The sequence below is a fragment of the Sarcophilus harrisii genome, chromosome 3, assembly GCF_902635505.1.
Source record: "Sarcophilus harrisii chromosome 3, mSarHar1.11, whole genome shotgun sequence".
Classification (NCBI taxonomy): domain Eukaryota; kingdom Metazoa; phylum Chordata; class Mammalia; order Dasyuromorphia; family Dasyuridae; genus Sarcophilus; species Sarcophilus harrisii.
In genome coordinates, this window is record NC_045428.1 from 73,157,585 (window position 1) to 73,445,942 (window position 288,358).

Consider the following 288,358-nt stretch of genomic DNA (forward strand, 5'->3'; position numbering starts at 1 on the left):
ATTTTAAGAAATTATTTACTTATTCCTTTCATTCTGGTATTTTTAATAGAAGTGGGTGTTTTATTTTGTAGAAAGTTTTCCTGGAAAAAGTTAAAGTTTGTTCTGAATTTATTGATATTCATATGATTTTTGTTGGATTTTGTTGGTAGTCAATTATGCCTATAATTTTCCTATTACTTAATGTGTTCTATATTTCTGGTATAAAGCTTACTTGATGTTTTTGATATATTATTTTAGTCTTCTTGTTAGTGTTTTATTTAAATTTTTTTGCATCAATATTCATTAAGGAATTCATATAGTCACTTTGTCTCATCATGTAGACTGCCAATATTGAATACAGTTATTTTAAATGGAATTTCTATTTCCTCTGCAGAGCTTTTAGTAATATACAGAAATGATGATGATTTCTATTCTTCAATTTTGCTCATGTTGTTAATTATTTTAAGTAGTTTTCTAGTTGATTCTCTTAAGTATATCATTCATAATCTCATGATGGATCTCTCTATCTTGAAGGAATAGTCTATTGAAGGTTATAATATACACAACAATTTGCACCATGGGCATATTTCTCCAGCCTAGGACTCTCACTAGTTGTGTGGCCCTGGCCAAATTACTTAACCTCTGTTTATTCCCTTATTTGTATAGTAAAGATATTAGCACTTATCTCCTAGGACTGTTGTGAAAATCAAATGAGATAACAATTGTAAAGCACTAAAGTGCCTGGCATATAGTAAACATTATGCAAATGCTGTTATTATCATTATCATTATTATACTTTTCAAGAAATCAGTGTCATATGCTGATGAAGCAGTATAGTGAATGGATATGGGCAGAAATATAATAAATTTCAGAGTTGAAAATCTTAAGAGATTTTCTAGGCCAGATTATTTTACAGATGTTGAAGCCATAGCCCAGAGATGAGGTAGCAGGGTCAAAGATTTGGAAGAGATCTTAGTGCAATCCTTTTATTTCACAAATCAGGAAATGGGGGTCCAGAGAGATGACATACATTGCCGAAAGTCACAAAGTAAACAACAGAGCCTAGACTTGATTCCAACTTCATTGTCCTTTCCAATAGCAAAGTAATATTTGGAACCCTGCTTTTTTCCTTTCCCCTCCGTCCACATATTTTCCAACTTTGTATTTTCTGTGCGTAGATTACTGGCCCTGGTCCAAGAAGAAAATCTGAATTCAAATTTGGTCTCAGACATTTGCTAGTAGTATGACCTTGGGCAAGTAAGTAAACTTCTGTTTCCTCAGTTTCCTCAACTGTAAAATGGGGATAATGATAACACCTTCTTCCTAGGGTTATTGTGAGGATCAAATGACATGTTTGTAAAGTACTTAGTATAGTGCCTGGAAAAAGTTGAAATTTAATAAATGTTTATTTGTGTCCTTTTCTAGTGTACTCTTCAAAATATATATTTAGTAAATATTTGTAGAATTAAATTCCATTATAATATAAGTAGCAAGGTAATATGCTGATAAAGTCATATATGTTCATAAAACAAAATGCACTGAAAATGGAGATTTTCTAGCAGGGATTCTTAAATTGGAGGTCTGTGAACTTATTTTTGAAAAATATTTTAATAAGTGTATGTATATCAATATAATTGGTTTCCTTTGTAGTTTAAAAAAAAATTAGAAAAGGTTAAATCCTGTTCCACACTAAGTCAGAATTGCTCTCTATATTCAGAAATAAGGAAGCGAGCCCACTAAGACAATCATTTCAAGTGCTTTTATAATTACTTTATTATATGTGCATGTTCAAACAACAGATTCTAATATCTTTCATAAACATTTTTCAAATATTTTTCCATATGGTATTTGTCATGATATTTCTTCATATCCATGCTCTTTGGTCATTCAATATACAAGTCTTCACAGTTATTCATCTTGGGGAAAATAAATTATTTTACTCTTTCTGTTTTTACCTCTAACATAAACCTTTGAGATGGCTAATGGGAAAATGTTCGTCCTATGTTGTAGTGACTATAAAAAAATACTCTGGGACAAACTGTTCAGTGATCTGATTCTTTAATACACATACATTGTTCTCAAACCTACTCAAGTACACTCTACCTTCAACTTGCTCTTATTCCCCTGAGTGAAAAATCAAAGCTTTCTGAAACATCACATGTGAGTCTATTTGCTGATACTAGTAGCTGAGGCAAATAAGGAGGATAAACTGCTGTAATATCGTTCATAATAAGTGTGGAATTGTAAAAGGCAGGTCATGTTGACTGCAGCATTATTCATGGAGCCAGGAAGCAGATTCAGAGGCCTCTGGGTTTCTGTTATAATTTGAGATAATCTGTGCATTGAGCTGAAACTGTACCCTTTTATGACCCTTCCTCCCAGAACCTTGCTTTTATCTTTGCTGTCTTCTGAACCAGATGGCAGAGCAGAAGAATGACCTTTATTGACTAGAGAGGATGAGCTCCTCTTTCAAAGCAAGGGCCATGTGGTTATGGCTGTAATAATTGCTCAAGGCTTAAAATTAGGAACTCTGAATCATAGGATTTAGAGATAATTTAACTCTCACTCTTCTTCCCATTTTACAATGAAAAAATTGAAGCTCAAAAGATGACTTTACCAAAAGGTTTGTAAACCCTTTTTAGGTAGATCTACCCTAAAAATTTTAGGGATCTACCCTAAAAATTCAATGCTCTTTCTATCAAGTCAAATCAAGATATTGGTTTATCCTGGCACTAATGCCCCACAGAATGTTTTCCTGATTATATTTTGATGACTTGTGGTAAAGTTTATATCATCAGCATAACTCTACATGCATTACTACAACCTTTTCTGTGACTGTTTTCCTCATTTATAAAAGAGTATTAAGTCAACAGATTATGAGGTACATCATAGGTTACAAACATTCAGCCCATGGGCCATATGTGACCCATAATACTCCCAAGTATAGTCTGAATCATAATAAAATGTAATTAGGAAATATTTCACAAAACAAATAAAACTGCAATAAAATATAGATAATGTAACATTTAAAAACTACGTCAATAAGCCCATAGGGGTCCTTATATATAGTGGCCCCTGCTTTTATTAGAGTTTGACACCACTGGAGGACATGATATGAGAGAGACAAATGTTTCATAATTTGAAAGTAGGTGATTTTTTATAAGAAAATGTTCAACAATCTATGCCAACATTTAACTGGCTAAATTAAATTTAATTGATCTGAACCCTCATCTATCAATATGGAATAAATATTTCCAAGTTCTCTGAAAATCACATCAAACTTGGACATTTTTGTGTTATTTTAGAAAGCAATTTGTTGAATTTGAAAATTTTTTCATGGTAGAGGCTTCTTGTTATATTTTCCCCAATATAAATCAATTAATGTTTATATACATGAAATTTTAACAAATGATCCCTGTACTTAGCAACAAGCTATTCTGTTTCTTTTTTCAAGATAAGCAACATTTAGATTTCCATTCAGTAAAAGCACCTGCTTTCAAATGTTTTGAACATTAAACAAATGGTAAAAATTCTTTATAATTTTCTCCACCTTTCTTCCCTCCCCCACCATAAACTCCAAGACAATAATATTCCTGAAGATACAACTGCGACAGTTTTATGTACACACATATACTTTACCCAGACACATAAACATTCAACATAATTAAGGGCATCTGAAAAAAAACACGGATACAGACAGCAGCAGAGATATAGTCCCAATAGGACAACACTCCCTCTGAATAAGGCCATATTTCTCAGAAGAGGGGCTTTTTTTTTTTCTTTAACCTAATATTCGGATACTTAAAACACTGAAGAAGCTTCTAAAAGACTTCAATAGTAGAAGAGTAGAGAAGGGATTGGATAATAAATAGACAGGTATGATGTTACCTTTAAAAATAGCTCTGTGCCTTCATAACTATATGAAACTGTACTTGAAAGCAGTATCATTCTTTAACATCTTTCTTCCCCCTTTTTTTTTTTTTTTTTTTTTTTTTTTTTTTGCTCTCTTGTACACTTATATTTGATTATGTCTAATCTGAATCAGTAAACTGGACTGGAACATGCACATACATTAAGACACTCACAGACCCAGACACTTGGAAATTACATAGACATAAGGCCCCTAACACTAATTGAGCAGCAGCATATTTTCTAAATAGCAGAAATATACCAGCTTACTTAGAGAGATTCACAAAATCATCATAATAGATATGTACCTGCATTTGAGGATTAGTTGGCAGTAAGTGCAAGCTATATGAAAAATACTGTAAAATGAACAAAAGTACTTTTGGCCTCTCTAATTTTTAAATTCTACTTAATCTAGGTGTAGGTAGGTATTTGTCTCTTACTGTTATTAGCAATAGATACTTATTCATTGCACTGAATTCTTGCTCAGGGCTATGAATAATTTCAGTTACATTTTTACATCATTCAAAATATAATTTAGACCTTCTAATTAAATTAGGCCTTTGAATGGAAGAATATTATTTCTGTATTAGATTTAGCTTTAATAGGCCTCCTCCGTATATGCAGATATAGTTTATGACCAATATAAATGAAGTATAGACATACAGAATAATTTAAAATTCATTGTAATATAATTAAAGTCTGTGTTCAACTTCAGGATTAGAGTTTGCATTTACATACCATGTTAATTTAGGTATGACAAGTCAAAGAATCACAGAAGCATGAGTTTGTGATTTGCCTTATAAATGTGTTATTTTCTAATGTAAACAGTTAAATTCAGTTATGCATTGTGAGATTCATAATCCTATGATCTTCTGATAGTAGGATGATTTGTTAGGGATCTGATTGTCATAATCCCTCTCTTTCATATTCCTTTGAACACTAAAGACCCATGTGAAGCCACACAAATAGGGCTGATAAGAACAAGGACAACTTGCGACTGGGCCTTATAGAGAAGAAAATTTCTCGTTTATAAGGATTTATCTTGTATCATAAATGTATACATCTGAGGGGCACTTGGGATCACTGACATCATAATGGAATGGCTATTGAGCTGATTCTAATAAACTCAGTATAGTAATAACAGTAGCGAGAGGAGAATTAAGTCTTTGAGAATGGGCAACAGTTACTACCTGAGAATAAACATGTATTTCCAGTTGCCCCCATTGCCATGCACTGATGTAATAATTGCTATATAAGTGATCTCATCAGCTTTTTTTTTTAGCTGTTTTTTTCACATTTGGCTTGCATATCATTACAGTCTTTATATTTTTGAACAACTTTTAGCTTTGTAAAAAACTGTTACTCTCCTTGCTGTTAATGCTGTATAACCAGTTATATTTTTTAAATGGATAGAAAGCTTTTATGACACTAGCTTTTAGTTTTACAAATATAATAAAAGGAACAACCCAAAGTAAGCATTATGAACTCTAAAAGAATTGCCATTTTTCTCAATGATATTACTTTTGACTAGGAAAAATCTGCAGTGGACTTTTTTTTCCCCTATTTGCCTTTATGATTCTACTATTTTATTTCATTTTAAATATGTTGCCATTCCTTAATAAGTCATATATTTATTTTGAAACTATAAAAATAAAAAAAGTCAGGTAAGATGTTAATGTGACCAACATCAAAGGGCTGGTTTCTTTGTTATAATATATTAATAAATTTGTTAGATAAACTTAGATAAACTGATATTTACAGTACATTTGTAACAGATCAAGGCTTAATGAATCACAAATAACATGTATTGAAATGGCTCATTTTCCCATTCTTCTGTGGTATTTGTGATCTTCACAAAACCAAATGAGGGTAATCATCAAATTTATGTTATTTTTTTGAAATCTTCTACTGATTGGCAGCAAACTGCTTAGATTTGTGCCTTCTTATAGATATAAGGTGCTTTTTAATTGGCTAATGACAATTTGCCATCAATCTCACCTAGAAACTTTCAGCAAGATGATTCATTCTTCTAATCCCTGAATCCCTACTAAATCTAAAATTAAACATGAGACTCATCTAAGTCAATATCTGTCTCCCCCAGTTCAATATGAGTAAAACTGAACTGGCTTGTTAGTAGGGGATTCTCCATCCCATTTTCCTCACTTATATGAAGAATAGTGTCATCAGGCTGTAACAAGCTTGTGGTCTCAAGACCTGCAAAATCTTCAGTGTCTGAAAGCTGTGTAGATGAGGGGCTGTGTGCTGCAGCTCCTTGTGCTCCTTCAGCATCACCTTCCTTTTCTTTTTCTTTCTCTTCAGTTGGATGGACCTTACTCTAGAAGCAAATTAACCAGTTAATTTGAGGTCTTCACAAAATAGAGAAAACATTCTTCCTAAGATCCTTTTGTCAAAATTTGTGCATTCTAACATTCTGAGGCAGCTTGGTGTAGCAGAAAGATTATTGAGATTTGGAATCAGAGGACATGAGTTAAAATTCCAGCTTTGCCATTTACTACACATAAAATTTTGGGCAAATCACTTAGCCTTTTTTTTTTTTTAATAATTATTTTTTTATTGACAGAACCCATGCCAGGGTAATTTTTTACAACATTATCCCTTGCAATCACTTCTGTTCCAATTCCCCCCCCCCCTTCACCCCTTACCCCAGATGTTAAGCACACTTAGCCTTTTTATGACTCAATTTCCTCATATAAAAAATGAGAAAGACTGGATGATCTTTCATCTCTAAGATTATGATTCCCTGTGCCACAGAATAACTTCAGAAATAATTTTTTTTAAACCACAGATAACCTCTCAAGCTTTCATAGACTATTATAGAAAAGAATATAATAATGACAGCTAGTATTATCAGACCTTTTTATGAAATGCTTTCATAAACACATTCTTTTGCTTTTTCCTCTCTCCTTTATTTTTTTCCCCCCTGAAGCAAATGGGGTTTTAGTGACTTGCCCAGGGTCACATAGCTATGAAGGATTAAGTGTCTGAATACAGATTTGAACTCAGATTCTCCTGATTTCAGGGCTGGCGCTCTATTCACAGCACTACCTAGCTGTCCCATTATTATTATTATTATTATTATTATTATTATGGCAGCTATGTGCCTAAGTGGCACAATTGATAAAGTGCTATGTCTAGAGTCAGGAAGACCTGACAATATCCAGCCTTAGACACGTAATAATGATCCTGGGCATGTTACTTAATCCTGTTTACCTCAGTTTTCTTATTTGTAAAATGGGCTAGAGAAAGAAATGGCAATGCCCTCTAGAATTTTTGCTAAGAAAACTGCAAATGAGATCATTTTACAAATGTGGAAGCTGCAGCTGAGCTGGTAAACATCTGAGGCAGGATCCAAACTTAATTTTTCCTGACTCTAGGCCCCCTTTCTATTCACCATGCCTCCTTGCTGCCTCATTAGTAGATCTTTGCATTGCATACAACATGTCTTCTTTCAAAACTTGTACCCAAAATGTTTTCTCTCTGTAAATCTAAGTATCTCATGAGGATTAACCAGTGATTTTAGCTTTGCTAGTATTACTCTCTCAATGAAGTTAATTGGTTCAGAACTGACTATAAAGTAAAACTTAGGAAACCAATACATGTTCAAATGATACCTAAAGACATAGGAGGGAAGTCATTTTCAAGTCATCGTGAGGGCCATTACCTGGGAGGGACTCTGGCCATGGAGATCAGCAACTATGATGGCAGGGGAAGATGTGAGGACTGGTTTCTCCACTACTTCTGGTTTACCAGACTGACCAGGACTGCTCTTGCTGCAACACTGTTGCTGGGTGGTGGCAGGAAGGGTGTCTGCTGGGGAAGATGCTGTCTCAGGCTGAGTTTCTGTGAAGGTCACTGATCGTTTCTGATCTGTTTCCATGAAGGCAGAAAATGGGGGATGAATAGAAAAACACAATCGATATCTTTGGCTCTCATTTGTGTGAACTAAATTCTCCCACCTTTCTTGGCATTGTTACTATCAGTACAAGTGAATGTTTTAATTTCATGCCTTTTCAAGATAAGAAAAATTATTTTAATAAAATAAGGTCATTAAGGCACAGGGCATTAAGCTAATAAATTGTTATCCTTTACAAGATCTGACTTTAATTAATTAAGTAATCATTTGGTCACATTAAAAAATGTGGCAGATGGACACTTACTACCTCATGCATTTATACCTTTTTATATTTTGCGTGTGTGTGCAAGATGTCCCTGCCCTAAAAAAGGTCTGCCTTATGTTAATTTTTGTATTCTTCTCTTAAAACACTCCTAAGCTCTTAATACTTTTTAATAATTGAATTTCCTGTTTCATTGTCTTTGCCTTGACTAATCTCCACACCTGGAATTCTCTCCTTCCTCAGCACTGCTTCTTAAAATTCCTGATTTCCTTAATTATTCAGCTCAAATGCCATCCTCTACATGGATGCTTTCCTGATCCCCCTACCTGCTTGTGACCTCCATCTCAAAACTACTCTGGATTCATTTTGTATATGTTCTGTAAATTGATACATGTTATACATTGATACATGTTGTCTCACTCCTTAGAATGTAAGTTCCTTGAGGACAGAAACTATCCCTTTTTTCTTTGTATCTCTAGGGCTTAGCACAATGTCTGGCACATAGTAGGTATTTAGTAAATATTTGATTGCTTATGTGTTTGAAAAGGTATCAATCTTTAAAAAAATAAACTCTCTTAACCAAATAGTATATTACTATCAGGTTGAAAAGGATATATGTATGGAGTCTCCTAAATCCTGGAAAATAAAAGTGCTGTTTTGCATGGAGGCTCTTCATCCTAAATTCTTACACTAAACAAATGATAACTCTAAACTATCATCTTATACAATGTAGACACCCATTCCCCTTACTGAATGTTATTATGTACCAACATTACCATGAGAATGTTACCTTACCTGTTGGCTTTGTTTTAGGCTGTATGCTTCGCCGAGTAGTTGAGAGTCTAGCTCCATGACGACTTCGAGGTTCGGTCTGAGTCTTTTGCCGAGACAGAAGAGGTCGCCTTAGCTAAAAAAGAGGATATAGTGTAAAGTCAAGAGAGACTTGAGAAAATCCATTGATTCTGTCTTCAATATAACATATATGTCATTGAGTACTTACCTGCCTCAGGCCTCTCTTCCTTCCCAGTGGTTGCTGAATAAGGAGATTCTGTTGGCCAGGTTCACTTTGTATACTTGCCACCCTGTTAAGTATCAGCAGTATTAACAGAATCAAAAATGCAGGAGAACTGACCCTAGCCAATGTGATCACAACCCACTAATGTGACAGTCACTTCAAAGACAACATTGTCTTTGAAGGCTAACTTGGATAGGAATCCTTGGGTAAGGATTTCCAAATGTTTGAGGAGTTATGAAATTTGGCATAAAGCACTGTTCTTCCAAACTGTCAAAATTGAATTTCTTGTTTTTAAGCCATTCATGATGATGTACCCCATACCAAAATAACCATCTAAGGCGCACCCAGTTATGGAGTGTGCCATACACAGAAAGAGTATGATAGTATTTTGTAATCTCAGATTTTCAGAGGGACATAAAAAGGAAAAAACTCTCTCTGATATGAATACCTATTTTTTAAAATTTTAATTTAAATAAAAATAAAATGAACAAATGTCAAACACAACAGACACAGGTTCCATTTAGGTGAAGGGGCATGACACATGAACAGGGTCTACATTCAATTCATGTTTGCAGCCTGAAGTCTCTTTGAGACGATTAAACATAATCATAAGTAGGTATACTCAAACTCTTTAAAACTTTTTGATAAAATAGATTGTTACAGTGATCAGATTGACATCATTTGAAAATCTTAAATCTCACTTAATGCACTGAAATTTAACATGCAGTTTATAATATTGGCAACTTATATTTTCTCTTCCCTTCAATTAATTATCTTTTGATTAGTACATTCTGATTTTTTTTTTCATGGCATTATTCTCAAACATAAAAAAGAATTATTGGGGCAATAGGATGTTTGTATGATTAGGTCAGTGATTCATGAGGGAGTACAAGGATAGTGTCTTCTTAAAAAGAAGCTTAGAATCTCTGTACCTAATACACTGCTCTGTACACAATAGATGCTTAATAAATGTTTGTTGAATCAAATTGAATCCTTTATATTCAAACATGATTTGGCAGTGGTTTCTTTGTCTGCAGATGACTAGCTGACACATGAATGTTACTTTTTCCCTAAATTGTATGCATACGGAGGATACTTTTAATAATGGGGAGAGTGAAAGTAATATAGCCTTGGAACAAAATCTAATTCTGGTAATGAGGTTATCAGAACTCATTTAATATTTAATCTTTTTTACTGTGACCTTATAAAAGAGTTGTCACCCAATGTTAGTTCAATTATTTTATAATGATTCATAATCAAGTGTCCAGGAAAGAAAACTAATTATTATAGTAGTTGTTATTTTCAGACTTGTGATTTCACTGATAAGAAACTAACTCTCAGTGAGAAAACACTAGAGTTAGAGACAGAGAAAACTCTTATCAAGTTAATATGTTACAATGTAGGATTTTAGAGAATTCTCTGGAGCATGGAAAAGTTAAGTGCCCAGAATCACATTGCTAGTATGTGTCAGAGGCAGGATTTAACTCCATGCTTGAGATTGACTCTTTATCCACTACCTCACATTACGTATCCACTTTTTTCCTTCTAAGAAAGTGGCCAAATGCAGAAAGATGGGAGAGGGAAGAATAAAGGAAGACAGCCAAACTAGTATTTGGGGTCATGTAAAAAATAGACTCATTATCATATAGTGAACAAAATCAATCATAAACATGTTCAAATATTCCAAATAAACCATGTCATCTGTGGTCATATCAACCATCTTGCTTCATTCATCTCATTCATATTTTATCAAGACTAAATCAGTAATTCCCTAATGAGCTTAGTCTCAAAGGTTCCAAGTTAAGAACAAAGCTCATTTATCTAGGGGAACATTATTGCCATCACTGAAATAAATAACAGTTGGAAAACATTTTGATTGAGGACTAGTAAAGTGATAGCAAAAGCTTATAACTGTAGATAGGCTACCAGGTAATGAATTTAGAAGTGTAGAAGAATTGGGATGTACACTGAAAGAGGTGGTATATACACTAACGAGCCACTGGATTCTTGAAGTGCCATAAAAAAAGAATGCAATACAAATATGAATTGTCACTAGCATTATAATTGGAATAAGCTACATACTGGAATATGAGAAAAATATCTGAGATAAAAGAAAAAATTCATTTCATGTTAAGAGTGATAAATATACATGATCAGAATTCCAAAATAAGGATCATAAACAGAGGGCTTGCCTTAAAGAAGTACATAAAGTTTAAAATCATAGCAATTACCTATTTTGTATAGATGATGTATACATCAGAGTTGAAAGTATTAAATATGTCCTTGGAAGTATGCTCCTGACTGAGTAGGATTATAAGTGATGCTAATATGTTTATATTCTGACACCAAATAAATGATATATACTTGTACAGACTGTAAATAGAGATTAATAGTGAATAGAGCCATTTTGTAGAATGGAATCTAATCTTATAAATTTCTTCTTCAGGGGCCTCATATTACATTAGCCTCATATCACAAGTCAAAAATGGTTTAAATGTAGGCATATGTTTATATATCACATAATACTAAAGAAATCTGAAATAGTTGTATAGAATTTGTAATATCTTCCTAGGAAAACGCATAGAAACAGAAATGCTAAGCTAGTGAAGATCAAGTTGACTATACAAACTATCAAGCTCCTGTCCATAACATGTCTTATATTTCGAAACCAATTTATCTTTAAGAAGCAAAAGAAAAAATATATATTTTACTCTATTGATGTTTTCGCCTGTAAGAATTGCTACAACCAAATTTACTTCTTATTTCAAAGAATTTTTATTTTAAATTCTCAAGTTAAAATGCCTTAATTCTGGCCATCTGCATAACTGAGAAGTGGATCACTCATATACTAGTAATAGAAGTCCAGAACCTCCATCACTACTGTTCCTACCATAAATCAAGAGTGTCTACATTAGCATAATCCATAACACAAAGGATGCTTCAAAGAAGAGCAGTCAATATCAATCCTATCAGAGGACAAAAAAACAAAAAACCACAAACCTGGAAACAAATTTTCCTATCTGAAAGTTATCATGTTATCTAAAGTTCTGAATCATAAAAAAGAGTAATACCTAATCTTTTCTGCCTTAATATTTAAAGAGAAATATATTAATTTATCTACACTAAAGTTAAAACCCAATAGAGTTTTCTAACAGAATTGTATTTAGAGAAAATTTTCACTTGTATTTTTGAGCTGGTAACAAAAATCACAATTGCAGAAAATATAATTTAGATTTTATAGAAATCAACAGAAATAGGAATTCAGTTGAAAAAATTGCTGGATGACAGCAAACTAACACTTTTGCTATTAAAAACAAAAATCTTACTCCTTGTTTCCCCAAGAAGAATAAATTATAGGAGTAGTACTTTAATTGAAAAAGGAGCTAAGACAACCTTAGAAGGATTTTGTTATGAATTTTTCTCTCACAGCTGAACCATTCACTGTCTATATCATTTGTAAATCTGTAAGAGACAATTTTAGCAAAATAGACACCCTCATGATACTTTACATAAAATAAAAGCCAGGAAAGAATATGCATGAAGAACTGTTTCATACATCAGGATGGTCATCAATTCAGTACTAAATTTAGTTCACAGAGCTCACATTACAAACTGCCTTTTCTAACTTAAAGGTCACTTGACCAAAAAGAGAAATAATTAAGCAAACCACTGGTGGGATCAAAGCAAAATAAAACAAAACAAAACAACCAAAACCAAAACCAAGCAGGTATTTTTCATTTCATTTTAGTCTCACAATTATAGGCTGAGCCTTGTGTACACACTAGAAATTCCCCAAATGGAGCAGAGCATCTTGTACATTGTTTATTCATTTTCAGTCATGTTTAACTCTTCATGAGTCCATTTGGGGTTTTCTGGGCAAAGATACTGGAGTGATTTTACCATTTCCTTCTCCAGCTCATTTTGCAGATAAAGAAACTGAAGCAAACAGGGTGAAGTGACTTGCTCATGGTCACATTCAGGAGGATGAGTCTTCTTGACTCCAGGCCCAGAGCCCTAAACACTGTGTCACCCAGGTGCCCACCCCATACATAGGAAATGTTAAATCTGAGGTGAGCTTTCCACCACAGTAACAAAATTATGGTGGCATAGAAAATGACATGGAGTATTGGTGGAGAAGGGATGAAACAGAATTTTACTGTTCCCCATAAATGATGCTTACTGTTTAATATTTATTGAGTACCTACAATGTATAAGATATTATAGCCTAAACAACTTTGGATCATGGAATTTTGGTCCTGGAGAGCTCATAATCTGATTGTTATTACTATTTATTAGAGGTAGTTTCCTTTTATAACCTCTTACATTTTTATCATAGCCTAAAATTTTCAACATCATTTTGTATATATTATCTTTTAAGATATTCAAAACAATCCTGATAGGCTTTTGTAGATAATGGAAGCTGAAAATCAGAGATATTTGACTTACCCCAAATGACACAGCTGGTAAATGCTAATAGGACTGTAATAAGGTCTTAGTTCTTATCTCACTGAATACTCTCACATAATAATAATTTAGTTACTAAACAGGTGGGGTGCATATTTCAAAAAAATCTTTAGGCACTAATTTTTAGCTATTTCCTTCTCCACAGATGAGGAACTGAGGCAAAAAAGGTTAAGTTTGTCCACGGTCACACAACTAGTACATGTATAAGGCCTTTTTTGAACTCATGAAGATGTCTTCCTGATTCCAAACCCAGTGCTCTAATTACTGTGCCATGCACTAAATAGAAATACTTTTATTCCATCTTGATCTTTCCTTGATATATTATTAAACCTGAATAAATGCTCTCCTCCTCTAGTTTTATGTTTTAAATTGACCTTTCAGTAGGAAATATATTCGTTGACCAGATTTTTTTAGTCTTCATTATGCTCTACTTGGTATAAAAGACAATTTTGTCAATAAAGTATAAATAAGTATCTATTCTCACATGTATTAATAGCATTCTAAAATCCTAAAATATTGAAAGTTGAGGGAACTCAAAGATTACTTATCTAATCCAACCCCAACATTTTGCAAATGAAGAAACTAAGATTCTTGGAAACAAATAGTGTCCTAGAATCCAGGTCATCTGACAGAAGCCAGTGTCCTAAATCTGGGAGATCTGATAAAATAAAAATTGTCTGCAGGAAATTTTAGATGACAAAACTAAATACCTATGCCTAAACCCCCTCTCACTCCTCTCCTCAATTAGATAAACTTTCTGTTTCCTCTTTAAAAAATCAACTTGTTTATCAATGGCTACAGAGCCCTCAAAATCTCTGGCATTTCATTTTCCAAATGACTGTTATTGTTTGGTCATTTCAGTCATGTCTGATTGTCTTTAGGGTCTGACTCCATTTGGAAGTTTTCTTGGCAAAGATACTGGAATAGTTTGCCATATCCTTCTTCAGCTCATTTTATAGATACTGAGACAAATAGAGTTAAGTGATTTGCCCAGGGTCACGTAGCTAGTAAGTCTCTGAGGCCAGATTTGAACATTTTAATTGCCTCAAAATGACTTATAAAAACTGAGTTTTTCTTTGCATCAAAAAGTCTTGAGAAAAAACTTTCATCTCCATATAAAGTTTTCATTGGGCTCATCCATATTTACCAGTGTAATGTATGAATATAATGCATATACAATATATAACCATTTTCATGAAAGATTAATCAAATTATAAGAGTGAATATATTTTAGTCATGCTGCTTAAAAATTTGTAGGTTTTGTAGTCTGATTTTCTTTGGGATCGCTGCTCAATTTCTTTTAAGTCTTGGACACGTTAATTAATGTTGCTAAGAACTGTGCCTTTGGGAATATAAGATTTTATACTTTGAAGGGATGCCATGCAGAAAATAAGAGCTAAGAACATTTCATCAGAAACATACTCTTCTGCCTAAATTGACCTCTTTTAAAATGCTCAAATCTTGATGACATAGTAAAGAGATATCAGGAGATATATTTACCTATGTATAGCAAAAGTGAGTAAGTTGCTTTCTAGTAGAACATCATTATGTTAACTTCGTTTACTTTCAGTAAAAATATTGCATCCCCGTTTTCAAGTTCGAGCTGAATCTGTAATTAGCTTTAAACCATATATATGTTTATATATACATATACATATAAATTGATAAAAATGTAAGGGATTATAAAAGAAGTATAAATGGGTATAATCAGATCATTCAAATCTTTATAACCTAGACTAGTCCAGCTCTAAATATTCTGACTAGTTGCCTTCTTGCCCAAATGTAATCTTGGATATGTTTCCATGAGCAGTAGAGCAAAAGTAGATTAGATTGGATTATTTAACTCCTTTAGAAAAATGCTCAGAGCTGATCCAGTCTCTTAACCCAATTCCTGCCTCTCTCATTTTAAATGACATAAGGTAGTTCTTGACCACACAATTATAGAGCAAAATTCACAGCATGTGATCCAAACAGATTGATTTCAAACATATAGTAGGTCTAGTGAAAATTTGATGTAATACATTGTATTCCTACTTGGTCAGCAAAATTGTTTAGACAGTGATTCACTTTGAATACACTAGTGCTTTCCCAAAGACATTTCAAGATTTTTTTTTTTAAGGAATGTTATCTTGTTCAAACCTAAATTTAAGTATAAACAGATAAGTTTTTAAAAAACCAAGATGACTGTTTTAAATCCCTTCATAGACTATCAGCTTTCTTTAAAAATTGTGCACAATTATACAAAATCATCTTGAGACCTGTTTCTTTTCTATTATTTCATTTATGCCAGATAACTCTTATATGAGCTTCTTCTGCCAATGGAAGCAAGCTTTAGTTCTACAACTATTTCATAGTAAGAGACTGAATTTTCAAGGCTGGGGCTGTCAAACATAAATGAATGTCATGAATCTGGTCTAACAAAACAAAAACAAAAACTACATTTAATGATGGAACGAATTTCCCATGTTCAACATGAAAGAAAAATGTGAAAAATGAACAAAAACACCAAAAAAACCAAATGAGTGACAAAATTCTAAAAAGGCAAAGTTCACAGGAACAGCCTCTCAACATCTCCTCATCTTTACTGATAAAGTAACAGACACAGGCATGTAACACTTGGTAAAGGCAAGACTTAAAGAACAGATATTTACTTAAAATGGAACAAAGATACTAGTGATGGACAGGAAGTATTGTCTCTCTCCCCCTCCCCCCCACGAGGATCAGTTGAGAGGTATGACTATGAGAGCAAAATGGCAGGAACCATCAATGTCATTTATCTGAGTGTTAAAGGTGCAGTCTATCCCTTCTTTACAATCTTTAGATGCACAGCATGGTAAACTCCATGTTGTGCTGGCAACATATAGCTTTTCTAATTCAACCAAGGAGCATTTGTCTTCCTGATTTTATCAGATAATTGTCAGTTGGAGGAGTTGGGCAGTTCTGAGTTACAAATTCCCTATATAAGTGATATATTGACAATTTTCCTAGAGTAAGACACTTAAGAAATTCCATAAAATAAATTCAGAAGGGGAGTTAAATAAAAAATTATTTTTATAGTATTTTTTAAATGAGTTATATGATATACACTAAAAATCTGTCTCAATGTTTTAAATAAAGGATTTCTTGGCTGTGGAAACTTGTATTTAAATAAGTGAATCCATATTAATGATGTTCCTAGAATGAATATCATATGAGGGTAAAATGTGTAATTGGGAAAAATTTAACACCTGGTGCTTCAGAGTGACATAAGAAAACTCTTCAGAACTGTTTCTGGGCTTTAAAAAAAAAAAAATCTTGTTGTCTATAGTTAAAAATCTATGAAGGTTTGCTACACCTTTGACTTGCAGACTGGTATATCCATGAACAAGATGGGGAAAGGAATGGAAATAGAGGGAAAGAGGGAGTGAAAAAGAGACAGAGAGACAGGGAACAGTTAGTATCTCGGCACAGACACTGACAGACAGGTAGGATTGACACTGTACCTAGAGAGGCTGCCCTCAGCGGCCAGGCACTGGGAATCATCGAGGACATTAGGTTCACTGCAGGAGGGGTAGGGAGATGAAGCATTTAGGGAAAGAAAATGCAAAAAGAAAAAAAAAAGAGCATGCAATTGTCTGTTTTTCAAGAACTAAAAAGAAAAAGAAAAGTCAACAGAACAAGGAAGGAAAAGGAGGACAATCAACCATTTGGCCTCACACTGAGTTCATTGGGGCATGGAATCACAGGATAAGGAAAAACATTGGATACTAATTTAAACTTATTAAATTAAATTAATTTAAAAACTGGATACTAATTTAAAGGAGCAGTCTATCAGATGTTGGAACCTAGAGTGCTCCAAATCAATATATGAACTTTGAAAAGCTTTCTAAAAACAACCTATAGAAAATCAACAGTAATATTTATTTTAAAATTATTTGGTTGATTTACTTGCAGCTTCATTGAAAATCATCTGTCTTGTTATTGATGTTGTTGCCTTTGGTAGTTAGAATCCAAAAACCACTTACCATGAACTCCTAATACCAATTTTTAATTCTGATTATATATTTAAAAGGAACAAACAAAAGAAGCAAAAGCAATATCACATGCCTAAGTTAACACTATAATGAGGATGCAAGTAAATTGGAGGGAATTGATCAAGGAAATTCTTATGAACTCAAAACATCTTCTCCTTCCTCAACAATTAATATTGCCTCTATTGAGGTGATAAAAAGATAAATGTCAATAGACAAAAGCTGTCAGATGGGCAAGAGAGGAATAAGATCAATAAGTCATGAGTTTACTTTACTGCAAAGAGACTTCCTTGAGGACAGGGCTGGTGTCTCATACTTTGTTTGTAGAACACAGTGCTGGGCACGTGATAGGCACTCAGTAAATACTTGTTTGATTGTGCTGAATTAAATTACCATTTTTTAAGAACTCTAGGTGTGTTTCAAAGGTTAGTGCACAGTTGCACTAAAAAGACAGTACCACTCTACCACTATAAATGAATGTAGGGTGGGAAATCCAAACCCTGATTTCCACTCTTTCTCCCATGAAACAAGTCCAGTAGAAATGAATGAATAAATATAGATATCTCCATCACCTCTCTAATTTCAGCCTGTCCAGATTGCAGTTCTGTTTATCCATCTATTCAAATGGATGGTAATACAAAATACTATCTTTTTATTTTTAAATGCTAAGTGTAAATAAACTAACTTCTTATAGAAGGTGAAAAAGGAAATGTTTGCATTTGTTGAGAACTGTTAAAAAATTCATATTTTAAATCTCCATAAAAATGTTTAGTGAAAATGGTTGGATGCTTATTTTTCTTTTTAAAACCTTTGCATTTTAAATATTATTCTGAAGGCTTTCATCCCACTGTTAATTCTATGGTAAGCATAACTCATTGGTAGTGTTCAAAAAAGGAAATACTAGTTGATTATTGGAATATCAGATTTGTCTTTCTTTGTGTTCATAATTAGTGCTCTGATTAGCTTCTTTCTTTTTTTTTTTTTAATTTTAAATACTGAGGAAAATCAAAATTGGAGATTAGTATTTATGTCCCAAAGTTAATCCCCACATGGACAAAATGAAGTTGCATCCTTATTGTTTGTAGAAAATGATAAATAATCAATTTATCTGGTTAATTTTTACCAATTATTTACTTGTTCATAGATTATAGATCTTGAGCTAGGAAGGACATTAAGTTTCACCTTCTAATTTTATAGATGCAGAAAGTGAAACTTTAGGTATTTAGGAGCAAAGAAGGGCATTTTTAACTCCAGATCCCTTCAGAGATCCTGCTATCACATCATACTTTTACATGAAAAAAATGTAAAACATTAAATTTTATTAAATGTTGTTAATTTCTTTTAAAAGAATAATACATTTCCTCTTAATGATATCTTTAATAACTTACTTCTATATGATGCTTTTTAGGTATAGAATACTTTATAGATGCTATCTCATTTAAAACACTGATTATTAATTTTCTCTTATTCTTGTTTTTAGCCACTTAAAAATCTTTATTAACTTGGGCTTCATTTTATGAATTTAATTCCATCTTTTTTTTTTTTTTTTTTGCTTAGCATTTATAAAACATTTCATGATTTGCAAAATGCTTTATGTATATTTTCTCATTTGATATTCATAAAATAAACCGCCTGGGAAAGAGGTTTTATTCTTATTCCCATTTTAAGGTTGAGGAAAAAAAAAGGCAGACAGAGGCTACACCCAGGGTCATATGGCTAGTAATTATCTAAGACCAGATTTCAATCAGGTTTTCTTGACTCTATAGGGCTAGCATTTTTTGCACCAAGTCATCTCCTAGGATCATAGAATGGTAGGTTTAAATCTTGAAGGGATCATATAGATAAATCACTGAATCTAACCTCCTCATTTTAAGAATAAAGTATCTGAGGCCCAGAGACATTAAGTGATTTATTTAAGGTCTCACAGAAAGTAACTATTTGAGATGTGATCTGGATCCTGATTTTCAGTCCAGTTTCTAACTATTACTACCCTACGCTTTCTCTTATTGGCTTGGTGAATGCATTATCAATTTAAAATATTAGATACTAAACTATTAGATGTTTTATAATTTAACTAATTTTTAAAAATCTGAATTACCACAGCTCTGTTTTCTATTTCAAATATTTATATCTTTTTTTTTTTTTTTTTTTTTTTCAAATATTTATATCTTTATCTGTATCTCTCTCTCCCTTCCTCCTTCCCTCTTTCTCACTCTGTATATGTATAATACAAGGTCAGATTTAAAGAAATGGAGAACAGAGTATAATCAAATATCTCTAGACCAATCCTTTGAAAGATTTGGCAAAATAGGATATACTTTGATGTTAAAGGCTGTTAATTCTGCAGTAGATTTTAAAATTGTTCAACTGAGCTTGGATTTTTAATATTTTCACTCACACTTATTATTGATTAACATGGAAGAACGTGCTTTCAAGAAATGTTTTTCATCTGGGACTGTGATTTCATCAGTGTAGAAAGCTCTCCTTGTTGTGAAAACTCCCTTCACTGAGACTGAATATCCTAATTGCAATTTTTAGTCTTACAGAGTTTGTGACCTGAGACCCTGAGAGTTTAAATGACTTGCCAGGGTTACACAGCCAGTAGCTGTCAGAGGCCAGATTGGAAACTTTTATGTACTACAATCTATCATGTTACATCTCACCTTGAAGAACAGACTAAAAAAGATGGACAGAATCTTATAGAGTGTCTAGAATGATGAGGAAGTTGAAGCCCAGACAGGGTAGGTGATTTGCTCAAAGCCCCATATCTATTTAGCATCAAAATTCCTTTCTTGTTTCATTCAAATACTACGGACTGAACAGAGGTGCCTTCTAGAGAAGATACACACTTGACCAAATTCATCATTCCAGGAAAGTCCTCAGCCATTACACTTCTTATGAACCCTGATACTGAGGAATCACAGAGAGATGAGAGAAGGTCATTCGCCAAGAAACATAGCCAGGTGCCTGTTTGATAGAAAAATTATTTCAGGTGTAAGGGAAGGAGATGACTGAGACAATCAATCAGACCTCTTAACTCATACCCTTGTCAGATCAAGGGGGATAGAATGATTGATTGCATCAATCAACCTGGGATAAGGAGATACACTGCTTTAATTGACCTCCACCCTTATAAAGGGACAATACTCAGAACAAGAAGGATGCCTCTATGTCCACTTAAATTTATAAATCTTAGACAACCAAGTTGCAAATGAATGCATGCTCATTATGAAGAATCATAACTTTAAATTCTCCCTCGTATAATGCTAGCAAACATCACATCAATCATTTTAAGAATTAGCATAACTTTGAATGAAGTTGGATTATAAAGTACAGTAATAATACTATACCCAAAGGGGCTGTTGGAACTTAATACTGCTATTATTAGAGTGCAGTTCTAGTGAGGAAGATGTGTATATATGTATATATATATATATATATATATATATATATATATATATATATATATATATATATTATATAAAACTAAAGTGGCAAATACCTATTAAATACATGACTAAGATCCCCATGCACTCTCCCCTTTTATTTCTTTCTTTCTTTTTATTTGAGCTGAGCAGACCAATCAATCAACAAGCATTTATTAAGCCCTTACTATGTGCCAGGCACTGTCCTAAGCACTAGGGATACAGAGAAAAAGTGACAACAGTCCCTGCCCTCAAGGAGCTTACATCCTAATGAGGGAAATAACATGCACATACATAGGTATATACAAGGTACATAAAGAACAGATATGTTAAAATTAAAGGGAAAGGCACTAGCAGCTGGGGTGGTGGGAAGCAAAGCATTCCAGGGATAGGGGTGGGGAGAGTTTAGTCAGTGCAAAGGCACTGAAATATATAAAATTTGATTGTATCTAGAGAGGATTGACATGTAAGAGGCTAGAAAGGGTGGTATTGTGGGGAGTTTGAAATATCTGGGCAAGGAGTTTATCTTAAAAATTAATAGGGAGCCATTTGAAGTTTTTGATTGCAATTGGTAGGATCAAATTTTGGGTCAAGTTTTAGAATTTCTACTTTAGGCTGAAAAAAGGGAATACAAAAAAAAAAACGGGCTTTTTTACCTCTGACTGGGCAACATGCCCACCTCAGCTTGAGGTGCAGACATGCTGGAGACATGACTTGAGAATCGTCGCCTTCCAATGGCGCTCATGAGGTAAGCTTCTTGTTCACTTACCACACTGGGCATGCTTACCGAGTCATCTAAAAAGGACAAAGAGAGAAAGGAGGTCAGAAAAAGTGGCAAAATTGATATAAAAACTTCTATAGAAAACCTCCGAATCAAATACTCAGAAAACCCAAATCAATTACATTCATGTTTAGTTCCTTCACTGTTCACTTAAAGGAACTATTCATTCATAATCTCTTCATTGACAAATTAGTGACTAAAGCTAGCACTTATATAGCACCTTAAGGTTTGCAAAGTGCTTTACAGGTGTTATCTTATCTTATCCTCATAATTATCCTGGGAGGTCGATGCTATTCTAATTACCCTTTTACAGATGAGGAAACTGAGGTACTAGGCAGTTAATACACTCAAGGTCCTACCACTGGTATCTGAACTTAGGTCTTCCTGACTCCAGATTCAACACCTTATCCACTATAGCTATTAAAGCTTTTTTTTTTTTTTTTTTTTTTTTTTTTTTAAATTTATTTTTTTTTTTTACTCAAAATATCCAATGTTGTTCCATTCTCATTTCATCCTCCATACTACAAAATAATTCATGAGCCTCTGAAAATTTTTTGCATGGTTTTCATGATTTACCTGGAAGTGATTTGGAAATCTGAAAACTAAAGAACTATAAGGTGATAGAGAAGCTGGACTTGGATTATATTTTTCTAAGATATTTAGGAGAATCCTTTATTGAAATTAATTGTATTAGGCTATTGTTAACAGTTGTCTTAACTTTTTTTTTTTTTTTTGCTGAGGCAATTGGGGTTAAGTGACTTTCCCAAGGTCACACAGCCAGGAGTATTAAGTGTCTGAGGTCAGATTTGAACTCAAGCCCTCCTGACTTCAGAGCTGGTGTTCTATCTACTACACCAACTAGCTGCCCCAACATTTTCAAATTGAATTAATTTCCTTGGCATAATTTTATTAAAACACTAGAAAACCAGGAGTATCAATTATCAGGTGACTCAAGAACTTTTAAAAATAACTTTTATTATTATACTATAATTTATCCTAAGTAAATGATTGTAAGCAGATATCAAAATTTTTGTTTAAATTAAAATTTTCATCTTATCATTTCTAATATGTACAAATACACAGTGTCACTTAATACAGCTTGATTCTTCTTTAATGTACATATATATAGTACATAGATATGTCTTGTAAAAGATTGTTCTTTTTGGAAGACAAACCATAGAAACAAATTTTTTAAGAGGAAAAAAAATTCAGTCTTAAAATGCTTTTATTTTGAAAAGATTCATTTTTTTTACTTTATGCATTTCTTTATGTATTTCTCTGCCAAAATGATAAGTTGATATGATCATTTATATATATTAAACATGCTAGCATAACTGGGTTTTAAATCTGTCTCCTCATTGTACATGAGTAAGTTTCTCATTTATTTTCAGAGAATAAGTACATTTGGATTTATTGTTATAAGAGGGGAAATACTCCCAAACAAGTTCACTGGCCTGTTAAATTAGTACTTAAGAAAAATTTACAAATACTTTTCTTTCCATTGGATATAGTTTGAATGGTCAAATGATATTTGAAGATTACTAGAACTTTGAATTCATTGGATGACTATCTTGAAAATGGCCTTTTTGGTTTGTGTCCAAATTGAAGAATGAGAAATGGTATTTACAAACAGGCTGATGGGATGGCAGTGTGATTTAAATCATAGTTGTCAAATATAATGATCACGTGTAGTCCACAACACTCTCAAGTATGGCCAGAATCCAGATTAAAATTCAATTGAAAATATTTAATAAATAAAAAAAATACATGGTTTTCTAAGTTTCTTTGTGGCCCACAGGGATCCTTTTGAATGTTGTAGTGACCCCTATTTCTGTTTAAGTTGGGACACTTCTGATTTGAGCTGTCTTTAGAGAAGGAACTTTTTGCATGATTGCAGAGAATCATGTTATTTCTTATTTCTCTATATTCTATAGCACAGAAGTTCTCAAAGGGTAGAGCAGGTATTAGTAAGGAGTTTCTGCAAGATCAAAACTTTTTTCATAATAATAAGATATTTTGGTTTCTAATACAGTTGATAGATTTTATCTGACATAAAGAAAAGTTCTTGGGTAGGGGGATCCTCAATAATTTTTAAGAACATAAAGGGATGAAGAAGGTAGAATATAGGCTGAACTAAGCTGTACTCTCCCAATATTACCCTAAAACAACTTTAAAATATCTGTTCAAATCAAATTTTGGTGCAGCAGAGCAAAACAAAAGGTCAAAATGAAACATTTTTCCAGTTTAAGACAGCTTAGGAGGTTGGAAGGAGAGGTCTATGATACTTGAATGGGGGCCAGCCTTGAGGAAGGCAAGAGTACCAGGAAGACTTGGGCTTTGGAGGCAGTTCTACAGCAGTAGCAGCAGATTTTGGAACCAGAGACAGTTCAGGCAACTGATCAGAAAGAGATTATAGGGGACCCTTTGATAGCACTGGGTATGGCTGTTTCTGATTGACAATTTTGCTGCCAGTTCCAGAGATGAGAAGAATGCTTGTGATTAGTCAAAAGGAGAAGGGACCCTGGTTCTAGTTCTAGGGTCAAGATGAGCACTGCACTTGTAGCAAGAGGGAAGCAATGGCCCTTCTTAAGTAAATCATAACAACAGTTACCACACTTCTCCCTGGATCATACCCAGTTTGTAAGCACCAAAAAGGACCCCCAGAACTAACTGAAAATAACAGAACAAAAAAAAGACTGAACTTGGCATAGTATCTCCTCATTCTGAATTGAGCAGAGCCCAACTTTAACAAAAAGTTCAGTCAAGAAATAGCCTAGAAAATGAACAAACCATGAAAAACCTTGATCATGAAAAATCTAATATAGTAGCAGAAACCAAGACATAAAGTTAGAAGGTGGCAATAGTATGAAAACAGATATAAACAAAGTCTCAAAGAAAACTGCTAATTGAATTCATGACATTAAAGAAAGAGATAAGAAAAAAGATAGGAAAAAATTGGTAAAATAAATGAGAGTAATGCAATAAAATTTTGAAAACAGAATTGATAGCTTAGTAAGAGGTGCAAGAAATACTGAAGAAAATAACACTTTAAAAAACAAAATTGCCGAAATGGAAAAAGAGATACATAATTTCACTGAAGAAAATTATTCTTTAAAAATTAGAATTGAACAAATGAGAGCTAATGACTCTAAAAGACACCAAGAAACAATAAAACAAAGTCAAAAGAATGGAGAAAATAGAAGGCAAAGTGAAATGTCTCATTGCAAAACAAAACAAAACAAAACAAAAAAACAATTGATCTGGACAATAGATAAAAGTGATAATTTAAGAATTATTGGACTATCTGATCAAAAAAGGAGCCAAAACATAATTCATGAAGTTATCAGAAAAACTGCCCTGAGATCTTAGATCCAAAGAGTAAAGTAAAAAAAGAATCCACCAAACACCCCCTGAAAGAGAAAATATTCAGGAATATTTTAAGCCAAATTCTAGAGCTCTCAAGTCAATAAGAAAAATTTGCAAGCAGTCAGGAAGAAACTATTCAAATATGTGGTCACATTCAGGATCACATGAGGTTTGACAACTCAAACAATAAAAGAGTGGAGAATTTGGAACATATTATTCTGGAAGGCAAAGGAGCTAGAATTAAAACCAAGAATAACCTACTCAACAAAACTGAGGATAATCCTTCAGGAGAAAAAAAAAAATGGATATTTAATAAAATAAAGGACTTTCAAGACTTCCTGATGAAAAGATCAGAGCTGACCAGAAAAATCTGCTATTCAAACACAAGACGCAAAAGAAGTATAAAAAGGTAAATGAGAAAGAGTAATCATAAGAGACTCAATAAAGTTATATTGTTTATATTCCTACTTGGGAAAATGATACATGTAACTCTTAAGAACTTAATTCTTATTATAGAATTTGGAAGGAGTCTCCTTCCAATGATTACATTTGACTGGTCTCTCTTGCACTCATTTCATTTTCATTCTCACCGCCATAGAGTGGGCTTATATAATCTGCTAATTTTCCATTATCTAACTTCTTGAAATTGCTGGCAGATATGCTAGTGCAATCAACAGATGTGTGATTTGGCCGTTTCCAACAGCCTTGGCATTCAGGAATGTCCCAGGGCAAACTGTTCTGCCTATATGTGCCTTTGAGAACCCTATCTCTCTATCACATTGACAATAACTATTTTAATCTCAAGTAGATGTGTCAGGATTTTTTGTTAGAGTTCTAGGTGTTTTTCCATGAGGAATTCTTATTGGTCTATAATCCAGTTGCTTGAGTACTTCAGAAACAAATGCACCCACAGATTTGATTTAGTATAACATAAAAATTATACCTTTTGGGGGGTTTTGAAATTATTACTGGGTTTCTAAATGCAACTAATATGGATTTTAACATTATGCATTTTCTTATCAAAATTTTTTTGATTCATATTTGTTACTCAAAATTTAATCTAGAATCCCCATCTTTAAAAGGTTTTACTGAATTCACGAGTCATAACAGCATAGTCAATAAAGAGGGAATTGGGAAGATCTGGGCTCAATCTGCCTCTGAGACATACTGGTTGTCATTGTGGGCAAGTGACTTAAGTTCTCACTTTTCAGGCAACTCTAAGATCATGAGTTACAGAGAAACTTTAGCTGACCTACATTGGTAGATGATTTTTAAAAATTTAATGAAATCCTTAAAAAGGGCTTTTTTTTTTTTTTTTTTTTTTTTTTTTTTTTGAAATGTTCTATATTCTGCTCTGGTACTTTGCTTTAATGACATTCCTAGGTACAACTTTTACATTGAGTGTCATATAATGGCCTATAATATATCTTTAGGCCTAAGGGAATGATGAAGAAAGTTCAAAAAGGTTTGAGAGAACTAACTGTTAAATTTTCAGCGTGAACTTTTACATTTTGGGCAAAACTACACATCAGACCTTGATTTATTGTTTTGTCCAGATTTTTTTCTTAAGTCTAGATTCTAGGCTTAAGTAAATATTAGAAAAAATGTTAATGATACAGACTAAACTTTAAAGCTTATCATGTATACATTATTTTAGGTCAATTGTTAAATATTTATCTTCATATTTCTGTTTATATCTTACTTATATCATTAAAAAACTTTCCTTTATGATATATCTCATATATCTCAATCTATTTCATTATGTTGGATCTGTGATCCCTAGAGAAGGACACTTTCATACTTCAGGTCCTTGTTTAAGGTACTGTTTCCCACTTTAAGGCTTTACTCCCCTAATTCTTTGCTGGTATCTTATGTCACAACCAGTATTGTTAGCTCCAGTAATTTAGGGATTACTGCCAGTCCCCTGCTTCCATCACCTTGTTTCCTTTGCCTATTTTGGGGTTATTTTGGTGGTTTTGGAAGGGTTCCTGCATTTGAAAATAATAGCTCATATATACAACATTTTATGACTTAAAAAGTTCTTTCCTCATACCATTTGTGAGTTACACAGTATATATGTCAATAATTTTATTTTATATATAAGGAAACCAAGGCTCCTGCAAGTTAATTAAATTGGCCAATCCTATGTGGCTAGTTAGTACAAGGAAGAAGATTCAAACCTAGGGTGCTTGATCCCTAAGTTTAGTGTACTTTCATTGTATTAGTGTCTTAGGAAAGAAAGCGCAATACAAATTGTTTAATTTTGTTATTTTTGTTTTTTGGACAAAATCCTTATGGTTGGTGGAACAGGTTGAATGTGAGCAACACTGCAGTTTGAGACCTATGTGTTATATCTATTTTATATATAGTATCCCTGGACAATTATCATAAAAAAATTGAACTTTAATTATTTGGAACAGCTCAATAATGAAGGGAACAATAGGATTATTACATGTTGATTACTTGTGTTGGAAGAATTATGAAAGTTTTCCTGATGAAACAACAGAAATAAGAGCTGGGAAATATATAAAGGTCAATAATTTCCCTCTTGGCTTTCATTATTTAGCCTGAAAATCCCATTTTCCAAATTTTGCCATGCTGCTTACTTTCTTCATCCTCCTCATCAGTACGACTCAGGGTATCTTGTGAAGCTTGCTGGGAGGGCTCACTGTCTTGCTCCCAAACAGTGCCAGTGCCAGTGTTGGAGCGGGACATGGTAGCCAGGCTCAAGCGGTAAGCAGAGGTAGAGGTGCCCACTGTGCTAATGGATGTCTTCCCTTGGTAGGCTGTGCAAGGATAGCAAATAAATAAAAAAATCATATTTAGAAATGCTCAAGACAAAATAAAGCATAATATAAGCTCCAAAGGTTTTCTCTACTCAAGAGTGTTACTTAGAAAAGGTAAACAATGCATTAAGGTCTGTAAATAGAAAAAAACTAAGTGGGACTGAGTAAGAAAAATATAAGTAGGAAATATGAATGGAAATATGAAGAATAATTAATTTTGGATGAAATATGCTTACAAATGTATGAAGTGAAGTTGATACAGGTTACCTAAAATGTTATCTAGAAAATGCTTTCATATTGCTTTCTTGACAGATTGTATTTCTTTTTCTCTGGTTGATAGATAGGATATTGGTGCAACCAACTCACCAATGTTCATCTTACATTCCTTGACAAAATTTGTGTTTTCCAAAGCATTTCACATTAAAAAAATACAAAATTCAAGAAAAACGTCTACTTTTCCCCCAGAAAATTAATTTTAATATCCCCCAAACCCATGTTGATCTCTTTAATTTTAAAGCAAAGCTCTAAACAGTAAGCAGTAAGGCTATTAAGTCACAAGTCTTGATTAAAATCTTAGTTTTTTTTTTTTCCTTTATCACATTGTTATATTGAGCAAGGAAGGCACAAATGTGTCATTTGCTGACCAAATGTACAGGTAACGGATGTCTCCTATTGGAAAAAATAATGTTTTATATGGGTTTAGTTCTGGGATGGTAAGGATGGAGGGAATTCTTAGAACACTCTAGAGTGAGAAATTTCTTTGTTCTGTTGAAAAGAAATGCCTGATTATAGCATGTTAAAGCATACTGAACCTAAAGAGGCCTTTTAAGATGAATTAGATCATCTAGGTGGAGTGATGTTTTGGAAAGGCCAAAGAATGTCCAAATATAATAGTTCTCATCAAGCATCCGTACCTGACCCGCTGTGTACAGCTTCTTTTAGAATCTTAAGTTCACTGTTGAATTCGGTAATGAGAGAGCTCTTGCACAAGGGCCTAGGAATGAAGCGCCTCTCTAGCTGGTCAGCAATGTGTTGTCGGGCAGACAGCTCCTCATGGTTCTCAGCAGGTTGAGCTAAAAGCTGAAGGGGGAAAAAAGTAACAGGATCTCCTCCATTCCTAATACTGAATGATTGTTTCAGGAAAGTTGTGCATGGGGAGAATGGGGAAATGAGTTATTACTAAGCATTTTCAAGTTATAAATATTTTAAAATAGGGCAATTATGAACTAATACTAGCTCACATTTATATAGCACTTTAAGATTTACAAAACATCTCATCTGGCCCTTACATCAAGCTGTGATGTAGATTGATGTTATTAACCCATTTTATAGTTGAGGAAACTGAAGTTTATAGAGGTTAAATGATGTGGCAGTAGTCACATATATAGTAATACAGGATTTGTATTCAGTTCTTGAGTACAAATCCAATCTTCTATACACTGAGGTCCCTGATTATGTTTCTTCTTTAAAATATTTTGATAACTGTATATTAATGTAATTCATTTCCTTGGTAATTCCATATATTATATTATGTGTTTATAAAACATTATTCAGAAAAATTCAGAAAAAAATTTAGGCTTTTCCAGACTGCCAAAGGGATCCATGAGATAAAAAATGGTTAAGACTCTTTACTAGGGTAGATAAGAGTCTTATCCAAGGAATCACAAGGTCAATTTCCAGTCTCACCCTTATCTCTTGGATGGACATTGCTAGTCATTTAACTTTTCATTTTGTATGTGAGAAAACACAGTCCCAAATCGAGGAAGGAACTTGCTCAAAATGTCAGAGGTAGCAAATGGCATATCTGGGGTTTAACCCTAGGTTCATAACTTTCCTTGGATAGTGCCATTCAGCCCAGGTTTTCCTTTTTGGCATTTGGGATCTGCTGGAGACCTACAGACTCTGGTGATAATGGATAGTTTGTGGAGAAAAGTCAGATCTGTAATTATAATTCCTCAAGTGATTCCTGAGTCTCTATTAGTTGCCCTTTAGGATAGACAGTACAAAACCTCGATTTATTTATAGATCTTTCAACTAATCATTGTAGTAAAAAGTGCAAAAGCTTAGTAACTTTTTTTTTCTGTAGAGATTGAATGGTCTACTGGCAGGCAGTATTTGATAAAATGATCAACTTCAGGAGAAAAAATACTCACCTTACACTGAATAAAGGGCCTCAGAAGAACAAAGATGGGAATCCGAGTTCGAACGATGAAGTCAAGGAAGTCCCACAGAGCCAACCCTCCCACCTTTCTTAGTGCCATCTCTTTGACTTGTAGACTCAGCCAATACCACTGACTGCCAAGCTGTCTCTCAAAGCAAACAAGAATCACCTTCAGAGCTAGAGGTTGGGAAAACCAAAAAAAAAAAAAAAGACATGATTATTTAGTATTGTTATTGGGACAAGAAAGAGATTTTAGCAACCACATTCACTTATCAAAACTTGTGAGTATTTCAACAAAGTCAGAGACTTGAGAGAGATTTTTTTCCTCCATCTTTTACGAGTGATCAAGCCTTTTGTAAATGTAGGAAGCTGCAGAATTCGATTCTAACGTTTGTGCTGACAGCCCAAAGACTCTTCTAGCACACATTTAGTCAAAATTTTGTAAGACCCAGAGGAAAGTAACTTAAGGAAAGAACAGAAGGGAATTTTTCAAAGCATGATTTATAATCTTTTATTATCTGAAATTTGTGGACTAGCTTACAACAAATAGTAGTTTTACTATTGATCTCCAAAGCAAAATGTATGAAATGTATGAATTCTTCCTGGGATCTTATCCAAGGAATCACAAGGTCAATTTCCAGTCTCACCCTTATCTCTTGGATGGACATTGCTAGTCATTTAACTTTTCATTTTGTATGTGAGAAAACATAGTCCCAAATCGAGGAAGGAACTTGCTCAAAATGTCAGAGGTAGCAAATGGCATATCTGGGGTTTAACCCTAGGTTCATAACTTTCCTTGGAAATGGGAATTCTCCCATTTTGAGAAAGCATCCAGACTAGTCATATTTTACTTTCTGGACTATGCCACTTTGTGTCATCTACCTTCTCCATCTGTCCTGAAGCCCTTCTTCCCCCACTGGTGAACTGCTCTCAGGATCTCCATTTCAAGGAAGGGCCCAGACCAACTCTTTGATTCTCTGGGCTTACTACCATGCCTTCTTCCTCTTCTTTTCAGATCCCTTTATGTATTTTCTGTCTTTCCCCACTAGAATGTAAATCCCTTGATGCAAATTAAGACAATTGTGAGATATCATTTTACATCTCTTAGATTGGCTAATACCACAGGAAAAGATAATGACAAATCTTGGAGGGAATGTGGGAAAACTGGGATACTGATACATTGTTGGTGGAGTTGTGAAATGGTCTTACCTTTCTGGAGAGAAATCTGGAACTATGCCCAAAGGGTTATAAAACTATGCATACTTTTTGATCCAGCATTCTCACCAAAGAGATCATAAAAGAGGGAAAAGGACTCACATGTGCAAAAAAAGTTTGTACAAGTCCTTTTTGTAGTGGCAAGGAGCTAGAAATTGAGTGATGCCCTGAGTTAGGGAATGGCTGAATAAGTTATTATATGAATGTAATGGAATATTATTGTTTTATAAGAAATGATGAACAGACTTGTTTCAGAAAAGCCTAGAGAGACTTACATGAACTGATGCTGAGTAAAGTGAGCAGAAACAAGAGAACATTGTACTAGTAACAAGATTATGTGATGATCGACTGTGATGGACTTGGCTCTTTTTAACAATGTGGTGATTCAGGGCAATTCCAGTAGATTTGGGATGCAATCCAGATCCACTGAATGTGGATCAAAGCATAGTATTTTTACCTTTTTTGTTATTATTTTTTTCTTTCTCATGTTTTTTCCTTTTGATCTGATTTTCTCATGCAGCATGACAAATATGGAAATATAGTTTAGGAGAATAGCACATGTTTAACTTATATTGGATTACTTGCTGTCTTGGGGAGGTGAGAAGGAGAAAAATTTGCAATGCAAGGTTTTGTAGAAGTGAATGTTGAAAACTATTTTTACATGTATATGGAAAAATAAAATACGATTAAATAAATAAGTATATGAATGAATTAACAAACAAACAAATAATCAAAAAAAATGTCATTTCCTTGAGGGTAGAGAGTTTTTGTTTATCACGGTGCCTGGAACATAGAAACACTTAATAAAGACTTGATTATTGCTATTTAATAAATCAGTGAAGAAACATTTACTGAGCACCAACTATGTACCAGGCTCTGTATTGTGTTGGGGATATTAAGATCTTTGAGAATTAATTAAAAAAAGATCCTTGAGAAGAGAGGTTTTTCATTTTTTGTTTTTATATCTGTTATCTTGCACATAGTTGGTGCTTAATAAATGGTTATTGATTGGCTGATTGTTACAATGACAAAAATGAAACACTTCCTATACTTGATTCCTTATGGCTTTTACTTAGACAACAACTTTTGAAGTCATCCTTTGCTTTCTATTTCTGAGGCAATCACTTTAGTTAGTTCTGAGATTAGCTTTTATTTAGCCCATCTCTAAATTGAAGTATAGAAAAGACCTCACTTTGATTGTCAAGATAAGCTTTTACTTGTAGTGTTATTTGCAAAAATTGCCACTAAGACAGTGAAATCCCATGTTTACTTCCTTGTTCCCTCTTTTGCCAAATCAGAACCCAATTCACTTAAAAACTGGGGGTTTTTGCCTCCAATTCTAAGTCACATATGAGTCACCATACTGTTTAGTTTTGACTAATTACACTTACCTTCTGCTTAATTGTCAATTACAAATATGTTCTTTTTAAAAAATATTTTTTCCAATTAAAAATAAATATCCTCTTCATTTCCTATTCTTTTTTCACACAGAAATTTCCCCCCCATAGTCTCACCCCCAAATCCTTGCAAGAAACATATCAAAGCAAACCTAACTATTACACTGACCACATTCAAGAAAATATTTGTTTCGATTTTCACCTTGTGTCCATCATCTGAGGATAGCATGGTTTCATCAGGAGTCCATGAGGATGGGTGGCAAATATTTTCTTTCCCCAAGTGTACTCACCACAAATACTCCTTTTACCATTGTAGCCCTGCCAAATCTACTGCTCCGAGCACAAATTTTCTTATCCTTTCTCCAAATTCCCCTATCTCCACCAATTTTTGTCTTAGGAAATGACAAAAGTATTGGGGATGTAATAGCCTTGTCTATTGCATTATATTCTTCTTAAGACTTCTTCTCCCCTGCCATTACTTCCCAACTTCCACTTCTCATTTTTGCTTCCATATATTACTGAGTTATTTAGCCATCACTTTGATCATGGACCTCACTTCATGGGGCCATAATAGTGGCTTTTCACTCTATGTATATTAGTATTAACATTATAGAAAGTAGAGAAGTTGAAAAATAGCATGACATAGGTGGGAGGGCATCAGGCAACTTGGCTTCCTTAAAGGGAAGGGTTGTATTGGACTATAAGGAGACATGGAGTTTGAAGAGGCAGACTGGTCAGCTAATGACAAATCTAATATTCTAGATTATGTTGAGATTTCATATTATTCAAACTATAGCTAACTCTCATTTGTGAGTCATTGCTCAGGCATGGTGAGTAGATGGGTAAGGATTCATTTTAACTGTCTTTCCTACTTTTCTAAATAAAAATTTAAAAACCAAGCAAACTAGCTTTACATCATTGAAGACACTTTCATAGACAGTAAATGAGCCAAAAATATGTTTTAAAAAACTATGCATTTTGGACAAGTTTCATTTTTATTTTTTGTTAGTATTGTTTACCAATGTGCCAACTCTCTTTTTGCTATGGTTAAGATTCTTACTCACCTAAATATGCAGCCTGGCTGGTAGACTCAGCCAGACCTTCTCTGCGCAAATCCTTCCCAGCATCTCCAGGAGTGGAGCAGTGGGCTGGGGAACTCTCAAGCATGAAGTTCTTGCTGCGAGATGTACTAATGATTCGAGGAGGTAGGAGGATGTTGATAACTGTCTGGAGCAGCAGAAGGACCTCAGGCTGCTCTAACCATGGGCTATCTGAAAGGGGCAGAATTTGGGGTGGGAGAGTGGAAAGAAAAGAATCAAAATGCATGCTTCCTCCACCCTTCGTTACATACAGTAAAATTCAGCCCTGTTTCCAATTTCAATTTACAACATCTATAATTGAGGACTTATCCTCCATCTCATAAGGTTCTGAGGCACAGCTTCTCCTATGGACAAAAACAGCGTTATTGGTAGCCCAACATGTTTTTTCATAGCAGAACATGAAAGACTCAGTTGTCTCAGAGAAATTACCTGCGTTCTCCTTTCATATACTCAATGACTGTTTCCCCTACATTGAGATTAATACTTCCCCAATAAGGGTAAATCCCCATAAGAAGTGGAAGGAGGAGAGAGAGAAAAAGAGAAAGAGAGAGAGAGAGAGAGAGAGAGAGAGAGAGAGAGAGAGAGAGAGAGAGAGAGAGAGAGAGAATGCAAAATGATTATGTGACAATTGCCAGGTTTGAAATCAACTCCTTCATAGTAAAAACATCAATTCTGTCTCTTCCCCAGAAAAACCTCACCCTCCAAATGCCTTTCCCATATTGATACAAATCTTCAGTCAATGCTAGTTAAGTTTAACCATATCCTCCCGACTTTTTGATGTACTGAAACATTTCCAAAGGAAAAAATCTCATCCAAAAAATGAAGTGGAGAAACTGTTGTTCCATATTGACTCTACTGAAAAGAAAGGAAATACTTTCTAAAGTATCTTTGGTTAAATCCCTCAGGCAACCTCCAGTGAAAGCCTTAGAAGAAACACATTGGTCATTTAGAAAGACAACACCAATTACAACAATAAAAACAACAACAACAATGTATTTCCTTTCATTAAATTAATCAGACCTTTGCTTCCAGATCCTACTGTGAGCACAAATGGGATGAGCAGATTTAAAAGCATCCCTTCCCTTCTCTCCTGATTGGTGAATGGGGAGATCACATGGCTTAAGGGGAAATCTTCTTTTAAAGCCTGTGCAGTAATAATAAAAAGAAAGAGATATTAATTGACTTCCACCCCCTCTTTTTCACAATACAACATAGGCGGTGATTTCCCTTTTGCTCCTGTAAATTATGAGTATGGTTGTTGTCTATGCAGACACTGGATTCACTCAAAATTGAAATCTGACCATGCACTTGCAAGAATAAGTGTTAATATGATTAAAAAGAGAGTGGCAAGGAATACAACTTTGGAAATGGCGTGGAAAACAATATTCATGGAAATTAAATTAATTTCCCCCTTACTTTTCCCTCTCTCCCAACCAATGTCCTCTATTTTAGAGGTAAATAAAGAGGAAGAGAATGAAAACTTGCCACTTGAGAGTCATTCAGTCTGGTCTGACTAAAAAGTCCTCTTACCCCTGAGCAGGGCACTCTTCAAGTCAGAAAGAGCTAAGCAACATGGGAAGAAATAGATAATATCTTTACACTGGTAATTGAAATCACATCATTTTAAGAAAATCTATCCTATTCTAAGTGACAATCACAGTTTTGTGTTTAAACTCTTCTCTACAGTTTATACATGATCTGGGTGACTATTCTAAGCTGTTGGTCGCTGGTTGAAGGATAGACCAGTTACCCACTTCACATTGGTTCATCAGCTATTGGTTGTGCACTTCTTTGGGACACAGTATTTTTTTTTTTTTTTTGATGACTTTGAGCTCTCTGTAACTGAATGAAATGCAGACAAGCTGAAGACCTTGCCATTCTGGCAGAGATGAAATAAATAAGGATAAAAATCCCAATCACACACAGATACTCAACTGACAAAATAAAGAAAATTAAAATATTCAAAGTCTGTGATCATCTCAAAAAGATTTATTTTGTAATTATCTTTGATTCTTTTTGTCAGACTTTAAATATTTAGTGCAGCAATGGACTTTAAAAAAAACAAAAAGCAAATATTGTGAGGTGATTATCTGTGAGTGATATTTTCTTTTTCTGTGACGTCTATATATTGGAAAGGATTTCTGTAGTGTTTGCAGGTCCAAATGATTCTGCTGTTTTTGTTTCTTCGGAAGAATGAAAGAAATACAAGTGAGGGCTAAGCTTAGGGCTGATGCTTTAAGCTTACGTAAGGAGGGTAGTGTTTAAATAATGTATTTTTTTCCACAGATTTTGCCCAGCCTTTGCAGCAAAAAAAGAGAGCACCCATGGTCTGGTGCCTCAACTAAAAAATTAATGAGCCTGACAACAGGCCAGGCAGTCACACCTGTATCTGCAATGCTACAAGCCGGACAACAGCTGTGCTGAAGGGCAGAGGTGGTGAGAGATAAGGGCTGAGATGAAGAAGGGGTAATCCATCAGCAACACTGGAAGGTCCCACTACTCCCATCACCTGAAATACAAACAGAGCACATGACCAGCCTTGACAAATGCATTTTTCATGCAGTTACAATTGAAGGGTTAAATTCATTGGAAAAATATAATTACAAGGTTGGACATTTTGCTTTTAATATTTTCTCTTGCTTTCTTCCTATGGTGTGTAATATCTGGAGTCTGGTCCATTTATTCCATTCAGTCGCATCCTGAGTATTGTACAATGTTTAGATCCGACTAAATATACAATGAGATATGAACTGTAAAACTATCTCATTATTCATAATGAGGAGATTGAACATACTTACTCCTTCATTAAAAGCTATTCAAAATATATTTTGTGGTGAATGTGCTGATGACGATGATAATGGCAACTGATCTATTTGCATCAGGCATTCCAGTGATACAGAATTGATTACTCTACAAATTAAGCAATAAGCTAATTTAATGTGCTTTTATCTAATGAAATGCTCTAATATGGCATCTACACATTGCACAAAACCTCAGGACCAGACTCTGGATATTATTTAAATGGTAGATTAATTGGTTTCATTCATATATATCTTAGCCTGGCCAACTCATAGTGCCATTTTGTACTTTTCTCCCCAAAAGTATTTCTCTGGGGATTTGAAGTATCCCTTCTGATCCTAATATTAGCCAGTTGTGCGGTCTCCACCACCCCACTCTCCAACTCGCAGCCCTCAACTCTCAGCTCAATGTACCGAGGCAGAAGTTCAAAGTAGTGCGTGGGAAGCAACATACCTGAAACCCATTACCATAGGGATCAGTCCCAGCATCTCCCCATGCACTACTTTGAAAATGGACCTCATCATTTACAGTGTCACCTGAGCTTACATGGATGGGCAGGGGTGGGCAAAGTGATTGATCTGTAATCTTCAGTCCAAAGAAGTCAATAGCAGAGTGAAGTTTAGTAAAGTTTCATAAGATTGCCACTTGGCTACTCACCAGATTGACACAGACATTGATCAGAGACCTAAGGTGAGGCAGGAAGGATATGATTGGCTGCCTCTGAAGTGTCAAACAAACCCCTTCAATCAAATTGCTGGCAGGCTCCCACTCAACCTGTCGCCTGGAATACAACAGTAGGTGCCATTAGCTGCTTGTTCTTCTTTTTAAGAGCTTGGAGACAAGGTGAATGTGACATAGTGGATCTGACGGGAGGAGGAGACATTTTTAGACAGGATGGGTGTCTGAGACAACAAAGTGCATCACACGGGATGGATTTTACCCATGTTGTTCCAAAAGTACAGAGCACACTGGGAGGGAAAGAAGATATTGGAAACGTAGCAGAGGCACTCCTGCCTCACTTGACTAAAGACACAAAATCTATTGAAGAAAAAACAAAGATGATGAATGGGTTTCATATTAAGTTCTTACTATTTTGTTCTGAAAGAGGGTCCTAAGAATGTCATCATGGAGAATCCATCATAGAGTGAATCATTGTAGGGGAACCATCTGAATGTATGTTATATTTCTGAACTAGTCTTGTCAGATGGTATGTGGATAGATGCCAATAATACACCAGGGGATTGTGTATTGGGCATACATTAGCTCCTGCTATAATGAAGATCATATTCAAAGGCAGCTAATTTGAAAACTATTCTTTTTTGGCCTTCCTAAAAATAATTTTGGGGAAGATGGGGGTTGCTTAGACTGAATGGGAAGGTGTCAGTTGCACAAAATGACTTCTTCATGCAGGTTTTTTGGGTTTGTTTGGTTTTGTTAAGCCTAATCTTCACGGTGCCCCAGAAATGAGAATTTAGTCTTTTTATTTTTTACTTTGACACTAGTAAAATAAATGGATTTTGGCTTTGCTAAAGCCAACATCAGTTTCAGAGGTTTCCATGAAGTGGGGTTACATGACCTGTCTTTTCGTCTTTAAATAATCAGAGCATCATTTGGCTGCCTGACTTGAATGGAAATGTCTACTGACGTCTGTGAAAGCCGAAGCATTCTAGGGACTCACAAAACCAACACAGTCAATTTCTTCTCTTACAAGTCCTGGGGTGAAGCTGAGACAACAGTGGGTTAATAGAACCCATAGAGGGGAAAAAACCCAGGAAGTGATTTAAGAATTGGTATTATTGGTTTTATGAAACAAACCAATTCTACTCTAGCTACTCCAATAAGTAAGGTGTGAGGATCAAAAAGGTGAGATGGGAGGGGGGGTATAGTAGGTAAAGAAAATGTAGAAATTGATATTACCAACAAAGACTAGGAAAAGTTTTTGGTATTTTCTTTTGAAAATGCAGAACACCCTAAGATTTCCCTAAATAAAGGAGTGACTCAGCTTGAATTGGAGTAATTCCCGAGAATGGGAGGAATGTGAAAAAAAAATCACTAAATTTTGAGCAAGATTTTGATTAATTGGAAAGGAGGAGAAATGCATCCATTAAATTAAATTAAATTAATTTTCCACATCAGCAGGATGATTTCCATGCTAATCATAGCCCTGATTTGCCAGACCTGATTGAAGCATTGCTTGATTAAATGAACTCTCAGCACTTGAGGGCATAGGATTATTCAGAAGAATTTGATTTCCAGTTGGTTTGGTAGCAGACACATTAATTCCACAAAAGGAACTAATTTTTCAAAGGACAAAGTATTTGCTACCATTTCTAAGGGGGAAACTGTCTTCATGTATTATTTTACAAGCTTATAACTGCACTAAGACTTTTGGGACACTTTATACTATCATTTAGTATAACACGTTCAATACTTTCACTAAATTTGCTTGGAGAGTTCTTATAAAGATCAAATATACCTTACTATTGGAAGTGATCTTTCCAATGTGCAATGATCCTTTCTTATCTGATCTCATGGAACTTTATCCTTATTTGTATCACAGTTGATTTTTTTTTTTTGTATTATACTTAGTATTCATATTAAACTAATATGTAGGGCAGTGTAGTGAATGAGAGAGAAAGATGACCTTGGAGTCAAAATGATTTGAGTTCAAGCTCTGTCTCTGAGTTATCCTGCCTATGTGACTCTGGGAAAATCATTTAAATTCTCAGAACCTCAGGTAACTCCTAAGATCATAAATTGCTCAGGAGATGCTGAGCTGCTTCGGAAGAGTGAGTTTTCACACTGGAAGTTCCCAGTGAATCATTCCCTTTTAACCCCCTGTTGCCAAATGGTCTCACCATTCCAATTAGGCTGGAAGTTCCTTAAAGGAAGATATTATTTCTCATTGATCTCTATGCCTTCTTCAGTACCTAACAAAGGTCTACACAGAACAGGTGTTTAAGAATGTCTATTGTTATCAAAATTGAACTGGCACATGAAGGGTTGTAATTTTAGATTAGCTTCATTAAGATGGTTAAAGGTACACATATTCAATATAGGATTTAGTAGTTTAATTTTGTATATAGTGCACTTCATTTCTCTAAAATTTGCTTTCTTCGTACTAATAATATGTAAAGAAAGTAGATTTCAAGATTACCACTTTTGCTTCTTTAAGAAATTTCTCCCCCATCACTGCAACTGAGAACCTGTCACTAAGGCAATTGTAGAAATAACAGCATATGATAAAAGACTAGCAGTATTACATTTGACCGATTGTTTCAATACAGCGCAGTACATCAACATCAATAAAATGACATGGCTGAACATCAATGCTTGTAACAAGAGACAGACTTAAATATTTGTTTCCATTGTACCTGCTCACCTCAAAGTAGGCATCTTGTGAATTTTATTAAACATACGATCCAATCTCTTTAAGATGAGGATAAGAGCAGGTCTCACTGCTTCAGCAGTCCAATCAGTGATTGGCAGCATCTCCATAATATATCGTCGGAGCCCACGGCTTTCCATTGTCTGGGTGTCATAAGGTGCCAGCTTCAGAAGGGAATGTGCAATTTCTGCCAACCTAAAATTATTGCCCATTAAGAAGAAGCATGGGACTCCACAATGTTTTTCTCTATAGAGCAGCATGAAAACTGCCCACTTTTCAGGAACACTCACTTTTTTCATGAGTGGTCTAAATGAACTAACGATATCCCATCTTATACTCTCAATTTGTAGGATTGTGCATTTTCAGTTTTTCTAGAGTTTTCCAATAATCAGGAACATAATATACATATGATCATAACTCTAAGAATATATAGGCATGTATATATAAATATGTACAAAAATTCATATTCATGTTCTCGTATAACATTGCTTTTCATTAGGCAAAAAATCATGTTCAAAGAATAAACATACATAATTTAATATATAGCAAATTCTTATTTTCCAAAGTGATTGGCAATTTGCTTTCTGGGTAATTCAGCATTCTGATTAGTATGAATGAATTATTAAATTTATAAAATCTGAATTGAATGAAAAATATAAGATGAAACTATAGCTGAACATTACTGATTTTTTTTTTTTGTTCTTGTTAGCCCAAAGTCCATAGTAGGATTTCATAGTGTTACTGATGTAGTGGTAATACTTTTTATTGCCAAACCAAGACTAAGTTGTTTGGCATTCAAGACTTTCCCTAGGGTGGCTCCAACATACATTTGTAGCCTTATCTTCTCCTTTTCCTGTTGATATTATTCTAATGATTCTGTCATAAACTATTTCTCAATGTCTGAACTCATATCACTTTTTAAAAAACTGTCTCTGGAATATATTCTACTTTCCTCACTTTTTTCATCTATGTCTGTTGAAGTCCTTTCAAAGACCAGCTGAGGGTCATGTCCATGAAGCTTTTCTTAATTCCAGACAGCAGGAAAATATTTTCCCTCGATGTATCTGTTAAAAGCACCTTTTCTTGGGGGAGGGGAGACTGGAAATCATATTATCATATTAAATAAATTTATTTAATTATCATATTAAATAAATATTTATTTAGTATTATAATATTCTATCTTATATTATAGAGTTGTTGCACATTTCTCTCCTGGTAGATTGTATGCTTCTTGAGAGTAGGAACTGTATTTTACTCATCCCTGAACTCATCACAGTTCATAGTTGTTGAATAATTATAGTTGATATTAGTCATAGATGGAGTAGGCAGTCACCAACATAATATGAACTGAGAACTGCCTTGTGGTTTTTTTTTTTACCTTAATTCCTCATTCTTCAATATTTTTCTTACAAGTTATCAGATAATAGTATTCTAGAGTTGAAAATAGTGTCAGGGACCAGTTGGTCAAACCTTTAGGTGAGAGATTTGAGTCTCTCTAGCATCTACCTGATAAATGGTCATCCTAAAATTCCTCAAAGACTTTTTACTGTGAGTGAACATGCATGATATCTAAAATTTCTACATATCTAATATTTTTGAGTTACTAAAGACCTCTTTTGTACATATTATCACTATTAGACATAAATAGTATGTGTGACTCGCTAAGAAATTTTTTCCTTGATAAATGATGAATGGGACAGACAAATTTTGATTAGGAAGGTGACCAGGAAAGGATCAAAGCTGTATGGGAGGAGTCATATACATGGAATGTGATCATGGAAAAACCTAGATGATTAGGTAGGAGTTGAAGGAGTAAGGTTGAGACTGGGCTTGAAAGAAAGAAAGGTCAAGAAGGAAAGAATGGCAAAGGCAAATCTTTCTTAATCTACAATTTTGCTGAGGCCAAGCTGTGAGTAATGATCCCTGGAAGTCACTTTTAAAATAAATAAATATTTTTCTGTATATTTGAACAATAATGATTACTTATAAAAAAGTAATATGCACAAAATTCTAATTATTTAAACTTTTTGACAAGTTTGCAATACTTTTTTTCTCCACAGAAAAAAACAAAATTATTCATTGAGAAAAGAAGTATCTACTCTCATTACTATCTAAGAATGAAGCCTAGAACATTCAAAAACAAACAAAAAACCTATAAGGAAACAGAATATAGCAGTGAAAGAAAGCTCTCTGAATATCTATTTGATTTTCTTTTCACTAGGATCACTGCCTTTTTTTTTTTTTTCAGGCCTTAGGCATGTTTCAAGACATAATATATTTTGAATTTCAAACCAAATAACTAATTTTCATATCAGAATGGTGTATGTCTTTAAGTTTAAATGATATAGAAGGTATTAGGCCTTAGATGCATGGACATGGATGAGAAGACATGTAATCTATCCCCATTCAGGACACAGGGAATTTTATTTCTGATTGAAAATTTCAGTGTCTGAAAATTCTATTGCTTTTTGAAGTATTGCCTTAATTATATTGGATAAGTTCCTTTAGAACAGAGACCATGCCTAATGGGACACGTGCCCCAGTTGTAGATGTTAATGGAAAGAATATCATATTTGTAGTCAATATGACCTGACTTCCAACCTCATCTCTGCTACTGATGGATGACCTATGTAATTTTGGCCAAAGTGCTTCTCTGGGATTTGCTTTCTCCTCTGCATTATGAGAAGACTGGAATATATGATCTCAAAGATCTCTTTTGACTCTAACTCTAGTGTTCTACATTGTGTGGAAACGTGAATACTCATTGACCTAATAGATTCACATCATATATTTTCACTCCGTTTAGGCTACCATCGATCCACTAAGCATTTTTTTTAAAGTAACAGCAAATTCCTTAAAAAGCTGGCTCAAATTAAGCCGCCATATAACCCACATCCACTTCTGATATAATATTATCGTTCAGCTAAATCATCTTACACTATTCCTAAGAGTTATATTTCATTGTGCTCTCATATGATTTCTCTTGTCCTTCCCCCAGTTCTTTATAACTTTCTTCTACTTTAGATTGCCACAAAATGGTTATTTAGAGATACTGATGTCACAAAAGTCTCCTTCTCTAGCCTACCAAAGCTGAATCGTGATAAGCTTAGTTTTAACGAATTATAGGATCTCAATATAAGAATCCTTGCTTGGCTGTTTAATATTAAATATGACTCATTTCGATATTATAGATGGAACTGGAACAATTACATGTATTTATATAGGAAATCTAAATTTCAATACTCATGAATTCTTATTTTAAGCCTCATAATCTCTCTTCTTTTGCTCCAGTCACTCTGCACTTCTGTCTTTGTGACATTCACAATTCTAGAATATCAATGAAAGAGATTCAAAACAATTAGATCTACTGTAAAGTACATTTATAAATGTAGTGATGAATAATTTTTTTTGAATTAACAAGTTTATTTTTTCAAACTATTTTCACATGTGCCATGTGAATTAAAGAATTTTCACATTCTTTAATGTGCCGTAATGAATTAGTCTGGAGCCACTAAAACCTATGTAGTAATTGTTATATTCCATATTTTCAGAAGACATTGAGAATTAAAGTTTGGTCATTAATATAGTTTTGATGATTTTTATAAACAATAAAATTTTGATTTTATATATATATGTATATAAGTAAAAGTAGATTAGGCAAATACCAAAGCAATGATAATCAAATATATATATATATATATATATATAAACTTTATATATATTTTTAAATTTTAAATATATATATACACACACACACATATATATATAAATATATTTGATTATCATTGCTTTGGTATTTGCCTGATCTACTTTTCAAAAAGCTCATAGTGGATAGTAAGGATTACATTTTTGTAATTCTTAAAATACCTTAAAAATAATTCATATTTCCTTTTGAACATCTCACTTTCATATCCTTCAGGGCACTGACTATGATGTGATTGTGAAATCTAAAAAAAATTATCGGTTTTTGCACTTTCCTTTTCCATATTCATTGATAAAAAATATGGGTCTTGATTGTCTGTCTGTCCCCAGCTCATATGTTGTTTTCCCAATGCAAGAATCTTCCCATATTGCTGGGATAAAGCATAATTTCATAAAAAGTTTAGCAAGAGAACCAGTGTCTCAAACAATAAGATTTTCCCATCAAATCTTCTCATGAAAGACAATAAATCATATTTTTACTTCACTCTGAAATTTCACATACCCAACCCCTAGACCCACAGCTTACTTGACAGTAAGGATAGTACCTCATATGAGATTTAACATCTAGCAGCTCCAAGGCAGTGACCCGAGGCTCGCCTGCCAAGTTCTGTAAGATCTTTAATCTTGGTCCACAGTGTTTATAGAACTCAGTGCAAATATTTAGTAGGGATTCTCTAGGTCTCCGGAACTCCTCTCTAGCAATTCGTTCATCCAGCTCCTCTCGGGGAAGACCCTGACCTTCCTCCAACAAGTGTAGGTTTTCCCTGGGGAATAATAAGAATTTTAAAAAAGGTTGGCAGAGTGGGATGAACTTTGTGGGTCAGGCAGCTGCAAGAACCCCTCCTGCTGAACTCCCACATCCGAGAGAATAATTGTAAAGCGATAACTTTTCTGCAAGAGCAAAATAAGTGAGAAAGCTTAGGGGATGAGGGTCACTCCAACCCAAGAAGTTCTGTTAGTCTTCCTTGCTTAGACACCTTCCATGGGCTTAACCAGAAAAGGTGTTACCTTGCCTCAATTATCCGTTGTCCTGCAATATAGTTCTGAGTTCATCCTGTGATGGCAGAGAGAGGTGAGATAGGACACAAGTCTTACTGTACCTGATAAAGTGTAGCTTTGCTCCTTGCTCCTGGTACCTGCCAAGTGAAAAATGTAGCCTGAATCATTATTGGAACAACATGCAGCAGCTTAGAATTTCATCAGTGAACACACCTCTTTCAAGACACATAATGACACATGTAGTAAACCTAAGTAAGGTTAAAACTACCTCATTTGGGGACTATAGATGATAACTACAACAATATCTGTCTATTTTATTAGATCTGCACATTCTGAAAATAACTAGGTATAGGAAACTTTAGCCAGAGGGAAGGGCATTTGAGATGTTTTGCAAATAAAATGCATATAAGACAAACATTTATTACAAAATCTTCTATTTTTCAGTGGACTAGGGAAAGAAAATTGCTTTAGAGACATTTTATTCACCAGCTGATAAGAGATATCTGATGAAATCTTTCTCCCTTAATAAACCCCTCAAAATTTTGTTTATTCAGAATTTCTGAAAATATCTCCTGAAAATATTATTTAAATTATAGTTAACTTTTAATCATTCATATTAATGAATAGATCAGTTTTGAATAATCTAAAACATCACTTAATTTAAAAGTCATTTATGTTTTATAGTTGTGTTTTTATAGTTATATTTGGATATAGGAGCATATGATGTGTATTTGCCTTTTTTTTTTCCTGAGGCAATTGGGGTTAAGTGACTTGCCCAAAGTCAGACAGCCCGGAAGTGTTAAGTGTCTGAGATCATATTTGAACTCAGGTTCTCTTGACTTCGGGGCTCTATCTGCTGTGCCACCTAGCTGCCTCAAGTATATGATATTTAGAAAATTAACTGTGCATAATAATTTTGTCATACAGAATAATGTAGTCATACACGGAGGCAGCTTGGAACAATGTCTTGAGAGATCATTGACATTGAAGGTAGGGAACCTGGGTCCAAATCATTCCATTGATATTTGTGCCAAGGGTGACCTTAGGAAAGACATTTAGTTTTTGGTCTTCAGTTTCCTTATTTATAAAATGAGAGATCATAGGATTTCAAGCAGAAAGGGATCCTAAGGTCACCAAGTCTAATACTCAAATTAGTGACTTCCTCAAGGCATTTAATATCTGAATCAGAACTTGGAACCAAGTTTTCCTGATTTCAAGTCTAGTACTCTATTTAGGAGGTTAGAATAGATATGGCCAATGAAGTCTTTCCAGTTCTCCATTTAAAAACCTCTGATGATGAAAATATGACTTATGAGAGATCTAGAGAATTTGCATTTCCTTTATTTTCATTCCCTTGCCATTTTCTTCATGCTGGAAAAAGGTAGACCTTTCTAAATAATTGCCATTTTTTTTAAAGGAGAGGAAATGGACAGACTATAACTTGCTTTAGTTGGTAAGGGTTTTCCTCCAGATTATTGACATCCTGGGGAACATACTCTTCCACTGGTCCTATTCTATTTCCCCTGATTTGTTCTCCTGGGGACCACTTTCTTCCCCAAATATATCACTTGATTAGATCCAAAAAGAGAGGACTTCTCACATCAATCAGATTATCTGAAACTCAAAGCATTTTAAAAGATCAAAAAAGATATCGGGGGAAAAATATACCAAAACACCAATAGATAGGTCAGTGGTATGACTGTCTGAGGTATCAACAAAATATTTAAATAAAATGCAAGTTGGCCAATAAACTTGAAAGCAAGCTTTAAGAAGTTAAATCATTATTTGGATGAAGTACAATGTGGTTAATCTGCCCACCAATATTAAGGAATTAATTATACTTAGCAGTGGGTAGAATTGGGTATCACCTTCCTGTTTCTTAATCTCTCCCTATGAGAGGCAAGAAAAATGCATCTAGAAAAGAGATACATTAACCATCTAGCTCATTTCATTCATGTGCATTTATGAAAATCCTGTGGATTTAATAAGTATTGATTATATAGCTATTATGTGCCAAGAACTCTCCTTCAATGAGCAGCAATCTATAATTTAGAATGAACCAATTAGTGTGTGACGATGAGCAAGGTTGGTAGAAACAAAGTAGAAGAAAAAATTACTGAAAATTACCTTGTGTTCACTCCTGATGACATAGTGTGGTTAGCCGTAGTGGTCCCTTTATGGCCTTGATCACATCTGCTCATCTGAGGGGCTGTCATAGGTCTACAAAAGGATTAAGCCACAAGCTATGAGTGATATCTACATCCAAGAAGCAACGTGGCTATGGTGGAGAGTGTTCTAGACTTGAGATGAACCTATAAGATCATGGACTTGAACTAGAAGAAAGCTTAGCAGTCATTTAAAGCCAGTCTCCTTTCCCATCTCCTTTTTGACAGATGAGGAAACTGAGTCTCAGAGAAGTTAAGTGACTTATTCACAGGTACATGAATGTAAGTAGCCAAAATGGGATTTGAACCTGGGTTCTCTAACTCCAATTATAGCACTCTCAGATGACCTATATGAGGACTCATTCACTTATCAGACCAAACATAAGTGTCATATAAACTTCTAGAGTCTCAGTTTCCTTATCTATAGAATAGAAAAAATATTTACTATACTACTTCACAGTTTAGAATAAAAACATTTTGAAAACTTTAATGCACTACATAAATGTGAATTATTGTTAGCCTTGATTTCCACATTGGCAAGATGATAATCTATATCTTATGAGAACTCTGTAATTTTTACAAGGATGTTGTTTAGGTTCAATGATTATTAAAACAATAGTGAAATTTTTTTTTTTTTTTTGCCGAGGCAATTGGGGTTGAGTGACTTGCCCAGAGTTTCATAGTCAGGAAGTGTAAAGCAATTAAAGCGAGATTTAAACTCAGGTCCTCTTGACTTCAAGGCTGGTGCTCTATCCACTACATCAACTAGCTGCCCCATCAATAGTGAATTTTTAAAACAATTAGTGAAATTTTTATAAATGACCCTGAAATGTTTATCTAAGAGGTTTTAGAACTAAAAATTAAAATCTACAGAAACTCCAAATTTAGTGACTCTAGACCAGAAATAGAAAATATGTGTAGGATATTCTAGTCATCCATTCCATACTCAGCTCTTCTAATTGTCTTAACAAATGATTATAGAATAATAAGTCAGGGTAGAACCATCAGAAACCATATGGTTAATTATTTCTCTTCTTTTAGGACATATTGAAAAGAATTGGGACCACATGAATCTCTAAAATGGTAACAAATCAACAAATCTAGGCATTTTTAGGCATTAGGTAATGGTGCCCAATTAGTTATTTCATATCTATTATTTACTTAAAAACCTAGATAAGATTTTCCTCTGAATTGATACCTTAAGGATAAAAAGGATACATTAATAGGAAAAGAAAATGATCTTGTGTGCACATGTGTTTGTGTGTGTGTGTGTGTTGTGCATGCATGGATGCACACAGCTTTTAAAATCTATTTATGTCATGTTCATTTCCCTTTTTATGCATACATATAAATTGCCATTTTGCTAGCATAACCTCTGAAAATCTAGGAATATCTCCAAGCCATCAAGACACTTGAGTAAATTTTAATTCATTTAAATAGTTGAAGGAAAAAAATATAACCATGAACCATTAAAGCCCAAGTTTTCAATAATTTGGATGTTTGGAAATGAATCCTGGTTTGTGTTTTGTTTTTGAGTCCTGGGCATTTGTGTTGTTGTTTTCCAATCATGTCTGACTGTTCGTTACCCCACGAACACTTCTATGGGGTTTTCTTGGCCAAGATACTGGAGTGGTTTGCTATTTTCTTGTCCATTTGATTTTAATAAGAGGAAACAGACAATGGCTTGCTCAGGATCACATAATTAGGAAGTGTCTGAAGCTGGATTTGAACTCAGATTTTCCTAATTCCACACCAGCTCTTTATTCATTGCACTGCCTAGTTGACTCATGGCAGTTTTTTTTTTAACCTCCTGTTAACATGATTTGAGGCTTGGATGTTTCTGTCGATGGGATTACCTGGTGAGAACTTCCACACTGTATAAGAGGGCCTGCAGGGATGTCGCCAGAGCAGCTGTGGCTGCAATCTCTTCTCGGGCAGCAGGTACTGTTTCCACTTGGGATGTCTGCCTTTTTAATTTTTGTAGGTAACATGGAACTAAGGCTTCTAAGACCATCAGCATCTGAAGACTTCATCAAAACAAAAATAAATTATAGTTTACATCCTATTTTCATACACCTGTTTTAGTTAGTCATGGGAAAATAGAATATACAAGAATTATGTAGCCTAAGGATCCCTAGTAATTCTTTCTTAGGATCATAGATCTAGAGTTGGAAGAAAACTCAAAGGATGTTTAATCCAAGCTCATAGATTTTACAGATATGGAAATTGAGGTCTAGGTAGATTGTGACTTGTTTAAGGTCACATAGCTAAAAAGCATTACTTTGATCACGATTTGGAATCATGCCCCTGACTCTAGAATCAATATTCTTTCCACTGCTTCTTACAATATATACCATCTTTTAAGCTATGATTCTATGCATTTACATAAACAAATATCTTTGAACCAATTCCGCATTATTTTATTGAGACTGCTTATGACTAAAACTGGCTATTCTGATTTCACAAAAAAATTAATGACTTATAATGTAGTTTTGATGCTATGAGACCAAGAAAAAACACAAAATATTATCCAAGTTATTAGGTCTAAATCATATTTTTGGTATGTAGGAGTAGAAGTTGTTCATTTGATGGGGATTGTTAATGAGTATAGCATTAAGGGCGATGCTTCATGGCATGTGGGAAGGCTGGGTAGAGAAGCAAATGAAATGAAAAAGGTGTTGAAGTGATGAGGAGAAGGAAAAGAGGCAGAGGTAAAAACATGGAGAGTAATAGGCCATAGAGTTGGAAAGTGTGTAAAAGGAAGCTCAGAAAGATGATATTCAAATACAAATACTTTCCTAAATAAATGTTCAACTTTTTAGACTTGGAACAAAAATAATTTCCGATTAAGGTGTCCTTCATAATCTATAAAAAGTATAATATAGCCCCATTTTTCTGAAGTACATGTAGTAACTCAAATTGGGTTGCCATAGTCCATTCATTCAAATGATTACTTTGCTCTTAGAGATCTTTTAAAGTGAATAGTCAGTATTGCTTTTTTATTAGCATGTCAATTATTTGTATGAGAATGGATGTTTCTATATGCTAATATGTATGTTTTCTGAAAATAGTTGTTTCTCTTGTATATGTTAAAATTATCTCCCATGAAATCTTATTTTTATTATTTGCACTATATAAAATCACTTCATTTTAATTATTCCAAATTTCAAATTAGGGGCTTTCAAATGAATGATTACTAGAGTCTTTGATAATTCACCTAATTGACATTAGATTAAAAAAATTATATATATATATATATATATATATATATATATATATATATAATTTCCTTAGTATATAGTGCACAAGATTTTAAGTCAGTAAAATCTAAATGTAAGAGTTCCATTATATATATATATATAAATGCATATATGTATAATCCAAAATGATTATTTCTGTTGTTTTCAGTTATAACCTTGACTTTACTCCATTTGCTAAGGATCATGCCTCCTGTATCATTTCTCTTCCCTCTACTTCCTCAGGTGACCTTAGGACCAGGCACAAAACACAGAATGAACAATGAAATAACAATGAACAGTTGTTACCTTCGGAATGATTCTGGAGCATAAGCTACCACAGTGACACAGAGTTTGATGGCTTCACTAATAGAGAAAGTCAGATCCTCATTCCCATAGCAAAAATCTGAAGGGGCAAAAGTTGAAGGAACCCGATTTAATGAAGTCTTTTGGTGATAAAGAAGAGTTTGTTTTCTAACATAAGATTTATCTCAATAGTTGTGTTTGAATGTTACATCTCTTTTAAGTCTTAGTCTTTAAAAAAAAATTCCTTCATTTCTTCACCCTACCAATTTAATAATATGCTAGATTAGGTGCTCTTTTATTTTTTAATTATTGTTTCTCCCTAGATTAGAAATGGAAGATTGATGATACCATTGTGCATTCTGCAAGTCTAAAGTCTGGCAGGCTCTGTACTTATTATTTCAACAGTGTAGGAAATTCCCAGTGTGGAAATTCCCTGAACCAATGCAGATTGGCAATTTATTTGTAACTTATATTCTTAGAGAGGTGCCTACCACATTGGGAAATTAAATGACTTTCTTAATGTCACATAAAAATCATGTTGTCGGGAAGTCTTGATTCCAGGTTTTCTTTACTCCAAGATCAGCAATTTATTTACTACTCTGACTTACCTCTCTAACTAAGGATAAGAAGAGAAGATGATTTGTTTTTTTAATAATGTAAATAATTTTCTTCCTTTGAACCAGGACTTTTTAAAAAAAATAACATTTTTAATATATAAAGACAACTTTTAACTACATACAAAGACAATTTTTAACATTCAATTAAAAAAAAATTTGAGTTCCAAATTTTCTCCCACTGTTTCTCACTTCTATCCTCCCTAAGATAGTAAGCAATTTGATATGGATTCCATATATATAAAATACATATGTGGAATCATATAAAACACATTTTCATATTAATCATGTGTGAAAGAAGAAACAAACCAAAAGAAAAAAGCACTGAAAAAATAGAGTGAAAATAGTAAAATTGATCTGCATTCAAGTAACTGGATTTGGATAGCATTTTCCATCACGAGTTCTCTGGGATTATCTTGGATCATTGTATTTTTGAAAACAGTTAAGTCATTCACAGGTGAATATCATATAATATTGCTGTTATTGTGAACAATGTTCTTGAATCAGGAGTTCTTAACTCTTTTTTTTGTGTCATGGATCCCTTTGGTAGTTTGGGAAACTATGTATCCCCTCACAGATAAGTATTTTTTAAGAGCAGAGAATACATTTGATTACATAGGAAACCAATTATGTTGAATATGGTCACAAAAATATTTTAAAATCAAATTCATGAATCGAAGTTTAGAAGCTCCTCTATACTAGATGGAACTATACTTTGTGACAATGACAAAGATATATTTTATGGGAATATTCCCTTAGAACAAACTTTGAAGATAGTTCAAAAGACAAAGAAACCATATTTTGTCCAATGTGATCTTTGTTTTTGATTGGCTGCAATTCTACCTAGTAATCCACACTGCATAGTTTAGAAAGCATTTTTCGTGGCACAGGTGGTATTTCATGACATTTAAGAGAATACAGGAGAGGTGGAATGTCCCCAGTCATTTCATATTATTGGCTTATATGTCTCCTGCAGTCTTGATGCCCAAATCTAAATTTAAAAAAACTCAGTGCTGTAGGGAAAAAAATTTCAAAGAGATTTGCTTTTTACCTAATGATTTCAGAGGCTTTTCTGCTTTCACCAACTCCAAGATGTCCAATATATCTGTGGTTTCTCCCTCCAGCGACTGCAGCAAGTCAAATAGGCATTGTGCTGACACACCTTTACTGGGCCCGTTATTGGCTGCATCCTGTGTAAATAACAGTTTTTTTTTAAACATGGATTTCTGCCTTCATATTGAAATCTCTGTTTGCATAGTTTAATCAAGATTCAAATGTCAGATAAAAAAAAATTAAGCCACATATTTGCTTACCTATTTATAAATGAAATGAAACAGCAAGATGGCTTGGGAACTACCATCTCTCCTTTTATGTATTTCTCTTAAAAAAAATTCTAGGTCCTTTTGGGAAATAGTACAGTACTTTTAGTGATTGCTACTAATCACTGCTTTGCTGTCCAAAAAGACCAGTTCAACACCAATATTTTCTTAATACTAGCTGTGAATTGTGGAACGAATCAAAATTACATGTAACTCAGAGGGCACTAACTTTATGGTTCTAAGTCAATCGAAGCATTATTAACCAACAATGACATGCATAAAAAAAAGTCAATAAAAGGCATCTAGGACATATATAATTGGAAAAAGAAATGGGCATTTTCAATATGCCCATTCATTTGAAAGAAGACATGTGGGAAGCCTGAGTGCCATACCGGAATCAGAATTAAAAGAATCAGAACAGGGTCTCCAGTATGTTGCATGAATCTTGTATGAGCAGATTATTGCAAGCCATGACCAAGAACTGCACAGAACAAGAAGGCATGAGGGGATGTCAATCTACATGAAACTGTAACTGCATCAAAGTGTCAAGGGACAATGATTGGATCTTGCTTCTCATCCTCTCAGAGATAGGGCATTATCTCTAGGAAATGAATAGTGTGAAGAGCATAAGAGAAAAAAGGGCTTTCTATAATTGTAAAAAATTGAAACTTAATTCAGAGAGAAAAAATTATATTTGCTACTCTTGAATAATCTGAAATTTTCAGTAATGTCTTTTATGTTCAAGAATGCCTGAATGATCTGCATTTTGAATTCTGATTTGCAATTTGAAGGCTACATAAAAATACATCTACTCACTGTTCCTTAATACTTTGATGCAGCTGCAATTTAATGTAAATTGCCTTCCCTCTACCCCTTCTTATTCTGTGTAATTCTTGGTCATGGCTTGCAATAAACTGCACATATATGATCCATGCAGCATACTAGAGGCTTTGGTCTGATTCTTTTAAAGTTGTGTGTTTCTAGTATGGCACTCAAGCTACTCATATACCTTCTTTTATGCTCACTACATTAAAATGACCTGTTTCTTTTTCCAGTTATATATGTCCTAGATAATGTATTTTATTGACTTTTTGGTATACAACAATTTTGGTAAAGAATGTTTTAATTTACTAAGGCCTACAACATTATCTGAATCATCTATATGTCATCTATAATTTTGATTTCTTCAAGTTTCTGGTGTTTTACGTTCCACTGCCATTTAAAACCATGAAGAAAATATTGATGCTGAAATGGTCTTTTTGGGAGGCAAATACTGAAAGTAGTATGTTGTTTCCCAAATGACCTAGTCTGATTTTCCCCCTAAATGCTAGGCATGCTTGTGGACATCTGTAGCACCTAAACTATTATTATTCAGTCATTTCAGCTGTATGTGACTCTTCATGATTCCGTTTTTAGTGTCTTCTTGGCAAAGATACTGGAGTGATTTGCCATTTCTTTTTCTGATTCATTTTACAGATGAGAAAACTGTGGCAAATAGGGTTAAGTGATTTAGCCAGGGTCTACTTAGTATGCATCTGAGGTCAAATTTGAACTCAGGTTTTTTTAGCCAGGCACTCTAACCACTGTGCCACCTAGCTGTTCCTAAGATATAATGAAATATATATATGTACATATATGTACATATATGTATGTAGGTGTGTATATAGTGACAAACTTATCAGTCTACCTGTTCATCTAAATTTGGGAAATCTGAGCAATATGCATTTTTAAATCTACTTTGTAGACTAATCTACTTTGTAGACTAATCTCTTTTGCACTGTGGTGGATTGAATTAAGGAATTATGGAGTATTTGGGAATTTAATGAAGCCTCTGCAATGTGATCTGTGAAATAAAATCATTAGGAGAATCTAATTATTAAAAGAGAATCCCTTTATTCTAACTTAATGTAAGATAATCTCCATGAGATCTTCAGTGAGTGAAGATCTTGTTTTATGTCTCACTTGATGTCAATAATCAGAGGATTCTTGAATTAAGTTTCCTCTTTGGTCTTTTATAACTTTATAATGTTCATGGTAGCTCTCTGGTTTGGAGAGAGTTTTTGAAAATACAATCTTACCTATTGATTATAACATAAAAAATAAACATAGAGGAACTTTATATACTTGACACCTTTGCCAGTTGTCTAACTGTAGATTTGTGATCTGTGGTAGAAATTAATAAATAAAGGATGATTCTATGGGACAGACAGGTGATACCCACAGACAGTAGATAGAGTCTTGAGCCTAAAGTTAGGAACATCTAAATTCATGTCTGGACTCACATACTGGCTTTTTGATTCTGAACAATCATTTAATCAGATTGCCTTATTTACTTGTCTGAAAAATGAAGGAAATAATGGCATCTACCCTGTAGGGTTAATGTGAGGATTAGATGAGATAATAATTGTAAATTACTTAGCACAATGTCTGATATATAATAAACAATACATAAATATCAGCTATTATTACTTATCTCACATTTTTACCAAAGATTCCTCAATGAATGTGTAAATGTTTCTCATAAGACTACAAAAATATGAATAGGTAACTATAAATGTTTTCTTGGTTTTGTCCTTTTTATTAGGAATAGGAGAAGGCAGTTTTTTTTTTTTTAATTATCTTTTCCATTCTTTAAGAAGTTCTTCTCTTTGGTATGTCTTTAAAACTGATCCTAGATTCCTTTTAAATTATGTCTCAAAAACATATTTCTTCTATGTATTTTTCATCACATTCAGCTACTTTTTTCCCATTTGAAAGTACCATTGCTTTATATAGTTCAAAATGTGGCTCTCCAATAATTTCTGAGAAGATAGATTACTATGAAAATAAATGCTAATTATAGCTAATTATTATATATAATATATAATAATTATATGCTAATAATTAGCAGATCTTTTGTACCTCTAATTTATCTGTTGTCCTGCTTCTCATGTTGACTACAAAATGCTCTTGGGATGGTTTAATTTTATTTTCATTCTAAAATGCCTAAAGACTTATTTTTTTCTTTTTTGATGTTTTGTGGTTCTATGAGATACTGTACATAGATTTTTGTCACTATCTATTGAGATATTTTGCAAATAAACTCATATGCTAAACCAGTAATGCTCTTGAATGTTGTTTTCTGCTTGACAAAGAGTTCATGTGTTTGAAAAGACAGCTCCTCAGCTCTTTCAACCTCTTTACTGTGATGATTATCTTATCAGTTAAGTTTCTTTAGAAATGTGGATAGTCAGAAACATCTTTTTGACCAATTCCTTTTTCATAATAGTTAATGATTTAAGTTGGATTGGAACCCTTGGTCCTTGAAACACATTTTTCTTATTTTTTCATTTTCAAAGTGAAAAACAAAACAAGAGAGACAGCTTTTCTGGACCCTAATGGGGAACAAGAGAAGCCAGCCTATGCTGATCTCACGTATTTGTCTGCATGAAACAGAAAAGAATTCTTTTATTACTGTTGTCCCATAGGTCAAAGAAAGGGAGAAACTCGACTCACAGGAAATTCTAGGAGAGGTGCCACACTAGCAAACAATTGTAGCACAAATGGCTTTCGATGAAGAATGTAGAATTGATGACATGCAAATTCAATGGCTTGACGCAGCTGTGGGTTACTTTCATAATCAGCATACACCTGAGTAAAGTAAAAGGACAAAAAAATAATTGCTTGTAACAAATTACTGTTTATAGTATAAAGAACTCTGGATCTAATGTCATAAAACCCAAGATTTTTTCCCTCTTCTGCCAATTTCTAGTAGTGAAATTTAGGACAATTTAATCTTTCTGAGTCCTATGAGGCAGCAACTGGGTTAGTGGAGGGAGTCTTGGACCAGAGTCAGGAAGATATGAATTCATAAGTGTTCCAAGACACCTATTAATTGTATGACTGTGGGCAAGTCATTTAATCCCTGTTCACCTTGGTTTCCTTAATTGTAAAATGCATCTACTTTGCAGGATTATTGTGAAGACCAAATGAGATAATATTTGTTAAACATACTTAGCACAGTACCTGCTACATGTTATTCCTCAGTCATATATGACTCTTCATGACTCCATCTGGGGTTTTCTTGGCAAAAATACTGGAGTGGTTTATTATTTCTTTCACCAGCTCATTTTACAGATGAGGAAACTGAAGTAAACAAGATCAATCGACTTGCTCAGGGTTATACAGCTAGTAAGTATCTGAGGACAGATTTGAGTTCTTATTGACTCTAGGTCTGGTGATTAACAAAATGTGCCACCCATCTGCACTGCTACTTAGTAGGTGCTATATAAATGTTTATCACTTTCCTTTCCCTTATTTATAAAATGGGAATAATAAATACTTGTACTATCTATACACTTCTTATTCCACTATACTACCTAATTACCTGGATTAATAATGTTTTTTTTATTAAAATTGGGAAATAAAAACAGTGTAAGCTGTTCTATCAAGGAAAATACAGCTAAGGATGGGGGAAATCCAATTAGATGAGACCAAGAAAGTTTTACTTCATCCCATAACTACTAGTGCCCTTTCCCTTTTGATCTGATTTTTTGCATATGGAAATATGTTTAAAAGAGTTGTACATATTTAATCTATATTAAATTACTTGCTGTTTTGGGGATGGGGGAAGTAAGGAAACAAGGGAGAAAAATTTGGAACACAAAGTCTTTTACAAAACAAATGTTGGAAACTATATGTATTTGGAAAATAAAATATTACTGAAAATTAAAAAAACCCAACTACTAGTGCCTGCCCATTCATACTACTATGTATTCAACTACTTTGTATTTATTTGTATTTTTCTCTTTGTTGTTATTCTGTTCTATTTATATAGGTTCTTATGTCCCCCTCACTTCTCCATCACAATGTTAGCACTTTGTGAGTAGGATTTGTTTCCCATTTTATATCTTGGCAAGTCCTGAAATGTCTGGCACATAGACAAAAGTAACAAACTCTGTAAGATGTCTTAAAATACTGCAAGAAAACAAAGTGAAGCAATTGGAAACCTTGAACAGAGTTTTTGCTTGAATATCAAATAAAGATGTTTTTCTCTCCTGGAACTGAAAAGGGAAAGATGAGAAGCTTCAAACTAACCTGCAGCATGGTAGGGAGGATCCACTGGTATCCACTGAGAGAGAAAAGATGGTTGAAGTGTACAGCTGTGTTAATGACAGTAGCTGCATATTGCCTGAGCAAGGCACTGTCTTCAGGATGTAAGATCAAGGCTCCATTAAACACATTGAGAAAAAGCATGATTTCATCTCCCCAAGGAAATTCACTGGGCATTCCTAGAAACATCTCTTCCAGAAGCTTAATCCATAGACTCTTTTGAAGAGTATCAAGACCAAATAGCTCCTTTCCAGCTGTTGAAGGCAGTAGAGACAGAATAATGTATTAGCAGAGTCAGCTTCAGAAGGCAATAACAATTGACCTTTTTAAGGGGGGTTCTTTGGAGGTGGTATGGCATAGTGGATAGACAGCTAGCCGGACTTGGAGTTAGAAGGACCCGAGTTCAAAGTTTACCTCTGACATACAGTGCTTATGCACCACTGGACAAATCTTTTAACCTATCAGGAACTCAGTTGACTCTCTAAGACTATAAATTAAAGAACAGTTGCCAGTCTCTTTTAGTACAGAAAGTTTTCTTACCATGGATTTTGAACAACAATGAAATCACAAGTTTGGATCAAAAAATTATGTCTAGATTTGCAAACTATTTTCTTCTATCATACCTATGAAGAATATAGTACAAATGATATTTTCTCCATTTTACAGATGGCACAGAGAGAAGTGAATTGATTTGCTGTAGGCACTTCTAGTTGATTAGTAATAGAGATTCAAATTTGTTTTACTTGAATCAAAAGCAAGAGCTTCTTGTTGTTCAGCTGTGTTTTCTTGGCAAAGATTCTGGAATGGTTTTCCATTTCTTTCTCTAGCTTATTTTTTAGATGAGGAAACTGAAGTAAACAAAGTTTAGTGCCTTTCCCAGGGTCACACATCTGAGGCCAGATTTGAACTCAGGAAGATGAGTCTTTTGATTCTAAGCTTAGCACTCTATTCACTCTATTGCCTACCTGCCATTTTATTATGGCACACAACTTTTCTCCTCTACAAGGTAACCTTTATACATCATGCATTCTGAACAGACAATGAGTATCCCAAGAGCCTTGATAAAGAAGTCCCCTGATAGCAATTAGAGAGGATGGGAGGCAGGAAAAAAGGAGGATACAATGGACTCCCCTGTACCTTGAGGATCACTGAAGAGTGAGAACTCAGCATCAATAGCACTTCGAGGGAAGGAAGGAAGGCGCAGAAGATCCTCCTGGAGCATTGAAACATGGGATTGCTTGTGGGCAATGGGGATTTTCTGGGTGAGGGATATGAGAAACAAAACCCGTCCTACTTCCTCAAGCTTCCGGGTAAATACCTATTCAAATAAAAACAGAAAATCCAGAGAGAGGACTGGAGTTAAAATCCCTGAAATGCCAACAGCCAAAGTAGAAAGAATTAAAAAAAGATCTTGGTGAAAACAAGATCTTGAAGCAATTTTTTTTCTTCCTATACAGAGAAGTTATAGGTAATGGTATTGATTCATTTCTTTCTTCTATCAGTCTAGCAAAGAAGGTTTCTTATATATTTCAAATTCCCATGGAGTATGGCATATAGTGAAAGTATAGAGTTCTAGTTTCCTTTTATATTGTCTCCTAGTAGTAGCTTCTTATGGGTAGAAGAATTATTATATTTTTGGCTAATATTATACCCAGTGCTTTTAGCACATAGTATATACTTACTGAATATTCTCTTCATAGATCTATCATCCACTTATCTATTTATCCATCTATCTAGTCTCTCTTTCTTTTTGTCTCTATCATTTGAAAGGAACATTTTTTTCTGTTTCCTTTGTTTCTGTGTTGTGAAATAAGGAACTTCAAGTGGGAATTGGTTAAAAGTGCCCTTTCTTCTCATTCTGTCTGCTGTTGCCTATTATCCCCACCATTGTTTTGTTACACTAACAATCCAAGAGATCAGTGTAACAATTCATAGCCACTAAACAAATCACATAATCAATTAGAGATTTTGGTGGCCTTTGAAGAAGTATGGTTCTTATTATGAATTTATGTAACATGGACTAGGGTTCTCTTTGCTTTAACAAAATTCTCTGTGAAGCAACTGAATGGGTAAAAACCTTTGTACTTTTTGGATAGAAAATAATTAGAAACAAAGTTGAAATCCATTAACTGAGGAATGGCTAAGCAATTTGTTGTGCCATTAAAAAATTTTTCCTCTACCTGAAACATGAATAACAGACAAAAATATTGCTCCTTTTTCTTTGAAATTTCAGTACTTTTATGATATAGGTTTCATACAATTGTCTTTGAGAGAATAAAAAGTGAATCTCACTCCTCTGTAGTTCCTCTTCTTTTCCATAAATGGAGTTTCCATGCTCAATATCAACAATGAAAATAATTCGGAGGCTCTTTTATTTCTCTTCCTCAATCCATCATATTTTTAGGACCTGGGCTGCAGATTTAACTTTATCTTTTGAAATTTACTTTGGGGGAACAAGCAGAAAAAACTGAGAATTCATTGATTTATGGGTACAAAGTGAAAATTTTTTTAAAAGCATGTTATCAAAAATGGTAGAATTTTGACATACTGCCATTTTGAGTTATTAAAATTTTTTATTAGTATTTTTTCTAACACAGAGTGTCCCCAAAGTCTGTGTGAAGTCTTAAGTTATTGAAATTTTAGCTGGGACTAAACTAAACTTCAGGCCCCTTGATTTTAAGTCCTTTAGTCCTTCTTTGTCTCACCACCCTGCCTCTTTTTCTTTTTCACCTAGGTTGATCTATAGCATTAGACTGGCTTTTCTTGTTCAGAGTTATATGTACTTTTGCTTTGGGGAAAAAAAGCTATTACAATCCAAATTTAGAAAGTAGATAAATTGAGGGGAATGGAATTATTAAAACTATTTAAACTACTAAAGCTTAAATTGCCCTAACAATTTTGGAACATCCTGTTTATCACCCTTTCCCATAGAAGCAACTTTTATAATAAAGTATACAAAAAAAGAAGGAAAAAATACAGTTCAACGAAATCAGGACATGAAACAAACATGACAATTTATCAAAGTGGCACATTGGATTAGGTTTAAAAATAAAGAGAGATTTCCTCTTTTTTCCCTTTCTCCTCTCCCTCTTCTCTCTCCAACTTCTCCTTCCCCCCCACAATAGCCTATCTTTAGTGTTTAGTCTTCTAGTTATTTTGTTTTTTTCCTCTTCCTTTTTTTGGTAAAAAAATATTTAAAATCTTGCTTTCATTGTGAAGACTTTTTGATCTTGTCATTTTGCTATTGGAAACAGGGACTAGAATGACAGTTTCACTAAAAACATTTTTTTTTTGAGTTACTGATTAAGAATCTTGGAAATTTTTTTGTGTTTTTAAAGAACAGATACAAGATACAAAACCATATTTAAATATACACATACATATATGGATGATCTTTTATTTTTCATGTTCAGAAATAGATTATGTAAATTAATGTCAACAATAATTTGAGAGTGACAATTTCATGCAAGTCTCACCGAAACCGCCCTTAAAGCTGGCCTGTATTTGATGCTCTGGCTTGGATTTAACTAATTTGTCAATTATATACGTAGGATGACCAAAGTGATTAAAAAAATTAAAAATATTTTGAACACAACTCTTAGTAATGCTAAATCAATATGACAACTAGGAGATTTAATTTGAGCTTTATAATTTAATGATATATTCCAGATATCAAAACAAGATAGTATTGATGCTTAATTATCTGATTTTAATAATTTTATTAAAATAAATTTGTTTCATTGTTAGACATATAAAATGCTTATATTACCAGAGTATTAAATTTTGCTTCTAATTGAAGTCTGATTTGGCATTAATTATGTTTACTATGTTCTTCTCCGCACATATACTCCAAGAGCTGAAAAGAAATGATTTTTGACCAGATCACACAGCTTGTCAATGGCAAGAATGGGACTAAAATTAAGATTTGCATATTCCAAATCCATTGCTACTTTTCCAGCTCACCATCCTGTCTTTCTTTCTTTCTTTTTTATTTATGTTGATCTACTGCAGATCAGTTAGGAGACTATTTTAAAAAACTCACTGAAAGCCAACCTTATTGGGCTACTTTTAGTGCTTTTCAATATGATATATATATACATACATACATATATATATATACATACCAAACATATTTAAAAGGTCAAATCATAAATAAATTAGAGAAATGAAATTATATTTTGAATCTATAGATAGGAAAAGGGTTCATGATAAAACAAGGATTAAAAAAGTTAACACAAGATAAAATGAATTATTTTAATTATATTAAACTAAAAAATTTCCACACCAAAAAAACCCAGTGCTGCAAGTAAGATTAAAAGGAAAACAATTAAATGGAAAAATGATTTGCAGTGTGTTTCTCTGATAAAAGTTTCTTTTCCAAGATATATAAGGAACTGATTCAAATTTACAAGAATAAGGGTCATTTTCCAATTGATAAATGGTAAAAGGATATTACCATACAGTTTTCATGTTCAGTTGTTTTTCTTTTTTTGTTTGTTTGTTTGTTTTTTTAGTTGTGTTTGCCTTTGTGACCCCATTTAGATTTTTCTTGGAAAAGATACTGGAGTGCTTTGCCATTTCTTTCTCCAGTTCATTTGATAGATGAGGAAACTCAGGTTTAAGTGACTTGCCTAAAGTCACATAGCTAGTAAGTATCTGAATCCAGATTTGAACTTAGGGGAATCTTTCTGACTCAAGGTCCAGCCATCTGAAAAATAATCTAAATCAGTAGTAGAGAAATTCAAATTAAAATAACCTTAAAGTACCTTAAAGCTATAATATATGGATATGTATATATTTATGTGCATGTGTATGCTTTATATGTAACTCCATATGTACAAACATACACATATATATATATATATATGCTTAATACACACACACATATAAATGCTTAATGTAACTCCCTATAAAGAATCAAAATAGGTAACAAATTTTATATTTAAAATATAGAAGAATACCATAGTACCTGTTTTTGAATAAGCTCTTGGCCTTTTTCTGGATGCATGTGTACAAGATTCAGCTGAGGTGATACAGACCTCCGGAAAGGATAAATGTCACGCACATAGGTCTGTAATGGGAGCATATAAAAGGAAAAAATAAAAAGTTTCAAAAGGTTATATTTTTTTTATATTAAGGAGAAAGGGAAACTGAAGGTCAGGCAAACAAAAAGCACATTTCTTTGTCTTCCTGGTTCTTGGATTTTTCTTGTACCAAATGAGCCAGAACAACTCAGATGAAATAACCTGGGTCAACTTTTCCAGGTCACTAAGGAAATATGTTAGAAGCAGAAATACCCAAAGAGGTGGGTAATTCACTAAGTGATTCTCTCCAAAGAGGATATTCACTTCATTCATATGTTAGTCATCTCCCTGTGGCTTTCCTCCCAGCCACTGGTTGGAACCATTTAAGTTTAATGGTTTAAGAAAGTAAATTAAGAATTGCACAGGAAATAAAAACTTACACAAGTTAATATTTGGCCCATTTTTTTTAACCCTTAGGTAAATAGGAGTTACAAAAATATGAGAAGCTTTAAATAGGAGCCTTATAATAATTATCCATACCTTGTTATAGTGGATAAGGTTCCACCGTTTATCCATGAGAAAGTAGTGTGTTGATTGAGTTTCTGGTATGTTAAAAAACTCTAGACACTCCTAGAACAACAACAAAAAGTTTTAGGCATTTTCTTACCTATTAAGCCATATGCTGAGGATAATTATATATGGTAACATGTTATTTATCCTGTATGAAATAGCAATGAACTATTTCAAATAGATATTTTCCCAGGAAACTGAAGCTTATTTCTTTTAGTTACAAATATTTTTTTAAAATTATTTTAGGTAGATTAAAAATGTATTCTGAGCTTTATGTGAGTGATTTCTAGCTAAAGTATCAAAAAAGGGTTTATGAATTCTTTCCACTGGGTATTAAAATGTATCTGGTAGCAGTTTCAGATAATGCTGTTTTTTTTTTTTTTTAATTTATTCTGAGCTTTATGACAGTGATTTCTTACTAGAGTACATTATTTCTGTGCGGAACTTAGCATAGTGCCCAGAATTTGAAAAGCTTAGTACAGTGGCTTGAAATCTTTCTAAAATATATGAGCTATTTCCCATTTCTATGTTTTAGTATTGTTTGTCCTTTAGGCTAAGAATGTTCTACCTCTTACTTCAGTCTCTTATAGCTGACATCCTTTAAAATAGCTCAAATGATACTTTTTGAGGGATGCTTTCCCAGTCCCTCTAAGTGCTAAGTACCTGGTATTGTCATGTTTCTCCTATGTAAGATCCATAAGGGCTGGAATATTTCAGCTGAGCATTGCCTGTCACTTAGTAAGTGATTAATAAATATTTGTTAACTGACTTACTAAACATAGTATACTAAATATAATGAATATATGAGATTATAATTAGGGGATTCATTTTTTCACCATTATCATGAATGGTAAGGGGATTTAATATAGAAGCTAAAGGAGTGTCAATCTTTCTATACACTGTTGAGTGCTCACTGCTTTTCTCTCTCTTTTTTTAAATGGATTCTGTCTCCTGTTGAATGCTAGCACATTTTAGTATTCATTATTATGTTTAGATATAGTTAATTGTTTGAGTGAAGGACTGAAGGTGGTTTCATGATTCTCCAACAAAGTAAAATACATAAGCTTTATTTTCCCTTTAGCCAAGTGGATTACCCATCCCTTGCCATTTTTGGATTCTATTTTATACCCCAATTAAGTTTTTCTTATAGTAACTCCAGGTAGGGAGAATGAGTCAAAGACAGAAAAATGACCCTTTTGGGATCATTCCCCAGATCTGAACCCAGTCTATGAGTCACAGTTATTTTGTTGGAGAGTCTATGTTAAACATCTATGACTATACTGACTATATATCTACAGTAATTAGTTATTTGTATACATGTTTCCTCTTAGTAGGATATAAACTCATTGAGACTAGTACTTTTTATGTTTCTGTATTTGTATTTCCTGTATATTGAATAGAATCTCATAATGGTCATTTGAAAATGTTGATTGCAGTGGATTTAATCTGATGACCTTAGTGTAAACCAAAGTGGTTATGTGTTCATATTTTGATTTCTGGATGTGCTGTTGCTGAGCTATTTTTGTATCTAAGAGTGTGTATGAGTTGTGACATTCTAATTTAAATTTAAATATCAGCAAAAAGTCATATGTAAGGAAAAACAATGTGCACAGAACATTATAGTCTTTCTTCCCAAAGCAAGTGAATTTAGAGATTTGTGTAAAAGTAGCAAAGACACCAAGGAATTCTAAATAGATTTTCACTGAGATGAGTCATCCACATAAAGAGGAAATTATACACGTTTGTCAATAAGTCATTTCCACCTTCAAAAGAGCTTCAAATTGTGTGTCTTCATGTACAGGTAACTGGGTTGGGATATCGCATTCATTCTGCCCATGTACGACCAAAGTCTTGGTACCTAGGGAAAAATTTTCACAAGCTGTCACTTTCATGACAGAAATGGTACATTTCTTCCATATATACATGCATAAGATCAACAAAAGAATTTGTCAGTAATAGTAATCAGTTATTGAGAAGAGCTATTGCAATTTTTGGTAATTACCCTTTACTTTAAAGTTAGTTCTTGAGACAAACAACCTATCCTTTGGCACATATAGAACTCTAAGAGCATAAAGAAATTGCAAAAAAATCAGACCTAAGCTCATCTAACAACCAAGAACTTGAAATACAATTCAAAATAGGTTTATTCTCTCCTGCTTGGTTTATGAAGTTATGTCCATGCATTTCTACTTTCTAATTGCTGATATGTTTAATTTTTCCATAATTAAACTTGATTTAATTTTGAAATATGTTAAAAAGTAAGTAGTGTCAATAATTAGATTACTTTGTTATTTATACTAATTTAACTGATTCTTTTCAATAATGATTAATACTCAGAATATTAGAAATGATATTTTATTTCTCTACTCCAATTTATACAGGATCTCATAATCATTATGTTATTATAAAAATTTTGTAGAATACTTCATAAAACTAAGTCATTTATGATATTTTAAAATTCTAGAGCTTAGATCATTCTTCTCACTCTATTTTGTTTCTTTCTTTAAGGTTATTAATCTATTCTTTTTTCATTGAGCAGTTACTTATGCAGGTTACAATTCTGGGACCCCTGCCATGACTCCTATACTTTACTCCTTTAATGCCAAAATTTCAATCAGAAAACCATTCAAATTCATCAGGCCACCCTGTGATAGACCTTTTAAATATACAAAATTGGAAGGTACTCAAGGACTGATTCACATGGATCTTAGTTTTCACATCTCCATTTTAATCTGGTAACTGCTGACTTTTAAGACATCATTTTATTCTCAGACTATATTAAACAAGAATTCTTTAATGCACTGGATTCCAAAAGGATAGAACTCAGATTGTTTTTGCATGAAAGGAGCTCTCTGAGTTTCCAATTTTATGGTTAATGAATCTGTTCTTTAAATAGATTTGATGTAATCTTAAATATATACATATATTTACATATATACACATACACATTTATACATGCATAAACATAGACATATATTGATTAATGCAACATGATACTTGTTTGCATGTTGTCTCCCTTATTAGAGTGCAAGCTGAGGATGGCACTGTTTTTTGCCTCTTTATATATTCCCAGTTGCCTGGAAAATAGTTGATGTTTAATAGGTGTTGATTAATTAATTAATTAATTGAATGATTGGCTTACCTGGCATGGAGGCTGTGACCAAGAGCTTTACTTCACACTGCTCCTTCTTCATTGTCTGCTTTAGGTCTTTGAAGAAGAGACCTTCCACATACCCTACTACTTCCCAAAGGAAAGTCAAAGTGGCAGAAATGGCATCCATTCCCCATTCACAGGGTGTGCGTACAAAATACATGATTAATCCTACCTGGAAGGCATAGAATGCAAAGAGTTTATGTGGTCATGATGGATCTTCTGGAAACTATCAAACGGCTTCATGGGTGTGGGTAGTCCCCCAACCACACATAATGATTGTGATTATGGTTAAAAAAAATATATATACAAGTCTGTGTCCATCCAGGCCATGAGTCTCTGATTTTCCTCCACTTTCTATTAATTATGATCTCAGTGGTAAAAACAATACCAGGAAAACCAAAATCTTGTGGTTGAAAATTTATGCCCATGAATGCTAGATCTAGTTAGCTGATTGACTACAGATTCTGTTAATATTTCTTCAGCCCTTCAAAATAAAACAACTCTCTATTTATGCATCCTTCAAACTGTTTGATGACTTTATCTAGCAGATTGCATGATGGTACTCTAGTGATTTGATAACTGGAAAACTGATCCTAAAACCAAGCAATACTTTTCAGTGTAACAATGAAAGAGAAAATCATTCATCAAGAGTAGAACTTCCTATTTCCACATCATATCAAGATTATTTTAAATTCGGCTGATATATATTTTGTGCATCATATTTGCCTAGATACCATCAACACAGTGGGTGTTTAATAAATTCTTGCTGAACTGACTTGCATTTCAGATTGTGTCTATCTGCCTATCCTTGGAGCAATTCTAACTGGTGGGGTCAAAGAGTGGCTCCTAATGTCTACTTCTGTTTTTCCTATCCCCAAATTATTTTTTGCCCTCTGATCTGGGAGAAAATGATGGGGGAAAAAGAATAGTAGCAGTTTCTTTTATTCCCCAATGAACACCAGCCTTGTCGCTTGATTCTCCCCATACTAATTACTTCCATTTCTTTCTATAGGTTTTATAACCTTAGAGATCATCCAGTCCAATAACTTCACTTTATAGGAATGAGGAAACCCACTTGCCCAAGTTCATACAGCAACTAAAAATGGAGTTGTTGTTTTCAGTAGCAAGAACTTTGCTACTGACTTTGGAGCAATTAGACTTTGGAGGCTTGTTGGTGATAGTGGAGGAAAGGGATCTATAAAGATAACATTTATTTAACATAGTCATCAAAATATCTCACATTTCTATGTTAGTTAAGTTTCCAAAGTGCTTTTCTCACCATAGGGGTGTAAAGATTATCACCACTGCAATTATTCAAGGTCATGCCTGCATTTGATATCCAACTCTGTCTGATGATCTCTCTTTATTAGTTATCTTTCAGGTCAAATGAATTACAAAAGGAGATCTTCAATTACTTTAGGCATTATTTTCATATCACAAATTATAAAGTTGATTTGAGGGCCCACTTCCTGCTACTTGCTCCAAGCATCTATTGTCAGGCTATACTTCCTTTCTTCTTTGTTTACAAAGTAAAGTAATACATGTAATGTGCCTTAACTACTAAGAATATTCCTAACTGTAAAATACTGATAATACCTCTACTTTTTTTGTTATCAGAAGTCATTTTTCGCTTTCTTATGACACGTTCCTTCCATTTATTAATGAAAAAATGAGTAACAATGTGAGATATTGTAGATTTCCACGTAATCTATATTTTCAAAATCAATTCATGATTTTTTCCAAACAAAAAAAATTATAGAAGCCAAAGTAAGCCACTGTATTGATGCTGAATAGTGGAAGTACATATTTCTTTACTGCACCTAAATGTTGCTGCTTCCTAGTGGAAAATGGGCATTCCCATACTACTTCACTGAAGGAACTCACCAGGTAGTTAAACAGGATATGTGATGTCTGAGCTGGAAAGTCTCCAATATTCAGGAGAAGTTTTCTCAACATATACATTAACTCATCCTGAAAGACAGAAAATTGTTTAGCTACATTGGACTATCTTTTTTTCCAGCTACAATTTAAGAACTTAATTTTATGAAGAATTCAGTGGAAATTTTTTCTTATTTTTGGCCTATATTACAATTTTATTTTCATCTAATGAATTCTCAAAAATTAATACTCACAGTACTCACATTTGCATAGTGTACTTTCACAAACATTCCTTGATATCAGTAGGAAAAATATAACACTCATTTTATAGGTGAGTAAACTGAAACTGAGAAATTAAGGATTTGTCCAAGTGTATATAGCTAGTATCAGAAGTGGGTCTCCTGAATCCAATGCTATAATAGTACTACCTGTACTATAGACAGTCATGAAATAATGTTAGGTCTTCTACATCATTGTTTCTTTTTCTAGGGACTAATTTTTCTTAGCAACCAGAGATAGGTTAATGCATAAAAATTAACCGAGACTATTTTTGCCACAAATTGGACTAGAACAATAAAATGTAGTTTGGTTAATTTACTACCATAATTAGACACACCACCTTCTTCTACTCATATAAGTTAATTCTATAAACCTGACTTTGTTTTTTCACGGCCAAATAGAAAATCATATTCATGAAAGGTTACATAAGGATATGAGCCCATTGATACACAGTGCTTTTCAGAAACCAAATGCATTCATCTAGGCACCATTATTGCAGCCCATCAATGAACAAACAATTTCTTATCAGTAATGTTGAACCCCATTGCTAAGAAGACTATCTTTCATTGCTTATCTCATGAGGTTGTTGTGAGGAATATGCTTTGTAGACTTGAAAAAAATTTTTTTTATTGTTATCTTTGAATCCCCCAAAGCTCAGCAAGTGTCCTGCATGGACTAGTTACTTAATAAATGTTGGTTGAATTGAATTGAGATTTACAATAGACTATACAAAGTAGGTATATTGGAAATTCTCAAAACTATTTTAAAAAATGTGCTTAAGATTAAAACCATTTAGAATACAAATTAATATTTCTCTGGTGTGCTTTATGAATGTTATGATTCATATGACTATCAATAGAAAAAAAGCAGTTAGGTGAAAGGGCAAGTTCTAGGGGATAAGAAAAGATTAGCAATTTATTTTTTGACACGTTGAATTTAAGGTGCTGAGGAAAAATCTAGCCTAAGCTACCCAGCTCTCTAGCAATTATTTGAAACTATGGACCCAGAGCTTCGAGAAGAGGTTTTAGATAGATTTGGGCATTACTTGCATAAAGGCAATAATTGAAGCCATTCTCAGCAAGAGTGAGAGTGTGTAGATAGAAGTTGATGAAAGAGAGAATCTTGGAGGAGATATATGCACCACACAAAAGTCATAGCACTTCCTTTGAGGAAGACACAGCAGCCTAGCAGCAGATGACAGCAACAGCTCAGTGAGAAATAAAAAGCCTGGCAATAGAGGTCAGCAGCAACTAAATAGAGATGAACATCTAGGTCAGTGATCCTCAAGCTTTTTGTTCTCAGGACCCCATTACTCTTAAAAAGCTCCTCCCCCAGGAGATTTTATTTATGTAGGTTACATTTATCAATAGTTATATTAAAAATGAAAACATATTGTCATACATATAGATTTTTTAAGGATCCCTGGACTATACTTTGAGAACCATTATAGCAATTAATGTCAGCAGCAGTTCTGAGGAGCATCCAAGTCAGAGTAGAGTATTGGTGAAGCCTTCTTGTCAGAAGGGAGATATCCTGGGATTGCTAAGAGACTGAACTGAGAGAATCAGAAAAAGTATTCCAGTTTGGATGCAACCCTGGGAGTATGAGTTATGTAAAGAACATTTCCTCTCCCATTGTCACTAGGGAAGCTAGTGAGAGATTATCTTTTTTTGGGGGGATTTTTTTTCTTGTTCTTTACATTGACGTATCATTTAAATAAATGCCTTTTGCTTTGAATTTGTGCACCATTTGGCTTGGTGTAGAATAAAAATATCATTGGGTACTTAGATTTTTGGGGCTGGTTTTTGTTTAGAATAAATAACAATCCTCATAGTACCATAAGTGATGACATAACTTTCAATGTAATATGTTGAGAGGAACTCCAGCTTATATTAATATCACTTGTGAATTTAGCTTAGTAAAGGTATTCCGATTTCCTTTTCTATAAAAATTGCAAATAATTTACCTGTCTGTTGCTTATGGTGAGTTTTTCTAAGAAATGTCGAAGGACTGTTGAAGGATCTTCAATTAGACAATTCCATAGGACCTGCTGGGCTACTGCACTCACTTTTAAAGAAAAAGAGTATTATCTAAGGGAGAAATCTGGAGATTGCTTGTTAAAATTATAAATACTGAACATTTTCTAAGACATCATGCCAATTTCTTTTTGCCTTTGAAAAGCTCTACAGAATAGTTACACCTCATTAAGTAGATATGCATATTCTTTTGCATGGAGAAAGTAGGTAATAGACTACATGACTGCTTTTGGGACATGTGGGTTATTTCTTTTGCATGTAAAATATTCAAGAACACATGTTTTATAGATTTTCATTAAATGTGTCATGGAGGTATTGCAGTAGAGTGGAGTGAATATTAGATTTTGAGTGAAGTAGACCAGGTTTCTGTTATACCTCTGACCCTTATTAGTTGTGTGATTGAGGCAAGTCATTTAACTTTACTGAGTCTTGGTTTCCTTAAATGTAAAATAGGAATAATAATATCGGTAGAATCTAGGCTGGTTGTGAGGAAAAAAAAGATAAATTGTATTTTGTACTTTGCGAATATTAAAGCACTATATGAATTAAGTACTCTCATTTTGGAAAATTATTAACAAATCAAATGTATACATTAATGTTAGGAAATAACTTTAATAAATGAAAATGAAAAAAAATTTGGGGAAAAGCAGTATGATTAAGTAAAAAGAGATCTAGACAAATGTAAACATGACTTCTAACTCTAACCAGCCCAGTCACAAATATTCCAGAGGAACATGAGATTGAGAATTGAGGATGCATCAATACAAATCCATATCTATAATGCCCTGGAACAACAGCTCAACAAACACATGCTGATGGTGGAGCCAAGGCTAGGAGTATTACCTTAATTTATGATGGGAAACTCAAGTCTCTTTATGATTGACTTTCAAAGCTGTTATATAGAGTCCATAGGTCATTTTTATCTCTTCTAAGCTTTCTGTTATTGTCACTCTGGATCATAACCTTGCCATCATCTTTTACTTTTCACTCTCACTCACCTCATTTATCCAAGTCTTGTCATTTCTTTGTCTATCACATTCCCTTCATTCATAGTCTTGTCATTTCTTTGTCTATCACATTCCCTTCATTCATAAAATCATCAGCCTAGTTTATGCTCTCATTACCTCTTGCCTAGAAATTTGCAATAGCTTTTTACTTCACCTCCCTGACTCAAGTTTTTCCTCATCTGGATGTAGTTTCCATTCAGCTACAAAAGTGATTATCTAAAGCACAGATCTGACCAAAACATCTAACCTCCCTATCCCCCAAATCACTAAACACCTGTGGCTCCCTTTTACTCTAAAATCAACAATAAAGTTCCCTACCTGGCGAATGAAAGTTCTTTATAAGCTGATCCCTTCTTACCTTTTTCATCCTATTATACTTTTCCAAATGTTCTATAATTCAACTACAATGGCTTCTTTGCTGTTCTTGGAACCCAACATTTCACAACTCCCTCATCTTTATGGCCATACATACAAAGGCATAGGCTTGCTTGGAAGTCTCTTCCTCCTTATCTTGACCTTTTGATTTACTTGGCTCCCTTCAAGATTCATTCAAATTACCCCTTCTATAGGAGGTCTTTCCTGGTCCTGTGAGCTGCTACTTCCTTTCTGAGATTATCTTCCATCTATTTTGTATGTATTATGTATGTTCCTAAGTAATTATATTTCATCTCCTCAGTTACAATGTAAGTAGCTTGAGGAAATATTTTTGTCTTTCTTTAGCAAAGAAGCACTTGGCAAGTATTTACTTGGTAAATATTTACTCAATGATTATTGAGTATCTGGCTGAAGGTCAGAATAATCTCTTTTCTGCTGAAGAGCTGCACATGAAATCAAGAGCAAGCTCTAAAGGAAAAATAGAAATGATTTTTGCAAGGAAGGATGAAAATGTGATGGATTCCTGGCATATTTTTAAAGCATCATAGTAATATAATTTTCCAAATTGTACCTGCTACACCATCTTCCCGAACCTCTCCATCTTCCATCAAATGAACAATGGGCAGTACTGCAGCACAGATGCATGCTGGAAATACTGCCTGAGGAGGCTGTGGCACATGGTGATTGGGGGTGTGCTCTGTAGTGTGTTCTTCATCTGAATGATGGAAAAAGGGACATTATATACACAAATACAGATACAACAAATACACAGTATATACATCTATATCTTTAACTGTAGCCATATCTATGTCAATCCTGTTAAGATATTAGGAGACACCCTGCTTTCCAGAACTAAGGCTCAGCAAGCAAGCTATGCTGTGAACTTGGCATCTGATTTCGACCACAGCAAAATCTAGTTTCTAATAATGAAACCTTGCTGTGAATCAAATTTGTTACTGTTACCCCTCACTGACAGGGCTACAGCTCACTGCACAACCATCTCCTGACACTATCTTGCCTCTTCTCCTCTGCCTTCTCCCTACCCTTTCGGGCTCCAGCACTTGTATCCTTGTTGGTAAGGCATTTTCCTTACTTTGAAATTAAACTTCTGTTTGATTCCTGATTCTTGTTTCTGGATTGCTTTGCTCTGCTCTGGGTTGGAAATAGTTTCTGGAATGGTTAACTATCTGTATCTACATATATCTATATATCTACAACCATATCTGTCTATATATCTAAATTTCTTTCTTTCTCTCTCTCTCTCTCTCTCTCTCTCTCTCTCTCTCTCTCTCTCCACACACACACACATCTGACTAAGCACTATTTTATTATGAAAGTGCAACTAAGAAATCTAAAATATTGCTAATTGTTTTAAGCAGTGTAATTCTATGATAGCTTAAAGAACATTGATTATAACAATTTTCTTGTTTTAAAGGTTTATGGAGAAAAAAATTAACAAACTACCTAGAAGTAAGAACTCTTTTTCAGAGACATTAAAACAGGGATGCATGAAAAAGAAGCATAGCTAAGTGAGCAGAAGCCAGTTCATAGCAGTGGCCTGAAGAGAATGGGATCCAAAATAAAAATTTCTCATAGCTTCAAAATTAATAACAACCATGTGTATATCTTTTGAGGTTCATAATTCTGCCTTGTATGGCCCTGAGAAATCAGAGAAGTCTAGTTACCCACTAAAATCTATACAGTATTATCTGGTTGAGTAAAGTGCCTAGGTATAGAAGCTCTGCTTAGTTTTTAGTGACCACATTACAAATCAGTTGTCAGTTTACTATAGCCCAGAATCCATAAATATAGACCATTATTTAGTTTTCCATTCATGGGATATAAAAGCTATACAAATTCTATCGACCTCTATCATAATAGAAATGTAACTAAGTTTGGCTTAAAAAAAATAAAACAATCTCAAAGCAGAATACCAGAGCAAATCCTAACCATCAAAAGTTGGCATGGTAGTAAGGGAATTGCTCACAACAAAAGTGGGCACTCACTGTAGTAGTAGAATTGAGCCTTGTAATAATATTAAAAAAAATAAACTGGCTCCATTTGTACAGGGTGATTGTCAGTTTTAATGAAAAATCATCCTATAGCCTTATATTTTATTCTAGATTGCTGTCAAAAAATGTTCTTTATCTATGAAAATGCAATAAAGAGAAGTGAAGGAGAAATATTTAATCCATGATTATTGTGAAGAATAGTAAAATATAAGATATATTTCCAATAGGCTCACCTTCTGCACTGACAGCTGATCGCACTGACCAAACAGAGCCACGGCGAAAGGAATAATTTCTATGGGAAGTACTTGATGTGCAGGATGGACTGACAGAAAGACGTCGGGATGCCAGGTTAGTGACTTCTTCTACTGACAGAGAAACCAGAGAATGTAAATTTTGGTTTTCTAATAATATTAACATTACAGTAATGAGGATTGTTGTTTTCATAGTATCTTTTCTTTTCATAATACACGTTGACTCGGTTTGTGCTTTTGGGAAAATGTGCACAGATACACATGTACATACATTGATCCATCCCACTAGAAGACAAGAACTCTGTGCAATATTACTGATCTTAAGAGTAATTTGGAAATTGTTTCCTTGGATCTGTTTGCCAGACCGTTCCCCAGACTGTTCCCTAAATGGTATTCCAAGATGTCTTACATAATTGACCTCATAGGGACTCAAACGCCCAAACTTAAGGACACTCTTCTTCACTAGGTATTCTCTAAGTTGTGTTTGTTTCATGTGTATAGCAATTATCCTTTTTGGGTTTACAAATACTCTGCATTGTTCACATATCTTGGTATATCATCACAAGAGTATCACTGAATGAGTTAACTAAGACTAACTCTATAATGTTTCCATCTAACAGTAGCTTATGCTTTCCATTGCTCTTTGGAGGATTTGAAAATTTTACTTAATTGATTGATTTCTTCATCATGGATAGTATATTTTGTTTAAAACAGAAGTACTGTGTTCTTAAAAATTCTTCCATTTCCCTTGAAGTAGTGATATGGAAGATTTGATTCTTTAGCTTTCCCCTTCATCTAAGTGGTCTGAAATGGTGAACATTTTTAATCAAGGCTTTTCCCTCCCATAATCACTATCTCTTCCCACAGTCTTACTTTTACTTCTAAGAGAAACTAAAACGCACCTTCTTCTTCCTGCTCTGAGTTGGGAGTGCAGGTGGGCTCATAACAAGCCTCTTGGGTGATGGGAATGGCAGTAATGAGGCTGGCTTCTCGACCAAGTCGCTTTTTTTCTTCCTCTTGCTGTAAATTCTTGAGGATATGCTCTGCTCTCTGATGGGACCGTGATACGGCTCGAGCAGAGAAAGATTTCTGAGGACAAGTGAAAACAGAAACAAATTTACGTTAAAGCTACTGAGATGAGTCTTGAAAGGTAGATAAATAGCACATCTGGAATCAGGAAGATAAGGGTTTTAGCCTTGTGTCTTACACATACTATATAACCCAGAGTAAGCCATCTAAGACTATAAATTAAGGAACAATTGCCAATCTGTACTGGGAGATAGAGTTTCCTTAATTAGAGTTCCTTATATCAATGAATAATATGTTTGAAAACAGAAAAACCAAAGGAAAAAAATACTAGATCATAGTTTTACACAAAGGAATGAATGGTAGGCATCAAGTCCAAATGAACTACATAAACAAAAATAGCCATACTTGGGAGAGTTCAAAGTGATGACTTCAGTTATCCCATATTTTTCTTTTAAGTACATCCCTAGGTTTTATATAGCTTAATCTGTTTCACTTGGTATCATAAAATTTCAGAGCTCAATGTAACTTTTAACAGTCATTTAATACAATATCCTCACATTTTACAAATGAGAAAACCGAGGGACCAGAATTAAGGCCAGAGTCACAAAGCTTACCAGTAGGTAATTTAGCCTGGATTTGAACCAAGTCTTCTAACTCTATCCAGTATTCTTTCCAGAAGAGCTCTTTAGGAATGCTTGTGAATTTTTGACAGTATCTACTCAGTTTTAAATTAAGGGCAATTATGTCTTTGATTTCCTTCAAGACTTAGCTCAAATCTTACCTTCTTTATTAATTTTTTCTCTTGGAGATTACCCTCTATTTTTTTGTATGTATCTTGTAGGTGTCTATTTATGAATATGTTATCTTCAGTAGAATGTGAGCTCCTTGAGGGCAGGGATTTTTTTTTTTCGGGGGGATTTTCTTGCCTTTATATTTTTAGCATTTAGAAACAGTGCATAGCATATTGCAAGGGCTTAATAAATAATTTTTTGATCGACAGTCTTTTAAAGAGAATTTATTTCTAACAACCCTTGAAATCTTATTATAGGAAGAAAAGAGTTCTCTTGACAAGAGGCACAGTGCTATTGTATGGCCACTCTCTCTCTGATGATATTTTTTTTCTTCTTTATTGGACCTTTGATTTCACTGTTATAGACTAAACTCCTAGTGAGCAAAAAGATATTCCCTGTGCTAATGCACAGCATCACTTTTTCTGTGACCTAGATTCTTACAGAATAGTCTGGGACATGAGTCAGTTAATTAATAAACATTTATTAAGTACTTACTATGTGTCAGGCACTATGCTAAGCACTGGGGATACAAAGAAAATCAATAGTCCTTGTCCTCAAGGAGCTCACAGTCTAATGGGGGAATCAACAAGAAAACAAACTGTTTAACTTTCACACAGGGAAGCTAGGATGTAAAGATGAGGAAGAACATTCCAGCACAACCATAGAACAATCAACTTTGCATTAGGAAATCAAGCCAGACATCATATTGAAAATTTAAAAAGACATTTCTTAAAGTCTCTCTAAAACCAATTTATGTGTCACTTACCGACTGATCTTCATTAATTGGGTCCTGCACACTCCCACTACATTGTGGTACCCATGGTGGGTCAAACATAGGGACAGAAGGCATTCCCAGTACTGGTGAGGGCAGTGTGAAATTTATGCTAGGAGGAGGAATCTGTAAGGAAATAAAGAGATTCTCAAGTAGAAAGAGAAAAGATCGTAGGAAGAGACAATGTTGTAATGGTTGCTTCTAAGGATCCCAATAGTGGTGAGGCTCTGGTAGTACTTCCCAAACTACTTCAGGATTCTGATAACAAAAAATATATTTACACAACATCACTGGACTTAGGAAAGGTTTCAAGTGCCAACTCTGTCAACCTGCTCTATGATCTTAGATAAGACATTTATGTTCCCTGGACCCCAGTTGCCTCCTACAAAAATAAAGTTGTTGGACTATGCATACATTTTTATAGTTTACAATATTACATATGTAATAAAAATATGTATATTTTTCATCCTTAATCTCATTTTATCCTTTCTTCCCCTGTGAGATAGATAGAATTAACATCATTCCTACTTCATAGAAGAAAAAACAGGTTAAAAAATAATAATCTTTGCTTAAGGTTATGAAAAGTATGAATTTGAAACTCATGCCCAGGTCTTCTGACTCCAAGTCCATTATTATACTCACTGCATCATACTGCCACTGACCAAATGACCTCTAACTTAGATCCTTTCTAACTCTCAGATGCTTTATTTCTTGTTCAGAGCCCTGGAAGGCTCCATCAACACAGCATTTAAAATACAACCCCATTTTAGAAAAGCCCTGTAAATTTGCAGATCAGTTATCCATATCTACATATACAACTCTCCTTTCTTCTGTCATATTAATTTTCATAAAGCATATTTCTGACCATATCCCTACCTGAACTCAATAAATTCCATTAGCTCTTTGGAATCAAATATCAATTCATCTCTTTGGCAAGTAAAGCCCTTCACAAGTCCATCCTACCTTTTCCAGCCTTATTACACATCACTCCCCTCCATTTATACCCAAACTGATCATCTTGCTATTTTTCACACTCAGCATGCCATCTCCACCTTAGCACCTTTGCTCTGAGCTGACTTCCATGTCTAAAATGTATTCTTGCCTCACTTCTGTTTCTCAGTGCTCCTAGTTTCCTTCAAGGTTCAGCTGTTCTTTAAGAAGCTCTTCTACCTTATATAACAGGGGTGGGGAACTTTTTTCTGCTAAAGATTATTTGGATATTTAAAACATCATCTGTAGGTTATACAAAATCATTAACTTAAAAACTCAAACAGTGGAAGGTGGTTGTACCTGACTTTCAGCTCATTATCTCTGCGGTTGCCTTTGCAGGGCCATGATTTTGTGGGCCTAAAATGGCCTGCAGACATTCCTCACCCCTGTTTCATAACAAGTCCTTTCTGATTCCTTTAGCTGCTAGGGCTTTCTCCCATCAAATCACTTTTTCCCCTAATGTCATATATGTTTTAGGACATACACACATATGCACATGTATATAAAATACACCCACATCACATAATGAGTATCCTAAAAATCTTAGTACAATTTTAATGTTTAACAGTTTAAAAGCTTTTGAAAATTTACTTTATAGCTCAGAATTTACAACCATGTTATACAGGGCAATGGTTTCTGATATAAAAAGACATTTGTCCAGATGAAATTAATTTCATTCTCCTTACTAGGACACAAGGAGATAATTTTGGCTATAACTGAGTATCACAGAGGGATTATAACCTTCTGGCTCTTTGTAATAGAAAACTCTGTAATTACAACTGTAAAATGACCATTGAGATACTGATGATAGGCACTATGGTATGACAGAAAACATCATGGACCTGGAATGAGGAAGATCTACTGTGGTACTAGCTATAGTACTATTGACAAATCATCTAACCTTTGTAAAATGGATGTAATGTAAATTGTGAATATAAAATGGAACAAATAATTGTTGGATTATTGGGAACACATCATGAGATAAGATATAAGAAGGTGTTTTGCAGTCTTTAAAGTGCTATATAAATATTGTTATTATTAATGAAAAAGCCTTATTTAGTCAAGTTCAATTTATAGCCTACTATTTTAGATTAGCAGGTATCAGGAAGTTTGAATTCTTAAGAATTATTCCATTAAATGATTTGTATGACTTCATATATATAATGGGTATTTCTTGTTTCTTAATGAGTAAGGGAAGGGATGGAAGGAGGGAGAGAATTTGTAACTGAAAATAAAAATTAAAAATGGCTCCACTTAAGAAGCTTTAACAAATGATCTACCATTTTTTAAAAATGGAATTAAAAAAATAAAAATAAGTTTGAAATGATTTCACCAAAATGTTTGAAATAATATTATCAAAAGAACTTGGAACGATTTTATAGAAGTTTCCTTCCAGGTTATATTGGGTGGGTTTGAAAATGAAAGCTTAAAGTTTAGCATTTAGGGATGTTCTATAATTGACCCATCCTCACCTTAAAAATCTGCTGAGCTCCTTCCTCCATCCGAGGCCATACCTGGTAGCGGAATCTCCAGAGCGTGTGGAACTTGAGGATGGCATTGAGCCGTTGCACAGTCTCTGGGTGATGGAACTCTGACATAAGCATGTCAGATACAGCCTCTGGGACTTTTACCGCACATAGCAGGAACATGGCAGCTAGAAGGAAGCAATCCAGCATTAATCAAGGACATGTCACTGGGCTTATGCATCTGGAAAACAACTCTCCAGCTCTGGTGAAAATATCCCTGAGGGGAAATGAAACCTGTCCAACTATGTGGGCAAAAAACTACCTCGTTTCAGACAAGGGCATGAAGCACCATCTTTTATTCCACCCACCAGTTTCCAATTTGTGATTTTATAGTGCAATGACATTTTGACAGGGCCAAAGAATGGTGACTTTTGCTAGAACTACTCTAGTCTATGAGCTCCAGTCAAATAACTAGCCACTGACCTACTTTTAGCAAACTTCTGGCTGTTTTTTAAAAAATTGGATTCCTCTGTTTTTGTCATTTGATCCAAAGTGCAATTTTGCTTCATATTAATACCTTTTCTGAAAATCTGTACGATTTTTTAAAAATGAGGCTGGCCTTCTAGTGAAGAAATATGTTAAAAAGCACATCAACTTTTCTGGATAATTTTTCAAAAATTCACATTTCAAACAATTCAGCTTTCATGAACATAAAGGAAAATTCATAATTAAAACCATCCAAAGGTGATAAAATGAGCTATCTTGTGAGGTAGCATGTTTCCTCTTCTTGGAGGCCTTCAACCAGAGGCTAGATAATCACTTATTAGCTATGTAGTGAGAATTCTTTTCAGGAAGAGAGTAGAGTACATGACTTCTGAGCTTTCTTCCAATTTTTAAACTCAAATTTTAAACTGTGATGCCAAAATGAAAAGAGAGAAATATAGAAAGAAATTTTGTGAGTCTTAATAGTGGCTTTTATCTAAAAGAAAGCCAAACAGTGATCAGAAACAAGATCATGAACCATGATAATTTATATATCAGAATTTAAAACATGAGCCACATAAATCCAGGTTGAAAGAAGGAACCAGTGCTAGGGTGAATAGAGAATTTGTTTATTGTTTTACTTTTCACCAACAATTGTCAGGTTTTGCTTATCTTAAGAAACTTTCCCTTCATTCCTATAGTTACAATTTCATTTTACGGATGAGCATTTGAAGCTCAAAAAGACTGATTTATCCACTGTCATATAGTTAGAAAATGTCTAACATTGGACTGAGACAATATCACTGGTAGAGTAGAAAGAGTACTTCATGTAAAGTCAAGGGCCTATCTTCAAATAATAAAGTTGCTACTTATAACTTGAGAGACTACAAAATATTGTGGAATCATAGAACAACACAGTTTTTATGGGGTTCAAATTATTAACTTAAAAATGAGGGATTGCAATACCCATTCCTATTGAAAACACTAGAGAGTATAGGAATAAATGGATTTTTACTTAAAATAGTCAGTACCATCTATTTAAAACCATCAGTGAGCATCATATGTAATGGGGATAAACTGGAATCATTCCCAATAACATCAGGGGTGAAACAAGGTTGCCCACTCTCATGATTACTATTCAATATTGTATTAGAAATGCTAGCTTTGGCAATAAGAGATGAAAAAGAGATTAAAGGAATTAGAGTAGATAATGAGGAAACCAAATTATTACTTTTTGCATTTGATATGATGGTATACTTAGAGAACCCCAGGGAATCAACTAAAAAGTTATTAGAAATAATCCATAACTTTAACAAAGTTGCAGGATAGAAAATAAATCCACATAAATCCTCAGCATTTTTATACATCACTAACAAAATCCAACAGCCAGAGATACAAAAAGAAATTCCATTTAAAATAACTGTCAATAGAATATTTGGGAATCTATCTGCCAAGGGAAAGTCAGGAACTATATGAGCAAAACTACAAAACACTTTCCACACAAATAAAGTCAGATCTAAACAATTGGAAAAATATTAAGTGCTCCTGAAAAGGTCAAGTGAATGTAATAAAGATGACAATATTACCTAAACTAGTCTATTTATTTAGTGCTATACCAATCAGACTCCCAAGAAACTATCTTACTGAACTAGAAAAAATAACAACAAAATTCATCTGGAAGAAAAAAAAAGGTCAAGAATTTCAAAGGAACGAATGAAAAAAAAAAATCAAATGAAGGTGGCCTAGCTATACCTGATCTAAAATTATATTATAAAACAGTGGTCATCAAAATCATTTGGTATTGTCTAAGAAACAGAAAAGTTATCAGTGGAATAGATTAGGTTCACAGAACAAAATGGTCAATGTCTATAGCAAGCCAGTATTTTACAAACGCAAAGACCCCAGTTTTGGGGATAAGAATTTACTATTTGACAAAAACTGCTGGGAAAATTGGAAACAAGTATTGCAGAAACTAGGCATTGACCCACACTTAACACCATATTCCAAGATAAGGTCAAAATGAGTTCATGATCTAGGCATAAAAAATATCATAAATGAATTAGAAGAACATAGGATAGTTCTGTGGAGGAGGAAGGAATTTGTGACCAAAGAATAACGAGATCATTATTGATCACAAAATAGATAATTTTGATTATATTAAGTTAAAAAGTTTTTATACAAACAAAACTAATGCAGACAGGATTAGAAGGGAAGCAATAAACTGGGAAAACATTTTTACATTCAAAAGTTCTGATAAAGGCCTCATTTTTAAAATATATAGAGAATTGACTCAAATTTATAAGAAATCAAGCCATTCTTCAACTGATAAATGGTCAAAGGATATGAACAGACAATTTTCAGACAAAGAAATTGGAACTATTTCTAGTCTTATGAAAAGGTGCTCCAAATCACTATTGATAAGAGAAATGCAAATTAAGACAACTGTGAGATACTACTACACACCATTCAGATTGGCTAAGATGACAGGAAAAGATAAGGATGAATGTTAGAGGGGATGTGGGAAAACTGGGACAATGATACATTGTTGATGGAATTGAGAATGAATCCAACCATTCTGGAGAGCAATTTGGAACTATGTTCAAAAGGTTATCAAACTGTGCTTACTCTTTGATCCAGCAATGTTTCTACTGGGATTATATCCCAAAAAAATCTTAAAGAAGGGAAAAGGACTAACATGTGCAAAAATGTTTGTGGCACCCCTTTTTGTAGTGGCAAGAAACTGGAAACTGAATAGATACCCATCAATTGGAGAATGACTGAATAAATTATGATATATGAATATTATGGAATATTATTGTTCTGTAAGAAATAACCAACAGGATGATTTCAGAGAGGCCTGGAGAGACCTACATGAACTGATGCTAAGTGAAATGAGCAGAACCAGGAGATTATTGTATACAGCAACAAGATTATATGATGATCAATTCTTTTATTTATTTATTTATTTATTTTTGTTTTGTTTTGTTTTTCTTTTTTTCTTTTTTCTTTTTTTTATGATGATCAATTCTAATGGACATGGCTCTTCCCAACAATGAGAAGATTGATGCAAGTTCCAATAATCTGGCGATGAAGAGAGCCATCTACACCCAGAGAGAAGTGTGTGAGAACTGAGTGTGAACCACAACATAGCATTTTCACTCTTTCTGTTGTTGTTTGCTTGCATTTTCATTTTCCTTCTCAGGTTTTTTTTTCTAGATCCAATTTTTCTTGTGTAGCAAGATAACTGTATAAATATGGGTATATATATTGGATTTAACATATAATTGAACATATTTAACATGTATTGGACTGCCTGCCATCTGGGGGAAGATTCGGGGGAGGGAGGAGAAGATTTGGAACAGAAAGTTTTGCAAGGGTCATTACTGAAAAAAATTGCCCATGTTTTGTAAATAAAAAGATATAATAATATCTTTATATATTTATTATATTATCATATATAAATATTATAACATAATATGTTAAAATATATTTATATATTATATAAATCTTATAAAATACATAATATTTAAAAATTTTTAAAAAAAGAAATTAAAAAATGAAGGATTAAATGATTTCTATGATGTCTCTCTAAGTTCTGAAATCTGACATTTATAAAACATGTATCTGCAGGGCACTTTTCTAGGGACTGGGAATTCATAGTTGAAAATATAGTGAATTTTGATCTGGATGACAAAATTTTAATGTCTAATAATGAGTTGATATCTAAGATAAGAAAAGAGATTGCAAGAGCACATAGCTATCCTTGATGAATTCAAGTCACTTGGTTGAGAGTAATTGCATCCTCAGATTCTAAAGAAACTATTTAGTATGATTTATGAGAAATAGTATTCATAAAAAGAGAAGAATCTCAAGAGCAAAGGAGCCAATTTTCAACAAAGCTTAGAGAACAGAGCCTACAAGTTCTAGGTTCATGGGCTTGACTTAAATTCTTGGCAAAATTCTAGGATTATAATTATATATATATATTTATTAATGATTAATTTAATATATTATTAAAGAGATGGAGGTAAATATCTAGAAAAGTAAGCAGTGATCACAAAGATCCAGTATGGCTTAATCAAGAATGTTTCACGCTAGTTTCAAACAATTTCCTTTTTAAATTTGTTTTTTCATTTTTAGATAGGGTTAATTAAATTGGTAAATTGGGAGAATGCAAAAGATATAGATTACCTCAATTTTGATGAAGTATTTGATAAATCATTTCATTCTATTTCTGTAAGAAATATGGAAAAAATGTGGAATAGATTATAGTACAAGTAGATGAACTTGGAACTGAAAAAGTAGTCATTAATAACGATGTCAACGTGAGAGGTCTCCAGTGGAGTGCCCCAGGGATCTATCTTTAATCCTGGATTATTTAAATATGTTTATTTTAAATAATTTTAATTTTTTAAGTTACATTTTTATTTAATTTTAAATCATGATTTGGATAAAAACATAAATAGCATCCTTGTCTAATTGAAGATACAAAGCTGGGGGAGATAGCTAATGAAATGGATGAGAGTCAGAATCCAAAAAGACCTTGACAGACTGAAATTTTGAAATGAGTCTAATAAAATGAAATTTAATAGTGACAAATGTAAAGTCTTACATAGGAAATAAGAACTTCCTCTTCTACCCAGAACAAAACAGAAAAGATGAGTTTGGATACCAATTAATTGTAAAATGTGAGAAATCATTATTTCTCTCCGGTATTAATAACTAATCATCATATTAGGAACAAGGTTTTCCTCTTTTCTATTTCCTTTTCCAGGAATCAATCAACATGGGAAATCCCTCTTAAAGATTTGCTTAGGCCAAGATCTAATTTGTAAAAGAAATTTTAAATTTGGGCTAAAGGGTACATTCTTTATTGTGTTTATTCATACAAGTCTGAGTAATTGTAGATTCTCCTTTTTATCAGACAGATGATGTGGAAATTGATAAGTCTCTTTGATCAATTTGAGGTTCAAGTTATGAACCCCCAAATCCTCTTTGTAATATAGCATGCTTTCTCATTACAATACTCAATTTCTCATTAATTGTTAAACATCAGTGTTGATTGATAGTCTGAGGAATATTTAGTCTTTAAAGGGCTCACTTCAAAATGCAACCCAAAGTCATGAGGTGTCTTTGCTCTAAAAGAAACAGCCAAATGACCATCCTTTTATTAACAAACATTCTGGACTTATTAATAAAATAATTAAAATACCCAGAAACTATGTCTCTTAAAACTTTTTAAATGCCACAAAAAGATGTCAGGGTTTTTATTAGACTATAAGAATAACATGAGTCAATGGCATGATGTGATTGCCAAAAAAAGTTAACATGGTCTTGAGAGAAGTACATCTTCCCAGAGTAAGGTGGAGATAGTCCCATTATATTTTCCCCTGGTTAGATCACTTTTGGAGTATTGTGTTCAGTTCCGAAAAATGCATTTTGAAAAGGACCCTGATAAATTAGAAAACATCCAGAGAAAAGAAACCAGAATGGTGAAAAGTTAAGTTTAAGACATGGGAAAATTGATTGAAAAGACTATGTCTGGTAAACAGAAAGGAGAGAAAGATAAAATGGGTGGGCATATTTTTTATCTTCAAGTACTTAAAAGATTGCCAAGAGGGAAAGAAATTACATATATATTTTTTGACTCAAGAGGATAGAACAGAAAATAATGGATATAAGTTGAAAAGAGTTGAGTTTGGACTTGGTGTGCTGAAACATTTCCTAAAAGTCAGAGCTATCCAAAAAGGGGATGGACTGCCTTGGAAGGGAGAGGTTTTCCCCTCAGTGGAGTCTTCAAGAAAAGATTGGACGACTACTTGTCAGTTGTTTTGTAGTAGGAATTCTGGTTAGAGTCTGGGCTGAATTAAGAGGTCATCAAGGTCCTTTTTAAAATTCTGAAATTCTGTCATTCTGTGACAACACTGACTACTTTCAAGGTACACACTGTCAAGGATAAGAATGACATACACAAATAAATGTAAGTTAGAAAGTTATATGTATATAACGATAATCGGTTGGATTTATATACGGCTTGATATATGCTATCTTATTTGATCCTCATAACAATCCTATGAAATAGATGCTCTATTATCTCCATTTTATATAGGAAAAAACTTAGGCAGAGAGAGACTAAATGGCTTGCCCAGGGCCATATATTTAGTAAACATATTAATAAGTACTAGAATTCTGGTGCGAGGTCAGATAGACATAAGAAATTGGGAAGGGAGACGACCTGATCCAGGGGAGTCAGTAAGGCTTATACTGACTGTTATCATTTTACTAGAATTTTTGACTCAAGCTTCTTACATGTCAGATTCCCGTTCAGCATGGGAAAATGCCCCAAAGCTCTAGGAGAATGACTTATTTTCATAAAGTAGAAAGAGAATTATCATGAGAGCCAAGAGAACTGGTTTTTATGCTTTGCTATCTTGCTGAATTTTTAAAAAGTCTACAGCAGGACATCTTAAACTTCCACTTGTGACTCCCTTTTGCCTGAGAAATTTTTACATAGCCCCAGATACATAGGTATATAAAATAGGTATACCCGTCAAACATTTACTGATAATAAGTCATAATTTCATGATCCCCATATTCAATTATATAACCCCATGAGGGTTGCAACCCATGGTTTAAGAAGGTTAGGTCTAGAGCATGTCACATGCCCTTGCAAAGATTTAGTTTCCTTACCTGAAAAATGATATGACTAAATTAGATGATCCTCTGCAAAATTATTTTTATCTAGTCTTTTCTAGCTCTTAAATTTTCCTATTACTAGGCACTTGAATATTAGATTTCCATTCCACTTGAGACAGAAGTAGGATGTGCTGGAGATAAATCTTTTCATTTGCAAGAGTCAATTGTTGAGATTTCAGTGTGAGTAATTAATTATATCTCAGAAATGAGAAAATGCTACAAATCAAGGTTGTATTTATTGTTCAAATTGTCTAGAATTTAAAGAGTGATTGGGAAAATGTTAATAAGGCATATTGAATTCTAAAATGTGTCCTGCATACCTATACTTTTCTTCTGGAGAAATGTTTTAAAAAATTTAGCAGCAGACTATTGGGTAGAGGTAAAAAATCTCAGTATCTCTCAACTTCTTTAAACAACCTTCATTCTCTGCTACCACTTTCCCTTTATACTTTAACTTGTCAATTCTTTGCAACAGAATTTCTGTCTTAAATGCTTCCCTAAAATTGCTCTTTCTTTTCTTTTCTTTTTTATTGAAACTTTTTATTTACAAAACATATGTATGGGTAATTTTTCAACAATGACCCTTGCAAAAACTTGTACTCCAAAATTTCCCCTCCTTTCCCCTACCCCCTCTCCTAGATGACAGGTAGTCCAATCCATGTTAAATATATTAAATTATATGTTAAATCCAATATATGTATACATATTTATACAGTTTTCTTGTTGTACAAGAAAAATTAGATCAAGAAGGGAAAAAAACTGGGAAAGAAAACAAAATGCAAGCAAACAACAGAAAGAGTGAAAATGCTATGTTGTGGACAAGACTCAGTTACCACAGTCCTCTCTCTGGAAGAAGATGGCTCTCTTCATCAGAAGATCATTGGAACTGGCATCAGTCATCTCATTGTTGGGAAGAGCCATGCTTATCAGAATTGATCATTGTCTAATCTTGTTGCTGTGTACAATGATCTGGTTCTGCTCATTTCACTTAGCATCAGTTCATGTAAGTCTCCTCAGGCCTCTCTAAAATCATCCTGCTGATTGTTCCTTACAGAACAATAATATCCCATAATATTTATATACCATAATTTATTCAACCATTCTTCAATTGATGGGCATCCATCCAGTTTTCAGTTTCTTGCCACTACAAAAAGAGCTGCCACAAACATTTTTGTACATGTGGGTCCGTTTCCCTCTTTAAGATCTCTCTGGGATATGTGCCCAGTAGAAACACTGTTGGATCAAAGGGTATGCACAGTTTGATAACTTTTTGAGATAGTTCCAAATTGCTCTCCTGAATGGCTGGATTTGTTCATAATTCCACCAACAATGTATTAGTATTCCAGTTTTCCCATATCCCCTTCAACATTCGTCATGAAATTGCTCTTTCACTAAAATATTTATAGTGGCAAGTTCTCAGTAGTTGCAAAGAACTGGAAACAAAGGCAATGTTGGTCCCTTCCTTCTTCCAAACTTCAAAGTTTCTTTCAAAGGCACCATCATTCTTCCAGTTTCCTGGGTTCATAACCTTAGCAGTCTCATTGGCTCCTCCCTCTCTCTCAACTCACATATCAATTCAGTTGCAAAAATTTGATGATTCTGTCTCACAATATCTCTTTTTTCTGACTTTTTCCATTCACATGGATGACACTTTATTTCAATCCTTCATCACCTCTCACCTGTATTTCCTAATTGCTTTCAGAACTTCTAGGCTATCTTTCATGTTGTTTCCAAATTCACTTTCTTTAAACATTGACTTGACCATGTGACTATCCTGCTCAATCAACTGCTGGGGAATCACTTTTTTTTAAGGATAGAATATATGTTTTCTGCTTAGTTTTTAATAGATATTCATAGCTTGGTCCCAACCTATATTTCCAGTCTCATTGGAAACTATCTTCCATCTTTCCCCCTGAGATACAGCTAAAATGGTCATCCATTGTTCATGATATAACATTTCCTGTCTCTGTGCTTTTGTATTGTCTGTCTCGAATCCTGGAATGCATTGCCTCCTTTTATCTCTATTTCTGAGGCCAATGAGTGGTACAATGGCTGGAGCATTGGTCCTAGAGAAATGAAGGCAAATGAATAAGATGATTGCAGAAAAGCATGGAAAGACATGTGAGCTATTACTACAGGAGAAACTAAACCAGGAAAACAACGTATACAATGGCTACTATAATGAAAAGGAAAAAAAAATGCACCAAAACAATGAAATTTACTGACATGAAATTATAACCAAGCTTAGCCCCAAATAAGAGCTATGAAAATTACCTCCCTGCCTAGTTTCTAGAAGAGGTGGGGGAGATTAACAGTATTTAATACTATATATAAGAATGGATTTTTTTTTTATGTTGGTTAGTTTTGCAATCTTTTTCTTTTTTTACTCTTGGTAATAAGGCATACCACTTGAGGAGGGAAAGAGAAAATAATGAAACAAAATATATCAATAAATATTTGTTTTTTTTAAAGGAAAAAAGAAAAAAAATTTCTTATGAGAGACAACATGATTGCTCAATGCTAAATCCTGTGTTTTCTCATTTCTTGCCCTCTTTGCCTTCTGTATTCTATAAAACACTTAATGGTCTTCTCCTTAAAACTTTCCTGCCTTGGCTACTGTGATATTATCTTTTTATGCCATCTCTCTTCAAGGAAGCAGTTGCCCCTTCTCTTTTCTTCCCAGCTCCCTTTGCTCCTTTTGGCATCCCTCAAAGGTCAACGTACTTCAGTGCTCAGTGTGCTGTTCTTGCTAGCCTTATCTCCTTTTTTAGGAAAGATTTCATCCATCTTCATGGCTTCAAGGATCATTCACAGACAGATGATTCCTCAACATATTCCCCCCCACCCCAACTCCTCTAACCTTCTACCTCACATATCCAATTACCTATATTGCTACCTGAATCTGCCCAATCATCACTTTAAAGTCAGCATGTCTAAGATCAAGATCATTATCTTTCCTCTCAAATCAATTTCTTTCTGGAGTCTCTTTATGTCAATAGTACCATTTTTTTCTTAAGCATTCAGGCTTAAAACTTTTGAGTCATCTTTAACTCCTCTCACCTCCTAACACTCCTCTAACTCTCCTCTGGCTCTCTCATTGTTCTGCAAATATGGTATGCCCATTGCTGCCTCTACCCTTTGGCTTACAAGTTCCTCCTGTCTAGAATATCACTCCATCTTTGACTGGCCAAGGTCTATACTTCCATCACAACTCAGGCCAAGTATTTTATTTTCTTCAGTTTTAAGAATCATTTCTTCCTTTGAACTCCTGTCTTGTTTCTTTTGCCCTTTATCTAACATAACATTTGCTACCTTACATTATTATTTTATTTCTGTCAGGCACAAAGGTACTTCTTAATTGTTCAATGTCAACATGGCAGGAAATTTTTAGTGTAGTATTCCAGGCATGCATGCTAGGAGACTATGGTGCACAGTAAATAGAGCATTGTCCTAGAGTAAGAAAGAACTAAATGGCTTCTCACACAAAGAGCTGTGTAAGCCACGCGACTTCTTTTTGCATCAAATGGACAATTGGGGGATGATCAATTGGATAAAAGAGGATAATTGTAGAACCTACATTGTAAGGATCAAATATTTTAGCATTTATTAAAAAAATATTTAGCACACTGTCCACTACATAGTAGATTCTATATACATGGTTATTGGCTTTAACCTTTTTGTTAATGATTTTTGTGGTTAGAGACCTTTCTTTATCACAAATGCTTTGGACAGTGGCTTGCATATAGTAAGCACTCAATAAATATTGCTGCTGCACAGTAGATTCAGGGATACAGATACAGGGAATAAAAAAAATCAACCAGAATGAAAAATATGCTAGAAGTATTGCTACAAGGCAAAATTATATATTTATCTCCAGAATGTCTTCATCAGTCCAGAGTTAAAAGCCAGTAGATCCAATCCCTCATGCTGAGAGATAGCATCATGGGCTCCAGAGACATGGGTTTCAATCCCCAAACTGCCCTCTACTTCTCATCTAATTTTAAATTATGCATTGACCTTTGAACTTCAGAGAATTGGACTAGATAATTTTGAAGTTTGAAAATTCTGATTCCTAGGAACTAGGACCCATCTCTTAACTACTGCTATATACAGAGCAATATGCCATGCTATTTGTTTGATTTAGGAGATCAGGCTGAATTAATAAAACCATCATTTTAAAATATGACCTGCCACAATAAATGACTCCCGGGTGGGTCTTGTTCTTGTGTTACCTGCAGCTCCGGCCATGTGCTCATCCATACTGAGCAGTAGCTCCCAGGCTGCAGGCTGGATGTCTCCATACATCTCTTCAGTCAGAATTGGTGCTGCTTTGATTAGCAGAGACAAGGGAGCTGGGGACAGGCTCATAACCTTGAGATAAAAAAGAAAAAAAAAATCTATGACATTTCAAAAGCATTTTAAATGAGGGAGAATACTGACAGTTTCACAAAATTGACAGGCTGTTTAATTTACTTTTTCCTAGTTCTTCTTTTTCTAAATGAGAATAAAATTTCATCTAAAAGAAACTATTTAGATAATGAGCTCTATAAGAACTCTGTTATACCAAGGAGTCACTGGTTATTTGCAGATTGATTTAAAAGAAAGTTGTATTTTAGTATCTCTTTCTAAAGCTCTAGAGTAGAGTTAGTGTAACAAATTGTTTTCTGGTTAGTGGAATGATTCACAGTAAGAAGAAAAATAACTTCTCATGTTCAAATTTTGCATCAATCTTGGTCAGGGAGCACTGAACTGTTATAGACACTTTTGTACTGTACTACTGCATTTCCAGAATATTAGGAATTATAACCAGATATAAAAAGTAGTTCTTACAGTTCCCATATCAACACGGCAGGAGTTCTCCAATGTAATACACCACAAGAATCTGTGCTTGACCCTATATTGTTGGATACTTTCTATCAATGGTTTTAAAAATTAAGTGACATGCTTATAAATCTGTATATGATACAAAGTTAAAAGGGAGAGCTAATAGTGGATGAAAATATCAGGATCCAAAAGAATTTTGAAAATCTAGAACATTAGAGTGAATCTAGGATGATAAAATTCAATAGGGATACATGAAAAGTTTTACATCTGAGTAAAAAAAATGAATTTCATAAGAATAATATAGGGGTGTAGACAAAGTTTTTCTGCTGCACTCCTGACTAATTTCCATAGGACTTTCTCTATAATAGCTGTATTATAATTCTCCGCTAGAATGTGAGCTCTTTGAGGGTGACAAAAATAATACTAATGAGCTCCTGGGCTTCATTAGGAAGGTCAGAGCTTCTAGAAGCAGGAAGATGAGTCCTATTGTCCTCCTCTCTTGTCAGAATACTGTAATCCATTCTGAGCATTACTGTTTAAGAAGGTCATTGACAAGTTTGAGAGAGAATAGAAGAGAAACAACGAGGATGGGGAAAGCTGAGACCAAAGAATTAGTTGAAACTACTATCTATGCTTAAATTGGAGCAAAGCAGACTCAGTGTTTGGCAATGTGTCTGCTGTCTTTAAGTATTTGAAGTACTATTATGTGAAGGAAGAATTAGGCCAGTTTTGTTTGGCCCCAGAAGGCAGAACCAACTGCATTGGGTATGACTTACAAAGAAGCTAATGTAAGCTGATGTCAGAAAAAACTTCCTAATAATTTGAATTGCCCAAAGAGCCGAACCAACTGCCTCAAGGTCCAGTGGGTTTCCCTGGCCTCCCCCCTTCCTTCCAATACTATAAGCAGAGATTGGACAATCAATTGTATATGGCTTGTTCTAGCAGGCCTCTGAGGTTCTTTCCAAATCTTATATTCTGTAATTCTATGAATTTATTTCATTTTCCAAAAATACAAGCTGTTCCAACTTACAGTGGGCCTGTTCCAAAGTTTTATTTGTATGCCAGCTTCAAGACTCCAAATGCATTTTTCCATTGAAATAATGTTATAAATTATGATTAGGTATCAAAAGTAGCCCATAAAAACCTATTTAGCATCAATTACCATTTCTGTTGTTCTGTAAGTTTTTACGAGCTAGCCTGGGAATTTATAATTTAAAAGATTGTTTCTATGGAAAGAGGTGATCTAAGTTAGAATCTAATATCTAGAAAATATATCTTTTCTCTTTACTTCTCCCTAAAGCTGGGATTCCATTTTGGATAGGCATTAAAAAGGAGTATAGGGGGCAGAGCCAAGATGGTAGAGCAAAGGCAGGAACTTGCCTAAACTCTCCCCCAAACTTCTCCAAATTCCTTTAAATAATGCTTTGAAACAAATTGTAGAGCATCAGAACACCCAGAAAGATGGAATAGAACATTTTCCAGCTGAAGACAACTTAGAAGCTCAGAAAAGGTCTGTGACACTGGGATGGGAGCCCAGTATTCAGTCCAGGTGGAGGGAATGCCAGTACAGCCCCTGACCCAGCTCCATATGGGGTCCAGCCTGACCCAGCTCTTTTGAATCAGCAGCAGTACTGATGGCTTCCAGGCCTCTCAATCCAGAGACATCAAGGAAGACCTAGAAGGTCAGCAGAAAAGGTCTATGGAACCAAAGTGGAAGCCCAGGCACAGGCCCAGCCCAGCCTGGCCTGGGTCAGGGAGCCCCAGCCTCTCCTTCCCCCAGCCCACCAGATCTTATAGCTACAGTGAAGTGGGGATACATCTAACAGCTCCAGGACAGAAAAGAGTGCTTGTGGTCAGACTTTTAGAAAGATTTCTGAAAACAGCAGCACAAAATCCCTGGAGCTTTGGACAGTGCATTAAAAGCAGAGTAAAAAACTAGAAAAAAAGCAGAAAACAAAAATAAAAACAAAATATTTGAAAGTTATTATGGTGACAAGGAAGATCAAAACACAAACTCAGAAGATGATAACAAAGTCAAAGTTCCTATTATCCAAAGCATCTGAGAAAAAGAAGAATTGGGCTCAGACTGGGGAAGAACTGAAAAGGAACTTTGAAAATCAAGTAAGAGAAATAGAGGAAAAATTAGGAAAGAAATGAGAGAGATGCAAAAGGAAATACAAAAAGCTAACAAGGAGAATGACTTAAAAAATAAAATTGACCAATTGGCTCACTGCAGAAAATAATTCCTTAAAAAATAGAATTGAGCAAATTGAAGACAATGAAAAATTTATGAGAAATCAAGATACAATAAAGCACCCCCTCCCCCACAAAAAAAAAGTGAACTATCGCATTGGAAAAACAACTGACCTGGAAAATAATCCAGGAAAGACAGTTTAAAAATTATTGGTCTATGTGAAACTCATGATCAAAAAAGAACCTGGACATCATCTTTCAAGAACTATCAAAGAAAATTATCCTGATATTCTAAAACTGGAGTGTAAAATAGAAATTGAAAAAATCCACTGATCACCTGAAAGCGATCCCAAAATGAAAACTCCTACGAATATTATAGTCAAATTTCAGAACTCCCAGTTAAAGAGAAAATATTGCAAGCATCCAGAAAGAAACAATTCAAGTATAGTGGAGCCACCATCAGGATAACAAAAGATTTAGCAACTTCTACATTAAAGGCCCAAAGGGCTTGGAATATGATATTTTGGAGAGCAATGGAGCTAGGATTGCAACCAAGAAGCACTTAGCCAGCAAAACAGAATATAATCCTTCAAAGAAAACAGTGGTCATTCAATGAAACAGGATTTTCAAGCATTCATGATGAAAAGACTAGAGCTGAATGGAAAATTTGATTTTCAAATATCGGATTTTAGAGAAGCATGAGGAAGTATTCAGGAAAGTGATATCATAAGGGATTTAATAAGATTTATCTGTTTGAATTCCTATTAAGGACCATGCTTGGATGAAGAAGCAGGTCAATTCTCTGAGAGCCTCCACAGCTGTGAATCATAACACTTGAAGAAATTACAAAAGCAGCCTTTACTAATGCAGATGTTCCTTGTGGATTGGGAATGAAATAAATTGGAGGCAGAGGGAAGAGGAGAGAGGTCAGAGAACAACAACTGCCTCTCAGTCTTCTTGTATTATCCTCTCACATGAAGAGATCCATTCTATAGGTCTGAGTTAGACCTCCAGCAGCCACTGGGTGGCTCCTATATTTTATAACATTCCTATACGAAAGAATGATACTTGTGACTCATGTTATTATTATGGCAATTAGAAGGAGTATTTATGGACAAGAGGGCATAGGTGTGAGTTGAATATGAAGGGATAATATCTTTTTAAAAAAATGTTGAAATTAAGAGATGAGAGAGGAATTTACTGGGAGAAAGGGAAAAGGAGAAGGGGAACGGTGCAAATTATCTAATTAAAAAAGGGATAAAAAAAAGGTTCTACAGTAGAGGGGAAGAGGTGAGTTAGTGAACCTTGTTCTTATCAGAATTGGCTCAAATAGGAACTAACATACATACTCAATAGGCGTATAGAAATTCATCTTCATCTTACCCTGCAGGAAAATGGAAGGGGAATGGGATATGAGAAGTGGGGGAAGGTGATAAAAGAGAGGGTATATTGGCGGGGGGAATAGCAAAACACTTTTAAGGAGGAACAGGGTGAAAGACAAAAGAAAATAAATGGAGGTAAATACAATTAGCAATAGTAATTGCAAAAAAGTAAGTTTCTCTGATTGAATATTATTGTTCTCTGGGAAATAATGAACAGGATTTTCTCAGGGAAAAAATTAGAAAGTCCTCCATGAACAAAGTAAAATATACTATATGCAAAATAATAACAATATTCTTTCTGGATGATCAATTATAAATGACTTTGTTATTCTCAGTAGTACAATCATCCACAACTACTCTGAAGGATTATTGATAAAAAATCATATCCATAACCAGAGAAGGAACTGACTGTGCCTAAATACAGATTGGAGCATTCCCTATTTCTCTATTTTTTAAATTTTTCTTGAGGGTTTTTATTTTCATTAGAATGGAAGATCTATTTTTTTCTTTCATAATGACTTTTATGGAAATGTTTTGCATAATTTCACATGTGGTTTCTTAATTGTGGGTGGAAATAAAGGAGAGAACTTAAAACTCAAAAATCTTAAAAATAATTGTAAAAAAGTTTTGAATGTAACCAGGGAAAAATATTAAATGAATATATCAGTTTAAAGAAAAAAATTAGTATTTCCATCCTACTGACCACAATGTAATTTTAGGGCAAGGAGAATCCTAGCCACAAACCAACAAAGACAGTTATACTGAACTAGTTAGTGGGAGAATAGTGATGGGTAGGAAGAAAAATGTTTTTAAAATGTCTTGTCTGATACAGAACTATATCATCCTACTTATGATCTATCATAATAGCCTGTTGGTTGTAAACAGACAACTTGGAGCCCTTGGAGTACTTGGCTGCCTCAGATGTCTTACCATTCCAAAACATCCTCCATTTATTCACCTGATACCTGGAAAAATGTGAGTCAGCTCATATCACTCTCCCCTTGTATTCAATAAATTCTAGTGGCTCTCTGTCTTCCTTAGCATTAAATATAAAATCCTCTATTTGGTACTCAAAGCTCTTTATAACATTCTACTTGACATCTTTGTAATATTTTTACACCTTATTTATTACTATATATTCTTTAATCCTCTTTATTGACCTCCTTGCTGTTCCATGAAGAAAACACTCTTGTTCTTTACTCTGGGCTTTTTTAAAATTCTGTCTGTCCATGTCTGGAATACTCCTCCTTCACATCTCTGCCAATTGGTTTCCCTTTTATTTCCTAGTTAAAGCCTTTCTCAACTCTCCTAATTTTTGTGTTTTCCCTCTTTTAAAATTTTCTCATTTGTCCTATATTATGCTTATTTGTGCATATTTGTCATCTCCTCTATTAAGATAGTGAACTCTTTGAGTTCGAGAACATTTGCCTCTTTTTATAGCCTTCATACAAAGTCAACACTTAATAACAACTTATGACTGACTGAATGTATGCTCATATGTTTTGTGCTTTAATTTCCTCTCCAAGGGAATTGGGGTTAAGTGACTTGCCCAGGATTACACAGCTCGGAAGTGTTAAGTGTCTGAGGCCAGATTTGAACTCAGATTGTCTTGACTTTAGGGCTGGTGCTCTATCCACTGGGCCACCTAGCTGCCCCTGTGTACCTTAATTTAGGAATGTCTGTAAACATGTTAATGAATGTGATGCAATGGTCAATACCTGATGTCTGATGTATTTTAACATCCCAGAGTCCTTTTTGCCTTCTAGGTTAGTCTCTGTAACTCTCTTTTTCAGAGAGGGTGTCCTCAGGCATGACTTATCTGAGCACTGAAAAGAATGAGACATTTAAGTTTAATAAAGGAATGGATTCCATCCAGGGACATATACATCTGAAAAGAAATTAAAGTTATTCTCCAATCTAAATAAATTCCTCAAATCTTCTTCTAGTCCAAAAGTTCCTGAAAGGCAAGAGACATTTTCAGTAATAAAAAGGTCATTTAAGATTTTTTTGGCTTATCACATCTATGGAGAGAACACTTCCTCCCCTTTTCTTGCTAAGTAAACCCTCAATCCAGCTCAAGTTGGGTTCATTTTTGCCTCAGACATTTAATAATAGCTAACATTTACATAGCACTCTATGGTTGACAAAATACTTCAACATATAGTCTCATTCCTTCTTGACAACAGCCCTGTGAGGTTATTGTTAAAATTTTACAGATGAAGAAACTGAGGCTGAGTGATTTGCTTAGGGTCATGAAGCTTGTCTGAAGCAGGATTCAAATTAACATGTGACTGAGCAAGTCACATAAACTAGTTTTGTGATCTTGGGTAAGTCACTAAACTTGCTGAATTCATTTACTTTTTGATGAAACAGGAATAATAATACCACCCCCTCACCAGGTTATTCGTGTAGACCAAATTGTGTAATAACAATGTATGAAAAGTAATGTAAAGTAAGCTCCATATATTATTATTGTTGCTATTTGTTATATTTTGATTCCAGCAGTGGAAAAACTGCTGATTTTTAACTTTTTAACTTTTAAAAAAATTGTTGGTTGGCCCTTTTGCAATCAGAGAAGCAGCTGGAGGTATTGTTCCTGAATGAGAACATTCACTGATCTAAGTCCTGCTAACCTTCGGCCATGTTTCAGGGGCTACATCATGTGGGAAGAGATTAAATAACTCTCCTAACCCAGAGCCAGTACATGCTGGTCGTTTCAGTGTTCATTCTTTCCTCTGGGCGTGGGTTTAAAAAGGCTGCTTCTTCAACCTACACAAAAGGAGAAAAATTGTGCTTCTGGCTCACTCGTGAATGGGAATTGCAGGCAGAGCTCTTGAGAAACAAGGTAACTCTGAGACTACCCATGAATTCCAGAAAAGTATTTGAAGTGTTTGACCCCAGGGGTTTATGTGAATAGGATGGCTCCATCTTTACCAAAGAATATGCTTTGAAACTATGAGTCAGAGCTCATGCCGTGCTTTCTAAAGACAAAAAGAATGCAGGTGCAGACTTTAGAACATCTATAATTTGTGCAAAGGAGATTCGTTTACTGCTTTTTTTCTGTAATACAAAAGCAATTCATAGCATAAAGCATGCTTACATAAGTTAATTTGGAGGCTGCTTTCAAATGATTTGTTTGTACAAGGAAAGTCATTCCTCTCATAGGAGTGCCAGGGAGAAATTAGCTTCACTTCTGAATAATGATAATAATGACAGAGCATAACAACTTGCATTTATACAAAAGTCTTATTACAATTTAAAGCTCTTAAAGCTCTTAAAAACTCTGGTTAGTATTTTATGCTTTACAGATTGTTTTCCTCGTGACAATAAGAGGTAGACAGGACAGGTATTATTATATATACTTATTTTTGGGATGAGTATGCTCATTGTTTCATTGGAGCTTATTTGGAAGTCCCAGGGATGAAAGTCCCTTTACCAACACAATTTAGTTCCCACCTTGGAATCTAGAGATCTTATAGAGTTGCCTTGAAGGGCACTGAAAAGTTTAATGACTTGCCCAGGCTCAGGCGTTCAATGTGTGTCAGAGATGGGAATGGAATATCACCCTCCTGTTCATCTATCAAAATCTGCACTAAACAGATGAGGAAAATGAGTGTCAGAGAGATTAGATGATTTTTCTTCATTTTAAAGGAAAATTCCAAGGTCAGTCATGTTTTTCTTCCTCCAAGTTTTCCAAGTTTCCTTGTTATAGCATTCTCAAGTTCATTCTGGCCCCAGACTTCTCACAGAGGAATTAATGACTCCTCCCTTGCATTCCCTTCCTTTCATTGGCTACTTCCTCTCAGAACCTCCATGTTTAAGAAAGTGCCCAAGCTTTCCAGGTTTTTGTTCCTCTCTCAGTCCCACATCGATTCTGGACTTACTCTATCATGAATCTATATAGGCTTTTTCTTTCTCAAAACCTTTCCCCCTTTCAGCTTTTAAAAAATGTTTTGTCTTCCACTCTTAAAGTGTAAACTCCTTGAAGTCAAGGATGCTGCTTGTATTTTCAGCTTAACACAGTGCTTGGTGCACTTAATAAGGGCTTGTTGATTTGACTTTTCCTATAATTTCCAAAAGTTCTTAAAAGACAGACAATGGAAAAATACTGAGAGAATGGAATTTCAGGAGGGTAGAACAGCCATATAAAAGAAAGGTTATCTATTTAGAATACTAAAAATGCTGATTACTGGCTGTTCTGTTAATGATAGAATTCTTTAGCAGGGGTTTTGTTTATTTAAAATATTTTGATTACTCTACTTCAATATAATTAGTTTCTTTCTTTTAATTCCATGTCTTTTATTAATTTAAAAATATTATTTTGAGAAGGGGTGCCATAAGTTTTGGCAGCCTCCCAAAAGGGTCCATGTCTATCTATTTATCTGTCCCTGTCTCTGTCTCTCACAAATGGTTAAGAACTCTTAGTTTAAGGTTTTCTGTTAAAATAAAGTGGTTTTATGAACATCTGGAAACATCACATGAACTTGAAGATAGCAGATGGTCTGGACTCAGGACCTATAGATAGAATTTATGTTAATAGAGGCCCCAAATTCACGCATTATTAGAGCATTTCTCCCAGATGGAATTCTGGTCTAGTGGGAACTATTTTGGGAAATTCACTGAAGGAGTTACAACGTATCAAGAGATTATTAACAGATACCCATAAAACTGGAACCTTTCCCTAAATACGCTAAGAAACGTTATGGAATGCTCCTTTTGGTATTTTTAGAAGACTGTAATTTGCCTTTTTGCTAAGGGCTTAATAGTTAAGATCTTGTTTTTTTTTTTTTTAATATAACTTTTTTTTTTTCAACACTGTGACTGGGATAATAAAGCAAGTGATAGTTATTGTCAATACTACTTGACTATCTGTTGCAAACATTTTCCCAAGTTCTTGTGGGTAGATGAGCCAAGCAAAATGTTATATCCCCAAAATATTGCTCTTCTATCTCTAGGAGATCTCTAATATGAGTGTTAATGTATGTTTTAGTAAATTATGAAAGAAAACTAATGAATAATTATGCTGCCCTACCATATATAAAGCTAATGTGGATAATATATCACTTTTATACACAATTTTCAAGAATAATTAGATCTGTAAACATTTTGCTTAGTTTTTGTAATATGAATTGTCCTTCCTAACAATGACAAGTAACATTTTTTTCTCTTCCTTTGTAATGAAAAGCTTCAGCTCCTGTCCATATTACTATGTTAATAATATTGTCTCATATTTATATTGTACTTAAGGTTTTCCAAGTACTTTTCTTGCAAAAACTCTGTGAGATAAGTAGTGCAAGTGTAATCATCACTTTAAAAAAATAAACAAAGAAAATGAGATTCAGATAAGTTTGATGATTTGCCAAAGCTCATAAGGCCAGTAAAAGTGCCAAATAGGGATTTGAATTCAGTTCTCCTTATTGCTGGACTAAAAGTCTTTTTACTTATTCAATATATTATATTACATTACATTATATTAACATTATAATCAAAATAATATGTTCATACATAATATCATTTTAATATATAGGATTATAGATTATATAATAATATAGTGTATTAATACATTAACATGTTAATGATATTAATTAAATTATATTTATATAATTTAATTTATTATAATTATATTATATATAATTATGTATAATGTATTTACAATTATAATAATATAAACCAATATAATTTAAATATAAATTAATTAAATATTAATATATTAACATGATGGATAACATGTCAACCTATATTATTATTATTATCTATTATATAGAGAGCTTTATATAAGAATATGAAATAAAGGGAAGAAATTTCTGTATTTGAGAAACTTCCAGTCTATCTGGATAAATGATGGACACTGATAAAATGATAGAAGTAAAACAACATCCCCAAATGAATGATAGTATAATACAAACAATACAAACAAATACAAATATGGGTATAGAAACATGAAATAGAACAGTGATGAGAACCAAATGGAAATATGCTCATTTTTTCATAAATGCAATTTGCTCTACAAATATACCTGAAGAGACACAAGAATGAGAAAGTGCTGAATAATGGATTGCTCATTAGATCTTTGCCTGATTCTTAATAACCCCACTGCTTTACTATTTTGCTACCCTGTTTTCATGGAGGCTCAGGTTTACAAGCTAGGGTTCATTTTTTATGGCTGATGCAGAATGGATAAATGCTAAGAGTATCCTGAGAGAAAAGATAGATTTTTGAAGAAGGCTATTCCCATTTTGGAAGAATATATTGCTCAAGTGAGAAATGAAGGACCACAAATGCCATATGGGATTGGTTTGGGAACTGGAAAATAATGCTATTAATGGCTTTTGAAAAGAATCAGAATTGGTTTTGCTTTCTTCTCAGGAATATAAACAAAGATCTAGAACCGTTTCCCATGATCCTGAGGTTAACAGTGGCTGAGAGGCACACGTGAATGATCAACAATACATGGCCTTTAAAGTTAACCAAGAACAAACAAAAAAGAATTAAAAAAAAATCACTTGTCATACTTTGGTTAAAAACAACAACCAGGAAAATAATTTGGTTTTTGCTTAAGCATGTTTAATGCCAAACAAACATCCTCATCTTTTTATATTTTATAAACAATGGAATAAACAACACTTTTTTTTCACTTTGGCTCCTGAAAATCATCTGTAAATCACGATGCTATTCTTCTTCCCTCTGAATTTAGGTACATTTTGTCTTGTGATATCCTACATTTGTTCCTGTTTCTGATGGCTTGATGTGGGTGTGTTTTTCACTCAGCTTCATCATAAACTCTTTCAGGGCAAGTGCTCACTTGTCTTTTGTACCTCCCACAGTTTCTGGTATAATGCTGAAACTTTGGCAGATGCACACTAAATATTAATTGAATTGGATAATCAATGAAGGAGAATCCTTTGGTGAAGCCACTGGACAAATGTAGGTTATTAATAGCAGATGTAATGGCTATGGGCAAAAAACAACTGCTGTTGGCTGCTTTACCACTAGGCTGGGAGATTGAAGGTCTACTGCTTCTTAAGGGCAGGCTTAAGATTTTTGAGTTTTTATTAACTTTGAAAATTTCAGGTGCTCAAATTGGATATTAAAAATGTAGCTTAATGTTGAAAAAATATCTTTTTTATATTCTTTATATTTATATTTAAAGAGAATATTCTCTTTAAAACATTTCTTTCAGCTCAACCAGCATTACATAGCCTATCATTTGTCAGTTAACAGTCAAGAAATTTCTTATAGTTCAATAGGGAGAAAAATAAATCTTTGTTATGGGGAAAGATGCTTCTTTTTGTTTTTGGAAATGAGAACAAAAATTTTGTCCTTCTTTCACCAGTTTACATGTCTTTGTGAATCATATAAACACTGTAGTTTTATTTAAATTATTGATATGATTTACAACTTATAGTTAATTTTTAAAGAAAGTTTTACCCCAGGGAAACATAAAAATTTTAATGGCATGGACTCTTTTGATAATCTTGTGAAATGAAATTTCAGAATAATGTTTTTAAATACATAAAATGAAGTATGTAGAATTAAAAATGAAAACTATATTGAAATATAAAATGTTAAATATTCATTTATAATATTAAAATATTAAATATTTTTAAAAAGCAAGTTCATAAACCCATTAAAATTACCTATAGTCTTGTAAGGTCCAAGGGCTACAGCTTAAAAAATTTCTATTGTATTTTCCCATTATTTTTGTATGTCAATTTTTACAAACAACAAAATTTAGTGATCATTTAAATTAATGTCAATGCATAAAGTATTGTAAGACCTATTATCACTCCTAAAATCCTGTCAGAATTCTTTGTCCCTTAATTACCATTTACATATGTCATCAGTAGACAAATGTTGTATTCTTCTCATTCTTACTTTTTCATTCTGGATTATTTTATAAAGATCTTTCAAAATTTCTCTCATTACGTCAATGTATCATGGCTTATTTAATCATTCTTTCAATTATTGGAATTCAGGTTGTTTCCAGTTTTTGCAACTACAAATAATGCTGCTATAAAAATCTTTGAACACATAGCTCCTCTTTAGTTGTTTATTTTTTTAAAATTATTATTTCCAGATCCTACTCCCAGCAACAGATTGGTATTGGGTCAAAAAATATAGTTCTTTTTATAACTTTTATTGCACACTGCCAGATTGCTCTCCAAAAAGAGTTCTACAAATTTTCAGTTTCACCAGCAATGTATGAGTATGTGTTTTCTCCACAGTCCCAACAGCAGTAAATTTGGTTGGTTTTATTTTATTATTATTATTTTTTTCCACTCTCTGAAGTAGTATTTCAAAGTATTACTATGTTAACAATCATGTTCCACCTCAAAAATTATCAAAGAAATATAAATCATAACATATGCCATATTGAGTTTTATGCCTCTTACCTCTTTTTGCTTTTTGCCCCGAAAGGCCACATTATGAACTGTGTTGTCTTCTCGAAGGGAATCCACAGTGTCCCCATATAGCAATTTGATGGCCCGCACCAAGCGAGCACAGGAACGACTGTGGTGGAGGTAGCAGTGAGGGTGGCAATAGTCAATGTGTGTGCAGATGAAACTTTGCTGATTGCACAATAAGATCATGACCTGAAACACAAAAAGCCCAACAGCTTTTTTCCTCTGGAAAGGGAAACTGCAGGTGATGGAAAAGAGTTAAAGAAAATATTATCTTTCTGGATATAGAACCACAGATACAATAATTGTATGACTAGTTTGCTTTTATCTTTCTATATTAACACCTGATCCAAGAAACCCTGTGAAGAAGCAAATAAAAGCTTGTAGATGACTTTCAAGGATTTAACCCATTTAAGGATCCATTTATAATAAATTTTTATTATATATTATTATTTATATGATACAGGTATGCATGTATATGCTGGTTTCCAAGTATTGATAGAGATCTTAACCTGAATCCATTTAGTAATCCATCTATATCACATTTATTTTATTTTATTATTATATTGTTAGCATTACATATATATGTATATAAATATATATATATATATATATGTATATATGTATGTATTGGTTTTCAAGTATTGGTAAACAGAGATCTTAAATTTTAAAGCACAAACTTAATAACCTATAATTGTAGAGGAAAGCATGTGAAAGAATATGAAAATTATTATAATCAAGTGAAAAAAAAGGGCAGGAAAGAACCTTTAGAGACTGGAAAAATCTGGTCCACATCAACTTCTACTATTCTCTGGTCTTTAGTTAAAATAGATACAACAGACATTTTTGCCAATTTCTGTTCTATGGTGGTGATAAAACTGTACAGAACATCTTACTGAAATTTCTTTCAGTAGAAGGCCAAAAACTTGATTTAAGAAAATACATTGCTTACATCATAGATAGATGCTTATTGACTTTACTCACATGAAGCCATGACATGTTCCTATGGTAGTTTTCTTCAGTGCCAGTGTTGCTCAGACCCTCAGGCTCAATGCTTGGCTCACTTGCACTCCAGGGACTCCCTTCTTCAAAAGAGAAATACCAGAAAATGTTTTATTTTTCTCCTCTTAGGATGAGTGTGTGTTTATGTATGTGAGTAGTAGAGCTGTCCATGCTTGTGAATCCAAGGGAAAACATTTGCAGTCGGACAACCTTTGTTCAGCTGGGTACCAAATAGAACAGAGGATCCATTGGTTTTATAGACTGTAGGAGGATCTCTCCCCCTTGGCCATCAACATGACTGGCAATGACAAGGAGAGTTCAAATTCATGGTTACCAGAAGGGTGGACCATGGCTTACATATAGAGAAAAGGTGAAGAAAGACAAAATTAAATCCAATTCCTTGTGTTGTTGAGATGCACAAACTATTAGAGTTTACTGTGATCAAATTAGACATTCATTGGCCGGGCTGTGCAAGCTGAAGTTGAACAAGAACACCAACTCTCACAGAATGGCTTTCTACTCTGCTGCTTCTCTTGCTGTTTTTACTGCCTCCTTGCTATTGTTTCTATGACTAGTGTCATCAATCTACAGGTCCCTCAGTTCTGGAGAGCAGATCCCTGGGTACACAGAGCTAAATAGGTAAATGAACTCTACACCTAAACTCACCAGGCCAGTCTTCTCCATAGGAACTTTTTGAGGGAGGAATTCTCCTTAAAAAAACTACTCTAAAACCTTCTAACTTTTAGGTCCTGAACTTCGGTCAAGCAAGTATCTCCATTAGTATCCATACAATACTACTATGTTGACTCTTGACTCCATCATCTAATGAATTTCATTAAACAATTGGTGAAGAGAAACAATAAAGAAATAACAGTAGGGCTGCTTTCTTTACAATGAATCTACTCTCTTGCTGTGATGTATCAAAGTCTCAGTGCCTAATCTTTCATTTTTGAATTACTGCTATTTATTGATTTAGGTATTGGCAATCTCTTCAGCTAAGAGGAATTAGAGGACACTGCCTTTTCTCCTCCCATTTCCCTGTCCACCCATGTCCTCTATGTTACCTATATCAGTGACAGTGTCCCTGCTCTGGGACAGCTGCAGCTCCTCATTCTCAGACTCTGAGTCCTGCCGTGATAGCTTGGTACTCTTTAAGCTGCCGGCCCGGCGAATACTGGATAAGGAACCCCCCTTCTTCACCCGGAAACTGCGGGTTCCTTTAATCTGGAGCAGGCGGGAGCCTCCTATCCTGATCTTCCTGCTGGGAACTGCATTAAAAGATAAGATAGGACTTCCCCCACTTAGTTCTCTTCATCCCAGATTGAGATCCCTGCCCTCCCCATTTTGTCCTTGCCCTACCCTACCCCCTTTCTGTTGGCCTGTTGGTCAAGTGGCTTCTTCCAAAGTCATTGCCATTGAAGACCTTTGTGAATCAGACTTATGGCAGGGTGAAGATCTGGGGAAAAGTTTGGCTAGTAAACAATGTTTATCAATATCAGAACCAACCTGTTTTTTTCCTTGCCCTGGGTTCACAAGCATGAGTATGCCTTTGAAGTAGAGTTATTTAGGATATTTAATATTCATTATTATTGTTCCCTCCAAGAGAACGAATGACAACCTTTAAAAAATTTTTTTGTAATGGGACTTACACGGTTCTTTGAGTTGCCGTGTAAACCCATTCATTTTGGAATACCTTAAGCACTTAATACCCCAAGTGGTTCCTCTCTCTCCAAGCCAGCAGTAGATCTCAGCTTTGACTCTTCAGCAAGGCCGCTAAAGGATCTGTTTTCATTCTGGTGTTTTTGGTGAGCATGAATATGAAATGGTTCCATTTCCAATGCCCCTACTGATTTCCCATGATCCTCCTCTCAGTCAAAAGGCTTGGTGGCAAGTGAATCCAAATGTTGCAACACCCTGAGTCAACCTTACAGTCTACATGTACTGAGAAGAACATGCATTATTCATCTTTTAGTGTTCTGTGAGTGAGAGAAATTGATCAGTAGAGAAAAAAAAAAAAACAATTTTAGACGTGAAAACCTGACCTGTGCATTCAAGCCTTCACTTTATATATGTGTATATATGTATATGTGTATGTAAAACATACAGATATATCCAGATGCATATGCACATCTCTGTCCCTATATATCTATATCTATACATATATATCTTTTGAAGGCTTTATCCCAGTTACCATTAGTTCTTATTCAGAAGAGTCAGAGAGGAAAGTTTACAGAATGATGGTACATTAATGACTCAGTGGTCATATTTATGTGACATCAGTTATGCTTTTCAAAGTACAAGGAGAACTGGACTCAACCAATTATTGAGGTGGATATAAAACTACAAACTAATTGATTTGAGCTTGAATTCACATTTTTCTGCAGAACCCAAATCTAACAAAGAATATGTCAAAAAAGTGGCAATTTCCCCACAGCTAACACATAGGCAATTATATAAGCTAATGTGATGGGACTGATACTAAAGTGCCAATTAGCTATATAGGTTTATTGGCATATAAGACCTCCCAGAGAAATTATTTTGGACCAGTGTGGATACTTTTTATTCTGATTCATTCTCACAAATGACTAAAATTATCTCTATACAGATGACAAATTCCTTGGGGGGACTCCTTTAGTACATCTGGATAGAGCTGGAGAAAATTATAATTCCCATAGCACAGTTGAACACAGCCAATGAAGACTTTACAACATCAGGCTACATTTTAATTATAGTGCAAAACACTCCAGTGTATGTTTTCCACAGTGCTATTTAAGCTTAATTACTACATCTTTGTTTCTACCTACCTGCAACAAGGAGAAACAGAATAAAATTGTAATTTGCATCACTACTAATATATGCCTCAGTCTATCAAAACAATTTCGCAACAGTGGATTTGAAAGAAACAAGTAAATTTGTAGGAATTCCTAATAATGGCAACACCCCACCATTGTTTGATTTCATAGATTCACTCTCTGCTAAGCTTATTTATTTTGGTGAGGCAACTGGGATTAAGTAACTTTCCCAGTAACATAGCTACTAAGTATCAAGTGTCTGAAGCCACATTTGAATTCAACTCCTCCTGATTCTAGGGCCAGTACACTTTCTACTGTACCCTTTATGGCCCCAGTACTGTGATAAACTAAAGGGAATTAAAATGCACTTTGTTTTGAGGATTGGGTGACATCCCATAAAATAATCTGGAACATTTTTGGGCATCCCAAAATAAGTATTTCAAACTATTGAATCAGTAATTTATAAGTGGGAAAGCAGAGAAATGCTGTCATGCATGATCATTTCTTCCTCTGGATTGTATATAAAAATGATATAATGATCCTTCAACAATGAAATTTATGACATTAATACATGACAACAAATAATCAGCAGGAATGTGAAAAAGAAAATCTTGTTGATTTGGTTGATACATGGGTCTTCTTAATTCACATAAATGAATTACTTTACACTTAAATTTCTGCTTAGGTTCAGTTGATTTCAGACATGTGTAGAGAGATCATTAGTATCCTTTCCCTTCTGATATATGTTCTTGCGCATGCTGCCTAGAAACCGATATTGGAGTTGACTGAAAGTTTCCCAAAGGTGACTGGGAACTGCTAGACCTATTGCTCACCAGATGACTACATCATCATCATCTCCAAAACTTTCTGTCATTTATTCTCTTTTTTTTTTTTTTTTTAATTTAATAGCCTTTTATTTACAGGATATATACATGGGTAACTTTACAGGATTAACAATTGCCAAACCTCTTGTTCCAATTTTTCACCTCTTACCCCCCCCACCCCCTCCCCTAGATGGCAGGATGACCAGTAGATGTTAAATATATTAAAATATAACTTAGATACACAATAAGTATACATGTCTGTCATTTATTCTCAAAGGAAACTATAGCTGCTGATATTCCCAGGAGAGAAAATCCGGGTGGGCAGTTGGGAAACAATTTGCTTTTCTAAGAGTGCTGAGGTAGATTGGGCAGACTCATTGTTTCCTGCACTGAAACCATTTGATGAGCTCACTGTTCTTTTCTTTAAAAAAAAAATATAAGCAAAATATAATTTGCCAAAAGAAAACCCAGCTTGGGACCACCAACTTGGAACTAACACAGACTAGCTCTCTATAACTACAATTTTCTTATAATTGACTATCCTAGTAATTAATTCTGGATAATTCTATTAATTAACCCAATCATTGCTATAAAGGCTGGTATTGTAAACTACATGAAATTACCCAATGAGCTCTGGGTTGTGGTGGCCTGGTTTAGCAGTCACATATCTTAGACAATTCTTCTCCCTAAAGAGACCTCCGATTACAGCTATCTTTGGAAGGATCAAAATGATCATCACAAGCAGTTTATTTAGCCATTAATCCTATCCAGTTTTTAGCTTTTGAGGAAACAGAGGGTATGAAATCACTTAAGTCATCAAGGAGTTCTGGTCTTAACCTTTAAGTTGGGTTTAGCAATTGATAACGAAAGCCTGCAAAATAAACAAATGAAGATTTAAAATTTTTAGCTGGTCAGTTTGAAAAACAGAACCTTCATGAAAGGCTTCTTCCTTTATGTGTATGTGTACATGTATGTTTATATCAACATGTATATGTATTTGTATGTATAGTATGTATTTGTATGTACAGTTTCATTTTTACATTATATATACATATGTAGGCATATATTTAATTTTTATGCTAGTGATTTCTTGCAATCTTCCTATTCTGATGTACTAGATTTACAGGAATGGGGAAATAGGCATTAATCATTGGTTGGTATGTATTACTCAGATTCATTTTGGCAAAAAGCCTTGATGAAAATCATGAAGCTAAAATAATCTCTAAGACAATACTACCATATTAAAAATATTTTAAAATGACTTAGCCTTCACATAGATTTGTACAAACACATTACAGGATCTTTGGATCACAGATTTAAAGAGAGAAGATCCTTAAAAGTCATTGAATTCACTTCTCACATTTTATAAATGTCAAAGTTAAGGTTCAAAAAAATTAAGACCAATAATTTCACCACCAATTATGATTCAAACTCAGATCCTCTTGAATCTAAAACTAGCTATTTATAAATACCTTTTCCTCCCCTTCCTCCCCACTACTTTATGTAGTTTAATGAACTAAATCACCATATAGTCTTTGTATTGCAACACTTGTATCTTGACAGTATATGGAAAAATTAGCATGAGATGTGCTTAAAAAAAAAAAGATGGAAGACGTTCTGTTGTCCTTACCAAATATAGTTGAGGCTCTAACCTCGACTTTAGTTTTTAAATTTGCAAGTTTTATTTTCTCTTTTTTTCCACCGCCTCCTTACATTAATTTTCCATTTTTAATGATTTATGAGACTTTTGGCACACTGTAGGATTATAAAATGTCATGTGAAAACCATATAGGCTTCACTGTATGTCACCAACCTCTAATCATATTCATTTATAACATAGACAAAAATTCCATCTTTTTTCTCCCAAATAACAGGGTTATCCATTATGAAACATATAGCAAAAATGGTCCAGAGCACTACCATTCACAACAAACACTGAGACTATTGTTTTGAAATAATGCAATGTTCTCATGTTTTAATTGATGAAGGAAACCTTGAAAAGGCAACTGAGATAAGGAATAAATGAAAGACTTGTATCTATTTTTTTTGCTTTTATTTCGACCACTGGGAATTAAGTCCTTATCTCAGTTTGCCCATGACTTGGTAAACTGTATTAGTCTCTGTCATTATATAAACCCAGCCATAGAGGTCAAAGACAATAAACTTTTTGGGAATATTTCATGGTTTCCTTTTGGCACAATTTCTTGCAAGCTATATGCCTTGCAAGAAACACTGAACCATGAAAGTGTCTTAGTTTTTTACCTACCTTTCTTCTCCTCAACGCCTGTGTCAGACTTGAGGGTGTGACTGCTGCTGTGGAGAGAATCTTTTGCATCTTCATTGTCATCCAGGATACCAGCAAAGCTGATCTTCCTTTCATACCTGTGCCGGTCTAACTCAGGATCCAGCCGAAGTCGGCAGCTCTCGAGGTCCTGAAACATCAAGGTGGAACATTCAAAGGTGTGTTCCAAGACAATTGAAATGGAAGAAGCAGATGGAGCTGCATTCAAAATCTACTAGTTATGGCTAATTTTCTTTCCACTGGATGCAGACTTTAGATTACCTATTTAAATAGCTATTCTTGAATCTGTAGCATAACACTCTCCTTCCTGCTACCCCCTAATAATCTTGCAATCATCTAAAAGTCCTTCATCACAGTTCTGCCTGTCTTATTAATTAATTAATATTGGCTGCCCTCTTAGCATAGATTTGCTTTTGAATTTGCTTTTAATATTGATGAGACCATAGGGACTATAATCTAATTTCCTCACTTTAAAGGGGATGAACCAGAGCCCCAGATACTGAAAGTGACTTGTCCAAGTTTACATAATGTAGCAAATGGCAAGGCTGGAACTTGAACACACGTACTTTTACGCCTACTCTGACATGCTGCTTGGGAGAACCAATTTTCACCCACTAGGCAACGTTACTTCAGGATTGGGAAAGTACAACATATAAAGAAAGCCCATTTTAAATGGAGCTAGGTGATGCAGTAGATAGAGCACCAGGCAGTGAGTCAGGAGACTCAACTTTTTAAGACATTTACTAGGCAAGTCACTTAACTCTGTTAGCCCCATTTCTTCATCTGTAAAATGAGCTGGAAAAGGAAATGGCAAAACTCTTCAGTATCTGTGCCAAGAAAAATCCCAAAAGGGGTCACAAAAAGTCAGATGCAAGTAAAAAGTGACTGAACAACAACATTAAGTAAATTATATACCATGCACTCCTAAACAAGGTCAATGAAGATTTATTATATTCTATTAATTAAAGGGAGCACCTTCTATATGACATTTTGAAGGAGATTTAGCTTAAGTGATCCACTGAGTATTGAGGGGTACTATGATAGTTTCTTTTCTAGATTTTGGTTCCACTGTTCTTTTTTCATTCTTCTCTGATACTTTTGGTGAATCTTTAACCATGTTACACCCACTAACAGTGGAGGTCTCCCAAGGTTCTTTCATGGGTCTTTTCTTCTTCCTCTATACTACCTCATCTGATGATCATATCAGCTCCCATGGGTTCAACGATCATTTTTATATAGATGGTTCTCAGATCACATATTCAGCACTGGTGTCTCTTCTGAACTACAATATGGCATCAGAGCTATTTTTTTGGTCATCGTTAACTGGAGAGTCATAAGTACCTCAAACTTAACATATGCCAAACAGAATTCATTATTTTATTCCTCAAATGCTCTTCTGAATTTCTCTATTATTGTTAAGGTGCTCATCATCCTCTCAACTTTGTTGTCAGCCTCAACTGTCATGTCAACTCATGAAATATATTTTCCCACAATGTAGTACATAGCTCTCACTTTAATTTAGGCCTTTATTGCTTCCCCTCTGGACTCCCAAAGTATTGGTGTTCTAATTGGTCTCCTTGCCTCAAGTTTTGCCGCACTTCAAGTTAACCTCCATCTAATTACCAAACTGAATTACCAAAAACATAGGTCTGACTATGTTACCCTCCTTACTCAGTAAAATATAATGACACCCTATTATCTCCAGGATCAAATATATTTAATCTTCTATTTGGCATTTAATATATATATATATATTTTTAATAACTGGCCTTTTTCTATCAGTCTTTTTATACTTTTTTCCTTTCCAAGTACTTCATGACCGAGTGATACTAACTTATTTGCTTTTTTTTTTTTTTTTTTTTTAAGCACACAACATCCAATTTCCCATTTCTGTGGCTGTTCCTTGTGTTTGGAATGTACTCCCTATTTACACCTGCCACTGAACTTCCCTAGTTTCCTTTAAGATTTAACTCAAATCCAACCTTCTCAAGGAGGTCTTTCTTTATTCTCTAGTTGCTATTATCTTCCCCTGTAAGACAGCCTTTTGACAACTTTGTATATGTCCTGTCTACACTTACTTATTTGCAGGTTATCTTATTCACTAGAATAGAAGTTCCTTGAGGATAGAAACTTTTGCCTTTCTTTCTATCCCCAGGGCTTGGCACGATGACTGGTACATAATACACATTTATTAAATGCTTGTTGATTGATTTCCTGAGAAATTCTTAATAAATTTCAATGAAAAATGAATTATATTATCTAATAATATGTATCCTATTTCATAGGAAATTGAAGAAAAAAAAAACTCTATCTTTTTTGTGTTGTTAGTATGTAATAGAAATTGTATGTTAGTATATAATAGAATTTACAAATAGTATGTGACTGCTTTTTTTTAGCAGTTTTCAATTAGACAAAATATTATGTTTTATATGTATGATTGCTCCTCCATATAAAAATGTAAGAATTACACACTGGTACTTCATAAATGCTTATATTTATGAAAAAAATATGCCTAGAAAAATGTTCCATATGGAACTTATTAGAATGCTTTCAAAAGAAGTCTAGAAATTTAAACTACCTCTCTGAAATTAATCCATTAAAATATATAAAGTACTGTTGTATTTAATTTTCATTTTCTAGTCAAAGATAATTAGTATGCATTCCTTATTTTGAGCACAAAATAAAAATTGGACTATACTGTGCTTCAATTTGAATTATCTCCCCTCACTGAACATTTTTAATGTGTTTCTTAAATCTAAAACTTAGGATTGCATTTGAACTCTAGTGTTGTAATTTGTTTCAAATAATTCTTTATGATTAGGTTTTGCTTGGTTTTATAGGGTTAGCTTGTGTACATATGTGCATGACTTACCAAAAATAGAGGCTGAATAAATATAATGATTGAACATTTGCTTTTTTCTTTGTTAGTTGAATTGTATTTGTTTGGTTCCTGAGCACTAGTGTGTTTTAATAATATAGCTATATTTGTGTAGCTCTTTATAGTTGTAAAGCACTTTCACATACATTATTTCTTTGGATCTTCTCTAATGTGTAGCATATAGTTTAAATATTAAATGCATTTTACACATAAACAAAGTGAGACTCACAGAAATTAAGTGACTTAGTGACTTGACTATGTCTGTAAATCCAGTATATGGCCAATCCACAGATGAATCCAACTGTTTTGAATCTTAATTTTTGTGCCTTTCACATTAGACTGTTTCTTTTTATCATCACTTTTTTTTCAATATGCATTCAATTAATTTTATTGGAAACATTTTTAATAGGCTAAAAGAGCCATTGTTAGGACTGAGCTCATAATTCTAAAGAATTTCTTTGATGGTCTTATTTGGAAATTAAAAGGTTTAGAATATAAATTAAAAAATTAATTATTCTCCCTTAGATGAACAATCATAAAAAACTGGCTTTTCTGGGATTTTGTGTGTGTGTGTTTGTGTGTGTGTGTGTTATATAATAGTGATGGTGAGATGGTGCATATGTGTGTGTGTGTGTGTGTGTGTGTATTGTGTGTGTATATCATGTATATATATGTATAGATCTGGAGAAATGGACAGGATGGAACTATATAAATCCATTTCAGGATTTACTTAAAATGACAATACATTTTTTTTTTCCCAATGCAAAAGCCCCATTCAAAGTCTTCTTTCAAAACTAATTTCCAATTAGGAAGCTATATATATGTAGACTGTTAGCCCTGAACAAAATTGTGAAACAGATAAAATGTGTCTGGTACTGGAATATCTGCTGCCCTTTCCTGTGTACTTACTTCTATCATGCCCAAGGCACTCAGTGATATGTTACCTCCATACTAATATAGTATACATATCATTTTCTTAGAATAGTACTTATTCTTGCTTGTGGTATTTTGTACTTTAAAGATAGGATTTTGGTTGCTTATTCTTTCATTTTTTAAGTCTATGACCTTGGATATTTTACCACCAGATATTGGCACTGTCTTTTATTGCATATCTGACCTTGCCAAGTTTTTATTTTTATTTTTTAATCATATATGTCTCTTTCCTGGCAGTAGGCTCAGATTCTTGCCAGCTCTCTAGGGCCCATTATTTTCACTGCTTCTTGTTGAATTTCCTTATTGATCCACTCCTGTGCCTCTAGAGACATTGATGTTATTCCCTACCCTAAGTCAACTGTAGGTTTCCAGTGCTGTGAAAATTTTATTGCATTAATAAAATACGTTGGATGTTTGCAAACACTCCTGCTGCAAGTGTTTTTATTAAATCTTTAGAGCATTTTCATTTTGGCAATATTTATGCTTAATTCTCAATTTTTCATTCTTATTTCAGTGCCATCGCCTAGGAAATAATTTCAAGCATTTACAACCCTTTATGTTGGCTTAATCAGGTTTAGAATGCTAATTTTCTCTTCATGACAAATTTAGGATTTAGCTTCAGAGCATTCATTAATGTTAAATGGAGTCATGCAGTTTAAATTCATGCACATTTAGTGAAATATTTACAATTTTAAAAATTTATTATATTTGTGTTCAAAACAGAGTTCATTATCTTTTACTCTAAACCTACCTTCTTCCAAACTTCCCTATTTCTGTTTAGGGTATCTCCAAGTTACCAAGATTTAGAATCTTATTATAGGTTAATTTCAGAAAAGCCTAGAAAAATTTCAGAAAAGCATCATGAACTGACGCTGAATGAAGTGAGCGGAACCAGGAGAACATTGTATGCAGTAAAAGCAAGATTATGTGATGATAAACTATGATAGACAACTCCTCAGTAATGCACTGATCCAAGACAATTCCAATAGACTTATGTTGGAAAATGCCATCTGCACCCAAAGAAAGAATTATGGAGATTGAATGTGGATCAAAGCATACTGTTTTCACCTTTTAAAAATTTTGCTTTTTTTCCTTTCTTATGGTTTTTTTCTTTTGTTTTGATTTTTCTTTCTCAACATGACTCATATGGAAATTTATTAAAAATGAATGTACATGTATAACCTTTATCAGATGTGTAGGAAGGGGAGAGGTAAGGGAAAGAGAAGGGGAGAAAAAATAAATTTGGAACTCAAAATCTTACAAAAATGAGTGTTGAAAACCATCTTTTTATTTTATTTTATTTTTTTATTTAATAGCCTTTTATTTACAGGATATATACATGGGTAACTTTACAGCATTAACAATTGCCAAACCTCTTGTTCCAATTTTTCACCTCTTACCCCCCCACCCCCTCCCCTAGATGGCAGTATGACCAGTAGATGTTAAATATATTAAAATATAAATTAGATACACAATAAGTATACATGACCAAACCATTATTTTGCTGTACAAAAAGAATCAGACTCTGAAATATTGTACAATTAGCTTGTGAAGGAAATCAAAAATGCAGGTGTGCATAAATATAGGGATTGGGAATTCAATGTAATGGGAAAACCATCTTTAAATGTAATTAGAAAAATAATATGCTGCGATTTGGAACTATGCTCAAAAAGCTATCAAACTGTGCATACCCTTTGATCCAGCAGTGTTACTACTGGGCTTATATCCCAAAGAGATCTTAAAGGAGGGAAAGGGACCTGTATGTGTAAAAATGTTTGTGGCAGCTCTTTTTGTAGTGGCCAGAAACTGGAAACTGAGTGGATGCCCATCAGTTGGGGAATGGCTGAATAAATTGTGGTATATGAATGTTATGGAATATTATTGTTCTGCAAGAAATGACTAGCAGGAGGATTTCAGAAAGGCCTGGAGAGACTTACATGAACTGATGATGAGTGAAATGAGCAGAACCAGGAGATCAATATATACTTCAAAAACAATACTATATGATGATCAATTCTGATGGATGTGGCTCTCTTTAACAACAAGATGAACCAAATCAGTTCCATTTGTTCAATAATGAATAGAACCAGCTATACTCAGCGAAAAAACTCTGGGAAATGAGTGTGAATCACTACATAACATTTCCAATCCGTCTGTTTTTGTCTGCTTGCATTTTTGATTTCCTTCCTTTGATTTGGTTAATTGTACGCTATTTCAAAGTCCGATTCTTCTTGTACAGTAAAATAATTGTATGGATTTGTATACTATATTGTGTTTAACATATACTTTAACATATTTAATATGTATTGGTCTACCTACCATCTGGAGGAGGGGGTCGGGGTGGGGGGAAGGAAGGGAAAAATTGGAACAAAAGGTTTGGCAATTGTCAATGCTGAAAAAAAATTACCCATGCATATATCTTGTAAATAAAAAGCTATATAAATAATAAGAAAAGAAAAATAATATCCTATTAAAATAAAATTTTATAAAAAGAAAGGAAAAAGGAACCTTGCTGTTCTTGTCACCATCTGTTAAGGATCATGCCTAAGTGAGAAACCCAGAAAGCCTGTAAAGGATTAAAGGGGATTGTAGCATTAAGGGCTGGGTTGGATTCACAGCACCCCCAGCTGTGAATCATAACACACTTGAAGGAATTGCAAATCAGCCTTTACTGACGTTGCTTGTGAATTGGGAATGAAATAAATCAGAGTCAAGAGGGAAGAGGAGAGAGTTCAGAGAATGCAACAGCCTCTTAGTATCCTTGTATCATTATCATCTTCTCAGATGAAAGGGTCTATTCTGCTGGTTAGAATTAGATCCCCAGCAGCCACTAGTAGGTGGCTCCCATAACAACCACCCTCTCCTTCATCCCCATGGACGTAAAAATTGCCAGGTCTTGTCAGTTTTTACCTAAAAAATATTTCTCCTATTTGTCCTTTTTCTTCTATTCACACAGGTGGAAACTTTTTTTTTTCTTTTGAGCAAGACAATGGGGGTAAGTGTCTGAGGTCAAATTTAAACATAGGTCCTCCTGACTCCAGGGACAGTGTTCCATTTATCTGCCTCACCAACTTTGTTTAAGCCAATATCACTTCTCACCAATCCAGACTTTTGCAAGAGCTTCCTAATTGATCTCCCTGACTCAGGTCTCTCTCTTCTCCAATCCATCCTACACAAAGCTGCTGGTGATTACCAGTACCTGACATATGGTAAGGATTTAAATGCTTACAGACGAATTGCCTCTAAAACATGGGTTTGACTGACTCACTCTTCTGTTCAAGACTCTAATGGATCCCTGTTACCCAAGGAACAAACAAACTCCTCTGTTTGCCTTTCAAAACTCTTTACAGCCTGGCTTCACATTACATTTCCAATCTTATGCATTTTTCCTTTTTCATATATACTATAGATGTCATTATGGCTTTCATATTGTTTTTCACATATAAATCTTGGTGCTTATCTCTAACTCTTGGAATCCCTATTTTCCTTTAAAATTCATATCAAATACCTTTTGCCCTAGGAATTACCACTACTAGGACTGTATCCTCAAAGAGATAAACAAAAAGGAAAATGACTTATATGTATAAAAATATAGCAACTCTTTTTTGGGGACAAATAATTGAAAATTGAGGGGATGACCATCAACTAGGGAATGCCTGAATAAATTGTGATATGCAATTGTGATGGAATATTATTGTGCAATAAGAAATGATGAACAGGATGCTCTCAGAAAAACCCAGAAAGACTTCTATAAGTTGATACAAAGGGAAATGTACTGTGTATAAAGTAACAGCAATGTTATAAAATGAGATCAGCTGTGAATCACATAACTATTTCTCAGCAATGCAATAATCCCAAACAACTCTGAATGATTTGCAATGAAAAATGCTGTCTATACCCAGATAAAGAACCGATGGCATTGGAATGCAGATTGAAGCAAACTTTGTTTTTTATTTTATTTATTTTTCTTGAGGATTTTTTTGGGGGGATCTGTGTTTTCTTTCACAACATTATTACAGGAATGTTTTGCATGACTACACATGTACAACCTATACTGAATTGCTTGTATTGTCAATGGGGCTGAGGTGGGAAGAGAAGAAGAGAAAAAATCTGGAACTCAAAGTTTTAAAATGAATGATATAAATTGTTTTAACATGTAACTGGTGAAAAATATAATACTAAAAAAATGAAAAAACAAAAACACAAAAAACAAACTTCATGTCAAGTATCATTATCTATATGGAGCTTTCCAGATCCCTCCCCCAGCTATTAGCATCTTCCCTTTTCTCCCAACTAAATGAACTTGTATTTATTTTGTATGAATTTGTATATATACATGTCACTTTCACCAATACAATCTAAGCTCCTTGAGGGGAGGTACTGTTTTGTCTTGTCAAATACCAAGTCTCAATTTTGCTTTCATATAGAAGGATTAATAAATCTTTGTAGAATTTGATTTCTGGCCATGATTTCTCCATGTGACTCTGTTGTAAAATGCTTACTCCATTCCCAGTTCAACTCATTCTCCTGACTGCTCCATCTCACCACCAGCTGCCTTGCCTCTATGTGAATGCCCTTATCTCTCTTTTACTATCCCTATTTCCCATTTCCAACTCCACTTTATAAGGTTTTTTCCTTCCATTATGAGAATATATTGTATTTGTATATCTAGAATTTAGCACAATGCCTGGCACATAATGAACATTTATAAATACCCCCTCTATCTGTCTGTCTCTTGCTTTATCTCACAAAGTCTATCTAGTTCAGTCTTGTATGTGACTGACTTCATTTCCTGTTTGCTCTGTTTGTTTCTCTCATGATCTCATGGTTTTGATTCTAGCCTGGCAACCCCCCCCCCCCCCCCCCCGACTTTTAAATGCATCCTTGACTCTTTTTGGTTTTATTATCTCTGGACTGCATCCAAACTTCATTCAATATAACTATATGACCTTGAAAGTCCTATGCCCTCCACCCTACAGATATTAATTCACATGAATATAAGCAGGAATATATAAAACAATGCTATATATTCTGAAGTCTGCGGCAAGAAACTGAAGAACTTAGAAATACAATCAATATTTTCATCATTCATGCTGATCCAAAGTAAGGAGATGGAGGTAACAAAAAGTGAATTAAAAAATATGAAATAGTCCATCAAGAATGGTATTGGGGTAAGAAAAATCAGAATGAGGTTGATGAGGAATGTTAAATGCATAAAAATAAAAGTTGGGGAGCGGGAGAAAGAAATAAAATCTCTGCTTGAAATGGTTAAGATTACCAACCATATTGGAGCACTTACTGCTAACCCACTTGGTACCTGTTTTCTCTGTCAAGGAGAATGGTATATGGACTGGAAAAACGGCAATAACCACAAATGTTTGAGGAGTTGAAATCCAAGAAAGTAAGATCATTCAATTGCTTTTGATATGTTCAACTCATAAAATACAGAATAAATGCATACAGGAAAAATGCCATGCTGAGACCTATTTAGGGAACTCTGCAACATTCTCTTGAATGGTACTAATGTTATAGAATGAGAAAAGACAGATATTGTCCTAATTTCAATAAGAGAAAGAATATAGTATGAAAATGACAAGCTAGAGTGAATTAAATTTCTAGGCAAATCACTAACCCTACACCATTTTCCTGGAGGGGAGATAGGTTGGACCCATATGGATATCACCTTTCCCTCTCCCTTCCTTTTTATAGCTTTCCAGCTACATGATTCTCCACTAGTGATGCTGATAATTACCTGAATTCATTCCTCAATTTTTAACAAACTTCCACATCATAACCCTCACAAACTCCCACACCATTATCCTTTCTTCATTCCAATTAGAGGGAACATCTTCTCCCTTCAGCCTGCAATTATTCAAACTCCTTTCTCTTTCCATTGTTTACTCCTTTATTCCTATGAACTTAATCTAGATCTCCTTCTGAAGCCACACCCCACTTTCATCATACTCTTTGGAATGCTTGTTCTACAAGTAACAAATTTGCTTTTATCTGAAACCTTTTCATTGCCTCATTCTTCCATCTTGTAAATGCTGAATTTTGCAATCACTGGCTCTCTCCTGATGACATAGCTTCCCTAGCCATCCTTTCTACAGTGACTGTACTTTCACATTTACCCCCTGACTTAGTGAAGGAATTGGCATCCTTCTTGCTCCCCACTGACATTTCCAGTCTTCCCTTTATTTCCATCATTCCATAACCTTTCTTCCTTTGAGATTCATTCAATCTATATTGGTCAACCATTCAAGATACTGGTAGCCGGTATCAACTGATTTCCCAATCACTCTTCTTCCTTCCTTCATGAGTTCAGTGACAAGATTGCAATCTCTGTTTCCTCCATAACTCTTATCCCTTGTAATAGTGAACTTTAATATACATACAAACACATGCATGTATGAGTACATATGCACAATATAAAACATGTGTGTGTATATTTATGTATATGAATTTATTTGAGTAACTGGGAGTTTGGAGTATCTGAGGAAGTATATGTATAAATATATATTTATATATAAATATATGTGTATATAAAAGATAAATATTTGAAAAATATAGACCTTGCTCCCTGCTACATAACTCTTGTGATACAATGATACTGGCTTCCTTAATTTTTTTCATACAATATACTTCATTTCTCAACTCTGGGTATTTTCTATGGTTGTCTTTCATCCAGCTCTTCTTATCTTTAATCTGGCTTCTCTGACTTCGAATTCAAAGTAAAATTTTACTTTCCAAAAGAAGCTTTTTCCTGATTTTCTTTAATATTCCCTTAGTGTTTTTCCTCTATTGATTCTCTTTATCTTATATCATATATATATGTGTGTGTATATATGTGTAAATACATATATACACACACATATAAATAAATCTTATTAGTACATAATTGCTTTAGTGTTATCCACTTGTTTACATTGTGAGCTTCATGAGAGCAGAGACAGTTTTTAACTTTCTTTGCATCTACGTCACTAAGAACAATGCCTACCACATAGTAAGTGCTTAATGAATGCTTATTGACTGAATTTTCCAAAGGGATAACTAGTGAGTATGATTAAAAAGAAGGAGTGATCACAAAGAGCCATTATCCTTCATCAGGAACAAGTAATTCCAGATAAAGTAATTTTTTTTTTAATGTTACCGATAGATTGGGTAAAAGTAGCTAGATTTTAGGAAGAGATCAAGATTCTCCATTTTCTTTTTGTTGAAAAGATGGTTAAGTGTTAATTGGACAATTTGGAATTTAGATTTGAAAGGGATCGAATGGCTATAGCCAAAATGTAGTAATTGATTATGTAATATAAATTTGGAAGGAATTCTCTGTTTGAGTACCTTAGGCATCTGCATTTGACCCTGTTCTGTTTTTATTAGTGACTTGGTTAAAATCATAGAATGTATGCTTATCACATTTGCAGATAACAAAATGCCCAGAGTGATAGCTAATCCACTGGGTGGCAGAATGAGCATGAAATACAAGATATCAGTAGGTTAATACATTGGGTTGAATCTCAAAATATGATTTGGACAACCAAATCTGATTTCACTGATATAGAAAATTCCTTTTATACTGCTAATTACTTCCTATTCTTCAATTTGTAATTTTTGGTAGAGTTGCCAAGGCTACTGAGATGTTGAGTGATTTGACCAGTATAGCACAGCCTATTATAATATGTGAGAGGCGGATCTTGAACTCAGTTCTTCCTGACACCAAAGCTATTTCTTTATCCAAAAGGTCAATATGAAATTTAGTAGTGATAAGGGCAAAGTCTCACAATTGAGCCTAAGAAAATAAATTTTACAGGATGGTAGAAGTGTAGTTAGCATGTCATTATTTATCTGCATAAGATCTTGAGACTCTCAGGGACTATAGAAGCATAGAGACCAAGATTGGGGATCTGATATTAGTACTGATATTAGTATTCTCTTCTGTGATCACAACAGAGTATTGAGTTAAGTTTGGGATGCTACCTTTGAGTAAGACATGAATAAGCTCAAGGGCAAACAGGATGGTAAAGAGATTTAAAATCAGTCAGTTGAAGGAATTAGGAGATAGCCTGGGGAAGAGGAAATATATATTCAGCTAGGTGGCCCAGTGGATAGAAGACTGGATTTGTAATTAGGAAGATAAGCTCAAATCCTGCCTGACATATTAAACAGTTGTGTAACCTGGACAAGTTATTTTAACTTTCATTTGCCTCAATTTACTCATCTATAAAATGAGGATAATAATAGTATCTACCTTCCCAGATTATTGTGAAGATAAAATGAGATATAATTTCTGTAGTTTTGCAAACCTTTAAATGCTATGGAAATACTATTGTTGTTTTATTGGTAGCCTTATTATTACCACTCATGACCTGAATGATAATGTGCTTACTGGGAGAAACATTCCCCCAAGAGTAAAAAAACAGAGGCAAAAGCACAGATATTACTGAAAAAAAAAAGTAGGGTTTTATTATTGTTGATGTTACTATTATCATTATCATTATTACTCATGACTTAGATGATAATGTGCTTATTGGGAGAAATATTCTCCCCAAAGAGTTAAAAACATAGGCAAAAGCACAGTTTTTATTGAAAAAAAAGTAGGGTTTTATTATTGTATATCAATATCATTATCATTATTACTTATGACTTAGATGATAATGTGCTTATTGGGAGAAACATTCTCTCAAAGGAGTTGAAAACAGGCAAAAGTACAGATTTTATTATAAAAAAAACTGGGTTTCAGTTATGACACACAATCTGCCATTTTTTGAAAATTTGGGGCACATCAATAACAACAGTATTTCCTCATTAAAAAGACAACCAGTTAGTTCCTGGATCTTCACAGAGTAACAACAATGACAGTGGGTCAATTATTTTCTCTAGCAATATAACCTTTTGTAATATCTCAGCAGAAAATTAAATTTTGATAGGATTTTTGGGAAAAGAATGTTCCTTTTTTTTTTTTTTTTTTTTTTAAAATAAGAATCATGTTGAATTGACTTATAAAATTTTTTAATTTGTTTGTTCATGGAGAATGTAGAATGTAGAAGGCTGAGAAAGCAAAAGAACCTTTGTGTTAGCCTGTCTAAGCTATTTTCTTATTTTTAGTTTCCATACTTACTTACCACCAAAGGTTCAGTACGTGGGCGGGGCAAGCAGGAGAAGGTCTCTCTTAAGAAGGTAGTGATCTCTAGTAGAAGTTGGCAGGCTGCCATCTTGAGGGCAAAGGGGCAGCCACATTTGGTGGGGTTCACAGTGCCTATGAAGTAAGACATTTTTTTAAAAAAAGGAGAGCCCAGTAGATAATGCAGAGGTACAGTTTAATGGACACCATTACACATGTGTAAAATAAAATCATGTGAATATAGAAAAATAAATATTACTGCTCAATATCAAATTGAAGACTTTAATTCCTTGGAGGTTTGTCTTTTCACATCTATGAATACTGATTTTCTATTTTCCAGTTTTCTAAAAAACAATCTGGCATCAGCTAAACTAAGATAATTATTTGAGTACTTTACCTACCAAAGAATAAAGATCCCAGGTTCAGGAACAAAATGAGTTAAAGAAAATAAAAAAATCAACTGCCGATAATTCTTTACTTTAAAATCTAACCAGATTCAAGTTATCCTAATTACATATAACAGGATGATAGATTAAATGACATGCTGGTCTTGTGGTCAGAAAGGAAACTCAAGATTAAGTTTAAATCCTGCTTTTTATATTTACTAATTGTTTTGTCATGAGAAAGCCACCAGATGGTGCAGTGGAGAGCACCCTAGGCTTGGAAATGGGAACATCTAGTTGCAACTCCACCTCAGGCTATTATTGTATGATGCAAGTTAACCGGTCTGCTTCATTTCCCTCAAATATGAAATGAGGATCATGATAGCATTTACCTCACAGGGTTATTATGAGAATCAAATGAGATAATATTTGTAAAGGGCTTAATGACACATAATTGATGTTTAATAAACGCTTGCTCCCCTCCTTCCTCAGCTAGCTCTCTAGAATTTAGCTCCTCTATTAGGCTTTTCATAGAGTTATGGTTTTTGGTGGTAGAAGAATTCTCACTCTTGTACTAGATCCTTTGTATGCTTGTACACATAAAGCAAGAAAACTTTATAAAATAATTCTGTTTAGCAGCCCTCTAGTTGTGTGGTCCTATTATAAAGAGAAGCCACACCTATTTGAACCAATTCTATCTCACTGGGTTTTATTCCATTTGCTTGGTGTGTTGCCATGGCTACAGTAAAACTATGAAACATAAATTGGTTCAGCAGTTCTAAAGGACTAGCTTAGTATAAGGGACATAATGATCTTTATAGTACTAGGAAGCTCTGAATTTAAATCACATCTGTGATATTTACTAGCTGTTTGGCCATAGATAAGTCATTTAATCTCGCTAAAAAAGGAAAGAAGGAAACAAGCATTTTGCAAAGAGCAACACAATTTTCTTTCTTTCTCTTTCTTCTTTTTCTTTTCTTTTTTTTTTTTGCTGAGGCAATTGGGGTTAAGTGACATGCCCAGGATCACACAGCTAGGAAGTATTAAATATCTGAGGTCAAATTTGAACTCAGGTCCTCCTGACTTCAGGATCATTGCTCTATTCTCTCCACCACCTAGCTGCCCCCAGCAACACAATTTTCATGAATCAACTCACTGGTAGTGAGAAAATAATTAAAGGTAAATTTCTCTTGGTTTTCCAATCAGTAATGATCGTTCTCCTTTCAGACCTTTCCTAACGCTTATCTGACCTTTTTCTCATGAATTATGTATTATAGTTATTTGGTCTGGGTTACAGACTGTGAGCTCTTTGAGGGAAAAGAACTGATGGACAGCTAATCTTTGTCTCTCCCAGTGCCTAGCACAGTACTCTGATATTTTAGTTTTGATTGTTACTGTTCAGTTGTTTCCATTCATGTTCAACTCTGTGATTCTACTTGGGATTTTCTTGACAAAAACACTGGAATAGTTTGTCCTTTCTCCAAGCTTATTTTACAGATGAGAAACTGAGGTGAAGTAATTTGTATCACACAGTTAATAAGCATCTGAGGCCAAATTTGAATTCAGGAAGAGGAAATCTTCTTAACTGCAAGTCTGGTACTCTATCCACTGGCTGCCCATATGTTACCATATATTAAGTATATCAACTGCTATGTATTAACTATATACCTAATCTCCCAGTTTATTTTTGGGCCAGGCCTCCAATTTCATGTATATAGGGAAAACCCATGAGGAAAACTCTTATCTACCAATACAGATAAAAAGCTATTCTGTAATGGACAGCCCTAAAAAGTTGTCAGGTCACATCAAGAGATTAAATGATTTGTCCAGAGTTATAAAGCTAGTGTATGTTAATGGTAGATCTTTAACCCAAATCTCCCTAACTCCAGAACCAGTATTGTATCTACTATGTCACGTCACCTCTTCCTTTGGACACAGTAGCCACAATGTTCATTAATATTAATTAAATTAAATTAAGGAGGACTTTCTTAAAAAAATCAAATGGCAAAGTGGATATATAGTTCTTCTAAGAGTTAGAAAGATCTAGGTTGAAGGTCACTTCTGGTATACAAGGATAGTGTGATTCTGAAAAATCTGGTCAACCCTTAAGTGTACTAGGCAACTATCAAAATTTTTGAAGACTATTATTTGTGACCACCTACACTGGCAGAAAGAATTTTCTTATCTGGCATTTCTAATATCAGTGAAAGTGACTGGTTCAGTCCCTTTCCTACAAAATATGAAGGAAATTTCCCAGAGTGCTAATGTCTTTTATAGAAGGGGAACAGACTATTTTTACTTTACATAGGGACTGATAGTTGGTTGTAGGCATTTAGAGAATATTCCTTAGCTGAACAAGAAATTTCTTTATTATCACTTTGGATTGAACAGTGGTGATCTCGTGTGGTCAGTGGCCCTTTTCTTCCCATCAAGGACCACGGAGACAGCATCTAAAGGTTCCATAGCAACGTGATGGTGGCGAAGAATACAAATCTACCATTTTAGAAAATGCTTTTCACGGCCTGTGATTGAGGCACACTAGCAATTATTTCAGATGCTGGTCTTTTCAGATGTTGCTAAGTGACATTTACTGAGGCTGTTTGCATTATTTTCTCTCTCTGCATTTTGTTCTCAAGGTTGCCATCCCAATTCATCACGTCAACACTACAAACATGAAAATGTTTCAGAACAAAGGACTTCCACTTGAGGTGCATTAAAGACCTATTTTATGCAGAGGCCTCCTTTGAATTTCCTTGTACTGTTCCTGTTCTGTACCATTGAGAGTTCTCAGAGCCATCGTTATTGAGTACAAGGGTACTTATCAGGGATTAATCCACCAGGGCTCTGCTTGTAATAAAGGGACTAACACCTAAGTGTCTTTCTTTATATTTACCTCACTGTACTCTCATATGGAAGAGTCTTTAGGAATCAAGCCTCATTTTAAACCATCGCTGTCTGAAGTGACCTCTGGAAATTCAGAGCAGTTCTAGGATTCACAGAATCATAGTTTTAGATCTAAAGGGGACCTTGGAGGCCACTGAAACCAACCCCTACATTCTACAGATGAGGGAAACTGAGGCACCAAGAAGGTTACATAGCCAGTGTCTAAAGCAGGATTTGTACCTAAATATGATGCTGTATTCATCATGATATCTTGACTCTCAATAAACATTATTATTCCCACATTATAGATGAGGATACTGGAGTATGGAGGGCTTATACTTCCAGTAACAAAGACTTCTATTCCCTTCTGTAAGAAGCCTTTCTTGGCCTTCCTTAAAAATGTGAATCCTTTCTTTCTGAGATTGTCTTCAGTTTTTCTTGTGTGTGGACACATATGTCTGTGTGTATTTGTATGTTATTTTCTCCATTAGAATGTGAACTTTTTGAAAGCAAATATCACCTTTGCATTTCTTTATATTCCCAATGTTTAGCACAGTGCTTGGCACCTAGTAGGTATCAAATAAATTTTTGTTGACTTGTTGACAGCTAATAAGTGGCAGAGGAAAGCTTTGAACTTGGGTCTACCTCATTTCAGGGCCACAACCCTATTATATTATAATACTTCGATTAAATGATTAGAGATTTATGTCTGTTCCATGGCCTTGTGTTTTATATTTTACCCTAATATGATGGGTTTATATGTGAAATAATGCTACATATTGTTCCATCAGTACTGGCAGAGAGGGCAACAAGGTGGCTAAATGACCGAAGGTAGGACTTGGGAGTCTGGATGATGTGAATTTGAATTCTGTCTCAGAATTCTATCTATGTGACTTTGGGCAAACCACTTAGTTTTTGTACATAGTCTTTTTTATCTATAAAATAGGGGTAATTATAGCACCTATCTCTCAGGGTTGTTGTGAGGATCAAGTGTCTTAGCATATACAAAGTGCTTTGCAAATCATAAAGTAATATGTAAATGATAGCTAATAATTGTGCAATGAACTAAACTATAATCACATTCTTAAATTCATGACACTATGAACACATACAAAATATTCTAGATCATCTATGTTGGTTTTTTTGTTCAGACTTGTGATTTCATATTATAGCAAATGCCAGGGTAAAAAGTCCACCCGAATATGCAAAAAAATGGGGAGAACTGCTTCCCAGCTTAGGGTCTTAAGAGTCTCACTGCTTATAGTAATGAGAGGTTAAGTGATTGCCTGGACTTACCAGCCAGGATTGGCCAGACACCAAACCTGAACTGTTGTCTTTCTGACTCCAAGGCCAGCCGTCTCTTGCCTAAGTCACACTGCCTCTCATCAGCAGAAGAAATGAAATATATAGCATAATATTATCATCTTACACTCCAGATAAACCAGGAGTACATCACACACAGATGCTAATATGATACAGTATACACACATATATACACAAATGGTCTTGGAAAGGGACATATATGAATCTTTTTGAAGTTCTATGAGATGAGAATGGAATTTGATTCCCCAGTTATAAATATGGAATGACAGGCATTCACATTTTTAACAACTGTGAATTTCTTTTCTTCTTCCTTTTTTTTGAAGGTTTCAATTGAATGTTGAACATTGCAACATAATTCAATTAAATATTTCAATACTTCGGTGGCCTTGGTGATTTGGAAAGTATTTTGTTTTTTCACGTCTCTCTACACTGTCTGACTGCATGTCAGTCTCAAAATCACAAGGGAGATAAAAGGAAGGAGGGGAAGTTTCTTAAATACCAGTAATTTTCCATGACTTTAAGCAGTGATATACTCTCAGCAGGTAATAAACAATTTTAATATTTGTGCAATAGCAAAATGCAAAAGGACAAATACAAAGGCAATTGGGTATGGGGCCCCATCTTGAGTATGATTCATTGCCCTTATTTTATAGCTCCTTGTTATCTTTTTAGCACCCCTGTCCACATGCTTTACAAACATGCACAGCAAGAAAGACTGAGGCATGGGGGGAAGACAGGGAAGTGGCAAGAATATGAAAGAGAAAAGAGAATTAAGTGCTCTTTCTAAAGCAGAGGTTCTTACAAGCAGGGGTTCTTGTAGTAAAGGGAGTCTCCTTACTGTCATCTAAAAAGTCTTCCTCCTCATCCTCTTTTCTCAGTTTCCTCTTGGTCTCTTCATCATAGATGAGACCCAACAAATTAGCCGGGCTCTCGCTTTCTCCATGGCACAGTTCATTCAGTCGGATACCAATCGCCTGCCATTGGATAGAAAAGAATAAAAAAAACCCACACAATTTCAGTTTCTGAAAAAGGGTTCTTGATGTTACAGAGAGTAAGATCAGTGAATTATTCCCAGCATACTATGCCTTGGCAACACCATTTGCCTGATTTTATAAATATGGAAATTGAGAAACAGAAAGTATTAATGGCATTTCCAAGATGTGTTGGGTCAGCAGTTTATAGAATTGGAATTCCATATAAACAGTCTACACACACACACACACACACACACACACACACACAAACAAAAAACTTCCAACAATCTACACTATGTCAATTCTATAGGGATAGGCACTGGATATATTTTTTGATTGGAAAGCCAGAAGCAAGTGAGAAAATCCTTTGTCAATGTAGATAATTTAGCTTCTCTTCAACTTAAAGTATAGACAATAGCTTACTGCACAAAGGGATTAAATGACTTGCCCAGAGTCCCACAGCCTGTCTTAGAGACAGGACTTGAGTCCACATCTTCCTGGTCATAAGACTGGCTCTTTAGCCAAGAGATCATGCTATTTAATGAATATTTCTCTTTTGTTTATGGACAGTTTGTTTTATAATGAAACTCTAAGAGAACAGATGATGCTTTGAAGTAGAGGTTATTGCTACCAAAAAAACAGAAAACAAAACAAATAACCAAACCAAACAAAAAACAAATTGGCTCCCAGAGGCTTCTTTATAGAACTGGAATTTTACATGCATTCTGACGTGGAAGTTATCTTTATGTATACCACTTAATGGAACACTTTCCCCAGGCTGCCTTTGTACAGGGTAGAGGGTTTTCTTATGTGATATTACAAATGTGCAAGAAAAACAAAATGAACTCAAAAATAAAATACACTTTGCACACATCTATTGTTGTTCAGTAAGTTTTTCAGTCATCTGATTCTTCATGACCTTATTTTGGGGTTTTCTTGGCAAAGACACTGGGGTGGTTTGCCATTTCCTTCTCTAGCTCATTTTATAGATGAGGAAACTAAGGCAGACAGTGTTAAGTGAATTGCCTACGGCCATACAGATAGTAAGTGTCTGAGGCCAGATTTGAACTTAGGAAGATGAGCCTCCCTGACTTCAGACCTGACCATCTATCCTCTATTCCACCTGGCTTCTCACACATTTCTATAATCCCCATTAAGAATAGGAACTATTTAAAGTAATTCAGTAATGTCATATAAGCAGAATTTTGTTTTATGAAGATTTAAAATGATACATTTTATCTCCAGAAACTCATAATTGTCATCATATTAAAGCATCCCCACTTCCAAATTTGCAAGAAGAAACAAATTCATCAAAAGATAGCTGGTGGCTCAGTGGAGAGAGAACTAAGCCTAGAGTTAGGAAGACCTGAGTTCAAATCCAGCCTCAGATACTTACTTGTCAGCTGTATGACTCTGGGCAAGTCATTTAACCTTTTTAATTACTTGACAAAAGGGATTGAATATATTCCCTGTAGAAAAAAATGGTATACCACTCTGTAATCTTTGCCAAGAAAACCCCAAATAGGGTCACGAAGGACTGGACATGACTGAAAAACAACTCAGCAACATATCCACCAAGCTGCCCAAATTATCTGTTTAATGTTCTTGCCCTTTATGAAATAATGCACTCTGCTGTGAGCAAATCAGAGATATTGTTATAATGAGCAAAGTACTGAACAGGTTCAGATGTCCTAGACAGGGGTCCATCAATTAAATTCTGAGCCGAAATCCAGTTATTCTCCCCTCTCCTATTTCAATAATACCACTTCCAATATGCAAAAATATTTTAGGGAACATTCTAAGAAGGTTGTTGGGGAAAAAAAAGGCTCTGTTTATGCCAATATATTGGGCAATTTATGGGGTATCAAGGAATTGAAAGCAAAATAGTTGTCCATCAATGAGGGGAATGAATAACTAAACAAATTCAGATGGATGAATATATTTAGTGAAAAATTATGAATATGATGAATAGAGAGAAGCATAGAAAACTCCCATAAATTATTACAAAGTGAAGTGAAAAAGCCAGAAAAACAACACAGGATAACTACAACAATGTAAATGGAAAGAAAAACAACTATAAAACAATCAAATATGAATATTATGAAATTATAAAGAAACTTGGTCCCGAAGGAAAGATAAAATAACTTTGCCTATTCTCTGGATGGTGGTATTGGGAAGGGAAGGCAGGAATGTGAATCACTGGATAAAATGCCAATATCTTCCTACATACTGATGGTACTTTTTTTTTTTCCTCTTCCTTTTTTTTGCTTATACCTTTCAAAACAATTTTTTTTTTGTCATGAGAGTTGGCTCTTTGGAAATAGAAAAGGAGTGATATAGGAGGAAATCCGTGTAGAATAAAAGCAAAATATATCAATAAAACCTATTTTTATAATAAAAAAGCATGATGTCCCAAAAGGTTATGTAACAAGCTAGTTTATACAACTAGCAAAGAACAGAGCTAGGATATGAATCCAATTTTTTTCTGTTGGCAAGCCCAACTTTCTACTATAACATTTCTTATTACTGAAGTCCATTTTTTTCCCTTCAAGGTCCAGCTAAAATGCCATCCTTTTCACAAAGTCTTTCTTAATCTCACTTATCTCTCCTTCCCTTTCTCTACCTTTCCCCTCCCAGGAAAGTGGAATTTTCTTTCCTCAAATTTCTCTTAGCATTTTGCCTCCTCTGTCCTTTTGGCTCTTTCCTTTGCCATATTCATGTACAAAACTGTCAGTTCCTTAAAAGCAGAATCTGTTCCTTATCTTGCATCCCCAGTACCACGCACAAGAGTAGGTACTTTAATTCAATTGAATTCTGCTCAATGAGGATTTTAAGCAAATTACTAAATAATAATGTTTTCATTGATGAATACCAAACCAAGGCAGGCATGGATTTGGTTAAAGTATCCTAAATTAAAAAAAATGCAATTAGTGCTGAATTCTTAGTATCCAGGGAGAGCATGAGCTGGTCTTTACCTTTCAGATTAAGTGGCAAACTTAACTATTATTAGGAAAAAAGAACTAACAAGGTGATTTAAAAAGTTCCGGCAAGATAATTGGATTTTAGCTCTAAATCTGATAAGCTCTAGCCAAGCATGACTAATAAGGGGAAAATGCAAAAAGAAACCCAGAAAAACAGACAGCTGGGGATGAACTTTTCATAATAACATCTGGGGTCTCATAACTTCTTGATCTCAGGAGTTCAGCTTCTCTTCATTAAGACAAGCTTTCAAATTCTCTTGTGCTCAGAAACAAACAACAAATTCATACTAGGAGATGCTTCAGGGCTAAAATGCTTGATTCCCATCTGTTAAAATTCCCAAGTAAAGAGAACAACTGAATAGACTTTCAGATAGGAAGGAGGGAAGGGCTCAGTGGACTGCTCTGAAACATTTTGTGGTCATTAGCATTGCTTAGCAAGGAACATAATTTGAGGACTTCTTAATATAGTTTCTGAAGCAACTTGTTCATTTTAAACATAACAGTAACTAACAAGAGGCAACATGGTGAATGGATACAGAACTAGTTATAATTCCAGGATGGTCTAAGCTCAAATACTACTTCTGACTCATTTAAAATGTATGACTTTAGGCAAGTCATTTGTCTTAGCAAAATGCTAAGAGAAATTTGAGGAAAATTTCACTTACCTGGGAAGGGAAAGGCTATAGATAAAGGGAAGGAGAGATCAATGGGATGAAGGAAGAGTTTGTGGAGAGGGTGGCATTTTAGTCACCCTTTAGGAAGAAAGGGACTTAAGCAATTAGAAATGTTATAGGAGAAAGAAAATTGAGCTTGTCAATAAGAGAAATCTGGATTCTTGAGAAACACATACTTTGCAGAAAAAGATGCTCTATTTGCATTAACAGAAGGGTTTTCAATATTTACAGTGATTTTTATTTTCCACAATACTTTACACAATTACTTCCTTTTTGTCTCATAATAATCCTAGGAAAGAACTTAGATCTCTGGCTTGTAGGCTGACTAACTTTGTGGAGAGCCTGTAAGATCAGTTAGTACTCAAAGCATAGTATGTAGATAACTAAATCAATTTTGCTAAATGGCAGCAAGGAACAAGTTGGAAGTAATAGATGCAAGGATTAGGAAGAGGTCTTGTGCAGCTTGCAGTTGATTGAAAGTTAATGGCCTTTCTCCAGATGTAAAGGAAAAGAAGTGTTTAGATAAGCAGAATTCATAACAAGTACTGAGCATCTTGGCAGTACAGTGGACAGAGTTCCAGACCTGGAGTTAGGAATATTCATCTTCCTGAGTTCAAATCAGACCTCTTATACTTTCTAGCTATTTGACCTTGGGAAGTCACTTAACCCTATTTGCCTCAGTTTTCTCATCTGTAAAATGAATTGGAAAAGGATGACAAAGAGTCAGTTACAACCGAAAAAAAGACTGAACAACAATCATGACAGTTTTTACTTAGAAATTTCTTTTGATCTTTGTTCTATTTTTGAGTATTGTTACTTACAAAAGAAAACATTAACATTATTTAAAAATTAATATATTCAAAGAAAAAGCACATGGATCCATCCAATTCTAAAAGCAATGACCTTTATCTGATAATATCAGAACTAGAATGTTTTTTAATAAAAATTTTATAAAAGACATCATATTATCTAGATTATTGTCTAGATGATTTGTTGTTAAAAATACGAAGAATAAATCCATTTAATGAAAAATATGAATATATATATATATATATATATATATATACAAACATGCATTGCTAGCATGTCTAAAATCCTATTATATTTGGCTTTTTGGGGCATGATTCAGGAGAAATTTAGACAAAAAAGACCCTTCTATATTCTCAGACATATTAATAGATGCACTAGAATGAATTACTAAGGGAAGTCAGGTATTTTATTATAGTTAATAATTTTAAAAAGAATACATTTTCAAAGATGTGTTAGGATAGTACAGGAGCAGGCGGGTCTCTTTGATGGGAGAAAATGGGTATAATAGACAGCAATGGCCCTGTGTTTTAATCCTACCTCTGATACTTACTACCTGTGTGATCTTAGACAAGTAACTCCCTTTGTAGTCCTTAGTTTCCATATATATATATATATAGTACAATCTTTGCATCAACCCTGTCAGAAAGAGGCAGGGCAGGCATTAATATTTCTGTTTCAATGAAGAGGAAACTAAGCTTCAGGCAGATGCCACAAACCACAGATTTAGTAGTGATCTAGAATTTTAATCTCAGTCTTCCAACTTCTTTTTGCAATAACACTACACCAATTCTCACAGAATGAACTCAAAGGCTGTCCTCACTTGATATTTCCTTTGACTTTATATTTTAATGATTAGGAAAAATGATTTTAAAATTGTAATATCCCATTCCATAAGAAGTCCTTACTATTCAATTTCACTCATTTTTTACAAGAGAAAAAATAACTGTGGCTCACATCTCCCCATTGGTAGAAGAGCTTGGCTGCATTCCACTGTAACTTTTGGTTCCGCTTGTTGCCCACGATCGGTGACCGGCCTCGGGAAAGACCTTTCTTCGTGATGTTGACATGATGTCCCTTCATCCACTCTGGCCAGTTGCCACGGTTACAGCGATGAACAAAGCGCGCACACTCCAGAAACAGCGCTGCCCTGGCCACGACTGGAGCTTCCTGATTCAAATTGGAAGGAACAAAGAAATCAGACATGATTAAAGCAAAGAACATGCAGTTGTCCAAGTAGGAAATAAATGTGCTATTTGGGAAACAGTAATTTTGTGAGGGCCTCAGAATGAACAAATGATTATTTTTAACCTACTTACTTATATTTCCATTATTTTTCATTACTCTCATACCGGACTTCCAAAATGATGTCAGTCTAATGCAGTGGCATGAGATCCACAGGCTTGAGAACTTTGGATCAAGAAGAATAAGCAAGTTTTTGCTTTTGAGCTCATTGATTTCAGAAATAGCTCACCAATACTAGATATATTCACACCCACCACCCACTTTTGTACATTCAGGGGGCAGCTGTGTCATGCTTTGGCATGCAAATCAAGGTATGTGGGAGAGTGCTGGATTTCACTGAGTATGTGGAAAAAGAATGATCCTTCTCATGAAGCAGGCAAACACTCTAGTTCTAGTCCTTTAAGTCCTTAGTTTAGTAAAATTCTTGAGCATTTAATTTCCCTCCAGTTAATTCAATTTGTGTGAGATGAATAAAAATAAGATTCATATTGTCCCACTCAACAAAAGATTATTTGCTGTACTCCACTGAAGCTTATTGTTCAATTTGTTTGGCCTCTGAGACTTTTTTTAGTCATCTGTGAAATGGGGATAATAATACCCTCTCAGTCTCCTTCATAGAGTTTTGAGAGTCAGATGAGATGCTATATGCTAAAGTGCTTTATAAATTGTTGAATATTACATATATGTAAGATACCACTATTGTTTTTGCTATTTTAACAGAAGGAGGTGGCCATTAATATCATGAAGAGCAACACAGGGAAATGGAGACTAATTTTAAAATTTGGGGTTCCAAATCTGGTATTTGTTACTTGATAGATCAATGATCCAGACCTAATCACTTAACCTCTCTTAGTCTCAGTTTCCTTATCTGTAAAGTGGAAATAATAATTCCTTTACATATAGGGCTTTTGTGAATTGTGAATGAAATAATGTATGTAAAGCACTTTGCAAAGTTTAAAATAAAAATAAACATGGTTATTACTATTTCTACTAATTGTATTATTCTATACATACACATTAATCAACCTCATCCTGATTATCATAATATTATCACCTGTTTGAGCCAAAAGATATCTTCTGGCTAGATAGAAAACAGAACACATAATCTTGGGATGAATTGGTCTATTTTTATTATTCTATAGGAATAATACAAAAGACGTAGGCAATGACTTTTAAATGTATTAAAGTTGGAAAATATCTGATTCATAAGATATAAAGCATTTTGGGAAATAATAAACTATTGTTGGAGATATTATATATATATATATACATATATATATATATATATATATATATATATATATATATATATTAAAAGCAGTGTTAAAATTGGGAGAAGGGGAGGGAGAGAAGGATGTAGATAGGAATCTCAGAATGCCAACTCAGACAAACTCTGCTATGATCTTCGAACCAAAGACACTATAATCCTTCAAGGGATGATGAAATATGAAGTTCTTCCTACAAGATTATCACATCATAGTAATTAAAAAAAACAAGGTGTTAATTGAAGGCAGCAAGAACTAACAAACTTAACAAATTACTATTTAATATCTTTTAAAATGGTGATTTCTCTGTTCTATCTCTACTCGTTAGCAACACATTGTCACAATGAGTAGATTCATGAGTAATTAGGTAAAATATCTGAGAAAATAGAAAAATTGGGTAATATTTTTGGATTACAAAGTAGAAGGGATTTAATCTATTTTTTTTTTTTTTTGGTAATTCTTTGAAGCAAAATCCAAGGTCCAACATGTTATTCTCTCTCTCTCTCTCTCTCTCTCTCTCTCTCTCTCTCTCAAATTCAATTATGATTAATTTGTATTACCTTTAATAAACATTTTAATATGAAATATTTCCTAGGCCATAGGTAGAATTGGAATACATTTAAAATAATTAAATAAAAAACCAAGCACAATTCTTTAATTTCTAGACTAAGATTTTTTTTTACATACAGTTTTAGAATGAATAGTTTAGAGGATTCTTTCCCTTCTTCCTTACTTTGTTCATTCCTTCCCTCCTTTGTTTCTTAGTTCCTTCCTTGCTTGTTTGCTTCTTTCCCTTTCAATAACTGAATATACCAATCATTTTCGACCATTATTCTGACCTCTCCCTTCTCATATGATTGTTTTCTTCTGCAGTCATCCCATTATTTATCTTCTTTTGCTTTCTTATATCTCCTAACATTCCTTCTGTCATTTATTGGCATTTTAGTATCATTCTGTAGCTATATCCTCACATGTTTTCTCCCTTCTATTTTTTACTGTATCTCATATATGGATATTTGTGCATTTGGGGTGTTCCCATTGCTTCTTTTTTCTTAGCTTTCATTGATGTACAATTCTCCTCCCTTTAGACTTCCTATTTGTAGCTTTCCATCTTCTCCTTCACATAACACCTACTTAAAGAATTCTTTAACATTTTTCAGGTTGATTGATCTAGTGACTTCCTCTATTTTTACTACAAGAACAGTAAGTATTTGGAACACAACTCTATAGATACCTTCCTAATTGAGTCAAGTTACTGTAAGAGCCCATATAAACTTTCATATCTCTAAAGTCCAGTGATGAATTGTTACCTCCCTCATTCAGTGTATTTCTGAGCAATCACTATGTGGAAAAGCACAATGTAACTCCCTGCTTTATACAGAATTTATACAGAATTATGATGGATAGGAGTCCAGAGCATTTCTAGATGGAGCTAAATGTGGGAAACATGATTTTTTAGAATTTGTTTTATGATAGTATAATGGATCACTTGAGAAAGTAGAAAGTTTTTTCCAAAATTTTCCCAATAACTATTTCTTATAATGCTCAGAAATATTCTTTATGAGACCAAAGCATATTTCTGTACATTACCAACTTTCATAATTTTTTAAAGGATTGACTAAGAATGCACAAATAAAGCAAACAAACAATTCTAAAAAATATGTCACCAACTGCATTGCATGGACAAGATTTAAGACAATTCTCAGGAACGAATTTTAGGAGTATTATGATGATGATTCCACATAACAAACAATGATCTCATGGGGCAGTATATCTACAAAATAAGATATTAGACATGGACACATCTTTATCAAAGGAGAAGCAGAATAGTGTAACGGAAATGGTTTAAATCCCACATATGATACTTAATTACCTCTGTGACCTTAGACAAAATTCTTTAAGTATCTTAACCTCCCTAATCTTTAGTCTTCTCAATTAGAAAAAGAGAAGTATTGGATATTATGCCTTGTGGGTTTCTTTCACCTTGACTTATTTGACTAGGAGGCTGACAAATTTTTGAACTGTATGTAACCAATCACTTTCCTTGAACAACTGGTTAAGAAGGTGCTAGCTTACGCAGCCAGTTGGTACAGTGGCTATAGCACCAGCTCTGAAGTCAATCACTTAATCCTAATTGTTGCACCAAAAAAGAAGATGCTAGCTTAAAGGGCAATGGAAATGACATTTATTTCTAATATGGCATACTTCTATCACCTGGAAATCTTGGTTTAATGCATGTTGACTGGGATCCTGAGAAGATTTTTCAGATGAGTATAGGAGGAGAATATTATGAGGTGGATATTGTGACTTCTAAAATTAATGAGTGGGCTCTCTTCCCCTAATCCAAATCCATGCAATAGTGATCCTGCCTTTATTTTCTTTTAATTCTCAGATGGCAAAAAAGATAACAAGGTGAGAAATTTAAGGGCTGAATGAAGAATGGATGACTTTAGCTTTGGATCTCAGGTAATGATTAGATGCTCATTACATCAGCCAATTAGGAAAAAAAAACCTTGAAAACAGTTATTTTCTAAAATGGTGGCTACTGCAGAAAAAAGTCAGGACATTATACTCAAGTTCTTAATTCTTAGGAATTTCACAGAGTAAAACTCAGGTATCGTTACTAATTGATCCTGAGGAATTTCTAGTCCAAACTTACTGATAGAATAGAGACAACTTTCTGTTTTAGCTACAGAATATGCCCTTAATGATACAATACTTGATCTTAATGTAATTTGTAATGAAGTAAATGTAACACCTAACTGACTTATTTAATTATCTGTGTAGATAGATGGAATGGTAAGATTTTAAAACCTTTATACAGTGCTTTAAGATTTGCAAAGATTTTTTTACATACATTATCTCAGAAGTGAGGCAGTGTATATAGTGAACAAAGTTCTGGTTTTGAAGCCAGGGAACCTGAGTTCAAATCCCAGTTCTAACATTTACTCTCTCTGTGATCTTGGACAAGAAACTTGACCTCTCTGAACCTCAATTTTCATCTGTAAAGATACAGGTTTGAATTAAATGATCTTCAAAATCCCTTTCAGCTTTAACTCTGTGAACCTATGATACTGTGATTAAGGAATAATCACATAATTCAAAGGTTATACTATTATTACATTTCTATAGAGGGCTGATGAGATGCTTAGCATCTTGGTGCTTTATAGCCAATGAAGCCATGTTTGGTAGAGATATCCTTTTCCCTTTCTTTGCAGCATATATGTTATTTTACAGAATATGAAGAGAGTCAAGGTACAAAAGCAAGAATTATGATGTGTGGTCTAGTAGAATAGCAGATGGTCCATAACATGGATTAAAAACTCAGAGTATGCAAAGGAGGAAATGAGGCACTCAAGAGTGAGATGGAACTAATGTCTTTATAAGATCCTCACAAAAAGTTGTGTCAAAGTGCTGTTTTTCAGGCAGAAACATGGAAATCCTTGAAGAGAGGATTCTTCCTGAACTTAAACATAAGTCACTTTCCCCTCCTTTGATAGATCTTACCTCTTAACACGCAGTGCAATCTGAAGAAGCAGCAAGAAAAAGATGGAGATATGACAGAATGGACAGGGATGAATTGACATCACAGAGAAACACATCACAAATGGAGAGAAATGAATCAGGCGAATGTTGCATAGCTGAAAAGAACCACAGGTTACTACAATGAAAATTAAAACTAAACACCAAAGCAAAAATTCTACTCTATCGTTGCTCCCCAAAAGAAGGATTTTGCATATTATTTTGAAGTAGGAGAAGGTCATAGTTTTTAAACTTCTCTCCTGAAAATAGTTCTCCTTTCATCTCCTCTCTGTATTGTATTGATGCCACCTGAATGTTTATATTCCAACAATGAATGATTTCTAATTCCCAGAGTAGCATCAAAGGAGGTGGGGAACTTAACAAGCAAATGAAAAATACCTCTCTTTCATTAAAGTTATCTAGTTGAATTTTCAAAGATGTCTAAAAAAATATCATTATGCAATACATTCTTTACCTTCAAACAATTGTAACCAAAGGACTTCAAATTTCAAGCTTTCCTCTTTATTTTTCCACTGTCATCTCTTAAATTTTGCAACAGAAACAAATGAATGGAAGATAATTTTCATATTTCCCTGCAGATGCTGTTTAAGAAAAGACTTTATTGTTACCCTAAGAAAAAGTCACTGAATCTTAAGAGGAATTTTAGTTTTCTGAAAGGCACTGATTGATGTTTCCAGAGAAGAGAGCATCCTTTTAATTCAAAGAACAGGGACTATAGACCTTGGTCATCCATATCATTTAAAGTCAAGATTCATTTTAGTCACATTTGTGATATTCTGCAATCTAGTTGGACCAGGCATTTATGTGGAAAGAGCATTATGCATCTTCTGGCCTGATTACATTTACAGTCAGTTTCTGAGGCCATGCTGACACGGTCAGACTGGTGCAGGCTGAACCACAGAAGTCTCATCAACCCAGCGAGAAACTAATTTTCATTTTCCTGAGAACAGCTTTCTATATAATGCAAGGACCTAGAAAATAACAGTTCTGAAATGAACTGGAACTTTGGTTTTCACAGAAATGTGTTGTATTTTCCTCCAATAGTCTGATCTGAGGGGGAAAATGTTAGAGGGTTTCTTTTTCTGAATGTATTCAATCATGGAAGTATCTGGAGTAGTTTGCAGAAAGCTGCCCCCTTGATACTCAATCACGTATTATGTGGATATAGGACAATAAGGAGACTAATAGAAAGTATCACTGGGAAGATTCCTTGGTAAATATGTGAGAATACTACATTTCTTTTTAATTGACAGATGTGACTTCACGTTGAAAATGTGACAAAAAAGCTGTAGATAATGAATTCAGAAAGACTTATGTATACTGCTCAAGGCTAGGAGAGAAATAATAGGGAATCTATGGAAGTTGTTTTGAGGGGAAAGGATCAATTCTTATAAACCTATAGATAAATCATTATTCTATGGACTTTATTTTTTTCACAAAATAATGAACAGTCTTTCAAGAAATTATCAATGCTAAACTTTAATTCAACAAGGAAATGAATCTAAACTATCACTAGACTGTCACATTAAGTAGACTTTATTAACTCATCATTTTTTAAAAAAAAGATTGATTAATATTGCTTCTATAGACTTACCTTTTTCTCTTAGCAAGTCTCAACCTATTTGGGAACAGGTTGTTAGGAATTTGGTAAATTTTTCCAACATTTTAGTACTTTTTTAAAAGCACTATATGAAATGCACAGCAGAATCCTGTTTAATAGCTTGTTTTAAAGTGTGTCTAATCATGCTCTCTTCAAAAATAATAACTGCATACAGTAAATGTATGATGAACATGACAATTATCTAGAATGGCAGGTGTCATTCTTGTGAAAAATGTCCACTTTTTATTTGCAAAGATGAAATCAATCTAAAATAAATTTGAGAAGTTTTTGAGAATTTCTATGTGATGTTTGATATGTGGCAAACCAGTTTTCTAGCCGAAACTCCAATGAGAAATTATCTAGAATGAAATAGTTGAAATTAACATTTTTTAAAAATGGAAAGATCATATCTCTACTAATATTTTAAAGCAGAAAATTGTGAAATAATTTCATTCTTACTTGATTTTGCTAGGAATTTCTGGCAAGTATTGTTACCAATTGGAAGTTATGGAACAGAATTCAATTTTTTTCAATTTTGAGAAAGTATATTTAAGTTTATAACATCAAAATGGGCACTAATTGATCCTTTATTGCCAGAGCACAGTGATGAACAAGATTCTATTATGTAAAATCCAATCTTAGATGTCATCTCTTAGGCAGTTACATGGATCTTTTTTGACCTCCCAACTAAAATGATATAATACATCTAATGTAGTATGCTCCTGTTTTAATGAGAATAGCATGCTAACCTACTTTAAATCACTGATGGCAGCAAAAAAAAAATGTGTTTGTGGATGTGTTTTGACCCCAAGTTTGCTGCAAGGCACAAATTTGTGGTTCCATATTTATTACTTAATCTATATTGAGTTTTTTGCCTGTAATGAAGCACCTGGTATCTGACAGGCTTCCTTTCCCCTATCCACTCCTGGAGCAGTTATGATCAAAAGCAATATTGTAGTTGGCAGATAACTTTGAGAGAAAAAGAGACAGAATATTTGTGGTGACTATTACCAATATGGTGGATTTTTGCAGCATGATCTAACAAAATGGGTGCTGATATTAGAATAAAAAGATCAGAATTGAATTACTGAATCTGATACTTACTAGAAATATGAACCTGGGCATATCACTATACTCTCTGAGAAACTGGTTTTCTCATTTGTAAAATGAAGATAATACTCACATTTTTCTATCAGGAAATGAAGAGGAATTTTCAAACTTAAGAAATTTTTAAAAAGAAGCTCTTATAGTTAATATTATTTTTGACTTTTTATATAATAGTTTCATTTTGTGTATACATACAAAGCTTTGATAATAACGAAGATCCTTTCAAAAAAATCAATGTATTTGAGGAGAATTACATTCAGTTCTCATTAATTTCTTAACAAAAAAAAATGTCAAAAGAGGCTGAGCTGAACCTGAAACTGGAGTTGATTACCCCTAATTTTTGTCAGTTGTCATAGCAACAATGCTAGGGAAAATATTTAAAATAAACAAAAAGCTTTTCATTTGCACAGATTTTGAACATGAACATTCCAGAAGTCTGTATATACTTATGTTTTTATAACTCTGTTATTTGACAGAATTTTTCTTTGTAAGCATACTAGTAATTTTTTTCTAAAGAATAAAAAAAAATTAGGTTATATAACTAAAAGCAAAATGTTACTGGTGTTTTTCTTTTCAATAAAATATTGAAAATTATTTTCTTCATCTAAAAGATTGTGCTTAAACTTTGGATTTAAAATAAATGCAAAGAATAGCTAGCTTTATGTTTACTCAAATCCAGACCTTTGGACCAAGCGACAGGGAACAACAGCACAATAGTAAAGCATTTTAGCAAACAACATATTCTGGTATCTATGTTTTTGAGAACCACAGGTATATGGCTATTAAGTACATTTTGAATGAACTCTCAATATTTGTATTATATGTGAATATCCTCTATCAATAGTTAAAATAGGGCTTTGAAAGCTTTTGCCTAAGAAAAACGATTGCTTAAAAACAGAGGCTAAAACCCACATTTGAAATTTGATTGACTCAGCTTTGCATTAAGGAAAACTGACTCAACAATTCAGTTATAATTAGTCAAGAATTCATAAATATAGTTGTATTTTAGATTAGGGATTCAGTTACTCCATACTTCTCAATTTGAATTATGTTTAAAGGCTACATGTAATCTTCCACTATCTTAAAAGTCAAGACTTTTAATAGAGCTTTATTTAGCTCAATCAGGGAATAAATAAGTCATCTAACTTTCTGCTGTTTTGAGGATATAAATTCCTCATCTGTAGGTTTAACCACATTCCAAACTCTGGGACCAATTTGGTTAGTTGGCAAGGGTAAGAGAAGGACCCACAAATATATAACCCAAGCCCGTTTCTATTCCTGCTCTAATTTTGTATCCTGGGTTTTGTGATTAGGCTCTTGTACCCTAATTTAGTTCTACCATGTTTGTGCCCTTACTAATATTTCTGGCATAATTTCAGTGTTAGAACCCATCCATAGTCACCTAACATCTAGAAAATGAATTTTTCTTGTACCTGGCTTTCTCACTTGAAAGAAGTTTAAGACAATGGATCCCAATCACTGAGACTATGTAACTTCTATTTAGCTTGAAGATAGATGGATAAACTAGATATTTCAAGGGCTCTTCTAATCTTTTGATTCTGGGTTTTTTTTCATTCACTAAAGCATTCTTTCAAGAAAGAATAATGAAAATTTTAAAAACCTTCAAAAAGATATTTTTTCCCTTTAAAATAAGGCCTGTCCTGATCAGACTATACTGAAATATTGTCTCCAGTTTTAGGTATGACATGGAAAGAATGGAACAGAAAAGGGCAGCCTTGATGGTAGGGAAACCATGCCATAGAAAAATCAATGGAAGCAACTGAGATTGTTTAGCTTAGTGAAATCTTAGGGAGAAAAACATAGCTGACTTCAAGGATGGCTGTCATGTGTAAGAACCATTAAGACCTGTTATGCTCAGCACAAGGAAATCAATGAGTAGAAGTCACAAAGAGTTACTAAGAATATTAAATGGAAGTTTCTAAGAGATAGACTTGGCTTTGATATAAAGTGGGGTGGGATGCCTCTGGAGTTAAGAATTCTACTTCAGGAGAGTTCATGTAAAGGGGGCATTCCTATAAAAGTAGAGGTTAGATTAGATGGCAATGGAGGCTTTTTTTTTCCAATTCTAAGATTCTGTCATTTTGTGAATGAATGATGATGAAATGAAAAAGCATTGAATTTGGAATAGAAAGATTTGGATTCAAATACTGGCTCTGCTATTTACTATCTGTGACCTGGACTTGTATTAGATAGTACTGGTTTGTTACAAAGTTTTCATATGCCTTAGTTTTAATAAATACAAAAATTGTCATAAAGCCTTTCCAAGATTTAAAATTTCAGATTTACTGTTATCACAGATTTGTTGTTATCAGTATATCACAATTCTTAATACTTCAAAAGTAGAAGGTAGCTATAAGAATTAGAAGTGTTTAGCTAAATTGAAATATTTTCATTTGCTACTCTTTTTGCCTACTTTTTGCTTTGACATGCAAAGAAAGCTTTGGGTTTTGCTATTTGTGTTTATCTCAATTGACAGTGTCGCTTGGAAAATGAGAAAAGGATTGGTTAGAATCTTAAAATTACTTACCAGATCCAGGGCAGCTGCCAGGATGGAGGCATCAGGAATAGTACCTGGTTCACAGCAGTTTAACAGAAACTGAAATCTCTTCATGCCTTGTCTAATTGCTCCAAGGTTCACTACATTCTTATATTTTGCCCCCTCCTGGTTGGAGCTCAGATGGTCATCAAAACTGTGGCAACCTGAAGAGGTAGACAGTATCCAATGGGAGAGAGAATTGGAGCAGATATTTAAAAGAGCTGCAAAAGTTGTTTTCCTTATTCCTCTCCCATTTCTTCTCTCAATATCAATAAATAACAAAATCTATCAATAGTTATTTATTAAGCACCTAATATTGCATTAAATGCTGATCTAAACAAAACTATTGACTGAGATTGCAGGTATTCAATGAATCTGGTAGTAAATAAAAATGTGGTCTGATTTTAAAATAAAAGGGAAGAGTAAATTAAAATATGGATCACATGATATGATCTGAGACTTAGAATACAGAAAAAATCCCAAAGAATGAAACATGAAAGTCAGCCTAGGAGGAATAGAAAACCCCTAAGAATGGAATTCTCAAGGCCCAAAGAGAATCAATTTGATAACAAGGAGAAATGGAAGCTTTTTGAAGAGACTGATGTGAAAGCACAGGAAATCCCCCTACTTACTTAGATCTTTAAAAGCCTTATTCAAATGATGAAAGCAAGAGCAGATGATGGTAGAATTAATGCAAAAGCATGACACAGTTTTGTAAAAACAGTGTTAGGAGTAATAAAATTAGGTATGAGCTTTAGCCATCCAGGAAAGCTAAATATAATAATAAAAATAGGGATGGTTGTTGTTCTGGTATGGGAAAGAAGAAGAACAAAAAGATAATAGCATTGTTTGGGGTGGATGAGACAAGAATGAGAGATGGTACAAAGAAATTAGACTATTTAATTCTTATTTTTCTTCTGTTTTCCTTAAAGAGAATATTTTTGAACCGGAAAGGACAAAACAACAATGACTGATTAGTTAAAAATCAAAATAAGTAAGGATATGAAGAAACTAAAGACCATTTAGGTGACTTGGATGAGTTCAAGGTAACACTTCCTCATAGGAAATGCTTTGAACTATGAGATTAGATGAGGGCAAGATTTATTTTGGCTTTCAAGAAAGGAAAGAAAATGGAAAGTAAAAACTGAAGGCAAAATACTAGAAAATATTACTCAAAGGAAGATTACTGGAAGTCTAGAAAAATATGCAATAAACATAAGGAATCAGAATAACTTCATCAAAAGCAGATCATCGAGAGAACTTGGAACTCTTAAAAAAGAGATTATTAAAATTTTTATATGTAATTAGGAAATATTTAATGAAATAAAAATATATAATAAATAAAAAATTATTCCATAAAAAAGAACAGACCATTCTTTGCTAATCTCATTAAAAAAAATTTAACTAGAGCCAGTAGACTGTAGATAGATGTAGAGAATGCATGCTATATAAAGGGATCATCTAGATTTCTACAAAGATTTTGATAAAGTATTATGCTACTTTAATGAAAAATGTAGAGAGATGTGGGCTACATGAGAGTTCACTTATGTGACTTCAGTGCTGGTTGAATGGTTAGCAAAATGAATAATCATTAATGATTAAATGTCAAAGTGGAAGTAGGTGTCCAATGAAGTGCCTTGGTCCATCTCTCCATGCTTGGTTCTGTGCAGTTAAATGTTTTCTTAATGACTTGGATAAATGCTTAAATGGAGTGTGTGTGTGTGTGTGTGTGTGTGTGTGTGTGTGTACTTAAAGAGAACAGAAAACAGTGTTAACTAACTAGATAACAGTGAGAAATTAAAAGAAATTGTGCTGAAACTAAAAATGTAAAATTAGTAGGGCTAAATGTATAATTTTATACCTAGGTTAAAAAAATCAACTTCAGAAATACAGTATGAGGGAGGAGTTACAAAATAGCAATTTATTTAAAAATGACTGGGGTAGCTATATATAAACTTGATATAAGTTCAATTGTGCTGTCAGTCACAAAAGCTATTGTAATCTTATGCTATGGCATAATGCCATTAATTTGGAAAAGAGGATACAAAATGAAAATCATTAATGCTGAATGGGCTTTAAAAAGATAGGCATAAACAAAATAAACAAACTCTTGCTAGAATTCTGATTTAGACTAACTTCTGTATAACAATATGCAATAATATAAGAGATGTCATTAAACTATTCATACTCCTTCAATGAACAATTTCTATTTTTAATATATACTCCAAAAAGGAAGAAAATTGAAAAACTCCCATATGTATGAAAATATTGGTAGTTATCTTTTTAATTGCAGGAAAAATATCTGGAAACAAAGTGATTATAATCATCCGGGCAATAACTGAACATACTATCATATAAGAATGTTATGAAATAATATTTTGATTAAATGATATATTTGTAATATAGTAGCCACTGGCACATAGTAGCCACTACAAAAGTACTTTTTTCCTTTTCTATCCTTCCTTCCCTCCCTTTCCTTTTGTCCTAAAAATAATGCAGCCTAATCCAACACAAGTATTTGTGTGTCTGTCTGTATGCATGTGTATGTGTGTGTATATATATATATATATATATATATATATATATATATGTGTGTGTGTATGTATGTATGCATTTGTCAATAATGCACTATGCTTATACTTGAAATCATGTTTCTTGTTCTAAGAAATAAAATATATTTCTTCTTGGTTTAATGGTTCTCAAATATATATATATATATATATACACACACATATACACATATATATGTATATCTATATGAATATGTGTGTATATGTGCATAAAAATGCATGTATGCATGTATACAGAGAATGCTGGAGATAATAGTCACACTGAATTCTGATGAAGCTATAGTTTGAATACTATGTTTATTATGTGCGGTTGTGGCCACATTTTTACATGAGAACTTTATAACTTGTAATTGATCCAGAATATAATCAGGAGGCCTTAATAATAGAAATCCTGTCATATAAAGAAGAGTTGAAGCATCTGGAAACGTTTCGCTCAGACAAGAAAAGACTAAAGGAAGAGATGATATTGTATTCTAATATTTAAAGGTTAGTATAAGAAACAAACAAATTATTCTCTGCAGCTTTAGAATATAAATAAAGGGTATAGCTGATCAAATTTCCACAGAGGAGTATTCCAGTCATATTATTAAGGAACAGACTGCATTGTGAAGTAAAAAAGCTTTCTAATCCTAGAATTATGCAATCAGAGGCTGGATAAAAATTTGAAAGGAAAGTTGTTAAAAATACATATGTGTGTATGCATATGTAAAATAAACACACATATACACAAATATACATATATGTATGCATATGTAAAATAAACATACACACACATATATAACAATATACAAAATACATACATATGTATCTATCTACCTACTTATGGAAAGTTATAGCCCATGACCTTTATGATCCAATCCCACTCTCATATCCTATGCTAGTATGATTCTAATAACAGATTAGGAAGAAAAATGGCAAGGGAAAGCAAGATAAGCAGTAGAAATGATATAAAGGAAATATGAAAATATTATAAAATAAGAGAAAAAAAGACAAAAAAAGGAGAGAAAGAAGATAAGCATAAAAGGAAAAAAATAAAAGGAGAAATGGGATTAGATTTTTAAAATTTAACCATACTTTTTCCTTCAGTGTAATGAAGCCTAAATGAATTTCTGATGGTTACATGTCATTTACCAAGTCTTTTGAAGAAATTCTCTTCATCATCTCTTCCATTCTCCATCCCACTTCCTGGTCCTCCTTCAGATAGTTTTACTGCACTGGTGAACTTAACCTGAGAAAATAGAAAACTGGTTTTAAGAATAAAGCTAAATTAGATGTCAGCATGTTCTGGCATGACTCTAATCCTTGCCTTGGAAATGAAGTGTTTTTAGCACATAAACTTATTTTAGGTTCTTCAGGATTCTTCAATAAATTGTGTTAATCATTATAGTATATTCTCACATGCTGGTGAAAATATTGCAAAACAAATGGCAGCACAGTCAGAAACCAGATTGGATTTTTGACCATGAAGCATTAAGAAAAAATTTTAGTCAACAATAATGATATTATTTTCCTTTTGTTGTCATTCAAGGGAGCCTCAATTCAAAGTCATCAGCAAAACCAGTCTCCCTTTCCCTAATCCACTTCCAATGGATAATGCTAAAGAGAACCAAACATAATAAAATAATTTTTAGTAAGGCTCAGCATAACTTAATTTACCAGTAATGCACTATGCTTACTCTTGAAGTCATATTTCTTGTTCTAAAAACTAAAATGTATTTCTCCTGGCCCAATGGTTCTAAAATTTTTTTATACTTCAAAATTCCAAGGCAGGAATAATAACAGCAACAAAATAGATTTCAAAAAATTAAAGAAAATGAAAAGAGAAGCCAATGGGTAATGGGGGGGGGGGGGAAATCACATTTTTTGTTGCAATTTTTTTGGTTAAAGTTCTTTATTCTCTTCATTTTTCCCCAAAGCTGTGATTTCATACATATAGGAAGCAGCCAGGGAAAAAACTCCATCCACCGATGCAGAGCAGTGACTATTGTCAATTTATAATCTTAGAGAGTCACCCAAGATACTGAAAGCTTAAGTGACTTCTCATGGATTACACAACCAGAATATCAGAAGCAAGTCTGGAAACCAATTTCTCTTGGCCTTTCAGTACAGCTCTCTATCTAAGAAATTAATTTTCTTCTCTAAAGTGAATCTTATATACATTATTAAAAATTTGAAGATTGTGCCTTTATCACGATCAATTGAAAATCTTATTTGTTCACTTGGTGACTTCTTTTAGCTTATGGATACTAAGTTTAGAATTAAAAACTAAACAAAATATTGTATCCCTAGAAACTAATATTGTCTGATTTAAAATAGGTATTTATCGCATGCATGTTAATTGATTGAAACAGACAATAAGAAAGGACTCCAAGTTAAAGAAAAGATGCCAGACCAGAGACAATGGCTTCTTACTAGCTCCAGGAGCAAATACAAATATTATGTTAGGTATTAAAATCCCTTCATAAACTAGCCTCTTCCTATCGTTCCAGTCCTTTTATACTTTATTTCTCAACACATACTCTTTGGTTCAAAGACATTGACTTTCATTAGTATCTTGTCAAAAGTAGTGTTCTTTCTGTAGCTTTTTTTGCTAAAAAAAAATATGGGTATGTGGTTGGTGGAACAAGTACTGGCTTAGGACTTTCTCTGGTTGGCCCTCATGCTAGAAATGCTCTTCCTCTTCCACTCTGACTACTGATGTTCCTGGGTTCCTATAAGTTCCAACTAGAATCCTACCTCCCATTTGAAGCCTTCTCCAACATCTCTTAATTCCAGAAACTTTCCTCTGTTAATTATTTCTTATTTATCTGTATAAGGCTTGCATTGTATATATTTGTTTGCATGTTGTCTCTCCCATTGGATGGTAAACTCTGTGAGGGCAGGGGCAGTCTTTTTCTATACCTAGCATTCATCACAGTCCCTGACACATAGTAGATGTTTAATAAATGTTTATCGACTCTAGAACTGGAAAGAGTAACACAGGTCATCATTTTACTTATGGACCAGATAGATCCTTACAACCCGGACCCTTCCTACATTTTTAGACTTCTCTCACATTAATCCTTCCCATACACTCCACAAATCAGTAACACTGACCTTCTTATTCCTCACACAAGACACTGCCTCTCCCAACTCCAGAATAGAGATTTCAATTCAGTTCCTTTAAATCTAAATCTGGTCCTGTTTCCTCCTCAATGTGAACATTGCTGAAGTCTAACGACAATGAATACCTTGCTCATGATTAAGTTATCATCAGAAGTAGGATTTCTTAACTCCTAAGCCAGTACTTGTTCCACCAACCACATACCCATATTTTCTTTAGCAAAAAAAGCTACAGAAAGAACACTACTTTTGACAAAATACTAATGAAGGGAAAGCACTAGTAAATAATTCATGTAAGAAAGTCATTTTTGTATCCAAACTTTAGTGATAAAGGGAACAAGTGCACATTCTATTTGACTCTAATGCTACTTTTTTCTACTAGTTTGACAGTGGTATATCATGACACCCTTGGTGTGTTGTTTCATTTTGGGTTTTTCATTTCTTTCTATCAATTTCTGACCATGAAGAGTAGAGAGTAAAGGTAGTTGTAATGATTGTGAAGCAAAGAGAATATGAATGGTGTATTCATGTTTGTGTATATGTATGTATGAAATATATTTAGAGAGATATGCAGACTTACTGACAGGGTGATTGAACTGACATGTGATAGGTTGGACGTGTCTCATCAAATTCGTAGGTATGTTATGGATTGAAAAAGGTTAGAAAATAATGCCCATTATTTGGGGATTTGGAATTATTTGAGACAAATGGAATCTGATGAGAGGAGAGAGGAGAGGAGAGGAGAGGAAAGAAGAGGAGAGGAAAGAAGGCACTGATAATAGCTGGCCTTCTCAAGAAATAATAGCCAAAAAAATTGAAGGAGACATGTGGGACAATAGTTAGCTGGGAAAAATGGATCAATTGAGGGTTTATGAGGCTGGCAGATATAAAAACATATGTGTAAGCAGAGAAGCAACCAGTAAGCAGAAATAATTCAAATATTAGTCATAGCAGAATGAAAGAAAAAGCTACATGCTGGAGAAGACTGAATGGATTGCGATTACCTACGTACATAAAGGGGTTAGCCTTGGCAATAGATAGGAGCAATAGAAAAGTGGCAAAAGATATCTGAGTAAAGTAAGATGAGGCGAGGAGAGGAGAAGAGGAAGTTCTCAATTTTTTCCCCACTGAATTATAAGTCAAGGTTTTCAGTGAAGGGAGCCATGTAAGTTTCCTGGAGGAATGAAAAGATTTGGAAAGGATGCTATGATAAATAGAATAGCGAATCAATTAGAGAGGTATAAAAAGGATCATTTTGCTGTACTGAAGGCCCAGTTTATGTTATGCAACATGAATTAGTAGTGGATCTAGTAAGTAAGGTTTTAAAATTTTTCTCCTGCTTCATTCAGCACCATGTAAATTGGAATGAAAACAATATTATATAGAAGTAATCCAAAACTGAGGCATGGTAGCAAGATTGGCAATAGGATGAGGGGGCAAGAGACTTAAGAGAAGAGGATGGTATGAAGTTGGACTAATTCATCAAGGGGTCAAAAAACAGAAAAAAGGAAAGTTCAGTCATCAGTGCAGCAGTGACAGTCTGGGAAAGAACTTAATAGGGGGATCACAGGTCAAAGATAATTCAAACAACTAGGTTTGCAATTGTGAGACAGAAGGGAGGTGGAATGACAACAGATTGTTAAAAGATAAAGGGATTTCAATTCATCAACATGGAAATGGAAAATGGGAGTGAAGGAAAAAACAAGGGTTTGATCATTTCTGTATATATCTGTGAAGTACCCAGTATGAGGGAAGGACTTGGGGAGGAGAAAATGCCTGTGATCCAGGTATTGAAGTTATTGAAGAAAGAGCGTCTTAGAGGCTAGTAGATAACATTTATCAGAATCTTAACTGAGTGGTAGATATGGATTGAGTAAATTTTAAAAGAGGTGAATTTCCTAAGTGATGACCTTAGAAAGAGTGCCTCAAAATGGCAATGGGGAGCAAGATGTAGTCTAACCCCCTATCTGATCAGGGAGTAGAAGAATATGAGTGACAATATAATCAGTGCTGGAAAAGATGGGCAGGGAAGTTGTGTCACCTATGAAAGGGCCAGGTTTTAGTGATTGCAAGATGAAAAAAAAAAAAAAAAACCAGGAAAGAAAATAGTTTAATAAGAAAGGTAATTTGTTACCTATGGATGCCCAGAGAGCACAGTAGAAAAGAAGGGTAGCTTTTAAGCATGGCCTCGGGGGTGTAGGTGTACAGGGATAGTTTTGGATTAAGAGGGATAGCAAGAGAGCAGGCAAGGAGGAGAGAGACAAGAAGGATTAGATAACGACAACAAGGTTCAGAATTGCTGGAATGGGAATAGTATGACAGGATACAAATTTGTTAACCATTGAGAGGTGAATTCAGATGGGTTATCAACATCTGGCCTGAGGGTAGAGAATTTTCAGGACATTAGAGAGCAGTGTATAGTTGGAAAGCTAGAAGAAGGGAAGTAGAATTTATGCAGGTAACTATGGAGACAATGGTACGGTATTTCCTTCCTTCCAGGTACGCATGGGCAGCAGAGGTGGTAAGAATGTCAGAGAGACTAGCAAATTATTCTTCACTTCTCATAACAAACTACTTCCAAGGCCTGTGTCTGAGTGGTCATCATTTCCATATGGTTTCTGTAAACTAAGTACCTGTGGGAAATAACTCAAATTCAAAAGGTGATGGCCTTCTCTAACTGCCAAATGATATTTTTTTTCTGCTTTTACTTGCAACAATGGATCAGATTTTTTCCACTTATTTTTATTCTAAATTGTAAACATTGTGTTTTCTTTCCATAACATCAAGATTTCATTAAATTGTTTATTTTCAACATTAAAAATCTGCCAAATTATGATTATAGACAGAGCTGGAAAGGACCTCAAGGCCAGAGTATCCAAGCCTCTCATTTTGCAGACCAGAAAAGTTAGATTGGAAGAAGTTAAGTGATCTGGTGAGAAATAGGATTTGAATTAATATATTCTTGATTTTAAGACTAGACCTCTATCTACTGTGCCAATTACCTGACTCTGAAGTATGTATATACAGACTACTATTCATTGTCAATTTCAATTGCTTTTCTTTGATATTTTCCAAATTTGTTCACTTTAAAGGCCTCTTTAATCACACCTCAGTGGACTTCTGGAGTGAACAGAATGCTGGATTTGAAGTAAGACACAACTAGATTCAAATTTTGCCTTTTTCACTTACTAGTTGTATGACTAGTTGTGTCAGCCTCCCTGTTTTAGTTTCCTCATTTGTAAAAGGAGAAAACTGTATTTGATAACCTTTAAGTTTCCTGGTTCTAAATCTATCACTATAATATTCCCAGAACTGAAAGTTTTATTAGTCATCTAACTTTCCCAACAAGTGATGGTTAGTTTACCTTCGAGCTTTGCCTGATGAAAGAAAGACGGTCTACTGAGCTAATGTCCAAGAGATCTTCTACACCATCCGCTAGGCCCGAGAGAGATGATCTCTTTAGCCAGTTTCCTATTTGACAGACAAAGTCTATTAACACAGTTCAATATTCTCTCCAGTCTCAATCAAGTAAAAATTCTAGAATATGTCCTTAAAACAGGGAAAGTACCACAACATGACAGAATATGAATGAGAAGAAATTCTTCAATCCTTATGCCTTGGATGAAAATGTGCAGGATTGGACTTTAAATAATATGGTCATGTCCATTGCCTAGGGCACTACTTGGTACATAAGAGATACTTAAAGAATACTTTTTGATTGATTAACAGGATAAATTAGTAAAATCCTTCCAATCAATTGAGAGGAATTCCTGCCCCCTCTTAAACTGCCAATATACTTATGTATAAAATAAAATATAAAGAAATAAACAAATAAATAGACCTACTTTTACCTATGGGGAGTTTGAGTTTCTTTCGGAGTGAAATCCGCCGGGAACGTGAGCGGGACCGCCTATCAGTGGTTGTCCCAGAGTGAGCAGTGGTACACTCTGATGTGTCCTGCTCTGATTGGCTGCTGGTATCACTTGCTGCACTCTGAGATTTGAACATCTTGCGCCAAAAATCTTTGCGTCCTAAATTTGCCCCTTGCATTTGTTCATCACTGTGAGCAAACAAAGTCAAAGATTAATAGCAGCAAAACTCACTTTTTTCAGTGACCACAAAATTATCATATTTTTAATCTACCTCCCAAACTTGCCAATGTACATTATCTCATACTTAATTTTATATAATTGTATTGTTATTGACAAGGGAAGTAGTGTGGGAATCTTTTAGTGAAGATCATAGAACCAGAAGAGATTTCAGAAATTGGATATAATTCAAGGATAAAGACAAGTTAAATGTCTTTTTAAGGTTAGAGTTTGAGATGGGATTTGAACTAAGGTTTTCCTGACTTGCCAAGACTGGTTGTTAAACTTTCATCAGCACACCACTGCACTGATTCCTGCCAAAGATATGCAGAACCATTGCTATATTGTCAAATGAATGTACCCTCATCTATTTTCTTTTACTTTTAAAAAAATATGTAAATGCCTAATTTGACAAGCATTTTAGTGCCTGGGAGTCATGATAAAAGAGACAATTCATTCTAAAACACCATTAACTTTATAACTCTCCTTCTGGTAGCAGTTATTACAAAGCTTAGAGATTGAAAGTTCCAACTGAGAAATGGGAGACATGTCAGTTAGGTTTTAGAAATCAACACGAACCAGAAACAAGTGATATAGCCAGTGTTTATGGGATTTTAAACAATAATTTTAAATTTGCTTGCAGACCTTGGAGACAGATTTGGAATCTTTTCTAGGTGCAATGTAAAATATTCATTTTTTCACATAGCTTTTATGGAGAAATACACAGAACCCAATTTCATCTCGCCCAAGCTTGCCAGTGATTTGTATCCTCTGAATTCTTATTTGTTAACCTGAAGTTTTTTTTTTTTTTTTCCCATTCTAAAATGAACTTATGCTAGTTTGCTGGAAGTGAATTCCTCTGCAGGGTCACATCAAATATTCATGTTGCATGCAGTTTCTCACCTACAGAGAATTCATGACATTTTGATCAGGGTAGGAGTAAACTCTCTGAAGAGGAATAAAAGGATCCGATGGGACCATTTATCAGCTTTGCCTGAGAGGGTGGTACATTAGCTTTGTCTAATGGGTTTATATCAATACTGAGTTCCAGAGAAATGAGAACTTAAAAACCATTATTAGTGTGAGTATTACTCAGTCAATGTGACCTTTACAGAAAGGAAGAAGATTAAAAAAGAACATAGGCAAAGGAAAGAATAAGAAATGGGGGGGGGGTAGGGGGAGTAAGTATGTATGTGCAGAGCCATAAATAATATAGATCACTGAGACTTTGTCATATAATGCCAACAGGGCTAGAGAACATGTTGCATGGGGTCAATTGTAGACTTAAGGCATAGTTCAAGCAAAGAATCGCCAACTGATCTCTCGTCTCATGTTGTTGATGGAGGAAGTTTGTTGTGACTTGGCTGTCATTCTCCCACCCTCAGGTCCCATTACTATGATGACTTTTCTAGGGAGTCCTCTTTATTTACCATTACACTAGTGCTATTGAATCCAAATGGGGTGGACTACTTACACATTTTAGAACTTAGGAAACTGTCATGTGGGATGTATTGGGTCAGCACATGTCAATCTTAGGGCATCTGATATATTTTGGCAGAGGAGATTTCAAAAGGTTCCAAGAAAGAACAGCTAGTATCACATGGATGAAATTCTTGGAAGAAATCAGCTATTGAAACTCTAAAGAATGAGATTATGAAAGCTCAAAGAGAAACATTTATTCTGCTTGGCCCAGATTAGAAGGAAAAACTAGAAACAATATTTAGAAAGCATAAGGACACTTACTATTAAGAAAAATTCCCTAACAATTTTTGTCATTGCTGTTTAATCATTTCAGTGGTGTCTAACTCTTTATGACTACATTTTGGAGTTTTCTTGGCAAAGATGCTAGAGTGATTTGCCATTTCCTTCCCCAGCTCATTTTACATATGAGAAACTGAGATAAGAAGGGTAAAGTGATTTGCCCAGGAATACACAGCTAGTAAATGTCTGGGGCCAGATTTGAACTCAAATCTATCAACTATCTAACTGCCTTCCCCTAACAATTAGAGCTACACAAAAGTACAATGAACTGCTAATGTGGGTAGAGGGTGAACTACTGCTTTATGCTGCTGAATTTCTCCCTCCCCCTGCCCCTTATTTGACATATTAAGTTAAGACCAAATAACATTTCTTGGTCATATTATGGAAATTTTCATTTACGTAGAGATTTGACTGACATATCTTTTGTCTCTGAGTTCTAAGACCGAGTCCAATTCCATTTCTTGGATTTGCCGGGATTATGTTACTTTATGCCTTTGTTTCCCTTTCTGCAAAAAGAAGGCTATATTATCTACTCTGTTTAAAGTAAAAGTAGCTGCTGATTCATATGGAGCTCCTAATCAGGTGTTAGCACACATCAAAATTTCTGAATATATTGAGTGGCTCCAGCCAGGAAAGGCAGAGCTAGCTACTGATCTTCAACCTGTAGAGGTTTGAGGTTAGCTGGTAAGCAGAGAACTGGGGTAAGAAGGAAGGAAAAACATGGAAAACAAATTTCTCCTTTCTCTTTTACCCTTGCCAGAATACTAGTATGTTCAAAATTGACATTCTTCTGGCCAAAAGGAAAAATCAAAGAGGAGAATGTATCTAATAGGGGGACAAAAGGGAGGAACATTTTTTCTACTGACTACATGATTGAGAGTGGGTGAAATAATTAATAAGCAAAATGAATTTTGATGGACTCATGATGTAGAATGAGACACATTTATGGAGATAGTCAACAAAAGAATTTTGTTTGATTATGCATGGATTTTTAAAGTCATTATGATTTGTTCTCCATACCTCTCTACATGGAAAGTGGATAGGAGTGAGAGGAAATCAATATTGGTTAATTAAAATTTGAAAAAAATCTTATAAAGTTAAAAAATAGCTGCTGATTTGTCATTGCTGAAATATATGATGATGATTAAAATATGATTATAAATGAATTAATTGAGAGGTGCATGTTTATAGGCTATGCCTTCAGAACCATCAGTTAAATAACATTATAGCTTGAAAAGACTATTAATGAGTTTTTCATAGCATTACTTCTGTTTTTTAAGCACTTATACATCTGCCACATTACGGTAACACTGATTTGATATCTTTAAGCTTTGCGAATGTGAGAAGCGGAGAAACTGATGAAGGGGCATTGGGCATTGGCCCAATTGGAAAAGGATCAGAATTTTGGGAAAGAAGGGAAGCTATGTTTATTCAAAAGTAGGATATAGTATTTTTATTTCATTTGCTACTAATACTTTATCATACAACAGACTTATTCAGTAAGTCTTTGACCATTTCTTTTAGGTACACAGATTTCTGGTAGTCACTGAAGGCAGTACAAAAGATGCATAATCTTCATCATCCAGGGGGTTGAAGGAAATTGTAGTTTTTCCTGTATGAGGCAGGGGCTGAAATATCAAGGGAGGGAGGGAGGGAGGGAGGACCCTTGAGGCACAGGACAAGTTCAAGAATTTTTAATCTTCAAGGAGAGAAGAGGGAAAGGATAGATTCAGTGATCAATTGAAGGGAAGAAAAAGTGTTGCTATTCCAAATTGAAAATAATCATGAGTGGTAGATGGTGAAGCCTACTGTCCATCTCCTGACAGAAGTGTAATGGACTCAGGGTATAGAATGAGACTTTTTTGATATAGATAATGTAGAAATTTGTTTGCTTGATTATGTAAATTATTACAAGTGTTGGAGAAAAAATATATTTGTTAAATTGAAATAAAATTAAATAATAAAAAAGAAATAAGATTGGACAGTCAGAAATTATATGATTAAGAGGCATTTCTGGTCACCATACTGAAGGGTTTGACTTTTACTGGCAATAGAAAGTAGCTAGAAACTTTTGAATAGCAGAAGAATGTTATCAAATCAAAATGAGATATTCAGAAAATGAATTTGTTCATGATAGAAAAAATTAACTACAGGGACAATATAATATAGACAGAATTTTAAAAGCTCTTTAATAGTCTAGTTATGAGATGACTAAGGCTTAGCCTAGGGTGAAAGGAGAAGAATCAGAAAGGAACAAATGAATGTGAACCATTTTAGTGGACAATTCAACAATTCCATAATAGAATTTTTTCTTTACTGAAAAGTCATTGGGTTGTGTCTCTGCTTCTTTGCTACTTACTGCTCTGGAGTTTGCAAGGGGCGACCAGACATGTAGCTGCGACACTCATCAGCTGCTGATACCTGGCCTTTATCTATTCCAGCCTCAGACCTATGGAAATAGTTCATTCTATCAATTAAAATATGTTCATTTCCATTCAATAAAGTAGGCAGATATTTGTAAAAACAAACTTGATGCTGATAATACACACAATGCTAAAACACAATCTTTAATCCTGTTGAAAATGCCCTCACTTAATAATAACATATACTTTATATTAAGATATTACAAATGTGAATTTAGCTCTTGCTCCTTTTAAATGTAGGAAAGAGATTGGACCTGTTATTTTATTAATAATTAAGAATTCCCAAATGGAGAAGTTCCCTCTACCAATGCCTATGAATACCTTCTCTCCAATTTAAAGAGTTGCTTAGAACATTGAAAGGGATTTGCCCAGAGTCATATAAGCAGAATGTGCTGGGGGATAGGGGAAAAGGGGAATCTTGAACTCAGTCTTTTCTGGAACCAAGTCCAACTCTATTTACTACACAATTCAGCATCTGGCATGCTGGGAGAGATACAGAAACTATGATTTCATGTATATAGAAATCTTAGATAAGGAAACTGATTCATAATCTTAGAACTATATCTAGAGCAGGGATTTTAAACATGTGACCCATATGGTCTATAACAATGTAAAAGCCAGAATAAGATTAAAATGGAATTAGGAAATGTTTAACAGAATAAATAAAAATACAAAAATTGAAGATAATATCACATTTTAAAACTCAGTGAATTTGTACCCCACATAGATATGTATATCAATACATATATTCTTATGCAAAAATTAGTAGTTCCCAATTATTTTTGAACTGGTCCACAGCACTAAGACATTATTGACTTGCCCATGAAAACACAGTATGTTTCAGAAGGAGAACCTGAACCTAGAGTCTTCTGCTCAAAGGTTAGCCCTCTATCTACTATGATACACTCCCTCTGACATTAAAATACATCCTGATAATATGTTCTCCAAATAAAGTTATTAACTCATATAGCATGAAGAACTTCAAATTTAAGTATTGCCAATTATTAGAAGGAAAAAAATGGAGTAATTGAAAAACTAATCTTGGTCCTGGAGACTAGAAAATTAACTTCTATTATTCTTCTATTACTAGAGAGACTGAGGACTATTTTAGTTGTATATGGTATACATAATATGGTTTTTGGCATTTTGGCATTTCTGTTACAAGAGAGAGTTTAACTGAAATTGATAGTATATCTAGAAATGATTGTGATGCAAAAACAAAAGACATGGGAATTTTTTTTTTATTTAGAGGTTTCTCTTTATATCTGGACACAGAATTTTTTATTCATCACACATCAAACTAAATTTGATATTTCTAATAAAAATAACTTAAAAAATTGTCTTTATCAATCATATTCTGCTGCTTTACTTCAACCATGTCTAAAAAGGCAGATATGATATAGTGGAAAACTAGCCTTCACACCAAGAAAATGTGGGTCCAAGCCCCACTTTTGACTCATACTGCTCAGGTGACCCTGACCAAAGTACTTAAACTTTTCCATACCCTAAATAACTAAGACTATAAGTATAACACACACACACACACACACACACACACACACACATATATATAGATATAGATAGATATAGATACAGATACATAAATCCACAGATTCAGCCCTTTTATTACAAAGTGCAGAAACTGGTGTACCATTCACTGATTATTACTCTAAGATCAAAATCATAATTATCAATGGACATAACTAAAATGTGTACAATTTTGCCTCATTAACTAATTTCTTCATTAACTTAAATCACAAGTATGAGAGAATTTGATGCACATTTTTCTTTCTAAGGGTAGAACCGATACTCATTGTTTTATTGAGCCTAATATTTATCCAAGACATTGGCATTGTTAGTTAAGAAAAGTGTCAACCACTCCTATGCTTATAAACCACCAGGATCTGAACACAAAATGCAAAGGGACAAAATACTACATTGTCATAGATTGATAGAAACATTCAAAGAGTTCCTTTCCCACAGACAAACATACCTTTTGCTTCCTGAGGGTTTTGAGTCCTGCTCTGCCTCTTCTGATCTTTTCCCTGGGGCTAACTTTTCTGCACTGTCTAGCAAGGCACTCAGGGCCACCCTCCTGAAAACATTTCCATGAGCTTCTTTGATGAATTGAACCAGCTGCCGGATGTCACAATAGAGCCCCTATGTAATGACAAGCATAAGGTATAGCAGGAAAGAGAGGAAACTGTATCAACAGATAGATTTCTTGTGGAGTCTGATCATGCTGAAGTTAATAAAATGAGTGATTTATCACTGCACTTAATACACATAGAAATCTTTCAAGTGAAAACATGAAGAACAATTTCATCTTACATTTCTAGAAAAATTAAAGTAAATTGTCACTAGGTCTGTACTTGAAAGATCAAAGAAATTTTTAAAAGATACATATGTGTGAAAATATTTATAATAGTTCTTTTTTCTGGTAGCAAAGACCTAGAAATTAAAGTAGTGCCCATAAATTGGAAATGAATAGATTTTTGAAGTTATATTTGTATGTATACGTGCATGAACATAAACAACATAAATGTGCATATATAATATATGTAATGAGAAGCCATTGTGCAATAAGAATGATGAAAAGGACAGTTTAGAAAAATGAGAAGACCTTGTTATGAACCAAAGAAGAGTAAAAAGAGCAGAACTAGGAGAAAAACATATATAATAACAAAAACATCGCAAAGATAACTTTTGAAAGATAACTCTGATCAACACAATGACCAAGCACAATACTGGAGCATTGATAAAGCTTGCTGCACACTTCCTTTCAGAAAAGTGATGGGACTCTGGGTAAAATATGAAAAAAATGTGTTTTAGATATGGTCAATGTGGAAATAGTTTTTTTTTTCATTAACTATTCATGTTTATTACAACTTTTTTCCCCAGAGGGAAGGTGAATGGAAGATAAAATAGATTTTTGGTAATTGAAAAAATAAAATTAACTTAAGAATAAAGTCAATTGTGGTACATTAGACTTTAAGAATATTATTAGATACAATGTAATAATTATAATACTATAGCCCCATTTCTCTAATTCCAAGTCTTCTATGGACAATTCTTAATTATGATCAAAGAAAGAACTGGAGAGCAGATACTTCTTTGGGGTTTTGGTTCTAGTCTTTTACCTCTGTCCAAAAGTATTTTAAAAAATCACCCCCTCAACTAAAATTGATATACTCTCTTCTGCAATAAGCCTGATCATTTAAAAAACAATGTGGTACAATGGATAAGTTCAGAGATGCATGCCACTTTTATAACTTACATATAAAAACCTGTATACTTCTAGCTCAAAATGGTATTTAAATAGCATTATTTGTTCTGTATGGATCTAAAGAACTATTTTGGTCAATCAATTCCAATTGGTCTATTACCGTTCATTGAAATATGGATATTTGTGATGAAACTGTCTTGCTTGTAATCAGTGATGAGGATGGGGCCAGAGTGGGGATAAGTAAACCCTCTAAAAGATATTTTTGAGACACCTTGCTCTGATGATTTTGTAATTTAGGAAAAATAGCTTTAATTTTGACCTTGCTTTGTTTATTCTCTTTTCAAATCTGCATCTTTAGACTCTAAATGATTTTCTGAATTTGAACAGTAATTGTACCCCATTTCCCCCCCCACTGACTTAAGTGCAAATGGGGAGAATTGTGCATATAAGGATGTTACATGTATAACTTGTTAGAGTGCAGCAGGATCTGCAGGCATCTATTTCAGTCAGCTTTGACTACACTATCCCAAGCCACAATTTCTTCTGAAGCAATTAAGTGATCATCTCTTGCAGGCCATTCCCAGTTATGGGGAATTTAATTAACCTAGTCCTGCTATTAGGAATAGTAGACGTCAGATTATAGCCTTCAATTAATATACAATGGCAACTACTCTATGGCATATTTGCTTTAATTACAAAAACAAAAAATTTTTGAAATGATGTTCATAAAATCATTAGCATTTTGTTGTAACCCATATCTACTTTATTATCTTTTAAAAGTATTTTTTTTACACACCCCAAACACAAGCATTTCCCCATTCAAAGAGAAAAGGAAGACAGCATATGAAACTGTGAATCTTCATTATGTATGGCTTATTTCATCAAGCATTTTTAATGTTAGTTCCAACAATGCCCTAACTGTTTGTGACCCCTTCTGAACTTCTTTTATTTTCTTCTATGTATTTTTAAATGACTAACATCCTTTCCTTTCTTTCTCTTATTTGCTTTGACATCACCACCTCCTCTGTAAAACCCTGCTATGTAGCAAATTAAATATAATCAAGCAAATTGAACTCATGTAGTTGAACTGTCTGAAATTGGTCATTCTGAACTTCTAACTACTAAGAGGGCATTCTGTTCTTCAAGATCTTCCTAAAATGTTCAGTTTAGTAATTATAGGGTTTAAGGGCAGCCTCGTACATACTATTCCGATGAAGCTTGCTGGCTATTTGTAAATTCATTCTCAGGACAAAGTTCACTCAAAACTTGCCACATTCAAGCCAAGACCGGGCTTAACAATTTTAAGTAAATCTGCAGGCGATGGAGCTCAAAGTCCATTGCAAACATCTCATGAATCAGAGGATTTTCATGAGATATGTGGTAATATTCCTTCTCTACTCTCCTCTTTCCCATCTCAGTAATTCTTCAGTGAGGAAAGTGGAATAAAGAGAAGGTAAATGTGCTCTTAAGATTCCCTAGTGAATCACTCACTCCTACTGCTGACAGAACAGTGACAAAATAGAAGAATCTTTTCTCCAGTCTATTATTTCCCCCCAAACCTTCCTCTGTCTTTTCTCTTCTTTGTTTCTCTGGTTTTAAGCCCTCTTGTGTATTTGAGATGACGTATCCTCATGCAGAGAGATACTCACCAGGTTTTCAGGGCTGTGTAGTTCATGCGTAGTAGATGCACAGCGGGTGATGAGGGATTTAAACATAGCACTGACAATAATACCTTCTACATTCTGGGCTGTGGATTTGTTGTCCACTGTGGTGAAGTTATTCCCAAACCCAGCCTTATCTGGAAAGCAGAGGTACAATTTAAAGGCAATTTGCCCAGTGGAACAATGGGATCCTGTGAACAATTCACTAGCAAAAGAAGACACATAATGAAACAGAAATCATAATAATACCCTCCAGACTTTGAAACAAATAAACAGCACTTCCTTTATAGCCTCTTCTCTTAGGTAACTTTTATCTTGTTTATAGAATCTTTTGATAGCATCTAAGGGCGAAAACAGAAATAATGCCAGATCAATCAGAGAATCCGCATTCAAATCTTAGCTCTAGCATACTAGCTATGTGAACTACAGGAAGGCTTTGTACCTCAATTTCCTCATTTGTTAAATGAAGGGGTTGAATTAATTGAGCTCTAAGTTTTCTTTCTACTCTAAATATATGATTCTATAATCCTAATCTTTTTTTTTTTTTTTTTTTTTTTGAGAAGGAAAGACCTTCAGATGTAGAATCATTTTTTAAAAAAGTGATTGCTTCTGTTTGAAATGGGGCCACAAAGTCTAAATGGTATATCACAGAGTTTACCACTATTTTCAGTGATGGGTTGCTAAGTCCTCACCTAAATTATTGAACTGAAGGAATAGGAAGGAAATTCTGAGAGGATGTATGAAATGAGACCACAAGGCAAAAGAGCAGGAGAATTCTGACAAGGAAATTAATCCAACAACAACAACAAAACCCCCACCATTTATCAGGCACTAATAGCAAAAGGCAAACTATACACAAGGAAGAAGCATGGGATAAGGGATAGTGATTATGTTCCCCCATCCTATGCTTCTTTCTTGTGTGATCTTCCCTCTAACAATCAGTAGTGGTGTGGCCATAGAAAACTCAAGTTTTCTGAGCTTCAAACAACTTTTTTTTTTTTTTTTTTTTTGAGGCAATTGGGGTTAAGAGACTGGCCCAGGGTCACACAGCTAGGAAGTGTTAAGTGTTAAGACCAGATTTGAATTTAGGTCCTCCTGACTTCAGGGCTGGTGCTCTATCCACTGCAACACCTAGCTGCCCCTCAAACAACTTTTAAAGGCAGGGAGTTAGAGGCCAAGTCATCAACAGTTAATGATGATGTTTCTCACACCAGGAGTTCCTACATGTAAGAATTCACAGGTCCTTAATGTGAGTGTATGCACAAGGGATTATATCATATTCTGGGGATATAAAGCATGTAATTTAGGGAAACAAGAGATTACTTTCAGCTGAGGAGAAGGAAACACCTTTGTGGAAAAGGTGATATATGACTTTGCCCTTTAAATAAAAGGATTTGGAGTTAAAAAGGAATTAAATGATAAAAGGATTAAAGGTAAGGTGGGAGTCTAATATAGGATATATGGAGGATAAGTGGGAGCAAGGCTAATTTAACTAAGCAATAATGAAAAAAAGTATGAAAAAAAAAGTAATATATAATAAGGCTATCTAGTAATACATAACAAGATGATAGGGTGGAGCTAGGTTATAAAGTATTTTAAAAACCAAGAAGGTGCTTATTTCTAACTCATACGGTAATAAGAAACTACTGGAGTTTATTGAGTAGGGGAAAGACAACCAATCCTGTACTTTGAGATGATCACTTTGGGAACTATGTGGAGAATAAATTGGAAAAACATAAAAAAGAGGACAATTTGGAGGTAATTTTAATGGTCCATTGGAGAAGTGTTTTTACTGTTGCAATTTCAACTAGAGTGGTGGCCATATATGCTTAGATCTATAATCTTCCTTGATTAAATGTAAACTCTTGGGGGTGGAGTAGAGGAAGGAGTGGTTTACATTTCCATAATAAATGCTCATTGAATAGAATGGAGTGGTAAATTGGAGGGAGTACTGAATCTGGAATTAGGAGGATCCAAATTCAAATTCTGTTTCATATAAGAATTAGATAGTGACCCTAAACAAGTCACTTAATTTCAATCTGTCTCAGTTTCCTTATTTGGAAAGTGGGGCTAATAATAGCATCTGCCTCACAGAGTTGTGTGGATAAAGCAAGAGAAAATATTTGTAAATAGTCTGTAAGCTTTAAAGCATATATGAATACTAGATTATTATTATTATTATTAATTGATTGGGAGAGAATAGGAAAATATTAAAAACAAGAATAAATGAGATAAAATATGCAAATTCTTTGTACATCATAAAATTCTATAAAAATGCTAGATAGTAATGGTAGAAGCAGTAGTAGGAATACAACTAGATGATGGCAGTGATTGTGGCGGTAATAGTAGTAGTAGTAGTAGTAGTAGAAGTGGTGGTAATAATAATCTACAACTAATGTGAAATTATGCTAGAAAAATAGGATGGAAACAAGTCACAAAAAGACCTTAAGAACAGGGCTAAGGAATTTGTATTTGATTCTACAGGCATTAAGAGTTAAAAAAAAAAAATAGAAAAGCAATTTTTGAGCAGAAGACTAAGTCAGTCTTATGCCTTATAAAATTAGCATGCCTAATGAGAAAATGTATTTGGAGGGGTTGGAGGAAGAGACTGTGACACAGAGACAAAATATGAGGCAAATTACAAAAATACAGAGAGGATGCAACAAAAGAAGAAATGAAATATGTGAGGATCTTTGTGGAGGCAAGCCACAGAGAAATCCAGGAAAGGAAGTATGATGGTATGAACCAATATTTCATCTTTAGTGGTTTTGAGCCATAAAGGCCCAAAGGATATTAAAGAAATGTCCTAGCAACCCCTAACTAAACCCTCTCCTCATATCTAAGGATCCATGAAGTATTGGTGAGTTCTGGACCCATACAACCTTTCCTCTTTAGCCCTCCACCCCAAACCCTGATTAAATACCCAAAGACATAGAGAAGGAAGCATGCTGGTAGCAAATAGCTTCAATCTCTTACAGGTCATCTATATCTCTATCTAGCATTGAAGAAATAATTATCATTAATGCATATTCATTAGAATGTAAGTTCCTTCAGGGCAGAGACTTTTTCTTTTAGCTTTGCTTAGTATTTCAGCACTTAGCATAGTAATGGGTATATAGTAAATGCTTAATAAATTCTCATTGACTAGACTGTGGGCTGTAAAGAATAGGGAATGACCAAAGACTGAGGCCCCAACTTTAATCAAGTTGGGGTCCATGATCAACTAATCATTGGCTTTTGAATTAATCTTTAGTTTAGTTTAGTTAAAGGAACATATTGCTTCCTTTTCCATGTCAGGAACTTGTCTTCCAGCAGTAGTATAAATGCACAATATTTTGCAATCAATAATTTTCCTATTGCTGTATACTTGGGAAATACATAATTGCCTTTCTGTTTGGTGTGATGTCCATGGTTTAAACCCAGTTGACAGTCTTTTTTCTTACATTGAGGGTTAGATGGAGAAGAGGCACCTAGTGATAAGAGAAAGTGTAACAAGGGACATGAAAAGAAAGTTTGTTTCTATGTACATCAAATTGTTTCTTTATAGTGACTTTAACAGATATTATTACAGATACTGTTTTATTTAAGCTATAAAAAGAGTAAGAAAAACAAACGTGAATGGAAATATATAGTTGCATCTACATTAAAAATACATTTGAACTGCATTGTCTGTTACTGATGAAGTTTGTATATAGCAAGTATATTTGAACAGTGATAGAAGAATCAAATATTTAAGAATTTCAAGGGTCATCTAGTCACATACTTTCAGTTTACAGATAGAGAAAATTGAGGCCATATATGCCCAAGGTCACATGGCTAATAAGTGACAGAACTAGGATTTGATCTGACCGTCTCTGTAGGAGTTTACCTCTGGCCATTTACATATGAACAGTTTAGAGCTCTACACCTACAAAATTTTAGTGTAATTTATTTCTTCTGTCACATACTACAATGCAGAAATAGAGACAATTTTCAAATTGAAGTCTCAATTCTATTTTGTTTATTGCTTTTATATATATGCTTGTTTATATTTATATATAACATATAACACATATATTACACATATGTACATATATCACATGTTATGTAGCTATGTACATATATGTGCAACTGTCCATATTTCCTTTTTAATTTCTTTGAGCCCTTGACACAATTCCCTTGCACCAGAAAGATAAGGAATATGGAAGAGAGACCAACCATCCATAGGCTGAAAAAGAGTTGAGGGACCAAGAATAAAGACTTCTAAGAATAAAGATCTATCAGACCACTTATAGTTTCCTCAGTGCAGATTAGAGATTACTAATCAAGATATATTTTGCAGAGTAAAATTTTTCATAGCATGTTTCTCAGTAGATGTCTTTAAAGATAGCACCCTTATTTCCCCTACTTCGTTAGTGTGGAAATACAAGCTTATATATTTCTAAATACATTCTACCTCAAAGAACTTGGGATGACCCCCAAATAATGCATGGTCTACCTCACCATGGTCTCTCCTAGTGTTCATGCTGGCAGCCATACTTACTGTCAGTAACTGGTTCCATACAGAATCCTAGTAAAGCATGCAAGAAATCCACTACGTTATTGAGGGAATCCTTGTTCACATAGTCCCTCATGGTTTGTCGAAACTGCATTTTATCTAGCTTATAAAGCTTAGTGAGGCAGTTCTGGGCCTGCAATGAAGTAAGAAAAGTAAAAAAGTCAAGAGCATCTACTTAAGTGACCGTTATCATTCCCCTCTTCCCACCCTGAATCACCAGGAATCCTTCTGAAAGTATAAATTTATTCTGTTTTCCTTATTGCTGTTCTGTTTATTCCATTCAATCCCAAGAAACATACAAGCAATTCTTATGTTTCAGGCCTTCTAATGAGGCTGAGGATGGTACATTAGAAAGAGCACTGGCTGTGAGGGTCAGAGAACCCAAGTTCAGATCCTGAATCTACTCTTTATTAATTGTGTAATCTTGGACTCTTGGTTCCTCAGCTTTAAAATAAGGTATTTGGATTAGATGACTCTGAAGGTCCTTTTTATCTCTAAATCGTTGATCCTAAATATATATCTCACATAGCTCCTGCTCTCAAGAAGTTAACTATTAATCAAGCATTCATGCCCAAGTTAAAAATTCTTAGCAGAAAAAATTCATGAAAAACATGAGAATCATCTCCAAAAAAATGAGTATTAAAATGAGGGGTTGTGGTAGATAGTCTCAAAACTTCTTACAAGCCCCAAATTCCCAAGATTCAATGTACATATATTATCTGGGAGTAATAGGAGATTGTTTAAGCCTCTTCATTAGCATTTTAGTCTACCTGTTGGCTTAGTTAACATCTTAGAAAATGCAATGATACTGGCTCTATGGGAATAAAAGTAAGACCAGTAAACCACAAATTTTGTTAGAGGAAAATGGGAACTGATAATGATAACCAAGAGAACTAACAAAAAAGGGCAGACTTGAAGACAGATGTTCCAGTAGGAACCCTGGACCCTGGAAAACTAGTGCCAATATATAGATGCCAGATTATGGAAGGCAGATCCAGGATAATTTGACATATGAGACACTCCATTAAGTATGAATGCTAAAAACCAAACTTTTTAGTACTGAAACTTGGGCATTTTTAAAATTGCCTGGAAAAGACTAACATTTAGAATTATTAGTTTGTTTCCTAATGTACTCAAATCACAGTTGTGTATAGAAATGTAACTTGCTCAATAGGGAAATAGGAGGGAAAAGGAATAAGGCAAAAGTAGGAAATGATAAAAAGGAGGGAATGTTAAGAGTTAGAAGCAAATTAAACTTTTGAGGAAGCATAGTAAGGGGGGAGGGGGAGCAACCGAAAATGTGGTGGAAGTATTTACACAGTTATCATAACACGTGTGAATGTGAATAGGATGAGCTGAGTCATAAAAAGGAAGCAGATAGTATATCCAATAATATGCTGTTTATAAGAGATACTCTTGAAGTAAAAAAGATACACACAGATTTAAAATAAAGACTGAAGTAAAATCTAATATACTTCTGCTGAAGTTAAAAAGATTAAGAGTAACAATCACCATTTCAGACAAAACAAAAGAAAAAACAGATCTAATTAAAAGAGATAACCAGGAAAGCCACATTATGCTAAAAGATACCATAGATAATTGAAGTAATATCAAAAAAATTTACAGCAAATTTCTCTGAAAAAGATCTTATTTCTCAAATATATACTGAGTATGGAACTGATTTAAATTTATAAAAATAAGAGCAATTCCCCAATTGATAAGTGGTAAAAGGATATAAATAGGGAGTTTTCAGAAGAAATTAAAGCTATCTATAGTCATATGAAAAAGTGTTCTAACTCACTATTAATTAGAGAAATACAAATTACAACAACTCTGAGGTACCACTTCATATCTATTAGAAATGAAAAATGCTAAAAAGAATGAGGGGAAAATAGGCACATACAAAATAGATTTGAAATTATGAATGCTATAAAATTATGTCTTTGATTCAACAATACCACTAATAGGTTTGTACCCCAAAGAAATCAAAGTAAAAGACCTATATGTACAAAAATATTTATAGCAGTTCTTTTTGTGGTGGCAAAGAATTGGAAATTGAGGAGATGCTCATCACTTGGGGAATGGCTGAATAAGTTGTGGCACATGATTGTAATGGAGTACAATTGTATTATAAAAAATGACGAGGTGGGTGTGGTTTCAAAAAACATGGTAAGACAAATTAGGCTTAATTCTAGGGAAATCTATCTATTTTTCTAGCCAGTCAGTTCAATAGTAACATATTTATTTAAGATCTATGGGGAAATCTCTTTGATATTATTAGTATAGAATTAGGTTACAAGTTAATGTAAGGAGCATTTGCAGACTAAGTTAACATTCTAATAATGTTAACTGCTCCTCTGAAACTTCTTTGATCTTTTTCTTTCCCAATCTTCGCATTAGAGCCTACTATTTTTACTAGTATGGGGGGCTCCTGGAACTGAAACTTCCACCATTAATAAAGACAAACAATTTGGTATTGACCTCTCTATAGTCTTACAGAATTGCCTAGGAGTATAGCTTAAAAACAGAACTTGAATTCAGGTATTCCTGATTCCAAGCCCTGTTTTCCATCCATCATACCAAGTTATTTCTCTAACATGGCTTCATTCTTTATGAAAAGATCTTGATCATGTCAGAAATATTTATGTTGATACCGTTGTATATGCTCCAGAACCTAAGAACTTAGGTTAAATTGTTTGTTACCAAAGAGTTTTTTTTTTAACAACTCCAATCACAACAATCATGAAGTAATATTTCTTTCTTAAGTAACTGGCCATAGTGGGATGTTTTCTTAAGTCCAAAACATAGTCAATCATATTGTATAGTAAGATAAAAATTAAAAATGGATCTGTAAAGATAGAGGCAATACTGTTCTTCAATTAATTATATTTTGCTTATAATTATATAATTACTTTTTAATTATAATACTACTAATAATTATATGGATCAGAATCTAAGATCAACTAATACGATCCAGGACTCAGAACTGAGACTTCTATAAAGCTGAAATTTAAAAAATGAGTACAAATAAATAAAAAAGTTATAAAGAGAGAAAGAAACCAAATTGGTCTGAAATTACTCAAAGAAACAGCATGTTAATAATGTTGGGTGAATAATTCATGACAAAATCTAATATTAAAAAATTGGGCTGGCAATAGATTTGGCAAGGTCTTCAAACTTTGATTAGATTTGTAGATTGATCTCCAGGATTTAGGTTTGCCTATGTCCCTTATTTTTTAATAAAAAATCTTGAGAAAGAAAGCAAGTAATCATGTTTCAACTTAAAATAACAAGTGAGAGCTATTTCAGCACACATATGCTTTGTTTTTCAGAATTCATTTTGCTCTGAAGGGGAAAGTTAAAAAAAAAAATCCAAGGATCTAGAGCAGGGGTTCCCAATTTGTGGACTTGAGGGACCTTGATACTATAAGGATTAGTTGCAAACCCAAATATGCATCAAACAGCATCATGTTAATAGACTAAATCTTTCAGAAACAAATGTACATGGATGCTATGGCAATTAATAAAATAAAAATCCATTTAAAAGAATTATTAAATTCAGAATATTTTTCCAGTTAATGGACAACAAACTACTATTATATAAGGGTCCCAGAAGTTTTTTGATGTTAAGAATGAGTACTCACATTAGAAAATTTGGGAACCTCTGATCTAGAGCATTAAAATGCAAATGAATCAGAACAAGTCAACATCTTTTTCCCTCTAGAATAAGGCCCACAAACCCAAACTGTTGAGTTTCAAGTTTCACATAGATCTCAAATGTATCAACTTAGATATCTTGAAGTAAAGATTCAGTTCAGTTATGGAACAGAATCATGGAACTTAATCCTATCTACTGCTACTATTTGTCCATGTTTCCCCCACTAAAGTGCATTTCCTATCAATATTAATATAATATTTTATATAAAACACTAAATATTTAATTCCCCTCCCTGTCCAATAGAGTTAAAATGTATGATTGCCATAGCCAGCCAGGTGATTAAAAAAAACCAACAACATGGCTTATGACATGAAATTAGTTGTTTATCTAATCTTATAATGTTTATTTCAAGCTATTGTTCACACATTTCAATTACAAATCTTTTCACCAATTTGGAGCCAGCCAGACTATATGAGACCAGTGGCAAAAGCATTTTTCTCAATTAAACTTTCCTAAATCTGGATTTTATAATGCCCTGAAATAACTAAAACCATTTATTTTCCAGGACATTATATTGCTGCAAAGCATTCAACTTAATAGGAAACTATGGTGCCTCATTTTCAAGGGATTTATTTATAAGCTGGAGGGGGAAGGGGAAGGGAGATGGAATCTACTTTAATTCTCTTACATTCTCTCGGAATACCTGGTGTCTCAGACGATCCCCAGAGAGCCCTCGGTGTCCTTCTCCACAGCCATAGGCACAACCCAAAGATTTTACAATTTTGATGAGCATAGTTAGAGCAAGCCTATGGGTGCTTACAGGTGTGCTTTCATCCTGGTACCCATGAGAAAGAGGAAAAAAAAAGATATTGGTTTATACTCCCATTAATTCTCTTGGGTTAATTCTGCATTTACCTCAAATTGGCTAACATATTTGACCCAGATAATATACTGTGTGTGTGTGTGTGTGTGTGTGTGTGTGTGTGTTGCAAGCAAACCCTATAACCTGAGGAATTTTTTCATCTTGATTTGAGTTCAGCTATTGTCTCTCCCTAGGGATGTCAGCAGTTCTTAATCTTTTTTTTTTTTTTTTTTAGATTTGTGGAGCCCTTTGACAGTCTGGGGAAGCCTTTCTCATAATAATTGTGTAAGTATGTAAAACAAAATAGTAAGATTTCAAAGGAAATTTATTATATTTCAATATAGTTATTATATGAAAAAAACACCAGTTCATAGCTTTCAGGCCAAGAACCCCAATTCTTATGTTGTATTTTTCATTTTTAAAATTAAAATTTTTTTTTTTACAGAATGCATATCCAAAACCAGAATGAGATCAGAACTTTCAATTCAGCTTGGTTCTCTCCTTGGGCTTTAATATCAAGATGCTTGTACATATGTGGCCCCAAACTCAGCCAATTGGGCAAGAGGTGGGGTGTGAGGTATTTGGGATGTGAACATTTGCCAGCAGAGAGGCTTCCTAAAGTTGCTTTAAAAACAGTATAAAATGTTGCTCCTGATGCATAGGTAGGCAGTTAGGTGGTTCAGTAGAGTGCTAGGTCTGGTGTCAGGATGATTCAAATCTGACCTATGGACAAGTCATTTAATCCTGTTTACCTCAGTTTCCTCATCTGTAAAATTAGTTGGAGAAGGAGAAGGCAAACCAGTCCAGTACCTTTACCAACAAAATCCAAAAGGGGTCATGAAGAGTTGGCACTCAGGGAAAGAAAACTACTGTCTAGCTGTGATTCTAGGCTTTACCATGGCCTAATCTAGTTCTAATCAACTTGATTTCACAAATAGAGCCCTGGAATTATAATCAGCAGATCAACATTCTAATGAAATTAATTAGCAAGGGATCTTGGGCAAATTTATTCATTTCTTGGTACAAAGCCATAATAGAGTGGTAAAGCCAGAAATTTTTTCATGTTACAAACTTGGTGACATTGATGGTACTTACATGCCTTCAATATCATAGAGATGAAAGAGTTATCCTGGATCATTAGGGAGGAAAGGAAGCTACTAAGTGATGGACTCAGGGTAACTTCTCCCTCCCATACCATTGTTTCAAAATCTCTATTTCCCACTATGGGGGCAAGATTTTCAGTCTGAACCCACCAGAAATGAATGCATATATTTTGCTGCTAATCCCAAGCACAGTCTGTGATACTAGCCTTAGACACAAAATTTCTGATTATAGCTCTGTGTCAAAATGATATAAAACATCGCTAGAGCCCACACTATCTATCCTTAAAGACTTGCTGAGCAAAGCATTATAAATGACACCGTTTTATTATCAGATGAGATAATAATGTAAAATAATTTGAAAAATGTTGTGTTGTATAAATATAATACTAATGTTTCAGGATTGTCTGGTTAGAATAATGAGCTTTGTGATCCCATACAGAAGAAATAAAATATTTCAGATATTGGTAGAAGACTCTTAAATTCTTACTTACATGAGTTCATTTATCCCCTGGGGTAAATATGGACGAACTAGACATTTTTTGTGTCCTACCAGGGCAAAGAATATTATCTTCTACTTATGGAATATCAACCTGACAATTTGTTTCTGGTGAATAGGGATTGTTTCAGTGTTGTCTTTATATCCCCAAGGCCTAGCACAATGCCAGTCACATAAGAGGTGCTTAAAAATGCTGGACCATAAATTGATTAAATTAGCAATACAAATGGAGTCACCCCTTATTGTCCCATTATTGCCAGCCCTTAAACTTAGTTCTCCCATTGAGAAGCAAACATAGTAGGGAGGGAAAAGAAAACGTTAGGTATTTCCAACTCCATTCTATATTAAGAAAAGTGCTTAGTAATATATTAAAAAGAGAATGGAACATATTGCTCACATATGTATTTCATTTAAGAATAAATGATAAAGGGCAGCTACTTGGTATAACAGACAGAACACCAGCCTTGAAGTCAGGAGAACCTGAGTTCAAATCAAGTCTCAGACACTTAATGCTTCCTGGCTGTGTGACCCTAGGCAAATCACTTAATCTTAAATGCCTCAGCCAAAAAAAAAAATATTAAAAACATACTAACTCCCAAACCATTTTAAAGCCCTTCCCCCCTTTATGGAAGCACAATATAAAGGTTTAAAATGAGAAAAGCTTTGCTTCTAGTCATGCTAACAGACATCACTAGCTTTGAACGAGGGCTCTGGGGCCATTTTGGAAAGTGGTTTATGCATATTATGTATTCATTGCTTTCTTTCTTTTTTTTTTTTTTTGATAGAACATAAGCTATTTGAGGTCAGAGAATGTTTTGTTTTTAATTTTGTATCCCTAGCATCTAGCACAGTTCCAGGCATGTAGCAGTTACTAAATGCTGATTGATTGATTGATTTTATCTTCAAATTTCAAAGCACTTTCTAAATATTAAACAAATTCTTATTTCTTCTTTTCTGCATAAGCAATCTGGAGTCAGGGTCATGTCCACAGAGATGGACAGAAAAATCTGTTTGCTTAAAGAAGGAGGTTTGGGAACTAGCTAAAAGTTAGTTATATGATTTTCCTCAAATCCTGGTGCAAGTTAGCAAACATAGGAAGAAATCTGATATCCTGCCTTTTAAATTTTTTTTCTTTAACCATCCGAGGATTTATCTGATTTTATCAGCCTGCACAATTAAATAGTCTTCCAAGTTCTAATGAAAATGAAATGCTGAGAGAAAAAAAAAATCTATAATTTAAGAAATCCAAATCAAATATTTCTTGAGCCATAAGCAGATTATTTTAGAGAGGCATTATACATGAAGAGCTCTTCTTATTTTAAATAGCTAACTACAATGCTATTCCAGAAATTACTAACTTGGCTTTAAAAAAACTTACAATACTCTTAAAAGGAAACAATATGTCTAAATTATGCCTAAAGAAATATCCAGCAATTCAGTCCCACAAGTGTGAGTGTGAAAGATCTACAAATGAAGTGAATTTTGTCTTTTGTCTTTCCAGCTTCTCTTGAACATATTTAGCAACCTGGTATCATTATTAGGGTCATATTTTCCCTTTTAGACTGTCAGATCTAGGGGATCCTTGAAAGGTCCTCTGTGATGCTTAAGAAATTGGAAGGGACGAGATAGATTTTAGGATTCTTCAGGGGCAGAAGATGATGTCAGGGGTAGGAAAAGAGTGAAATACTAGATAGAAGGGATATACAAAAATATAAGAACAAAAAAATGGGAATTCAAGAGACAAATAGTGATTGGGAGTCAGGAAGCAAATATAGGAAAGACACTGACTCAAGGCTGACTCATGAGCAATTTGGAATGGAGGAAGAGAAAGGAAAAAAAAACATTTAGTCATAAGAAGACCTTTGATAACTAGTCAATTGGAGAGAGAGAGAGAGAGAGAGAGAGAGAGAGAGAGGGAGACAGACAGAGAGACAGAGAGAGAGACAGAGACAGAGAAACAGAGACAGAGATAGAGACACAGAGAGAGATAGAGACACAGAGAGAGACAGAGACAGAGAGAGAGAGACAGAGAGACAAAGAGAGAAAGAGAGACAGAGAGACAGATACAGAGAGACAGAGACTGAGAGACAGACTGAGAGAATCAGAGAGAGACAGAAACAAACAGAGACAGAGGTAGACAGAGACAGATAGTGACAGAGAGATAGAGACAGAAACAGAGAGAGACAGACATAGAGACAGAGAGAGACAGACAGACACAGAGACAGTCAGAGAGAGACAGAGAGACAGAAAGATAGAGAGACAGACAGAGATACACATAGAGAAAGACAGGAAAATAAAGACAGAGAAAAGAGAGAGAAGTATCACTATTTTAGATCACAGATAATAGTATACATCAACAGTAAATATTATATAAATTTTGAACTTTACATAGTTGATTACTATTTATGAACCCTCTAGCAATTCAGAATTAGTACAGGGAATGTGAAAGCTATATTATTTAGCCAATAAATTAAAGCCCAAACAGAAAAAGGAAACTAATGTGTGAATTGGACTTAGGCATGATATCTCAAAGGCATGGGTATTAGGTTTAGTAACATTTAAACATGATTTTTATCTCAAAAGCTAGAGAAACACATAGAGTTTGATATCAGAATGGATCAACAACTGAGGGACTTGATGAATAGATGAATATTTTTCCTTTTGCCTAGAGAGAACTTCCTAAGACAATGGTTGTCAATGGCTCTTAAGTGTGCCTTAAACTGGGAAAAAAAGTAAGGTAAAAAGAAAGGACAAATTGATGCAGTTTCATATTTGTTTGCTAGCCACTGTCCAAAAAAGGAAAAAAAAAATAACTCTCAGGGGTTTAGTTGTCCAGAAAAATAAGAACATGTGATTTATGACAACATCCTCATGCAATACAACAGGAAGGCACTCTGTCACTGACACTGTCTGGTTGGCAACACTTTTAAATTTAGAATTCAGAGTTTCATCTAAATAATTTACTGAAGCACCTTTGGGAAATCAAAGGCCTGTTTTTGCCTTTTCTTCAGAGACCACATATATTAGCCAGTGGTCAGGGTGACAGTAAGCGACTCCCTTAAACTTCGTGTACAAAGCAATTCTTAAGGATTATAAATTACAGAAGAGTTCTCAAAATACATCAGCAGAGGGAATTTCCACACCTGGAACATCTTCAGTAGAATGTCCCTTGAAGGACATGGACTATCTTTTTTGACTTTGGAATTCTAGCATTTAGCATTGTGCTTGGCATATAGAAGGTATTTAATAAGTGATTATTGAGTTGAAGTGATGAAATAACATATCCAGACCCAATACCAAAAATAATTGTCGGTAATTATTGGTTTACTTCAACAGACTTTTTGCCAACAAGCAGTGAACATAAATGAGGGATGATATCTTAGTATGATTTGCAAAGGAATTCAACCATACCTTTTCTTGATTCTTATCATTTTTTTCGTAAGGGCCACCTCCACCTCCTCCTCCTCCACCACTACCACCACCTCCTCCTCCTCCTCCTCCTCCACTTCCGCTTCCTCCTCCTCCTCCATCACCTCCAGCAACTCCTCCATCACCACCTCCACCTTCTTCTCCACCTCCATCTCCAGTTCCACTAACCAAGGGACCACCAAATCCACAGGTTGTGCTTCCAGAAGGTCCCTTGAGCTGAAAATTTCCTTCACTTGGCCTTTTTTCTGAAGTCTCATTTTCCTTGTTCTCACTTTTCTTTCTGTTCTTTTCTACACAGGGGACCACACCAAGCTGGAGCAGGCACTCAACAATGTTCAGTGCCACATCACAGATGCGAGAGCTGATGTCATGGTTTAGGACAAGATAAACAGCCTTCAGAATCACCTGAGAAGAAAACAAGCAAATCCCTTGCAAAATTATTGAATTACCTGAATTACTCCATTTTGGTTAGTCAATCATTCAATCTGTCAACAAGCCTTTACTAAGTTCCGACTGTGTACCTGGAACTATGCTAAGGACTGAGCATACAAATAACCTTAAAAGAAAAAGGCAGTACCCACTTTCAAGAAGCTCACAATCTAAGGAGGAAAAGATTTGGTCAATATTCCTTAACACTGTTCTGAATTAAGAATTCTTCATGGTTTGTGAATTTTGTCTAATGACCAAATAGTGTTGGACATGTTAGATATAGTATTTTGCATAGTGTCATGGCTAGGCTGATTTTATGGTGTTGGTTTTAAAAGTATTTCATTAGTCAAGAAAACATTTCAGAATATTATATCTTCCCAAAACCTTGAAGTGTATTATTGATACTATTCAACTAAGCTTTCCCAAGTAACTGTGAGGTGTAAAGGTCATTTTCTTTTTCTGATGGGCATTCTGGGATAAAGTATCAGTAGACTTAGCATGTTCTGTAGTCTTTCTCTGCATTTAGTCATCAAAGTCAGAACAGACATATATAGATATAGATATATAGATAGATATAGGGTTAGGTGGATATATATGTACATTTGTGTAGATATCTATATTTATACAAATAGATATCTACAAATTTATTTATACATTTGTATACAAATATACAAATATATTTATACAAATATATACATACATGTTTGCACAGGCACAGTTTGCTTTTGCCTATATCTATTAGTTATCCTCCCTAGGTAGCTCAGTGAATTAAGTACTGGGTCTGGAGTTAGGAAGATCTGAATTAGTATTTAGCCTCAGAAACTTACTAGCTACATAGCCCTGGATAAGTTACTTAAAGGAAATACTTATCCATTTTTACAAAACAAACAAACCCCAAACCAAAGCCAAAGAAACACAAAAACTTTAATTACTGTCTTTCCTAAAAAACGCAAATGGGATCACAATGTTGGACACAACTTTATGACTGAATAATAAAAATATGGATGTAGATATGGATAAGTATAGATAAATATAACTGCATATAGATATAGATATAGGAACAAATATGGATATAGATAAAATGTATAATCTACATATATAATTTATATCTATATGCCTCTTTGGAGTATGGGGAAGATTGTATAGAGAACAAGTGAGAAAACTCCTTTTACTAATACAGATCAGTTGCTCTACACTTTACAGTTAGAGATAGTTGTCTAGTCCACTGAGAAACTTGTAGTCACATTAAAGAACTAAAGCCGCTTTCAGATTCTGAGGGTAGCTCTGTATAAACAATTGTACATAATTTGTGTGTATGTGTGTGTGTGTGTGTGTGTGTGTGTGTGTGGAATGTGTATACACACACTATACATACATACATATATATGTAATTAATCTCTCTCTAACATTCATTTATCTATCCATCCATAGTCCTAAGACTCTTAGTGCAGTTTTGAATTTTAATAGAGTTTGGAACCCTTTATACAGATAAAAACACATGGATAAATCTTTATATATAACTATATATAAAACTCTATTGATAACTATAGTTCTGGATTTATTTGGACTTCCTAGTACAGAAACTCCTTCAGCTAGTACAGATTGGCAATCTTCATATAAATTCAATCTTAGAAAGCTGCCTAGGACACTGAGATGTTAGATCTGTCAATCAGTCAATAAGCACTTATTAAGTGATGCTATTAATATGTGTTAAAGGAGGGTCCCAAATCTAAGTCTTTCTTCTTTGAAGGTCAGTCACAGACACTTAAAGTTTTCTATAGTATAAATACTCTATATGGTAGGAGGAAGTTTTATGAAAAAATCACACATGTAGATTTATTCTCTTAAAATTCAATTTTCCTTGAAATTCATACTTCTCCTTTTATAACATATAACATATAACTCCCTTTATAAAAATGGCAGTAGTAAGAAGAGTTCTTATTTGTTCACTTGATAGATAATGAACCCTACAAAGAATATTCATTTATTACTTTATAGAATGAAAAATCTTTATTTCTTGCCCCTTACCGAAAGATCCAGCATGCCATTCTTATGAACAAAATTATTGGTCCCATCAATATGTTCAGTATCCTCTAAATAGCTGTAATTGATGCAGGAGTCAGTTAGACTTCGGGGCAGATTAGCACATGCCAGAGGTTCGTGGGGCATTTCTGGAATAGGCACCTGGTTGCATAGCTTCCTCATGTGCTCGCTGAAAAAGTCTGCATAGCCCACATTGAATGATGCTAGGGTTGTGTTGAAGGTAGCCACTGTGATGGTGGAGATCTGTGATCTCACTGGGAAAAGAAGAACAATGTCTTAGTATCCCCTTCTGAGCCCACACTATTTTGTATCCAGAGTTATTAAATAAGATATTAAATCATCATAGCTCTAGCTTCATAGATTCTTGATTTCTTGCTACAATATTTAAAACTGGCCTAAACCACCACAAAGATATCATATCAAATTATGTCAATACATAAAGCAAGAGTTCCTAAGTTTTTTTTTGGATCATAGCATTCTGGTGAAATCTATGGTATTCTGAGAATGTTTTTGAATCCATAAAATAAAACTCACAAGAATATACAATGAACCAATTATATTGAAATAATTCATATTTCTTTAATACTCTAGATTTCTTGTTCCTCCAACCTCACCACTTTACCAATCTCTAACTCTACCTACTACCTTCATTCCTGCTTTCATGCTGCTGAATACTTCCAGGAAGTACATAAAATTTTGTACCACACTGGACTCAGCCTAACTTTCTAGGCTTATTCTCTCTATTTGCCTTTGCATATTTTATACTATAGTTAAAGTTAGACAACTCAACAATACTTGAACACATCCCATCTTTTTCCACATTGGGGTCTTTGTTCATATGACATCATCTCCTTCCCAACTATTCATACCTCCTCTTGTATCTAATTGTGATGCAGGAAGTAGATTTGTACTAACCCTAGAGGGCAGATTAATGTGTGGGAGTTGCAAAGAGGTATATTTAGACTCAAAGTAAGGGGGGGGGGGGAAACAACCAAACTTGATAACTGTAAAAAAATGAAACAAAAACTCAAGGTGAAGTGGACACCCTTTTCCTAAAGTACTTTAGATCAAAGTCAGATGAACTGTTGGTAGGTATTTCTAGAGGGGCATATATGAATATCTACATCTAATCTAGATCAGAGCTTCTTAAACTTTTTCAATCACAATTCCTTTTTGACTGAGGAATTTTTATGAGACCCCAGGTAGATAGGTATATAAAATAGGTATGCAAATCAAACATTTACTGATAAAGAATTATAATTTTGTGACCCTGCCCTCAGTTAGGTGACTTTCATATAGGATCATAACCCACAATTTAAGAGGCTTTGGTCTAGGTAACCTGTGAGATCTCATCCAGCACTAACATTTTGTAATTCTCTAATATTAACTGATTTCTCTCATTACAACTGATCAATGCCTGAACACACATATCCATATTTTGTCTATTTGAGCTAAAATATTTCATTCTGACTACATCCATTTTGTTCCTTCTAAATCATGGTTATTATCCACGTGATTCAGTTAATACTAAAAAAAAAAAAAAAAAAGACAAAAAAATTAAAAGACTTTTGAAAAGTTGAGAGTAACTGGAAACAAATGTCTTGGTGGAAGTATTAAACAACCAGTGAATCACTTAGTAAACAAGAAGAGAGTACAATATGCCAGGAGCAAGGAGGTATGTCATGATGCACATTCCTTGGCAGCCAACATTGTTTTATCTGTTGTCCTTTAAGATTAAAAACTTTTGATTTCTTTTAGCATCCTAGAAAATGAAGCTGAAAAGTACATGGGATCAAATAGGGCTTTTGTTCCTAAATGTCAACCTGTGAGTATCATATTTCTTCCCTATGGTCATCCTAACTATTATCTAGTGGTTCTTTACTGGCCCCAATTGCAGTCTGGTATCTCCCTCCCTTAGTGGTGCCTTTATCTGCTCCCTGTCACAATATGATTAAAACTTTCATTTGACTGTCTACTGCCATTTACTCTATCCAAACCCATCCTATGTGTTTTTGCTCCAGGTGAAACTATTCCTAACTAGTACTCATGTTGAAAATACTAGTCTCTGTGTCTTAACAGTATCCTTGTTGGCTCCATGAAGTCTTTGACTTTGTGTTTGAATTTTGTCAGATGCAATTAAATAGCTCCTGCTAAAAAGATGCAGGGTGGGAGTCCTTTAAGGATAAATGGTTATGAGATATGTGCTTATGAGATATATCTACAAATAGAGTAGAAGAAAATATTATCACTGAAGGTATTTAGAAAATAACACTTCAGAAATAGAAGAAGGGCTACAATGCTCCTGAACTCATACTTCCTTTAGCTCCCCTTTCCTGTATAGGACATACCTTCTTTGACAGTATTCTCTCCATGACTGTTTGAGTGATCTGGTAAATCACTGACCAGAGTATGATGGGAATGGGAGTGCCTGGCACTCAGACTTTCCATTTCAGTGGCTGCATCAGAACTTCCTCGTCTGGTGAATTTGCCTAAGATGAATAAAAATATGGTTTTAAAAACTGTAGAAGATTCTGTTTAACTAATTATTCTTTATCTCTGAAAGGAGAGGTGGGAAGAGGTAAGCATGATGAGAAAGGAGCTTTACTGAGCCACAAGACTCTGATTCTCTTTAACATTTAGGCTCAGGCTTCTACATGAAATTTCCTGAAGACAGGATAAATCCATTTTAATGTAAATTTCAAGAACTACTAGTTCTACAATAGACCAACGGTTGTTTTTAATGTCAGCTGATGTTATTACTTTTTAAAAAAAATTTGGACAGTGATTTCACAGGTAAGGGGAAATTCCTAAAGGAAACTCTCATATTCTTTATAGATCAATAACTTCTGCAATTTATAGTTCCTAAGAGTTTTCTGGGTTCACTAAGGAGTCATGACTTGCCTAGGGTTACATAGTCAATATGTCACATTAGGAGCCAAGTATGAACCCAAGTTTTCCTAACTCTGAAGCCTCAACTGATCTTTCCATGCTTCCCTTCCTTTATTGTTTCTGTTATTACATTTAATAAAGATATTTGTATATATCAGGGTTATGGCCTAACTTTGGTTCTACACTGACTCTTGGGCCTTTGATATATTTTAAGACTGGGCCTCCAAAACAAAGTGATTTGACAATTTGCAGTTATCTAAATCCCACAAAGGAAAATCCCAGACAACTGCCTATTCTCTGCTTTAGTTGTGACAGAATTAAATTATACTTGGGACTTGTACTTAAACTCAAGATCTTTAGCCTAGCTCTTCTATAAAGACCTTGAATCTCTATTTTTTCAGTGTTATATTAGAACATCAAGAAAAACACTTAAGTCTTGCAGTCACCTAATATGGTAGTTTGCCAGCCTCCTTTTTCAATACCACGTCTATCTTCTCCAAGACCAGAAAAGCTCCCAAATGAGAAGGTGCTGCGTGTGGGGGACACATCCAGGTGATCTTCATGGAGCAGGAAAGGCACTCCCATTCGACGCTGTCTTCTCTTCCCCGTGTGGTGAAATGGGATAGAACCTTTGCGTTCTCGTTCTCGATCTTCCTTGCGACTTTTAAACTATGAAATGGAGTGTGTGTGTGAGAAAGAGAGACACACACAGAGAGAATTAGAGAGAGACAGAGACAGAGAGAGGACAGAGAGAAAAAGACAGAGAGGAAGACAGCGAGAAAGAGAGAGAGAGATAAAAAGAGAGAAACAGAGAGAGAAGAAGAAAGAGAGAGAGAGAGAGAGAGAGAGAGAGAGAGAGAGATAAAGTCATAGAAAAGATTACACATAGTTCAGTTATCCAGAGACCTTAAAATTGGGAGTAAATGACAGGTAGTATTCCAGGAAGAGGTCAGATAAAGAACAAATCTTTGATGTTATTCAAAATAGAGCAAGGGAAGAAGACATATATCTTTCATTGAATTATTGACTGGCACATGTCTTCCCTTACTCTATTTTGGACACCAGTGACTCATTGTTTGTCCTTTTCTTGGAATGTTTCCTATTGCTTAAAAATAATGAGCAAAGATAGACACAGGTAGTTTTTTTCCACTCATTTATATTTATGGTCTGTTAGCCCATTTGTGTAAAACACAATAATAATATAGCTAAGGTAATGGGTTTAGTACCATGAGGCCCAGACATCTTTGCTCTAAAATAGTCAATTTGAAAATATATAGCATTAGTCATAAGGGGATTTGGGTGAGCTACAGTGAATGACTACCATAAAAACTATCACCTTCACTGAAAAAAAAAAACCCATCAATAAAAAACAGCTCCAGATGCAAACTAAATCTATATAATTGCCATACCATTTTCCCATACAAATAATTAGTATTCAACAAAATTAGAATTATCATTCTCTATTAGAACATCTGTACTTTTCAATGGATAATACTGTCTCCCACCAGGTACCCAGTTTACTTTATGTTGTTGCTTTTTATTTTTTTATCATCAATATATTAGACATCTTTGGTAGTTTCACTCACCTTCTTAAAAATGTTCATGCCCAAGTCTGAAGAAAGATCTGGAACTGCAGATCTGCGCAAGTTGGTCAAAGACATTTTAGAAAAGGCCTCTGTACTTAGAGATTTTTCCTCCTCATTACACTTCATGGTAAGATCCTTGAAAAACGATAAGGGCAAATGTGGAAAAATCAAACCAATGGGTACCTCCTTTAAGCAGTATTAAGATGGTGCAGTTCTTCTTCAGGTTTGATTTGTGGTTAGTTACTAGATAGTTTGATTTAAAATTGCTTATCAAGTATTGAACTTTAAACAGTGACATTTCATAACTATTGCATTTTGTCATTGTAAGACTTTATTTCGTGCATTGTTAACTTTGTGTCCTAGTTTTCTGGGGCCAATTTGACTGTGATGTTGTATATTCTAGAAATCTGGGTGTCTCATTTCCTAGTTGTAATAAAGTGAAAGACTAAGACTAAGCAATAAAGGCTTTTTACTGCAATGATTCAGGCAAGTAGTTACCCACTTTGGCTAGGATCACTTTCCAGCAGGTGAAAATACATATTTGTTTTTGCTAATTCAGACTCCTATTTAATTGCGTTTTCAATCTATGTAACTATATCCATATGTTAGAATTCTTCTAATCTGACATTTCAATCATCTGTAATTTGAAATATTATAAGGTTCTTGGGATTAGATGTTTTGTAAGGTCTCTTCCATCTCTAAAACTATGTTCCTATGAGCCCCCTCACATTACCTCAAAATTTCTGTGTTTTGTTATTTCATCATAAAAGATAAGTAAAAAAATATAGTGGGTTTATTTTTTTTAACAAGTTTCGGTATCTGTGTCTGGATAAGGGTAGATATTCAGCACACTTTCCAAGATTACCTATGTTTACAGCCCCATATAATGAAAATTAATGTTTCTAAGAGATGACTAAGAAGTACTTCAAAAATCAAGTAATTAATGTTGAGTGCAAGTATAAGATTTAGTATCTATGTGGCCCTGGACAAGTCACTTTACACTTTCTCAGTGCAAATTTTCTATCTTTAAAATAGCATCAACAAGTTTTGCTGATACCTCATGAAATTGTTGTGAGGAAAGTGACTTGTAAATATTAACAGGCTCATAAATGTGTCATTATCTATCTATCTATCTATCTATCCATCCATCCATAATATCTCTCTCTCTCTCTCTCTCTCTCTCTCTCTGTCCATCTCTCTATCTATCTTCTTGTTTGAGAGCTAAATTTACTTGAAAAGAATTATAAAAAGGCCAAAAGTCTAGAGCAAAAGACAGAGGAAGAATAACATTTATTTTGAGGGGAGGGCAAATCTTCAATGTAATAAACCCTCAAAAATGACATTCATTTTCAGAGAACTGGAGGAAAATGAATGGTTGGTAATTTGTAAAGCCAATGCTCTAAAGTGTAATGATTTTTCTTACTTGGGTTTTATGAGTGTTCACTAGTGAGGGAGTTGCTGCCACCATGGAACTGCTGCGGGGTCTGGGCAGATGCAGAATCTCTGGCTCTGGAGACTTTTCTGGTTTCTCTTCTAACATGTGTCTTAATCTCTGCAGATAATACATCAGGGACCACTGAGTGCCTTCCTCTGACCAATGGGGCTGGAGTAAGCAGCGTAGTACCGCAACATCAAAGTAGGTGGCGTAGCGGGATCGTTGGCAAGGAGGTATCACTAGAGAAGCTCTGTTTCAAATCAAATTAACCAATCAGCAATTATTCAGTAGACATTTAGGAAAAATTGTCATGTGTCATGCATTGTGCTAGGTACTTGAGATACAAGGGTAAATAACCACTGTCCAGGAGTTTACTTTTTCCTAGAGGTTCTAATTTCAGTTGTTTATTCATTTATCTCTTCATTCAATGATCTATTTATTTTTTGCATCATGGACTCTTTGACAATATGGTGAAATTTATGGAAACCTAAGAGTATATTTTTAAGTAAATACAATAAAAGACATGGGATTATAAAGAAAATCAATTATATTAAGATTATTTTTTAAAAGTTCAAAATCCTCATGTTAAAAATTCCTGTCCTGAGATGGTACAACTTAATTTCAGACAAACAAATCAAGATATGTTAAAATAAATACAAGGTAATTTTTCAAGGAGTAGGAGATTAATACCTGGAAGAATTGGGTAAGACCTCTTAAACTTAGTCTTCAAGGAAACTAGGGGTTCCAAGTCAAAGCGTATTCATTACTAACCTCAAGTCAGCAGAATCCAACTTTACCACATGCCTCACAGGATTTCAGCAAATTTCAAACATAGTTTGTATGATAAATTTGGAACTATTTACATTTTGCAATGGGATAGATTTCTGGTACACCTGGAAATACTTATGGGAAATCATTCTAGTTTTAATTGTTCCTTATTATTCTCTCATCCTATTTCATCTAATTAAAATACATTACAAACTGTCTTCAGATTCGCTTAATTCTTTGGGATTTTCTCTCAACCAGACAACACAGACTGATGCATTTTCCTTTTCAAATAGAGATATTATTATGCTGACCCCAAGGTTACAGCAGGTGCAAACCAGTTGTATTTGGTCTTAGGGTCTCTTTGGAAATCCCTCCCTCCCCACTGTTACAATCAGAGCCCATTATTCTGACCAGATGTCACCATTCCCTAAGCCTTCCCAAACTTCTCTATGGACTTTTAGTTATTTAAATAACTTATGTAACAGACTCTCAAGGCTTAGCCTTTCATGAAACTCTGACCCTATGGAAGCATATTTAAACCCTGCTCCCTCTGCCCCTCCATGACACACCAAATATTCCAGGATATCCCATATTTCAATTCCTTTGCCTCTATGAAAGACCCTTGTTGTTAGTACTTTGGTAGTCCTTTCTATGTTGGATTGACATCATCTACCCCTAAAAATGTAAACTTATGCATCTAAATCAAAGACTCTTGTCTTTGCTAAGGGCATGGGTCAAAAGTTATTTTTTCAAGAGGCAAGCACATTTTGTGTATAGAAGTGGGGCAAATAAAAATGCCTCAAGTTCCTGAACCCTCACCCCAAGTAGCACCCCCACACCACATTTTTAAATAAGTTAAATCATACTAGAATCCTGAGACTTGAAGAGGAGAAATCACGAGAGAGTAAGTCTAAGGAGGGAATATGGAAGTGGAGAGGCTTTAGTCCCATCACTTCAGCTTGGAGGCTTGCATTTTTTTTTTTTTTTTTTTTGGTATTAAGTCAGCCTCTAGGAGCTTATGAGTTCTTCAAAGGAAGGGATCATTAAGCAATTAGTTTAATTTCTCCTAATTAGAGAACTATTTTAGATGAAATATAGCAAATAAATGGCACATTATAAATTAGGGATAGGAATTGGAATTGTGATTTCATTGGTATAGAGAATTTCCGGGATAAGAAACTTCCTCTATGAGTACACTCATAGCTGGTGCCTTCTCTATAGTTTAGAACATGAGAGTGTTACCAAGATCATAGAGAGGTTAAGTCCTTCTTCAGGATCACACAGATAATAAGTGTCAGGGAAAGGATTTGAACTCAGATGCTTTTGGCTTTACAATTAGTTCACTAGCCACTATAACATGCTGTTTCACTTCCTAAGGGTAATGCTCCCTTTTTTTAATCTCCAGGCCAAGACTATATCTATTTAATAATAAATATCTGAATAAAATTTAAATACCATTCATCTCACTTCCAGGTGAGTCTAAAATCCAAACATTTACCATCCTGTAGATAGCAAAGCTTGAATAATTGACTGATTTTTTAGAATTTCTGCAACATCTGGTATTCTTTAGGAATATCTATGATGTGGAACTTTTTGGCTATGACTTAATCAAACCAATTTCAAGAGCACTTCTCTGCATTAGATGTAGGTGGAATTATATCATGCTTTCCATATTTGTAATTTACTATAAGATCTTGAACAATTAGTTCTCTTTGCTATTATCTTGGTTTGCTTTTCAATTCAATTCAACAAGAATTTATTTAGTTCCTATTATATGCACTGTACTGAAGAAACAAAAATGAAATTAGATATAATCACTGTCCTTAAGGACTTATAATTCAATATTTACAATGGATCCATGACTATTCCTTTCATCCATGTGGACTCCACTCCTTCCATGCTATTTTGCTTTTTCTCTAAATCTTTTCATAAATCTTCCAATAATGATCTACCCTAATGAACCAAAAACCTTTTTTCTAGTTATTTTAATACAATAGATACAATCAAATGAAGAAATATGACAATCAAATGTGATAATTTGTGTTTGACACATAAATCTGTATAAGTGCCTGTGTTATTATTTCAGTAACAGAAACTTCTTAATACTCTGAGAAAATTTAAATGGAGAAATCCATCACAGTCAAGGGAGATGACAATAATAAAAGCTATGGAAACATGAGCAAATAGGATAAAAAATACAGAAAGTTAGGTAGTTTAGATGCAAGACCAGTGAAATGGTTAATTGGTGTATTAGGAACATTGCATTGACAGTTCTGTGAATGATAGAAGGAAGAAATAGCATAAAAATTAGTTAGGAGATTACCATAACAAATGAGAAGTGATAAACACCTAAAAATAAAAATCTGGTTGTAGTAGAAACAAAAAATTAGGATGGAAATGAGAGATGTTGGAGAGGTACATTCAACTGGGCAGCCAGGTGATGTAGTGGATAGAGTACTGGGCTAGGAATCTTTCTGATTCAAATCTAACCTTAAATATTTCCTAACTGTGTGACCCTGGGCAAGTTATATTACTCTGTTTGCCTCAGTTTCCTTCAGTAAAATGAATTGGTGAAGGAAATAATAAACTACTTCAGTATCTTTGCCAAGAAAACCCCATATGCTGTCATGAAGAGTCAGATACAACTTAAATAATTGAATAACAACAACAATAACATTCAAATGAAGTTGACAACTGAAGGGAAGAGATAAAGATGATTCTGAGATTAGGAACCTGGATAATAGCGGATAGTAGGGCCATTGACAGAAATAAAGATTTTGGAGAAGCAGGTTTAAATAGAGTTGCCTATCATAATTATCTAGGAATAATAATAGTAATAACTAATAACAACAACTTACATTTATATGTTATTTTAAGGTTTAAAAATATTTGATTTCACAAGATACTATTATCTCTATTTTACAGAGAGGAGAAAACTAAAGCTAAATTAAATAATTTAACCTGAATCCCACAGTTGTTACATTTATCAGGCAGTATCTAAACTTAGGTTTTGGTGACTTGACATCCAGAGGTTGATTAACTTTTCCTCCCAGCTCTTAAGAAGATAAATACCAGTAAAATGTAACTATGATTTTAGCTTTTTGACAAAAAGAACAGTAAAATTGAAGGCAGGTTGGTAACATGTACTAATCATAGGTTTTTTGGATTGAGTCACATGTCTTTTGAATTATTTTAAGGTAATATAGAAGCTACTTTTTTTTTTTTGTTTTACAAAAAATGTCTTGAATTTGCCATTCAAATAAGTTTGCTGTGATTTTTGTCTGTATTATTAATTCAAATAAATGAACATTTTTTTTTTTGTTAAGTGCCTCTCAAACAGTATCCTAGATCTTCACTAGACAAAACAGAGAAAATACAAAGACCAAAGTCAACAGTCTCTGCCCTCAGGGAATTTAGATTTTACTTGGAAGGATATCACATGTATAAAGTATCATACAAGGTAGGAGAGAATGGGGGCCAAGAACATATCAAGATCAAAAAGCAGGGAAATATTTAAAAAGGTTGAAAACATTTCATAAGAATTGTTTATATACACCTCCCTTTGCAATTGGTTATTTATATTATTAAACATTTCATGTAATTATCTTAACATTCAAAATACTTCCCTGTCGTAAGTTATTTATTTTGAGGGATCTAGTAACTATTTCTGAATCCCTAGATTGATTCCTGATTATCTTCCTGATTTCAGGCCTGGTATGGTACCACATGGCTGCCCAGTTGGGTATATCTGTCCAATATCTCTCATTATCATCCCAATTTTTTGTTTCTATTACAACTAGATTTTTGTTATGTGTTAAATAGGAAATGTATTGTTAGTGCAGTGTGCATGATTCTAACAAAATTCAGATAATTCTTAGGAGTAATATTGCAGAGGATGATTATTACTTTGTAGTTTTTTTCAGTCATTTTTCAACTGTAGTCCAACTCTTTGTGCCTATTTGGAGTTTTCTTGGCAAAGATACTGGAGTAGTTTGCATCATCCTTCTTCAATTCATTTTATAGATGAGGAAATGGAAGCAAACAGGGTTATGTGACTTGCCCACACATCATCTTGTGTGATTCACAAATCACAAGTATTCACAAATACCCAAGTATTTTAGGTATTTGGGAAAATAGTGTCCTTTTACTTTAAAAAAATTAGAAATTGCCATATTTTGATTTTCATCATCTTTATTTAATTGATTTAATTTAATTGATTTAAATATATCTCCCCTCCAATGTTGAAAGTCATTTTGTACAAAAAAAGATATATAAGAAAGAGAAAAACGAACAAGTAATCCTGTAAAATCTAGCTGTCCTTTGAGTTCTAAAATCATTGTCTTTTATTTTAAGAAATATACGTCTTACTAATACATTGTTGGTAGAATTGTGAACTGACCCAACCATTCTGGAGAGCAATTTGGAACTAGGCCCAAAGTACTATCAAACTGTGCACACCCTTTGAGCCAGCATTGTCTCTATTGGGTCTATATTCCAAAGAGATCATAAAAAAGGGAAAAGGACCAACAAGTGCAAATGTCTATAAGCACCCCTTCTTGTGGTAACAAGGAACTAGAAACTGAGTGGAATGGCTGAATAAATCATGATATATGAATGTAATGGAATATTAATGTTCTATAAGAAATAACCATCAGAATGATTTCAGAAAGGTCTGGAGAGACTAACATGAACTGAGACTAAATGAAGTGAGTAGAACCAAAAAAACATTGTACACAGCAACAAGAAGATTATGTGATGATCAACTATGATGGACTTGGCTCTCCTCAATAATGAGGTGATTCAGGCCAGTTCCAATAGACTTGTGATGGAGAGAGCCATCTGCATTCAGAGAGAAACTATCAGGACGGAATATTAATCACAACATAATATTTTCACCTTTATTGTTGTTGTTTGCTTGCTTTATTTTCTTTCTCATTTTTTCCCTTTTTGATCTGATTTCTCTTGTGCAATATGATAAATATAAAAATATGTTTAGAGAAATTGCACATGTTTAATCTGTATTAGATTAATTGCTGTCTAGGAGAAGGGAACAGAGAAGGCAGGGAGAAAAATTTGAATGCAAGATTTTGCAAGGGTGAATGTTGAAAACTCTCTTAGCATGTGTTTTGAAAATAATAAACTATTATTAAAATACAAAAGAAATATGTCTTATTGGAAAATTGAATATGTCAATTTTGTCCAATTAATGAGTATTTGAAATCTACCAGTGACCTACGGCTGAAAGGAACTTCATGATGCAATAAAAGAGGCTGTTGCAGTATAAATTACTTTCATAAAGAGAAATATCCTTTTCTTATATAGTTATTACCCTATTTTATTTAGTTTATAAATTCAGATTTTCACATATAGATTTTCTTATGGTGGCCACACATGAACTGAGAAAGTAAAGTCAACCATGTATGATTAATAAAATTTTCTATTGGTCAAAAATACACTTTTCTTATGAGAAGGTTAAACTGACTTGACAAGAAAGAAGGGGGTAAAAAAGATGAAGGGAAGATTTTTTTAGAAAGGAAATTCAATGATTATATTTGTCTGTCATCAGATCCCCATTTAATAGAATTCACAAAGCCTGACTGTTGGGTTACAAAATGTACACTCTGGGATAAAGAAACTAGTTTCCTGAAAACAAGAAGGAAATTGATGTAAGCCCTGAACTGTGAGAATTAGTCATGACCCCATGAGGTCTTCTTAATGAACCAGAAGTTAAAACCTATACTTTTATTAGGTAAAAATGAAATTTATTAATTCAAGAACTTGTACTGTAGTTAAATGAGTATGGAGTTCAGGGAATAGCCACATTTAGTTCACTCAAGGTTAAGTTAAAAGAGAATGCTTTGATTAGATTAGGTAGGTAGTAGTAAACAGCTGCTGTTGCCAAGACATACACATTTTTTAGTTATTAAAGCCCGCTTCTGTTCTTTCCTGTGATTAATAAATGGGCTCCATCAATGTAGGGATATTAACTAACTGTCCGTCAAAAAGTCCCTAGGCTTTGTCAGCTCTATGGCAACAAGCTAATGAAGTTTAGTGGAAAGATGCCATAGTTCATTTTCTCTAACAGACCACTGATTCATTTCTAATTCACCAGTGGTGTATAGAAATGTGTGAAGACCAAAACACAGAAAATAAGCTTTCTTCACAGAGACATCTTTGCTGATTTTGTCCTTTATAGAGAGGCAATTGTGTGAAATACAAATTTAATTCTGTTAAAAATAAAATGCAAATTATATATACACACACATATACATACATAGATGGATATGTATTATTTCAGATTTCTCAACTTTAACCCTCTGCTGAGAAGGTTTTCCTTGTAAGGGGAAAGAGGGCTTTCCATGTAAAAAATGTAAGCCTTTATATTTTAGAACTTTGAAAATTTTGCCATGAAATTCAGTTCAACTTAATTCAACAATGATTTGGTTAGTTATATGGCAGAGTTAGAAAGGCAAAAATGAATCAGTTTCTGTCTTCAATAGTAATAATAGATAACATTTATACAATGCTTATTGTATAAATATGTATCAGACATGTGCCTGATAAGTGTTTTATAATTATTTCCTATTTGATTCTCACAACAACCCTGGAAAGTAGGTGATATTATTATCCCTATTTTACAAATAAGGAAACTGAGGCAAACAGAAACTAAAGGACTTGCCTAGTGTCACATAGTAAGTTCCTGAGGCTGGATTTGAACTTAACTCTTCCTCATTCCAGGCTTGGAACTCTATTCAGTGTCCCAGAAGGGGCAGATAACAGATATGCAGGTGAGTCAATACAAAATATATTCCAAGTAAATTGAAAATAATTTAAAGGGATAGCATCAGAAAACACTAACTGAAGGAATTAGTGAAAGTCTCTTATAGGACATACAGCACTTGAGCTATTTTGAGAGGAGCTTGGGGCTTCAGGAAGTGGAGATAAGGATGAAGAACATTCCAGGGATGGGGGACACTGCAAAGGCATAGATTTGGAACACAGAATATTGTAGGAAGGAAAGAAAAAAGGCTAGATTAGTTGGAAGGTAGAATGCATGATTTGAATTAGAAAAATGAATATGGAAAAATAAGAAGCAGTAGGATTGTGAAGGGTACTAAATGTTAACCAAGCATTCGCATTTTTTTCTATATCATTAGGGAGCATTAGTTAAGCTTCTTAAACAGAAGAGTTATATTGTCAAAAATGAACTTTAAGAACAAATCTTTTTTTTTTTTTTTTTTTTTTTTTTTTTTGGTGGGGGGAGGATTTGAGAAGATGGTAGAGAGCATCTCCAGATTCCCCCACAAACAAAATAAAATTGTGCCTCAGGGTAAACATAGAGAGGTGAAAAATAACCAAGATTTGGGGCAGAACAGGGATCCTCCTGGGACAACTTGAGAAGACCAAAAAAAAAAAAAAAAAAAAAAAAGACTCCAGGACTAATTGGTTCAGGTTAGCTTCACACAAACAGCTAGCAGGGAGCTCTGTGGCTAGCTGAATTCAGTAGTATCTTCAACCCCAACCACAAAAACTGTCATCTCCTAGACAGCTGAAGAGTTGGGGAGGGGGTATCTGAGTTGTGGAAGACTGAGGGAACTTCATCTGATAAAGAACACCAGGTATGGTTGTGCTGCTGAGGAGTGACACTGGGCAAAAAAGGAACCAGTACATCAAGTGAAGATATAGACAGTAGGGCAGGAATGCTGCTAGCTGCAGGCACTTGCAGGAGGGTGGAGATCTTGGTTTGGGATTCCAGGCTGAAGAGGAGAACTGAAGTGAAGCCAGAGGCACCATCTCCTCGATACCCTTTCACTCCCCAGGATTAGTAATGGTTACACTAATAAATTATCCTTAAAAAATGAGCAGACAAAAGAGAAAAAGTTTCTATGACCAGCCATAGAAACTTACTATGGAATAGGAAAAACCAACATTCATCTTGAGAAGACATTGAAATAATAAAAAAAAAAGCCTCTCCTACCCAAGGAGGCTATCTGCCCAGAAAAAAATGTAAAGAACTCAAAAAATATTTTAAAGACTATATGAGAGATTGAGGAAAAAATAAAAAAAATCATTCCAAAAAAAAAAAAAAAACCAAGGAGATATAAAAAAGTCATCCAATTTGAAAAAGATAGAGTCTTAAAGAAGAAAATGATTCTTTGAAAACTAGAAACTATAAGAGACCAATTAAATATCAAAACAAAATATAAGGAATGAAAAAAGAATAGAATGTGAAACATCTTATAAGAAAAACAATAAATCTGAAGAACAGATCAAGAAGAGAAAACATATGAAGAATAGGACTACCTAAAAACTGTGATAAAAAACCTTGACACAATAATACAAGAAATAATTAAAAGAAATTATTCTAAAATGATAGAACAAGAGGGGAGAGTAGAAATAGAATAATTCCATTGATCACCATCTCAAGCAGCTCCTCAAAGAAAACACATAGGAATGTTATTACTAAGTTTTGAAACCCTCATATCAAAGAGAAAATTTTACAAGAAACAAACTAGAAAACAATCCAAAATGTTCTGGGACTCCAACTGGAATTGTACAGGATTTGTTGGCAGCTATAATAAAAGACCACTGGTTCTAGAATATCATATATTGACAATCAAAAGAACTAGGCCTGCAGCCAAAACTATATCCAACAAAATTAAGCATAATAATGGGTAAAAAAATGGAGATTCAATGAATTTACAGATCTTTAAGGATTTTGTCTCAACCAAATCTGAACTCAAATTTAACATGACTAATTTCAAGGGACTAAGTAAAAACAAACTGTTTATGCTTTATATGTGGAAATATAATATAATATGCCTGAGATTGATAGTAGTAATTAGATAGTCCAAAAGACAAAGGGGCAGAGCTGAGTGTGATCTGACTTTAAAAAGCAAAATAGTCTAGGAAAAGGTAAAAATAGTAATTATGCTATTTGAATAAAGTGGGGGAGTAAGAACTCATAACAAAGACTTTAGAGGGATGGTAGTTCTGAAAATCTATTCACTTTGGGAATGGTTTAAAGAGGAAATAATACACATATACACATATCATGAAGGGTATAGCACCTTCCAAAATCTATAAAGAAATAAGGTAGGAAAGGAAAGGATAAGATGGGGTATAGAAGGGTGTGTAAATTAAGAGGACAAGATGTATACATTAATGGGAAAAGAATCAAGAGGAAGGAAATAGGTAGCATAGGATAAGGTGGGGAATAGAAGGGTATTTTTATGGGAGTGGAATAAGATATGTAGATGCATAGGAATGGGATAAAGAGGGAGGGAAAGTGTGAGGGGAGAAGATAGGAAGGGATACATGAGGGGGGGAGGTTAAGTAATAGCAAGACAAATTAACAAATAGAACTAAAAACAAGAATTAGCAAGGATAGGAAATAAGATATATATACAAATACACTAATAAGGATCAGATAGAATTTATTAGAAAAAACTATAGCTAGTAATTATTGATCTCAAAGTTAAAAGATTCAATCAAATGAGAAAGTTAAAAGATTCAATCAAATGAGAAATGTATATTATATGCCAACCATATCAATATTGTTTAAAAAGCATGTCTAGATATGCATGTAGGTTTATGTATGTGTATATATAGATATATGTGTGCATAAATATAGATATCTATATTTATGCACACATACATAAATATATCCATAAATATATTGAGTACTAGATTTCCAGTTACCAAAGTTTTAACCTTAGAGTTTTCTCTATGCCTCCCTCAGAATCTTACCTACTATATCTATTCATTTGCTAATTCTTTTCAATTCTATTTTCACAAGATTTTTTAAAAATATATTTATTTAATTAATGGAATAAAACAATCATTTCTATGGCATAGTATAGTAAAAAGATGATTGAACATGAAACTGCAAATTTGTACAACTCACTATATATAATAAAGTTATCATATAAATTCTTTACTCCTCTTTTTTTCTTTCCTCTTTCTCACCTTAGAGATGGCTAACATTAGAAACCTACCCATACACACACACACACACACACACACACACACAATTATTCTAGAGATAATTCTGTTCATCAGCTCTTTCTCTGTATGCAGATAGAATCTTTCTTCATATGTCATTTATAATTAATTTCCATTAACACAGGCACCACTTTAGTTCAGGACCTCCTTATTTCTTCCTGGAATATGGTAGTAGCTTATACATACAATCTGCCTCCCTTTCTCCTCTTCACACAATTTTAAAATAACTGTTCTTTTAATATATATATATATATATATATATATATATATATATAAAGTAAGAAAAAACAAATAAAAAAAGACAGAAAAAGAAAAAACATAACAAAAATATTGTCATGTGCCCAGCAGAAGATCAGATGAATAGAAGTTAAAGAAAAACAAGATTTAGTGGAAAAGATAATGAATCTTGGCTTGGATGTGTTAAATTTGAGATGTCTATGAGACATACAAATAGGAATGTCTAGCAGATAGTTGGTGATGTAAGACTAGAGCTTAGGAAAGAGATGAGGGTAGATGAGAACTGGATTTGTAGATCTGGAGTCATCTGTATAGAGATGAAAAGTGATCCTGTGGGAACTGATGAGATGACCAATAGAAAAAAGAGAGAATAAAATGAGATGAATTACTTTGTTTTTTAAAGTCAGAAGAAGAAATAAATTTTAAAAAATGGATTACCTATTATTTTTAACAACAAACTGTGGAATAGTGGAAAAATCATCATTACTACTATTACTTCAATAACTATAATTATTATTACTATTATAAACTAGTGATTTGATAAACTAGTACAAAATACTATTACAAGTAAAATGATGATAGTGTCTTTGTCTCCAGCACAGGACAAACAAGACAGGATCTAAATTAATAGTGCAAATTAGACAGAATGCTATTTTGCTTTATTTTTAATGTAAAAGTAAAGCTAAAAATTATGATTATTAGGTATAGATTTATGGAAGGAACTCCTGATGAGAAAACTCATTCTATCAAAGCCAATTGGCAAGTATCCTATAACTTAGAATTTTAGAAATTATATATTATATTAGTATTCATTTTTTATATAAATAAAGCATTTTTTGTCAATGATATAGGTTTGAATGGGAAAAAGTCACTAGGCTTCTTGATGACATTGAGTTCTAAAATATTTGCTAAGACCTCAAGAAACAAGAATAGAATTCAAGGTGACCTTGTTAATTATAGAAACTATTTACAAAAATAGGATGAAATTCTATAGAGGGAAATTCAGGTGAATACAATCAATCTGGAAATATGTGGGGGTAAAATTGATAGGGACTGCCTAACAAAAACAAAAATAAAAGAAAACCAAAAAACCTTCCTTTGAAATAGACTCAAGAGTACTGGTAAACCATAAGCTAAATGAGTTAGCAGTATATCAATCATTCAACATTTTGTGGAGGTGGAGCCAAGATAATAGAGGGAATTGAGCATTTCTGCTGAGTTCTCCCAACCCAATCCTCTTAAGAACTTAAAATACCTCAAATCAAATTTCAAGCAGGATAACCAAATAAAACTCACAGTATCTCATTTTTCCAGCCCAGGACAGCTTAAGAGGATTAAAAGGTCTGAACACTGAAGTAGGGCTTGGCTGGGAATAAGGAGGAAGCAGTACAGATTCTGGGACCTAAAGACAATAGCAGCATCCTCTATGACTGGCAGTAGCAGCAGCACTGGTGGCACTAAGAGTGGTAAAGTGATTACACTTTCAGAAAGACGTTCTAGAGGACTTCTATGGTAGCACGGGAGGCAGAATGGGAGTCATTTGGACCCTGCTTCTCTCATTACTTAGTTTAAGGTCACAGTTCCAGGGAGAAAAGAATGGTTACAGTCTATAGTCAGAAGGGAATAGAAGATGTGGCTTGTAAAGACCAGAGGACAGATCAGGATGAGAGTGGCTGGAATTCTGCCCAGATCACATCACCTTAGAAACACCAAAAACTTAAGGCCTCCAGACCTAGCCACAGAAGCTCAAATAAGCCATTCCCATCTTATCTTGAGGTGAACAGAGTTCAGCACTAGCATAAAATCCAAGGAAAAATGAACAAAAGTGATGATTAAAAAGGTTTGAGAAATACAATTTCTGGGTAATTTAATAATTGTATTAATAATACCAGCATTTTAATAAAAGGATGATCATCAGGCCATTTTTCTCTTATACCAAAGATAATCATGATGGCAGGCTCATGGCTAATATGCATTTTGGGAAGAGGGGTGTTCTCAAGGATAACAATCAACTCTGATTGGTTAACAATTAATGAGAGAATGAATATTACAACAAGGACCTGGACCTAAACTTTGATTATGTCATTTGCTGGAACTAAAGTTTGATTCTGTCATTTGCTTCTTAACTTCCCCCTTTCCCCAAGCATTGGGCAATCTATGTACAAATTTATCGCTACCCAATCCAAATGATCATCCCACCTGGATGGGGTCTGGATAGAGAATAAAGTTAGTTCGACCTTCAGAGACTGAGGTTTTGAATTGAGTATAAAATAAAAAGGGAGAAATCTGAATCTCCCTAATCATTATTTAGTAGCAAATAACAACAAAAAGTAACCTGATTATAAAAAGCTTTTATGGAGATAGGAAAGCTCAAGTAAGATAAAAACTTTAAAAAGACAATGGTATTTAAAATATCTATAAGGAAAATGCAAATTGAACATAAGTCCAACAAGAATTCCTGTCAGCACCAAAGAAGAAACTTTTAAAAAAAGTAAAAATGGTTTTAAAAATAAAATAAAGGTGATAAGGAATAATTAAGGAAAATAACTGAGAGCAATGCAAGAAAATTATGAAAAAGTGAGTTAACTGATAAAAGGGAAAAAAAATCTCACTGAAAAAAATAGTTCCTTAAAATTGAATTAGCTTCCACTAATGACAATGATAATGATACTGACAGACAAAATCAAAAGTCTAGAAAAAAAGAAAATGTAAATTATTTCAATGGGAAAAAAAACTAACTCATCAGAAAAATAGATCCAGGAGAGACCATTTTAACAATAATTGGACTACCTGACAGAATTGAAGGAACAGCCTATATATTATATTTCAAGAAATTATCAAGAAAAACTGTCATCTTCTCTTAGATCCAGAAGCTAAAAATAGAAAATGAAAGAATCCAACAATCACCTTCTGAGAGGTGATATCCCCAAATGAAAACTAAGAATATTATGTAAATATAATAAAAATAATAAATAAATATATAAATTCTAAAACTCCCAGATCAAGAAAAAAATATGACATAAAACTTATTCCAGTATCATTGAACCATACTCAGGATCATACAAATTTAGCATCTATTTTTATAAAGGAGTGACTTGGAATATGGTATTCCAGAAGGCAAGGGAGATAGGATTATAATCAAGAATAAATTATCCAGAAAAACTGAATATAATTTTTCAAAGGAAAAAGCAGAAATTTAATAAAATAGAGGAATTCCAAGCAATTCTGATAAGACCATATTTGAATAGAAATTTGCCATTCAAACAGAAGACTTGAGAAAGGCATAAAAAGGTAAACATAAGTGAAAAATCATAAGGGACTTAATAAGGTTATATAATTTACATTCTTTTATGGCAAGATAATACATGAAACTCCTAAGAACTCTGTCATTATTATTGAAGTTGGGAGTCTACAGGCAGAAGACATGGGTGTGAGTCAATTATATCAGCAGCATATCAAAAAAAGAATGGACAGGGGAGAAAGAGGAATGTACTAGATGAAGAGGGAGGAGAGAGAGAAGAATGGGGAAAATTATGCCATTTAAAAAAGGCATGCAAGAAAAGTTTTTATAATGAAGGGGAAAGTGAAAGTGAGGAGCAGGCTATGGTTGAATCTCACTCTCATTTGAATTTGTTTAGAGAAGAAAATTACACATATACACACACACTCACACTCTTGTACTTTAGCACAGAATTCATTTTATTCCAATAGAAAAGTGGGAGGGACAGGGACCAAGAGAAAGAAAGTGGTAAAAAGAGAGGATAAATTAAGGAGGGTAATGATCAAAAAACTAAACAGATTGTTTTTTGTTTGTTTGTTTGTTTGTTTTTTTGCTGAGGCAATTAGGGTTAAGCAACTAAACAGATTTTTGAGGAAAGGACAGGCTAAAAATAGTAAGGACAACTAGAAGAGAACAGACAGAAATCCATGGGCAGCAGTCATCACTGTGAATGTAAATGGGATACTCACCCATAAAATTGAAGTGAATAGCAGAATGTATTGATTAATAACCCAGAATGTAATAACATATTGTTTACAAGAGACAGACGTGAAACAAAAAGTCATATATAGATTTAAAATTTTAAAAATTACATTTAATAAAGGACTGTGGAAGCATAGATTGTAAGTAATTGAAAACTAAATTATCTAATGATAGAAAATGACAAGGTCAAACAACCACAAATTGTACATATTCAGTTGTTTACATTTATATCAATATGTTTATATCTGTCTTTATTCATGTGGCGAACAAATTGATAATTCTCTTAAATAACAATGGGGCAGCATACCAAAATTCATGGAACGAAGTCAAACAATACTAAAGAAGAAATTTATATCTCTAAATACATCAAAAAAAGGGAGAAAGAGCAGATCAGCAAATTGAGCATACAACTAAAAAAAAAAACCTAGAAAAAGAACAAATTAAAAATCCCTAATTAGTTACTAAGTTAGAAATCCAAAAAATTAAAGGAGAGATTGATGCAACTGAAAGTAAAATAGACTAATACAAAACAAAAGTCATTGAATTAGTAAACAAAATCACCAATTGGTTATATTTTTAAAAATTAAAAAAGATAAACTATTTGTTAACAATTTAAAAAAGAAGAAAAGCAAGTTACCAGTATCAAAACATGAAATGAGTGAATTCACAATTCATGAAAATTAAATTAAAGCAATTATTCAGAGGTACTTTGTCCAACTACATCCCAATAAAAGTAATAATCTAAATGATATGAATGCATATTTACAAAAATACGAATTACCCAGATTAACAGAGAAATAAAGCATTTTAATAAGACTTGGAAAACTAAATGTTTTAAATGAGCTGCTTAAGGATGAAAAAAAACCCCAGGACCAGATGGATTTACAAGTGAAATCTACCAAACATTTAAATAACAATTAAATCCAATATTATACAAACTATTTGAGAAGGTAAAGAAGTTCTATTAATTCTTTTTGTGACACAAATATAATTTTATCCTTAAGCCAAAGAGAGCAAAAACAAAGAAAGAATAATATAGGTCATGCCCTAATGGATATTGATGAAAAAAATTTAAATAAAAGACCAGAAAGGAGATTATAGCAATCTATCACAAAATCATATTTTATGTACAAGTGAGGAACAATCAGGAAAGTATGGTTGGTTCAATATTAGGAAAACAATTAGCATAACTGACCATATCAATGACATAAACAACAACAATAAAAACATGAGCATATCAATAAATGCAGAATTTCTTTCACAAAATTTAATATCCATCCCTATTGGAAATATTAGAAAGTATGGAAATTTCTTAAAATGCATCTTTCTAAAGCCAAGAGTAAGCTAGTTATACTAAGCATAAACTAGAAGCATTTCCAACGAGATTAGGTCCAAAGCAAGAATTTCTATTATCATTATTACTGTTCAATATTGTACTAGAAATAAGACAATAAAACTAGAAAAGGAAATTGGAAGAATTTCTTATAGGCAATGAGGAAACACAACTTTCACTCTTTGTAGATGATGTGATGATATACTTAAAGAAACTTATGAGTCAACTAAAAACTATTCAAAATAATTAGCAACTTTAGCAAAATTATAGAATATAGAATAAAACCACACAAATCAGCATCTCTATATATTACCAAATAAAACCCAGCAAGAAGAGATAGAAAGAGAAATTCCACTTAAAATATCTGCAGACAACATCAGATACTTTAAAGACTACCTGCCAAGCAAACCCAGGAACTATATAAGTACAATTATAAAACAGTTTTTCACATGAATAAAGACAAATAAATAACTGGAGAAATATCATTTGCTCATGGATAAGTCAAGCCAATATAATAAAATAACAATACTACCTAAATTAATTTATTTATTCAATGCCAAACTAATCACACTTTCAAAGAGTGTGTGTCGGGAAGTTGGGAAGAAAATAATAAAATTCATCTGGAAAAACAAAAAGTCAACAATATTAAGGGGATGAATGAAAAAAAAGTAAAGGAAATAGGCCTAGCAGTAACCACCTCAAATTATAATACAAGTATTAATCATCAAAATAATCTGCTGCTGATTAAGGAATAGAGGGGTTGGTTAATGGGATAGTGTAGACATTCTCTATATAAATGAGCTAAATAACCTAGTGTTTGAAGAAAAAAACTGAAAATCCAAACTTTTGGGACAAGAACTCTATATCTAACAAAATTTGGTGAGAAAACTAGAAAACAGTCTAATATATTTATCAACATCGCACATAAGTTAAACTCAAAATGGATACATGATTAAGACATAAAGCATGATATAAGCAAATTGTGAACAGGTTGGTGGTAAAGATATGAGAAAACAAGGAGTACAGTATGATACACAGATTCTGAGACTGGATGATCACAAAGTGAGCAGAGATGGGACAATAACTCCACTAGTGGAGATGGGTGGATAAAGAGAGGTTTTATTGAAGTTGGAGGAAGCATAGGCATGTTTGTAGGCAGTGGAGTAGACAGAGACAGTAAAGATAAGTGAGAATGTGGATGTTAGAGATGGCAATCTGCTATGGAAAATGATATGGAATGGGATCATTTGTGCATATAGAGGAGTTAGCATTAGCAAGGAAAAAGATCAAAGGTAGAAAGAGACAGAAGGCACATGGATGATATGAAATGATCAGGAGGGGAGTAGAGAGAATTCTTGGTAATATATCATTTTTTTTCAGTGAAATATGAGGCAAGATCCTCAGTTGGGAGGCTTGAGAAGAGATGAAAATGTTTGGAAAAGTTGCTATCTTGAATGGAATAATTAGAAAGGTGCAAATGGATTGCTTTGAGGACATAGTTGAGAAGCTATAATATGACTCTATAGTAGATACATTCAGCATGGCTTTGTGATTTTCTGCAGCGTCAGTCTACACATGAGTAGAAGCAATGAGAGTGAATGGAGGAGAGTAATCCAGGACTAAAACTGGGGAAGGTAAGATTGATGATAAAATAATGGGCAAACAAGTTAAGAGAAAAGGACAATGTATAGTTGAAGTGGTTCATTAAAGAGGCAACAATGGGGGAAGTATCATAGTTATTGAGATAATACAAATTAGAACTGGTTGAAATATTTGGAATTGTTTTAATTAAAGAGAAAATTTCTTTTGATGGGAAGTCTTAAGAGTTTGCCTTCAAGTATTTGAATGGTTATCACATGGAAAAATAAATTATTTTGTGTGGCCTCAAAGGGAAAAACTAGCCACAAAAGATGGATGCTATGACACAAAGATTTTAGATTTGATATTAGAAAAAAACTTCTTAATAATCTGGGCTTTCTAAAAATGAATATACATGATCTAGGGAGATAGTGTATTCTCTCCTCACTGGAGGTCCTCAAGTAAGAGTTGAATGACAATTGACAGTATATGCTATAGCAGAGATTCTAGCTCAGATACAATTTGAATGAAGCAGCCCTTGAGGTTCTTTCCAGTTCCAGATTCCATTATCTATGCCTGGGATCCTGTTACCACTTTGAGCAAACTGTGAAATACTTTCAGTGATTCCAAACTTTCAGGAATTCCAAGTGATTCCTCATTGTTAGATGTACTATCTGTTTAACAAATAGTTACAATAGATACAAATATCAAATAGTTACAATAGATACAAATATCTGTATCTGGTGTTAAGAAGATCTGAGTTCAAATTTAAGTGCCAAGACAACCTTTATTTACTTTAATTCCCTGGTCTATAAAATTGGTGCTAATTATAAAAGCACCTATCTCACTGAGTTGTTGTAAAGATCAAATGATCTGAGTTCAGATATGGCCTCCCTTAGATTCTTATTAGCTGTGGAAACTTAGATAAGTTACTTAACATCTATTTGCCTCAGTTTCCTCATCTGTAAAATGAATAATAATAGGACCTACTTCCCAGGAGTGCCGTGAGGATCAACTGAGATAACCTTGTAAAGTGCTTAGTACAATATTTGGTACGTGCTATGCAAATGTTAGCTTATTATAATTATCATTTTGTCATGCAGTTATTTGCAATCATCAAATATGTATTAATCTCTTTCTATACGCCAGTCACTAGGGATAAAAAGAAAAGCAAAAACAGCCTCTTTTCTCAAATAGGGTATTCTTATAGTAAAGAAAACATTTAAACCAAAATGTACATAGAAGATACTGGAAAGATAGATAGAACATACAATAATTTAAAAAGTTATTAGTCATCCTTACACTGGGATCATGCTAATCTTTACTAAATGGTTCAAATTATTGCATACATATTACTGGAATGGTGTTCATCTTTCATTCTTGAAGATCAATGGCTTCATGAGGATGATGTCTTGATTTTCAAGTGTATTGAATTTAAGTGAGGCAGAGCTGAATAGAACAAATCCATTGAGTATTAGAAGTTCTTTGCCCAGTTTTAGTTTGAAATATAGGACAAATAGATTCGCTGAGGTACAATGGCATGCCTCTGATCTCTACTATTCAAAACGTATTATCATTTGCCTACATGCCAAAGACTGTAATTTAGTTGCTGTTTCATTTTTCTTCTTTGTTTTTACCAACACTAGCAAAGGGCTCTGCACATAAAGAGTGATTAATAAAAGTTGAATTAAATTGAACCATAAAATAATACTAATTCCCAAACCTACTAATTCTGACAGGTGCTTGATAAATGTTCATTGAAAAAAAAATGAATGTCTTAGCTAAGCAAATTAGTTTCATAAACAAGATTATAGAGAAAATATTTACCTTCTATAAAAGAATAGTCTCAAGCAGTTTCAAAGTACCTATTTATGTATAATTGGTATAATAAACTCATTTTTAGCTATCACACTAGGCAACATTTTTAAAAGCCTCATGTGAAGTCTTTCTATTTAACTGAAAATAATAGAACTGTATTTTTTTAAAGAATATTTTCCAAGTGGAACTTTACACTAAATCAGACATTTTCCCCAATTCACCCAAATAAAAGAGGTTTTGTTATATGGAATCTAAGGAGCAGTTTTTTGAAAATTTGAGGGAATTACCCTTTTCAGTCAGCTAACTCACATGTATTTACTGATTTTACTTTTACTAGGAAAGAAAAAAAATTCAGCAAACAATTTTTTATAAGTTGAGACAAAAGATATATATATCTAAGCATTCAATGTTTATGTTATATATATATATATATACACACTATACATATATATACACCATCTATTCATTCATACTTTGTGTGACATATCATTAAACATATTCACATACACGTATGCACATGTGCATGCATATATGTGTATACACATACAGCTATAAGCCCATGTGTATGATACACACATACATGTATAAATATGTACATGTTCTGTGTGATTTTTAGCATCAAAATTCCTTACCTAGAATGGGCAGGACCTCTGTCTAGGGATGCTTGTGAGGACACACTTCCATCAAAGGAATTTCCCCGATGACAGCCAGGAATGGTAGCCTTGGGTGAGATGGAATCTGATTGGAATGATTCACCCACCACCTGCAAACCCTTAGAAATTGGAGAAACCAAAGTAATTAGTTGTTTCCATGTGTAGCTCTAGTATTATTTAGTATTTAACACAAATGGAATCTTTATATTTGTTAAGTACTTTTTCTTAATTGATCATCACAGTACATGTGCAAATTTAGAACATTCATTTCTTTAGATTCTCCATCTGTTATATACTGTAAGCCAGGCTGGATATTCAGCAACTAAGCATTCCTGTCCAAGGATTTTCTGTCCTTGTTTTTTTAAAAAAATAAATTTTAATCCATAGCTTTTGATATTTTAAAAACAAAAATCCTTTAAAAATAAATTCTTATGGCTGTTTTGTTGTATTCAAATATTCCCCAGTATTCCTTACCTTACCTCCCCATTCCTAAATAACTATTCTTTATTAGATAAAGCTATTTAAAAGAAAAAGAGGTAGGGAAAAATCAGCAAATCTGATCAATATATTAAAAAAATTCTGGCATAAATACAATATCCAAGGATCTTCTGCTGGAACTTTTCCAGTATATGCCAAGATGATACAGTACTTAGAAGATAAGAGCAATCCCCAAACAATTAATCAAACAAAGATCAGTTGGATTACATAAAAAGAAGAGATTGAAAAAAGACATGGAGTGCAATAGAGCAATACTTATGAAAGCAGGTGCTGCAAATTAAATTTGAAAGACAAGGTTCCCTCTGTTGAGCTATTCATCAAAGGTAAGACCCAATCCATCTTTCTGGTTGGATATTTAACCTTTACCATCATGGGTAATTGCACATTCATCAGTTTCCACATGGATAAGGTTATTTCAGCAATGTAAGATTTCAGTCTCGTGGGCTTTGATAAGATAAGTGATAAGAGTCACTGACAATAATGATAACTGACTAGTTCATTGGTATTCAAACTGCTTCCTTCTAGATAATTTGCAATATTTTCCTTGGGTAGGAGAGCTTTGAATTTTGACCATGTCATCCCTGGGATCTATTTTCATTTTGTCTTCTTCCAATAGATTTAGACAATTTTCATTTCTGATTTACTAATTTACTGTTTTTAAAAATTATGACTTTCATGGAGTGCAATAATTTTAAAACTGTGTCTCCTAAACATATGTTCTGGGTCTGTTGTTTTTGATATAAGGTAGCTTACATTTTCTTTTATTATTTTAGTCTTTGAATTCATTGTTAGTATTTCTAGCTATTGCAAAGAATCATTCATTTGATCTATTCTAAATTTCAAGGATTCTACGTCTTGGGTGAGATTTACCAATTTTTTAAGCTATTTGTTCATTTTCCACTTCTTTCCTTCAGAGGTTCTATTTAATTTCTTTTTTTTTAAATTTCATTTCTTCTAAATATCTTTCTAGTCTTTGTGAAAAATGCAACTTTACCTCAAAGGAGTGTTCTAGTAAATATTTAACCAGATCTTCACCCCTTTCCCTTCAATGTTCATGTAACACATTTTAAACTTTACTATGCATTGTATTAAGATTTTCTCCATCTCTTTCTTAAGTCTAGACAGTCAACAAAAATAAATTAAACTGATACATGTGGCATTTGCCAATTTCTAAAGTGTAAATTCTAACACTGAACATTTAACAATCTGCTTTTGCAAAGCAGTTTGAACTGGCTCCACACAATCTTGCCTTTGAGTCTAATTGCAGTTGTTACAGTTACTTCATGTTAGGTAATCTCTATTTTTGTATTGATTGGCGTTTTCCTTGATTTACTCATCTCTCAAGCTTTAGTTCCTCAATTAGAGTTTGTGCCAGGAACTGGTTCTGCCCCATGGTGTGCTCTTGGGTGGATGGTCATCTTCCTGGGTTGCTTGGGTTCCTACACATACCATCAGTTCCTGGGGTTCCCTTCTCCCCCAGGTCTTTGAGGCACAGAGTGCTAGATATTTAAGGCCCTCTTCAACATCTCAGGAGAGTATTAGGGACCTCAGATACCCTGGGCCTAGGCTGTCCTTATCTAGGCCTCGGGTTGTCATGCAACACTCATCGCTACCCAATGCTACTGTTTGAGACCCAAGGACCTCAGCCAGGAATTTTTCACAGGTTAATCTTGTCTTTTTTCTGTCTCCAGACACAGGACCTTGTGGACTACATATATTTATGGAGGCTAGTTTAGTAGTGACTTTTCTTGCTATTGCCCTATGCATTCTGGCTAATTTTTGTAAAGACTGGAGATGAAAGAAATCCCCACAATAGTTTGGAATTTTTTAAAATCAATATTGGGACTACTGTGTACCTCAAGATTTTTCTGGAATCAGAAATTCTGTGCTAAATGGTCTGTTTCCATTTCAGGTAGCCTTCTTGGTTGGAAATCCTCCTTGAATATCTTTTAGGGTCTTCTATAACTTTGTTTTCATTATTCTAATCCAATTACAATCTTCACAATTCCCCAATTCATACCTTCCACCCTACTTAGGCTATCTTAACTATCCTTAGATCAATTTTTTCCTCTTTGTCTAAAATATTCTTCCACCTCTACTTTATTTGCACAGTCTTTTCTTTCTTCAAGGCCTAATTCATTTTTTATTTTCTTCATGGTATCTTCCTAAAACATATTAATCTTATTTTCCTTCACTAAATAGAAATTCAAACTTAACATTTAATTATATATTGGCTATAGTTGATTAGACCTTGGTTAGATATAGATGGTTAGATTTTACTTGAAGATAGATTAAACTGCCTTATTTTTTTTTTCTGTATCTCCTTATAGCATTTTGCACAAAGTAGAGAACATAGTATGTATTTAATTAAAATTGATTGAGTGTTTAAAGAGGATAATGAAGCATTTTTAGAGAAGAACTTCTAAGGATATTCAAGGTATTACTTTTATTCTCATCATCATCATCACTTCAATCATTCAAGAAAATATAATTTCCTTTGTGTAAACATTTCCTCTGCCAAAGACTTCGGAATCAGAAAAATTTGGGTTCAGATCTTGCCTCTGACATTTACTACCTTATATGAATTGGAGCAGATTACTTTAGCTCTTTAGCCTCAGTTTCCTACTCTGTAAAATAAAGGGAAGTAACAAGATAACCACTGAGGGTCATATGATTAGAGATCTAGAATTGCAAAGAAACTTAGAGGCCACCAAATCCAAGACTCTCATTTTAAAGATGAAAAAAACTGAGTCACAGAAAGTTTAAATGACATGGTATTTGAACCATTATACCATGATTACTTTAAAATTTGTGCCAAAATTTGGAATGAACCAGGAAGCTTTTAATCCTTTTTCAGTTCCAGATATACAATCTCATGATCCTTTCTTCCCTTAACAAGTAATTTTCATGAGTTTCTATAGTTAATCTTCATGAGTTTCTATAGTTAAAAATTAATCACCTACCGAATGAAGAGATGATAAACAGTCTTTAAACTTAGATAGGCTGCTCCTTGGATGACAGGCATCTAGGCTATTGCTAAGCTGATACTTGAAGCCTTTCTAGGTTGATTTGGACTGCCCCAATTTGTGTCCTGCTGATATAGTTTTTGAGAACCCGGGGTCATTTTTAACTAGGAAGGGACACCAGAGAGAGATTTTAGTAGAAAATCACCAAAATTGTAATAATTAATTTACCTCTGAGTGGCCTGTTCCCTGATTTGGTGACTCACAGGCTTGACTCTGATTATTGATTGGAGAACTTCTCTTGGCTACAAAGATAATAGAATTCCACAGAAGGATTAAAGTGAGAATCTAAATACCATTTATATAATTTAATTCCAACAACAAAACAAAGGAATATGATATATTATACAAAAATATTCCTGAAAAGATAATGAAGATATTTTTCAGAACACTTGTATTGAAGTCATCCAAATAGGCAATTTTGAAATATGTTAGATTTTCCACTGTTTGCTACTATAAAACTTTGTTTTGTTAATAATTCATCAGCTTCATTTTCTAACCCCCCATTTGAGACAAAGGCCAGTCATATTATAATCTAAGGGCAAGGGGGTAACAAGAGAACCTTGCAAATAATAGGTACTTGTTGGATTGAATGGAATAGTGAAAAATCAGAAAGGGCTTCATTTTACTTTTGAAGACACGCAAAGAGAGATTCTAGCTTACCAAAATTATAAAATAAGACAAAACAATATGATCAATATTAATCAAAATTTACCAATATTTTCTTCCTATAATCACATTTGCTAAGACTTATATCATTAAGTATGCTTAATAAGTATTTGTTTATTGATAGGTTCTACATAAAATTGGAAAAGAAATCCATTTATCAGAAAGAACTGCCCTTTTAATGACCTCTTCATTAAGAGATATTTATCCCATCATACTCATGTTTCCATGAGAAAGAAGCAAAGATTCCTAAGATAATATTTTTCACTTTGGCTCATTGGGACTTTAAACTAATTTTAAACTAAATTTAAACTAATTACCTGTAATGATGTTCCGGATAGGTTTCACCAGAGCTGTAAAGGCAGAGACTTCAGGCTGTCTGTGCTCCCACATTGGCTGCCAAATAACAAGACCACTGGCCAATCGAAAAGTCAGGTCAGATTCCTGGTGAAAAAGAAAAAGCAAGATCCTCTAACTAGATCCTAAGATGTGGACAAAGGATTACTCATAATAGAGATGAATTAATTAAAAATGGCATCTAGTAAAAAGTATAAGAACATGATTGGGCAGCCAGCCTTATAGAAGAAGGCTGGAGGGAAAGACAAGAAATATTATATGCCAGAATAATAAAGAAAAGTAAACAATTCATCATAACAACCTAGATCACCATCTCTTCTCAAGTAACAGAAATATTCCACCATCTTGAGACCAAGAGTCTTGGGAATAGCAGTGCCCCCTAAATCAAAGCTTCTTAAATTGTGGGTCACATAACTATATGTGGTTATTGTGAACTAATGATTTATTATGAGTAAATGTTTGATTTGTATACTTGTTTCATATACCTATATAGCTGAGATCACAAAAAATTTCTTGGGTGAAAAGATATTGCAAATGGAAACAGTTTAAGAAGCTCTGCTTTAAACAATTATACCTGTTTCTAGTCTAGCCTGACACATAGTAGGTAATTAATAAATATTGATTGATTGATTAACAATTAATTGTGGGGAGGAAGTCCATTTTTCTCATTGTTAACAGCATGACCAGCTGATACCAATAACAAAACTACAGAAGTAGCCTGTGAGTGACAGCATCCCTCAGACCTCACCTTCTGTTTCTAGCCCAGCCCTTATAGCTGTGAGGGCTATCGTCTGGGGAAACAACTCTTGTGGAAAATGGGGTGCCAACTGTCGACTAACACAGGCCAGATAATCTAGTCTAACCAAAGCACTGAGACACCTTGAGGGACCCATAAGATGTATCATGTATCAAGCAAACTAAATAACTTTTACCACTATCTCCCCTCAAACCCTGATGGAGACAATTAAGCACACTGATATCAAGAACCTTGGGAATAACAATGTTTTTAGTCCACTGCCTTCATCCATGGTCCTGGGAAGGAACCCAAGGGGAGATGCCACTGGGCTAATTGCTTTTATAGATGTTTGAGCCACAGCTACTGAAGAACTTAAAAAGAAAGTTCTTTCCACAAAAGGGGTTGGGAGGCACTGCCAAATGGCTCAACATCAGAAATTGGTATTTTATGAGGGAATATGACATTTAAGAGGATACATTAATACACCAGGAGACTTTTCCATTTAATTTGTAGCTGAAACATTATTTGTGTTGTCTTCCCATTAAAATGAAAATTGTCTGGAAATAAGGACTCTTGCTTTTTCTGTTTGAATCCTTTGCACTTAGAACAGTGCTTTGTATACACTAAACCTTCGATAAGTGCTTTATTCATTCATTTATGGTTTCAGAAGACCTAGTACTTCTTATCCCTATCTAGCCGCTTTACTAGCTAAGGGCATGGACCATAATCATTGATTTTGTTATCTCCCCTAATTTTAGTCATGGTGTCCTAATACATAGAAAGTGCTCAATAAATATTTGTAAGGTTATTGATTGAATGAATTGGTGGTACATGGAATGTTTCTATTTTACTGTCCTTCCTATGGTAAGTGGGTGTTCTAATCTGTTGCCCATGTGTCCTTCACCATGACCAATACTTGCGTCAATAATATAATATACCCTGAAAACAGTATAATTATCTCTTCTCTCCTGGCTAGCTTTTAGTTCATTTAAAGAAAAGCTAAAACAAGTGTGATAATGTTAAATGCTATTAGAAATTATTAGGGAAGAGGAAGAAGTGAAAGAAACTTCTAGAACCTTTATTTTTAACTCTCCACCTCCAGATAGGGAGTTGGAGTGAAGACTAAAATATGAACATAGCTAATTTAGGAATTTGTTTTGCTTTACTATACATATTTGTAATGGGTTTTGTTTTTCATTTTTTTCTAAATGAGTAGAGAAAGGGAAAATGCCAGGGAAAGAATTCAGAACTAAAAATAAAATGAAAATGAATTTTTAAAAAGGCTATGTTTTTGTTTAACAGTTTTTAGAATTTTTTTTAAAAAAGAATAACTTATTTGTGTGTGTAGGCTTTTTAAAAGAAAAAATTCCAAGTGGCAAAAAATCATATCTTCTTAGCTGTTTTTTGAGGATGGGGGGTGGGTAAGCAGTGGGAGGGAGGAGGACATGCTTGCTTTATAAATGTTGTTTACTAAGGATTGTTTTGTGATGGAGACAAGCTGACAGACCAAAAGCTCTTTTTAAAAAATATTGGATTTTGTGTCTGGGGAATTTTTCATTTTTCACTGTCAGGTTCTTTTTATTTATGTTTTTGTCTTTTAAGAAAACAAAGTAGGAAGAGAATTCAAAATTTAAAAATAAAAAAAAGATAAAAATAAATTTATTTTAAAAAGAAAAGAAAGTGGAAGTTTTTATTTTATAATCTTGAAAGATAGAAGCAGAAATGTGAAAATTTAATGTGATTTCTCTTAAAAAACAAAAACCATACCAAGCCTTGCCTTAAATCTTTTCTTCAAAGTCCAATTTATCCTCACCAGCTGTTGTTACTCATATCTCAAGTACCATTGCCCTCATTCTCTTTCACCGGGACTATTGTAATAAACTCTTAATTGATGTCTTTGTCCACAGTGTACCTCTCCAATCCATCTTTCACACAGCTGCCAAAATGACAACCCTAAAGCTTGGATATGGCCAAGTCTCTTCCTTACTCAAGAAGCTTTTCTGATTGATTATACATTATTCTTCTTCACACAGTCTATGCTCCAGCCAAACTTGGCTCTTTTATTCCCTGCACAAAGCATTCTATCTTCTGTCACTGTCATTGCTCAGCTGCCCTTCATGCTTGTATTGCTCATCCTTTTTACCTTCTCTTCTTGGAAACCCTGTCACCTCTCAAGACTCACTAAAATTCCTCTTCCTTCCAGAGGCCTTTCTCTATTCTCTTCATCATTCATATTCCCTACCTCCTATTCATTGTTTAATTAGTGTGTATTTCAAATTTATTCAATTGTGAAAATGTTATGATCCTCTTTCCCTAATAAAATGTAAGCTTTTATAGAATAGGAACAATCTCACTTTTATATCCAGAACTTATAAATCCAGAAGGGTGGGTATAAGATACACACACACACACACACACACACACACACTCACATAAGTGTATATATCCAAAAGAAGAATAGTGTCTATCCACTTTAACCTAAACTACTGCCAAAGCCTCTTATCTGGTCTCTCTGACTCCAACTTCTTTCATTAAATCTCCATAAACCATATGAATGTAATAGAATATTGTTGTTCTATAAGAAATGATGAATAGACAGAGTTTGGAAAAAATCTGGAAGGACTTTCATGAACTAATGCTGAGTGAAGTGAGCAGAATCAGGAGAACATTGTATGTAGTAACAGCAACATTGTATGGATAATCAACTTTGAAAGACTGCTCTTCTCGGCAATATAATAATGTAAGACAATTCTAAAAGATTTACGATAGAAATTGTAAATGTATCATCTATATCAGACTTATTGCCATCTTGGGGAGTAGTGGAAAGGAAGGAAAAAATGCAAATCAAAACATTTTAAGTAAATGTTGAAGACTAATGAATAAATTTAAAAATCTTCATATTCTAGTCAAATTGATATTACTAACATATAGATCTGACCCTGTCATATCCTGCTCAGTTACTCCCTAAGCTGTTGATGAAGAACTCCAAGCCATTTTGCCTGCTTCAAGAACTATTGATGGGAAAATGTAGCCTATGGAAAGGCAAGAGTGGAAATTATCAATTGTTTTTCTGTCCTTCATTTTTGAAGAGAACAAATGGCATCATGGAATGATGTCTTAAATTATGTGTGGACTGATTTAAGTGTAGAATTATAAAACATTGCCATTTCAGGCCCTCTTTTGAAGGCCATTGGCAAGACAAAAGTCAAGATGACTGGTGATATCTTGAGATGTAATGGATAATCTTGATGTCTTTAATGTCTGATCAAGCTCTAAATATTCCACAGTGTTCACTGTAGCTACCTTCATGACAACTGTTGGAACAAATTGTTCTCATTTGTCCATTCTACTGGGGGAAACCTTCAGATCTTTGGGGTAGACACCAACATGTTTGTAGCCTATCAGTTACCTTCAACCTGGTCTGTCTGCTGAGATGATTTATTGGTGTGTAGCCACTACACATGCTACAGCTTCTTAGACCCATAGATGAAAGTTGAGTGTTAGATAGACACCAAAGGTGGATAAGCAGCTCAGAAAAGGACTCATCAAGCATTCACATCGGAGGTGCTCATTCTCTTTGAACACCCCATATACCCAATATGGTTAGCAGGGGCAGGAAAAGGGCCACAAATTCTTAGAATATGATTATATGGTTTACCCTCTTGGGCTCAAGTTTCAAATGTCCTATGCCACAATGTGGCATAGAATTCAATGTTGTAGATGCTATGTGATTTCAACAAGAGATATAGAAAACATCTTTCCACAGTTTTTAGATTAAGAAATCAGTCATAAGAAGAAATGCTCTAAATCACCATTGATTAGAGAAATGCAAATTAAAACAACTCTGAGATATCACTTCATATCTATCAGATTGACTAATAGTATTAAAAGGAAAATGATAACTGTTAGAGAGGATATGGGAAAATTGGGCACTAATGCATTTTTGGTGGAGTTGTGAAATGATTCAAGCAATCTGGAGAGCAATTTGGAACTATATCCGAAGGACAATCAAACTGTGCATATCTTTGATCCAACAATAACACAACATACCACTATATCCCAAAGAAATCACACACATAAGAAAAAGGTGGGAGGGAAGGATCTATATGTTCAAGAATATTTATAGTAGCTCTTTCTGTGGTGGCAAAGAATGAGAAATCGAGAGAATACTCTTCAATTGGGAAATGATTGAACAAGTTGTGGCATTTGGTTCTAGTGAAATACTATTGTTCTATAACAAACGATGAATGGGCTGATTTCAGAAAAGCCTGGAAAGGCTTACATGAACTGATGCAAAATGAAGTGACAAAAATCAGGACAATGTTGTACACAATACAATTAACATTGTGTGATGATCAACTACTGAGTGACTTGGCTTTTCTCAGCAATATAATTCTAAAGGAAAATACTATCCACATCCAAGAAAAAATGGATGGAATCTAAATGAAGATTTAAGCAAACTTTCATTTTCTGTGATTATTTTCTTTTGGCTTGTTTCTTCTTTCACAATATAATTAATATGGATATGTTTTACATGATTGAATATACATAACATCTATGTTATATATTATATAACATAATATAATCAAATTGCTTACTGTCTTAGGGAGTAAGTAGTGAGGATGAAAGGGAGATAATTTGGAACTTAGCATTTAAAAAAGAATGTTAAAATTGTCTTTGGAAAGTTGGAAATTGGAAAAAAATGTTTTTAAAATTATATAAAAATGTCTTTTCCTCAGATTGGGATGGAATGAGTAGGGCAAAAATGAATCCTTCCAATTCTGTGTCAAAGTTTGTTAAAAGCCTTTAATACCCCAAATTAGCTTCAGGGATCAAAGAAGATCACAATTATGTGAATTTATGGTTTGCAAAGATCTTTAAAGTGTTGGAGCCAGAAGGACCTGAATTCAACTCTAGCTTCAGACACTTACTAGCCATGTAATCCCGGTAAGTCACTTTACTGTATTTCCCTCAATTTCCTCATCTTGAAAAGGAAATGGCAAACCACTCCAATATTTTTGCCCAGAAAAATCCCAAAAAGTCACAAAGGATTGGATATGACTGAAAAACAACTATACAACAACATTTTATCATTGATACTAATAGCTATTTTAATTACATATCTATGAAGCATATTTTTTTAACTTAATTTTTCTTGACAGTTTTTTGGGGGAATCTATATTTTCTTTCACAACATGATTTTTATGGAAATATTTTGCATAAATTCACATGTACCTTCTCAATGAAGCAGGGGTGTGGGGAGGGAAGAAGAGAGAGAATCTAGAACTCAGTTTTAAAAATAAATGTTAAAAAATTGTTTTACATATAACTGGGGACAAATAGAATAAAATTACATATGTATCTATTAATTTGAAGAACAACTGTGAATATATATATTTTTTCCTTCCTTAAGTATTTGGGGGTCATTATTAGGCTCAGAATTTTTGTGGGGTTTTATTTTGTTTTAGCCTAAATGTAGCTTTTACTGTGACCTCTAAGGCTTACATTATTCAGATAATTGAAGACTCTCAAATCCATTAATTAGACTAAAATCAGGTTGAAAGATAGCTTTCCTTATTCATTCCTGCATTCAAAATCACAGAAGATTAATTCTGGAAGTGGTGTTTGATCATACAGTGCTACATTGGGAAGGAGCCTTAGACCATATAATGTTAGAACATAAGACATACTTATGGTGTTACAGGAATAAAAAATTCATTGTCAGAAAATTTCCAAAATCTTCCTTTCCTCTAATACCTCCCTTGTAAGCCTATCAAGGAGTTTGTTTCCACCACTATCTTTAGACTAAACATCACTCTCTGGGGCCTATTTACAAAATCACACAACCTTTGAGAGCTGGAGGAGACAAACAGCCATCTAAAAACATAAATAAAAACAATCATGTTTATTACTCCTGACAATTAGTCATCTAAACTCTTCTCTATAAGGATGGGGGAACCAACCATTTTGAGTCCATTCCATTTTTTCCTAGTTCTAATTGTTTATGATTTTTTTCAATGATCCAATAGCACTTGAATTTAAGACATTTTCTGCCTATATACTGATCTCCAAAATGGTCCTGTCAAAACTTGGTCTTGCTGCGATGAAAAGATGAATTAAAGTGGCTTTTCTTCTCTCTAGACATTGCCTTACCTTGATCCGGTGTACCAGAGGAGCAAATAGGAACACAAAGAGTTCTACAGTGGCCATGGAGTTCTGGAAGAATTTCCTACGACTATTCTCTTCTTCTTCATGGGAACTGCCTCTCCGAGGATGGGCTGGTGATCCCTGGTTTTCGACTTGATGGATGAAGGCACTGCTGCCACCACCCCAGCTGGAGCCTCTGTCACCTCCTCCAAACCGATCACTGTTGCAATCCTGGGGGGCCTCAAGCAGCATCCAGTGCAGCGTGTGAAGGAGCTTGGTTTCTGCAACACCTAGTTTATCCTGATGACCTGGATGAAAAATATTTGCCAGTGATATCTTTTGAGAAAGACTGAAGATTTTGTGAACCAAGCAGTCAGTTTCAAATGTAGGGGCTATGAAACTTCTACTAACTAGTTTATCAAGTGATAGGGGACTCTATGGCATAACTTCCCTTCCTTTTTGTGGGTAGTAATAATAAAAGTCAAATGGATGCAATGTAACACCATGTTAAAGGTTTATTGGTTTAAAAGACAAAAACTACTAAAATCTATGGTGAATAATAAAACCACAAAGCAGTAGTTTTTAGCCTAAGGTGCAATTAACTTTTTTTTTTAAATGGATAACTACATATCAATATAATTAATTCCCTTTGTAATCCTAAGTATTTTATTTTATACATTTAAAAGCATTCTGAAAAGAGGGTTGCCAAAAGGGTCTATGACACAAAAAGCTTAAAAATCCTTATTGAAAAGATTTTCTTTTAATTCATGTAGGTAATAGAAACATTATGAATGTTTTTAGTGAAACTGAAAATATCTAAAGCTTTTTCAAAATCCTTGGAAAAGTCTCTTGGGGGAAAAAAAGGCTTTTCTTAGGGAAATGAACAACAAATGGTAACAAATGTTTTTGCAAAAATTAACTCATCTGGTTTATGTCATTTCTTCTTTTGCTCCTGAAGCAGTCTGGATATTGACTCATATAAATTCAGTCTCCTTTACTGATGCATCAGAAATGATTAGTGAGCTCATACTCACAATTCTCCTTAGGGAAAAGATTAAAATTTCAATGTAAAAGGGGAGGTCCCTTTGTGTAACTACAGCAGTGAGGGAGGTGGTCTAGGAGCAATGGGGAAGTGGCTTGGTTACTGAATATTTCTGTAACGTTAAGTAGGACTGCATTTTAGCATATTTTTTCCTTTTTTTCCCCAGGGTTTTTATACATGTTTTCTGAGATCCTTTTTGCGGCAGAGAATCATTTTAAATCTTTTTCTCAATGTGGCAGTAGAACTAGTACAGGTCAAAGATTTGCTGGCTCTGTGAACTGTCACATGTCCAGCAGAGCGTATTACTAGGTTCCCCTACCATGTGATTTATATTGCTAGACATTAAGCATGAAATCTTTCAGTCTTTCTGTCACTTGGAATATAATTAAACTGATGATTACCTGAAGGAATGCAGAGAGGCATATATTAAGTATATTCTGCTAAGAAATTTTTTCGGTTGTGTCTATTAACAGAGAACAATATACAGTTTCATTGATTGACCTATGAAATTCATGTGGTTATTTTCATTGATAAATTCAAGTAGAGAAAATATAGATTAGAAATTAAAAATAAAGACAATAAATGAATTTTTAAAAAATAAGATATAGTCAAGCATGGATTATAGTTCATTTTAAGAATCAAGTAAAAAGAAATAAAGAAGCAGTATAGCACTGTGGAAATGTTGTCAAGATGACCTAGACCAAAACTGCACATCATGAGCAAATAAATCACTCAACCACAAGCTACTCTCAAGACTTTAATCTATAGATTACTTATGAAACTGGTCAGTAGAAAGAGTTCTTATAGTATCTAAATCATTGAGTTTGGACCTAAAAATGTTATTGTGATCCAAAGTGATGGAAATATAACTTTAGCAGGTGGACTTTTAAATCCACAGTCACTAAGGAATGGACTAAGTCCAGAGGTAAAAGTACTGTGGTGGTTATAAGAACAAAAATCAGCAACAAGTACTTGCAGTCATAGAATGAATTGTCATTAGTTTTCTGGGAAACACTCTGGGGATACAGTGGTTCAGTCAGATTCTCATAGGTAGGTAAGGGTACACACTACATAGAACATAGTGGAGTACCAACCCAGTTTATTCCTGTTGGAAAGCAGTGTTGCAGTGCAGTGCAGAACATGAGGCAATGCAGCTTGGACCAACTCCCAGCGGGAAATGCTCTGGATGGCTTCAGAAAGGGCTGGAGAGAGGCCATGAAGTTTGTTTTCTACCAAAACTCGTTCAAAGGACTAGAGGAGGGGAAAAGCACAAAAATTATTGCACTAGACTTTCTTCATGGCCAATGGAGAATAGATTCTAAGATACCTTCTACTAAAAGGTATTTTTATTTAAAACATTTTATTTAATAATTTATTTTCTTCCCAATTACACATAAAAACAATTATTAATATTCACTTAAATTTTTGAGTTGCAAATTTTCTCTCTTCCTCCTCTCCTAATCTTCTACAATGAGAAGGCAAGAAATTGGGTATAGGTTATACATGTATAGTCATGGGAATATTTCCATAACAGGTATTTTTTAAAGATAAAAATAGTAACTTACATTTACATAACACCTCACAGTCTACAAAGCACATTAAATACATTATTGTGTTTTAAATTCATAGTAATCTAATGATATAGATAGAGCAATTATTATTTTCTGTATTTTATAGCTGCCAAAGCAGAGGTTCAGAGAGGAGTTATATAATACAGTAGAAAATACACTGGATTTTAGATTCAGATGACCTGGATTTGAATTTTATATAGCATAGATCTGTGACCCTGAGTAAGTCATTATAACATTCTAGGCCTCAGTTTCCTCATCTGTCAAATAAGAAGATTGTAGTATATGACTGTTAGGTTCTTTTGAGTACTCACTCCAATGATTTTATAGGATTTTAGTTTCAGAGATGAAAGTGACCTCAGAGGCCATCTAATCCAACTAGTTCATCTTACAGATGACTTTTCAAAGGTAATTAGCATAAGATGAAACTCAAATCACAGATCTTCTGGTTCATTAATACTATACCATGCTATCTATGATGAAAATTCCAAGGTCAAAAATTTTTTATATTGTCATCTTAATGATTACTATATCTCTGTATGTCTGTATTCAAATCAATCCTAATCTATAATTTTAAAGCTTTCAAATCTATTTATGTAATTTGAATGAACTACATAGCATATATAGATGTTCATTTCCATACAATGGGAAAAAAAAAAGCTAGTTTGGTCTTTTTCCTTTAAATAAATTAAATGAGATAAGTATATTCAGACAATTTTTTTGAGTATTCCGTAGAGGTTGTTTAAAGGTTGCAGAATGAACCAAATATCTCAAGAGCACTCATGGTCAAAACTGTTGTCAATGAATGTTCACTGCTTTTGTGTAACTTTAATCATAAACATGATGACTTCTTACTGAATCTAATCCTGAGGTCATCTAAAATGACTCTCCAGTATCTCTATAGTCAGAGCTAATATTTGGTCCAGGGAATCCTGCCCCCAAATCTCAGATGCTTTTGAACTGACAGTTTCAATTATTTTATGTTCTTTTCTGGAATGTCAACTATACAGTTTTTGCTAAACATTACAGCATGAAAATGTATTATTTAACTCTTTATGCTCCTTTCTGATTTCTGTGTAATGCTAAAAAATATGTAGGTGGAATTAAGTTGGTATTGAGGGTGGAAAAAATTGGGATCAAAAAATAAAAGGCCAAATTGGTAGCTAATGCCCTACAAAGAACCAATTCACCAGTTTAGTTCACATGAGTACACAGAATTAAAAAAAAAAAGACCTTGTAATCAAAGCTATTCTGTGATTCTGTGGTTCTGTTACAGAGGGGGGAAAAAAAGAGATCAGAGTTACGGTCTTTTGTTTTCTCTTAACAAGCTAAATAAAAGCCTTTAGATATTGCTTGTGTTGTAGATCCAAATACTTTTACAGTCTTCAGCCTCTAAGCAGCTGAAGCATTAATTAACCAAAGGAGGAATTTAAAAGTATAAAAGATTTAAAAGCCTGCACACACCTAAAACAATCTTTGAGGGCAGCTAGATGGAGTAGTGCATAAAGTACTGACCCTGAAGTCAGGAGGATCTGAATTCAAATGCTGCTTCAACCACTTAACACTTATTAGCTGTGTGACCCTGGGCAAAGTCATTTAATCCTAACTGCCTCACTTGGAAAAAAAAATCTTTGAGTATACTTCCTACAACAAAAGGTTGGCATTATAAATGGCTTATTTATGAATTCTGGATAATCATGTCCTTTTCATTTTAAATGAATATTCAGCTAATAAAACTTTGGATTTTGTTTCCAGGCTAGAAAAAGTTTTTTTCCCATGCATGCACACATTCAGTTCCACCTCATCCCCAGCCCACACACTCATTCCATACACTCAGTTTGTGTGTTTTACTTTATGTATCCATTTATTTTATATAAAGACATTTGTCAAATAGGTATGACTAATTATAGATGGATGAGCCCAGTTAAAGTACAAAGAGTTATTCAGGACCATTCAAAGGTAGATGAAGAATCAATGACCTTGTATGAGAATTTATTGTAATTAAAATGTCAAGTTGCTTCTGACTTGAGCTAAGCAGAATCATAAATCAATGAATCTATGAAAAAGTATTGTATCTTTAAGAACTTTGTTTTGATAATTTTGGAAAAAATACAGAAGAAATTCCAAATTGTTTACCCCAAGCAAAATCTAATGGCTATAATATATTTAAGTTGCTCTTGCTGTTTATTGATTGGACTAGGGTCCATTTAGTCATTTACAGTTTAGTGTGCCTATCTGCAAACAAATTTCATATATATATATATATATATGTATAACATATATATATATATACACACACATACATACGTACTATGACAACAGAAAGATAAAGATCTCAATTTGGCATCCCAATTCATAGTTCTATCCTGGCTCTATGTGAACTGCATTATCATTCTACTCAATGATCTCCAGTCCTCATTTTTTTCAGTCTGAAGATGAGATGAATAGTGCTTGACTAATTTTTTTTTAATCGTGGAGAATTTGGGAGGATAAATATGATTATAGAATGAAGCATTGTCAGCTCTCTGGAAAATATGCGTTCTCCCATATATAAAAGAACTACACATTACTGTAGCTATTTGTAGGAGGATATACTGATATCATTTGTTAGTAGACAAATAAGTTCAAATCAGTTTTCATAAGTTATCATGTGAAATTTATTGGACCAAGTGGGTGGGCTAGATAAAGACTTCCGAGAACCTGAAGACTACCTTTTAATTATTAACATCTTTTTCTGATGCTTTCTACTTTCATATATTTTCAACTTGTCATGTAAATTTGATGATTCACATATAAAATCCCACAAGTTCATATTATTTTGCTTCTTTGAGTATTTTGTATATGTACCTCATATGCAACTACTGCTGAAATTAATCACATGTTTTTCTTCTATTTATCACAGTGACTATGATGGATTTGCCAGTGAAAAAGTGAAAATCACATACCACACAGGAGGCTTCATATTGTTTTCCCAGTTTGGGCCTCAAAAAGGCACTGAAAAATTAACAAATTTTTGTAAAATTGAAGCAATAACAAGCAAAACAAGGTATTATATATTTACATATATATATATATATATAAAATCATTAAATACCCTTTGTATTTTCACAGCTAACAACATGAAAAGTATAGAATCATTAGACTCAAATGTCATGTTTAAGAACAGTAATGGACAAGCATTTGTTGTCAGCTACAGTCATTGTTTTATAGAGTAATTCTATATTTAAGGGTCTTGTGTTTAGTGTTAAAGATAAGAGTGAGATTTATATAAGAAATGGTACTTGGTGTTCTTCAGATTTACTATTAATATTGTTGAAAACTGGATATGATTACACCTTCTTAGACTTGAACTGAAAGCCACAATTTTCAGAATCCATTTTTACATCTGGCAGCTATATATTTTAGAGGTTGCTTATTGGGAAAGGGTTTGGGCCTTTCCAGGAAAAAAGGCAATCCTTTGCTGAAAAGCTTTTCTCAGGGGCTTTAACTAGGAGGTTGACAATCATGTCTAAGTGAAAGCAAAAATGGTAACAAGTGGTCATAACAGGCACTCTCAATATGAGAGACTGGACAAACAACAGGTCACTGGTCTAAAATCACAGCGGGAGGCGGAGGAGAATCAGTACGTATAAGGACGTTTATCTTCCTTGTTCCTCCTCCCCCCCTTCCCTTTCCAGCTATCGTCCTCTATCTCCAAATAATATATATATATATATGTGTGTGTGTATGTGTACATGTATACACACATATATTACGTATAGATCCAAATCTATATATTTGATAGCTTCCTGCCTGTATGTCATCAAACTTCATTAAAACAAAACAAAAACAAAAAAGGATTCCAAAGGCTTGCTTTTTCCTCTCCAGAGAGGGAGTTGCACGCATTGGTGCTGCAGCAACAGCAGCAGAGCATCCGGCCCCATCCAGAGCACCTCCAGTGGCCCAGGGAACCGGGGTTGGGGGGAGCGGGGAGGAAGCATTCCTAGGACCGCGCAGTGCGGCGTGTCTCTTTGCCCCTCACCTGGTTTGCCTCCAAAGGAAGGTCTGGATGGGGAGGGGGATGCCTCGGCCGCTGTCCTGCTCCTGGCCTTCGGAGCTTTTCCTCTTCACCATGATGGTGGCTCCTGTGAGCCCTACTGAGGGACCCAGCACTGCCTCCTCGGTAGCCGCCGCCGCCTCCTCTTCCTCCTCCTCCCGCTGCTCCCCCCAACTCTCATCCCCTCCTTCCCCGAGGCAGTGCCGGCTCTCTCCGCCCAGATCTCCCGTCCCTCTCCCCTTCCCCCGCCCCCCTCTGCCGGTGTAAAATGGCTGCGGGAGGAGGGGAGGATTGGAGGAACAGCGAAGGGAGGAGGGGGGAGGAAGAAGATGTCCGCCTCGCCCCCTACTCTCCCTTCCTTTGCTTTCAGCACCTCCCACTGTGGACAGCGACCCGCGTGGGGTAGTTCAGCTTGGGGTTAGGGGGAGGCAGCAAGCAGCGACCGGGTAAAGCTGTAGATAGTTTCCACTCTGAGCATCTCCCTCCTGTCCCGCTGCGTCTTTTCCTTTAGCCTAATTTGGCTTCTTCAGCCCGCAGTATAACTGTTTCTCTCCTACTAACTGTACCCCAGGAGTGTCCACTGTTTTCCTGACCTCCTGACAGCAGTGACTGGAGGACAGCACCGTTTGGGAGGGAGGAGCATTTGGGAGCTGCAAAGCTGTCATTGACACTAACATCACTCACACCTTTAGCAAGGAGATCAGGTGCACCCCATGAGTCTTCACCTCCACCCCAAGGCGCGCGCGCGCGCGCACACACACACACACACACACACACAGGCACACACACCTTCTCCCCGGAGCTCAGCAGGAAGGGGTCCATGGAGAGGGGAAAAAAAAGTGTAAACCAGGAAGAGCTGCAAGCTTGGCAGGTCAGAGAAAGCCGTAAATTACTGTGATGTGAGAATTTAAAATGTCAGCAGGAACCCGACATTGCTTGTACCGTTCCTTTCTGAGAAATAGAAAACCCAGAGACCAAGATGAACCAGTTGTGGGTGAAAGTTAATTGGTGTGAGGAAGAGCACACATAATTATCTTGTGCAGCCATTTATTTTATTATGGTCCATTGGATACATTTGAGTGACACCTTTTTGCTCTTTCCCTGGCCACCCTTTTTTCCTGAGGCTCAATGTTTGTCAAAATGTTTGAATATCAAGGTTTCAGAATTATATGAATTTTAGGAATATTTACAACTACAAAACTAAATGTAGAAAGAAGCAAAAATGTGAATAGAAAGAAACATCAGAAGGCTCATCTGTCTAGAAATAAAACATTCCAAATTGGGGGAGGGGCAAGGCATCATGTCATCTTCACCCATATAAGTATTTGCATATAAGCAAAATTACAGGCCCTGCAAATGCATAAGATGAATATACGTCAAGAGAGCCAAACCTATACTGCTCATTGTGAAGAGCTTGGTTTTAATATATGGATATTTTCACTCTCATGAATGCTTTCTCTATGTTCTTACTGTTCATAGTGATAATTTTTTAAATGTTTTTTTTTTCCAAATCATGATAATTTACTCTACTGTCCCTCCTCCTCTTCCAAGGAATCCATCTTACATAATAAATAATATATTTTAAAAACAAAAAGAAAAAAGAAAAAGAAGAGAGAAGTCAGCAAAAAGTATGGAGCTCCCATCTCTGCAAAAGGGGAGTGTGGGAGTTATCTGCAAGCCACGCATTCTTTATAATTTCTCAACATTATTTTTTTAATAACTTTTTATTGACAGAACATATGCATGGGCAATTTTTTACAGCATTGTCCCTTGCACTCACTTCTGTTCCAACTTTTCCCTTCCCTCCCTCCACCCCCTCCCCTAGATGGCAGGCAGTCTTATACATGTTAAATATGTTATAGTATATCCTAGATACAATATATGTATGCAGATCCATATAGTTGCACAAGAAGAATTGGATCCAGAAGGTAAAAATAACCTGGGAAGAAAAACAAAAATGCAAGTAGTCTACATTCATTTCCCAGTGTTCCTTCTCTGGGTGTAGCTGATTCTGTCCATCTTTGATTAATTGGAACTGAATTAGATTTGTCGAAGATATCCACTTCCATCAGAAAACATCCTCATACAGCATTGTTCTCAACATTAATTTTTGATTTTCTTTGCAATTGCTGACTTTTTATAATACAAATCAATTACATTAAATGAGAACACAACAAATTAAAAGTAAATTATTAATTTAGATTCTGAAAAATGAGTAAAGACCAGGATAAAACTCCAAACAGTGAAATAGTGTATTTTGGAAAGTGATTAAAAAACAGGAAGGAGGAAATGAGAAGTCATGGAATCATAGATAAGAGGCATATCTATTTTTTTGGAAATGTAGGATAAAATGGTAAAAGGAAATACATATGAGTATTAATTATGAGAGTAATCAAAGTGTTATTGTCATTCATCTTTCATTCTCAAAGAGAATCAACAACATCACAAAGGTGATCTCTTGAATTGTATATGAAATAGATTCAATTGAGGCAGAAGTACAATGAAAAACCTTTGCATTTCTAAATTAAGATTTTTCCCAGACCTCAGTTTGTTTAAGGCAACATTCATTCAATGATTAAAGGCTAGGTAAAAATCAAGATAGGAATAAGCAATGTCATCATTTAAGTATTCAAAACAGAAGGGTGATGCTGGTAGTTAGACTTCTCATGTGGACAATAAGAACTACATTTTCTCTTTTTGATGTTCTCTTGTTTTCTAATGTTTATAAAGCATCCAGTGAGTACAGAAACTATTCAAAGTATTCTTTCCAAAATGTCAGGAAGGCTTAAATAGAGGCAATGCAGTAATGTTCCAATAAAATCATATAAAAAAGAAACTGAGGCACAAGTTCCAAGCATGATCAATTTAATAACAAGGCTAGCAATTACCAATAAAAGGGTAAGCTTCTTAGTAGCCAAGTCTGCAACATACAGCCAGAGAAGCTCTTTTATACAGTTGAAAGGGTAGCAGTACTAAAAATAGTTTAGTGACTAAGACTATGATTGGTCTAACACAGAGATGGAGTATAAGCTATGCTTGGCTTGACTCAGAGGAGGGATTTTTTTTTAAAGTTTTCCATAAATATCTTCTGGAAAATCTTGTGGTGGGCAAGCATGCTGTGACCAGGTTGACTCATCTCACTTCCATAGTCAACGAATTCACAAATTTGAATTACAGTAGGCCAAAGGAAATTCAATTACCACAATGGGGGGAACAACCAATATATTGGGGATTGATTTTTAATTTTTTAATATATAACTAACAACTAAGCCTTGTTAAAATAATACAAAAGGAAGCATCATCAATTTTCAATTTCTCACAGGGTAGTAAAAAAAAACACTAGATTTGGAAATAGCTTTGCTGTTTATTCCTTGTGAAGATCTAGACTAAAATACGTTCTTAACTTGCAAAATCAAAACAATTTAGTAGAGTCTACTAAAGTTCTTTATGGATAGATATCCCATAAAATTGGCTGGATGGGAAATGAGCCAAATATAAAGTACCAAAATTCTACTTTAATAAAAGTAGAGATAGAACTACAATTATTCTTTTGTATTTTCTTTTTTGGATAAATAAAAAAGATAAATTAAAGCATTTATTAAGTACATAGTATGTACCTTACACACACTATGCAAAATAGTGGGAATACAAATATATATAATTTCTACAAACAAAGAACCTATGTTCTAATGGGAGAATTTAGCACATAAAAACAATTGAAAAATGGGAGTGGTGGTCAGGAGAGATACCCACTGAGCAATATGAAATCCTAAAAAACAGAACTGAGAAAGATTGAACATGCCTGGTTTGACCACTTCCTCAAATGAAAGTTTTGGAAAGGAACTTGCCAATTGGAGGAAGAGAAAAACATGTTTCCTATGGTGAGGAAATAAAGTCTAGAGAAAATCCAAAAGAGGAGTGAACTTACCATCAACAAATGCAAATATTTCAAAATATAAAAAAAAAGACTCAAGAAAGAAAATTTTATAGTGAACTCTTGTAACAGTTTTATAAAAATATAGTCAGTACACAAACACACACATTCACACAGATACACTATTTCAACAAGGCAGCAACAAAAATTATTGAATGTGTGACATCTTTTTATATTTCTTTGGACATTATCAATATTTTTGCCTCACATTTACTACATAGTGGTTATGTAATGATGGGTAAAATAACTTAATGTTTTAGTGAACCAGGTATTCTCTAAAAAAAGCAAAGAAAATGCCAATCTGCATTAGTAAAGGAATTCCTCATCAAGAGTCCCCTATACTGATGAAATAATAGACTAATAAAAAAGAAATTAAATAAAAATTTTAAAAATCTGACAATACAACAAATCGTGATACTTTATTGCTATAGATTATACACTTAGCCAGGGTATAAACTTAGCCAGTATATTTTTTTCCTTAGAGCAAACAGCACTTTATTATTCCAAAAACATTCCTGAAAAAAATCATTATCTGAGTGTCTAATACAATACTGGAATAATAATAGCTCATATAATTTTAAAGTTTGCAAATTGCTTTATGTAAATCATCTCACTCGATCCTTACAACAATGTTGAAGAAAGTACCACAAGTATCACCAATTTACAGATGAGAAGATTGGGGTTCAGAGAGCTTAGGATCACACACACATATTTTATGACTCCAATTCTAACTGTACCATTTTTTCAGAGAATAGAAAAGGACATATTTTGAGAGTTGTTGAACAGTTAAAAATTTCAATTGCCTTGGTAATAACTTGTATATGGGAGTTGGAGGGAAGAATGTGTGTGAAAGAGATAATGAGGGAGCCAGATGATTCCTAGATTTACAAGCCTAAGGGATTGGGAGGATGGTGTTTCTTTTCTTATTAATAGGAAAGAGAGAATTTGAAGAAAGATAAGATGTTTTGTCCTGCGAATATTGTCCTGGGTATAATGTTAAAGATGTCTATTGGAATCCAGTTTGAAATATCTGAAAGGCAATTTAAGATGCAAGATTAAAGTTAAACAGAAAGACTGGGCAGGAAAAGTAAATTTGAGAATCATTAGCATAAAGATAATAATGTAATTCATGGAAGCTGATGAGTCAACAAGAGAAATAGAAGTAGAAAAGAAGGACTAGAATGGACCAGAAGAATGGAATCCTAAAGGACATCTATGATATACCTATATGTCATTGTGATCAGTAAATTATATATGTTCCCATACACATATACACATACATATATACATACCTACATCTAATATTTCTGCTTTTTGCAATTCATTTGTAAAGTATTTATATCCTCTAAAAGGGTAATTTTTTTTTTTTTGTAAAAGAGCTATTTATAGCTGAGTATTATGCACTTTTCTTCTCTATCTCTTTAAATTAGGTCAATTTTTTGTTGCTTTGTCCAAAATTACAATTACTACTCTTGATTTTTTTGTATTCAACTGAGGCATAATAGATATTGCTTCAATTTCTTATTCTGATTCTCTGTTTTTTTTTTATTTTGTTTGTTTGTTTGTTTGTTTCAAGTCAGATTGCATTGCTGAACTGTGCTTCTTAATCCATTCTGAAAGCTTCTTCCATTTTATGGAATCCATTCACATTATACTTAATTGTGTCCTCACCATTCTATTATCTCATATTTTTGTTTCTATTTTCTCTCTTCCTATTTATTTCAAATTAATATTCTTTCTTTTTTTTCCATTTAATCTATTCTTTACTATCACCTCTCAGACACTCACTAGTTATACTACCTGGGAAAATCCCTCAACCCTGTTTTCCTCAGTTTCCTCATCTGTAAAAGGAGCTAAAAAAGGAAATGGCAAACCACCTCAATATTCTTGTTAAGAAAATCCTGATGGGGTCATACAGACTGGGACATGAATGAAAAAAATGACTGAACAACTCCATACTTATATAATCTTTTTCTTATGAATAATTTCTCCCTGAACATACCCTCCCTCTTATACTTTCTTTCTATCTATCTTTCTTTCTTTCTATCTTTCTTTCTTTCTTTCTCTTTCTTTCTTTTCTTTCCTTCCTTTCCTCCTTCCTTCCTTCCTTCCTTCCTTCCTTCCTTCCTTCCTCCTTCCTTCCTTTTTCCTTCCTTCCTTCCTTCCTTCCTTCCTTCCTTCCTTCCTTCCTTCCTCCTTCCTTCCTTCCTTCCTTCCTTCCTTCCTTCCTTCCTTCCTTCCTTCCTTCCTCTCTCTCTCTCTCTTTCTTTCTTTCTTTCTTTCTTTCTTTCTTTCTTTCTTTCTTTCTTTTCTTTCCTTCTTTCTTTCTCTCCTTCTTTCTTTCCCTTTCTAGCTACATATTTATAAATATAGAAAAAAGATAGATATAGATCTCTGTTAAGTTGGATATATGTCTACACCAAATTGTGTTCTGACATCTTTTGTTCAATTTTAATGAAAATAAAGATATTGTGATGCTCACTCCCTCTACTCATTCCGTGTAGGCACATAGTTTACTTTATATATGGTTTATAATATGGTTGTGCATCCTGTTATCCTTTTTTCTCTCTCATTTTCCCTTTAATTTTTGTCTTCTACTTTCTTTCTTCTTATAACATCCTAAAAAGTTAACAAAACAAATGACTTAATAACTTCTTGTGACAAAAGTCTTCTTTAAAGAAAAAAATCCTTTTAACACTCATTCCCCATTAAATTATAAAACAGTTCATCATTTTAATGTTCTTTCTGATTATTCATCATATTTATCTTTCTATTTGCCTCTGTACTTCCATATTTACAATTTAAAATTCATTTTTAGTTGTTTCTTAAAAATCAAGAATATTTGAAAATTTTTTATTTTATTGAAGGCCAATTCTATCCTCTTGATATATTCAGTTTTGTTGGGTATGCTATTTTTTGTTATTGACTTCTGTTTTTTTATTTTTTGGAATATCTCATTTCATGTTCTCACCTTCTTTACTGTAATAACTGATAAATGTTATGTGATCTTGATTTTGTGTACTTGATATTTGAATTCTTCCTTTCATCTGCTTGTAATGCTTTTTTGTACTTAGTTTTGGAATTTTTGGATTTTGGTACTGACTTTTATGGATTTTTTATTTTCATATTTTTTCTCTTGTTTTAATATGTCTGTACTTTTTCTTCAATTATTTTTAAACTTCAAGTTAAACTTTTAAGTTGAAGTTTCTTAAGTTTAAGGTTCTTTTTTTGGTCATAGATTTCAGGCAATCCTATTATTGTTATGTCTCCTTGACCGTTTTTCCAGGTTAATTGTTTTTGATATGAGGAACCCTACTTCTCCCTCAATCTTGTCAGTGTTTAACTTTGAAGAATTTTTATCTCCTGAAATATTTTGAAAGACATTTATGCCAACAGCTGATCTTTCTAAAGTTAATTTAATGTTTCTGATAAAAGTCTCACATTCATGAAATAGAGAATTGTTTGGAATATATAATATCTTCTATTTAAAGGGAAAAAGTAGTGTAGTGATTTGAAAGTCAATTAGAGCCCTATCTTTGATACAGACTGTCTATGACCCCGATATGTCAGTGAATTTCTCAGTTTTTAAGGCTTATCATTAAGATCATAAATTTCTGTTTTCCAAGAGCCAAGATCATGGAATAATCAGCAAATCTCCATTACTATTTCATATTCCCCTCTAAATAACCACAAAATTGAACCTAGCTGAAACAGCTAAACCAGCAAAAAGCTGGTATGAAATAATTTTTGAGACCAAGAAACTTGGAAGATTAATAGGAAAAGTTTTCTCACTTGGAAAAAGCAGGGAGAGTACTCCAGGATAGGAAGCATCTTAGCTTCTTAGCATCTTAGCATTTTAGCATCTTAGCAAGCCCTACCTCACCCAGCCAGTGGTAAATCTTGATCTCCAGTGCAGTGGAGCAAGCAAATGCTAACACCAGAACCACCCACATGCCTTAGCATAATGAGGGGACCGGAAAATTCTAGTTCTGAAAACCACCAAATGCTTTAGTGTATTCTTGGGTAAAGAGACAGTGGTCAGCAACTTCATTGTAGGTAGCACCAAGAAAATGCAGGAACACATTCACCTCGGCTCACCCGAGATACCAATATTAGGTCCATGGCTCAGCAGCAGGTGAATTGCAACATCGCAGTGACTTCCAGTAGGACAAATCATCCCCTACACAGCAGCAGACATGTAAGTCCCCTGTGGGTTTCAAGGAAACATCAGTGTAGTATCAGATAAATACCCATGTAGCTCTTGGCACAAGAAGGCTGAGAGAATGCTCTTTCCACATCAGGAGCAAAGGTCAAATTCAAAAGAAAAAAAATGAGATGAGCAAAAACAATAATAAAAAGAATCTGACCAAAGAGAGTTACTATAGTGACAGGGAAGATCAAGTTGCACAATAAGAAGAACAACTTCAAAAATACCTATAAGCAAAACCCCAAAGAAAAATGGAAAATGGTTTCAACAAAAGAGCTCATAAAGGGACTTAAAAATCATATGAGAAGTAGGGGAAAAATTGAAAAGAGTAATGAGAGTGATGCAAGATAATTATGAAAAAAAGAATCAACACCTTGGAAAAAGAAAACAACTACTTAAAAAGTATAATTGTTTAAGTGGAAAAGAAAATGCAAAAGCTGATTGAGAAAAGCCATACATTAAAAATTAGAATTGGGCAAATGGAAGCTAAGGACTCTGAGACATAAAGAATCAATCAAACTGAAAAAAAAAAAAAAGAAAAACAGAAGAAAATATAAAATATCTCATGGAAAAAAAACTGATCTAGCCAATAGATACAGGAGAGATAATACCAGAATCATTTAACTATCTGAAAGCCATGATCAAAAGGAGGACTTGAAAGGCATCTTTCAGGAAATTATTAAGGAAAACTGCCCCAGTATACTAGAATGAGAGAGCCAAATAGCCCTTGAAAGATTCTTCTGACTATTTCAGGAAAGAGATCACCAAATAAAAACTCCAAGGAATATTATAGCCAAATTCCAGAAGTTCTAAGTACTAAATACAAGGAAAAAATACTGCAAATGGCCAGAAGGAAATAATTTAGATATCAAGGAGCTAACAGGACTTAACAGATCCAACATTAAAATATTGGAAGTCATGGAACATGATATTCCAGAAGGCAAAGGAGCTAGGACTACAACCAAGAATCACTTATCCAGTGAACTTAAGCATGGTAAATCTTTTCATGATGACAGAATATTGGAAATTAAAGGGATGCCCATCAGTTGAGGAATGGTTGAACAAACTGAGATACATGAATGTAATGGAATACTATTGTGTAATAAGAAATGATGAAACAGCAGATTTCAGGAAAAACAGAAAGACTTGTAGGAACAGACACAAAGTGAAATGAGAAGAATCAGGAAAACATTGTACACAGTATCAGCAACATTGTGTGATGATCAACTATAAATGATTCAGCTCTTCACAACAATACATTGATTAAAGATAAGTATAAAGGAAGGAACATACTATCCATATTCAGATAAAGAACTGATGGACTCCCAATGCAGATTGCAGCATATTTTTTCACTTACAAATTCATTTTATTGCTTTTGTTTTTCTTTCTTTTTTTTTATTTTTGACTTATTTGATCTATTATTGATTTTTCTATTCTTTTTCATTTTTCTTTGATTTATTTCTTCTTTTACAACTGTGCCTAATACAGAAATATGTTTTATATGATAACATATGTATAACTTGTCAAGGAACTTGTCAAGTTCCTTGTCAATTTTAGAAGATAGTTGGAGAAGGAGGGAAGAAGAAACATTTGGAACTTAAAATTTTGTAAAAAGAATACCAAATGAGATGATTCAGACCAGTTCCAATGGTCATGAGTTGGAGAGGGCCATCTGTACCTAGAGAGAGGACTGTGGGGACTGAGTATAGATCACAACATAGTATTTTCACTTTTTTAGTTGTTGTTTGTTTGCATTTTGTTTTCTTTCTCATTTTTTTCTCTTTTTGATCTGATTTTTCTTGTGCAGCATGATAATTGTGGAAATATGTATAGAAGAATTGTACATGTTTAACATATTTTGGATGACTTGCCATCTAGGAGAGGGGGAAGGGAGGGAAAAATTGGAATACAAGGTTCCATATGTTTTGAAAATAAAAAGCTTTGAAAAACAAAAGCTAAAAATTTTCTTGATTACTATTAGTAATAGTATTGAATACTATTAAGAAAAAGATTGTAAATAACCAAAAAGGTGATAAAGGGAGTTTACTCATTAGAGATTTCCTGTATCAATTAAATCATAGATTTGCTTTCATCCTATGTAAAAACAAATCTTTCTCCAAAAGATTAAGAGGCTAACGTATCTAAAAATGCCTTTTAAAAAGAAGAAAATGCAAATTTTCAATGATAATATGAAATAATGACATAATATCAAATTATAACAACTATGAGTTTTTATCTTATGATTTTTTACCTCAGCAAAGTGGCAAATATTGAAGGGGCTATAGAAAGAAATTTATACTAATTATGGGTGAAATTGTAAATTCATCTAATCGTTCTTGAAACCATTTTTAATTATACTAGAAAAATTTCTAAATTGTACATATCAATTTGAACAATTTGTACAATTTCTGGACATGTTCCTCAAAGAGGTTAATAACAAAAGGTAAGTTTTCATATATGAACAACTATTCATACAGTAATTGTGTGGTGAAAAAAAATAGAAAAATGTCAGTTAATTGCAGAGTGATTGAATAAATGACAGATGAATATAATTAAATATTTCAGTGACATAAGAAAAGAATATTAAGGATTCAGAGAAAGTTGAACATTGTAGTGTTATTAATTGGCTTGATTTCAATATTGTTATGTCTCAGGGAGACCCAAGAAATAGAAGGAGAAAAAGCAAGTCAATCAGACCATAATTGGCACTTATCACTTAAGTTTGCTGTTATATGGGCATGACTTATGGTGTCCCAAAACAATTACAGTGTAACATCAAAGTAACTAACAAAATAGTAACAATATTACAATAGTAACATCAAGGATCACCGATCACAGATCACACATCACCATTACAGATATAATGATGAAAAAGTTTAAAATACTGTGAGAATAACTAAAATGAGATATAGAGGCGCAATGTGAGCACATGCCATTAAAAATGATGTTGATAAATTTGCTTAATGCAGGGTTGCTGCAAACCTTCAGTTGTGTACAAAACACAACATCTGTGAATTACTCTAAAGAGTAGTGTAATAAAATAAGATGTACATATAGGGCAGTGTTCCATATCTATTCATTCCTCTTCAGATTATACTTTTGATTCTCCACAAGAGTTCTTCTATCATGACATATAAGTCCTTTCATCTTGGAAACTCACTTCATCCCTGGATTACTTCTCACCATTGACAAAGTGGTCAAAGGCTATGACAATCAGTTATCAAAAGAATTATAGATTTTTAACAAGTAGATAAACCTTTCTCCAAAACATTAATAAGAAATATTTATATTGAAATACCTATCATTTTGCCTCACATCCAGAAAACAGACAAAAATAAGAATAGTCAGTGTTGGAGGGGATCTGGAAAAGACAGGCACGTTAATATACTATTGTTAAAGGTATGAATTGATCTATCCATTATGAAAAAAAATTATGCTAAGAAATTAATTAAAATTTCATACCCTTTGATCTAGATATTCCACTCCTAGGTACAAATCACAATGAAATCTATAATGCACGAAAATATTTTAGAAGCATTTTTGTAGTAGCAAAAAACTGGAAATAAAGTAGATGCCCATAGATTAAAAAATGCCTAATAAAATATTACTCTGCTCTTAAGAAACAATGACTACAGAGAATATCAATAAACATGGAAAGACATATAAGTTGATATAAAGAAAAATAAGCAGAATGACTAAAACAATCAAAATACACAGCCCACTATCAATTAAAAAAAATAAAAATAAATGCTAGAAAATTGTAATGTTAGGTCCTCATTCGTTTGACTAATGAATCCATTGAAGCAATCCTATTATTCCAACTTACTTTGCAAATTCCACTGGCCTAGAACCAATGACAATATTTTATGTAATTTTAACTTTGAGTAGTGTGAAGGCCGGGTTAGCACTCCGGATGCCTTAGAATCAGCCAGAGTCAGGATAAGGAAAAGTCCTTGGTCTTTATTCTTGGTCTTTAGGGGAGGGAAGTAAAGAGAATGGACACAAGCTTTCCACTACCTCCCTTCTCCTCATCCACCACAAAAGTGACTCTGGCTTGCCTTACTCCACCCCCTAATCCCTCCTACAATTCTCTCTATATACAAAAAGATTGAGCCAGCACAGAATAGTGGGATGGCCTATTTTCCAAGCATATGCTAATAGAGTATTGTCCAATGAGTAATTAGCCTTAAGTACTCAGTTGTCTGATTCCAGTGTACCTACTTAGAGTTTCAGCCCTTTACAGAATAGTTTAATTTCAAATACATCTAAACACTTCATGAGAGTCATTTATCACATTAATCAGGATCTAGCTGTATTGACCAAGTTTGACTCCCCAAAAGATGTATAAGAATTTATCTTCCTTCTTTCTTTGCAGAACTGGAGGCTATGGGTAAGGAATATTACATATGACGCCAAACTTGCTTCATACATTGATTTATTTTACTGAATTATTTTTCCTCTTCTATATTAGTTTTTGTAAGGAATGGTTCTCTTAGAGTAGGTGGATAGAGGTGCATATTGGGAAATGTTCATGTTTTTAAAAGATACCAATAAATTTAAAATTTTAAAACAGTGATTATTTATAATATTTGAGAAAATTCAGTGGTGAGGTCAGAAAAAATAATTAGGTAATAATTAAACACAAACTTATAGGGATTTGTGATGTTTTTATGATAGAGAACTTCTCATATGGTAGTGATTTATAACTTAAATTCTATAAATTTATTGAGTTCTTTTGATAACTGTATTTTAATATAATTTATTTCCTTTGCAATCCAATGAATTTCATTTTTATACATTTAAGAATATTATTCTGAGGAGGAAGCTAGTTGATGCAGTAGAGTACTAGCCCTGAAGTCAGGAGGACCTGAGTTCAAATCTGATCTCAGACACTTAACACTTCCTAGCTGTGGGACCCTGGGCAAGTCACTTAACCCCAATTGCCTCAGGAAAACAAAAATTATTCTGAGAAGGAATACATAGGTCCAAAAGGAAGATAGGACACAAAAAAGGTGAGAACCTTCACCACATGAAAACTCTTTCTATTGATTCTTAGTAGATGGATAAGTCCCTTAGAAAATAGTTTGAAACATATAAGCGGTAAAGGACCTTCCTATGTTTACGGAGGTGACGAGGGTCAGTAGAAGGATTTGAAAACAATTTTTGGACTCCTTAAAGAGTCACTGTCCACTACCAACATGCCACCCCTGCAAAGGCATTTCATAAAAGTATTTTTAAAATGGAAGCTTTTTTTTAGGCAAATAGGTGGCAAAGTTCATAATGCATTTGATCTGTAGTCAGAAAGATCTGAGTTCATGTTCTCTCTTACACACTTACCAATTATTTGACTATGGGCAAATCATGTAACCTCTGTTATCCTCAGTTCTTTCTTTTGTAAAATGAGGATAATTGATATCATTGTGGTATGTATGTAGCAGTGGGATATCTAGGTCAAAGTGTATAGAAATTGGAGTATCTTCATCATCATTCAAATTACTCTTTGTAATGGATAAATTAGCTCGTAGCTCTACCCAACAGTGCTATACAAGGTTCAAATTAGATCAGATATGAGAATTGCTTTGTAAATGGTGAACTGTTATAAAAATATTAGCTATTATCTAATTCCTACAACTTGTAAACTATTAAAGAGCTGCAATGATGACTTGCATATTCCTTAGCCATATCCTAGAGACCTTACAGACTTCTGGCATTAATCTTTGTATGTTTGTAATACAGACTTTTGAAAATGCTGAACTCAGTGCCTAAATAATTCATTTCATCTCTTATACCTGTTTGTTTATAATTAGATACAACCTGTTAAAAAGGTATGAAATCTTCCTGTCTGTGGGATCCTGGGAAAGTCACTTAACCCCAATTGCCTCAGCAAAAATGAAATAAAATAAAATAAAAAGGCGTGAAAGACATAGCCCATAGGCTAACAGTCCTCAGTGTGGCTTTAGTCTGATTAAAATGTAATATTTAACATATTTAAAGTAAATACAAATTTAATAAAACATATATAGCATTGCATTTTAAATTTAGTTGATATGCAAACCACAAGGATCATTATATATGATTTAGTGACCTCATTTCTATTTGAGTGGTAGACCTAGAGTTAGAAAGACCTGGGTTCAAATGCTGTTTTCCACACTTACTATGTGAAGTTCAATGTAGAGGATTGTAGATAGTGGGAGAACTCTGGAAACGGTATATTTAAAACAAGGATACATATCAATTGCAGAGTGCTTATAGTTAATCACTTACTCAGTGTGATTGATGAGATAATGGTTGGGGACTCTAGAAAGCAGGATATTTTAATCACCCCAGTGTTAGGGCTTTAGAGCGCAATAGTACGGTTTGTCACCCCAACTTGGTGTTATGCCACAGTCTCTTTGAACTGTTCTACCTCAGTTTCCCTGCAATAGTTTCCCTTATTGTCCTGACTGAGTTTCCTTGAATTGTTCTATCTCAGTTTCCTTAACCGTTCTGCCTCATTCCCCTTAGTTGTAAACTCCCTCTCTGGTCCATTAAGACTGAGGACCATTTGCTCTAAGGTTATAAATTGTCAATGTGAGATTCAAGAAGAGGGGGAGATCGGACTTCTTGGCTCTTAACTCCTTCTGCCTTCAAGAATTTATGGTACTACCCCTCTAAAATATTCCAAAAGATAAGACTATCCCAATACCTCATTGACATCTTTACTTCTGTTTATTTAGACATCCTGACTCTGGCTTTTAGTAAGAATTTATAGCCTCCCCCCATCCTGACAGAACCAAATGGGTCTGTAAAGAAGTTTCCCACTTCTTTCCCCTTCTTTGTCTAAAAAGGTATAAAAAGAATTGGGATTCTCCCATTCATCACTGGATACTTTGAGACTAGAGTCCTGTCAGTCAATTATACTCTCCAATTAATAAAATATTAAAAACTCTCTAATCTCTATCTTGTCTCAGTTTCTCGGGCATTACACTGGAAGCTCTAGAAAGCATACTACAATTGAACAAATCCCTTTAATCTTTTCTCTAATGAATTATAGATGATTTTTTGATTGGCATTTTCATTGATGGATGGAGTTTTCACACCAGGAATTTCCTCTATCCATGAAACCACAGAGTCTTTACTTGCTAACTTACATGAATAGAAATGGGTTTTGTTTTGAGTTTTCAATAAGGCAGTGTAACAGAAAAGGAGCAATTTATTATTTCCATTCTAGTTATCTTTCGAAGGACTATTATTAAATTTGTCATCTCCCACTCCCATTTAAAAAAAGCACACACAGCAACAGAGGTAAAAAAAAAAAAAAAAAACATTGCATTAAAGGCCATGAATAGGGTTCGACTTGCCTAAGAATGATGTTTAACTTTGGGGAAATAAAAATCCTCAGTTAAAAGGAATTTTTTCAAAGTGGGGGAGAGATTCATTGCTTTTCTGATAGTATTATAGCTTAGATATTCAGAAAAATACTTGCCACGTGATATGTGGTTTCCATGGTTCCAACTTTTGTCATGGCAAGACACCCAGAAATAGCCAAGCATCATCATTGGCATTAGCTGTTACACAAGTGAAAATACCATAAGCATTTAGATGATGATTTTATTTCAAATAGGACTTGTTTAAAAACAGTGACTGCCTTATTTTAATAATGTCTTGGTAGAAAAAAAGTATTGCACTATTTATCACAATATGGTCATAGTAAAGCCATTTTTTTTCATTTTTTAAAAATACACCGAACAAATAGATCACTTTGGAAAATATTTCTGTTTCTGATATAGAAAGGATAGGTCTCTTAAAAAACATGGGCTTTGTTTTGTTTTGTTTTGTTTTAAATTGAGTGGAAAGACTGTTGCTCTAGAAGTGTTCAGAAAAAATTCTGCTGAGATAGAGAACTTCACATTGATGGGGTGGGGTGGGGCTTAAATCTGGTTAAAAAATTACTCCTTTGTTTTGCAATTATATATACTCTTCTAATAACCTTACATCTTTGGTGATTTGCTTTTGTTACTTCTCAGGAAGAGAATGGTAATTTACTAAGCTAAAGGATCCTATAATTTATTGTAATTCACATCTCTTTTATACTATTTGTGAGTGAGTGTGTACGGGTGTGTGTATGTGTTTGTGTGTGTGTGTGTGTGTGTGTGTGTGTGTATGTGTGTGTGTATAGGTGTAATTGCTAATGTCATATTCCAAAGATTTTACCAATAGCCTGTTTCAGCAAGCACAAAAAGTTTTTGAGTAAAGCCAAAAAAGTGGTCTTATTGTCCAAAAACTGGCATACCTATATTCAAAGAAACTCATTATAAGAGAACTAGTATTTGGTCTCTAAATAATTAATTTTTCCAACTATAGCAATTCAAAAGTCTAAAAGATGGAGGAGGTGAAGTTTTGATATCTTTTAATATAGTGAGTGTCCACACCACTGATCTCCTGTTTTTAAATTATTATAGGAAATATGTTTTATATAATACTTGGTCAGACTTGAAAAGTCTGAAGTAAAAATCATTTAAGGGAAGACAGCATTTAGAGTTTGCTGAAAAACCTTAGGAGAAATCAGCCATGTACTATAATATTGTCTAGTCCCTTAACTCAAGTCCCATAGTTTTCATTATTTTTTTCCCCTGAAAGTTTCTAGGTTTCAACGTAAATCATAAGGATTCCTGAAGTTAATCAGAAATATGCATGCATGATATGTTTACAAGACAGATAAATGTACAATTCAATCCAACAAAAATTTATATTCAAAGTCTTGTTCAATGTGTTGGGGATATAAAAATGAAAAGTGCTTGCTAAAAGAACCAACTGTTTAGTGGGGGGAAGGTGTGTAGAAATATGGTATATACAAATAAGCATGACAAAAAGTAGAATAAAATAAAAAAGAGATCTAAACAGACCAGTCCTGTTCAGTGACCAGAATGTTAGGAGTCAGGAAATCTGAAGGTCAAATGCAACTTTTGATATTTATTAGCTGTGGACAAATCATTATCCTTCATCTACTTCAATTTCCTCATCTTTCAATTATAGCACCTGTTATGGGCCAGAACTCTGAATTTTTAGAAGTTCAGGACTCTAATATGATAAATCAGCAGAGAATCAATCTGATAGAAGGGATTACATGATCAATGAGCCAAAAAGTAATCAGATGGGAGAAAGGGATTACAATTGGGGAGAATATAGGCCTTTTAACCCAACAGAAGAGCAGTGTCCAGTGTGAGCAGCTCCAATAAATCAGCTCTAATGTAATTGACAGGTGATGAGGAGAGATTTAGAAAGTGGTAAATAGAAGGGACTAGATAGGTTAACTGCGTGGGAGAAAGGATTTGCTTGTATTCCTACAGATGGAGAAGGCATCAGATGATTGCCAATGAGCACCTGGAGAGAGACAGAAAAAGAGAAAAACCTCAAAACAAAGAAGGCCTAAAAATCATCTGACACTGAAAGAGCATGGCTGATAATGAGACTGTTATGAACTTCAAAACCAGCAGGAATGATTGGATTTTCTGAGATAAAAAATTGTTAATAAGACTGTTGCAGAACTTCAAAACCAGCAGAAATCATTGGATTCCCTAAGATGAAAAATTGTTGATAAGACTGATGTAAATTTTGCAAATCAAAATTTGCAGGAATCATTATAATAGATTGGTTTTGGACTATTTCTAGGACTTATAGACATGTATAATTCCTCATGTTGAATCATGTTATTTGTTACATTGCTACTAGCCTGTGTTACTATGTACTTAAGTAATTTAGGTAATTATGTGTAATACCTCCCATGTTGATGGATTCGTGTATACCTGTTTTTAGTGAGACCCTTCAGAAACCTGCTAATCTGGTTTGATTCCCCATTTTCCTTTGATTTTCATCTCCCTTCCTGAGAAGTCAGGGAGGGCATAATCACTTCCTTTTTTGGTGTTTTCACCCCTTTTTTGAGGAGTCAGGGAAGGTGTCATTACCTCCTTTTGGGGGGTTCTTACCTCCTTGAGAAGTCAGGGAGAGTGTGACCACCTTATGTTCTAAAACAAAAGAAAGAGGGAGATGTTATGGGCTAGAACTCTGAAACAAGGATTCTTACAAGGTGTTAGTTAAGTCAGTGGAACTGATAAAGACAATGGTTATCTAGTTTAGCATGGTGCTTAATAGTTTTCTAGTTTAGTACATGTACTTAGTACTTAATATTGTTCCACAAGATTCACACCTATGATAATGAAATATATAACAGCCAGCAAAGACTGAGACAGATTCATTCCATAGTCCACCTTTGTGATGGCTGGAGGCTGAAGCACAAACCCTTGGACTCAGAGAGGTTCATTCACTCCATTTCACACCACTGTGGTGGCAGGCTCTTCTCCTTTGTTTCTCCACTAAAACCAAGACTCCTGAAGGCCTCCAAGAAAGCTAGCCGAAGCCCCAGGCAAGGAGTCAAGACTTTAAAGGAGATAATAAAGAATTCGGACTTTAACTCCTTACTACACTTGTGATGATTACTGAACTGAAAAGAAGGCTGCCCCAAGACCTCCAGAGACTCCAGGAAAACCAAACCAGTGAACACTACAAACACCTATCTCCCAAGGTGGTTGCGAGAGTGAAATGAGATAATTGTAAAGTGTTTTACAAATTTTAAAATGCTATATAAATTCTAGTGAAGATAATGATGATGATAATGATATTGATTTTAGAAAGGAGAGAACCATTTTTGTTAGGGGATCAGGAAAAACTCCATGGAGGATGTAGCATTTGAGTTGGATTTTAAAAATAGGCATGATGCCATCAATCAGGGAATAGTTGAATAAGTTATAGTATATGAGAGTAATGGAATACTATTGTTATATAAAAAGTAATGATGAATAGTCTAGTTTAAAAAAAGATCTGGAAATATTTACATGAACTGATGCTGAATAAAACAAGGAGAATAAGGAAAACACTGTGCACAGCAACAAGATTGTGTGATGATCAATTCTGATAGATTTGGTTCTTCTCAATAATTTAGTGATCCAAAAACAATCCCAATAAACTTTGGATGAAAAATGCCATTCAGCTCTAGGGAAAGGACCAGGAAGACTGAATGTAAATCAACACATGCCATATTCACTTTTAAAAATTGTTTGTTTTCTTGGGTTTTTCCTTTTTGTTGTGATTTTTTTCTTTGAACATGCTTTATATGAAAATATGTTTAAAAATTAATTTACATGTATAACTCCCCCCAAATGTTGTTCTGTATGTAACTGGGAAAAATAAAAAAATGGAAATATATTTTTTAAATAGATAAAACAGGAATCATGATGTGAATAGAAAACTGGCCCCAAGATCAGAAAGACCAGGATTCAAATCCTACTTTGAAAATACTGGTTTTATAACCCTAGGTATGTCATTTGCCTTCTTACATCTCTCTCTATCTTAAATACGACTTTATTTCCTCACAGGAATTTCCTTCTCACAATTGGAGTTCAAAAGATCATCTCCTAAATCTCCTATTTAGATTTGCAATCATTGAGTTCACAGTTCCTAAGAAAAGATGCCGATCTACATCAGTAACAGGCATTTCCTAACCAGGAGTGAGTTCCTTACAACAATTAAATCATGAGTCCAATCTTTTTAGTTTTAAAAGATAGATTCAAGATTCAGATGTGGAAGATAAAGCACAATCCAGTTATAGGGAACAGCATAAGTAAATGTCCATAAGTTTGAAAATGTAAGGAACAGGGAGTAATTCAGTTTGACTGGAGAATAGTATACCTAAAGAGGAGAAATATGAGATAAATTAGTTGTAGTCATCTTATAGATGTGAGAATGCGAGGAAAAACACTTTGAACTTTATTTACTTTATTTAGAAGGTAATAGGGAACCACTGAAAATTTTTGAATAGAACAATAACAATTTCATCTATGTATTAAATTATTTTGACAACTATATGAAGAATGGATTATATATGTGTTTAGGGGCAGAGTAGACAGTAAGTGTTGGGAGGGATGTTTGTCCTTCATTTTGGAAGAGGATCAATGATATAATGATGTTATTGGGGTCAAGTTATGGTGTGTTTGGCTCTGCCTGATCAGTCTATGAGTTCGGAAAGCTCTACTACAAGTTGGCACAAGTGGTCTGTTAGAACATTTGAGATAGGGAAGCCTCTAGATTGATTCAACTCAAGTTTCCTTTGTAGTACTATGATTCCACTTTGCTTAAGGAGTACAACATTTTTTTTTTTGATACAAAACATGCCATCCTGGTCAGTCTTATGCCAGTATCTCTTGTGATGCACAATCAGTATGAAAATTCTTCACAGAGATCTTGAGAGTGTTCTTGTATACTTCTTTTGACTACCATGTGAACACTTGTCTTGTGTGAGGTCTGTCTTAAATAGTCTTTTAGGTAAATATGAATTTGGTATTCAGGTTGTGACCAGTCCATGGGAATTTTACTCTTTGCAGGCAGTTCAGTTTGAGAAAGGACCTCGGTATCTAGAGCCTTTTCTTGCCAGGTAATCTTCAGAATCTTCCTAAGACAATTTAAGTGGAAGTGGTTCAATTTTCTGGCATGACATTGATAAACCGTCCAGGTTTCAAAGGTACACAATAATGAGGTCAGCATAATGGCTCTTGATGTTTAGTCTGGTAGGCAGGGAAAGGACATCATCTACTTAGTTAACCATAAGCTTTATTTTTACACTCCTAAGACTGTATGAAACTATATTTTATATATACAATATAAACAATTTTGGATCCAGACTTTGTGTTCATTCATTTCAGTTGTTATTAATTCTATTTTTTTTGGCAGAAATACTGGAGTGGTTTGCTCTTTCCTTCTACAACTTATTTTATAGATAAGAAACTGAGGTAAATGGGGTTAAGTAACTTGCCAGGGCCAAATAGCATAGGTATTTTCACCTTTTTTGTTATTGTTGTTTGCTTATTTTTCTTTCTAGCATTTTTTTCTCTTTTGATTTGATTTTTCTTACTCCGCATGATGAATATGTTTAGGAGAATTGCACATGTTTTACCTATATCAGATTGCTTTCTGTCTTGGAAGGGGGGAGAAGGAAAAGAAGCGAGAAAAGTTTAGAACATGAGGTTTTGTGAAGGTGAATGCTAAAAACTCTCTTTGCATATATTGGGAAAAATAAAATACTATTAAAAAACAGGATTTAAATAAATTAAAATGCAAGGCCTGAGCGTAACTCTTATATGAAAATCTAGCAGATCATCATCAACAGATTGTTCTCTCATTTTCTTGGGTTGTTCTTGCATTCTTTTACTGATCTTCAAGCAGATATCTAATGTTAACCAATATTTTTGATGTAATTTTAAATTTAAAGAAGAGAAATGTGTATGTAAGGCAAAATCAAAAAAAAGAGTAAGTACAATAGAACAGTGGAAGAGGGATTAGATTTATTTTGTTTTGAGAAAGAACATGCAGAAGTAGGTGGAACAGGAGAGATAAAATGAAAAACTTCCTAACAAAGTTATTCAAAGTAGAATATTCCATCCTTTGAGCTAGTAGGATCCTTTTAGGATTTTGTTGGAGTCAACTCAAATGGCTGGAGGGGATCAGTTGTTAAAATTTTAGAGTGAAAATTTATAATATATATTGTTTTATTGATTTTCTAGATTTAAGCCAGTAATGAAGAAAATGTTCATAATGTGGGTTAAACTTAAAAGTGTGTGATGAATTAAAACTTAAAAGTTATAGATTCATTTTTTTGGAAGAACCAATTGTTAAATATTTAGGATAATCCTGGTTCCTCTCTATTTGAAGCTTTTGAGTTGCTGATCTGGAGGACCACTTCTTGGTACTTCTGGAAGTGGGAATTCTTGTTCATGGATAAGATAGACTCTGAGATCACTCCCAATTCATAGATTCTGTGCTTTGATTGAGAAAAGAGTCAATTTAGATGTAAAAAGATAAATTTTGTTGGGACATGTACAGTTTGAAGTGATGGTGCAGTGTTTGTAAGGTCAAGCTGGAATAAAAAGGGACATAACAGGATGTGGTACAGGGATTACCTATGTTCTACTGGGTAATAAAGAATAGAAAGAGGAGCAATGGTTGAACATTGCAAAAAGGTAAATGTCTTGATATAAAGAAAAGCTTCCTTAACAATTAGAGCAACATAAAAAATTCAGTGGGTTGCCACAGGAAATAACTTCTCTTTCACTGGAGTCATTAAGTAAACTTCTTGGGAATGTTGCAGAGAGGGATTTTTGTTCAGATATGGATTGGATAAGTTTAAGGCATAATACATGTAAAGAAATATGGGATTGGAAAAAAAATCTAGGAAATTGTGTACTCATAGTTGCTTTCTGTGCTGGTTTCTAGATGTGGAGAAATCTGAAATGAAGGATTAGAAATCATATAATATTTGAGATAGGTTAATAAAATAAATAAAACTCTAAACTTCCTCATGAACTCAAAACTGCTACATCTAAGAAAAGTGCCCTTTTGACACTTAATCCAATGATCCAATAATCCAATATTGTTGGCTTTAAGTGAAAGCAATTGCACAAAGTGAAACACCAAGTTAACTTTTTCTCCAAACTGAGAGAGTAGTGAAGTAATTTCAAGTTACTATTTCAGAACTAGTGATGCTATTGCAGAGAAAATGACTTAGCTGAATTGCCTGACTCAAGTCATTCAAATAGCTACAGTAGAAAAGGGAATGCAGCCCATACATCTATGATATAGCATAAGATCATAGGATTTGCAGAGCTGGAAATGACATTAGAAATATTTATTCCAACCTTCTCAGTTTATATAAGAGGAAATGGGAACAGGGAGGGAAAGTGATTTGCCCATTTTCACACAAGCAATAAATCTCAAAGCCCTGGTTTGGCCCTCGATCTTTTGGGGAAGGATAAAGGAAGGGAATAATCATTAATAAGAAAGGGAATAAGCATTAACATAGCACATGCACATTGGACTAAATGCTTTATAAATAGCATGTTATTTGATCCTTACAACAGCTAGTTGGGTACGAGGTAGTCCACCCAAGTCTTTCCAAAAGAAAGCCTTAAATGTGAGGAAGACATTATTATCTCCCCTTTTTAATTGAGGAAACTGAGGCATGTATTTTGCATGGGGGTCATACAACTAGTAAGTATTTGAGACCACATTTGAATTCACTTCCTGACTCTAGGTCAAGCATTCTATCCACTGAGCCAACTAGTTGCATTGTCATGCCTTAGGATTTTAAAAGATATGCTCTTTTGTTTAATTCAACAAGAATTTAGTTCCACATTTATTTCAGCAAGAATTTCTTAAACACTTATTATCTATATAAAGGTGAGTCGCAACCATTATACAGAGTTGAGCTTGGAATTCAAGAGAGAATAATGTTTAAGTTTCTTACAATTAGATGCAGTCTGAATGGCCTTGGACAAGTTATATACCTTTTCAGTGCCATAGCCAGCTCTCTAAGACTAAGCATTGTAGAGTAGGCCAGTTCTGAAGGGAGTTTTCTTACCAGTGCTTAACTGTATCAATGAAATCATCAATTATAATCCCCATTCTGCCCTCCTTTCCATAAAGAATAAAATACTAACAAAACACTGCTAAGTGCTGGCAATATAAAGACAAAATCAATGTCATCTTTAGTCTACTTTTCCATTACAGTACCCCAAAATGTTCTTTCTCAATGTTTTCATTCTTAAAACTACCAACTAACTATAAACAGCTATCATCTGAAACATTTCACAGGAATAACCAACCTATTATATTGGTAACCCTGATTTCTACTTATTTTCTATGGTGAGAGAGAAGTGAGGGTAATTATAGTAGAGGCCAGATTTTCTGGGATCATTCTTAATAGATGGAATGATAATAAAGCAGTCTGTTTCTATGTCCAGTGAGGATAATGAGTATGTGAAATGTCCAATCAAATGGGAAAAATACAAAAACAAATATAGGAAAAGCAAGGAAAGAAAAAAAATTGTACTGTATTTTTCCCATTTCTGTACTGTTGAGGACAGAGCATTGGATGAAAGTTCTATATGATGTAATCAAAACCTACTATGTGCCAGGCACTGTGCTAAGGATTGGGAATACAAAATTAAAAAATGAAAACTGGTCTTTGCCTTTGGAGAGTTTACAATTTAAAAGAGGAAGACAATATATAAAAGGAACCTGAAAAGGGGGCAAAAGGTAACAGCTGGTGGCAAAGGAAGAAATGGCTGGGATTTTGATTCCTCTAGAAAGGAAGGCTATGGGAGTATTCTTTTGGTTCACTCTCCAGCCCTCCAATAAGAGAGGCAGTAGTGACTTGGGGTACTGATAAAGTAGGAACTCCAAACTGAAGTAATCTCCCTGATGATGAGTCTGGGAAATCAATTTATCCCGAGGTTTAGAGATGGGCTGGGGCATAATGATCATGAAGGAGAAGAAACTAAGCAAAGCAGATGGTTGCATATTCAACCTGAGGGTTTTTTTTTTTTTTTTAATGCAAGCAAAGACTTTCCTCAATTAAGCTAGAAAAATAACATACTTTTTTCTTTAATTTTAAACAAGTGAATGAATGTACCAAACAAATTATAATATGCCTTCTAGGTATAACAGCGCTTCACTTTTTGAGGCTTTTTCTCCATGAATAAACCATAGGATCATAGAATGTCAGAACCAGAAGGGAATTCTGATATCATCACCCTTACATTTTACAGATGAAGAATTTTGGCGAAGTAAGGGGACTTTACATAAGTGATCTTTATTCTTTACCATACTACCTCTGAGTTGGATATTTTTTATAGTCCTTTCTTTCATCCTTTGTAATTTTAAAAGTCAAGTGAGATTTTTAGATATAAAACATTAAAGAATAGTGTGGCATAATGGATAGCATATTGGACTTTTTGTCAGAAAACATGTGTTTGAGTCCTAGCTCTGGTACTTATTATGAAAACTGCTTGACCTTTCTGGACACCATTTACCTCATCTGTAAAATGGGAAGTATATCTACTTCAAAGGTTCTAAGAATAGCTTGTTATGTAAATGAGTTTTTTTTTGTATTTAGGAAAAGGGATTCAGTTACTATTATGTATACAAGTGGTGATGAGTAAATAGATTGTAATATTTCATATAATAATATAAATACATTATTTTGATAAAACAGACATATATGTATGTGTGTATGCTTTTTTCTTTTAACAAAATCTGTCATCTCTCTTTATCATCTCCCATTGAAAATGACTATAAATACATTCTTGTAGGAATATAGAATCTCTCCTCTATATCTCTTTCCATCTCCTACTCATATAACTCATATGCCTCCCAAGCTAATAAGCTTTCTGAAGGGTTGAATGACTAAAACTAGAAAAAAAATTTTGTAGCCCAGCTGGCAATTAAGATATTGGAGACCAATTTCTTTAAGTAATATTTTTTTTCTTTTACTATCTTAATGACAAATCCAACATAAGAATCATTATTTATAAAATATAGAAATTTCTGTTTGATGTTTTCCATTTTTGTGTCCTCCTCCCCTAGAGGTAGCTAGGTGGTGAAGTGGATAGAGCATAGCCCCTGAAGACACGAAGACTCATCTTTATGAGTTCACATTCCACCCATAGACACTTACTAGGTGTGTTACCCTGGTCAATTCACTTATTCTGGTTAGCCTCAATTCCTCATTTATTAAACAAGCTGGAGAAAATCACTCCAGTGTTTTTGCCAAGAAAACCCCAAATAACTTCATGAAGAGTCTGGCAAAACTGAAAAACAATTCAATGACATATCCCAAGTAGCGCCATGTTCTGTATATAGTAGGCACTTAAAAATACTGAGTTGTTTTAAATGCATTTCTCTGGGCTTCCCGTGTCCCCAGCTGTGAAATGAGGGGATTGGGCTACATTAGGACTTCCTAAACTTTTCCACTCATGACCCCCTTTTGCCCAAGAAATTTTATGTGACCCCACATATATAGATATATACAATAACTATATGAATCAAATATTTGCTGGTAATAAATAATAATTTCACAACTTCCACATTCAGTTATGAGGTTGCATATGGGGTTACTATTCACACATTAAGAAGCATGAGAATAGATAGCCCACACAAGTCTTTTCAACTTAGTGTCTATCTTCCAAAAAGCCTTAAATTGAAGTTAGGTTAAATGGAGCAAATGTAGGGCAAATCCAGAGAGCCAAAGCAAGCCTTTCTCATTAGTTAAAAAAGATAGAATGGGAGAAGATGGAATGGGATAATCATTGATGGATAGCAATAGTGGGACTTTTGAATATAAAAAGTCTCATCCCGGGGGGAGCTATCTAGAAACCTCTTCTTTATTTATCTATTTAGAAAATCAAGTTATGATTTGAAACGTCAAAGTTATATTTCCCCTATAAAAGATCTGCTCATACTGCACATTCTCCCTAACTTCTTTTTTAGAGCTAGCCTGCCATGGATTATTGCCTCCTCATGGTATCTTTCTCCTTGTTACAGCTAATTCTTGTCTTCACTATAGATTATACCTGTTAGTCCAAGGTGTATTCCCACCTTATTCCCTTCCTTTTAATGACTTCTTCCTCCTGATTAATTGTGAATTCTACTAAGGAAATTCCCTTTCCCCTCCTTAATTGTTAAAATCCTTGCTAACACCTTGCTATTCATATAATAAAATAATAAAAACCTTTGTATCCTAGTATTGTTACAATCCCAATATTCCATGTTTTTGTATTTTTTCATACTGAGTTTATATATTCTAAAAAACCTGAGTGATTTTGGGGATCAGCTGATTGCAGTAAGTTACCATGTCCTTTGAACTTGTGCAAAACTGGCTCCTTCACACTCAAAAAATTCTCATCACCAGAGTTAATGTCAGAAGCAGCCATGGTTTTGGAAGTAATACGAGAAAGATACATTAACATCAGCTTTGCAAAAATAAAAAATAACAAATTAAAAAAAAATAATAAGAGTAGCTTCTTTCCTTTTCACTTGCTGCCCAACTCTTTCAAAGATGAGTCTTCCTGACTCAGGGCTGGCCATCCATCTACTGTGTTACCTACCTCCCTTCTCTGATTATCTTTTTCATAGCACAGCCTGTTGGGTTCAGTCTTGGTATAGTTCTGGGGACCATGAATTGATCAAATCAACGATATCATTGTAAAAGGGACTTCAGTCTATTATGTGATCCTATTTACCAAGTGACCACCCTTCCTAAATGTGTGTTGTTTATCCCATTAGAATGTAAATGCTTAAGAAGAGCAACCATCTTCCTTTTCACATTTGTTTGATAAGCATACAACATAGTGCTTTACACATTATATAAGTTTGTTATCTTTATGCATTCATTCATTCATTCATTGGTTGACACAATAATTCTGTAAAGAGGTGCTATTATTATAGGTATCATGTAGATAACTATCATATAGATATCTATCCCACAAATATAAAAATAAAAACTTATGTTAAGATGACATTTGCCTTTCAAGTTACTTGCCCAAGGATGAACAACCAGAATCTGATATACATTTTTATGTCTACACCTCCTCACTCTAAGGCCCATGTTCTATTCATGCTTCTTATTGTTTTTTCATTCATTTCAATTGTGTCTGACTCCTCCTGACCCTTTTGGGGGTTTTCTTGGCAAACTATGCCATTTCTCTTTACAGATGAAGAAACTGAAGCAAATGGAATTGAGTGACTTGCCCAGGATCACACAGTCACTAAGTGTCTGAGGCTGGATTTCAAGCCAGGTGTTCCTGACTTTAGACCTGGAACTCTATCAACTGTACCACCTAGTAATCCTTTCCACACAATGGCATCTAAATGGACAAAGTACTTTAGGGTTATGCTTAAATTTAATTTTTATAACAACCTTCTGAGGGGCATTATCTAGATTTTTTTTTTTCAGATGAGGAAATGGAGAGAGAAATTAAATATCTTGTCCATCTTCACACAGCCTTGGATTCAGGCTTTTTCTGATTCCAAGTCAGGTTCTTTCCCCACTATATCATACTCTCTCCCTCTGCGATGGTGCAGTAGATAGAGTGCTGGCTCTACAATAATGAAGAATTGGTGTCAAATCTTGTCTCAGACATTTCTTAATTGTGTGACTCTGGGCAAGTCACTTAACCCTATTTGTCTCAATTTCCTCACCTGTAAAGTCTTGAGAAGGAAATAGCAAACTACCATCTTTGCTAGGACAACTTCAAATGGTTTTAGAAATGGGTGTTGGGCATGACTGAACAAGGCCCTAGATTACAGCCTTCAAGGTGGGATTTGATGTTCTGAAAACTAGTTTAGGGACTCCTGGAAAGTCAAAAGGGACACTGTGTTCATTTCTTCATGGACACAAAATGAACAGTTTGAATCAACTTTCTAAATTTCCTTTCAACTCTAAATCTATAGCCTTTTGACATTCTACTACAGAATTAATGAAAGTATTATACAGCGAGTGCTGTGGCTCTGGGAACCATGGTTATAATGCATTCATTATTTAGCTTGCTGCCCTTTATCCTTTTGCATTAGTCCATTCATTAGGAGGTTATAGCCTGTTAGTGAAACTTTGGTCCAGGGTAGATGAGGCCTTGAGGGACAAACTATTGGGTGGATGAGAGAAAGGCAGGAAGTTTGTCCTGTAGAGACAATCCTATGGATTGTTGAGACATCCTGTCAGCAGGAATGGGAGGGTTAGGGTGAAGATCCTTGTTGGGGCTTATTTACTGCGATCCGGAAGAGCTTGGGTATGGTCCAAAGCAACCATATTAAACTTAAACAGAAATGTGTTTCTGGGGCAGCATATTGACTTAGAAAACCACAAATTAACAATATCTATGTTGTATTGTATTTTTTATTTATTTAGTTAAACATTGCCTAATTACATTTTAATGTAGTTCAGCTACATAGGGGGTGGGGGTGGGGTTGTGGGCTGCACCTCCAGCGGGGGGGGGGGGGGGAAGGGAGGAAGAGGGGAGAACAGAAACAAAGAACATGAGATAAACTTGTTGCTCCTAATACTCTTCTTGTCCTTTGAACAAGGGTAAAATGAAGCACACACATAAGTATAAACACACATACACATACACTCAAATGTTGGTAGAAGAAGTCTCATGAGATAGGTAGTTAGATGACAAGCAATTTTATTTTGCAAAACAATCACTATTCAGCAACAAATACAATTGCAAATCTGATTGAAAAAACATGAACTAACTACCACCAGCCACTGAAGAAATGCCTCTCTATGGTAACAGGCTCTAGAATTCTCAGAAAAAAAAACCCCATAGATTTGTAAGGTATGTTTTAACAATTGGAATCCGGGCACACTGGGTGTGCATTTTTTGCTTGGTTTTTTTTCCTCTTTGCTAAAGTTGAAGTGAATTGTTATGATTAAGCTTTTTTTTTTGAGTTTGAAAATAGGCAGCTTTGTTGTAGAGGGAATTGCTCCACCTTACTCACCTAGGCTAGAATCCTGTCTGTATAATTTTAAACACAAACATGGAATTAAGTTGAAATATCCATGTTTTGAAGGAATATATGGAATCTGTCTCCAATATTATGAATCTACTTTCAAGCAGAAACTCTTTTTTTCTGTCACTTAAAGGCTAATTATTCCATTTTCTCTTTCTTCTGGTATGAAAGAAAAAAAAAGTTTATATTTTCAGTGGTGTTGGAATAAAATATGAGGAACATCACTACATTAATACTAATGTAATATTATTTGGTTCTTAATATATCGTTTCCTGTGTACCTAGTAGGAAAAAAATGTAAAGTCTATCATAGGTATCTGTAGACTGACTGCCTTTGCATTTTCCTAACTTCCTTCAATTTTTTTCTGTCCAGTCCTTTTCACATCCTTGCTAACTCACCTATACAGGGATTTTGCTGTGGATGGGGCTGGAGCCCATCATCCTGCTAACACTGCAGGTGAATCCAGAGAGAGTTGGTTCAAGTGAACATGGCCTTTAAAACTCTTCATGAATCTGGATCATTGTAATTTAAATGTTTCTCAGTTGCAGATGATTCCAGAGAGAGTTGGTTCTTTTGTGAACATTGGCCTTATAACTCTTCATGGATCTGGATTACTTAAAGTTACAGTGAGACTGATTCTCAGTAGCCAAAGCCAGAGTAAAACTGCATATAGAAGATCTAGAATCAGAAGTTTTTTTAGTTGACTTCTAGACCACTAGATGCACTGTATTCCTTGTTAGTATTTGTTTGCAAAGCTTATGTTGAAGTGTTCTTGAGAGTGAAGAAAAGGCTTGGCTTTTTTAAAGGGGCTTCTAGAGCCCTGTAACTTAACCTGTGTGTTTCCCTTGAGTCAGCAAAATGTGTTTCTTTTTGTTGGTTTTTACAAAGAATCATGATTCCTTCTGAGCAAGGCAATTTACTTGTTCTGAAAAACATGCTAGCACTGGACGAGAAATGACTCAAATGTCTTCCACTAAACTAACTCTGGACTTTTATATGTAGGTAACTAAACTTTACCATCCTGAGTTGTTTTTGTTTGTTTTCGGAGCTTGTTTGTAATTTAAAAGCAGATCTAAAAAATACTTGGGTCACAGGTTAAATGCTATCCTGACCGGATGGTATTCAATTTCTGTCAAATGAATGTTCCACAGCACCTTAGTTGCTAGCTAACACTATCAAAAGGTGTAAGAAAAATACTGGCAACTTCTTTTGCACTTGGTGGTACAGAGTCAGAGCAAGGTGTTCCACACTACTGGTTTTCCTGCTTGTGCAACATTAAGGACTTTGATGCTCTACACCAGGAAATATTTCTGTGTAAATGCCAGGGTTAGTTTAAGCAAACTCTGCTTAGCAATTACAAGGCAGAAATTAGAAACCCATTGTCCCACTCAGTTTCTAAATTTACAACATTTGCATTAAACAACTGACTGATAGACAGTGTTAGACAGGATTGGAAGTGGATAAAAGCTCTTTTGAAAACTAATGAAGGAGGGATTCTTTCTATTTCTAGGGTTTTCCCCTTGGGGAATTCACATTAATGACTATATCTGATGGGTCATTACACTATCCATGTAGCTCTCTGTCTCTTCACCCTTTGGATTTTTGTTAGATGATCCACACTAAAATGTTGCTGAAGTCCACACGCATTCTCTCCCTCTACTATCACTCTCAAGTGTTGGAACTGAATTAGTTCAAAAGAAACAACAAACTTCACTATCTAACTTCCACACTCTTTTAGCTCAGTCACTAAAATGAGAGATCTTAAGAACACTTAAAATAGCAAAGAGATTCCATAAACATATCAATCTCTCTGGCCCTATTTAGGGACAGCTCAGAAATGGACCATGGAAAATATTTGTCAATGAGCTTAAAAATCAAAAATTTATGATTTGAATTAGTTCTTTCCTGATTTCTAGACAAGCTTACTATAGAAAACATTAGAACAGCTCTTACTTGAGAAATCATCCTAAGCTGTAGTATTTTTAAATTAAAAGTTGATTCCGTGTTATACAGAGTCCTGAAGGATATCCATCAAATCGGACACTGGATCTCCACTTTTTGCTTCTATGTACGCTTAAAAAAAATTCTTCTAATTGAAAGCATCTTTGCTTTTTTGGTATGTGGACAAATGTTCTATTTCAATGGGTGGCCACCTCTGATAGTATATCTAATTTAGCAAGGAGATGACATCCTGAGGAGAGGAATTTCTCAAATTCACTTTCCTGGATTCAACTTTAGCAAATGAAAAAAAAAGTAAATAAATAAAAGAGGCCATCATCTCGTAATTATAGGAGTAAAACCCAAATTACTTCTTAATTTAAAAAAATTCCAGAATCTCAAACCAACAGTTTTTTGATTCTTTTACATATATCCAGACCTTCCCAGAAAACTCTATGTTGGTGAAGAGAAACAGATAAGGAAAATAAAAATTCTAGCATTACAGAAGAGACTTGTATCTGGCACTATAACAGGGGCACGGCTTTTAATTGTTACAGAAAGCAATTTCATGCTAACAGTTTTTCTCTTTTTAAATGTTTTGTGTTTTTTTTTAATAGGGAAAAAACCCTGCTAACATCTACTTTCACATACCTAAAATTTCAACACCAAAGGGTGCAAGAGACACAGATACTGTGAATAATAAAGTATAATATTCAAGTATATGAGGGAGTATCACAAATGGCCACAGAGAAATATATATATGTATATATATATGTATATCTATAATACTGTATCAAACAGATGGAAAGGATGTGAAACTTGTAGTGTGGACACAAATCTAGCCAATTAACTGACATCCTAATCAGACACAAGTCCATAGTTGTGGAAGTGCTCCATGACTAATAGCTGCTCTTTTATATCACTTCCTCAAAAATACAGTTCAAGTGTTCTTCAACTACTTTTTTAATTAGTTAAATAATTTATCAGAATCACCTATACACTGATTTAATTATCCAGGCCCCAAATGTTAATAACTTAATTGAATCTTTCTTCCCATTTATACAAAATAACACTTTTTTAAAACTTGTTTTTTTCTTATATGTTCTTCTCATCTTGTAACCAGACTCAGTTTAATTTAACCTGTAATAAGTTACAAAAGGACAACCTTTGTTGCCCACAAACAAACCAGTGAAATGAGCAGCTTGGATATTAACGAGGCTCTTCAGAAAATAGTGGATGGCCTTCAGGCACATGAAAGGTAAAAATGCATTTTTATCATAATACTCCATGCAAGACAGAGCAGAGCAACAAGAATCATCCAATGGAATATGTTGCAATTGTACTCATGTAAAGCCAATGAGTCTTCTTGCTGCAAAGGAAAATCAGGTCAATTTCTGCACATATTTAAATTTGGGGAATTATTTTTATCATAATTGGTTACCACAATCTTGGGATAAGATTTATTTTAGAATTTGTAAGGATTGAATATAACACCTGCTCTGAGCCCGCTCCTGCCAAGAACTCATGACTAAATAGCATTACTTCATTCAGTGTTAAATGATACAGATTCATAAGCCCTGCTTAGCAAGGGCAGCAGTGACATCTTCAGCCAAAGTGGCAAGCTGGGGGGATTCAAGCAGGTTGATGCTTCCAGATGAGGAGACATTGCTGAGTCGCCGGGGTGAAGCCACACTGGATCTGCCCGGAGATTGTGTGATGATCTCAGCACCATGGTCTACGCGAGCCTTAGCATGTTCTCTGAAGTTCAATTTTTGGCTGTCAATCTGTTCAGGACAAAAAATATTTGTTAGGGATTTAGTCATTATAAATGGGAGTAGGGAGTCTCTAGTCTATGGATCTGATTTTCAGATCACTACGCATGCTGGGATAGCCCCACTCCTAATACCCCAATTCTTTCATTTGTGGCTAATTCGGCTTCTAAGAGGTCCCATACCTTGACATTACCACCTCCAGGTATATGGTGGGCATTGTCAAGTGAACCCACTTTAGCTTGTGCCTTTTCTTTGAAATCCAGCTTCACGCTTTCAATTTTCACACGGCCACCACCTGTATGAGACAGAAAGATTTTATACGCAAAGATGTATTTGCTTTGGTTTTTACTCTTTTGAGAGAATAGGTAACAAGTTTTTAAAAATTAGAATGGGATAGACAAAACCAAATCACAGGATGACATGTCATTTAACTTCAAAGACCTTGGCTTTTTTAAAAAAAATCTATAAACTGATAGTTTTATATTAGAAGTCTCCTTATGGCTCTAAATTTGTGATGATTATGGTCTCTATGATTAAAGTTGTGTAAGGAATCTTTAGAAAGTCACCAAAGTCTTTTTGCCTTTTGACTACTCAAATAAGAGTATTAAAAATAACTCAAAGGGAAGTATTGACATGTTTAATTTTTATGCTATAGTTTAATATTTAATGACCAATATTTCCCCATTTCTACATTTCTAGTCTGAATAATCAGGGTGCTATTGGCTTTAATGTATTTAATTTTCATGTAACCCAGTAGGAGAAATTTCACAAATACAGTATTTGTTAGAAAGTTAAAAGTGAGCACGATCCCTCTAAGATAATTATTTCCATTCTTAAACTATTTTTATTGTTACCTGGCCTATGACGGATGTTCTTTAGGGAACCACATTTGGATGTCACATGACTTAGGTCAATCTTCTTGGTAACAATTTGTATCTGCATAAATTACATAAGATATATTTTAGGTGGCTTATGCACACGAACTGATGTTCAAGCCCATCCTGAAAAGCACATGTGCACACATGTGCACGCGCGTACACACACACACACACACACACACACACACATGCTTGAATGCATTTGGATAAGAAAGGAAGGACCCAAATGTAAAAGTCCTGGAACAGAAGATTTTATTAGTAGAAATAGGACACACCATAAGAAACAGAAACAACTGAATTAATAATATAAACTTTCATCCAATCAAAGCATTAAGCTCATGTTAAAACCTTTTATAAGCAAACACCCAGAGGAAGCAGAAGAAGATGAAGTGGTTAATATTGGAAAATACTCTGAAGATTAAAAAGTGTTAATTGTGACCAGAAGATATCAACTATAAGTAGAATATTACAAACAGGCTTCTTTTCTAAAATAATAAGTGATCACACCTTGGTCAGTGGAACTTCCCTGAAGCACCTTGTAATAGCATCATGACAGTGCTCAGTTCTTTTTCCTATTTGTTTTTGAGTGTTTCTCTGCTCAGTTCTTGGAGGGTGGAAGTTTTTCCACCACAATCCTAAAACCAAGCTTTGTTCCTTATCAGTGTCCGAAGAAGAAAAGGAAAAAGGAGCCATGAGTATCAATCTCTGGAACCCAGCATTTAACCCATCCAACCCCTTTCATTAAGCTCAACAGTGAGCAATGTATTGATCTCACAGTAATTATTCTCCAAAAAGTGATAGTTTCAGGAACCAGCTGCTAGGGTGGGAATGTTAATTGGTTGCTTCCCTCCCCTTTCCTTATGTTCATTTGAATGGTGAATGACCCATAGCTAGAAAAAACTTGAACATCTGGCTCTGATCACTTGCCATTTGTTTTAGGGAAATTCAAACAAGAGGAAATCTATATGCTGAAATATACAGAATAGATGAGATTGGAGTTTCTTCCTACCCCTAGAAAGAAGCCTTCTTGTTTTCTGACTATAGACCATATCAGTTGTGAACTGGAGACAGTTAATGTCTGACCTTTGGATTTATACTTTCATATCCTACTATATTACTTCTGTTCTCGTGAAGGAGAGAAGGATAAACTTCTAAGAAACAATGGAAATTCCACTCTTTTATTTTGAATTATGCATAGAATTTACATGATCACTTCTGCAATATTCCAAGTGAATAATGAAGGTGACTAACTGCTTTGAATACCTATCAGAATCTTAGCTTCTATCTCCTGTGCAAGTTGAACTGCCATAATTTCAATGGAATAATTGGAACATGTGGTTCAGCTAGCTGATATTGTATTTTCACTAGAAGAGGAAGAGAGCATTAGGCGAAGACCAGTGAATCAAAATGATAAAGTAAATGAATTTGCTGTCCTCCTAGCTTCAAAGGTTTATCTTATGCAGTTTAATTTGCTGGAAGACTCAGTAGGGAAGGATAGGAAGCCTATTTCTCACAGACAGGGTTGACATGCCACTAGACCAGGCTGACACATTAAACAGTAGTGAGAAGGGGGAAAAGTGCTTGGGAAGGAGCAAGGTGGGAAATGCGACAGAGGGCTGGCTCTTCAGGTTGCTCACTCACAGTCAAGGACACTCTTCAAGTAGCAGCTTCTACTTACATTTCCTCCCCCTGCAGAATGTTTGATGTTATCCTTGGAACCACATCTGGATTGAACCTCGCTAAAATCCATCTTCTTGTTTAAAATCCTAACCTAAAAGGAATCGGAGGGAGCTTACTGCCAAATGTTTTTCATTCTGGGGAGCAGGGGAGCAGGAAACCAGAAAGATCCTACTTTTCCATGTGTAGTACACAAGTTTTATGAAGGCTGAATATGAATCTGCCTCAATATTAATTTGACAAATTCATGAAGAATCCAATATTTTCTATTACTCACTAGAATTTAAAAACATCAATGTTGTCACTTAACTGTAAACTGTGAAAGGCAAAGGCTATGATGAACATTATCTAGGTAAGTCAAAGCAAGCCTATTTCTTGGACTTAGCAAGAGCTGAAGACATTTAGTGTATGAGCTTTGGATTTATACTTTCACATCCTAACATATCACTTCTGTTCTAGTGAAAGAGAGATGTCCAATATTTTAGATAAAATCTATTGCTAAGTCAGGGATTCTGGTCCTCACTATAGAAACCTCAATAATCCAGTTCATTCTAAACCTGCAATGACTATGGCTGATTTCTTCAGCTTTGTTCTTAATAGATCACTTGAAGACTTGACTTCTCTGCTAATCATTTTGTTGTGCAAGAAGCCCATCTTTGCTTCACCTTAGAATTCCCTCTGATTTTCTTTATTGCTTAGAGTTATCCATCTCCCTCTTCAATGAAGAATAGTTGGTTCCCTTTTAGGAACACTAGGCAAACTTTGAAAAAGACAGAGTGAATATGTTAAAAGAGAACTGAATTTCAAAGCATGAGTCCTGGATTTGAATTGCAGGTTTATCATCTTCTAAGTTTGTGGAAACTGTCTTACCTTCTTTCAGTAAGTTTCATTTCTTTACATCTCAGTAAGATGGGAATAATAATATTTATACTATTTTCCTTATCTTCTTTTTAGGGTTAATGCGATCAAGAATAATATGTGCTTTATAGATGCATACAACTATAAGCTATTACTACTACTACTTCTTATTATTCAGCTGTTTAGTTGTGTTTAACTCTTTGGTTGACCTGGTAGACTATAGCATGTCAATCATGTCCATTGGGTTTTCTTGGCAAAGATACTGGAGTGATTTGCCATTTATTTCTCTAGTGAATAAAAGCAAACAGAGCCTAAGGGACTTGCCCAGGTTCATACAGTTAATAAATAAATGACTGAGGCTAGATTTCATTCAGGTCTTCCCACCTCTAGATCCAGAGCTCTATCCACTGAGTAACTAGTTGACTTCCACTACTAGCATTATGATTGCTATAATAATTAACAAAGGGGAAAGATTGGTAGGCAGCATTCCATCCTAGCAGTGATGTTCTCTTTAGAGACAGCTAGTATAATCAAACCTGAGCCAAAAGATTAGGACCAAAGATGGGCAAAAATGGTTAAAAACAATCCAAGATCAGGCAACCCAAAGATTCTCATATATACACTACTGTCACCTATTAAAAAGAACAGTTTATCTAGAAAAATACAGGCATTCATATATATATATATATATATATATATATATGTAATAAAACAAAATTCTTCCTCTCAAAATATCCTTTCCCCCCACTGATTTCCCCTGGACAGGTAATTCCATTAGTTAGCAGTTGACTTTATCAAACTAGCATTATTTCAATGTCCTTTATAGTAAACCTGGAAATCTTTTCCATTCTCTCCTTGAGCATTAGGTTACTTGTTTAACAACAAGATATTGGCATGGTAATAAGAAAGAGAAAGAAGAGAAAGAATACATATTCTACAATCATTCCTTTCCCCCTTTCTTAGCCTCCCAGGTTTTATTAAACAGCAACAAGTAGAATGTGATTTACTCTTCACTCTCTCACTTTGTTGAAGAGATAATGGACTCAGAACTCATTTTACCCTTTGAACTTGTCAGAAAGTCAGAATGCTGGATCACTGTTATCAATTACTCTAGCTTACCTTTTTGCTTTCCATTCTCAGTGAATTTCATTCTCTGCCCTTCAAATGGGGGATAGGATCAATTTTAAAATTTCTACAGGCATAATTGCTTAGAAGCCCAGGCAATTATTGGTATGAAAATGGAAAGTTCTTTGTAACCTGTGTCTCACTGCTGAGAACTATTTATTTGTTCATTCATTCATTTATTTTTTGAGGCCTTAGTTGTTTCTTGAAAGATATGGTTTGAACTAAAAACAGAAGCTTAATGATCTCCTGATCTCAGATGCTCTTCATACCTTTATCACTGCTACTGAGGAACAATCCAAATGTCACAAAAATTGAAAATGCTTAGGAGCAACTGTTTTCTACCTTCTTGAGAAACAAGCACAAAAAAAATCAAACAAAAATATACCCCAGACTTACATTAATCTTTAAGATTGATGTCACAATATAAGGGAGGGAGACAAAAAGAAATGGAAATATAAGATAAAATTGACTGAACTGGATTAGTACTGCCCAGCTGGTCTGTCCCCTGCAGGGAAACATCACAAACACCTCTCTTCAGTGACTCCAAGAAAGAGCCTAATTTTAAAATGGGAATTCAGAAGGCATGATGACTAAATTTGAGTATAGGGCATGTAATAAACGACCCATTTTTAAAAAGGGATCACAAGAAGAGTCCAAATTCAACAGTAAACCTGGTTCTCTAAGAAATAGTATTAACTCTTGATAGTTACATGGATTTGAATTAATGAGTACCATTATATTTCATTTTTCAGTGATAAATTATTTTTAGAAAAGGAAGCATGATATTTGTTTTCCTAAAAATGCTCCATTCAGATGGAATCTCCAGGGGCCTCATTAGATTGGATATGAAATAGATATTTGAATTCTTCTAACTGCGTTTAGGAGCAGATTGGGGCTTAATGGACCCTTCAAAGATCTTTGCCTATAAATTGACTTGTTCACTAAGGAAACACAATCAGAGATAATAGGAAGTGATTAATTCAATGAAAGACCATTTTTTATGAAGATAATATTACTATTTGCTTACTAAATATTAACGCTTTAATGTTGATTGTACACAATTTGCTTTTTGTAATCTGAAGAACCAGCTACTGAATGGGAGGGGGCTCTATGAGATCCTGAAATCATAATAGGTAATGATTAAATATAAATAAATGTATATTTTATAATACAAATTTTATATTTCATAAATATAAATATATTATATATAAATATAAATGATTTGTCCATATGCAATAAGATATTATCTTATGGAAGTATCTTTATTAATCCTCTATTTGCTTCAATTTACAGGTCTTATTGTTTTCCCTTTGTAGCACCTGTAACACTGAATCTGAGCTCTTAAAAACTTAAAGGTGGTGATAGTTTTGTCATTGTATGTTCTATTAAAGTTGTAATATCATGGTGTATATGTTTTTTCCTTTGAAAAAAAAAAAGAAACACAGATTTCCCAAGTCTAGAGAGAGGCTCATTCCATTTTGTTGACATTGTGTTTAGCACGTTAGATGCTGCATGTGAACAACTGAGTAGTACAGTATTTATAGGGCACTTATCAGTTCCCCTACGTACTGGAAGAGAGTTTGTTGGTGGTGTTTCCATGCAGGACAAGTTCTAGTCTAATGACTTTCCCTATTCAGCTGACTACTGTGGAATTCTCCCAGCTTTGCTGGAGGAAATGCCTGGCTCTTCAGCACTACAGACTTCCCAAGGCTCAGTTAACAGCATATTCTGCCACTTGATGTAATCATTTCAAAAAACAGGAAAAAGATGCTCGTTGAGGATGGTAAGGTCATATCACAGAGCAATTTTCTGATAAGAACTGTCAGTTCTTATTCTCCAGTCTCTAAATAGAAAGCAGTTTCTCAGGCACTTAGATGTCAATTGTCCTCATGTTTTGTGGAATACATCTTAAGGGAAAAAAACAGTCTGAACAAATCTTTCAAATGTAGATGTTTAAATAACAGGCTAGATAGCAGACCTTTGTGTGACAGAGAAACTGACTCTCTGAGATTTGTGAATTAGAGATAGAAAATGGAGCATTCATAGGTACATAGAATAAGGGTTCTAGAATTAGAAAGCAATTTTGAACCCATCATTTCCAAACTCCTCATTTTATAGCTGAGAAAACTGTGACTCACTGGGAATAAGAGATTTGCCCAAGAGTCAACTCTCTTTCCCTAGTATCCATAGTGTCCTGTTTCTCCATATAACTGCCAAACAGTTTTAATGTATATGTCAACTATTTCAATTCAATGGACATTTGTTGTTTGTTCTTTATTCTTGAAGAGTACCATAACACAAGGGAGGTAATAGCATGACATATGAATTCACTGTATTTAAGTGAGGCAAAGTCCTATAAAGTCACCAGCTTCATTTTCTCTTCCAGAGCCATCTTGATGCAGTGATCAGATATAGATCAGGACTACTGGAGATGACCCTGGCTAGAATGGGAGACCTTGGTTTTTATCAGCTAAGGTCTTTCCTAGGTCTCAGTTTGCCCATTCAATAATTCAAGACTGTAAGAAATGAAGTGGAGAATTCCTTCTTTTATAAAAAAACAAAAAAAAAATCCAATCCAGGAGGGGAAGACATTTATGAATTATGGTGAAGCATTGTGCTAAATGCTGGAATTGTAAGAACTTAAGACATGGCCTAACATGAAACCTTATTGGAGTGAGAGATTATACAAATTAGTGTAACACAGAGTCAAATATTATCTCTGACAGGAAGAAGGAGAAGGGATTCAGAGTGCTTCAGGTAAATCTGAGCAGAGATGAGTCACAGAAATTGTCACAGACAAAATGACATTTCATCTAAGTTCTGAGAGAAAGGAAGGCAGAAATCAGAAATACAGAGATGACAGAAAAGCATCAACAATTGACTGGTTGAATGAATGAGTCTTTATGTCTCAGGTTTGTTGTGAGGATAAAATGAGACAAATCTGAAGGCTTTAAATAAAAATGTTGGCTATTGTTATTGTTCTTGTTGTTACCTTTTATTCTTTGCGTTTTCTGGTGGAAGGAAAGACTAGAGAATAAAAGACCTTTCATCAAAAAACTGGATATATTTTTTTAAAAAATGGTATGGTGATGTCTTTTGATTTGTGCATAAGTTATATTTAAATGAGGCAGAATTGCATGAAGCCATCAGCATCACTGTCTTCTAGAGTGACTACTGTCTGATAATTAAAAATAAGTTACCTAATCATAGAATCATTGAATTTAGATAATTGATAATATAGTCTGTTTCTTTTTAAGTAAAAAGAAACTGAATTTCAGACAAGTGATATGGCTTTCCTTGAAGTATATAGGGAGGTGAGATAAAGCTCAAAATCAAGTCCTTTGACTACAGATCCAAAGCTCTTTCTCCTATACTATCGTGTCCCATAAAGTTGCTTCTCAATCTTAAAAACTTCAATTGCTTCCCTTTTCCTCATCAACAAAACCAAAAATCTTTGGCTTGACATTAAAATCTCTCTACTATCTGGGCCTAATTTACTTTCTCTGGTTTGTATCCTTAATGCATGAATCAAACAGGATCACTGTTTTTTTTCAGTATATCTGAAACTTTCCCACCTTCCCAATTTTTGCTCATGCCATTTCCCTCCATCTGGAGTGCTTTCTTTCCACATCTCATCCTTTAAAGAGCTTACCCATTCACTCTTAAAAAAAAAAATGCAGCCTAAATTTATCTTAATTTTCCTTTTCTAATTACCTAAGTAAGAAAAAGCTTCATTTCCTTTAAACTTCTATAATATCTTGTGCTATTTTAATAGTATTTGTCATGTACTCACTTGTAATGTTAGTGTCCAGGTACGGAAATGTTTCCCTGATTAAGATTCTAAACATAGAATGTGCTAAATAAATATTTGTTGAATGAATGAATGAATGAGTGAACAAACAAACTGGGTATTAGAGAAGGTTTTTTTGGGGGGAGGGAAATTAAAAACCAACTAGAAATCTACACAACTTAGAATTTCTTACAATCCTCTAATGTTAATCTTTACTTTTATCACTATCATTAATGGCAGTGGTTGAAATGATGGTAAGAGCAATGAATATACTAGAATCTTAGAATGAGGGCTGTTAGAGACCTTAGGAAATTCAATCATTCATTTTTTTTAGATAAAGAGTACATCAACATGTAACTTTCAACTTTCCCACCCCTTCTTAGGATTTCCAATATACTCTCTTCTGTGCATTTAAAAAATACTTGGATATCCTTTGTTTTTTGTTTTTGTTTTTTTCCCCTCACCTACATTCCTGTTCCTTTTCCCCCCATGGGAATCCAAGGCAGAGCTTAGATTCATAGTGCTTTTATAAGTAGTGGTGATTTGGGGTAAAAAAATGACATATTTTTCATTTTCATTTAGTTATTGCTTTGGAAGGAACATGAGGGAAGCTAGTCTAATTGGACTTTTGGGGGGTTATCCTAAGTTAAGTATCATTTTTTCAAAATTCTGTTTTCAACACCTTTTACTATAGTTTCTGAAAAGTTGTAAAATACCTGCTTTTGGTTTCCATTTTGACAGCTCAGTTGAAATGTTGTTGTTATATGGCTATATTTAACTGTTCATGCAGAGAGATGAAAATAATCAAAATATAAAATAATCCAAGTAATGAAGGGAAATTTTATTGATCAGGAGAGGGAAGTAATGACTCCAATGACTTCAACTCTATTGCTAGCATATATTTAATATTTAATTTTTCTGTCCTATTCAAATGGCAATGTTCTGGGTATAGAGTTGCAGTTGTCCCATCCTAGTTATAGTATCAGGCTATCATAACCTTTATCTTTGATTCATTTATAGTTTACTTCTTTTTTTCATTATTTCCCAGGTATTCCAGGAATTATCTTAAATTATTTTTTCATAGAAAATATGGAGCACATGAATTAGATGAAATTGAATAAGATATATTTCAAACTAGTATAAAGGTTAGACTCAAAGAATAGATGTTATATCAAGTTGGCACAAAATCTCAAGTGGAAAGCCCCAGGAATTTATGCTATTAAATATTTTTTTATGACTTGGATTGAGGTATCAATGACATAGTTATAAATCTGCAGGTGAAACAAAGTTGGAAGGAATTAATAATGTGTGAGATAATAAAAAGATCTTGCCAAACTAGAGGATTGGGCCAAATCTAATAAGATGAAGAGTGCAATAGGAATAAATGTAAAGATCGTAATTGGATCAAAAATTCAATTTCATAAAAATAAGAAGCAGAGAGTATTATAAGATCACAATTTCTCTGAATAGGTAGTAGACTTCAAGCTTTCTATGAGTCAGTCATATTTTCTAGGAAGGAATAAGGAGATGAAATTCCCTCTGTATGTTGTCATAGTCAGGTAACAGCTGAAAAATTATGATTACTGCAACTTAAAAAGAATATCACTGGAAACTAGAATGATGAAAATCATACATATCATATCACATCAGGATCATTTGAAGGAATTTGGTAGGGGATCATAATAAGCTTGTTTCATTTTTACTGGCTATGCAATTGTTTGGCCCTTAACAGTAGAAACAGGAGCAGTGGATGGAAGTCACAAGAGGCACATTTAAGATTGATGTTGGGAAAAAGAATTACAGTCATTCAAAAGTGCAACTGGCTGTTTCAATAACCAATGGATTCTCTCTCACTGGAGATCTTTGGCAGAAATTGATGAACATTTATCCTCCATGTTATATATTAGGATTCCCTTGGGTATGGGTTTTACTACGTGGCCACTGTAATTCCTTTACACACTAAAATTCTGTGTATCTATGAGATCAAGCACATAAACAGACTTAACTGCATAATTTCCCAGTTAATTATTGGCAGATATTAAAGCTTACTTTAGAAGTAAATTCTAAAAATGATGAAGGAGAGGGAACAAATATTATATATCTTCTGTATTGCTAAATGATATAAAAGATGTCATCTTTATTTTATCCACCCTGTGAAATAGGTACTATTGTGATCTCCATCTCAGCTGAGGAAAGTGAGGCAGACAGATTAAGTAATTTGCTCAGAGTGACAATTATAAAGTATCTGAGGCTGGATTTAAATTTGTGCTCTTGACTCCAGGCCCATTTCTTTACTCACTTATGCCACCTAGCTGCCTCTAAGGCGTTATAATTTCATTTGTCTTCTATATATTACAGTGCTTTCTTCTTGTAAAAAATTCTACCTCTTTGAACTAGGTCTCAGAAATCAGTCTAAGTTTTGGGAAAAACAAAAAAAGCCCCCAAGGTTCCTGCTTTCTGACTTAGGAATGTGCTTTAGAAACATAGACTCCCATAAAAAGATAATATAAAAGAAAAATATGGCATAAACATGAATGCAAAATTTGTTTACCTGGATATCTTAATACCATTGGCTTATGGAACCAGGCTTAACTTTTTTAGATGTTGGACTAAAAGCTGTGGGTCTCTATAGAAACAATTGCCTTTCATCCAGATGTTCATATTTTGCCTGGGAGATGGCTTGACTACAGATAAATGATTTCATAATTATTGAATTTAACAAAAACATACCTAAATTTACAAGATCATTTGAGCTCTATTAATTAATCTAAAACACCTGCATGAGACTAAGAATGCATATTTTCATTTTTTTCACTCTAACTGATAAATTTCACTCAAACTGATTTCAGTTTAAAGGATTACACTGTGCATCTTAAACTATTTAATTTATTCCATTAATTACAAAAGTTATCTCATTGACTGGTGCCATTTTTAAGAGAAAAAATGTGATATAGTAGGAAGTCACAAGACTAATTCTGTCTGTCCACTGTTAAAACTTTTGTATATGAGAAAATATGAGTGTGATTCAGCTTTGACAAAAAATGAATCACTTCACTTCAGGATGGCATTAAGTCCCCCAAACATTTTTATGTCATCTTTGAGAACTTAATGGTTCCATCTCTATTAATTGCTAGAGAACAGATGGCTAACTTTTCTTACTTGTTTGTATATGTATATGATTGTAGATTACATTTCCTTTTGATTCATATCCTGGAAAAAGTCCTTAGCTTAGCAAATATGCATTGTCAAGATAGTAGACTAGATTTAAGTGTGGGCGATATAAGGATAAATAAGTCAAGATTCTTCCCTGCAATTAACTTGTTAAAGAAGAGACATGACATCACTAAAATATTCAACTGTATTTCTGATGTCATAAATTTGGATATTACCTCTGTATAAATAACAACTCATCCATTCTTGCTCATCCTGTGTGACTTTTGTCCATATTTTCCCATAAGTTTGTTGTAGGAGGTCCTATCAAATTTCCAAAGCTTTCCTCAATTTTCTTTTGAGATTGTGAGACTACTAGTGGACTACTCATATTGTCTACCTGAGCAGCTCATCTTCTCTTCTTATCCTGATATCATCTTTCCCCTCTCTCCATTACTCTTCAAGGATTCACATTACTAATTATATTTTACAGGCTAATCCTCCCATGTTTCTCCCTACTACTTCTCATAATGTTTATTTTCAGTATTTTAGAGAATGTTATGCTCCATGTTTCATAAAAATTCAATGCCAGTAAAATATTGATTATGTTTCCTCCCATCTAGAAACTTCAATAGCACTTCACCACATGTTGAATGAAATTCAAATTGATAAGTCTAGTGTTCAAAACTCTGCAATGTTTGGCTATAATTTTTCCTTCTCAACTAATTTCCTACTATTTTTTAATGTTCTTTGCAACTGTACTATCCCATATTCTCTGAATACACTGGAGTTTTCTCACTTCTACAAGCACATAGATTTTGTTTCCACTACTTGTAATGTTCTCCTTTTTTTTTTTTTTACCCCCATCTCTACCTGCAGAAATATTGCTCATACCTCAAGCTCCATTTGTGACATTTCCCTCTTCATTGATCCTCCCAATCCAAAAAGTCATTTTCTCTTTTAAAAATTTCTACTGTATGTAATTTGTAATGCATCACTATTCTGTTGGCACTTTTCATATTTTCTTGACATCCTTCCAATTAATCTATAAGCAACATGGGAATCATCTGTTTTTTACACAATGTTTTGCAAAAAGCAAATCAACAAAAATGATTTTTGAATGAAAAAATATAACAAGATAATTTAACTAATAAATAATGAGGCTGCTCTTAAGGGGTCTCTTGTAAAGTGCTACAGATGTTAATAACATTCACTCATCACTGAGACCAATGGCCAAAGATATTTTTGACTGATCTCTTAATTGTTATTAAAATTAAATGCTTTCTGGGTGGGTGGAGTTAATATAAAGGAGTGATCTTTACAAAATGTATAAAGAAAGGTTTCCTTTTGCATGACTATTTGAATTTAGTGTGGGAAAAAAAGAAAGAAATGTTCAAAAGAAATGTCTCACTTGAAAAATGCAATTGCTGGCATCTTAGTAGAATTTTTTTTAAGGAATAAAAATTGGAATGATCATTGAATAAAAGAAATAAAACCCAACTCAGCAAGGGTCTCAGAATGGTTTTATTTGGGTCATTTATGAATTTAGGTTTTATAACAAGGGAATTAAGTGTACCTTATTCTACCATATATTTTCTGGAGGCACAGATTATTAGCTAAAATTGTTAAGTGATAATAATGAGTATTTATATACCAATTCAAACAATTAATTGTGTCTACATCAAATATAAATTTTGCTTTTAGTTTTCCCTGAAGATTTATTTTTCCTCTACCCTTACCTTTATCTTTTCTACTTTCCCCTTTTTTTCTAAAGTTGCTTTAGCACAATGACACAGATTTAAGATATCTCTTTGTATATGGACTGAATTTAATATGGTCAGAATACTACATATCTAGAATCAAGCCTAGAATCAGGACTTGGTACATAATTTATAAAGGAAAAGAAGTTATATATTGTAAAGAAGGCTGGATTTGGAATTGGGGATCTGGCTTTGACTTTTATTACATGTATGATCTTGGGCAAATAACTTGGTCTTTTTTTTTCTGTACCTCAGTATCCTGATCTTTAATATGAGGAACTTGGGCTAAGATAATCCCCTATAGTTCTAATCTATGATTTTATTTCTCTGTGAAACTAATTTTTCAGGAACTTATGCACGTCTATCTCTGTAATAAAATAGGGAGCAAACTCAGAACCTTCACACATTTCCCTATGTATTGTTTCATTGATTAAGGTATTCACTTCATTGATGTCAATTGAAGTCTTCTATGCTTTAGTGGACTAGCAGTTGCCTTCAGAAACTTTCTCTAACCTAGCTTTTTCTGGACCATAGATACATAGTCCAATTCACTACTATATTCTACTACTACTACTACTATCATCACCACCACCAACAGCACTATCACCACCACAACTACCAGTAGGTAGTGTTTATATAGCACCTACTATGTGCTAGGGGCATCTAAGTGATGCCATAATGCATAGAGTGTCAGACCTGAAGTCAGGAATACTCATCTTCCTGAGTTCAAATCTGGCTTCAGATACTAACCAGCTGTGCCATCCTGGGCAAGTCATTTAACCCTGCTTGCCTCAGTTTCCTCATCTGTAAAATGAACTGGAGAATGAAATGGCAAATTACACCAGTATCTTTGCCAAGAAAATCCAAAATAGAGTCATGAAGAGCTGAACAAGACTGAAAAATGAACCAACAACAACAATTTTGTGCTAGGTCCTATGCTAAGCACATTTATAAATATCTCATTTGATCCTTACAATAATCCTATTATTATCATTATTTTATAATTGTCTCAGGATAGATTTAAACTTAGGTCTTTCTACATGTTTCCATCATTCTGGAAACCTATCCATCTTGGTTGATTCTGTCAGAGCATAGAACTAATTTAGATTCAAGAATTCCAAATCACTTTCATGCCTAGATGAAATATCAAAGGAGAATTTTAATGAAATCTGTGCTACCATATAATACTCAAATGAACTAAACGTCTATGACCTATTCTTTAGGAGATGTTTTATTGACAAATTATACTTCAATCTAATCTTGCACACCACAGATTTTGTCTCACTGTTCTCTATAAACCTGTTTGCATTATGACTTAAAATTGTGTTTTTAGCACTCCCTTAATATTTTTCTCTACCTCTATTTTTCTTAGTTCCAATACTTTGATTCCCTTTACAAATAGTATGCATATGCAGCTCCAATTCATGACAGAGACCTTTAGATATGGTTATGGACCACCATAAAAAAGAATTTTCTTTCTTCTATATCACTTCTACAATAATCGTTTTTCATGGATTTCATGAAAACTGATAATATAAAAGTTATACAATGTTTTTCATCAGCAGTCTCCTTCATTTCTCTTTCCTTTGAGAACCATTCCAAGAAAATAATACAACCAACATATTGGAATATCTTCATTATGTGCTTTTCCTCCTTTTAGAAATGTACTGAATTCACTGAATAAGCAAGGCACATCCCTAAAAAAAGACTTCACCTTTATCTTGACAATAATGATGTACTGGGCTAAGGACCAAAGTCAACCAAATAACTCCTGACTAGCATAGGAAGAAAGGGAACTTTTTATTTTTCTTAACTTCAAAATCAGTGAAGCATCTAGAAGACTTAAAAAACTGGTCATCCCATCACAATATATTCCACATTCTCAACTTTCTTCCTTTTTCATTTTCCCCACAAGTTAAATAAATTTTATAGGAATTTGTCTAAGAGATCAGAAGGTTACATTCTGCTATCTGTTTCTTGATATACTGAGTGAGTAAACATTTCCTACTTGATCAATGGAGATTCATTATAATGCTATTGCTTTGGGTTTGCTCTTTTTTTCCTAGGTCACCTGGAACATGAGACTAGATTTTATGACAAGTTAATTTTTTGCCTCCAATGAAAGGAGAGATTGTCTCCAAATGACATGCTTGGATTGCATGGTTATATTTTTAGTATAATTTACTATAATGCTTTCGTGACCAGACATGCTAAGATTTAAAAAAAAATTATGATAATCCCTAATATAATTTCATTTCAGCTCCTGTGCACAAAATGATTTCCAATGTTCTCAGCTTATCATAACATTGTAGAAAGCAGTTCAGCGCAGATACTGAAATATTCACAATCAGAGAAGAAAAAGAAAAAAAAGGGAGAATAAAGTAAACAAAAGCATACATTTGTGATGGAAGCTGGAAGATAACCAATAAAATTGATAGGGAAGCACCCCATCATTCCATTTCACCCACATACTTAAGGAACATTTGGGAAAACAACAACAATTACATATTTTAAACCTTCCAAGTCAAATTCTATTTGAAAATGGTGCTCCAAATATTGTAGCCTCTTTTTAGTTTCAGTTACATTTCTTATGCATATTACACACACTTTCCTTGGGCTCATAAGCAAAAACAGATTCTGCTGAATCTTAACACATTCCAGAATACAAACTGAAAAAAACTGGAATCTACTTAGGAAAATGAAGGATTTGGAAATAATGATGAAAACTTTTAGTCTCAAAATCAGCTTTCCTAACAAAAAGAAACCATAGTCACTCCAATTAAAATTTTGCCTTTGATCAAATAATGTAAAGTAGCTCAAGCTACTGTGAGAAACTAATTATATATTAATGTAAAAATAATTTAAAAATTGAAAATTTTCTAACAGTTGAGTATGTGCTTTCAAGTGACAAAATTTTGTCACTTGGTTTTCCTCTCTGTCATTATCTTTCTGACTCTCTGTCTCTGTCTGTCTCTGTCTCCTCTCCCCCATCCCATTTTCAATTGCTTTCTTTTGGGAACCCTAATCAAATAAATATTTGGACATACCAATCAAGTTCCTTATAGTTCTAGTCATCACTGCTATAACTTTCCAAACCAAAATATTGGTCCCTTAGCCATGCCTTTTTAAATGTTTTCTCCTTTAATAGAAAGTAAACTTTGTGAGGTCAGGGACTATTCACTTTTGTTATTTTCTTCTTCTAGAGTTTACCACACAATGCTCAATATAGAGTGGGTGTTCCATAAATGCTTTATTCATTCATTTGAATATTCTTATTTCTTGCCACCAAAGCTTAATGATCCTCAGGGAAGAATCAAATTAGGGGACTAGGACATGCTTTTTTTTTTATTTTTTTTTTTTAACAACACTGAACAACACATGTATTTTTCCTTCTTCTGAAGGAAAAATTGGCCAAATGATTTTTCCCCATCATGTAGTACATATGCTAATGTGACAGAACTAAGCCAACTTAGAATCCCTTGCTAGCTCAGTAGAAAGAGTACCAACAATTTAGAAGCTTCAGAGGTAAAGGTTAAAAATATGACTTTGTTAACAGAACGATGAAGTAAATACAGACCACAATGAAAGAGTTGAAACTGGAACCCTATCTTTTAGAAATAGAATATGACTAGTTTTTTGTTATCAACACAGCTCATATTTACAAAGTTGTGACCAAGTCAATTAAAGAGTGAACATGGAAAACAGTGCTGTAACACTAGAGGGTCCAAATAGAAAATTCATTGCTGTGGTGGGAGAGAGATGAAAAAAAAGGGAGTGAGATGAAAATGATAATAATCCAAATTGGCCAAGTGAATAATAAGAGATCAGCAGCTAAAATAACAATAACAACAAAAAACAACTAAAATTGATATTAGACATTTAATTTAGGTCTTCTACACAGCAGTGAAAATTATTGTTCTCTCTTCCAACAGATTCAGCCAAGAAGAATCTCCTACAGGCAGCCAACTTGCATGAGCGATTCCAATGAGAAATTCAACACATTTTTTTTTGCATAATAACAGCAATGAGCAAAAATAATTCATCTAATTTTCATATTCATATTTATTTCCAGGCTAGCTATTCCAGGCAAGCTTCAAACTCTAAAGCTAAATGAACCTTCAATCTACAATCATCTTTCTTTCTTCTTTTTTTCTTTCTTTCTTTTTTCCTTCCTTCTTTCCTTCCTTCCTTCCTTCCTTCCTTCCTTCCTTCCTTCCTTCCTTCCTTCCTTCCTTCCTTTCTTTCTTTCTTTCTCTCTTTCTTTCTTTCTTTCTCTCTTTCTTTCTTTCTCTCTTTCTTTCTTTCTTTCTTTCTTTCTTTCTCTCTTTCTTTGTTTCTTTGTTTCTTTGTTTCTTTGTTTCTTTCTTTCTTTCTTTCTTTCTTTCTTTCTTTCTTTCTTTCTTCCTTCCTTCCTTCCTTCCTTTCTTCCTTTCTTCCTTTTTCCCTTCCTTCCTTCCTCCATTTTTCTTTCTTTCCTCCTTTCTCCTTCCTTCCCTCCTTCCTCCCTCCTTTCCACCTTCTTTCCTTCCTTCCCTCCTCCCTCTCTTCCTTTTGTCCTTCTTCCCTCTCTCCCTCCCTCCCTCCCTCTCTCCTCCTTCTTCCTTCCTTCCTTTCTTCCTCCCTCCCTCCCTTTCTTCCTTCCTCCCTCCCTTCCTTTTGTCCTTCTTCCCTCCCTCCCTCCCTCTCTCCCTCCCCCTTCTTCCTTCCTTCCTTCCTTTTTTCCTTCTTTCCTCCCTCCTTCCTTTTTTTCTCATCTAATCTGCCCTTCCTTTTTCTTTTCTATTTTCAAATTATGATAAAATATGAAAACATCCTCATTTCCCAAGAATAGTTTGGTTAAGGTAAAGTATTTAGTCCTTACCTGTCCACCTTTAGGTTGATATCTGATGTTGTCTGTGGATCCAATTTTGGACCTTACGTTCTTCAGGTCAGGCAGCGGTTGATTAATAAGCCGTAGTTGTTTAGGGGTAGCTGGAGATTTTGGAGGAGTACGTATAATGGCAACCTTTTTCTCAGTGGGTACCAGGATACCAGATTTGGGAGTTCCTGGTGTGTGTGGGGTTCTGGGGTAACTAGGGGTACCAGGAGTGCCTGGAGTACGGGAGGAATAGCTGGGTGGTGTACCAGGAGTGATGGCAGTGGAGCCCGGAGTGGTGGGTGTTGATGTACCACTTTTTCCTGTTCTGCGAATTGGTTCTGACCCTAGAAGAAAGAAGCAACAGCAAATAGAATTCAGTTTTCCAAGGTGGATTTTCTTTTAAGGTCATAGCTATTTTAACAAGTGGGTGTGGTGGTGCATGTCTACGATCCCAGTTATCAAGGAGGTTGAGGCTGGTGGATTTTTTGAGCTTGGGAAGACTGAGCTACAGTGGGCAAAGCAGGTTTGGTGTTCACAGTAAGCATAGGACCAATGTGGTAAATTCCTGGAGGGGGGGAGTATCAGGGTGAACTGATCAGGTAATAAATGGAGCAAACAAAGGTTTCCATGGAAATTGAGAGTGGGAGAGAAGGAGAAAAGAGTGTGGTGAAGAGAAGATAAAAAATCCACCAGTTTGAGTGAAATATAAGACCACAAGCAAGATTTAGAAGATTTAGGAATGAAGCAACTTTTGCTCTAAAAATATTACTCACAGACTCAAAAACTCATATTACTTTCATTTTTCTGAAGTTTAAAATATTCTGAACTTACCATAATGGCATAAAGGATGTGGAAAAAATGGAACTTTTCTCCTTATACTGTTAGAGAAATTGAATATTATGTGAAATGATATGCCCAAGACATCAGAGAAATTTAAAAACAGTTGGGAGCCAATATCATCATGATTTTCACTATCCAGAAATCTTTTACAGGTATGGATTGTGCTTTCACTATCTAAAATAAAATTGGTTATAATTATTGATCTCTAGGTTCCTTGATCTCTACTTAAAAATACAAATCTTATTTGAAATGAGCCACAAGCAACATTGTTTTGAAGTACCCTCTTCCTTAAGAGGGCATTTTTCAGCAATGATTCTGCTTCCCCCTAAATCTTCTTTTTTCCATGTGGAACAACGGCTAGAGCACTTGAACCTAGAGGCAAGATGATCTGAGTTCAAATGTGTTCTCAGAAAATAACTGTGTGAATAGGGTTTACCCCCTATTTTAGTAATATTTACCTCCCAGGGCTGTTATGAGTTTCAATTAACACATATTTTATATATATATTTGCAAAGAACTTTGCAAATTTTAAAGTGCTATAAAAATATTAACTATTATTCTTCCCAGTTTCTTTGAAGGAGTGTAAATTCAATTTTCTAAAAAAATCTTTTCACATATATTACATTTCAAAGTTGTTTATGTAGTCATACCTCAGTAGGCTTTTTGGATTTTTCAATAAATTAATCCAATCATTGGGTGCTTCAGAATACTATTTATCTCCTTTCCAAAGGAGTTCTCTCAAACTATCCTCCACTCCTACTTAAATTCCATTGAAATGCTTGATTTTTGATTGCCTAATTAGATCAAGGAGGTGATGCCATGACATGTAAAGAAACTAACAACCTTTACAAACCAGTTTTAGAGTATATAGATGAAGGGAAAACCTCCCCTTTTGGAAAAGCACGTGAGTTGCTATAAAATTCTAGTCAAAGCAGTTGCCCTGTTTGAATGTGGAGAAAGCCTAATTAAAGGCAGGCTATGTTCTCAGCAATTTGTTGAAATGATTTTTTGCCCGAGGGAAAACATTAACTCTATAATCATTATGAATTTTGTAGAAAACTGCTTTATGCTTCAAGGCAATTAAAAATTTGAGACAAAACTATGAGCACCATATTTCCTTTCCAGATGATGAAATGCTGAAATCTCAATGTCTTTCTTAACCATTTTTTTGGGTACTCAGCTCATATCACAGTTTGTGCTGGAATAATTAAGTCTTTGACTGTCAAAGCATAAACTTGTCTTCTCTGGGTGCATACTTTGAGGTTACAAAGGTTAAATTCACATTCTTTGGATTACAAAAAAAATCTAACCACACATTTTTACAGATTGAGTTGTTGACAAACTCTTCACAGCAATGCATTTGCTTTTTCTCTGGCTAGACTTTGTCCTGTGAAATAATTCCCTCCTCTGCTTTTCAAATAGCTTTACAAAATGTCAGCTACTTTCTTGTCTGCCGTAAGACAGAGAATAATGTAAAGGAATAGGTAAAATGCTATGTGGTCTAACTGCTCCTGTGCCTTCTAAGTATCGTTATTTACTGACAAAGTATATCTTTTTCCTCCAGATTATAGAATCATAGGTTTCAAGCTGGAAGGGACTTTACCTGTCCAAATGTTCAATAATTTTCACTACTAGAGATAAAATGTTACAATACTGAGAACCTGAATAAAAATAAATTTTGTAATAAAATTGAGATTTACAAAAGCAAGTGACATCAAGAGGCTATATTTTAATTAGTTCCCAAGGAAATAGTTTAAAGAGATGAGATTGTAGATCAATATGAACTTGGTTCTATTACCTGTTTCTATTTGGGTGTATACCTGTAAATATAATTCAAGGTATTATTGATATATCCCTGAAACCCTTCATGGGTTGATTCCAGCTTTCTCAAAGATTGCCTCTATTCCAGTCAGAAATTCCCTAATTCTTCTCTAAATTAACTAAGGGAGAAGGTTGTACAAGAAGGTATTCTATCCTGAAATTCCCATCTTGGACTAAGAAATCGACGTATATTAAACTTCAGAACATAACCATGCTATTCATTTTTAAAGATGAGGTTTGAATTGTCATTTTGAAGATTTATAATCTTTGGACAATTGAACAGAATAATATCCTAATGCTACTTTAATGCAATAAATGTTGCTAAGAATTGGAACCATGCATAAACAATAGACCATTCTAGAAAATAAATAGCACTATGGTTGGAAGAAAGATTACTGAATTGACACTTAAATATTTAATTTCTAAACCATCCATTGTTATTTGTGGTTTGTCTTTTGTTCTCGAAGAGAATTATCAGGGACATCAAGGAGGTAATGTCATGACATGCAAATGAATTCGATTTAAGTGAGGAGATCTGGGTAAGGTCATCTTCCTCACTTTCCCTTCCAGAGTCATTTGTGTCCAATGGTCCGAGATAGATCAGGAGGACTAGAGATGGCCCTAGATGAAGTGGAAAACCTTGGTCTTTTTCAGGTCTCAATCAAACTATGCCCCCTCTAAAATGTGCTTGATTTAACAAATATTTACTGTCAAAAATTTCTGTGGGCAACCTCCCTTTGTAACATGTCCTTCCTCTGAAGATAAGATAGTAGATTTTCATGGACTGAAATGACACAAATTATGTATAAATAAATGTACAATAAACCATATTGGCTATATCAGAGTAAAAAATAAAGGACATAGCTGGAAGAAATATAAGAAATCCTTTCATTTAATCTGCTCATTTTGCAAATAAAGGAGACCCAGGGAAATTCAATGTTTTCCCCAAAGTTTCACAGACAGTATCAAGAGTCTGGATTTAAACTCCTATCTTTTAATTCCAATCTTAGGACTCTTACTCCTACACTATAGTATCTCTACCACACAACTAGCAGTTTTAGAGATGGAAATGACCAGAGTAATTACCTAGTCCAACTCTACAATTATACAGATGAAGAAACTGCTACAGAGAGTTTAACATTAGCTCATCTAATTAACTATAATTCCAGGATTAGAACTTGGGTCTCTGTTCTCTTAGCCAATCAGTGCTCTGTCTAAGCCAGAAAAGTTTTAATATAGAGGGCATCCCAAAAGTCTTGGATCCATTTTAAGCAGCATTTAAGATTTTTGGAATACTCTGTATTTATGACCTTTATGATGGTCAACATTGATATAATAAAATGAGTCACTTATTATAATAAGTTCAAACTAGAGGAATGTATACAGTTTAATATGCATATATAATATCTATTATAACTTCAATTAGAGACTAAAATATTTGAATTTTTGAACAATCATGTCATAATCTGTCATCAGACTTATTTTATTATGGTTAAACATTTAATTTTTAATTTTAATTTTAACACGAATTGTCACTTTATTTTTTCATGCATTAATGAATTAATGAATGCATGTACTTTATGAATGGATGATTGAATAAATGTAAATATAAACATTATTAAGTGTGGAGTTTGTTCTAGCCTATCAAAATGTAATCATTCCACTGATTTTAGTTATATGATCATATTGACCTTGACATAATCAAGTGCCTAGAAGCAGCTAATTTGAATAGTTGAATACACTAGAGGGCTGACTTGGAAGTCAGAAGATTTGAATTTAAATCCAGATCGAGGAAGAAGTAGCTCTACAATACTGATCTAACCTCTGTCTGTCTCAGTTCTTTCATCTGTACAATGAAGATTTACAAAGTAGGTTAAATATATTTTAAATAAAAATGTCCTACTATTAGGATAACTAGATGGAATAGCGGGTAGAATACTGAATTTAGAGTTAGGAAGAACTGAATTTGAATCATGCCTGACACTAAGTAGGCATGTGCCTCTGAGCAAGATACTTAAGTTCTCAGCCTGTTTCCCCTTGTATGGGATAATCATAGCTTCTCACTTTGCAGAGGTATTGTAATTAAGATTATATGTAAAGTGCTTTGCAAATCTCCAAGCACTACCTAATTAGCTATTATTGTTATTACTGTCTATGTTAATTTCTTCTCTTGGATTTGTACTGTTATATGAAAATATTAAACACAGATGGTATGTTCTTTTGCGAGAAAATTTTTTTACCCCATTTCATCTCCACAATGATACCATCAATAAGTTTTGAACCAAATGGTTATTTTATGTTCAATGACAGAAAGCATTTACTTGAGGGGGGAAAAATCTCAGTATCCTGATTCTATTGAGCATTGAGATGATGCTTGGCTAGCACCATTTATTTGCTCAAATCATTCAAAACATTGAGATAGAAAAAGATTCATTTCTTTTTCAAATTTCTAAAAGAGAAATTCATTTAATGAAGACACAAAGAACATCTCCCTAAAGCAAAAATAAAACAAAATAAACCACAAGGACCTACAAGTTTCTCTACTTGAAGGAGAAAAAAAAACATTTAAGTAATGCTTGAGGGAAAGGAACTTGGCTCAACAACCGGTAATAAACCAATTAAATAGCATGCATGAGAGCAAAATCAAATCCAATTTTTCTTGAATAAATCTGCCTGTCTTAAATAGCCACATTAGATGATCAATGTTTTTTTTTTTTAAATAAAAATGACTTGAGTTGATTGTGATCAGGACTATTATTTTAATCAGCAGCTAAAAAACAGATGTTCATTTCATTTAGATAACACATGATCTACAACAAAAACAACAAATCCAGCAAGTATTTGCAAGTTTATTCAGTGCTGAACAGATAAATTCTACATTTATTAATTTCAACATACTAGGTGATGAAAAACACTACTCTGGTTATTGTGTCAGTAGTAACAACACTAGTTTTTTCACTTATATTCTACTTCCTGTTCTTTATTGAATATTCTGAATTTTATGGATTTTGAAGGACAGAAATACTCTTAAACAACATATGATAAGATAAATAATTTGGAAATTGGCAGAGTTAGTACACAAGACCTCCAGAAACTTGCTTTTCTTCTATATATACATCTCTGTAAGACAAGTTGACCTAGACATGTAAAATAAAACTTATTATTGTTGGTTTCAGATTTTTGAATATCATTTAAGAAATAGGGTGATCTTGGTCAGAAGTGCATCTATGTATTTTTGGTTCTGAAAAGACCATTTGAGCTATTGAAGTATACCATAGTAAATATGAAAGTGACCAAAGTAAGTGGTGTTTTAAAAGAAAATATATCACTGTCCCAGTGTTGAAATATCAATAACAGCTAAGTTTATTATCTCTTTTTATAATAAACAAATATCCTCTACTCTAAAGAGTCCCAAATGTGTTGCTGCACTTTCATCAGGTCTATAAGGAGGGGGAAAATCACTTTGAGATTTATATTTCTTATAACTTCCAGAATAGCCAGGGGACAACCTCTTGATCACAAAGTGAGTCTATTATAGCCTGGCTAGAATCTCTTTAAATATTAAATATTCAGGTTCTTCATAAACAATTTTGAAAGATTAAGAAATCAGTTCATTATATAGCCACCTGAGATATTTGCACTAAAATAAGAGAAAAAATGGATAGAAGCATACATACTAGTGGTTCGTCGAACTGAAGCAGACATAGAAGTATTGAGGGAGAAGGAATTCTCATCTCTGTCTCCTGATACCCCTCTTCGAGTAGGAAGGATGGAAGAAGGCCTGGGCAGAGAGGAGCGCTTTTCAGGGCTCTTGCTTACACCATCCTAGTCAAAAGAAAAATCAAAATCAAATGTACCATCAAAGGGATCTCATTAATCATTCCTTCATTATCATTTATTGTGTCTACTATACTGCAAACATTTTAATCGATTTTAGATATACAAAGACCAAAACAAAATGACTGCTTTTCTCAAGGAACTCATTCCATTGGAGTGCAGTTGGTTAAAATGTACACAGATAATTAAAGAAAATACAAGGTAATTTCTGGCATCAGAGACTGAGCACCAACATCAATTAAAGTAGATTGGGAGGGATTCTTATGGAAGTTGGCACTTGACCTGTGCCTTAAAAAATTCTAAAAGGCAGAGATGAAAAGGGATGCATTCTAGATATGGAGGACAATTTTTGATGTAATCATAAGAACTAGGGGAACTTTCTACCCCTCTCCTTCCCCTTCCCCTACAATCATTTTCATCTCTTAAGGCTGTTGACATCAAAATAGAAAGTTCAATAATTAACCTGATAACTTGGTGAAACGTTTTTTGGTTGTTGTTTTCAAAAATATTGAGCTTTTACTATGATTGATCAACTTTGATACAACTCAGTTGTTTTTGTATATTATATTGTAAATTATATATAATTTTCTAGCAATTAGACTATCATATTGAGTTTCAATTCTTTCATTGCATATATCTGTTGAACTACACAGTTTTCCTTTCTCTTCTTTCCATACCCTTTATAACAAAATAAACATCTAATTTTCACACCTACCCAAGGATCTCTACTTCTTAGCTTTAAATATCAGTGTTTTACTGAGTCATTTGGAATACTGTCTTATTTAGGGAAAACAATTCTAATGCAATTAAAGGCTCAAATGACAACCTTTCTGAAGTATTTTTACTTATGAAGATTTAACTAAATCTGAAAAAAAATCACTGCATGTGTATTTGGGACTAGTAAATTACTAATCTATTCATCAAAAAGGAGGGTAAGAGGCAATTTATACTTGTATAAGTGACATCATTTTTTGGAAATACAGGCTAAAAAGAATTTTCAGAAAAAATTACATTTTTTAATTATTGGCTACCTGTAAAATGAAAATAGAAACTTGAAACATTTTTTAAAATGAAAGTTTATGTATTACAATCTTAGGGAACCTGTTTTTATGTATTTCCTGATTTCATCTCCAATAAACTTGATCTAGATCACATATCTGATTCTTACAAAGGCAAGAATTCAGGTGAATCTACTGAGAAAAGTCATACAAAAATTGTAACTTGAGAAAGGGAGCTGTTTTAGCAGTTTCAGAACAATCTGACCTGCCTCTTAAAAAAACAGTTATTTTGTCCTGACTGTTGGAGGCAGGGATCTTTGACAAAGCTGAATTTTAGTCTTAGCAAATAAGAAAAAAGCATAAAATAAAAGTACATGAAATTTCTCATGTGAAAATATAATTAACAAATGTAATAAAATCTAGTTCTAGAATACATCTATTTCCATATTTGCTTAATAGACATGGATACTGCTATAGAATTGAGGATAACATGGTATGTGTTCAAGGAAAATAATGGATTTTCCTTTCATCTTGCCAAAATCTATGGATGAATATTATATTGCTCCAAATATTATAATATTATGCAAATAATGATAACAATAACAGATACTTCTGCCTTTTTGGTGAGTATTCTGAGAGGTAATATTGAAAAGGGAGTGAAAGGGGAGAGAGAGAGCTAAAGTAGTCACTGAAGTAGAAGAGTCTAAAGCATATAATATTGGATATGGAAAAATCTAGGTTGTTTGCAAGCCAATTAGAAGGTGGCAAATGGAAAGAGAAAAAATGACTATACCTAAAAGAAGGAAAATGATAGATAAATCAGGTCCTGGAGGAAGGATGGGGGAAGGAAGGAAGCAAATAAGCAAGCATTTATTAAGTTCCATTATGTTCCAGGTACTATGCTTTATATTTTACAGTTATTAATTCATTTGATCCTCACAACAAACCTAGGAGATAGGTGCTGTCATTATTCTCATTTCACAGATGAGGAAACTGAACTGAGGTGGACAGAAGTGAATTGACTTTCTTAGAGTACCCCAGTTAGTAAGTGTCAGAACCTGCATTTGGATTTAGGTCTTTCTAACTACAGATCTGGTCCTCTATCCACAGTGTCACCTAATTGGAATTAAAGACATAATTGTAAGCCCTAGAAATAAGTAAGTTCATTTCTTTCCCCTATATAACATGAAAGGAGAAGAAAATAGGTGAAAAAAAATGAGACTTTAAAGGTTTCTAGATGGAAGAAATCAAGGAGACCCTCTTTGTTTCCATATCGAATAAAACAGACATCATTAAAGTAACATGAAGGAGGGGCTGAGAGTATGAGGAGAGAAAAAACATGTAAACCATTTACTGTAGGAAATGGGAAAGGGAAATGAATAAATAGTAGACCACATGAGTTGCTAAGCAACAGTGAAACCACAGCTTGTAGCATAAATTTGTAGTGAATAAAATCTGCTTGATTTTGAGCCCATTTCCAACAATGCTTAACAGCCCAGATTCAAGAGGAGAGAAAATCAACAGCACTTATTTGTGATAGAAAGCTCAGATAAAGAGAACAAAAGACAAGATGAGACAATAACATTTAGTGTGATAGCTGGGAAATGATTTAAGTGCTTGGCTATGGGACAAAGAAGCAAACATTAAAGTGGAAAAAATAGCGAAAAGGAGAGGGAGGGAGGATCAGAGATGGTGATGTTTCCAAGTATAAAAATTTAGAAGTGGTAAGTTGTCAGATGATGGATTTATGATTTGGCCATGGGCGTACCCAGATTTTTTGGGTGGACATGGACATAGTAGGTGTTTGAATATTCCTTAACATGATTGCTGAAGTCTTTGAGGAGGTTGGGAGGGGATGAGGTCTATGGGGGAAGTTAATAATAATAATAGTAATAAGGATGATGATGATGGGGGCAATAGCTGACATTTATATTGTGCTTTGCATTCCTTCTAAGTCATTTATTAATTTGACCCTCACAACAACATGAGGTGGGTATAACCATCTCTTTTCACAGATTAGAAAACTAGTTTACAGTGGTGAGCTGCCTTGTTTATTATCATATAGATAACAGATGTTAGAGGAAAAATTGCACTCTAACTTTTCTTGACTTGAGAACCAGTAATTTTTTCACCACATCATGCTGCATCACACCTTTCTGATTCTCACTTTGCTCATATATATGTTGATAACTACCTATCTTACAGGATCATTGTGAGAATCAAAGGAGGTAATTAGTATATGTAAAATGCTTCATATTTTTAAAGTATTACATAAGTGTGAGCAATTTTGCTAACATGTTAATTACTTCAGAGAAGAGTATCCCTAATATTTTGATTATATGCTTAACATGAGCTAATTCACCTTAAGGCACTATATTGATGATGAGAAAAAAGGAGACTATATGAAAGAAACATATGGATGACCATTACATCTGGCATTCAAGTCAGTGCTTCCATAATCCATTTGCCAAATACAGGACACATTGATACATTATCTATGATTTATAGGATTGAAGTCAGCACTCCAGAAAGTACATTTAAATCACAAGGCTAATATTAAAAATGCCAGAGAACCTGGTAGTCTGTGTTTCCATGTATACTTTAGATGTACAATTCCATAGATATACAACTGTGGCCTGTAGGTCATATCTATTGGAAGATTATTAAAAATATAAGAATTTGCTATAGAAATGATTTTCTTCCACAAAAATTGTTAGTAAGACTTGACACTTCACCAAAGTCACGATTAGCACTGACATTTCATCTCTAGCTTTACCCTCTGCTGATATATCCATGAGTCAATAAGCACTCACAGATTGGACACTGTATCTTCTCCTTCTACAACCCACGGAAGCTTCTGTGGGAAGTGTAAGTGGGTCAGTACAAGTCATCCCACTTGGCTGTTACCACACAAAATCAAAAGTGTGGTTTAGAAAAATACAATAATGACAAAATTGTCTTCCTTGCTAAAAGATGAATATCTCTGCTATAAATCTAGAAAATGTGAATCAAAGAAAGGATCCTAAGGGCTACAACCATTAATAAAGATCCAGTAGAAATCATTGGGGTAAGGTTGGGAATTAGGGGGTAAATGAGGTTGTTAACAAGACATTCTCATGACATGAAACTCTGCTTAATTGTCTATCTGATATTGCTGCTTTATAGCTTATTCAGAAGATGGAAGAGCTGAGCTATAGTGTATATAAATTTTATGTTATCAAATTTAATTTATATATATATATATTATAAATTTAATTTTTATCACATAAAATTTAATGTTTATCAAAGCATAAAGAAAACATTATAGTGGATCACAACATAGTTTTTTCACCTTTTTGTTGTTGTTTGCTTGCTTTTTTTTTCTTTCTCATTTTCCCCTTTTTTGATCTGTTTTTTTCTTGTGCAGCATGATAAATATGGAAATATGTTTAGAAGAACTGTACATGTTTAACTATTGGATTGCTTGCTATCTAGGGGAGGGGATGGAAGGAAGGGAGGGAAAAATTTGGAACACAAGGTTTTGCAAGGGTCAATGTTGAAAACTATCTTTGTATACATTTTGAAAATAAAAAATATTATTAAAAAAGATAACATTGTAAAGTATTAGCCACTTTGTAAAGTAATATGTCTGAATAAATCACCATCTCATTTAACTATGCCTTATTTTTACATGAAGATTTTTAATGTGAGAATAAATGAAACAAATGATGTCAAGTGGCTAAAAATTCCCAAATAAAATGATATTATTAGTGTCCAGGAAATATTCTTTTTTAAGAAAAAAAAAGAGAATTCTAGGCTTGGAACCAGGAAAATGTATTCAAAACCTGCTAGGTGCTAATTGTACACTCTTGAAAAGTCACTTAATTTGTGTTATGTCAGAAGTGTACCTGAAACTTAGACAACATGTAAGTCCTTTGAAAACAGGGATTATCTCACTATTTTTCTTTTGTAGTCCCAGTCCCTGACATAGATTCTCTCACAGAGTAACCATTTAATAAATATTGGTTGCTTGAATAACTGATATCTCCTAAATCATTTGGTTGTAGATCTGCATAGTGGAGAGAGTTTTCCCTGGGAAAGAGTGATGTCACAATTCCTTTATGTATTTATGTATATGAATGCTTTGAAAAAAATCTGGTAGCTTTATGGACTAAACAAAAGTAGAAATCATCACATCCCTACTGATTGATAGGATACTAATATCCTAAAAGCAGTTAAGATGCTTGTAGAGATGTGTGACTCTATTCTGAAATGACTCAGGCTTCCATGATTTGCTATGTGGTTATTTCAACTAATCACAAAGCAGCTTTTCCTTCAGCCCACAAAAACTCTTGGCTTTGTCTATTCCATATCTCATAGAATAAGGGAATATTTGTTTTTAATGGCACCTAATAAGAACGAATTGTGAAATCTAGGTGCCCATTCCAAGTCACATGGCCATGTCAGATAATCAGACTGCATTCTTCTTTCATACTATTTGTTCAGCTTAAGATCATATCTGAATAGTGGAACTGAAGAGGAGAAATCATTTGGTTTAATTAATTCCTGGAGACAGGTAAACTAGATATTTTGTACTTGAAATACTATCTTGGAGCCTCTTTAATTTAGAATGGTTTTCTCTATAGGTCAAATCTATCATTTCCAAACCTCTCCAACACTAACATACATAGTTAAAGATGTTTACAAATAGATTACTTAACACTTATCTTTTATATTGCTCTGAAGCTAGGCACAAATGATGCATGATAAACCACCATCAAATATCTTCATCATCAAATATCAAGAAAATGACTATATGGAAACTACAGAATATAAATTTTGTTTAATTATTTTAAGATTATATTTCAAGGGAAAGGCATAAATTCCTTATAATATGGCAGTTAAATAATTAATATCTCAAGAAATAAAATAAATAGAATCAGATCAGGAATAAGGAGATAATTATTTTACTTACCGTGAATTTATCCTTTGCTTGTTTATATACACCAGAAGCCTGGTTAGTTTCTCCACCTGCTGCTGTTGGACCAACAACAATAATAAGGATAATGTTAGAAGCCATAAAAACATTGAAATAATACCCCTACTGAAATGGATTATGTTCATAGAGAAGGGCACAATGAAACTTTGCTTATTTGGTTTTATAAATCATAATTTATAAATATAGGAAAATGGATGAATATGTCACTGAGCCACATATAAGGAGCTTGGTAGTGCAATGAGTGGAATCCTGGGCCTTGAGTTAGGAAAACCTGAGTTCAAATCCAGTCTCAGTCATTTACTTACTCTCTGTGTAATCCTGGGAAAGACACTTAACCTCTCTCTGTCTCAGTTTCCTCATTTGTAAAATAGGGATAATAATGGCACTTTGTAAAACAAATATCTCATTTTATTCTCAGAACAAATATGGGATGCCACTTTTACCACTATTACTAATACCATGGCTGGTACTCTTCCTCCTGCTCTTCCTCTTCCTCCTCTAGGTTGGTGAGCAGTCTCATATTATTTGATCTAGTTTTATACAGCCCAAATTTTTCATCTTATTAGGTTCCTTAATCTCTCAATTCTTTCTAATAGTCCTCATATTCCTCCTAGTTTTCATATTCTCTGGTATTCATATTCATAT

General features: G+C 34.1%; 2 protein-coding genes across 49 annotated transcripts in view; both read right to left on the reverse strand.

Moving 5' to 3' along the window:
• Positions 1–5,866: 5,866 nt before the first annotated feature.
• On the reverse strand, positions 5,867–224,106 carry UNC80 (unc-80 homolog, NALCN channel complex subunit). 12 transcript variants are annotated; one of them, XM_031958127.1, is made up of 65 exons: positions 223,902–224,106; positions 222,826–222,874; positions 219,407–219,563; positions 217,277–217,578; positions 210,351–210,474; positions 209,536–209,609; positions 205,823–205,962; positions 185,458–185,719; positions 184,035–184,169; positions 182,895–183,117; positions 181,908–182,048; positions 179,545–179,813; positions 177,070–177,492; positions 171,901–172,032; positions 167,525–167,672; positions 162,991–163,139; positions 160,109–160,275; positions 158,052–158,141; positions 153,689–153,903; positions 153,208–153,314; positions 147,873–147,969; positions 144,163–144,335; positions 133,812–134,024; positions 128,221–128,392; positions 122,831–122,964; positions 109,862–110,027; positions 105,044–105,247; positions 103,962–104,062; positions 102,969–103,169; positions 96,294–96,401; positions 90,409–90,547; positions 79,004–79,185; positions 76,536–76,667; positions 74,852–75,038; positions 73,932–74,063; positions 72,258–72,401; positions 70,235–70,335; positions 67,996–68,082; positions 66,100–66,283; positions 64,721–64,815; positions 62,928–63,017; positions 62,333–62,434; positions 58,501–58,681; positions 57,349–57,617; positions 55,768–55,902; positions 52,005–52,143; positions 50,343–50,439; positions 48,654–48,824; positions 46,760–46,852; positions 44,734–44,769; positions 44,179–44,397; positions 39,926–40,126; positions 37,201–37,324; positions 36,128–36,253; positions 34,765–34,888; positions 33,709–33,915; positions 30,025–30,209; positions 28,786–28,951; positions 27,692–27,871; positions 21,595–21,733; positions 16,986–17,042; positions 9,025–9,106; positions 8,820–8,931; positions 7,571–7,776; positions 5,867–6,223 (listed from the first exon to the last, which is right to left on the reverse strand). In XM_031958127.1, exons 1-65 carry the CDS (start codon positions 223,991–223,993, stop codon positions 5,948–5,950), a joined length of 10,068 nt encoding a protein of 3,355 aa, XP_031813987.1. In that variant the 5' UTR covers positions 223,994–224,106; the 3' UTR covers positions 5,867–5,947. The 12 variants fall into 12 exon arrangements, with proteins under 12 accessions (XP_031813987.1, XP_031813991.1, XP_031813986.1 ...); XM_031958131.1 differs by having other exon boundaries at positions 128,257–128,392; positions 153,695–153,903; positions 171,886–172,032; XM_031958126.1 differs by having other exon boundaries at positions 153,695–153,903; positions 171,886–172,032.
• Positions 224,107–253,088: 28,982 nt separating this feature from the next.
• Positions 253,089–288,358, reverse strand: part of MAP2 (microtubule associated protein 2) — a 356,866-nt gene continuing 321,596 nt past the window's right edge. For 20 of the 37 annotated variants that reach the window (XM_031958144.1, XM_031958143.1, XM_031958170.1 and 17 more), the window contains 7 exons: positions 287,690–287,751; positions 281,578–281,725; positions 275,243–275,583; positions 259,700–259,792; positions 257,998–258,079; positions 257,326–257,438; positions 253,089–257,155 (listed from right to left, as the gene is read on the reverse strand). In XM_031958144.1, the coding sequence (XP_031814004.1) occupies positions 256,940–257,155; positions 257,326–257,438; positions 257,998–258,079; positions 259,700–259,792; positions 275,243–275,583; positions 281,578–281,725; positions 287,690–287,751 (1,055 nt within the window). In that variant the 3' untranslated portion in view covers positions 253,089–256,939. The remainder of the gene's footprint in view (positions 257,156–257,325; positions 257,439–257,997; positions 258,080–259,699; positions 259,793–275,242; positions 275,584–281,577; positions 281,726–287,689; positions 287,752–288,358) is intronic. The other 17 variants (XM_031958172.1, XM_031958171.1, XM_031958141.1 and 14 more) reach the window with 3 other exon arrangements.

Excerpts from the sequence above, each read along its gene's own strand:
- UNC80 (XM_031958124.1), bottom strand. The coding sequence starts at position 223,993 with ATGGTGAAGAGGAAAAGCTCCGAAGGCCAGGAGCAGGACAGCGGCCGA. Across the intron at positions 167,673-171,885 it reads ACCAGGTATTCCGAGAGAAT|GCCCAGAACTGCCTCACTAA; the intron begins GTAAGAGAATTA and ends ACTTCATTGCAG. Across the intron at positions 17,043-21,594 it reads GGCATGTTGCCCAGTCAGAG|TGAACCTAATGTCCTCGATG; the intron begins GTAAAAAAGCCC and ends CCCCTCCTGCAG.